This window comes from Panthera pardus, unplaced genomic scaffold, assembly GCF_024362965.1.
Source record: "Panthera pardus isolate Hobbes unplaced genomic scaffold, ASM2436296v1 HiC_scaffold_8, whole genome shotgun sequence".
Lineage (NCBI taxonomy): Eukaryota > Metazoa > Chordata > Mammalia > Carnivora > Felidae > Panthera > Panthera pardus.
The window spans coordinates 96,466,098-96,754,455 of record NW_026527013.1 but is presented as its reverse complement, the minus strand read 5'-3'; the positions used below and the strand labels follow the sequence as shown (position 1 = coordinate 96,754,455).

Here is a 288,358-nt window from a genome sequence, read left to right as displayed (position 1 = left end):
ATATTAACAGTCTGATGGACTAATGATCCATCTCCCAAATGGATTCTAACTTCATCCCACATACCACTTCTCTTCTGAGATCTGCCTTTCATTACTGTTCTTGGCGCATAGAGATATCAGTACAACCTCTGGTTAGTGGTATCAGAATTTCATGTATTTGGATTTTTTTTTCCTTCTGAATAATCTTATACTTTTTATCTTTGCTGTCCTTCTCCCATTCAAAACACTTTAATTGGCAGCTTGAAGCTGAACTTTTGTTCTGCCTGGAGCTATGAACAGAATTATTCTTGGCACAACAGGAAATGGCCACAGAAAGACTGTGTATTTGATGCAAATCTCATTAGCATCAAACTTTAACCAAACTGCCTCAGATTCAGGAAACTGGCCATGATGGGTCTGCTAAGTGCAGGGAAATTGTTCTACCCTGGGTGAAAATGCATTAGGGGGTTCCCAAGAAAAGAAGTAGCTGCTCACAGAAGGGCCCAATGCATACAACTTTGCAAATATGCAGTGACCTCACTCTCAGTCTTCATATTTTTAAATCACTTTTGCCCCTGCCTGTGTTTAAAGGGCTTTGCAAGTTCTCTCAGGTATACCTGGCTCTACCTGATTTTGTTGCCATAAACTTTGTGGTTTGGGATGTGGTTTTCAAAATTAACACTAACACAATTAAGTGTACACTTATCTTGATGAGCACTAAAAAATGTGTAGCGTTGTTCAATCATCATATTGTTGTACATCTGAAACTAATATAACACTGTAATTATAGTTGAACAAAAAAATCTAACACTAGCATAATTTATCCAGTGGTGATTATCTCTCTTCTTGAACTATGCCAATCTGATTTGTCACTAGGGTTTACGGGGGCAGGGAGGGGGGGTGTTGGAGGGTTGGTGAGTGCTTCAGGATTGGGTGAGTGGATACTAAGAAGGAGGTGCTATCAGCTATTTGTTAAAAGAGAAAGCTGCTATCTGGAACTTATTAAGCCATTGCTCATAGGTAAGAAATATGGCCTTGGATTTAATATTTTCTGTCTTTGCCTTGCAGTGGAACGAGCATTTCTTCCATTTTCTAATCCCTCACCAAATAGATTCTCTTCAGAAGGTCATCTCAACCTCTATGCCATTGATTGCAAAGACTTTTAAAATTCTGATCACTTTTCACTCTCTGCCTCGACACTGTAGGACTGCTTGCTTCCCCTGCCCAGCCTAGTTGGCTGCCCCTTTTATTGACATTTGTATTACACAAGATAGTTCTATTAACCAGTCCCCTTGTCTAATAGATTCAAAGGACCCTGAGTCACTGATGGTCATTATCACCCTGGCTACTACTCCAGAGTGACCAACTTTTGCAAAGTGATCGTTAATTGTTACCCTTTGATGTATAAACTTGAGTTGGTGCTGAGAAGGAACATCGCTGACAATGTGCCTCCTCCTCCAGCTGATGTGTTGTCTGGACTGCCCAGGACTAATGCCTCATCTTCTTGTGAGATGATAGAACGTTCTTACATGGGAAGATAAATTTGCAGCTACTACATGTTCAGTGTTTAAGCTGGATAATTGTTTGTTAATATCCATTTTTACATAGGAGAGCTGGATTGTGGTGGAAGGAGGATCCATGTCCTCTATCTGCCATATCCTTCTCCACCTTCAAAGTCCTAATTAAATATCAGCTCCCCATGAAACTGTACCAAATTTTCCTGGTTGGAAGCAGTATCAATTTCTAAAAAATTCCTTACCATTTTGGTTGTGCCACTCTCATCTGAAACCATAGGCAGCCTGTGTTTTAGCTATATGCAGGCATCTTTACCTCCCTATACTAAACCATCAATTCCTTGGAGTCAATGACCAATATTCATTTTCCTTTGTATTGCCCCACAGCTTCTTGCACAAAAACTTGCTTACAGAAGGAATTTGATAAATATGTGTGAATTGGATGATTGAAACTAATGAATGAAAAGAAGAAGGCTATACTTGACAAGGGAGGAAGGCACTGGGCAATGAGGACCATGAGGCTAACAGGAGGAGGTATTTTGAACTGAATCTTTGAAGGAAGAGCTTAAAACGATGAGGATATTAAGGACCAGGTGCTGGTAGAAAACAACCCAGAGTTACACCTAACTTCATCAATTTCAAAGATCTGGTGTATTTAAAGTGGTACATTTTGAGACTTCTTGTTTGTTTTTTGCTACCAATAAAGCTGAGAATGACAGTTGATTCCTTGGGTTGTCTAAGCCAGGAAAGGAAAAAGAAAACTATTAATAACTACCAAACTATGAATAATGGGCATTCCTTGGACAATTCCTGAGCCTTAGAATTGGGCTAAGCTCCACATCAAAAACACAAAGTAGGTATAATAGACATATATGATATATTTCCAAACATCATATGCTATTATTATTACCTTGTGAAAATAAAACTGGACATCAGTACTTTCAACACTTGGATCACTTTGGGGCTGCAATTGATAATGTCACTTCCGTACTACCATGCCTCAGTTTCTACCAATGTAAGTTATCAGAAAAAGCACTGATTAGATTGGAGTATTATCTAATTGTGTCTCACTAGCTATGTAACTTCTAGTAAGTCACCTCTCTGCATTTCATTTTTCTAATTTTAAAATGAAGACTTAGGCTGGAAAATCCTGCAAGTTCCTTTTAGATCTAACATTCATTGATTCTAGGATTTAGGAATATACACACAAATGTGGACAAGACTTCTTCCATCTGGACAAGTCCCTTTATTCTCCACCAGGCATGGGTTTCTTCTGGGCTACAAGGCTTCCTGGACCACAAGAACCCCCTACTGGCCATCTGGAGAACTCTCACTAGCCACCTTCCAGTTCCTAAACCTTGAGGGAGATTACAGACACCCAGAGAGCCTTCCTTTCTTTCCTGTTTTTACTTAGAATTCGGTTGATAGTATTTTGTGTAATCTTTCTCACATACCCATATACTTTTCCATTTCTCTTCCAACTCTTTTCCACTTACCTCAGGAAAGAACTTTCTTTCTCCTTCCCACCCCTTATTTCATTTCCCTCATTTTATTTAGGAGATAAAATAGGGTGACTTTCAATTTTTAAGTAATTGTTTTCTAAAACATTTAATAACTTTCTTCCGATTATGCAAAGACATGCATGTTTATTGTAGAAAGTTTGGGATATTAAAGAAAATAAATTATCTACAATATTATTATCTAGAGCTATCTTCAGACATATTTCAGTGTATTTCCTTTTATATTGCTTCTATGTGTGTGTATGTAAATAACTTTGTAATTTGGATTACACATTATTTTTTTATTTTTTGCAACCATATTTTTTTTCACATAACACTTTATACTTTTTTTCCTAGGTTTTCCAACATCAGCATTGATTCAACTCTACATCTTATATCCAAGTCTAATAACACTATCTAATGATTACTGATGTGGAGAACAAAGGCAAAAAGAAATGCAGATAAAATTAAATCTCCTTATAACCTGCAGCCCATTGACAAATACTTGAGAACAGCAGAGTAAAACTTTCCTCCAGGAACTCCCAACTGTTTTAATGTTAATGCTTTGCTGGAGGGAAAAACATCCTCCATTTGACAATGGCTGGGCCGGGAGGATCCTGAGAGTCTTCTTTAGCATATGAAACACCCTTTGGAAACTTCCCCTTGTCTTTACCTCCCCCAACTCCCAAGTATATAGTCAATTGATCATCACAATGCAAGGGCAGCTCCTTTTGCCCCTGGGTCCTGTTCCTGTGCTATAATAAAAACACCTTTTGCGAGGAAAACGTATCGTGAATTTTTTCTTGGCCCTTGGCTCCAAACCCCAACACTTCACAAACCACATTAATTACCCTGTGCCTGTACTATTCTAAGAACTTTACATAGGTTATCTCCTTAAATCCTCAAAATCGCCCTGTGATGTAGACACTGAGACAGAGAAAAGATAAATAACTTGTTCAGGGCAACATGGCTATGAATTCTAAAGCTGGAATTTGAGCCTGGGGTCCAACCCCAGAGCTTGTGCAGCTAATTATTATACATACCACTTTTTGTCAGCATTCTTGTCAGCTCCAACTTCATTATCTATCCAGAATTTTACAGCTTCTCTCCACCTTCTTACCACTTCCCTGGTCTAAGGTGCCATCATCTTTTACCTGGATTATTTCAAAAGCTTCACATCTGATCTTCCTGCTTCATATTTGCCTGTCCACAATTGTTTCCAATATCCAGAGATATTCTTTGTAAGTACTACTGAATCAATTGGTTTGTTGAAACCTCCCAGCTTCTCCCATTTGATCCAGAATAAGAGTCAAAGTCCTCTCTAATCTGGCTCGCTGTATTCACTTTTAACTACCCCATTCTTCTTGCTCACTGGCTCACCCACCCCTACTCCTGCACTGGCCTCTTTATTGTTCCTAAGTGAACTACAGTATTTGTTCTTGCTCTTCCGTCTGCCTGAAAATTCTTCTCCAGGAGAGCCCTGCAAATTGCTTTCTTACCTCCTTAAAGTTTTTCAACGAATGTTACCATCTCAGTGAAACATTACCTGGGCATCATTTTTTTTACCCCTATTGAGACATAATACAAATAAAATTGTAAGATTTAAGTGTAAATGTGATGATTTGATATGCATATACCTTATGAAAGAATCCCCATCACTGAGTTAATTAACATACCCATTACCTCACATATTTACCCTTTTTCGGGAGCCTCCTTTGTCACCATCTTGGTCCTTCATTCCCTAACCATTTTTTAAATTCCAACTATTCTCTCAATTCCTCCTTGCTGTCCCTAGCAATACCATCTCTTCTCACTTAATTTTTATTAATTTATCTAATAAGTTAATGTTATTAATATGAACATAGATGTTTAATATGACTATTATTCTTTGTTTTCTGTCTCTTCTAACAGGAAGAGGTAGAGTGTGCGTGTGTGTGTGCGCGCACGTGTGTGTGTGTGTGTGTTTTCCCGTTGCTTATATGTCAAAAATTTCTCACAAAACATAGCTGATTCAGATTTGAATGTTATTCTTAAAAATATTAATACTTTAATGCATCTGGAACTCACCTGCTGCATAATATGAAATAAAATTTTCTCTCAAACGATTTGATAATTTATCAAATTGAATTGTGATACTTATTTTGCCATATACTAACATGTGTCTTTTTATTAATCTCTCTGGCCAGAATTGTGTAAAGCCCATACTCCTAATGATTGTAGTTATAAAAAACTATTTTGATATATGGTAGGGCAAGTTAACTCATCATCAGTGGTGAGTTAATTTGCTCTTAAATATTTTCTCAGGCATTTTCATCACTTGTTTCTTACAAAGTTAATTTGGAATTATGTTGCCTATTTCCAAAATGGCACTTTGATTTCTATTAAAACTATAAATTATTTGGGGGCACCTAGGTGACTCAGCTGGTTGAGTGTCCAGCTCTTGATTTTGGCTCAGGTCATGATCTCACAGTTTGAGAGTTCCAGCCCTGCATAGGGCTCTGCATTGAGAGCAGGCAGAGTCTGCTTGGGATTCTCTCTCTCCCTTTCCCTCTGGCTCTCTTTCTCTCTCTCTCTCTCTCAAAATAAGTAAATAAACTTAAAAAAAAAAAACCCTATAAATTATTTGGGAAGAATCAATCCCTTCAAGTGAGAGGCTAAGAGAAAAATTACCAGGTGTACTCACAACTGCAAAGAAAAGATCTTTCTCCTCCCCCACCGGTCCCAAAACCAGCCAGGGCACGCCCGGTCTTAGTCTGACATAAAGGCGGGAACCAATCAAGTTCTGCTGAATGGTTTGAAATAAAGGCAGAAACCAACCAAGTTCTGCTGAGCGTTCAAATTTAAATGTCAACCTATAACAGCTCTGTAACCTCAAAAAAATCCCTAACTTGTTTGTGCCTGTCTATAAAAGAAGCTGTAAGATCCTTGCTCGGGGCCTCTTAGCGTCACCCGCAACGAGTGCACGGAGTTCGGGTTCGAACCTGAAATAAACGACCCTTGCCGCTTGGCTTTGACTCTGGACTCTGGTGGTTTGTTTTTGGGGGGTCTCTTGAATCGGGGCATATCACAAGCTCTTCAGTGGTTTATCAAAGAATATGCTATATTTAATTTATTTATATCCATTATTTGTTCCAAAAAGACTAGATTATATCAACTCATAAATTATAAAACTTTCAATAAGAGGATGAGGAAAATAGGACATGAGGAAGAAAACAAAACATAAGGTCTAATTAGAAGTAAGCTCATTGCACAACATGCATTCCAAATGCTTCTGCACACTCACTAAAGAAGATCCACAGATCTGTTTTTAAGCTATAGAGAAAATACTGCAATGATGGAACTCAGTGGTTTCCCTAGTATTAAAAATTTTGAGGGTGCCTGGGTGGCTCAGTTGGTTAAGCATCTGACTTTGGCTCAGGTCATGATCTCGTAGTTTGTGAGTTCGGGCCCAAGTCGGGCTCTGCTGACAGCTCAGAGCCTGGAGCCTGCTTCAGATTCTGTGTTTCCCTCTTTCTCTGCCCCTCCCCCAATTGTGCTCTGTCTCCTTCTCTCTCAAAAATAAATAAACATTTTAAAAAGTTTTAAAAAACTTTTGAAACCAGAGACAAATTTCTCCCATAGATGGACTGAAAGTGAGGCCTGAATTGTAAGAAACAGCATGTTCGAAGATATTTGTAACTCCACCAACAAACATAATAGAGTTGTAAATTAAATATCCAATATTCTAAGTAATCACATAGCACCAAAATTCACTTCACTTAAAGTAACACTATTCAGACAGAATCAAAATGATATAATCCACATCCAGAGCTCTCTCCTGGTGGACTTTCTTAATACAGGAGAAGTTTTAGAATACCTACAGATTATGGGGTGGCAATTAGTTTCAATTTATGTGCAATATCTGATTGGTTATTGGCTGTATTGAGTGTAAACAATTCTGAGGATTCACTGAAGCTTAATATAAAGGAGTTCTGGGATCAACTGATAGCTAGTGAGAGTTTAGGAGTGAGCAGGTATTAGTCTGTAAGTCATTAGTTCACCCTTATAGGAGAAATGAATGTATGTACAGTTTTTAGAAAATCCTCTATAGAAATGTTGGTAAAAGATATAAATTTGAGGGGCGCCTGGGTGGCTCAGTCGGTTGGGCGTCCGACTTCGGCTCAGGTCACGATCCCACGGTTCGTGGGTTCAAGCCCCGTATCAGGCTCTGTGCTGACAGCTCGGAGCCTGGAGCCTGCTTCAGATTCGGTGTCTCCCTCTCCTGCTCACGCTCTATCTCTGTCTCTCCTTCAAAAATAAATAAACATTTAAAAAAAGAGAAAAAAAGATGTAAATTTGAGGATCAAAAAACAAGGCAGACCCCAAACTATATAGTTCAAAGAAAATCGTACGTAAACATTTTATACTCAGAGTACTGAAAACTGATAAAGGACCATATAAGGCAAACTGAGAGCCAAGCACAAGCTAGCACAACCCCTGCCGCCACCCAAGTGAGATATGTATGATATTCCTCAAGCATTCCTGGCTGCCCAAGAACAAAAGAAAGGAAAGAAAACAAATGGTTAACTGATAGAGACCAAAGTTATGCAGGGACATGAGTCTCCATCAGTTTACAAATATCTTAGTGAATAATAAGAAAAAGGCAATCTTATTAATAGCCTATTCTCAAGAAACCTATAGACTCAGTTTCCTGGAGCCCCAACACCACCCTCTCCTCCCTAGTGATGTGGGGAACAAAGCCAAGAAGAAAATGGCAGGTAAAATTAAATTTCTTTATAACCTGCAACCCACTGACAAATACTTGAGGCAAATACAGAGTATAATAACATTTCTCCAGGAACCCCCCACCATCCTAATGTTAATGTCTTACAAGAGGGAAAACAACCTTACCTTGACAATAGAAAGCCCCTGGCATCTTATGTGTGTCTTCTTTAGCATATCAGTCCTTCTGGAGGCCTCCCTTTTGCCTTTACCTCCCCCAACTCCATCGCTTATAACCAATCACTTGTCACAATCCACGGGCAGCTCTTTCTGCCCACAGGTCCTGTTCCCATGCTTTAATAAAATCACCTTTTTGCACCAAAGACGTCTCAAGAATGTGTTCTTGGCCATTGGTTCCAGCCCCCACCACTCCAAAACCCCATCAAAAACTAAAGGCAAAGAAAAAAATTCTTGAAAGCAGCTGAAGGGGTGTATCACAGGATATACAGCAGAACAATGACCTGAAAAACTGAAGATTTTGCATCAGAAACCATGAAAGACAGAAGACAATGTATTTAAAGAGTGCTGAGTAAAAAGAATAGTCAACCTAGAATTTTATATATAGCAAAAAAAAAATCCATCAAGAATGATGGCAAATAAAGATAATTTTTGGATGGAGAAAATGAAGAGAATTTGTCTCCATTGCTCTTCCCTTAAAGAAATGCTAGACAAAGTTTTTTAGGCTGAAGGAAATGATACCACAGGGAAACTTAGAACTTCAGGAATAAAAGAGGAATGACAGAAATGGTAAACATTTTAGAAAATGTAATAGGTTATGTATTTTCTTAAGTTATTTAAAATATGTTTCATAGTTGTAATACAAACTATAATATCGTCTGAGGAGAGGGTTTCAATGTGTGTGGATATAATACAGTTGGCAACTGTAACATAAGGGAGAAGCCTTAAGGGGACTACAGGGTTGTAAGCCCTCTATTTTTTTGTTTATTTGTTTGTTGTATTGAGTGATAATTTTATTGTTATAAGCCACTCTTCTAGCATCAAGTATTATACAAGCTTATGAGTATTCAGGTAAGAGAAACCTTTAAAATTTCAGTTCTTATAAATTATTGGACTATATTTAAAGAAAAAATAAAGATAACATTTTATTAGAATTCTGCTTATTAATTATTAAAGGAGAGTGCCTATCATCACTTAGTGTTTATTTCTTAAAATTTCTAAAATATGGTAAAAACCACATAACATTAAATTCACCATCCTAACCATTTTTAAGTATACAGCTCAGTATGTGTTAAATATATTCACGTTATTGTGCAACAAATCTATAGAACTTTTTTACCTTTCAACACTAAAACTCTGTATGCACTGAACATTAATTTTTATTCCCACCTGCCTTTCGTAACTACCATTCTATTTTTTGTTTCTATGGTTTTGACTGCTTTCATATGATACTTCATATGAATAGAATCATACAATATTTGGTGTTTTGTGTCTGATTTCTCTTAGCAGAATATGCATAAGGTTTGTCCATGTAGTAGTAGCATGTGACAGGATTTCCTTTTTTAAGGCTGCATCATATTTGTGTGTGTGTGTGTGTGTGTGTGTGTGTGTGTGTGTGCATCACAGTTTTAATCCATTCACCTAGACATTTGGGTTGCTTCTACTTCTTGGCTACTGTGAATAACGCTGTGATGAACACAGGTGTGCAAATATCTCTTCAAGATCCTGCTTTTAATTCTATTAGATATTTTGTAATGCCCCCGATTTTGAATCCGAGAGACCACCAAGGAGCCGATACCGATGCAAATACATGAGGGTTTATTTGCAAGCTCAAGCTTGGGTCCAAGTATACCCGACACAGCCACAGTGGAGCAGGGACTTGGACCCCTAGGTTAAGAGGCGTAGCAGTTTTATAGGGGCCAGTGGCCAATGAGATTGTAACACACACAGAAAGTTGCATAGTCACGTCAGTCCGCATGCAGGTGGCCAAATTGAATTACAATTTACCCTATAGTAACTGTTTGAACTAGCCTATCACTCTGGTCAGAATTGGCGTGCAAGTTTGGCGGGCAAAAGGCAGGGTTTACATTCTTTGGCGGTTAGGGGTTCCGCATTCCTATTTGAGCCAGTTTCCAGTAAGGGTATGCTCAGTGGCTTAACTAGGGTGGGGGAGTGTCTTAAGCGAATAAGCAGGTCATCTGGGGGTTATACATGAGATGGTGGGTGTAGCACAAAATGGAGTTAGTCTTGCTCTGCTTGTCCAGGGGTAGGGGATTTTTGTTAAATTCCTTGGATCCCACAATTTGCCCAGAAGTAGGATTGCTAAGAAATTCTACTTTCAACTTCTTAAGGAACTTCATGCTGTTTTCCATAGCAGCTGCACCGTTTTAAATTCCCATCAACACTGTGCAGGGATTGCAACTTCTCTACATCTTCACTGATGCTTGTTATTTTCTGTTCTTTTGAAAGTGGCCATCCTGGTAGGTGTGAGATAATACGTCATTGTGGGTTTTTTAAAAACTACTTTATTTTTTTAGAGTAGTTTTAGGTTTACAACAAAGTTGGGAGGAAGGTATAGAGATTTCTCATATACCTCTGGTCCCATCATATATCTAGTCTCCTTCATTATCAACATCACTCACCAGAATGGTACTTTTTTTTTCTTTTTTTTACCAAAGATGAATCTACATGGACATATCATAATCACCCAAAGTGTACAGTTTACCTTAGAGTTCACTCTTGCTATTGTATATTCTATGGATTTGGACAAATACATGATAACGTACACTCATCTTTACACAGAGTATTTCCATTGCCCTAAAAATCCTGTGTTGTGCCTATTCATCACACTACACACACACACACACACATACACACACATACACACACAAACACACACACTCATGGCAACCACTGATCTTTTTATTGTCTCCATTGTTTTGCCTTTTCCAGAATGTTACATGGTTGGAATCACACAACATGTAGCCTTCTCAAATTGGTTTTGTTCACTTAGTAACATGAATTTAAAGTTCCTCCATGTCTTTTCATGGTTTGACAGCTTATCTCTTTTTAGCACTGAATTATATTCCATTGTCTGGATGTACTAAAGGACATCTTGGTTTCTTCCAAGTTTTGGCAATTATGACTAAAGTGATTATAAATGTCCTTGCATGGTTTTTTTGTGAACTTAAGTTTTTAATTCCTTTGGGTAAATAGCACAGTGCAATTGCTACATCATATGGTAAGAGTATGTTTCACATTGAAAGTAGCTGCCAAACTGTACAAAGGAGTTGTACCACTCTGCATTCCCACCAGCAATGAATGAAAGTATTCTGTAATTGTTAGATGAAGTACTTCTGTTTATATTTGTTAGGTTCAATCAGTCTATGTTGTTGTTTAAATCCTCTCTTTCCTTACTCATCTTCTGACTAGTTGTATAACCTCTATTTTTTATAATAAGTAAGTGGTAAGATATTAACTCTAAGAAAACAATGAAAAGGTAGATATGTATATTTAAAAAAAAAGAAACCACTAAAAATACAAGGTGATATTATTCAAATACCAATACATAAATTAAAATGTAAAAGTTTTTAAAAATTGAAATATCCAAAAGAAGCTATGAAAGGGGTGGAACAGAAGAACAAACACCAGAGGAAAAAAACAGAAAAGTAATAAGATGGTCAAATTAATCCAACCATATATATCATTACATTAATATAAATGGTCTAAACATACTTATTAAAAGACAGAGATTATCAGACTGGATTTTTAAAAAACTCAAAGATAACCTGCCTATTACAATAACTTCAATAGAATGATACAGATTAAAAGTAAAAGGATGAAAATATATATACCATATTTATGGAAAATCAAAGGAACTAGATGGCCAAAATTTTTAAAATAAAGTTGGAGGGTTCACAGTATTTGATTTAAAATTAATTACAAAACTACAGTAATTGAGATAGTGTGGTTTTAGCAAAAGAATGGACATATAAATCAATAAAATAGAATAGAGAGTCCAGATTTAGACAAAAGCACAACTAATTTTTGAGAAAAGAACAAACCCAATTCTATAGGGAAACGATAATCTTTTCCAGAAATGGTGCTGGGACATTTGGTCATCCATATTCAAAAGAATAAACCTTAATATATACTCACATCTTATACCAAAAATGACTTAAAATAGGTCATAGACATAAATGTAAAATATAAAACTCTAAGAGAAAATCTTTGAGATCTTGGGTTAGACAACGATTTCTTAGACATGACATTAAATGCATAATTAATAAAAGATAAATATGATTAATTGGCTTATCGAAACTAAAAATTTTCTGTCTGTGAAAGACATTCAGGGAATAAAATATGAAGCCACAAACTCAGAAAATACTTTCAAATTACATATCTGACAAAATATTCACCCAGAATATATGAAGAGCTCACAAAACTCAACAATAAGAAAACCCAATAACAACGGGCCAAAGATCTGAACACATACCTCATCAAAGAAAATACAAAGATAGCTAATAAGCATATGAAAAGATAATTAACATCATTACTCTTTACAGAAATGCAAATTAAACATAAAATAAGATGGAAACCAATTTGACAATAAATTTCAAAAAAAGTAATAATAAAAAATAAACATAAAATAAGAATCCACTCCCCAGGGGCGCCTGGGTGACTTGGTGGGTTAAGTGTCCAACTCTTGCTTTCGGCTCAGGTTATGATCTTATGGGATGAGCCCTGCATTGGGCTCTGTGCTGACGGTGTGAAGCCTGCTTGGAATCCTCTCTCTCCCTCTCTCTCTGCTTCTCCCCCAGTCACTCTCTCTCTCTTTCAAAAAATAAAGAAATAAACTTAAAAAAATCCACTCCCCAGGGGTGCCTGGGTGGCTCAGTCTGTTAAGCATCTGACTTGGGTTCAGGTCATGATCTCATGGTTCATGAGTTTGAGCCCCACATGGGACTCTGTGCTGACAGCTCAGAACCTGGAGCCTGCTTCTGATTCTGTGTCTCCCTCTCTCTTCTGTCCCTCCCCCACTTGTGCTCTTTCTCCACTCAAAAGCAAATACGTAAACATTAAAAAAAAATCCACTCCCCATCTGTTAGAATGACTAACCAACCAACAAACTAACCAACCAACCAACAAACAACAACACCTGCCAATACTAATGTCTGGCAAGGATGCAGGAGAACAACTAGATCTCTCATACATCACCAGTAGAAATGCAAAATAGTATAGCCACTAAGGAAAATATCTTGGCAGTTTCTTATAAAGTGAAACACAGTTACCTTGTACCCAAAAATGCCACTCATAGTATTTATGAGGATTTATGCAAATGAAATAAAACATGTTTGTACCAAAATCTGCTGACAAATGTGTATAGCAACTTCATTTGCCAAAAACTAGAAGCTACCCACATATCCTTCATATGGAGAATGGGTACTCAAATTGTGTTAAATCTATTTAAAGGGACACGGCTTAAGAATAAAAAGGTATGAGGGTGCGTGGGTGGCTCAGTTGGTTAAGCATCCAACTCTTGATTTTGGCTCAGTTCGTGATCTCACGATTCATGGGTTTGAGCCCCTGCTTGGGATTCTCTCTCTCCCTCTCACTGTGCCCTTTCCATGCTCAAGCGCTCTCTCTCTCGCTCTCTCTCTCTTTCTGTCTCAAAATAAATGAATAAACATTAGAAGTTAAAAAAAAAGTATAAAAAGGTATGAAATACTGGTACTTACAACATATTTCAAATATGCTGGCTGAAAGAAGTTAGATTCAAAAGTCTAAATGCTATATGGTTCCTTTTATTTGACATTCTGGAAAATGCAAAACTACACAGATAGAGAACAGACCAGTGGTACTGAGGGTTTAAGAAGTAGGTCTGACTATAAACCGGCAGCCCAAGGACATTTGGGGTTGGGGTGCAGTGTTGAGACTGTTCTATATCTTGATTATAATAGTGGCTACATAACTCCATGTGGTTGTCCAATCTCACACAACTACAAAACATAAAGATTGAATTTTACTATTTATCAATTTAAAATAAATTTTAATACCCCTCCTAAAATGTCTTCTTGAGTCATAAAATTGAATATATATTAATATATAGTGTTTCTTCCTGAAAGAGATTGAAAAATTCACTATCTTTAACCCGTTATTATTCTAACATTTCATATTACCAAAGAAAAGTAATAGGATTCTTGTCTTCCTATTATAAAGACATCCATGTGCCTAGCAGTGTTGCTAAAATAGTCTGTCAAAGGGATGGAGGGAGAAAAGAAGAGATGATGTGTTTTTTGATAAATCTTTGCTGCTATATTTGTGGTTGTTCTGTAAGCAAGAGAGACTATCTCGGTAGTTTTCTGAATAGAGTTGTCTAACAAGAAGAATCAATGAAGCTATTGGCTGATTAATGAGCATGAAAACACAGAATGCTGCTATCTTTATTAACAGTGAAAAAGTGTAGACTTTAATAAATAGAGCAAAACACATGTAGTGTGTACTCATTTTCTCTAGCCCTAACTCATTGTTCTCAGCCACCTACTTATATCTGCATGGTGATTAAAAATAAACTTTAATAAATAATACATAGGGGTTTTGGTGGGGTAGGAAATGAGGTTGTAATATTGTGGGATCAGATGGATTCAATCCTATAAGTAACATCTGATGTAATTAATGTTCATCTTTGAAACTGCCAGTGTCTCTGAGCCTAAGTCATTATCTACTTTACCCCCATCTGTTTCTATTTCTTTTATCCAAGAGAAGAAAATAAAATACCTTCATTTTAGGTGTGTTATGGATTTTATTAATTCCTCCCCAAAGTTACCAATGTTAATGGAACAGGCAACTCCATCAAGGTCTTAACCAGCTTGAAAGATACACATAAAATTATTTGCTCAAAAGAAAAATCATCAGAGTGAACACATACAAATCATATTCAACTATTTCTCTACAATTAACATTCTGTTCTCAATCTCTTGCAACTCTTCTTTCCCCAAGCTCAGGTTATATTGTTGTTGTGGCCATGGAAATATTAGGGATAAGAGGAATTGATAGAACAAAACTTAAAAGTTAGAACATAGACTTTATATATAAGTATATATTCAAGTCTACAATATCTTTACTTTGTATCAGACCACTCTTGTTAACACAGTTACTCTAGAAACAAATATTATGATGACAAATTTTCTAAGTTGAATAATTTTCTGAGTACCTATGTTTTAAACTCTAAATTTAGTTTGATGAAGTAACATGAGGATTTATTAAAAGTTAACAACATGCTATTTTCTGCTTCTGTCTAATTCACTAAGGAGTGCCTGGAATATATTAAGAGTCCTGTTTATGATGAGTCCTGTTTAGCATCCAGAGCTAAAGGAGAGAAGATGTGTGGACCAGAAAGGAGGGAAACATAAGCTGTAATGGCCATGGGATGGGAGAGCAGATGAAGCCTTTAGGCCTAGGGGAAAACAGGGAGATTGGATGGCCAACCTAAAATCCAGTGTGCCCTACAGTGTTACCCTACCTTGAGTAAAAAACTCAAGTCTACAATTCCTTTGTCCCTCTACTCCTGAAATTACTGTTCACAACCTTCTTTCCCCAGCCCCCTCCTATCACAGATTCACTATCACCTCCCCTCACCCCATAATTTTGTCCCCTCCCCTATCCAGCTCAATGTTTATGACAGTATACATTAAATGAAAAGATCAAATATTTGTCTATTAGAATAGCATGTTTCTTTGATAGACAACTTTCAATAGGTTTCCCATAGAAACATTGTATTATTGCTATATTAATATAAAACTATATCATAGATATATTTAGACTTGGCTTCACCAAGAGATATAAATATCCTGTATAGTATTTTCCTCCAAAGAAAAATGTCTTCCAATTTCTGAACAATTAACTTAACAATCAAATGTTTGGAACCCTACCCATTGTTACGGTAGCTATTTCAGGTAGATATTTTTGTATCTAAGTTGTTTTCTTCATTACTGTAAATTTCTGGGCATGAGGGATAAAGGCTAAACCTTGTATTAGATTAGTAAGGAAGATATCAACTTTGTGCCATAAGCCAGGCTCTAGATAAAAGGCAATTAATCACCATCAATTGTTTATTACATACAAATTTGGCTGTGGTCTATGCTAGTCCCTTTCCTTTGGGAACTTAAAATCAAATACAGGCTATCTTAATAAAGCCTATAGAGGTCCATGAAACACGTAAACTAAATAAGAAGTATTTATCAGTCAAAACATAAACTGATATAATGAGAGCTGATCTTCTCAGAATAATCCCTCAAGCACCCAAAAAGTTACAATGCATCCCCCTTGCAACAGTGAAGGGCTGAACCAGTGGCTCTCCCTGAAGCACTTAGCTTTGCCCACCTCCCAAATTGGGGAGGACTTTAATCTGTACCTACAGCACCAGGAACATCAAGGGTCCATTCCCAGTCATAACAATGCAACAGTGAGGTGAGTTTAACTCTGTTTTGACCCTCTCTCTCTTCTACATTGTCATTCCAGACTTGGAATTTCACTTTCCATTTTGAAAATAAGGAATTCCTGGGGTGCCTGGGTGGCTCAGTTGGTTAAGCGTCCAACTTCAGCTCAGGTCATGATCTCATGGTTCGTGAGTTCAAGCCCTGCATCAGGCTCTGTGCTGACAGCTCAGAGCCTGGAGCCTGCTTCGGATTCTGTGTCTCCCTCTTTCTCTGCCCCTGCCCTGCTCATACTCTGTCTCTGTCTCTCAAAAAGTGAATAAACATTAAAAAAAAAATTTAAAAAGAAAATAAAGAAAATAAGGAATTCCTTCCATTGTGATATGTTGATTTGGTTAAAGGACATAAAGAAATCAGGCCTCCCACAAATACGTAATTGAAAAAGGGAGGAGTACTTCCGTAGCCTTTTTAAGATAAGTTGATACCCACCAAAACTTGATAAGTGGTACTGTCTTGAAGATTAGTTGCAATATGGAATCTAAAACTGTACCAATAAACTTATGTACTCTATCACATTAAACCCATTTGTCTATCTTAAATTTTGCATAGATCTTTTACTCATGCAAGCTTTGGTAACAGCACACATGGGCGATTTGGAAAATATTGGATCATTGAGTTATGCCAACCTTCTAAATACTGAAATATTTCACGTACGATATAAATACATTTCTTAGTATCTCTAATAATCTTTTCAGTAAACTGTTTATGAATTGGGAAGCTGTCAAGTTCATGTTGGTAGATACAAATTTTCCAAAACTCTAATTCTCATTTAGAATGTCTAATTTTATCATTGGCAGTTTTCAGCAGTGTGCTATAGTGTGTGTTGTAGTTTGCAATAGTTTGTGAGACCCAATTATCTATGCTCAACTCTGTTCTGTGACATCAAGTTAGTAGTTTGAAATCAGCCATGCTGAGAGTTTTCACAGCACAGAAATTGGCTACCAATCTACAAAACTGGGATCTCTTTCTCTCACAGAGGGCTAGCTGTAGAACATTCATCAGGACATAACTGGTTGTTTTCCTTAAAGTGACAGGTTTACATTTTGTTGAAGACAAACTTTCTGCCAAATACCCTAAATTTGAATAATATTAGGTTGTCTGAAAGTTGTTATTAAAAAAAAGAAGTTTCATGAAAAAGTAGTTCCTTCATCTTACAATTCAAACTATTGGGCAAATGCTTTTCCTCTGGACAATCAGGGTACTTTTTAGTACATAATATGCTTTATGCATATTTTCCCTCCTTTGAAACAAAATAATAAAAATTACATGTACTCAGTGTCAAAATGTAATAAAATTAATAATTTTTACTGCTTCATCAAAACATTCTTAAGGACATGGAAGTTTTACCCACCTTGCTTTTCAATACCTAAGCAAATGTCAACATGGTGGAAAATGCAAGTAATATCTTAATATTTTTTTTGAAAATAGTTCTATGGCTTCTCTGAAAGCATCTCAGGATCTCCAGAATTCTACAGTATCTATGTTGAGCATCACTGAGCAAACTTTACTACCAATATACTATCACTTAAAAAGTCTAAAGAAGATAATGCCTAAACAAGGAAATATTGATATCAGATGATATCAGAGAAGAACTTAAGATGGAAGAAGGGGTTATGAAAAAATAAAATAAGTCTGTGTTAAATGAAAGTAAATATGGAATTATAAGCTTGAAATAGTAATCATGTATATGTTGAGGGATTAAATAAGCAAAAGGGAACTATATAGCAAATTTTAATATATTATATATATTCATGTGAATATGAATTTATATGAATCCAAATTCATATGAATATATATTCATAATATATTATGAAAATAATATATTTTAAATTGTTGATTTGTTTTTTTTCTTTGACTTATTTTATTTTACTTTTAAGTTTTTATTTAAATTCTAATTAGTTAACATACAGTGTTAACTAATTTCAGGTGTACAATACAGGTGTACAATACAGTGATTCAACATTTCCATACAACGGCAAATGCTCATCACAGCAAGTGCACACCTTCATCCCCATCACCTATTTTACCCACTCCCCACCCACCTCCCCTCTGGTAACAACCAGTTTGTTTTCTATAGTTAAGAGTGTGTTTCTTAATTTGCCTCCCTCTCTCTTTTTATTTTTCCTTTGCTCATTTGTTTTATTTCTTAAATTCCACATGTGAGTAAAATCACATGGTATTTGTCCTTCTCTGACTTACTTTGCTTAGCATAACACACTGTAGCTCCCTCCATGTTATTGCAAATGGCAAGATTTCATTCCTTTTTAAAGCTGAGCAATATTCCATTTACATATGTACCACATCTTCTTTATCCATTCATCAATCGATGGACACTTGCACTGCTTCCATAATTTGGCTATTGTAGATAATGCTGCTATAGACATCAGGGTCCATGTATCCTTTTGAATTAGCATTTTTATATTCTTTGGGTAAATACCTAGTAGTGCTATTGCTGGATCATAGGATAGTTCTATTTTTAACTTTTTGAGGAACCTCCATACTGTTTTCCACAGTGACTGCATCAGTTTGCATTCCTACCAGCAGTGCAAGAGTGTTCCCCTTTCTCCACCTCCTCATCAACACCTGTTGTTTCTTGTGTTGTTGATTGTAGCCATTCTAACAGGTATGGGGGGGGATATCTCATCATGGTCTTGATTTGCATTTCCCTGATGATCAATGATGTTGAGCATCTTTTCATGTGTCTATTGGCATCTGTATGTCTTCTTTGAAAAAAAAGTCTATTCATGTCTTCTGCCCATTTTTAGTTGGATTGTTTGTTTTGGGGGTGTTCAGTTTTATAAGTTTTTTATATATTTTGCCTACTAGCGTTTTATCAGATATTTCATTTGCAAGCATCTCCTCCCATTCGATACGCTGCCTTTTAGTTTTGTTGACTATTTCCTTTGCTGTGCAGAAGCTTTTTGTCTTGATGAAATCCCAATAGTTGACTTTTGCTTTTTCCCTTGCCTCAGTAGACATATCTAGAAAGAAGTTGCTACAGCCAATGTCAAAGAGGTTATGGCTGTGTTCTCCTCTAGGATTTTTATAGTTCCAAGTCTCACAATTAGGTCTTTAATCCACTTTGAACTTATTTTTGTGTTTGCTGTGAGAAAATGGTGGTCTAGTTTCATTATTTTGCATGTACCTGTCCAGTTTTCCCAGCATCATTTGTTGAAAAGACTAACTTTTTTCCCATTGGATATTCTTTCCTGCTTTGTCAAAGATTAGTTGACCATATAGTTGTGGGTTAATTTCTGGGTTTTCTATTCTGTTCTATTGATCTATGTGTCTATTTTTTGTGCTAGCACCATACTGTTTTGATCAATACAGCTTTGTAATGGGACTTGAAGTTTGGAATTGTGATGCCTCCAGCTTTTTCTTTTTCAAGGTTGCTTTGGGAAATTGTTGATTTGTTTCAGAAAAGGGACAAGATATTAATTTAAACCATAGTAAGTTAAATATGAATGCTAAAATTTTCTAGGGAACCACTAAAATATTAGAAATAGTGTATACATCCTGCATTATACTTTAAATAGGCAAAAAACAAAAATTAAAAGAGAGAGTAAACTGAGAAAAGGGGACTGAAAAAGATCATAGCAATGTACCTAAGAAGTTTGTAATAAAAACTACTAAAAAATTCATAAACTTACCTTGTTAAAAGGGAAATATTGAGGATTTCCTCTTGTGCCTATGATAGATTAGTTTATAAAAACCAACCCTTCCATGGAGAATAATTGCTGGCTATAATAAAAATGAATAAACACCTATTTTAACACACCAGCGAGCAGCAAAGACACCCAGGGCTTAAGCAGCCCAGATTAGAGAGAATGGAGACATGCTAAGATGACCAAGATATTTTTTGCCCCTTTTCTCCTTGAAATATTTTGCCAGAAAGTAATTGTCAACCTAGAGATCTAGCAGAAAGCAGCAGCTTGAACCTTCAGGATACTCACAAGACTGAGGAGACAAATAGAATTTAATGCTACAAAGACAGTAAGAACTTGAGGGACCAAGATCCTGGAATTTAAGAAACTATAAAAAAAAAAGCTGACATTCTGCATCGCTTTTCCTCTATTCTTCATAAGAGATCTAAAAGCTGAGAAACCAGTTCTCATGTGAAATTCTCCACCTTGACATCTATTTTCTTGAATATACTAATCACAATTATTTTAAAGTTCATGTATGATATTTCCAAAAACCTAGTTCACCTGTGCGTCTGTTTCTATTAACTGCTTTTCTTGTTTATTTTTGATCACTTTTGTCACTTGGCTGGTCTCATACATTTTTATTTGAATACTGAGCACTGTGTATGTAATATTGTAGATTATCTGCTTGTTGCTGTTTTCCATCCAAGAGGATTTAATTTTCTTTTGTCAGTTAGTTAGAATAGGGCCACATCTTACTTCTGACAGAAACATTTGCATATTGTGAAAAGTTTTAATCAACAGAAATATTTAACTCTAAACTTCATATATCTAATAGCATAATTTAAAAAATATCAAACAAAAAATAAACAGAACAAGGAAAACAAATAATTCCACCATTTAACAATCAGTAATTTATAGCTCAAGAAAACTAGTCCCAGTAAAAACAAAGACTGAACAAGAGGACTAAGTTTGAACTAATGAAAATTACAAACACTAAATCATGTATAAGGAACTAGTACATGCTCCTTAAAAATATATTTTTTTAACTGAACCTAGAACATTTACTAAAATGGCCAGGCTTGAGGCTGTTAGTCAAGTCTCAAAAAATGTCAATCCAACAGAGTATTTTCTTTTATCAGAATACAATTGAAACAGAAATCAATAACAAATATATCTTTAAAAACTACAAGTATTTGGACATTTTAAAACTTTCATAAATGATTCACAGGCAAGAAATGCATAAAAACTAGAAAAATATTCAGAGCTAAATAATGAGGAAAATAGAAAATCTCAATCTTCACATATCTAAAATGTGTGATGATTATTTTATATGTCATCTGGACTGGGCTAAAGGATGTTCAGATAGCTGGTAAAACATTACACCAGATGTGTCACTGAAGGTGTTTTCCAGAAGAGATTAAAGTTTGAATTGGTAAATTGGATAAAGCAGATAGCCCCCTCTACTATGAATGGACATCATCCAATCCATTCCTGGCCTGAATAGAACAAAAAGGCAAAGAAAAGGTGAATTTGCTCTGTCTGCTTGATCTCAGTCATCCATATTCTACTGCTCTTGAACATCTGGTGCTTCTGGTTTTAGGGCTTTCAGACTCAAGATCACAAGAACTTATACCATCAACCCCTCCCCCAACACACACACAAACTTCTCAGGTTTCAGATTTACTGAGTGACACCTCTGACTTTCCTGGTTCTCTGTCTTACAGAGGCACTTATCCTGGGACTTTTCAGCCTCCATAATCAGGTGAATCAACTCTTTCCTAACATCTGTTATTCTGTTTCTCGAATATATTGTGGATTTCATCCAAAAAAATATGAGAAAGAAATTATATAGACTTCAATGCTCATGTTAAGGGGGAAAAAAGTGTAAAAGTTAATGAAATAAGCTTCCAATTTAAGTTAGGAAACGCATAACAAAATAAACCAAAAGAAAGTAGAAAGAAGAAATAAATAAGACCTAATAACATTAATGAAATAGAAAAAAAAAAAACATTAAATGAATAAGATCAACAAAGCAAAAATCTCAAGCAATATTGATGAAGAAAAATAAAACACAAATAAAAATATTTAAAATGAAAAGAGAATAAATTGTTACAGCAAAGATTTACAAAAGACAGTAAGAATACATCTGAAGTCTTAGATCAAAATACATTTCTAGGAAAAAATAAATATACTGAAATGAACTAATAGGCACAGAAGAGGAGAGCTCTTTTTAAAAAAAAAAAAAGTTTATTTATTCTGAGAGAGAGAGAGAGAACATGCACAGGTGTGGAGTTGGAGGATAGATGCAGAGAGAGAAAGAGAGAGAATCCTAAGCAGGCTCGATCTCAGGCACCCAGGAACCATGAAATCATGACCCGAGCCGAGATCAAGAGTCTGATGCTTAATCCATTAACCACCCAGGCACCCCAGAAAAGAAGAGTTCTAAAGCATTTTTAAAAATTGAATAAGTAGTTAGCATATACCCACAAATAAAACACCAGGTTCAGATGATTTTAAGGTGAATTCTAACCAAAATTCAAAGGCAGTTTTTTTCATTGTTACACAAAGTCTTCTAGAGGTTGTAAATGAAGGTACTTTTCACAACTCATTTTATGAGGTTAGTTAGCATTATCTATCAAAACTAGATAAAACTAGATAACAACCTTAAAAGAATAAAAAGATTACAAAAAAGGAATAAAAAAATTACAGACTAACCGCAATTGCGAACACAGATTTGAAGTCTAAATAAAATATATTAATAAATATAATTCATAAATGTGTTTTTTAAGCTGTATTTATTCCAGAAATGCAGATTTGAGCCAACCATAGAGAATCTACGTTATTCCTCACATTACATTATATGATCATGGATTCAATTAAACATTTGTTTTTGTTAAAAATTGTTATCATACTAGGAATAGAATTTATTTCCTTAATCTGACAATGGATATCTTCAAAACACCCAAAAACAAACAGGATATTGAATCAGAGCAAGATAAGTCTTGACACCACATCTAGTATTAGATGGCTCAAACGTACAGGAGAAAGCAGGTACCTACAAGGAATAGGAGGTAAGTAAAGCTAAATTATTTGTATTGATATCAATTGCCTACATGGAAACCTCAAAAGAATATATAGACAAACTATTAGAATTAATAGTAGAGTTCAGCAGGAGATTAGATATAAGATCAATATGTAAAAATCAATTACATTTTTATGCCAATAGCAAGGTATTAGAAAATGTAATTAAAACAAAAAATACGATTTTCAATAGCAACAAAGGCTATAACGTATCTACGGTACCTAGGAATAAGCCTAACAAAAGATATTACAAGAACACTTCTGGAAGATATTAAGAACCTTGAAAAAAAAAAAAGGATAATCAGAGCATGGAGATGGAGCTGACAAAAGATGAGGCTGGGGATATAGTCAGAACCAGATCATTATGGGATTTGGGGTCTTATTTAGTGGTTGGGAGCAATGGGAGCAGTGGTTGGGAGTGGTTCTGAGAGCAATGAGTATTCACTGGAAGAGTTTAAGTAAGGATAAACATGAACTGTCAGTCTGTAATGGTATGACTATATTGAAGAGGGTGATGTTTGGGATCGGAAGACAAACTAGGAGGCTTTTTGAGCTGTCCTGATGAGATTAAGGGTGATCCGAACTAGGGTGCCCAAAAGGCCCTTCCTGGTCTGGTCCTTACTGCCTCTCCAGCTTTATCCTTTATCAATGTCATCTTGTACTCCACGCTCTGTTAGTTCTTGTACCTTAATGAGCTCCACATGGTTTCTTCTACCTCCAGACCTGTTATGAAACCCTGTCTGCTGGGACACTTTCCAGACTACCTTTTCCTGACACTGGTCTGGGTAACAGTCATCTTTCAAATCTAAGCTTTGCTGCTATATCCAATTGAAAAACTTTCACTGCCCCTCCAAAGCTGAAGCAGTTTGTTCATACAATATTCTTTTCATACTTTGATTGTAACATCTAAAACAACGTATTTGAAATGGTCTCTTTATTCTGCCACCTCCCCTATTGACTGAAAGCATCTCTAAGTCAGAAAGCTAAGTCTGATTCACCATTGTATATCTAGCAACTGACATACACGTGGGCTCAGAAAATATTTGCTGATGTGTGAGACTGAGAGACTGAGGTGGGGAGGGTGGGAGGGAGGGAGGGAGGGAAGGAAGGAAGGAAGGAAGGAAGGAAGGAAGGAAGGAAGGAAGGAAACCAGGCAAAAAGAAATTGTTTGATATTTCAAAAGGCCTTTTTCAGATCTCAAATAGAAGACTGGTGATAATTTTTTATTGCCACTGCAAAATTTAATCCTGTCTGGAAAATGTAGCTAAAGTGGTATTTTGACCTGCACAATCTTAATCTTGGGTGGAAGAAGTGGAGGATATTGGTCTGAGTAAAGGTGCAAAGCAGAAGTTGGCAAACTATAACTGGTAGACTATAAATGGCCTTCTGTCTGCTTTGCAAATACAGTTATATTTGAACACCGTCACATTTATTCATTTATATATTGCCTACGACCACTTCCAGTTTACAACATCAGATGTTGTAATGTAGACCATATGCTCCACAATGTCTGAAATATTTACCACCTGGCTTTTTACAGAAAAACTTTGACAACTCCTGGTATAAACAGCCAGAGCTCAAATGATCAACTCAGAGATTCACAATTACAACTATCTCCTGATGGCAGAATAACATAAAAAGAACCTCTGTTTTTTTTCAAGTTCAGTCCTTGGTGTAGTGAATTGGTTCAGGCAAAGTGACAAAGCACTTTGGTGGTGGAGGTAACAGATAACTTTGTAAAAAAAATTGACAGAAAGTGAGAGAGAAAACCACTGATGAGACTTAATAGTTGAATATCTTCTTGATATAGGAAAAGAAATCATTTCTACTGATGTAAAATCGGGTGTCAGATGGAGTCATCATATCCAGCCCATGGTTTTCTCTTGTCATTTTAGAATATTTCTCATGCTTATGAAAAATAGGACTGGTAGTTCTAGAGGCTGCTTGATTTTTATTTTTAGAAAATACCTGATCTTGGCTGAGGCTACAGAACTCTTTTTATCAAAGTACTTCCTTTTACAAAGACTCAAAGAATATTTACCTTTAGTGGCTATGTCACATTTTAATCAACTACAGTCATTTCTCAAGGCAGGTTTCATTACATAAATATTTCCTTAAGAGATCTTGACTTAATTCAAATAAAAAGGCACTTTGAGAATTTACATATTTTATTATGGCTATAAGTTACCATTTTTAAGAATTAATATAGAAGCCTAGGCTGATTTTAAGATCGGAAAAGTCACACTTAGTACTATTTATCAAAAATTGGAAAGTGATGACTCTAGAAATATTATACTGATTAGTTTTACTTGGATGCTTCAAAAAATAATTGAGCAAACCATCAATTAATCATTTTGCAGTTACATAAAAAATAACTCCCTGGAATAATAATTTTCATAGTTTTGTGATAAGCTATTCCTTTCAGCTGTCTTTCTAGAGCTACAAAATTATGTCTTTCAGTATTTCAACAAAAATGTTGGTATGTTTGGGTTTTTTTGTTTTTTTAAATGTTTATTTATTTATTTTGAGAGAGAGTGTGAGCAGAGGGAAGGGCAGAGAGAGAGGAGAGAGAGAATCCTACAGGGATTTGATCTCAGGAACCAACCGTGAGATCATGCCCTGAGCCAAAATCCAGAGTTGAAGCTTAACCCACTGAGCCATCCAGGTGCCCCAGTATGTTTGTTTTTTATTGGGCAGAATTTACTTCATTTGCACGTGTATCTTTTTATATGCCTTAAGGTCTTCCTAAAAAGTTGTATATAAACAGAACTTATAGTAACATGTGTCAAGAATATATGACTCTTTTTTTAATCTTAGACATCCAGATTAAAATCCTTGTTCTTGTATTGTGTTTTAGGTGATTCCATGAGTTCTTTAATCTCTCTGAATTTTAGTTTCTTGTCTATAAAATGCGAATATTGATAGAACTTATCTCATAGGGTATTGTGAGGATTAAATGAGCTAATAAATGTAAAGCTATATCACATTGTCTTGAATATGAAGAATACTAAAAATATCTTAATATTATTATGCTACCTTCATTGGGAGAACTATCATATTTTAGCACCAGTAAAAGCTCTTTGGTAAAATCAGTTGTTATACCCATAAGCTTTCTCTTAGTTGACTGAGTTTTGGTTTCTGTGTTTGGTATTTAAGTTTTTTGTGTGTTTTGCTTTCTTGTTTTTAGTAAATTTGTGTTTCCTAGATGGATTTTCTTAAAGTGAGTAAGCTTTACCCAGCATTATTGGCAGACTGAGACTTGGACCATAATTACTTGGCATTACCCTTTAATAGACATGGTGAACGTACATCACTCATGCCCCCAACCTCACTCTCCCACTTTGGGAAAGACATCATAAATCAATGACAACACTTCTTTTCTACCTGAGTTTTAAAACAAGTTCAAAATCCTCTCAATACATCACCCCTAGAAGATAAGAACAGTAGATCAAAGATAATATATGAGCTGAAATCTGGTTGGCATCCCTGATCTAGGAGATAGTGCCTACTAAACTCTCATTATCTGTATCCTTTATCCTCTAATACCTTCCATTACTTTCAGTTCTTCTCTTCCATGTCTACATTTTTATCTGCCTAAGTCTTGGGTCCACCAGTGATTGCCACTGACCCCATCATATCTAAAGTCCACTGCTAACACTGGTATTAAGATGTTGCTTATTGAATTTCTATATTACAACAAACTGCCTAGAAAATCATAACTGCCCTTATAGAGTTTACAGTCTACTAGATTACATAAACATTAATGAATTGTCACATTTAAAATCTTAAATTATACTTGAATTAAGTATTAGGAAGAACAAATCTGTAACAGAAGTCCTAACTAAATCTAGTGAGTCAGAAAGGGCTTCCCTAAGATAGTGATGTTTGTGCTGAGATGCAAAAGATGTATAGGACTTAAACAGCAGTAGGAGTTAGTGAGAAGTAAAAATATTCCTGCTGAGATACCAGTATGAATGCAGATTTAGGGAGGAACTCAGTGTATTTAGAAAACTGACAAGGCCAGTGGTAGAAATGTGGGCTGGGGATGGGGGAGATATGGTTAGACAGGCAGGCAAGGGCTAAATCATTTAAGACCATTGGGAGTACATTAAGTATTTGTGACTTAGTGCTGCCTGGGTGGCTCAGTCTCTTAAGCATCTGACTGTGGCTCAGGTCATGATCTCGCAGTTCATGGGTTCGAGCCCCGCATCACGCTCTGTGCTGACAGTGTGGAGCCTGCTTCAAGTTTTTTGTCTCCCCCCTGCCCTGCCCTTTCAAAAATAAATAAACATTAAAAAAAATTATTTGTGACTTCATCATAACAAGTTGAAAGCAATGAAAAGGTTAATCAGGGGAACAACATGAGTAAGTTTGTGTTTTTAAATATTATTATTTAAAGATTATAAAGATTTTAAAGATTATTACTATCAAAACACTATTTAGTAGACTGATTATGTTGGCTAAGAATGCATGCAGGAACTCCAAATGGGAGACTATTAGAGTAGTCCAAATAAGAAATTATATTAACAGATTATAGAAAGATATGGAGGAAGATGAAAGATATTTACGAGAGAAAATCAACAGGGCATTATATGTGACATATGATAGGTGAAGAAAAGGAAGATTATGGATGATACCTCAGTTTTCACTTATGGAATCAGGAGAATATGATGTCATTCACTAAGTTAAGAAACATTGCACAAGGATTAGGCTTGAGTGGAAGATGAGTTCAGTTCAGGCATATTTAGTTGACTATATATTCAAGTGGTAATAAGCATGCAGTTGGGATGCTTATATCTGAAACTCTAGGAACTCTGACAAAGAGATAACTTTATTAGTCATTGACATATAGGGGTAATTTAAATTCTATGTGTGCAAATGATTTTCTACAAACAGCAAGTAGAAATTGGAAACAGAAATGGTCCCAAAATTCAGACTTGAGATCCCTGATATTGACAGGTCAGGTAAATAGAAAGAGGCCTATAGAAGAGGTGAAGTGTTTAAGGAATAGAAAGAGAACTCAAAAGGAAACCAGAAATATATAGTGTCATGGTGGTCCAGAAAAGACAGTGTTTCAGAAAGGAAAGTAAATTAAGACCATCAAATGCTACACTTGGTCTTAGCCAAAAGGCTGAGAAGCAGTAAGAACATCAAATGCTACTGAGGTAAATTCAAGTGAAGGTTTAGATTTAAACATGGAACTCATTGGGAGATCTTAAATGGGAGCTAACTGGGGTTGGAAACTAGAATAGCTGAAGGTTGTGTGATCTGTGAGAAACTGGCCATGGGGAGCACCAAGAACAGAACTGTAGGAAGGAAGGAAGTTCAGGGAGTCTTGGTTTGTTTTTTCAGATGGGAAAGACTTGAACATATTCATACTCATGAGAAAGAGCCTATACAGTAGGAACATCTGAAAGTAAAGCTGAAATGTTTTTTCATTTTTGAGAGAGAGAGCACGAGCAGCGGAGGGGCAGAGAGAGAAGGAGACACAGAAACTGAAGCAGCCTCCAGGCTTTGAGCTATCAGCACAGAGCCTGATGCGGAGCTCGAACTCATGAACCATGAGATCATGACCTGAACTGAAGTCAGACACTTAGTGACTGAACCATCCAGGCACCCCTTGGAAGTACAGTTGAAAGGAGAGGTATTGGATAGCTTAAGGTTCCTGAAAAGGAAAAGGCCTGTGTGGAAGAGCACAAGCGAAATTATAGAGAAACTGAAGCCTCTTCAAATTGGCAGAGATGGGGAGAGTGTTGGTGTGACCCTGCCTTCCCCTGTCAACAGGTATAAAGAGTTCTCCTCCTTAAAGCAATATAGCTTAGGCGCAAAGGCTATATAAAGGTTTACTTTATACAGATAGCTTTTATAAACCAGTACTCTCCTTTGGAGTTAAAAAGATATGCACCTTTGAAACTTGATCAGAGATAGAGATATTATGGAGGCAACTTAAACTGATTTCCTTGGGATGGAGAGAAAGAAAGATTATAAAACAAATTAATATTCACCTGAGCATAGACGTGGAATAGTATCACCCCACTGATTTTAGGAAAGCTGGGAGTCACATCATTACCTCTTAGCTAACATGCCAACACAGGACTGGCCTTAATGAGCACCACTGCACTGATGTGGATTTCACCAGCCCCTCATATCCTTTTTCCTATCTCATCTCAAAATAACTGACCACAGTATGTTTCAATTAGAAAAACCTTCAGTGATCTCACTACCAACTCATTTTCTGTAATAAAAATAGCCAGAAATTTAAGGACAAGAATAATAGGTTTTCACATAGTAATTCCAACACAGCCTCTGAAAAGAAAGTTCTCAAATATTTTGAAAGCTAAGGACTTTTCTACTGTTTTCATGCAAAGGAATAAAGGTGAGAATTTCTACCTCCAAGAACCTGGCGACAGAAACTTCTCCCTTTTCCTTCTTCTGGAGTAGGTCTTCCTTCAATGTCTAACACAAGAAAATGACATATTTAAACTACTTTACTACATTGTGGGGTATTCTCAGTAAGTAAATTAGGTATCTAACAGATAAGCAGTATCTCATTATTACATTCAGTCTGATGAAGTTAATGCATTAAATTAGGCTCTTAACTTGTCTTTGCTTTGGGCTTCAGTCTCTGGTCAGTTAAAACTCCTACCGATCCACTTACCCATTTGTTCTTGATGGCTCAATCTTTGCTTCCTTCCCAGCTTGAGAGTGGTTGTTCAGTTACGTAGATCCTGACTTCTTGGTTCTATCCACTTGATTTCCAAGTAATTATAGATCTTTCTGCTTAGGTTGTTTACAAGTTACTTTTACCTTCATATTGAACTGTGGCTCTATGCATTCCCTAAGGAGTTATATACTCTCCATCCTCTCTATATATATTGCCTCTAATTTGAAAACTCAAATACCTACAGAGACCCAGCAGGTATCATGGACAAGAGAACTGATTGAGGGGTAAGGCAAACGAAGCCCAAGAGAGAGCAGAGAGAAAATGTCTCCTGTCTGTCTCTCTCATTTCTTGCAGGGCAAGCCTGAAAGCAAACTGCTTTGGCCATCTGGATTAGAATGACACCTATTTAAAGGAACTGTCTGAGAATGCTATCTGCCCAGAACTTTTAGAGTAACTTAGAGTCTCCAATGCAATGCAAAAACCCAGCTACTGGACCCAGCTACCTCATTTTCAGGAAACCTAGATTAAGCACTTGGGGCTATTTTCAGGAAATCCTGTTCCTTGTATTATACCAGGGAAGTTCCACCTTCTTTCACTATAATTGGCCCCTTGAAAAGCAAATGTTCATGTCATATACAAATGTACAGACCCTAGGCACTTTACACATCCAAAGCTCGTAATGAGAGCTATGAAGTGCCAAGATAATTAAAATACACGTGCAATCTCCAAATTTCACCTATGAATTATAGACTTTTCTTTTTGATAAACCTGCTAAAAATCCTATAGGCAAGTTATTAGATCTGAGTTTTAGGTTTTGACCTCCCTAAGTCTGCCTTGGGAATGGCAATGTGTGGTGGGCTGCTTCAAAGGCAGAAAGAGCCTTAATGGTACCCTACTGACAGGTGGACATACCAGGTAGAAGTAGTACCTAGTATGCTTCCCCAGGAAAATATTCAGGACCTTAAAAAGGCAGTGGGGGACATTCTTCTAACAGAAATGTATGGTTCTAACCTTTGTTTGTTTTTGAGAGGCAACATGGTTCTTAAACTCAAAAAATCCAAAGATCATTTCTGGATTGTTTTCTATTGAAGTGGGCTCTGGATAAGATCCTTATGTGACTAAAACATTCTCCCATCCTGAGGCTCCTTTGTGGAACTCTTGAGCTCTGGACCAATTTATCAAAAGATGTGTTCTTCAGCTTTGCGCAGTGGCAGTATCGTAGCCAATGAGGTTTATCCGAGGCGCGATTATTGCTAAAAGATGTGTTCTTCAGCTTCACAAACATCCTGCTCTGTCCTGAAAACCTCAGGGCAGGGGGGCGGGTTATGGTACCGGGCCATTTTCCAGGAGAAATAACTTCACACAGGATGGGAAGAGCCCAGTGTTGATGTTCTTCATATTATTGTGCATCAGAGTCATGTGAAAGGGTAAGTGATGGTAAATGTGCATTGGAGGTTGGCTGATTTTTCTTAGATTCATTTAATCGGTCAGAGATCCAAGAGAAAATGAATAGGATAACTTAGGATAACTTGATGAGAGTTTAATAAAAGACTTTTTTTTACAAAATATGGTCAGTATATAGGGAAACCAGAAGGAATAGTGCAGGACCCTGAGGCTAAGAAGGGCAGAATTTACCACCTTGAGCCTGAAGGCAGGCGAAGAAAGGGAACACTTGTTGGAATTAGAAGGACAGAGCTAAGAAATGAGAGCCAGCTGTCAGAAGCTGAGACTTTAGAAGGAGAGACCTCCCAAATCCCATAGAAAAGAGCTAGGGAAATAAATATCCTGACTTCACTTTCTTCCATGTCTCTCCTCCTTCCTTCTGGCCTCTTGCTTGTGCTACCAACGGGCAAAATCCAGTGTTCAATCTGAGTCCAGAAGACAAGGCAGAGTATATCAGAGAATGGTGAAGAATGAATATGGAGAGGCAAGGAAAGATACCCAACAAACTCACCTACCTAGCAGGGGGAAAAGAAGTGAAGGATCAGTGAGGACCTACTACATATGAAGGGTCAGTGAGGACCAATACAACAAGGCTGGAATTATAATGCCCAAAAATGCTCCAGAGCATTGGCAATAAAATCAAAACTGCCAGAGCACATGGAACTACACATGACCTGCTTAGCCTTCTTCATACGAAAGGTTCTGGAAAACTGAGGTCTCCATTCCTTTTGCCTTTGCCAAATGACCCTTCAGTTGAGCACTTTGGTATTATCCGAACCGTACAAATCAGCACATATTAGTGACAGGTGTTTGATGGTACTTGGCTGTAAGAGGAATATCCAGAGGGAGTTGATTTCTTCACATTGATGACAGAAAAGAAAATCAGGTACACAGTGTGTGACTTCGTGACTATGGACAGTGACATATATTCTAATTTCTCTGTTTTGACATCATTCTTTTTCACCTATTATGCCATTGCTTACAAGTAATAATCAGTTGCACAACTTTATTCTTACATGAATGTTCAGTTTTCTAATTTTGAGGATCCTGGTTATTTTCAAGACATTTTCTCTTTCTTTTATTCTTTCTCTCCTCTACCTCTGGTGTTAAAAAGAAAAGTTTCCTGAATTTCTGTCTTCAGAGAAAAATAGTGAGGGATGGGGCTGCCTAACCTTGGAAACTCTCAGAGCTTTCCTTTTCCATCTCATGACACCTCTCTTGTCTAACCTCTCAGAGTTCACAGAAAATAAAATGACATAACAGATGAAGAACAACTTTTTTTCCCCTAACATTTTGTTTTATTCTTATGCCTCTTTACAGGTTTCTGTATTTTCTCACTATTTCTTTCAGGGAATTGGCTGGCTCCTATTTTATTTTTATTTGTAGGTGAAGAACTTATTTTAAGATCTTATCTATTTGTATTGTGGTTAAAGAAAAGACCTACAAATGTGAGTGCATGTATGTGCTCACACATGTACATACATACACACATTCACAGACAAAAAATATGCAACCATTACTATTCTTTCTGACTGTTCATGTATGAACGTTACTGGAAATGAAGCCAATGAATTCATATCTCGAAGCAATGGTGAGAAATAATGGCCCCTGACACCTTTAGGAGGAAAAAAATAATATAATTTGACAATAAATTCTCCTTAGGAAAGTAATGTTTTCTTTGAATTATTTTATTAACTTTCTCTTCATGAAGGATCTAAGAGTGCTTTGCTAAATACTGCTTTCCTTTGCACTACATAAAGTATAACCCTTTTAGAGAATTTTAAAGTTAATTTTCCACAATGCCCAAATTTAAAATATAAGTTACTTTGAATTGTAGAATTTCACTGTACATGTTATCTGTATAGTAATGGAAGAGAGTAATATACATTGAGTTCAATTTAATGATTACCAACTACAGTATTGTTACATAGTTTACCTACACAAGTTAACTTTCATTAAAGACTGATATTTATAGGGGCGCCTGGGTGGCTCAGTCGGTTGCATGTCCAACTTCAGCTTGGGTCATGGTCTCACAGTTCGTGAGTTCAAGCCCTGCGTCAGACTCTGTGCTAACAAACAGCTCAGAGCCCGGAGCCTGCTTCAGATTCTGTATCTCTCTCTCTCTCCCCCTCCCCTGCTCATGCTCTGCCTCTCTCTGTCTCTCAAAAATAAATAAATGTTAAAAAAAATTTAAAGGCTGATATTTATATTTTTATGCCTAATATATATACCTGAATCTTGAATACAGTGGCAAAGTACATCTTCCAAGGTCAGAAATTTCTCTACATAATAATATTTAGAGAGCCTCTTTAACTGGAACTCTTGTAGTCCACATCATCATTGAATACATATGCTGAAAAGAGAACTATATTTGGTGTTCTCTACATTCAACACAGGCATAATTTTTATATAAAGTGATGTTTTGATGTCAAATTCCAATTCCTCCTCACCAGGGATTGGTGGAGCCCCTTGAGCAGTATACCTAAGAGCACAGTCACTTTTCTGAGCAAATAAGGATTCCTTTTCATGTAGGCACTATTGACCTCCTCCTCATCTCTGTTAAGTCTGTCCTAGGATATGATCTTTTTATATCAGGTATCATTGCCATTTAGAATAAATTTTTAATCTTTGTTTATACACTTTCTTAAAGCTCACTTTCAGTATAGAAACTTTGTAACTTTCTTCCATTACATCCAAAATGTGTGCTTATGACCCATTACACTGACATTTTTTTGTGTGTGATGAACAGATGCTGTTTTTCTCTTCTCTGCCCTGAATACTTTGTGTGCTAACCTATTTGAAAATTCCATGTTCTACTCGAAATTTCAAATATTCTATTGTAGCATCTAATTAAAAATTAGTCTCCACCTCACCTTCATCTTTACCAAATTGGTCAAAATTGTGAATGTCTTATATTTGACACACAAACTCTTCTATAGTATCTCAGGGAAGCATTAGCATGTAAATTTTATATATTTAACATTAATATACATCAAACTGACAAATATGTGGAATAACAGCCTTCGTTCCCTCTTTTGTATCCAAGGCCCAATGATCACAATATTTTTTCTGTTAGACCCAAATATCAACTGATCAGAGTTGTAAGATGAGACTTACAATCCAGGTGTAATGGAAACACAGTCTGCCTTGAGAATATGACATTTGTGACAAGTATAACAAAAAATATTCCATGTTACTATAAATAGCATCTTGAGGGAAACAATTTGAAATAAAAATATGGGAAAGAATAATAGGAAGAAAAAGATTCACTTCTATTACCTCAATGGATCTGCTACAGAAGAAGACCACTTACTTCAGGCTAAAAATGCTATGTTAATTCAGTGTAATGAACCACCAATTTGGTCTAAAATTGCTTTGATTTAATGTGACTAAAGAAATATTATAGCTCATCACTCATTATGTCCAGCACTTAACATAGTACCTCATAGTGTGTTTGTCAGTCATTTTTATCACTTCTGAGGTAACTGGTCTTCCTGCTTCCCTGATGACCACATGCTGTCAACTATAAACCTTTCCTCCAGTCCACTTCTTTTTTTTTTAAGTTTATTTATTTATTTTTAAGAGAGAGAGAGAGAGGCAGAGGGAGAGAATCTCAAACAGACCCTACGCCATCAGTAAAGAGCCCAACACAGTGCACGAACCCACAAACTGCGAGATAATGACCTGAACCAAAATCAAGAGTCTGATGCTTAACCAACTGAGCCACGCAGGCACCTCTCTTCCATTTAATTAAACTTCTAATTAAACTATGACTTCTCCCAGAATTTAGAAACTCAAAGATCTAGGAGTCAGGAACTGGCCCAGAGATCTGTTGTGTCACAAACAAAAGGAAAGCATATTTTTCATTTAAAAATTATTGATTTCTTCATTAAATTGAGAAACTATGAAGGTTTTGTCACCATGTCAGCCACTTAAATGAAGTAGCTTATAACAAAGTGATATTACCAAAAACATCTAGAAGAGAAAGATAAAACACAAAAATTATGTGAATAGAAAGGAATTTCAAAAATATTAACTAATATCCTGAGATCTACTTTACTACTTAATCCTAAAAGTAAAACTCCAAATGATCAAACAGTTAATTGCATCCCAGAAAAGTAATTTTAATAAAAGTGGTAGGAACAGAAAAGAATCTAGCATCCATCATGGTAAATTTCAAATTGGCATTTAAAGAAATGAAAATTATAAACCTACAAGTAGCTCAACTACACAAATACTTGAAAAGTAAAATAATAAAAAAATACGATCATTAATCAAAAGAAAACAAAGGTGGCTATATTAATGTCAGGCAAAGTAAAGTATAGATCAAGGAATATTACCAGGAATAGAAGAGGAGGTCATTTCATAATGATAAAGGAGTTGGTTCAACAAAATATAACAACTGTAAATATTTATGGACCTCATAAAAATGCATAAAAATAAAGCAAAAACTAACAGAACCATAAGGAAAAATAGATCCACAACTACAGTTATGGCTATCAACCTTTTCCTCATAATTAATAGAATGAGGTGACTAAAATCAGTACCATATAAAAGACTCAGCTTGAGTTAATTGACATAGAACATCTTACCCAATAAGAGCTTAAAACACATTGAAAGTGTGCATGAAATATATACCAAATAGGCCATGTTCTAGGCCATAAAACATGTTCCAAAAATTTTTAAGTATTCATCTATGTTCTATAACTACAATGAAATTAAACTAGAACTCAGTACCAGAAAGAACACTGAAAAATACCCAACTATTTGGGAATTAAATAATACACCTTCAAATGTCTCATGGGTCAATGGGAAATCAAAATTTGGAAGTATTTCTGAACTGAATGAAAATGCAAACAAAACATATCACAATTTATGGGATGTTACTAAAACAGCACTTAGGGACTATATAGAAAAGTTTCAAAACAATGACCACAACTTATACTACAGCAAATTAGAAAAAAAGACGACCAAATAAAGTACAAAGTTAGCAGAAGGAAGAAAAAAAAGAAAATAAAAATGGTAATCAATAAAATAGAAAATATAAAAATTATATAAATAATAAATGGAAGCAAAATCTGGCTCTTTAAGAATATAAATGAACTTTACAAACATCTATAAAGTTTAATTAGGAAAAATACTGAGAAGACATAATAAATAAGTGATATTAATACAGAGTCTGCAGTTATTCATTTTAAAAAAGGAAATACTGGGGTGCCTGGTTGGCTCAGTTGGTTAAGTGTCTGGCTCTTTACTTTGGTTCAAGTCATGATCTCATGGTTTGTGAGTTCAAGCCCTGCACTGGGTTTTGTGCTGACAGTGGGGAGCCTGCTTGGGATTCTCTCTCTCTCCCTCTCTCTCTCTCCCCCTCTCCCATTCATGTTCTCTTTCTTTCTCAAAATAAATTTTTTAAAATAATAATAAATAAAAAAGTAAATATTAAAAACAACTTTATGTCAATAAATTCACCAAATTAGATGAAATGGACAAATACCTTGAAAATACAAACTACCAAAGCTCACTCACAAAGAAATAACCTAAGGGGTGCCTGGGTGGCTCAGTCAGTTGAGCATCCCATTTTGGCTCAGGTCATGATCTCTCACGGTTCATGGGTTCAAACCCGCGTCGGGCTGTGCTGACAGCTCAGAGCATGGAGTCTGCTTCAGATTCTGTGTGCCACCTCTCTCACTGCCCCTCCCCTGCTCAGGCGCTCTCTCTCTCTCTCTCTAAAAAATAAATATACACATTAAAAAAATTAAAATAAACCAAAGAAATAACGTAAATAGCCCAATACCTATAAAAGAAATTGGATTTGTAGTTTAAAATCTTCCTATAAAGGAAACTCCCAGTCCAGATGACTTTGCTGGTGAGTTCTAACGAATATTTAAGAAATAAATAATATCTATTCTACACAAACTCTTTGATAAATTCAAGGAAGAGGGATATTTCCCTACTCATTCTAAGAGGCACAATTTACTCTGATAATCAAGAGCACACAAAGATTACACAAGTAAGAAAACTACAAACTAATAACCTGGATGAATACAGATGCAAAATCTAAACAAAAAGTTAGTAAATTGAGTTGTATAACATATGAAAATAGCAATACATCAGACTAAGTGTCATTTATCTGTGGAATGCAGAGTTGGTTTAACATTCAAAACTCAGTTAATGTAATTCATCATATTAACTAACTTAAAAAGAAAAACCATAGATAATTTCAATGGAAAATATCCACCTTATAGGCATAATGAAAACTTCCAGCAGCTAAGAAAAGAAGGGAACTTACTTATTCAGTCTGGTAAGAGGTATCTAAGAAAACCTTGCAGCTAACATCATACTTGATGTTTTTGCCCAGGATCAGGAATAAGACAAGAATGCTAGCTCTTGCCATTTTATTTAACACTGTGCTGGGGATTCCGGCCAGTGCGATGACCACAAAATAGAAATAAAGGCTATCCAGACTGGAAAAGAAAAGGAAGGTGGTATTTATTCACAGATGACATGATCATCAATGCTGAAAACTTGGCAAGGATGAGGAGAAAGTAAAAGCTTCATTTATTGCTAATAGGAATATAAAATAAAAGTTTCTTTGAAAAACAGTTTGAAAGTTTCTCTAAAAGTTAAAAACAAACTCACCTATTATTAAGCAATTCCATTCCTAGGTATTTACCCAGGAAAAATGTAAGCATATGTCCAAAGACTTGCATGCAAATATTCCTAGCAGCATTACATATAACAACCCCAAATAAGAAGCAATCTAGAGTTCATTAACTGGTGAATGGAAAAACAAAATGCATACCCTTACAGTGGAATATTATTCACCAATAAAAACAAACTATTGATATATACAACATGGATAAACCTCAAAACTATTATACGAAAAGAAAGAAGTTGTACATAAAATACTACATATTGTATGGCTCTACATTTACATGAAATGTTTAGAAAAGGCAAATCTACAGAAAGATGCCTGGGGCTAGGAGTGGGAGCCTTGATTAACTACAAACAGCCATGAGGAAACTTTTTGGAGGAATGGAAATATTCTAAAATTGTATCATGGTGATGGGTGCACAACTCTGTAAGTTTACTAAAAATTATTGAATTATATCGTTACAATGAGTGAATTTTATGGTATATAAGTTATACTTTAATACAACTGTGTTTTAAAAAAGCCAAAACCCAAAAGGGTTAGGAGTGCGAGGTTTAGATGAAATAGGCTTGCCAGTATATTTATAATTGTTGATGCTAGATGATGGACAATGTGGGTCCATTGTTCTATTCCTTTTACTTTTCTGTACATTTGAAATTTTTCAGATTAAAAAGTAAAACCAAAAAAAAGTAAACGATTAATATTTTGATCTATTGTGCAGCTTATTTCATACACTCTGTGTGTATTAGCATATGCTGTTCATACCCCTAAGTGCCCACATTCATTTTTAACCAATAGCTATGTTGACTTGAACTTCCTAACATTTCCTATTTAGGTCATTTATCATTCTTAATAAGTTGAAAGAGCCACTTTGAACTTCATTTCTCTCTTCAATTATAAATAAGCCAAATGCCTGATTTTCATTCATTTCAACATTTCAACAATCTTTTTCAATCAACTATGAGATTACTGAAGACTTGGGCACTGGACACTCCGTGCCAATGTCAAGAGAATGAAAACAAAGAAGCTGTTTTTCATATTGCTTCTAAGTTTCCTTCTTACTCTCGTTTTAGTCATTAACTAATAATTCTCTATGAAGTCATAATATGCCTTAAAGTAGTTTATATGTTTTTTCCATAAGGAAATTATAAACACTTGATGCTGCACTGGGAGGTCCTATGAACAAGTGTCTGGTTTCTCTCAGTTCTGCCAACATGGAGTGCCATCTTGAACAAGTAGTAATCTAACTTCTCTATCTGTGTCATCTCCGAGATTAGTATCACAATTCTTTGACTCTATTCCTCTTGCCTTGGAGATTGAATCCTAATCAATTTTTCTGGAGATATGACATTCATATCCAGGCTAAGTGTCACCGTTTCTGAAGTCCTCCATGGTTTTTTTCTGCAATTAGAACTACTCATTCCTTCTGAATTTTAATAGGACTTTTATTAATATTCATCTTTAAATTTATCACACTGTGATTTGTATTATAAGATGATTTCATGCCTATCTTTCCAGTGAGGATATAAACTCTTGGAAATATGTGACTTTGGACAAACTACATTCTGTTAATCTTTGAATCCCAGAAGTTAGTATAGTGATCTCTCAAAATGTTTGTTGAATTGAATTGGAGTTCTTCTTGTCCAATGTTTACATTGGACAGATAAAGAAACTCAAGCTGAGACGAGGCGGTTATTTCTTCACCTTTTCCACATCATGGCACAGGCAGAAAGTATTAACATTTTACATAGTACGCTCAGATAATTGAATGAGGCTGCTCCAAGGAAGAAACTACTTCCCTGGAAGCTAAAGCAGCCCCAGGGATCCCACCCCCACCACCCTGCCTATCTCTGGACACTTCAAAGCCAAGCAGATCATGATCTCAACCTGGTTATAACCCACTCACAGTATACTTATGTGCCAAGGCCTATCAGGAGGCATAGAGGTTCTGGTTGTCTATCTCAAGGTCATGCAGCTTTCTAGCTTCAAATATTTTCCATGTTCAACTGCAATTACATGTGCAATTAAATCTGGATAGCAATAAACTTATTACTGAATAGAACGCTTTCTTTGTCATTCCGGTGGTGACCAACTTCTCCTGGCTTATTTCTATACAACACTGTGTGAACAAAATCATCTTAAGCTATGCTCTCCAAAATGCAAGTGGTATATTTTTGAACAAATACTGGGTTTTATCTCGCGTATCCCCAGATGCAATGGTTCTGTCCATTCTAGTTTCAGATCATGAACGCTTTACTTCATTAAAAAAAATAATAATAAATAAAAATGATCCTTTATGGCTGTGTTATATAAAGATGAATACTGTCCAGGCTGGATTCCTTTTTATACATTCATTATTACAATATATTTTTCTTACTTTAAAAGAAACTATAAACAAAATATTTTCTTGGGCCCTTAGGCACTGTGCCTAATGGAAAACTTGGCTCTGCCCAATCCATTAATGATTTCAGGCTTTGAAGTTCACCCACACAGGGACCCTTTAGTTAACCATCCCATGGGCTAATTTTCTGGGTGTCTCCAAGAGCAGAACAATTGGTCTTAGCAATGATTGGACAGAAAGGTAGCACAGTTGAATGTGTAAGCAAAGACTGAAATAATACATTCTAATAATCCCTACTTCAGGGCATATTAATGTGTCCTTGGGTAAGTCCATTTAACTTAGCCTAATTACCTTTGTTTGTTCACTTAAAAATAACTCATGGAAGGCTAAATTGGAATACTTTGAATCATTATATAGGATTTCATATGGTGAATAAAGTTGCCTACCTGATTGCTACTGGGTTAACTGACATCTGTCACAGAAACTGAATACAAAATGTGAATTTACAGGCTGCATAGAATCTGATCTCTCATGCTTCCTAGTTCGTAATTATTTTCAACTGGAAAAGGCTCTCATGTTTTCCAGAGAGCGAGTGGCCCTGAATTAGTGTAAGGCATGATAAATCAAGAGGAACAGAGTAAGTGGATTAGTTCCTTGCTCTTAGTTGCAACCTGTAGACAGAAAACCCTTCTGTGCTTTTTCCTTTCCTGTGGCTTTTATTCAGAACTCTTTCTCATCAGCATGCCCAGGTGAAAACTTACGTTACGTGAGGATTTTCTTAGCTTTTTTTTTTTTAATAGTTTATTGTCAAGTTAGCTAACATACAGTGTATACAGTGTAGTCTTGGCTTCAGGAGTAGATTCCCTTGATTCATCACTTACATACAACACCCAGTGCTCATCCCAACAAGTGTCCTCCTCAATGCCCATCTCCCATTCTCCCTGTACCCCAAGCCCCCATCCCTATCAACCCTCAGTTTGTACCCCAATATACTCTGTATTTAAGAGTCTCTTATGGTTTGCCTCGCTCTCTGTTTGTAACTAGTTTTTCCTTCCCTTCCCCTGTGGTCTTCTGTTAAGTTTCTCAAATTCCACATATGAATGAAAACATATGCTGTCTGTCTTTTTCTGACTGACTTATTTCACTTAGCACAATACCCTCCAGTTCTATCCACATTATTGCAAATGGTGAGATTTCATTCTGTTTCATCGCTGAGTAGTATTCCATCACTGTTTCATCACTGAATAGTATTCCATTGTGTGTGTATATATATGTATGTATATATTGTATATATACATACACCACATCTTCTTTATCCATTTCTCAGTTGATGGCCATTTGGGCTCTTTCCATACTTTGGCTATTACTGAAAGTGCTGCTATAAACATTGGGGTACATATGCCCCTATGAATCAGCACTCCTGTATCCTTTGGATAAATCCCTAGTATTGCTATTGCTGGGTTGTAGAGTAGTTCTATTTTTAATTTTTTGAGGAATCTCCACACTGTTTTCCAGACTGGCTGCACCAGTTTGCATTCCCACCAGCAGTGCAAGAGGGTTCCCCTTTCTCCACATCCTTGTCAACATCTGTTGTTTTCTGAGTTGTTAATTTTAGCCACTCTGACCACTGTGAGGTGGTATCTCAGTGTGGTTATGATTTGTATTTCCCAGATGATGAGTGATGTTGAGCATGTTTTCGTGTGTCTGCTAGCCATCTGGATGTCTTCTTTGGAAAAGTATCTACTCATGTCTTCTGCCCATTTCTTCACTGGATTGTTTTTCGGGTGTTGACTTTGATAAGTTCTTTATAGATTTTTGGATACTAACCCTTTATCTGATATGTCATTTGCAAATATCTTCTCCCATTCCGTTGGTTGCCTTTTAGTTTTGTTGATTGTTTCCTTTCCTGTGCAGAAGGTTTTTACCTTGATGAGGTCCCAGTAGTTCATTTTTGCTTTTATTTTCCTTGCCTTTGGAGACATGTCAAGTAAGAAGTTGCTGCAGCTGAAGTCGAAGAGGTTGTTGCCTGTTTTCTCCTCTAGGATTTTGATGGTTTCCTCTCTCACATTTAGGTCTTTCATCCATTTTGAATTTTTGTGTATGGTGTAAGAAAGTACTGCGGTTTATTCTTCTGCATATTGCTGTCCAGTTCTCCCAGCACCATTTGCTGAAGAGATTATCTTTGTTCCATTGGATACTCTTCCCTCCTTTGTCAAAGATTAGTTGGCCATACATTTGTGGGTCCATTTCTGGATTCTCTATTCTATTCCATTGGTCTATGTGTTTGGTTTTGTGCCAATACCATACTGTCTTGATGATTACAGCTTTGTAGTACAGGCTAAAGTCTGGGATTGTGATGCCTCCACCTTTGGTTTAGTAGTTTTCTGGTGCAGTCTTTCAGGTTTTCCATGTAGAGTGTCATGTCATCTGCAAAAAGTGAAAGTTTGACTTCTTTGCCAATTTGGATGTCTTTTATTTCATTTTGTTGTCTAATTGCTGAGGCTAGGATTTCTTCCAACACTATGTTAAACAACAGTGGTAAGGGGCACCTGGGTGGCTCAGTCGGATAAGCTTCTGACTTCAGCTCAGGCCATGATCTCATAGTCCATGAGTTCGAGCCCCACATCGGGCTCTGTGCTGACAGTTCACATTCTGGAGCCTGTTACGGATTCTATGTCTCCCTCTCTCTCTGCCCCTCCCCTACTCACTTTCTGTCTCTCTTTCCCTCAAAAATAAATAAAAAATTAAAAAAATTAAAAAAAAACCAATAGTGGTGAGAGTGGACATCCCTCTCATGCTCCTGATCTCAGGAGGAAAGCTCTCAATTTTTCCCCACTGAGGATGGTATTAGCAGTAGTCCTTTCATATATGGCTTTTATGATGTTAAGGTATGTTCCTTCTATACTGACTTTCTTGAGAGTTTTTATCAAGAAAGGATACTGTATTTTGTCAAAAGCTTTTTCTGCATCTATTGACAGGATCATATAGTTCTTATCCTTACTTCTATTAATGTGATATGATGTATTACATTGATTGATTTCCAAATACTGAACCAGCCTTGCAGCCCAGGAATGAATCCCACTTGATAACGGTGAAAACTTCTTTTAATATACTGTTGAATTCGATTTGCTAATATCTTGTTGAGAACTTTTGCATCTATGTTCATCAGGGCTATTGGCCTGTAATTTTCCATTTTAGTGGGGTCTTTGTTTGGTTTGGGAATCAAGGTAATGCTGGCTTCATAGAATGAATCCAGAAGCTTTCCTTCCATTTCTATTTTTTTGAACAGCTTAAGAAGAATAGGTGTTAACTCTGCTTTACATGTCTGGTAGGATTCCACATGGCCCAGGACTCTTATTTGTTGGGAGATTTTTGATTACCAATTCAATTTCCCCACTGGTTATGGGTCTGTTCAAATTTTCTATTTCTTCCCGTTGGAGTTTTAGTAGTGTGTGGGTGTCTAGGAATCCCTCTGGGATGCAACAAAGGCAGTCCTAAGAGGAAATTACATTGCATTCCAGGCCTATCTCAAGAAGCAAGAAAAATCCCAAATATAGAACCTAACCTCACACATAAAGGAACTAAAAACTCATCAACAGAAAAAGCCCAAAGCCAGCAGAAGAGGGCTATAATAAAGATTAGAGCAGAAATAAACAATGTAGAATTGAAACAAAAAACAAAAAACAAACAAACAATAGAACACATCAATGAAAATAAGAGCTGGTTTTTTGGAAAAAATCAACAAAATTGATAAGCCCCTAGCCAGACTTCTCAAAAAGAAAAGAGAGAGGCTCCAAATAGATGAAATCACGAATGAAATATGAGAGATCACAACCAACACCACAGAAATACAAACAATTATTAGAGAAAACTATGAAAAATTATATGCCAACAAACCAGATTTTCTTACCTTCATTCAAATTCCATTCTGAAACATATTTCCAGGTGGGCTTAGATCTGATCAAATACTAAAAGTCTAGGCCCCAGATAGCTCTCTTTCTTGCATTCTTTGATATGCATAATAAGGTCAAATTACTGCTGCTAGTTTCATACATAAAGCACTAACCTCCACAAGGAATCTGATGATTACTAACTTTTACATCAGAAAGACTGAAGTATTTTATACAAGCATTTATCTCATTTATTTCAATAAATGAGCTGCTTTCCTTGGAGAATTCAGCACTCCTTCACTGTTGGGGTCTCAGAATGGGTGGTGTGGAATTAACGTTTCTTGTTTATGATAGAAAAATCTTAGTGACTTTTATAAGCCTTACATTTGTCAGAGATTGGGTGAATAAAATGTAGACAAAGGCATCCAATAAAGTTAAAAATGACAAGCACATTTATGATTCCTTTGGAAAAATCTGTTGCTTATACTATAATACTTAGCATTTTCAGTCTCTATTAGGATACTTACCATTTATTCAAAGTTTACTAAACATTGATAGTTTTAGAAATTTTTGAGGTTTAATCAAAATTACTGTGGTTATGAATATCTTAATTTCTGTCATTTTCTTTCTTGTATTCCAACTCCAGCCTCTAAGAGGCAATATTGGGAGCTACAGCAAAAAACAGGAGGCTGGATGCCATCCTCAGTTTACCTGACACCTTTGGCAAGTTATTCAGAAACACTGCAAAGCATTCTTGCTCCCCATATCATAATGTCCAGTGAGCTTTTATTCCTAGTAGGTTTTAAATACCTGGAAGTAAAAGCCCTACATAAACACAAAGTGTCTGCATTTATATTTAGACTACATCATCATATATTCTTCATTTATTATTTCTTCTACTTGACTTTCATATATATTTCAGTGAGAGATTTGTATGGCACCTCATGGTATTTTAAAAATAAATATGCAAGAAAATACTGTATGGTTTACACTTCACTTTGTATTTGACTCATCAAGTCCTCAACTGAATTGATATGAGGTTCTACCCTTTTTTTGGTGATCAATTTTAGATGAGAAATGACAATAAAATCACCTTGGTCTCAGATGGAAGCCACAATTAACATTTCCTTCCTTATTGCACTTTCATTATGGCTATCTATTCTCTAAAAATCTGTCAACATAACACCAAAATGTCATGAAAGAGAATACGACGGCTCTTTATTATCAGTTATTATTAGCTGTATCCCCATCCCCAACTCTTACAAATCTTATTAGTTGGTTGATTCCTCTACCCTTAATTTCATGTTTGGGTGGAGAAAAGATTATTGTATGTATTTTTCTTTTATTATTCTAACTACTTTCTTGGTTAATCCTAGTTTTAACATAGATTATATAATTGATTAACTTTATGATATTTACACATACAACTAAGATTTCCTTCTCTCTCTTATCTCTTAGATTCTTCCTTAAGCAAATATGTTTATGTTGTTAATATAAACACTAATGTGCTAAGAAGTAAGTGTGGTGAATTTAATAATGGAAAAAACTCATGATGAGAGAATAAAAGAGATAATGCAGCAAGTTCCTTACTTTCTGAGATCTGGTTTTTCAGATATGTGGGATTCGTATCTACCTTGTAGAATTGCTATGAAGATGAGAACGAATGTATTTAAATACCTAATTACAATAACTGGACAGGATCAAGCCCTCAAAAATAGTAGCTCTGATTATCACATTTAGTAGTAGCATTATCAAAATCATTATTATTTCAGAGACCTTCTTAAGTAAATGAGTGAAATGAATCTCAGGGGAGATTGAAATGTGCCACCACCTGGCAAGTCTTCAGAGCCAAATTATGATTTGAGTACAATAAAATTTATGAAAGTCAAGAATCTTTGTAACTACATGTACCAGCCTTCTTTACTCCTGAGAAGTTCAGACATTTTTCCCAAGATTTTGGATACAATGGACAGAACTCTAAATATGGTGGTTTTTAAACAGTTAAATAAAGTAATCACTCAATTACGATATCTTTTGGCCTTCTATTAAGGAAACTACAAGCAAGCATGTCACCTTGTCTTTTGTGCTTATTTTGTCTCCTTTATTTTTCATGAACTGCCTGGAGAAGGGCACTTTCAATTTTAGCCATTTTTTATTCTGCAGTAATTTCTAAAACATTCATAGGAATATGTTTAAGAAACTGAATACAAGTGTGACTGAAGAAAGCAAGTAGGGTCATATCAGGACTCTTGGCTACGAGTGACAGAAACTCGAACAAGTTCTTATTAAAAAAAAAAAGATAATTTATTGGCTCTCTTAACTGGAAAATTTAAGAGCTGAATTTTGGAGTTGAGATTGTTATGGAAGAGAGAAAATTCTTATGGTGATTAAAAATGAGTATGAGAACCTGCATTAATATTGGAAAATAATTAGAAGCCAAAGTTTCTGCTGAAGAAAATAGGGTGGTCAAATTTAGAGGTATTTTTTTCAGTAAAGGAACAATGCATTTATTCAACAAGTAAAGATAATGCCCATGGCTGGACCATATCTGGTAGCCTTTCCACACAGACTTTCTGCCTTCTCCACCTTGCTACGTGCATCAGGACTGATTCATATGAACTGGTCTTCCTTATCCTCTACTTTCTGATTTGTTCAACCAGTGTGAGGCACTGTCTGAAAGCCTGAGGGTAGAAGGAGAGTATTCAAGTCATTGACTCCTGCAGTTCCTCCCTCTCTGCCTTGGGTTGACTAAGGAAGGCTGTGTTCCTTGACCAAGACTTCAGCTTCTTTCAGATGGGTCTCTCCTACAGTGGGAAGTCTCAGAGGATTCCAATAAACATGTATTCCCTTTGTCCTCTCAAGCTTACAAGGGATGGCAGCTTTCTGCTTTTGCTAGCTTTTCAGTATTCTGCCATTCTTTATTGGTTTTCTTGAAACCTGGCTACATATTTGTTTAAAAAAAAACAAACTGGTTTATTAAACTATTTTCAATAACCCTTTATGACTTTGTTATATTTTCCCTGCTGATTTCCTGTCTGATAAAGTAATTTATACCAGGCCTGGCCCCCGAAAAAGACCTTTTGTAAGTGGGTTGCTCTCCTTGGATGGATACACTAACCTTATTGTAAAGATGAGAGGATGGGCCTTATTGATCCCAATTCTTTATCTCTCTGCAACAGAATTGGGACAGCTGTACCCCTTGTCATGGACTCAAGGTGTGTAGAATAAACTTCCTCACCTCTTCATGAAAGTATATGATGCTTCAAAAGCATGGGCCATCGCCACTAAGGCCACAGTGGTTTTGTGGGTTACATGTTCATAATCTTAGATTGAAGATACCAGTATTACAGATCCTGCATATTCCCTCAAAGTTCAGGAAGTCTTTAATCTCTAGGAGACTTTAGCTAACAAAATCATTACTCCTAGATATCAGTTCAATAAAGCAAGAATTTTAAAAATTAAATGACTGTCTTTGCTCTATATGAAGAGCATCTAAGTATTCAAAACAAGATGAAATTTTCTGGCGGTCAATTATGTAGAAAAAAGTGAGTCACATTTCTCTGATAATGAGAGGAGAGTGATGTGAAGTAGGGAAGAGCCTAAAATCAGGCATAATGTCAACTTTGTTACAATCCTCACATTTATATTTAGTATAAATTTTATCAGGCAAAAACTTAATCTCTGTCATATCAGGTTATTATTTTATTTTATTTTTTAAAGTTTTGCTTCTTTTTTATTTTTTAATTTTTTTAATATGAAATTTATTGTCAAATTGGTTTCCATACAACATCCAGTGCTCATCCCAACAGATGCCCTCCTCAACGCCCATCACCCACTTTCCCCTCCCTCCCACCCCCCATCAACCCTCAGTTTATTCTCAGTTTTTAAGAGTCTTTTATGGTTTGCCTCCCTCCCTCTCTAACTTTTGTTTCTTCCCCTTCCCCTCCCCCATGGTCTTCTGTTAAGTTTCTCAGGATCCACATAAGAGTGAAAACATGGTATCTGTCTTTCTCTGTATGACTTATTTCACTTAGCATAACACTCTCTAGTTCCATCCACATTGCTACAAAAAATGTTTCTTTATTTATTTATTTTGAGAGCGAGCTGGCAAGCAAATGGAAAGGGGCAGAGAGACAGGGAGAGACAGAATCCCAAGCAGCCTCTGTACTCATAGGGTAAGGGGCTCAACGTGGGGCTCAATCTCATAAACAGTGAGATCATGACCTAAGCCAAAATCAAGAGTCAGACACTCAACTGACTGAGTGTCTGAGTGACTGAGTTATTTTTTTTAACTGAGAATTTAAAGAACCTCTAAGTTTGCTTCTACCTTGTACACTTCAAATCTTTAAGACAGTTTTTAATTCTTTTTGAAATTTCTGCTCTCTCAGTAAAGAGGTCTTCCAAAGCCTCAGAAAGTTGGCGAAGTCAATCAGGACTTTAAACACAGTGTTCCAAGTAGGAAATGGAATATAAACACAGGCTGAGTATCTCAGTGACCTTTGAAATAGTGGCACCATGCTGGTTGCAAAGTAATATCATATCACAGCACTGTCAAGACCATGAAACAAGACATTTAAGGCTAAATGCCAACAAATGAAACAAATAATAAATTAAAAAAAGAAGAGCACTACTGAATAATCTGCACTGCATTCAATTCAGAATCCAAATGGAAAGTTTTGGTAGCTACAAACTTGTCACAAGCAATTCAACCTCATTCACAGTAGAAGTATGAGCAGTCTATTGGCAGGACTGGAGAAAAACAAAACATTTCCTCTAGCATGCAAGTAGCTCCCAATATTGTTGGGAAACTCTGGGCTAACAGAGAAAAGACTACAAAAAACATGAAAAGTTAATGGTCTTCATTTGCTAGAAAATGTGCCAACCTCCTTTATTAAAGGGAGATGGCTTGGTTAGGGCAAGTGTGCTGACCATCTGGGATCCATTAAGCCTGATCCTGAGGTGGATGCTTTCTTGCCCAAAGTTATAATGCATGGAGTTGGGCTACCAAAGGGTTATAATGGGAAAGGGGGTTTGAAATGCTTATCAGGTGCCAAGATATAGAAAAAATGGGGGCCAGAGAACTACGAATATAGAAATGAAGAATGTTAGATTAAAATGGAGAAAATAGGAGAGAATGTGAACAAACTCTGGAGCTAGAAGGTCACTGCATGTGATAGACCCTGCCATCATATGTGTGCAGAACTCTGAGGTTAGGGGAAGGGATAAAGCAGTAAATATCACATCTTCCCACTGTCCAGGTTTTGAACAAGTTGAGAAATAAACTAATTCTGAATGGCAAATTATCACTTGTGTTAACCAGTGGCTAGATGGAGGACCTTTAGGTGGGATAGTGAAGTAGGATTGCCAATATTGGGCCCTGAATTAGCAGACAGGCATCCAGTTGCAAGCAATTCTAGACCAGTAAAGGCCTCCCTGCATTGTGGAAATTTGCCTAAGTAGTACTCACAGTGTGAAGAGTACAGAAGAACTTGTCTTGTTATAAGTAGGCTTGATCTCAGAGAGAGACAAATGGAGCTGAGCCAAGCCTATGTAGTTATCATACCCAAGTTTGTCACTCAGATAACTTACTCTACTTCCTCAGGGCAGAGTGAATAAAGGAGAGGAGAGAGATCTAGGTTATATTGATTGAGTTCCATCTACAGGAAGGAAACATTAGGAATAGGGGGAGGCACCTTTCCCACTGATAGGAAGTAACTGAGTTTGAATGAACTGGCTGGGGCCAATGTGGAAAGAGCTCAGAAAAATAGGGAGGTATCAGCCAGGGGAGGCAGAAGTCATAGTACTGTCTTCCAACACCTGGAAGGAAATAGTACCCATCCCAACCCAACCTCTAAGTAACTGATACATTTTTAAGAACCTTGAAAATTGAGCCAAGGATGAAAGAAATTAACCCCAGAACTTTCATCTATGTATTCCCATAGCTATTGGGGCACCAACACTTCCCTGTAGTTGCTTGACACTTTAGACTTTTCAAAATACTTCCACAAATTGTCATTTTGTTTATAACCATAATCATCCGTTTTGGAGAGGTTAGACTATTCATATTTTATAGAAAGGTACAGAGAACTAAAATGTCATTTTCTTGGAAGATATTTAGAAGAACTAAAACAAGAACATAGGTTTCCTAAAATTCTTATAACTAGAGTATGAAACTTCTGATTACTTGATGGTATAGGTAGCAGCTAACAAAGAAAACTAAGATATGTTTCTTAACATATTGGTCTTGGTCTCAGGATATGAAAATTCAGATACCTAGAGTTTTAGACCAGGTCAAAGTTAGCAATAACCATCTTACATGGAAATCTTTGACCCATTCAGTCCATGAGGTAAAATTTTACACAGTTTAATATAGACGAAAAAAAGTTTTGGTTTTTTTAAACAGATCTATTAAAGATAGTTTTACAGATATTTTATTTCAGATTCCTTTTTTGCTAAACTCATGGTAATATAGAAAAATCTATATAACCATTCTTTTTAAAGGAAGAAGGATATTTGTGTGTAAGTCAGTCACTTACTTATGCTACATGAATAGTAAGTACTAGGCTCTATGCTAGGTGCTTATTTATACAAAGAAAAAAAAAGGCTTGTCTTTAGTTGAGCATATTTAAGTCAAAGAAAAGGAAACATAGATCAATGCAATAAATTACTGCAGCTGAAATGATAAGGGGGTATACAGCCGGCAATGGAAGCACAAAGAATAAAATAAACACAATTTATTTTAAAGTCTAAACTTTTAGAACTTTCCTTGGAGATTTTATATAATACATAAATTCTTTTCTACCAGAATTTTATTTTACAAATCTTATGGGAGCTGGGTTTACCCTACTTAGCTTGTAAATAAAAATGATTTATCTTTACCAACCATAAATATTTTGAGAAGAAAGTATAAATGATCGATATTAATTATAATTTCATGAATGATCACTTCAGCATTTCCCTGGTTATTACAGTATCAAGAAGTTGGGGATTAGGAGAGAAATACACTTGGATCCCAGAGCAGTTAGAATAATACAAGGACTAAATGATATGTTTCTGAGAGACACATGTTCCATTACCCTAGCTGAGAGTGACAAGTCCCTATAGAATCTCTGCACTGACCTGGCAATAAGCTAATAATTTAATGAATCCACAGAAAGAATCTACTTTTATGATTTTCTCTGTGCCTTCTAGGGTATTTTCACTGAAATGCAGGATGTCCCTAATCACATAGGATCCTATGGAAACGACTGGTACTATGACAGAAATATTGAACTAGCTTTCAAAAAACAAAATTTTTCTGGTAGTTTCCACTCTTGCAAGACTCTTTATCTATGAAAACTTCTTTATAAAGGCTTATTCTGGATAGGAAAATGAGTCTGTGTTAGCTTGTCTAATGAAGCATTCTAAATCTCCCGTCAATTGAATAATTCATTCCATTCAAGCAGAGAAGATCCCATGTGGTCTTGTTTATCTTGTGATGGGAACATAAGCCATATTTATGACACAACTGTCCAGTTCTAAAGAACTCTGTTCTAAAAATATTCATCTCTGTCAATAGAGGACCCACCTTAGGGCACAATTATCCACAGTTTTATAAGGGCACTTTCATCATGATTCACTTTCTTTGTCCAGTGGGTTTATACCCCACCTTTTTCTTTTTGAAATGAATAACCTGCCCAATTCTGTGTTCCTTAGAAACAATTGAGATATAAAAAGCAAGTAATTCATCTATTTGATTTCCTGAGTTTGGTAAAATTCTTGAGACAATCTTAGTCTTAGTGCTAACAAATATAAGGCAATGTAGGGGATGACACTGGACCAGCCCCAGTGAGGTCACAAGTGATCCCACAAAGGCTGGTGGAGAAATATCTGTGGTAGAATGAATTCCTAGAAATGACAGGTCACTTGTCATACAGTTAGGGCAGCATTAGGCTGTAGGTATAAAACTCTTGGGAGAAATGATTAGAAGCCTCAGAAAGGGCAGATAGAGAAGTAGAAGGAATTAAGTCACAGGTTTGATTTTGGGCATTCATGAACAGTTAGTCTCATAAGGTCAGATTTCACAGTACCCAAATAAAGGACCTTAATAAATAGGCAACAATCAGTGTTGATTGATGATGAGAATAGGCTTTGAGGATAGAGCAAGCAGATAGAACAAGCCAACGGTAAAATTACTATAGGTAGTACTGAGTATACAGGTAGTATTGAGGTTAGCAGCGAGGGTTCCAGGAATGGAATTTCTGAGACAGAAGAGAGGAACTAGGAGGTCAACAAGTGTTATAGACTAGATGTACGTTTCCCCCCAAATTCATATATTGAAGCCATAATCCCTAGTGTGGCTGAATTTGGGGTAAGGAAGTAATTAAGATTAAATGAACTCATAGGGTAGGATCCTAATCCGATAGGATCAGTATCATAAGAAGAGACACCAGAGCTCATTCACATTTGCACTTATTCTCTCTCTCACTCCTTGTGCATACACAAGAAGGTGGTTGTCTCCAACTTAAGGGGAAAGCACTCACCAGACACCACCCTTACTGGCACATTGATCCTGGACTTCTCCAGAACTGTGAGAAAATAAGTTTCTGTTGTTTAAGCCACCTAGGCTGTGGTATTTTGTTATGGCAGCCCAAGCAGACTAATGCGGCAGGCACTAGCAGGCCAAGAATTTTAGAAAGGGACTTAACATGATTTTAGGTTTTAGTGAAACCTGTAAACTGAAGAATTTGATATTACTTTAGATTTTATATCTCTCAATAGGGTATAAGCTGCAGGAGAGCAGGAACTTAGTCATTCACTATATCCTCCATTCACAGAACACAGCAGGTGCTTAAAAAATATTGGTTGAATGAATTTCACCTTACCAAAATTGGCCAGACATACAAAAAGGCCAATCGGAAACAAAAGCAGAGAATAAAATAGCTCTGAGTACAGCATTTTTCACATAAAAGACACTGGACTGATGTTGTACCCCAAACAGAGACAGTTGCAGAAGCCATTAGAATGCCTTTTCCAAAGTTTCAGAATAAAAGTAATTCTCCAGACTACAAAACAAACTCCTCTGGGCCAATTTGGTTGTGTTTTGAAAGGCAAGAGATAGAAAATGCTGTTGATGAAAGGCAGGATGAACATAATGGACTTCATTTTTCCATTTTTCCAAGAAAATAACCACTGAGTGATCATGACCCAACACTGAAAAAAAAAGTGTGTGTGTTCTGCCTTCTCTGTTTGTTTGTGTTTACATAACACGTGTTTATGAAACACTTCATAATTCGCAGATTGTTTACTGATAAAGCAAAATGAATCAAAATACATATTATTAATATTGTGAATGCCATAGGCTATATGTACATGTAAAAGAATTTTATACGGAACTACAAGAGTTAACCAAGTTCCACAATATAAACCCAATTTAAGCCACTATTTATGTCCTGTATACTTATATTCCGTTAGTCAAAGCAAATCCTAAAGAACAAGCCCAGAGTCAAGGAGCAAGGACATTTTGCACACCAAGGAGCCATAGGGAGAAGGCACATGTGCAATTGTATTATGGGGCAATAAAGTGTTGGAAACAATAATTCAGTGTAATACAATTGGTATTTTCTGACTTAATTTTTTTGAAAATCATTATGATTAGTACTTATACTATAACAGTGTTATTTTGCTTATCCTTGATTATTACAAATCAAACCCATTTTAATAGTTACTCAGGGGAAAGAGGATTTCATTTTTTTTTAAATATGTGGGAGTGTTATGTATATATTTCCAAATCAAGTCAATTGTTCATTACATGTTTTGTGCATATCTTCTCTTGCATCTCCTAAAGTGGCTTTTCTTCATCTTCTTCTAATACTTTAAAGACCAAAATATTTCATTTCTGTATCATTGAATTTACCACTTTTATGGTGAATGATTTTTCTATTTTTTTAAGGTAGTTCTTCACTACAAAAATTACAAAAAGTTTTCTATATTAATTTCTTTACAATAGCAGGTTTGCCTTTAACAAGCATATCTTTAAGTCATTCACCTGGGAATTTTGGGGGGCTATGATATGAGGTGGTAGTGGTCAAATTTTATATTTTTCCATATGAATTGCAATTGTACCAGTACTTTTTGTTGAAAAATCTGCATTTCTCCATGGATTTGTTATGCCATCTCCTCCATAGATCTAGTGCCCATTTACATGGGACATTTTTCTGGGCTATTTGTTTTGCCTATTGTTCTATTTTTTAAATTAACAATTTTGAGGGAAGATGGCGGCATAGGAGAACACTGGGCTCACCGCGCATCCTGCTGATCACTTAGATTCCACCTACACCTGCCTAAATAACCCAGAAAACCACCAGAAGACTAGCAGAACGGAGTCTCCTGAGCCAAGTGCAGACGAGAGGCCCACGGAAGAGGGTAGGAAGGGCGGAGAGGCAGTGTGCGCTACATGGACTGGAGGGAGGGAGCCGGGGTGGAGGGGCAGCCTGCCGGCCAAACGGAGCCCCCGAGCCTGGCTGGCAAAAGTGGAGGGGCCGGATGGAGTGTGTTCCAACAGCAAGCGGGACTTGACATCTGGAAGGTTATAAGCTAACAGCTCTGCTCGGAGAATGGGAGGGCTGGAGGACAACGGGAGGGAGAGTTGCTGAGTCCCAGACCACAGAGCTCAGCTTGGCAGGGAACAAAGGTGCTCGCCAGTGCCATCTCCCTCGCCCAACCCCAAGCCAAAATCCCAAAGGGAACTGGTTCCTGCCAGGGAACTTGCTTGCACCGCGCAACACCCAACGCTGTGCTTCTGCAGATCCTTCCTTCTGGTGGGTCTGACTCCCTCCCGGTGCCGCAGGGCCCCTCCCGAAGCAGAGCTGAGCCTGCCCCTCCCACCTCTGTGCACCTTGCCAATCCACCCCAGCTAATACACCAGATCCCCAGCACCACAAGCCTGGCAGTGTGCAAGTAGCCCAGACGGGCCACGCCACCCCATAGTGAATCCCGCCCCTAGGAGAGGGGAAGAGAAGGCACACACCAGTCTGACTGTGGCCCCAGTGGTGGGCTGGGGGCAGACATTAGGTCTACTGCAGCCCTGCCCACCAACGCAAGTTATTCAAGACAGCACAGGAGAAGTGCCCTGCAGTTCCGCACCACTCCAGGGACTATCCAAAATGACGAAATGGAAGAATTCCCCTCAGAAAAATGTCCAGGAAATAACAACGGCTAATGAACTGATCAAAAATTATTTAAACAATATAACAGAAAGTGAATTTAGAATAATAGTCAAATTAATCGCTGAGCTTGAAAACAGTATAAATGACAGCAGAGAATCTCTTGCTACAGAGGTCAAGGGACTAAGGAACAGCCAGGAGGAGCTAAAAAATGCTATCAATGAGCTGCAAAATAAAATGAAGACAACTACGGCTCGGATTGAAGAGGCAGAGGAGAGAATAGGTGAACTAGAAGATAAAATTATGGAAAAAGAAGAAGCTGAGAAAAAGAGAGATAAAAAATCCAGGAGCATGAGGGGAAAATTAGGGAACTAAGTGATGCACTAAAGAAAAATAATATACGCATAATTGGTATTCCAGGGGAGGAAGAGAGAGGGAAAGGTGCTGAAGGGGTACTTGAAGAAATAATAGCTGAGAACTTCCTGGATCTGGGGAAGGAAAAAGGCATTGAAATCCAAGAGGCACAGAAAACTCCCTTCAGATGTAACTTGAATCCATCTTCTGCACGACATATCATAGTGAAACTGGCAAAATACAAGGATAAAGAGAAAATTCTGAAAGCAGCTAGAGATAAACGTGCTCTAACATATAAAAGGAGACCTATAAGACTCGTGACCGATCTCTCTACTGAAACTTGGAAGGCCAGAAAGGAATGGCAGGAGATCTTCAATGTGATGAACAGAAAAAATATGCAGCCGAGAATCCTTTATCCAGCAAGTCTGTCATTTAGAATAGAAGGAGAGATAAAGGTCTTCCCAAACAAACAAAAACTGAAGGAATTCGACACCACTAAACCAGCCCTACAAGAGATCCTAAGGGGGATCCTGTGAGACAAAGTACCAGAGACATCACTACAAGCATGAAACCTATGGACATCACAATGACTCTAAACCCATACCTTTCTATAATAACACTGAATGTAAATGGACTAAATGCGCCAACCAAAAGACATAGGGTATCAGAATGGATAAAAAAACAAGACCCATCTATTTGCTGTCTACAAGAGACTCATTTTAGACCTGAGGACACCTTCAGATTGAGAGTGAGGGGATGGAGAACTATTTATCATGTCACTGGAAGTCAAAAGAAAGCTGGAGTAGCCATACTTATATCAGACAAACTAGACTTTAAATTAAAGGCTGTAACAAGAGATGAAGAAGGGCATTATATAATAATCACAGGGTCTATCCATCAGGAAGAGCTAACAATTATAAATGTCTATGCGCCAAATACCCGAGCCCCCAGATATATAAAACAATTACTCACAAACATAAGCAACCTTATTGATAAGGATGTGGTAATTGCAGGGGACTTTAACACTCCACTTAAAGAAATGGATAGATCATCTAGACACATGGTCAATAAAGAAACAAGGCCCTGAATGATACATTGGATCAGATGGACTTGACAGATACATTTAGAACTCTGCATCCCAAAGCAACAGAATATACTTTCTTCTCGAGTGCACATGGAACATTCTCCAAGATAGATCACATACTGGGTCACAAAACAGCCCTTCGTAAGTATACAAGAATTGAGATCATACCATGCATACTTTCAGACCACAATGCTATGAAGCTTGAAATCAACCACAGGAAAAAGTCTGGAAAACCTCCAAAAGCATCGAGGTTAAAGAACACCCTACTAAAGAATGAGTGGGTCAACCAGGCAATTAGGGAAGAAATTAAAAAATATATGGAAACAAATGAAAATGAAAATACAACAATCCAAATGCTTTGGGATGCAGCGAAGGCAGTCCTGAGAGGAAAATACATTGCAATCCAGGCCTATCTCAAGAAACAAGAAAAATCCCAAATACAAAATCTAACAGCACACCTAAAGGAAATAGAAGCAGAACAGCAAAGACAGCCTAAATCAAGCAGAAGAAGAGAAATAATAAAGATCAGAGCCGAAATAAACAATATAGAATCTAAAAAAAACTGTAGAGCAGATCAACGAAACCAAGAGTTGGTTTTTTGAAAACATAAACAAAATTGATAAACCTCTAGCTAGGCTTCTCCAAAAGAAAAGGGAGATGACCCAAATAGATAAAATCATGAATGAAAATGGAATTATTACAACCAATCCCTCAGAGATACAAGCAATTATCAGGGAATACTATGAAAAATTATATGCCAACAAACTGGACAACCTGGAAGAAATGGACAAATTCCTAAACACCCACATGCTTCCAAAACTCAATCAGGAGGAAATAGAAAGCTTGAACAGACCCATAACCAGCGAAGAAATTGAATCAGTCATCAAAAATCTCCCAACAAATAAGAGTCCAGGACCAGATGGCTTCCCAGGGGAGTTCTACCAGACGTTTAAAGCAGAGATAATACCTATCCTTCTCAAGCTATTCCAAAAAAAAAGAAAGGGAAGGAAAACTTCCAGACTCATTCTATGAAGCCAATATTACTTTGATTCCTAAACCAGACAGAGACCCAGTAAAAAAAGAGAACTACAGGCCAATATCCCTGATGAATATGGATGCAAAAATTCTCAATAAGATACTAGCAAATCGAATTCAACAGCATATAAAAAGAATTATTCACCATGATCAAGTGGGATTCATTCCTGGGATGCAGAGCTGGTTCAACATTCGCAAATCAATCAATGTGGTACATCACATTAATAAAAGAAAAGATAAGAACCATATGATCCTGTCAATCGATGCAGAAAAGGCCTTTAACAAAATTCAGCAAACTTTCTTAATAAAAACCCTCGAGAAAGTCGGGTAGAAGGAACATACTTAAACATCATAAAGCCATTTATGAAAAGCCCACAGCTAACATCATCCTCAATGGGGAAAAACTGAGAGCTTTTTCCCTGAGATCAGGAACACAACAGGGATGTCCACTCTCACCGCTGTTGTTTAACATAGTGTTGGAAGTTCTAGCATCAGCAATCAGACAACAAAAGGAAATCAAAGGCATCAAAATTGGCAGAGATGAAGTTAAGCTTTCACTTTTTGCAGATGACATGATATTATACATGGAAAATCCGATAGACTCCACCAGAAGTCTGCTAGAACTGATACATGAATTTAGCAAAGTTGCAGGATACAAAATCAATGTACAGAAGTCAGTTACATTCTTATACACTAACAATGAAGCAACAGAAAGACAAATAAAGAAACTGATCCCATTCACAATTGCACCAAGCAAGAAGCATAAAATACCGAGGAATAAATCTAACCAAAGATGTAAAAGATCTGTATGCTGAAAACTATAGAAAGCTTATGAAGGTAATTGAAGAAGAGATAAAGAAATGGAAAAACATTCCATGCTCATGGATTGGAAAAATAAATATTGTCAAAATGTCAAAACTACCCAAAGCTATCCACACATTCAATGCAATCCCAATCATAATTGCACCAGCATTCTTCTCGAAACTAGAACAAGCAATCCTAAAATTCATATGGAACCACAAAAGGCCCCGAATAGCCAGAGTAATTTTGAAGAAGAAGACCAAAGCAGGAGGCATCACAATCCCAGACTTTAGCCTCTACTACAAAGCTGTAATCATCAAGACAGCATGGTATTGGCACAAAAACAGACACATAGACCAATGGAATAGAATAGAAACCCCAGAACTAGACCCACAAACGTATGGCCAACTCATCTTTGACAAAGCAGGAAAGAACATCCAATGGAAAAAAGTCTCTTTAACAAATGGTGCTGGGAGAACTGGACAGCAACATGCAGAAGGTTGAAACTAGACCACTTTCTCACACCATTCACAAAAATAAACTCCAAATGGATAAAGGACCTGAATGTGAGACAGGAAACCATCAAAACCCTAGAGGAGAAAGCAGGAAAAGACCTCTCTGACCTCAGCCACAGCAATTTCTTACTTGACACATCCCCAAAGGCAAGGGAATTAAAAGCAAAAATGAACTACTGGGACCTTATGAAGATAAAAAGCTTCTGCACAGCAAAGGAAACAACCAACAAAACTAAAAGGCAACCAACAGAATGGGAAAAGATATTTGCAAATGACATATCGGACAAAGGGCTAGTATCCAAAATCTATAAAGAGCTCACCAAACTCCATACCCGAAAAACAAATAACCCAGTGAAGAAATGGGCAGAAAACATGAATAGACACTTCTCTAAAGAAGACATCTGGATGGCCAACAGGCACATGAAAAGATGCTCAACGTTGCTCCTCATCAGGGAAGTACAAATCAAAACCACACTCAGATATCACCTCACGCCAGTCAGAGTGGCCAAAATGAACAAACCAGGAGACTATAGATGCTGGAGAGGATGTGGAGAAACGGGAACCCTTGCACTCTTGGTGGGAATGCAAATTGGTGCAGCCACTCTGGAAAGCAGTGTGGAGGTTCCTCAGAAAATTAAAAATAGACCTACCCTATGACCCAGCAATAGCACTGCTAGGAATTTATCCAAGGGATACAGGAGTACTGATGCATAGGGGCCCTTGTACCCCAATGTTTATAGCAGCACTCTTAACAATAGCCAAATTATGGAAAGAGCCTAAATGTCCATCAACTGATGAATGGATAAAGAAATTGTGGTTTATATACACAATGGAGTAGTACATGGCAATGAGAAAGAACGAAATATGGCCCTTTGTAGCAACGTGGATGGAACTGGAGAGTGTGATGCTAAGTGAAATAAGCCATACAGGGAAAGACAGATACCATATGGTGTTTCACTCTTACGTGGATCCTGAGAAACTTAACAGAAACCCATGGGGGAGGGGAAGGAAAAAAAGAGGTCAGAGTGGAAGAGGGCCAAAGCATAAGAGACTCTTAAAAACTGAGAACAAACTGAGGGTTGATGGGGAATGGGAGGGAGGGGAGGGTGGGTGATGGGTATTGAGGAGGGCACCTTTTGGGATGAGCACTGGGTGTTGTATGGAAACCAACTTGACAATAAACTTCATATATTGAAAAAAATAATAATAATTTTGATATCTAGTACAAGAAGTTCACCTACATTGGGGATAGGAAAACGTCACAAAATTCACTGTTCTTACTGAGATTCAACTGTTTTTCTTGAATACATGTCCCCCAAATTGCTGCCCTTTAGTAAATTTCCAGAGTTCTGGTGAAGTGGATTATGAAAATTTTTGCTAGTATTCTACTGTTTTTGTAGACAAAAGGATTTCTGGAGGCCCTTACTCTGCCATTTCTGCTGGCATCACTCTGATAAATAAATTTTTAAATATTGAATTTATATCCAACAATTTTGAATAACTCACTTACTAATCCTAACAATTTATCTATCAATACATTTGGAATGTCTATATGTACAATCATATTATTGGTGAATAGTGTCAATTTTATTTCATCTTTTGCATTCCTTATGTTTATTTTTTTTCTCTTATGAGGACCTCTAATACAATGTGTAATAGAATAAAATAATCCCTTGTCTTGCTGACAATTTCAAAGCAAAACTTTCTATGTTTGTGCTATTATGTAAAATGTTGTTATAGATATTTTTATTTACATTAAAACCTCTACCAGAATAAGTAACTGCTCTTTTGCTCAGTTTTCTAAGATTTCTATGTTATATTAATACTGAGTTTATCTGCATGTATTGAAATGAAACTATAATCATTATTATCCTTTGAACTTTTAATGTGGTGAATTACACTGATTTTCTAATATTAAAACAAACTTTGATTTTTTAGACAAATCCAACATGGCTATAATTTCTTCTTTTTTTACGTTTTTGGAGTATTTTTGCTAATATTTTGTGCAGAATTTTGCATCCCTTATTCATGATTGAAGTTGACCTGCAATCTTCCATCATCATTCTGTCCTTTTCAAATAGGGGTGGCATCAGTATTACACCAGACTTAATAAAGACTTGAGAAGTTTTTCACATTATCTGGAAGATTCTGTGTAAACTGGAATGCCATCTTCCCTGAGAATTTTCATTCTGAGAAATTTCTCAGGAGAAATCCCTGAGAATTATTCACCTGAGAAATCATTGAATCCTGGATTCCCTTTGTGAAGCAACTTTTGATTGCTAGTCCAATTATTTAAATTCAAGTTCTTCATTTCTTCTTAGTTGGTTATAGTAGCTTATATTTCTCTACGAATTTATCCACTCTGTCTAAAATTTCAAATTTATTAGCATAATATTTTCCATAGAACAGTGTTATAATTATTGATGTCTGTATCATTTATAATGATGCCACCTTTTTTATTCCTCATACTTGTGCCTCATACTTAAGTTAGGTTTTTTTTTCCCGAGAATCAACTTCTGTCCTTGCTGATATGTTCAATTGCTGTTTTATTTTTTATTTTATTAATTTGTCTTAATTTCCTTACTTTTACTAATTTTTAGTTATTATTCTAACATCATGAGGAAGATTTTAATTCTTTTAATGCTATATGCATTAGAGGTTATTTTTCCTTTAAATACTACTCCTCAATGCATTTGAACATACATGTTTAAATTTATATGTTATCCAATATTTTGAGTAGTTTTCCAGCACAGATTTAATATGAATCACTTGGCCCACCATTTTGCCTAAAATAGAAACCAATACTCCTCTTTTATTGATGGAAACACTACATTGCTTCTGACTCATCCATTCTTAAAATTGTTTAAAAACATAGCATTCTCTTTCTCTGAATGGTTTTCATTTTTCCCAATGCCTATGATTTCAATAACTTACTATATTCTATCTCTACTAAGTAATTAGCCCATTATATTTCTCTCATCCTACACAGTAGACTTCCTTTCTGATCGATTTTATCCAGCAGCATGATCTTTGGCATCATTGCATAAAGGTCAGGAGATAATTTCCTTGTTCATATAAATATCTTTAATATGTACAAATATTTTTGAATACTCACATCCAGAGTTTCAGTAATTCACATCATCTGTATTGTGAGACTTGATGTATTTAATTTTAAATATAGAGCTTCCTAGGTTTTCCTTCTTACTCAGATTTTTCAAATCACAAGCCATCATGCATGCTCACCTGAAAACCCAAAACAAAGCAATCGGAACAAATTTTAAAATCATTCTGAGCTAACAACACAATGAAATACAAATGACTTAAACTACCGAAAGCAACAGGACATTCATATTCTTATGATTTTAGTGATAGAAGAAGAATATGCCATATGAGAAGTAAAGAGAAACAGCTGAAATTTTAACAATTGTATGTAGGCTAGTGTGACATACTAACATCCTAAGGAACCTTAGCTACAGATTGAATCTGTTAACACCTGCCATTTCCCTTAAATCTTCACGAAATATTCAGTAATACCAAATCCTGGGAATAGATAAGGGGAACTCAGGGAAATCCTCCTTAAGATGTGAGGAGTTTCCTGAATGTTCAAGGCAGCAACCTTCACAGGTGGGAGGTCAGGAAAAGGAAGATAAAAAAATACATATATATCAGTGGTACCTCACATTTTCAAATATCAAAGACTGGGGACACACCAGTAGAAGTGTGAGAGAAACACATCCACAGCATTCTAGGTCTTCACAGAGTTGAGAGCAGCTGCTCTCTGCATGCCATGGTGAAACCTCGGGGCTCAATAAGATCTACCAAGGCCCAGAGAGCATATGGGGTGATACTAGAAAGCAAGAACAAAACAAAAAATTCCACAGCTGCTCTAAACCCTAGCAGCTGGGATGTAAAGCAAAAAAAGATTTCCCACATTTACAAAAACTGGTAGCTCAATTGTAAAACAGGCCAATTTCCAGAATGTCACCATTGATCATATCCCAGATTGCACTAAAGGAATGTCCTGATCTTAGGGTCAGATGTTTAAAGTCAATGGTGAAATAAATCAAAGCCACAGCAAAGCTGAGATCCAAATCATCTATAGATATGAATGATTTAGCCCACCTCTCTAGAAACCTGAAAGAAATAATGGGCCCATTCTGGAGGTAAATATGATTTACTTCTGTCTCTACTTATATTTTATACAAAATATCAGTATATAATAAAAAAGTATAGGGCACATGAAAAAGGAAGAAAATGAAACCATTATTCAAGAGAAGAAATAGTTCATAAATACAGACCCAGAATTTTCCAAGATGATGGAATTAATTGTTAGGGATTTTAAAAATACTTTGGATTAAAGTGCTATGGGATATACTAAAAAAGGTAGATAGGATGTGTAAAGAGGTGGATAAATTAATCAGAGAGATGAAAGTTATAATTAAAGATAAATGGAAATATTCATGTTGAAAATTACTATGTGCAAAATGAAACATTTATTTAATGGATTTAACAGCAGAGAAGATCAGAAAACTTGAATGCAGATTATGTAAAGAGAATCCCAACTAAAACTCAACCATTTTTTTAAAGGGAACATAGCAAAATAATTACAAGTAATTGTGATCCCCAAAAAGTGAAAGGATAAGGCAGAATAAACAGTTGAGATAATGGCTGAAAACTTTCAAAAATTGGTGACAGACATCAACCCATTGATTAAAAATTCTCAGTGCAGCAAACAGGATAAATACAAAGAAAATCAGCATAATCAAATTCTTGAAAATCAAAGGTAAAGTACAATTCTTAAAATTAGCTGTTAAGAAAAGGCTCAATATAAAAGAAGAAAAGAATATGAATGATGGATATCATTTTACCAGAAATGATACAGGTGAGATGACAATGGAATGATGTCTTTAAAGTACTAATTGAAAAAAAAAAGATAAAATTGCCAAATGTAGAATTCTATCTCCTATGAAAACATTCTTTAACTATGAAAGCAGTATAAAGATGTTATCAAGGGGTACCTGGATGGCTCAGTTGGTTAAGCATCAGACTCTTGATTTCAGCTCAGGTCATGATTTCACAGTGCATGAGATGAATCCCCTCATTGAGCTTTGCACTGGCAGCATGGAATCTGCTTGGGATTTTCTCTCTCTCTCTCTCTCTCTCTCTCTCTCTCTCTTTCTTTCTCTCTCTTTCACTCTCTCTCTGTCCCTTCCTCACTCATGCTCTCTCCCTCTCTCTCTCTCAAAAATAAATAAATAGGGGCGCCTGGGTGGTTCAGTCAGTTAAGCATCCAACTTCGGCTCAATTCATGATCTCACAGTTCCTGGGTTCAAGCTCCATGTCCAGCCCTGTGCTGACAGCTCAGAGCCTGGAGTCTCCTTCAAATTCTGTGTCTCCCTCTCTCTCTTCCCCTCTCCCACTCACATGATCTCTTTCTCTGTCTCAAAAATAAACATTAAATAAATAAATAAACTTAAAAAAAGATGTTATCAAGTTATCCAAGAACTAAGAAAATTTGTCTCCAGTAAATCCACATTCTTAAAAAAAAAAAAAAAAAAGGGAAAGAAAGAAAAGAAAAGTAAAATAAGTGATTTAGGCTGCAAAGGATACCAGAGGAAATGCAAGGTCTTCAAGAAGGAATGAAAAGCAGCTAAAAGTATAGCTGAGTAAACATAAAACACTTTTAAAATGATCTTTCTTATATTTATTTTACATAATATTTATTCATTTTTTAAAGACTTGATGCTTATTCAAAAATAGTGACAAAGATTTTTGGAGGTTAGAGTTTATGTAGAAGTAAATTATAATAATCCAAAAAAGAAAAAGTGGGGAAAATAAATAGAATCATACTATTATAATTTTTATAAGGTTCTTATTCATATCCTGATGTGGTACATTATTATTTAAAGTAGACTGTTACACTAAATGATTACTTTTGAAATTCCTAGATAAACCACTAAAATACAAAATACACATAATTAAAAACATCCATACAAGAGATAAAATGAGAATGAAAATGTTATTTGCCAAAAGAAGGCAAAAAAGGAGAAATAGAGAAAATACAAACGAGATAAACAGAATACTTATCCCAACCATACTAATAATAAATGTAAATGGAATCACCATTCCAATTAAAAGACAGAGATTACTATGCTTAGGAGAAAAACAAGACCCTACTATATGCTGTTTACAAGAAATAAACTTTAAGTATAAGGGCACAGACTGGTTGAAAATAAAAGTATGAAAAATACTCTCATGCAAACATTAGGCACAAGAATGCTCATATGACTGTACTAATTTCAGGCAAAGCTATCTTCAATACAAGAAAATTACTAGAAACAAAAATGGGCATTTGATAACAAACAATTTTTCAAGAAAACATAAAATCTCAAACACCTAATTACAGCAGAGCTCCAAAATATATTAATCAAATATGACAAAACTTATGGAAGAAATAAATTCATAATCAAAGTGCAGAACTTTAGTAAACTTTTCTTAGTAAATATTAGAATAAGTAGACTAGAATAGTTAGTAAAAATATAGAAGATTTTTCCAAAAAACTGTTAATCTGACCCAGATTTGACAATTATAGACTACTACTCTCCATTGCAAACTCTACAACATGCATCTGGAACTTTCACTAAAACCATACAGTGGGTCTTAAATCAGTAAATATCAAGTAATTGTAATCTCACAGGGTACATTCTTAGACTACAACAGCTTTATATGCGAATTCAATAAATATATCTAGAAATATATTTACAATATATAGAAATTACACTTTTAATAAATAGAAATTATAATAAGTATGTATTTAAGTGACACATATTATTTAAAGTAACATTTAAGGAGCAAGTCCTAAAAACTAGTACTTCACTTGAAGAAACTAAAAAAAGAAGAGTAAATTATATGCGAAGTAAAAGGAAAAAAATTAAAAATGAGTGGAAACCACTGAAATAGAAAAATGAACCAAAAATAGTGAAAACTGAGAAACGGAAAGGTTGGTTTTCTGAAAAGATTAACCTAGGTAGAATGATTAAGAAAAAAATAGAAAAACTTCAAATTAATATCAGAAATAAAAACATTAAAATGATAAATACATATTGTGGACAATAAAATAAAATCCAGATAAGTATAACACAACATCCAGCAAATGGATGGATTTCAAAAACATGTTAAATTAAAAAGCCAGGCATGGAAGAATATTTTCCAATAATTCCATTTAAATGAATTCTCTGGGCGCCTGGGTGGTTCAACTGGATGAACATCCAACTTCGGCTCAGGTTATGATCTCATGGTTTGTGAGTTTGAATGGGGGTTAGGAGGGTTTGGGAGAAATGACTGAAAAGGTACATAAGAGAAATTTCTGGTGTGCTGGAAATGGCCTATATTTTGTTTTCTTTGGTGTTTACACAGGAGTATAAATTATTAAGCAATTAAGATATATGTATTTTATTCCTTGTTAACTTTACCTCAATTAAAAAAAAAAAAAAGTAGACCTTCCTTACTTGCATCCTAGTTTAGAAGAGAGACTGAACCCTGTCACTGCCTTACTTTTGATATCTTTATAATCCAATATTTCTCCTTTGCTTAGCTTTCTCTCAAGCCACTAGCCATATATATCCTCCCCAAATATGATTTTCCCTCTACAGAAGTTTTTCCCGAAGTTATTTGTACGTTCTGGAATACTATCCTCCTTGACCTATCTAAATTCTTCTGATTTCTCAAAGTTCAATTCTAACCCTCTTTGAGTCATGCCCATTTGTTCTTGCTGTTATTATTATTATTATGACTACTACTAATAATTATCACTTATTAGCATTTTACATGCTGTAACATGTATGTTTCACATGTTTAGTCACTTCTCCTAGCAATCATGAGAGATGTAATATTATCCACATCCCTATACAGTAAACTAATGGTCAAAAACAATTTGCAAAATATTGCACAACAAGAAAGAAGCAGAGCCAAGAATGTCTAACTATGAAGACTGAACTCATAAGCCCATTGGACTACCTTCAATCATGTGCTTTCTTTTGGTCAGTACAAGTAAACACTTGAATATAGTGGGGCTTTTTTGTTGTTGCTGCTGTTCTCAAGAATAGTAACCAGGGCTATTGTTTCTCTAACTTCTCCTAAAATACTTAACATATTTGTGGTCACACACACAACTAGGGAAATAGTTGCTGACTGATTGAAAATAGTTGACCTGAGTTTATTCATCTATAAAGCAGTTTACAGCAGCTGAATTCCAAGTCCCTTTTACTTCTAATATCCTTCATTCTAGAATCTCTCATCTCCCTTTGTTTGAAATATTTTTTCCTTATTAACTGGCTAGATATATGCAAAGGAAAATAAGAATGAGACTCTCAAAGAGTTGTGCTATGGAAAAAACAAAATTATGAGTATTTTAAGGAAGCCAGAACTAAAAGAGAGAGAGAGAGAGAGAGAGAGAGAGAGAGAGAGATTGAGAGAGGATATTGACTATAAGGAAATAAGGCTGAGTGAGGTGAGACTCAAAGTTGGTACTCAATTAGGGCACAAGCAAAAGGAAAAGCGCCAAACAGAACCCAGTAAAAAGAAAGTAATAATTTTCTTGTGTCCTTTCTTAAGTACAAGGGGCAGTAAAGCTACCCACTTCATGTCAGTCTTCTGAGATAATGACAAATAAATGCACATAAGATGATGACCTTTTATTTTTTTATATTTTCTTTACATTTTTTTAAGTTTTTATTTAAATTCCAGTTAACATACACTGTAATATTAGTTTCAGGTGTACAATATAGTGATTCAACACTTCCATACAACACCCAGGGCTCAGGTACAAGTGCACTCCTTAATTCTATCACCTATTTATTATGTTAACTAACTGGAATTTAAATAGAAACTTAATTTTTTTTAAAAAGACAATGACCTTTTAAACCAGAACTTACAGTGGCACAAACAACGTGGAATAGCTCCATTTCCTATTTAATAAGTATATACTCTTAGCCAGGGAGCATTTTCTTTTCTTTCCAGCCTAGTAGAAAGGAATTGCTTGAGCATCTCACAGTCAATCTCTAAAATATTTCCAGACTTTTCCCCCTCATTTTTTCATTTTATCTCATTTCCAGGTAACTGGAAGTTAACCAGGGGGAAAATCCAATTTCTTATGTAGTTTCATTTAAAAACAAAAAACAGTTTATCAAGTTGAGTAGGTTCCTTTGTACGTTTTTACTCTATGAACAATTTATTCCTGAAGAGTAATTGAGAAGTAACTTGTGGGAAAGAATGTCACACAATAAAGACCTCTATATTTGGAGAGAAATTCACTTTGCAGTAGTGAGGGAAAATTGAGTTGCTCAGTATTTTGGTCAATGCACACAATTATAAAAAGTGTTATGGAAAAAACAAATAGCTTCTCAACTTTCTGGTACCAGTTCACTGTTTAATCTATATTCTGTGTAACCTCAGAACTTTGGGGGTCTTATCTTCTCATCATACTATGGAGCAAGATACCCAGTTATTTTGTACATAAATGGAGGACTCAAGACTTTGAAAATAAAGTGGAGCTCCAAGATTCCAGTGGCAAAATGTGACTCTCACAGCATGTGACCATAAAGACCAAAGGAATATTATATAGAATAAGTTATAATTTCCTCCCAAACCTCCCCCATCTCTTGACCAATCTACCAACCATGAATCTAGAAGAGAAAGTACCTGATCATTTAGAATCTGTCCCAGAAAGCTGGAGTACTAACTAGTCCTGTAGGATCAGGGATTTTCGATGTTAGATACGATCATCAAAATAACAATTAAATATTTACATATTAAATATACTAAAATATAAAAATAACAAAAAAGCAACAATAATAGTTGTGTCATAATATCTAATACTTGAGAACTTACATACATTACCTAATTTAATTTTCACAACTTTCTTAAGTAGGTATTATTGTGGTACACATTTTATAAAAGAGGAAGGCAAGACTTGGAGAGATATATAGCACCTATAGGCATGGTTTACACCTTTTGGGGCTCACCCACTCTCGTATTGCTAGATATTTTATCAATTATATTATACTGAAAATTATTTCATATGTTTAATGTTTTCTCTCAGAAGAAAAGTTTCTGAGACTGTGGAAGCAAGTTCTTCATTATTTCTTCATTCATTATTTTCAGAATAGTTTACAAAAATTTTTATACATGTTTATAGTGTTAAAATAATGCAATATTTCCATTTCTGCTTTTTCAGCATATGTAATAAGTAGATACTGTCTGAAAAGAGGTTGTGAGTTGTGCTGATAGTATATGAATAGAGATAAGCTGAATATATTCATAACTTAGTTACCAATCAGTTTATAACTCAACTGAAAGATACCAGCCATCATAGTGATTGATATGTAAACCTCTTTGAGATATAACTCACATACCATACAACATGGTATGTTGTACTATTTAAAGTGTACAATTCAATATTTTTAGTATATTCACAGAATTATGCAATGATCTCAATCTATTTTAAAATATTTTGTCTTCCCCAAAAGAAATCCCATACCCATTAACAGTAAATAGCTGTTCCTCTCCAACCTCCCTCCTCTCCCTCCACCAGTCCTAAGCAACCACTATTTCACTTTATGTCTGTATAAATTTCCTATCCTGTACATTTCATATAAATGTAAATATGTAATCCATGATCTTTTATGACTGGATTTTCCTACTAAGAATATCGTAAAGATTCATCTATGTTGAATTATTGATTCACTATACTGTATACCTGAAACTAATATAACACTATAGGTTAACTTACTGGTGTTTTAAAAATAAATAAATAAATAAATAAATAAATAAATAAATATTCATCTATGTTGTAACATGTATCAATACTTTCTTTTTATTGAAGAATAATATTCCATTGAATGGATATACAACATTATATTTTCTCATTCATCAACTAATGGATATTTCAGTTGTTTCCACTTTTGACAATTATGAATTATGCTATTATAAACATTCTGTACAAAGTGACATAGGTTTTCATTTCTCTTGGATATATAACCAGGAGCAGAATTGCTAGGCTATATGGTAACTCTGTTTTTTAACTTTTTGAGGGACTGCCAAACTGTTTTTCATAGCAACTGCCATTTTACATTCCCATCAGCAACGTATGAGAACTTCAAATTCTTTATACTCTTGCCAAGAGTTATCATTATCTGTCTTTTTAATGTAGCTGAGAATTTTTTCATATGCTTAATGGTCATTTATGTGTCTTCTTTGGAGAAATGTCTATTTAAATTTTTTGCCCATTTTAACAACTGCTATCTATTTTTTATTGAGGTAAAACTCACACAATATAAAATTAATCATTTCAAAGTATATAGTTCAGTGTCATTTAGCACATTCATAATATAGTACAAGAATTATTTCTAATTCCCTCCCAAAAAGCAAATGTGTGACATAAGTCATATTATTTGTATAAACTATGTAGACAAATTGGTACGGTATGTCCCAAGGCTCTAAGTGTGCAAAATATTCTTACCAGTCAGAGCATTTCATGAACTCAGCTGAGAGTTGGCCAAAGGTCAATAATGAAAATAGGCCCTTCCTGGGAACATGCAAGAACTGAATAACAGCCCTGCTGGACTGATTCTTTCTCACACAATTATACACAAAATATATACATAATTCTTAAAACTCAATGATAAGGCAAAAAAAAAAAAAACCTAATAGAAAGGGCAAAAAGCCCTAAACAAGCATTCAGTAAAGAAGATATATAAATGGCCAATAAGCACTGGAAAAGATGCTCATTATTTTTACTCATCATGGAAATGCAAATTAAACCACGAGATACCACTAGACATGAAGAAAATAAAATAGAATTGAAAAGACTGACAATACCAAGTGTCAACTTGAATAAAGAACACTCTCAAGTCTCATATATTGCTGGTAGGATTAAAAAAAGGCACAGCCACTTTGGAAAATAGTTAATATACACTTAACATAACATTCAGCAATTCCTCTTTTAGTATTTACCCAAGAAAATTGAAATATATGCCAACACAAAGACTCAATTGTTCATAACAGGTTGTTCATAATAGCCCTAAACTGTCAACAATCCAAATATCCATCAACAGGTGAATAGGTTTACAAATTGTGGTATATTCTCACAAGGAAATCCTAGTCAGAAATGAAAAAGCTTGAACTTCAGATACACACAATACTGATACACACAACATCATAAATGAGTACTGAAAACACTCTGCTGAGCAAAAGAATCCAGCCATGACTGATAGTTTATGAAATTCTACAATAGGCAACCCGTCTGTAATGTCAGATAAGATCAGTCATTGGCATCCTAAAGTTAAAGATGGGAGAGAAAGGTTGACTGAAAATACCAGAGAATTTTGAGGAGTAAAGAAAATGTTCTACCTTGATTAGAGTTATAGTTGTATACATTTGTCAAAACTTATCAAACAGAACCTTTAAAATGATTGTATTTTATGGTATGCAAATATAAATACAAATACCTCACAAAACTAGATTTGTAAACAATGAAGCTGGGCCACTAGATTAATGCTTAATTGCATTTTACCACTTGTCTTCCAATTATATGAGTAAATGAATCTTCTTACTTTTAAACCAATTAGAATTGATCTTCTGCTACTTGATAGCATCTTTACTAATACATCTCATCAATTACTTAATATATAAACCTATTCATATAATCCCACTTTACCAATACATCTCATCAATCATTTAAGTAATATGTAAACGTATTCATATAATCCCATTATTTTATGTACAAAACGCATGTATATCAAACAATTAGGTTTTAAAAATAATTTTCATACACTTTTACAGTTTCAACCATATTTATACTTTAACCTACATTTTAACACATATTCAGTTCCTAACCAAAAATGAGCTTTTAAAATTTAAAATTATGCACTTTCTCTAAAAAATGGAATTTAGGGGTGCCTGGGTGGCTCAGTCGGTTAAGCGTCCGATTTCAGCTCAGGTCACGATCTCGCAGTCCGTGAGTTCGAGCCCCACGTCGGGATCTGGGCTGATGGCTCAGAGCCTGGAGCCTGCTTCCGATTCTGTGTCTCCCTCTCTCTCTGCCCCTCCCCCGTTCATGCTCTGTCTCTCTCTGTCTCAAAATAAATAAACGTTAAAAAAATTTTTTTAATAAAAATAAAAAAAATAAAAAATGGAATTTAAACTAAATTAAAATCATTAATTGTTAAGTGGTATATATGTAAAATTTGCCTTTAAATAAATATTAGATACTTAACTAAAATATATACATACTATGAATTTCATCACATTCTGATCTGAAATTCTGTAATATTTTGACTTCAATATCAATATCCAAAAATATTAATTAAAAAAATTTCCAATATGTCAAAAAAGATTTTATATAGATAATGATGGATAGATGGATAAACAGAATTTTTTATGTTGATTTGTGGTATAGACAATGTAAATATTATGGAAAACATTACATTCACAGGTTACTAAACATCACAGGTTACTACATTTAGCTGTTTTTTTCCCCCTTCCTTGAATGCTAGTAAGTGATAAATGACTAGAGCTCTCTCTTTTCACTCTTTCATCTAGTGCTCTTTGCTATCAATGACTAGCTTAAAGAAAGTAGTAAAATGACACATAAGATACAGATTGCATAATCAACCCAGGAATGATTCCCATATAAGGAGTGTCCATTTATTCCTAAATTGTGTTCTTCTTCTTTGTCTGCTTTTCCTCTGTATTTTTTCCCTAAAAACACTACACTGGAGAGTAGCAAAAAGACTGTCATTTTGTCACTTTATTTGGATCGGGTACCTACTTACATTTCAGCAATGTGTTAAACCACTTTGCAAACGAATCTTAGAAACTGCTTCTAAAGTGATCCAATTTTAAGGGTGCCTGGGTGGCTCAGTCAGTTAAGCGTCCGACTTCAGCTCAGGTCATGATCTCACGGTTTGTGAGTTTGAGCCCTGCATCAGGCTCTGTGCCTGGAGCCTGCTTCAGAGTCTGCATCTCCGTCTCTCTCTGCCCCTCCCCTGCTCACACTCTCTCTCTCTTTCAAAAATAAACATTAAAAAAAATAAATTTAAAGTGATCCAATTTTTATCTGAATAGCCATGGGATCATTTTATACTCTGGAATAAAAGTTGATTTTTTTTTCCTTTTTTATTAATTAATAGACTAAGCAGATACTCATGCCTGGCCAAACTAAGCTGCTTTATATTCTTGTGTGATGCAGTAATGGTAATACTGAGTTCTAATTCAGTTGATTGGTATTATGAATTGAATTGTTTGTGTCTTCTCAAAATTCTTATGTTGAAAGCATAATGTCCAAGGTGAAAGTATTAAAGTATTAGGAACTGGGGCCTTTGGAAGGAGATTAAATCTCTAAGAATGGAATAAGAGGCCTGACTGAGTTCCTCAGCCCTTCCGCCAGGTGAGGACACAGCTAGAAGCCAGCAGTATACAATCCAGAAGAGGGCCTTCACCAGGACCTGACCATCCCAACACTCTGATCTCAAATTGCCAACCTCCAGAATGGTGAGAAAGAAATTCCTGTTGTTTATAATAAGCCACTCAGTCTGTGGTATTTTGTTACAGTGGCCAAACAAACGAAGACAGTTGGCATATTCCTACATCAATTCTCTCTTGCAGTGCTTTTGCAATAGAGCTCTCTACAAAAAGTCCAACTACACTAAATAAATAAATGAATTTGTTATTGCCCTATAATGTCTTTTTTCCCTTCAACAGGTTAAGGAAAAAAATTTTCTATATTCAGTAAAAACATGTTCTGAAATACAAGAATCTTACTAAATAAATATCTAATAAGTAGTACAGAAAAATATGAGAAAATAGTGGTCAAAGCATGGGATTCCAAACCAGGCAGACTTGAGCTCAAAAGGGTTTGCCACTTAGCAGCAAAATTACCATGGAGACACTTAACCTCTCTAAGCTTTATTTTCCTAATCTATTAAATAGACAAATTAGAGTAATTATTAGGACAAAATTAAATTACAAATAAAATGAAAATCTACTTAAGCAAAGTGAACAAAGTGACACATGTTAGTGTTCTATAAAAGATAACTTTTATTCTTAAAAATCACTGTTATTACTTGTATTATTCTTTCCAGGCCCTAATAATAACATTTTATTTTCATTATTTGCTAAACTATTGGAGTGCAAAGATAAGGCATCAGAAATGGTTTTGTGGGTTCACAGGCTACTGCAGAAACAAGACATGCTAATGGATGGTGAGAATATAGTGAGATTATCTCTGTCATGGTATGAAAAATGTGCCATGGTATTCCAAGGAAAAAATATATTACAGATTAGTTCTACCTCAGAGTAGGAGAAGGTGATAACTGTTGCAAAGATGACAGAAAAATTCTCATTACTGTTAGGACATTCAAGTTTCCTCATAAACTACCTGCATGGGTCTGTTAACATTTGAGTCTCCCATTTTCCACAATGACTACTTTAAACTTTATCCACCTCTCCTCACATTTATATTGTCTCCTCTCTACTCCACATCCTCAGCAGACAACAGGGCTTCATGGTTTTGGAGGAAATAGAAGCCATCAGGTTAGAATCCCATTAATTTCATTTTTCCTAATATGTGAATCTGTGTATAATAGAACCTAACAATACCCTTTCATTCCTGTCACACTGAAGGAACTTAACCTCCATGTGTACTTTGGATCTCATTTCCTTAGGAAACTATTGCTGGATCCTTCTAGTTGGCTTTTAAATGTTAAGTGTCTCGAAAGAAAGAAAGAAAGAAAGAAAGAAAGAAAGAAAGAAAGAAAGAAAGAAAGAGAGGGAGGGAGGGAGGGAAAGAAAGAGAGAGAGAGAGAGAGAGAGAGAAAGAAAGAAAGAAAGAAAGAAAGAAAGAAAGAAAGAAAGAGGAAAAAAGGAAAAACAAACATCTCCAGTCACTTCCTGATTTTCTCCCCTTTACAACCGAACTTCTTTAAAGAGTTTTCTATGCTTAGTATTTTTTCCTCACTCTCACTCTTCATCTTACTCTAGTCTGGTTTATGTCCCCATCGCTTCATAGAAATAGCTCTTTTAAAGGCAACCAATAAATTTCATTTGACTAATCCCAAGAGAAATATTTCTTACTCAACATCTGGGGAGCATGTGTAATATGCATGATGCTCTTTTCCTTGACACATTTGTTTTCTTGGCTTACAGGTCACAATGTTGCTTTTGTTTCCACAACTGATTACCTCCCTGTCTCCTGTGTGGGCTTACTGACCTCCACTTGACCATTAAATATTAAGATTCTTTAAGTTCCATCCTCTTCTCATGCCATAGTCACCATAAATGATGTCATCCATGCCCATGACTTTAATTACCACCAATATACCAATGAGTCCTATCCAACTGCAAACTTGGCATCTCCCATTAGTTGTCTCAAAGGCACATCAAATTCTACACATCTAAAACCCAATTCATGTTCTCCACCTCCCACCACCACTTTATAATCTACTTAGCATGGTGGTGTTCCAATGTGTGACAAAGCATGAACAGTGATAAACCAAACACCTGCTTTAACTAACCCATTGTCCTTATCCCCCAATCTGTTACAAATCATATCTATTTTAGCTCCTGAATATCTCTTACTTTTGTTTTTCTCTATTTCCACTGCCACCCCCATAGTCCAAGATACACTTTCTTCTCATTCCAATAACTATAATATCTTCTGTAGCCATTTTCTATTACCAAGTAACAAGTTATCATAGACTTAGTGTGTTGAAACACCACCAATCTATTAGTTCACAATTTTGTACATGAAAAGTCCAGGATGGGGCAAGAATAGATAGGTTCTCTGCTCATGACATCAAAAAACTGAAATCAGGGTGTCAGGTAGGCTGAGTTCTTATCTGTGGGCTCCGAGGCGGGGGGGGGGGGGGAGGGGGGGGAATCTACTTTGAAGCTCATTCTTGTTATTGGCAGAATTAAGTTCCTTGCAGTTATAGGACTGAAGTTCCTATTTCCTTGCTAGTGTCAGCCAGGGATTGCTCTCAGCTCCTTCATTCTTTTCCTTTCATCTTTAAGCCATCAATGGCACATAAAATCCTTGTGCTTTGAATTTCTGACCTCCTCTTCTGCAACCTGCTGAAGAAAATTTCTGACTTTTAAGTGATTTTAAGTTCAGGTTGGATCCACACAGATAATCTACCTATTTAAGGTTAACATATTTGGGAACTTAATTCATCTAAAATATCATCTAAATATCTTCATCCAAATAATTCATCTAAAATATCTTCAAAGGAGTATCAAGATTAGTATTTGACTGAACAACTAAGAGAAGGTATTTGGACACCAAGAACAAAAATCTTGAAGGCCATCTAAAATCCTGCCTACCATAGTTTCTATGCTTTTTATTATTCCCCTCTTACAGTTTACTTCAACCAAAGTCATCACTCTATACCCCATCCTTGACACTGAACACGCTCCATGGTTTGTTTATTTGTTTGCTTCTTTGGTTGGTTGTTTGGACGGGGTCATCTATGTAACATAAAATGGAAAGTAGAAATGTCTTTGTATAATTTTGATTAAAAAAGCATAATACAATTTACACACACATGGATGATAATCATCTAGCATAAGAGTCACCAGCAAGGAAGAATTGCATCAGGCCCAAACAAAATAGTCTCAAATATTAGACTACTCATTTTAGAATGACATGATAGTATAGGGCACTGGGGTGGCTCTGTTGGTGAAGTGCCCAACTCTTGATTTTGGCTTGGATCATGATCTCATGGTTCATGAATCTGAGTCCCATGTCAGGCTCTGTGCTGACAGTGTGGAACCTGCTTATGATTCTCTCTCTCTCTCTCTCTCTCTCTCTCTCTCTCGGGGGAAAAAAAAAAACTTAAAAAGAATGACATGATAGTTCAATGATCTGAATTGTAAATCTAATTTGAGTACGTAAGTAGCCAGTCCTGGGAACCACCTTGGGAAACAGTTTATATAGACAATTCAGTGAAAGCTGAGTGGAAACCTGGTAGAATAAATATATATATATATAAAACAAAAAGAGGGCTGGGGTTTTGCAAAAATATAAAAATTCAAACATGCATATTAACAACTCTGTGATACTACAGATCTGTTACTTCTCTCACTGACACAGTTGCTTATGTCAGTGTAAGTAAATAATATATTCATTAGTTAAGCCATCAACCAATTGGTATGCTTACAAAGACCGCTTTTAAGATGAGAAAAAAAATGGTTTACTGTCTTAGCAGGACAATTAATTGAAATGGAATTTTTGTGTTGTAGACAGCCAGTAGCTATATGGAATGGTTTTAATTGTTATGGTGACCAAGGACAGGAGGGCTGCCTGGCAAATGAGCTAGAAAATTTACTGTCAACAGAAGTAATGAAGTATGTATGTGCATAATATGGGAGGATCAAAAACAGCTTGTGATAAAATAGAAAAACAACATGAAACTTGGGAGGCTAGAAAGGCATACTTGAAGTATATGGTGAAGAATCTCATTTTCCTTGACTACAGCAAAGGCTTTAGCATAGGCTGAAACTTGGGCAGCAGTGCAATGGTTTCAGAGATTCTCTATCTCTTAGCATGCAATAGCATCCTTTACAGAGGCTTCCTGGGTGCAGAAGGACATGCCATGTGGCCATGCTTTAGCAAAGAAACCACACCACTCTTTCTCTGTCCCACACTCACATTGCTTTACTTTATTTTTATGGGGGCAAGCTGAGCTAATCTTTGTAGAATTTGGGTCAAAATAAACTGCTTTGGCATCAAAACGTCCAATCTTAAGTGCTAGCTGCTCAGAAGAGTAGTATAAAAGCCAGGTGCCTACGCCTGGAGATACAGGCACTCTCTCCCCCTGGGAATAGGAGACCTTAATTCATTAGTTGAGCAAGCCAGAAAGATCATCTAAGATGCTATCAGAGAAATTCTGAATACATCTCCTCATACCATGATAAAAGAAGTACTTTATTCTCCAGGTTGGGAGAAGCACTGGAGATTTTCCAAACAGGTAACAGACATAATTGAGTCTGTGTTTAAAAAAATAACCAGCAACAACATGAGAGATAAATTTGGTAAGAGAATGTACACAAGAAGTAGAGATACTACAAAATAAGCCAGACTATGAAATGGGCAAATATTCTGGAAAAAAAAAAAGGATGGATTTTAGAGACATTCTAGATATCGAACAAAACTTTAACTTAGTCATCCTGATTTTCATTAAACCACTACTCAATCATCCAATCAGTATTCCCACATACACTCTTCTTGGATCTACACTTAGGCTTGTTGCTAGGACATTAATATCATTAACAACCCAAAGAATCTTCTGGAATTCTTCCACGCTTAATTCCTTAGACATCAACCTAGCCATGAAATATGTAAATAGAATATAGGTTTTATACAAAATAAACACTCAAGCAAAATATATATTAGTTAAAGCATTTCGAAAGCTGTATTTTTTTTTAATTTTTTATGTTTATTTTTGAGAGAGAGGGAGAGACAGAGTGTGAGCAGGGGAGAGACAGAGAGAGAGGAAGACACAGAATCCAAAGCAGGCTCCAGGCTCTGAGCTCTCAGCACAGAGCCCAACACGGGGCTCGAACTCACAAACCGCGAGATCATGACCTGAGCCGAAGTTGGATGCTCAGCCGACTGAGCCACCCAGGCGCCCCCAAAAGCTGTAAAGTATTAAACAAATGTAACAAATCCCTGATGCCTTATCTTCCCTAGGCAGATTCAACCCCACTTCTATCTGATCACCTAACTATGCAAATCTAGAGAATAAGATTAATCTACCCAGGGTCCTTTGACTTCCCTGAGTATCAGGATGGCCTTTCAGGTAGTCCAGAATATTGATCTTCATTGAATGATATTCCAACCTGGGATCTTGTCCTTTGGTCATTTCTGCTTTCTCAGTAACAAGAGACTGCTTACTCTTTCTGATCTATTGGTAGCCTCCTAATCTGCTGATAGAATCACAGATCATTCAATTCAATCTAAATAATTTTTATTAAGCATTTACTATCTATGCAGCATGACATAGTAGACACAGCAGAAGAAGTCACAGTAAGTGAGTGACTATTACTATCCCTAAGTAATCTCTAATCCAGTAAGGAAGACAGGCAATCAATTTAATGTACTGTCAAAAGTTAAAAAAATTAAAGTATATATAAAGTGCTATGGGGTATAAAGTAGATATCAAATTGTTAGCCTTTCTTTTCCCTATAGTAATTTTCCAGAAAGCCTTACCAAAAACTGACATCTGAATTTATTTCAGAGGCAATTCACACTGAAATAACATAAATTGAAGGAAATAATGTAAGATCAGCTATTCCTAACATTATCAAAACCAAAATTTCCAAATATCTCTATATGAGAGTAGTTTTACTTTAATTTTACATTGTTTGGAAAACAGAATGACAAAAAATTTTGCCTTTAGCTTTGTCAATATTTTACAAATTAAATTTTACGTGTATCTATTAGGAAAAAATGCACTGCAAAAAGTCTTTTTAATGATTAAGGTATTTTCCTTTCATTTAATGGACATTTAAAATTAATTATTTTAATTTTACTAATCACAGGAGCATCTATTTATATTTGAAAAATCAAAGTACATGCATAAGAGCCACTTTCAGTTTAGAGAAAATATTTCATGCATTTAAGGATTTACATTTTCTTTGTTAACTCCAGTGACTTTACAGGCTCCCAGAGATTTGAAGTATATAACTTGAGAGTCACTGACCTCAGTGGCCTATAGTTCAGAAAAGGAATCAGAACCCTTTGGATCTCTGGGGCACTGAGAAAGAATTAGAAAGTGTATGGGAAGCTAGAATTGAATTAAGAACAATCATAGATGTTGTATACTCAGGAAGTCTGTGTGACTGAGTTGTTGTATTTTTTTTTCCCTTCATCTAAAGTAAGTCCCTAACATAAAATGTTAAAATTAGTGGGGACATTAAAAATTTCCTTTCTTGGTTCTTCTTATTTTACAATGAGGAAACTGGAACTCACAGAAGTTAAAATACTGCTAAGAGTTACTAGCCATGTAATCAAAAGTATGACCTAGGTTTTTTTTTTTTTTTTGAATCTAAATATATTGTCTTATCCAATCCATTAAATTAAAGGAAAATACTATAATGATTAAAAAGATTGTAGTGCATTTTTTCCAGTAAATATATGTAAAGTTTAATTTGTGATTTATTGACCAAGCTAAAGGTAAATTTAAATGCTAATTATGTAGAAAAAACTGGTTATAAAGAATATAAAATCTATATTGATAATACTTTGCATACATGTAAGTTTGTTTGGAAACTTGAAAACACAAATTGGTACATTATCCTTTCCAAGAATGGGAGCCCCAAATAAACCACAAACAAATTAAAGTTTGTTTCCTCCAAGAAAGATTTGTGTCTGAAAGATTTGTGAATTCACTGAGCATTTTAGGTCAGAATAATTATTCAGGAGAAGAAATATTGGACAGTACAGGGACTGACACTTCATCCCTATTTCTACAATAATTACTTGGCTTCATTTCCTAAAGTCTTAGATGAGGAGCTAATTTCCTGTCTGTTGTTCTGACTATAAATGAGATTGTCATTTGCTTCTGTTTAACTCTAATCAAAAGTAATAACCACTTAACTATGACTATTTAATCAAGTTTTGATCAAAATCACCTGTCACTGCCAATACCAATAATAGAATTTAAAATATATATTATATATGTATATTATACATACATTAGAGAGAGAGAGAGAGAGAGAGAGAGAGAGAGAGAGAGAGAGAGAGAGGGAGATATTTATCCAGGATTCTATGTTGTGTTTCAAACAACAAGTCCTACATTGTATTTCTTTAAAGAGCACTCATATTCTTTTACAGAATTGACCAATGGCAATTCTTTTTGTCACCAAGAGGCTAGTAATTCAAAGTTTAGGAGGGACAAGGCTTTTGCATCATGCAAAAGAGAAAGTTGGAACTGAGAACACTGCATAAAGATATGTCACTTGTTACAACACTGGGATGAGACTCTCCCTCCCCAGTGCCATGAGACATTGGAACTATTGAATCAAGACTACAAAATAAGTATTTATTTTTTTAATGTTTACTTATTTTTGAGAGAGAGAGAGAGAGAGCAGGGAGGGGCAGAGAGAGAGGGGGACAGAGGATTTGAAGTGGGCTCTATGCTGACAGCAGAGAGCCCAATGCAGGGCTCAGACTCATGGACCATGAGATCATGACCTGAGCCAAAGTCAGATGCATAACCAACAGAGCCACCCAGGTGCCCCTACAAAATAAATATTTAAAATAAAATTAAGATATAACTATTTGAAATAGAACAGAAAAAATGTAACAAAAATTATAAACATAATGAAAAGTTAAATCACAATAGGTACAGCTGACATAATAGTTATTAAATTAGAAACTAGATATTCAATTAGTCAGGTCTAGAAAATATTTTAAAAATTAGGAAATATAGAATGTATAAAGACAAAACCTATTATAAGTTAGTAAGAGTCCCACAAGGACTTGGCGGTGGGAAGAAAATGGCAGTGGAAAATAAACCAAAATAAAACAAAACAAAGCATAGCTTCATCAGGTAAAATTTCCAATAATCTTGAGTTTGGACCTGGAAAAGAAGATTATATAAAAGGGAAGTCATGGCAGTGTAAAAACTGAAGGCCAGAAAAAGCAAAATTCAGAGTATAAACTGCCCAAATCACTGCTAACTGTAACACTATGAGAGATGGGATAGATCCCAAAGGAGACAGAGGAAAAGCTACAGAGACCACAAAAGATATCTACTCTTGATTTAGGGCTACATACAAGAATGTCAACCAACTCCAAGCAAGATTTAAAAATAAAAATAAAAGCTCTTCTAGACACATCATACTCAAACCACTGATAGCCAAAAATAAAGGAAAATCTTAAAAGCAGGCGGAGAAAAATGGTACATTATATGCAGAATAACAATGTTTAAATAACATATAATTTATCAGAGCTCTCAAAGACAAAAGACATTGAAATGACATATTTAAAGGCCTCAAGGAAAAAAGTTGTCAACTAATAATTTTATATCCAGGGAAGATAAACTCTAAGGATGAAAATGAAATGAATACATTTTCATATAAATAAAAAATAGATTTTATAGCTCACAGATGTGTACTATAAGATACACTGAAGTAAAATAGTCTAGAAAGCAACTTGTGTGTACAGAAAAAAAAAATAAACACAAATGGTAAAGATGTGAATATATATAAGTAAAGATATAAAAGATCAAATGACACCAAAAAACACATAAACCTAAATAGTAGCTATGTGAGGAAATGGATGTGTTCACCTTCTTGTGGTAATCATTTTGCAATATATATGTATATCAAATTATCATGTTGTATATCTTAAACTTACACAATGTTATATGTCAATTATATTTCGATAAAGCTGGGGAAAAATAACCACATTAACCTAATTGCAAATTATTTAGGACTATACTCAACAACTAAAAATGCATACTCTTTTCAAGTGCTCATAAAATGTACATGAAGAAAGACCATGCAATGGACCATAAAATAAATCTTAAAAATATTTTAAAAGATTAAAATTTTATACAATGTCTTCCCTGACCAAAATGGAATTAAATTACAAATCATGAAAATAATATATCTAGAAAAGTTCCAGGTATCTAGAAATTGAACAATTTACATTTAAACAACTCATAGGTCAGAAAGAAATTACAAAGAAAATTAGAAAATATTTTGAATCATTGATAAAAGCACAACACATCAACATCTTTGGGATGCAGCTAAAGCAGTACTTAGAAGAAAATTTTAGTTATTAAATGCGTATAGAAGAAAAGATCTCAAATCAATGACCTCTTCTCCACTAGAAACTAGTGAAAGAACAGCTAATTACACCAAAAGCAAACAGAAGGGAAAAAAAATAATAAACACAAAGGTAGAAACCAATGAAACTGAAAACAGAAAACTCATTAATAGAATCAATGAAACCAAAGTTTGTTCTTTAAAAAGAACAATTAGATTGAAGACCTCTATTAAGGCTTATCAGGAAAAAAGAAAACACAAATTATCTACCAGGCGTGAAAAAAAGGAAATCACTATAGATCTTGAGATGTTGTGAACAACTTTACACCAAGAAATAAATAAATGAACAAATCCCTTGAAAGCTTACTCAAGAAAAAATACATAACCTTATAACGTGAATAAGTCTATACATATTAAAGAATGAAATCCATACCTGAAAACCTCACAAAGAAAATTTCAGGCCAAAATAGGTTCACTGGTGAATTCTACAAAACATTTAAGGATGAAATACCAACTTTACATACCATCTTTCAGAAAACTGAATATGAAGAAATATATCCCAACTTATTTTATGAGGTGAGATTTACTGTGATATCAAAAACAAGACAAAGATATCATAAGAAAAAATAACAATAGAACAATATCCCTCAAAATATAAATGTAAAGAACAAATATAAAATACAAAAGTTCTTAGGAAAATTATAAAGGAACAGAGAGAATACAAATGAAAAGAAGCTGTTGGATTTCCAATTGCTACTGGAAGGAAGCAGGCTGATAAAATTATTCAGACACATGCACATGCTACCTTTCATAGAAAAGAAAATATGACTAAGAGGGTGAAACCAGGAATGGATTGAACAGACCCAAGACCCTCCAGGCACAAATGAGAACTCAGGGGGCAGAGCAGAAACCCGTGAAGGATTATCTCTAAGTCTTTAAACCTAATCAAGGAACTGAGGCTAAAAAGTTGTCCTGGCCAAATTTCAGAACTGCATTGGATCAATGATTCCTTTTTATCTTCCATTTTTGCCCTTTCTGAATTGGAATGTCTATAACTATTAATGATACTCATCCCACAGTTGTATGCTGGGAGTGTTGGGGTCATGTAAGTCTTCTCTGTAGTTTCACAGGTCCATAGACAAAGATTAATTATGCCCCAGGAGTTACACTTAATGGATTATACCCAAGAGCCTCATCTGCATATGATTTAGATGACTTAAATGTTGAGAGTTTGGCCTTTGTTGCTAATGAGATTTAGAGGAGATTCAGGATTTGAGCCAATGCTGTAATGGGGTGAGACTCTTAGAATTCTTGGGAGGCAATGAACGTATTATGCTTTTGGCAAGGGCTTGAATCTTTGGGGGCCAAATGGCAGAATTCTAGGATATCCCCCAAGAATTTCTACCCTCCCTGGTGTACATGCCCTGAATAATACTTGGGACCTTGAATATGATAGATTTTACTCCAGTGATTACATTATGTTATAGACAGACTTGACCTTAAGATAGGAAGATTATCCAGGTGGATAATCTGACCAAATCATATAAGCCATTAAAGGTAGAGTTTTTTTCAACTGGTCATAGAAGAGACGGTGAGGTTATCAAAGCATGAGAAGGATTTAAACTGTCATTGCTGGCTTGCAAATCAAGGTTATTAATATACCTTACCTGGATTGACAGAATATGGAAATGGGGGTGATAAAGAAGGAAGGGGAAGAAGGAAAATTATATGACCCAATTATATGTAAAAGTATGTGTCTGGGAGTATGAGTGAATGCACAAAAGATGAATTAAAAGATTAACTAAAATGTCAGCAGTAGTTGTTTAGGGATGGTGAGATTTCGGGGGATCTTAACTTTCTCATATTTGTATATACCATTTGAATACTTTAGTGTAGAGATACATTACCTATTTAATACTGAAAAAAATGGAACTGTTTTCACCATGAGGGGAATAAAATTTAAATATAATGTTCAAAAGATAACGTACAAAACAGTGTGATATCACAAATAACAAAATAGGATTGGAACTAGAGAGGGGTTAAGATGAGAGACAGAGATTCTGTAAATAAATAAGAATAAAGTCAAACAACTAAAAGGAAAAAAAAGGCAAAGGCTAGGAGAAAAATTTTTCAGAAAAGCAAAAACTAATAGCAAATAAACATAGGGCAACATGCTCGTGATCACATGAATGCAAAATAAAACTACCATAAAATACAATTTCATACCTCCAGACTGGCAAAAAAAATAAATAAAAATAAAGTCTAATAATACCACATAGTTGATGAGACTGTAGAATACAAACTCTCTTATGTATGTATAGAGAAAGTGTAAGTTAAAGAACAATTAGGGGGTATCTGATAAATTTGAAGAAGCATTTCCTAGGATCTAGCAATTCTCTGTTAGAGGCCCTCACACATGTACACAAGAAGACATGTACACAAATGCCCATAGCAGCACTATTTGTCATAAAGACTAACTGTAAACAACCTACATGTTCTTGGGTTGAAGGCTGAATAAATAAGTTGCACTCTGCTCATCTATGTAAGAGTTGCATCAACATGGGTGAATCTCACAAAATTTAATTTGAATTAAAAAACAAGTTGTCAAAGGAAATATTGACCATGATACTGTTTATTATAAAACAGGCAGAATAACAATATATGTAGTAAAAACTTACATAAGAAGATAAACACTAAACTCTGGAGAATGACTGGAAAGGATAAATAGGAATGAAATCAGGATGGTATACATAGGGATTTCCAGAAATAGTTTCTTTAAAAATATATATTTTTATATCTATGTATATTTTATAGAGAGAAATATGACAAAATATTATGACTGACAAACCTGAGTGAAGGATAAATGATGATGATGAAGACAGAGAGCTCAATTTTTCATAATGTAGAAAATCTTGTAATACTATGAAAATGTATTCCAAACTTCTAATAATTTTTAAAATGGAAATACATTTAAAGTTATATAATGGCATATATTACTTGATAAAGCCTCACTTTATTTTACTAATTGAGGATAATCTATTATTACTGAACTGTCAAAGTTCTATTAGGGGTCATTTGTTTGATCATACTTTCACAAGGTATACGCTTAACAGTGGATCTATACTTAACAATTGATCAAACCAAGGCACATTTGAGCCAGTCATTTCAACTCTTTTCAAGATCAATACCAATCGCTACAATATTGATTAGAGTACAAGGCTTGATATAGATTGTGAAGCTGGAGGAAAGGATTGGCTCAATTTGATTCCATAGCAAATACAGAAGTGGCCCAAGGGCTTAGGTGGATCCTGAGAAACTTAACAGAAACCAATGGGGGAGAAGAAGGAAAAAAAAAAGGGTTAGAGTGGGAGAGAGCCAAAGCATAAGAGACTCTTAAAAACTGAGAACAAACTGAGGGTTGATGGGGGGTGGGAGGGAGGGGAGGGTGGGTGATGGGTATTGAGGAAGGCACCTTTTGGGATGAGCACTGGGTGTTGTATGGAAACCAATTTGACAATAAACTTCATATATTGAAAAAAAACAAATAAAGGTATAGGTAGGAAAAAAATTAATCAATTAATTAATTAAAAACACTAAAAAAGAAAACATGCAGAAGAAAATACATGATTTTCTAAAGTGCCTATATATCATTCCACTCTACTAGTAGAGAAAATAGTTTTAATAAGACCCATAAAACATATGCCCTAGTAAAATTATATATTTAATGTTAACATGGAAATATCTTCAAGTAAATAATGCCAGGTACATATGTGTTATGTACATGTAATTGTACACATGTAAAACATTTATAGAAAGATACAAGAGGAAAGATAAAGATAAAAAAAGAAAAAGAAGTGGCCCAAGGGAAGTGAGACAGCAAAATCCTTCTAATGTAACAGATGAATTAAATTAATTTAGATTCCTATTCTTCAACTTTTTTTTAATCCTCTACTTCTAGGAAAAAGTTTTGGTTTTAATTCTGCCTTTATGGGGTCAAAAATGACTACATTATTCCTGAAGGTTTCCTGTACCCATTTTCCAAAGAGCAGGTCCAATCTATTTAGACAATACAATAACAGGGATGTAGGTTTCTATGCTGAATTAAGAACTGGAATGGAAATTCCAGAGAAGGAAATTTGGTAGACTCAGACAGTTGCATGCAAAGGTAGAAAACTGTAATATAGTGAAATTTTATAACATAAACCATAATATTACACTCTAACATATATCTTCTGGAAATCTGAAAGCTTTCATAATGAATAGATACCTTTAAATATCCCATGACATATGAAAATGTTTATTTCCATATGATTATGACTCATTACTAGAATTGGAATGCATCAACAATATAACTGTAATATGCAAAGGAAAAGACAGTGGGCTTTTATGGGCATTTTAAGTTCAATAAAGATATTACTTTCCGGACTTCTTTTATTATCTTCTTAAGCCAATCCCCATATTGCCACATGTAATTGTGGAATGCAGTATATTGGTAGTCAGCTAAGAAGAGTGAAATAACATAATCTGGGTATTCAAAGTAGCAGAATTCTGACTATCCAGCAAAGCAAATGCCTCTATTATTCTGCTTACAAGCAATGCCATCCAACTCAAATAACAGAGTTATACAAAATATCTGTTATTATATGAAGTATAGCAATCAGCCTTCAGAATAAAGAAGGGCAAAAGTCTTTTTGAAAACATCTTTTCACCCCCTAAGGTAGGGGAAAGAGATACAATATCCCAACGGAGCTCTCACCGGCTAAGCCTCCGCACAGCAGTGTGGGAGAGGTAATCTGATCATGCCTGCGAAGGAAAAGATGTAGATCACATTATTCATGGATACCACCTGCTGGTAGACATGCGGCGTTGCTACACAGAGAAGGGCACAGAGGGGAAATACACACAGAAATGGAAAGACTAGATTATACCGAATAGAGAAAGAATATTTAGGAAAAAAAGTGATGAAATTGAGTAGGCTTTATAGCAAGCTGGTGACAACATCTCATTCCTTCAAGAACTTTTCTAACAAATTTCTGAGTTTTAACTTTGAAACATCTGTGACGTGTAGCAATTGGCTCTACTTTATAATTTTGTAACAACTAATAATTACACATAAATCTAAGATTTATAGGCTATTAATTCTTACATCGAGAGAAATGACTCTCAAAGGGGACTATTTTGCTCCCCTTGCTTCCATTGGGAAATTTGTCACTGTCTGAAGAAAATTGTTGTTTTCACAATGAGGGGGCAGGGGGAGGAGGGTATGCTGTGTTAATGACATCTAGTGACTGGAGGCCAGGTCACTGCTGCTAAATGGGACAGCCCCCCACTACAACAAAGTACAATCCAGCGCAAAACAAAAACAGAGTCAAACTTGAGAAATCCTGACCTAAAGGAAACAGTTCAAAAAGTAAAATACAGAAAAAAAGCCTTCTGGCTTTTATTTTATTTAATAAACATTTACATAGTACTTACTATGCATCCAGTGCTCTTCTAAAAGCTTTACAAGCATTAACATATTTTGTTATCATAACAATTCTAAGAGGTAAAGATTAATAGCCCCATTTCTAAAATGGGGAAACTGAAACACAAAGAGGTTAAATAGCTTGTGCAAGTCATCATGACTAGCAAATGCTAGTTATAATTTGAATCGAGGGACCCTGGTTCCACAGTCCATTTCCTAAACTATGAAACTATGCTGATCACCTTTCAGTGGACATATTCTTTCAATACAAGGAGATATCCAAAAATAGGTTGCCATTTCAATGATTTTCCTGCCCACCATCTTCTGCTATAACCTGATGAAGTCAATGTACTGTCAGTCACTGCAATCTTCGTATCCCTGTTTCAAGGAAGTAGGGTGGTATAGTGGGGGGTGGGGGAGGAAGTCCTCTGGGTTTTAAAATTTTAAAGATCTGAGTTCAAACTCTACCCCTATCCCTTAACTCTATAGCCTTCATCAACTTTCTAAACCTTAGTTTCCTTCCTGTAAAATAGAATTATTAGTACTTGCAGACTGTTTGCAAGAAATAGAATTACGTGCTATGCATACACATAGAAGACTCTGATAGTCATAATCGCCAAAAAAAATGGTTAATATCATTATTTTTTCTATTTAATAGACCAGAATTCCTTACTAATATCCAACTGATTCCACATTCCCTTATACTTCTCTATCTCCCTGCCCATTCAAATCTGAATGTCTAATTCTAGAAAGATTTTGACTCTCCTAGTATGTCCCACTAAATGAAGCTAATAATTGCATTTCCTTGCCTATGTAATAATTGAAGTCATTAAGAAGATGCATATAGAAGTACTGGTTTTGTCTTTCCAGTCTCTTGAACAAATATTTCTTTATTCACCTTGTTGCTATGTTGATTTCTTCATTTTAGCCAGTTCAGATACAAATTCATGTCTCTTATTCCTTTATCTGAAGCAAGACAGCTCTCTGGTCTCAGATAGTAAATAACATTATAAATGGTTCAATTTGTGTTTACAATGTCAAATATAACTCATTAGATTGCCACTGGTAGAAGACACACTCAAGCTAGCTTGGGAAGAAGAAGAGTTTATGTATGAATTCCTACCACTGGAAAGTTCAGAAATGTAGCTAAGCCCTGAGGTTTCAAGCGTGGTTAAACAGAGGACACTGCCTCTTTGGCCATCTCTCCGAACCTTATGTAAAGCCAGTAGGCTTTCTCTTTGGTTTCTTCAGAATGGACAAGATAATCAATGGCTACCCTTATCAATGTTGCCCACTTACAGGCTAGTAGCTTTTGTTTTATTTTGCTTTGTTTTTTCTTGTTTTGTTTTGTTTTGTTTTGTTTTGTGACACTTCCTTACTATCTCTGGCTGGAACTTCCCTGACAGTCTTGGATTAGCCTGAATAGTTTATCACTGAACAATCAGTGGCCAGGCAGTCAGGTTACTTTGATTTGCCTGGCCTATGCCATGTTCCCTATCCTTCAATAGCCAGAAAGGGGAGAGCTTTCCTCACATGATGACAAAAAAGTTTCCAACAAGAAATAAAAGTTCCATCACTCAAGGAGATTGTAGACATATGCTGTCTACTATAGTGACCAAAGTATTCAACCTTGGTTTATAAGGAAACAAGGTTTGGTTCTGTATTTTCATTTACTAAATTCCTAAATCAGGGTTATTTTTCATGTTCTCATTCTCTTGTCTTGAGAATTTATCTTGATCCAAAGGATCAAATGTTATAGAAGTACTTAAAGAGCATTACTGAGAAAAATATATTTAACCACTAGGACTGGGCTAACACTGACAGCAGGAACGGGAATGGTTGGTTACCTTGTTGCCTAGAACAGCATAGGATTTTTAAAATATAATGACAGGTAAAAAGTTGTGTCCAGATGAGCAGTTGCCATCTGAGAAGTTTAGTAAGACAAGAGAAGAGCAAAATGAAATACGTGTGTTGGCAGGCATTAGTAATAAGACTAAACAAGTGCAAATACCCATCCCACCTTTACTTGACCATTTTCTAGAATCTGGCACCCACAATGGCTATAGTAATAGAGGAAAATCTATAGTACAGAGAGCCAGGTTATAGAAGTAGGTTATAGAGAGAACTTTCTGTGATGTAACCCACAGGGTGGGTTAGGAGACATTCTTTCAACTTTCAACTTTTCCCCTTAAGGGAAGATATAATCACCAGCTTTTATTAATTAGCATAATAAATAAATGAATGACAATCCCTATTTGCAACAGTAAAGGAAAACTAGTCTTTCAAATTCTCTACTTTGACAATATCATCATGGAGGCCTCCTTGCCCCCCCACTCTATTTTCAAGATCTGAAAACTATTCTCCCACTCCCTATCCAATAACAGAATTAGAAGTGACTGAGGATGACTAACAACCCAGGCTAGAGGACAGACTTTTCAGAAGGAAACCAAAAAGTTAAAAATCACAGAGTAGCTCTAGGGGCTGACAGAAAGAAGGGTGATGAGGAAAATATAAAACTAATAATGCAAGACAGAAGACAAGAGCATGGGGACAAGCTGAATATATGAGAGAAACCACTTTTAAATATCCATCATCCTGTGACTTCTGTGTATGTTGGAATATGACATTTGAACCTGAAGTAGACTATTCTACTTAGACATTTTTCAGGATCCCCTGCACGTGTTAGCTAAGAGTAGGATGGTTTTGTGATGGATTTAGCCCCTCTCAAGGAAGCATAGATCTAGGGTGACACATTCACTTAAGACAAGTTTATTGAAAACCTACTATACATATGCTAGGGTCTGTTTCAGCACCAGGAATATACAAATAATACAATACATTCCTTATAGAAGATAGTGACAGCTTCTTCAACAGTAGAATGAAAAAAAGAAAGAAGGGATGAGACAACAGAGAGAAGAGCATTTGGAAAGTAATACATGAACTCTATATTTTAGGAGCTGGGAAACTGGGAATATGTTAAATAAAGGACTCAGGTAATTAGAAATAGAATAAGAACTTGTTGTAAATAGGTGTTTAAAATCTAAGAATAAAGCAGAAGCCCAGGTACTAGAACTAAAGAGCCAGGGTCAAATCAGAACTAACAATAAAACTGACTTGATCTTTAGTGCCCTAGGCACAGATCTATATTTCCTAAAGGCTATTCCTGATAATACAGGGCATATCTCAGAACCTAAAGATGGAGATGGACCCACAGGTGATGATGATCATATACAAGAGGAATAAAGTTATAGAGACAGTTACTAAGAAGTTTCTTACAACTAGAGAATGAATAGATACCTATTCACTTGGGTTCTTCTTTGATACTTCTTATCTAGGATACCAAGAATTTTGAAATATTAGTCCTGGTGATCACAGGGGTGAAACTACTGAAATTCTTCATCAAATTCCTGTTTTTCTTAGAGCATTACTTCTAAAGCATTTCAATGGAATTAACACAAATGGCAGAGACTGTGTGTGTGTGTGTGTGTGTGTGTGTGTGTGTATATATATATATATATATATATATATATATATATATATATGCCCTTTGTTGCTTCTGATGGCCCAGCTCAAAGTGACCTTCCTTAAGCATGAGAATTTTGTATTGCAGTTATTATTTATCCATATTTGCATAATTTGTGTTGTTATTATAAAGTTTACACCCCCCCCCCCCCAAATACTTTAGCGGCAGCTATACACTACTTTATCATGCAGCTTTGAGTACTACTGAAACCCTGCTATATGCCACCAAGGAAACAGACTCAGTTTGAAAAGCTAAAGAAAATTATGTTTTGATCTCCAAGGGAATCCGTACAATGGCTACATTTGAATAATGTTACTACATGATGCTCCCCCTCTACCCTTTGCCCACCACATGATATGATCATTTTAAATATTCCTCAGAAGCTCAGGTCACATACAGTTGTATTGGATACTGATTCTACTGGTTTAAACAAACTCCTTTTTTTTTTTTTTTTAACGTTTATTTATTTTCGAGACAGAGAGAGACAGAGCATGAACGGGGGAGGGTCAGAGAGAGAGGGAGACACAGAATCCAAAACAGGCTCCAGGCTCCGAGCTGTCAGCACAGAGCCCGACGCTGCGCTCGCTCGAACTCAAGGACGGCGAGGTCAAGCGTCGAAGTAGGACGCTTACCCGACTGAGCCACCCAGGCGGGCCTAAACAAACTCCTTCTTAAGAGGATTTCGAATCTATTTCGATAATAAGTAAACTCTTTTCTGTTAGAGTTATGCTACAAATTTAAAGCATAACTTCCAGGAAAATAAACAAAACTATCTTGTAATCCTGAAGGACACATGGTTCTACTGGGATAAATTTTATGAGGAACGCTTTGAGGAAAACGTGTGTTTTTGTCAATTATTAATTTATAAGACTGACTTACATTTTGTATTCCATACTGTTGAAAGAAGACTATAACTGATAATGTGTAACCTCAAGGCACTTTGCCTTCAGCTTCTAAATATACCATAATGCCTGAATTTCCCTGTCTTATTTATAATAATGATTCCTTAAAAGCCAAGAGATAAGAAAACCATTTTGACAGATGCTGGGCTTTTTTGTAACAAATATTTAATGGAATGATCTCTCAAGGTGGTCTTACTTCTTGCAAAATTTGTCCTTCACTTTCTTGACTCTTTAAATTGGAGGCTAAGAGACAGCAATAGACCAAGAATTCCCACAATTTCAAGTTTTGAAAAATTATGAAAATACATTATGCATGGCTTACTTATTTCACTTATGAAACATATCTGTAACATTTCATGGAGTCAGTGTGATATACTTCTTTAATAATGCAATCATTATAAGTCTTGGTTATGGAGAAAGTTGGGACACGAAACCCATAATATGATAAACTTCTCACAGACTGTCCGACGACCCTTCTGGTACAGATTCACAAGAAGCAAAGATTAAGATTATAATTTTTCTCAAAATCCATTGAAGTTTCAGGTAGGAATTGCATTCAACGTGCAGATTTAGGAGTTTCCTGTTCAAGATGGCTACGGAAGAGGATACGGAATTCACCTTCTCCTATGAACACACTGAATCTGCAACTACGCGAGGAACTACTTTTCTGAGAAAACAAACAAACAAACTACTGACTGGCTGAGCCGCTCCTAGCATCAGGCAAAAGAGAGAAGGTTCGTATCAAAGCAGGTAGGAGAGGCTGAGGCACAATCTCACCATAAACCCCAAGATCATCCGTACCATCCCCCCTACTTACTAGAGGAGATCCAGAGTGGGGAGAGAACTCAAACCCCAGAACTTCTCACTGAGGTGCGAAAGGTTTTAACCCCACACCCGACACCCCCAACTTTTAAGACCTGCACCAGAGACTGGATCCCCAAATATCTAGTTTTGAAAACCAACGGAGCTCGAGTCCACAAGACCCACTGGCCTATAAGTGACCTGGGCTCTTAAAGGGCCCGCACTCAGACTCACCGGCTTCAGGACCCGGTGTGTGAGCTGCTGATCCAGGGGTGCGCAGACGTTGTGGGGGAGAGGCTCATCTGCTTCTCTGGGAGCGTTGGCCTGAGGGTCAGACGTCTGATTTGTACACTTTGGGGGGTCTGCCGGGTTGCTCTCCAGGGACAGAGGCTGGCGGGCGCCATTTTTGAGCTCTCCCTCCGCCTTACTCCAGCCTCGAGCATTCTTTTTTTTTTTTTTTTTAACCCCAGATTTTTTTTTTTCCTTTTCTCTCTCTGTCTCTCATTTTTTCTTTTTTCTTTTCTTGCAGTTGCCATCGCTAAGCTATGCCTCTGCCTCATTCCAGCCGGTGGGCGCCATTTTCATGTTCGCTGGCTCCCTGTCTCTGCCACATTCCAGAATGCCACTGTCCCTGGAGGGGAACTTTTACTCGCATCTCGTGTCGTGGTCTTTATGGTGCCCGCTGCGGCCCAGGGGATACCCGTTGCTCTCCTGGCTCTGATGGCCAGGGGGGTTGTGTTCCTAGGTCTCGCGGGACTGTAACCATCCGAGAGAAAGTTCTCGGCAGGCTACCACCCCCACGGCACTGAACAGCCTGAAACACATCCCGTCTTTCTGTGGCAAAGGCCTTTCTTCGTGTCCTGGAGCTTTGGCCTTAAGGAACAGGCTTCTGTTCTGAAACACACACCCCGCCCCCTTCAGAGCCTATGAGCGTAAATGTGGGGTGGGGGGCACTGCGTCTTGAGGCTCTCTCTGCCTCCACTCAGCTTGCCGCTGTCTCCCAGCCCAGAGCTTATACACTGGCCTGGAGACCGGATTTTTATTTTTTACAACTACCGCCCAGGAATCCCTCTAGATCGCCTGGCACATCTGCTTGCAGTCGAACGGACTGTATACACTTGCATAATTTAAAGTTGCTGCCTGAGTGTCTGGCTTTGAACCACATACCATAATGTAGCGTATTAAAAACACTCTAAGAAAAATATCTTCCCCACTCTCATTAGCAGTCCTTGACTTCTTCATTTAGGCTACCCACCAGTCCTTGTCCACATTCATTTTCAGAATATGTATTGACTTTAATCTTCTAATATTATAATTTTAAAGTACAATATTTGTCTTAGAAAAGATCTCTCAAAGAGCTATGCATAAGTTTTACCAAACATGGCATTACTTTCTAATACATATGTCATGAATAACTATAAATATCATAGGTTACCCTCCTTCTGTGTCTGGTGCTCTCCTGCAATATTAAGTGGACTGACTTTGCTAATCAGTGCCCATCAAAATAAATATTTTATTTTTATTTCTTGAATTCTGCTTATCAAACTTCACAGATATAGTCAGCGGTTTCCCGTGATATATTAAGAACAATTGTCTTTTATGTGAAAACAAACAAATTTCTAACTTCAGAACCTCTGCATGTATTTCCCATAACATTTGAGGATCTTTTAAAATCTTTTAAGGGGTGCCTGGGTGGCTCAGTCGGTTAAGCATCCGACTTCGGTTAAGCGTCAGACTTCAGCTCAGGTCATTATCTCCCCATTTGTGGGTTTGAGACCCACATGGGGCTCTGTGCTGACAGCTCAGAGCCTGGAGCTTGCTTGGGATTCTGTACCTCCCTCTCTCTCTACCCTTCCCGTGCTCATACCCTCTCTCTCTCTCTCTCTCTCTCTCTCTCTCAAAAATAAACATTAAAAAAATAAATAAAATCTATTTTTAATCCTGTGATTAAAACTTTGCCGAGTATAGTATTAATACCTCTCCACAATAATTAAATCTAAAGTAACTTTGCTTTTTAAAACATACCACTAGCTCTTCCATTACTGTAGGCTTAATGATTGTAGTCTTAAGGTAACTTAAGATAACATTAAAAATTTCTTTTAGTAAGCCATACCTGATATCTTTGTGAACATTTAATTTTTTTTTTTAACTTGGAGGCAGGGTAAGGGATTGGTAACTTCTGTGATCATTTGCATCAGATTAATTCTTCAAGTAAATGAATTAACCTTATCATTAAAAATTTTTTTAAATGCACTTTGTGGTCTTGACTGTGTAAATTACACATACCACATTATAGCACCTTAGAAAACTCTAAATAAGAAAAATAATCTTCCACACTCACGCCAGCAACCCTTGACTTTTTCATTTGCACCGTTCTCCACATCATTTTAGGAAGTCACAGAATGGTGAACCATGCAGGCTCTATGGCAGCAATATAAAGAAGTTATTTTTCATCATACCTCTTTGCATTATTCTGCCCAAACTTTATGAACACATCTTTTAATTTTTTTTCTGAAGCTGTTTTTATTTATTTATTTGTTTGCTTATTTATTTATTTTTATTCTCAAGTTGGTTACCATGCAGTGTAGTTTTGGCTTTAGAAGTAGAACCCGGTCAGTGATTCATCTCCTACATATGACACCCATTGCTCTTCCTGAAAAGTGCCCTCCTTAATGCTTTTCACCTACTTAACCGCCCCCCTATCAACCCTCAGCTTGTTCTCTGCATTTAAGAGTCTCTTATGATTTACCTCCCTCTTTGTTTTTATCTTATTGTTTTTATTTAAAGAAATCTGTTGCCATTAATGAAGCTTCCTTAGGACAGGTCGTCACCATTGGTTAATATCCATGCCCTCATCCAGTGTGTCTCATTTTTCCTGGTCCCGCATTTAACATCCTACTTAGATTTTTTTTTTTAATAAGATGGTTTGGGGACAGAGTGCAGGGACAAACAGGACCAATGCCTTTTCAGTGATTGTCATTTTCCCCCTTATATTGTGAAGAAAAGTTCTTTGTTTAAAGGAAGTTAATTTCATCTTTCCTGATCTAGACTATATTGGAAGGGAAGGGAGAGTTATGAAGGAAGACAATTATTGTTATATTTATTAGAGTAACCGTGATATCTGCTAATCCTTTCTAAGTTGAAAATCTATTTAGATTTTAAACAAGTTCAACAATAACTCTTTATGCCATCCTTAAAAAATTATACAGCAGAAGTAAATATTCTAATATTCACAACAATCTAATGAGGTAGATACTATTATTAATCCCATTTTGCAGATAAGGAGGCTGAGGCAGAGAAGGTTAGACAATTTTCCCAATGCAAGCAATCTGGCTCCACAGTCTATGGATTTAATCATTGCACATATTTTCTCTTTATATGATTAACATTGTCCACCTTATCCTCACATCTCACTTATACATCCACAGGACTTATTTTAGAATTTTCTAAAAATCTTGAGCTAAAAAAAAATCAAAGATCATTTTCAGTATTCTAGACTTTAAAAAGAATTTCAGGCAAATGTGAGTCAACTTCCAAGTTTTTGAGACAAGATCAAGGAGATTGATGATGTATAGCATAGTGTTTTTCATTTAATTATAGTCCTATACATGGTTCAACAGACAAGGAATTAAACTAGAAGTGAGAAGATCCAGCCCTAGCTTTGGCGCTGCCCCTGGATATCTGTGTTAGTTGAGATAAGTCACTTTCTTTTTAAATTAGTTTTTTAATCTGATAAAAAAAAAATTCTGAACAAAAATATATGTTTTGCAGCTTTAGCTGGATCCAGTTTACCACTGGATTCAAATATTTTGATGATGAACACAGGTCTTTCCCAAGCACAATAAGATGCTGACGTCTCTCTTTACAGGCCAACTGCCAGCATTGTGTAGTACTGGAGAGTTTTCTTTGCCTTCTAACTTCCTGCCCTTCTTCCCTGGCCCCAATTTTCCATGGTCTTGTGCTTGGTGAAGGTTATATCCACCTCAGGGTCATGTCTCTGAGTTCTCCTGCTGTGCCCCCAGCCACCAGCAGCCTACTTCCTTGTACTTCCTTGCACTTGATGAGGGCTGCATGCACCTTGAGGCTTATCTCTTAGCCTTCTTTCCTGGTACCTAGCATTCACACACTATTGCTGTGTTTCTCTGAAGGTTCCATGGGAAAGAATTTGTGGCTATGTGTGGACTTGTTTTGTGACTGAGATTCTCAAAAATCTAATTGCTCATTGCCATCTACATATAGCCATTAAAGTACATTTAAAATTTTGACTGTTTCTCCTTATTTTCATCTATATGAAGCTGCTCCCACCATGACCCTAGGGAGGACATTCTATATGAAGCTGCTCCCACCATGACCCTAGGGAGGACCCTAGGAGGACCCTAGGGAGGAGCAGGCATAGACATTTTCTCCCCTTAAAAGTGATAAATTACTTTCTGGAATTTAGCTCATTTGTATTTCTTTACATTTTCAGCTCTCTGAAGAGTTTCTGAAAGACTATAATTTTATAGTAGCTTACATGGCATGTTTTTGATATTAAGGATAGTAATGATGGTCTCTATCAATGGTCTACATCAGGAACTGATTTTGGATAGGAAAATTTTCCCTGCTATATATAGCATGACCTTACTCCACAGTGCTGGGATGCAATTCTTCTATTGAGGCTCACTAGAGACTCCACTCATTACATAGTTTGACAGTATATCCCTGGTGCAAGGCTATAAATTCTTGTTCATCTCAAGTGAATGTGAATGCTTCCAATCCACTTTTTTGATTGTGATTGTAAGAAACACTCCTATCAGATCAGCAGTCTCATACAATGTGCCAGAAACTGTACTGATCTAGTTTAATAAATATATCATATCTTGCATAGCAACTATAATGGGGGCTACCACTTTGTTAAGTTTTCAGAAGTGTACCATTATTCACCATGGCCCATTTTGGTTTCTGCAGAGGCAATATCTACATTCTTTAGTTTTTGCAAGGAGCACTAATCTCTGCCATTCTACCTAGGATGCTTCTGATTTACTATCTTGCATGAGGGGATGAGATTTCAGGGGCTTTCACATGGCCTTTCCTAATCTAATGGATATGATTCCAAAGGTCAAGGATTCAGTAGGGAAGTTCTATCAACTGCTAAATATATCCATCCTTTTAAGCACATAAATATTAGATAAATAACCACAGGTAGTTCAGTGGACCCAATGAATCCAATGTCAAATGGACTTAGGCCATGACTCTATTTTGCACATGGTCTCAGTACACTTTACTCAAACAAGAGAGTTGTCATAGCTTTGATGTGCTCCAGATGCAATCTCTGAGACAAGGTGAATTGATTATATATTGCTGTGCAATAAAATATTAGCAGTTTAAAACAATAAGCATTTATTATCTTACATAATTTCTGAGAGTCAGGAATGCCGAAGTGGCTTAGCTGTGTGATTCTAGGTTAGGACCTCTCAAAAGGTTGCAATCAATATGTTTGCTGGGACTGAAGTCATGTAAAAGCATGATTGGGCCAGAGGATCTACTTCTGTGATGACTGATTCACATGGCTGTTTGTAGGAGACCTCAGCTTCTTGTCATATGGACCTCTCTATAGAGCTATTTGAGCATTCACATAACATGGCAGCTAGCTGCCTCCAGAACAAGTGATTAAAAGGAAACAGTAAGGAGTACTTTTACCCCCACATACAACATATCATTTTAACTATATCTTATTAGTTAGAAACTAGTTACTAAGTCTAGGTGAATTAAGGGAGGGAATTTGGTTCCACCTCTTAGAAAGGGTGTTTAAGAGTTATGGAAATATTTTAAAACTGCTACAAAAGGATTTTAGCGGAAATAGTTTAATTGGAAGACAGTCCTAGGAAATGCCAAAAGAAGATAAAAAGTGAGACAGAAATAGAGAAGGAAAAGATCCAATAAAGGGTGTATTATCAAGTAAGTTACCATTGTAGGCAACTGAAGTGTAACAGCACTGAGAAACATATCTTAGAGTTTTCTTCCCCAAGGTGTGAGAGAACAGAGTATTTATACAACAACTCTCACCAATCATTGGTTGACATACATCATGTGCGTTCACAATTCACATCCAGAACTAGTTACTGACCCCAATCAACTTTAAGGGAACAAGGTTGCCACGAAGTGGATTTCTGCCATCTTCCAAGAAGAGAAGCATCTGCCTGAAACAGAGGCTAACTGAATATCGGTGAACCTAACTGGCGATGACCACAGCTATTAAAGATCAAAGCCTAATCCTAAAGAAAGCAGGGCCCAGAGTTTTTGCCACACTGAAAGACTAGAGAGATAATGGCATTGTAGGGTTGATCCTGAGGGAAGTGGATAATAAAGTTTAAACTTGGAGTTCACAGGACCTGAGGGAAAAACATCAGATCTGGGTGTTTCCCTATCCCTCTGTCACCTTTATCAGTGAATCAGAGAAAGCCTGATCCAACACCTACAGATTGATTATTATCATCCTAGCACTCACTACATGTTCCCCATATAATTAAACATACTATCTATTCATACCATTAAGTTATAGGGCCCTTAACCCACAGCTGCCTTCATTGCCAACAGAAGAAGCAATGCCTGCAACTGTACTGAGCCTCTACTGAACTCCCCAGGAATATAATACCTATTTTCTGTAACCAAATGTACATCCTTGATAATTATAGAGGAAATGATATTAAGGAATGGAAGAGTCCTCAGCCATTGCACTTGCAAAGAACCAGAAAGTGAAGAAAACTATCTCCATTTTTTGCCGCCTTTCTTCTAATCAGTATATCTGGTTAATGTGATTCCCCATTTCCCACACCACACTAGATATCTAAAAATGTAGCATATGGAGGAAGTACGTGTGTTAAGCTTCTAATAATTTCATTCATTTCCACTACTACTGGTAGAGTATCTTTCAAATGAAATGTGAAGATACAGGCCTTCTGTGATCATTAGAGATTTCATTACACTTTCCATGAGGTTGACATTGCTAACCCCAGTGCCTTGCTCAATTCAAATGAATGTAATTATATTTTGTTTCAGTTCACTTTTTTTGAATTTGTAATCTCAGAGGGAAAATTGTTTCTTCTTTTCCACACATTGGGCAATGATTTTGTGCATTTTTAGAGAGTTCCTATGTTTGTCAGTCACTTCAAATTTCACATAGAAGTCTTGACTTGTAACCAAGAGAAAAAGAAAATATGTAGAGCATTTCTTTAAAGAAGCCATAATTTAGCAGTGTTGCCAAATTGCATCAACGTATTCAGCATTGGGTTTTTGTATGAATAGACATATATTACTAGCCTCCATTACCATAGAAATACTCATCAAAATACAGTCAAAGATAGCACATTTCTCTAATATGGGAAACTGGGAATATTAACCAAAGATCTAGCAGGTCCAGGGCATATATTCCTCTAATCAAAACAGAATTAAATCTTTGGAACAGAGTAATGGGACTAGACAGAAAACAGATTACTATTTTTTTAAATGTATTTATTTTGAGAGAGACAGAGACAGCACAAGTTGGGGGGAAGGGGCAAGAGAGAGAACCCCAAATAGGCTCCATGCTGTGAGTGCAGACCCCGATATGGGGCTGAAGTGGGGCTCGGACTGTGAGATCATGACCTGAGCCAAAACCAAGAGTCAGATGCTTAACCAACTGAGCCACCCAGGTGCCCTGAGAACAGATTATTTTTAACTACTTCATGACTTAACCTCAGAGTTTTTAGGTTTTGTCCAACTAGAAGTTTCCTAGAGACTTCTGAGAAAACAGAATTCATATTAGTCCATACTCTCCCTCATTTATTCCTCACACCATTATTTCATTTTATTTATTTTATTTTTTTTTTTTTTTCAACGTTTTTTATTTATTTTTTTTGGGACAGAGAGAGACATAGCATGAACGGGCGAGGGGCAGAGAGAGAGGGAGACACAGAATCGGAAACAGGCTCCAGGCTCCGAGCCATCAGCCCAGAGCCTGACGCGGGGCTCGAACTCACAGACCATGAGATCGTGACCTGGCTGAAGTCGGACGCTTAACCGACTGCGCCACCCAGGCGCCCCCCATTATTTCATTTTAAATATTGTTCATCACAGTTAGGGATGATAATTCTGTGTCCTAGTTTATGACATATGGCATAGAAAGGGGAGATAAGGAAGATAAGGAGATAAGGAATTTGAAGATTAGATTAACCACAGAAATTTTGCTTTCATATGTCATTAAATTCATCTTTTGTTTACATTATATTGATAGGTATTCTCTTGTCTGCTTCCTGAAAACCCTCAAGACCAGAACTGCTTAGAAGTATAATTTGGTGATGTGTTTCTAAAATTGGCTCTAGAGCCCTTGTTGAAAATATTGTAAATATCCCTTGCATGGATCAACTTTTTTTTTTTTAAGTTTGTAGTGAGTACATAGAAAGGGGAGATATTGGAAATATATAAGCATCACAATCTGGGCTCTGACCAATCAGAATGGTTGTTATGACCAATGTTACACTGGTCACAGTCAGTGCACCTATATCTGTACCATCTTCATGATCATGCAGTCTGAAGAGAGGGTTCACCAGTACAAATTGTTAGGATGTAGGAATAATAAAGAAGGCATATGTAAATAGATAAAGATAGATATATAGATATAGATAAATATAGATAGATATATAGATATAGATATAGATAGATAAGATTTTAATATCTCAGCAAAGTTCATATAAATGTAGAATTAAAAAGAATAGTAACAGGGGCACCTGAGTAGCTCAGTCGGTTCAGCATCCAATTTCAGCTTAGGTCATGATTGCACGGTTTGTGAGTTTGAGCCCCACATCGGGCTCTCTGATGTCAGTACAGAACCTCCCTCTCTCTCTCTCTGCCTCTCCTCCACTCACTCTCTCTCTCTCAAAAATAAACATTAAGAAAAAATATTTTTTAAAAATATAGTAACGTATTAAAATTCACATTCTCTTGCCAAAAAGAAACAGTGAAAGAAAAAATGTTGTATAATTATTAACATGGAAATAACATGGTCATCATTTCTAGTTCTCTTAAAATTTATGTTAAAAGACTTTATTTTGTATGCAATACATATACCAGTGAATTAATGTCCCATATCAGTAATCATTTCTCTATCAGATAACTGGATTTACATAGAGATGAGTTTCAGGTGAAAACTGATTTTGGTTTATTGCTAGCAATAGATAATTTGGTGAAGTCTCCAACTATGCAAAAGGGCCACCCATGATGAAAAGGACTCATTAATGCCTCCTGAATGGTGCATGAGAAGCTTAGTACTTCTAAAAAACTATCCAAATTTCAAAATAGAAAAAATAAGGTGACCCTGGAGGAATAAGATATATTTTCAAGTTATTTCAAAAGAATAAATGCCCTAAGCTTTCTTTTGTGTACTCAAAATAAAAAGAATACATAGAATTTTTAAACCTTTACATTGGATAAAACAGGTCATAAGATTGCAAATAAAAAATGAACAAGAAATAAAAATGGTCGCTTAGTAAACTCTAGGCAGTTTAAATTCTTGTTTGAGAAAGTAACCACAATTTCTCATTTGACCTTCCATCACTTTCAGTCATTCTCCAGACATATACAAGAAGAGAATATGCTTTGTCTAAAAGGGAATTTCACTTTGTGAGATCCTGAACAACTTATGCTATATTCGATAGGCATGGAAGACAGAATGTGTATATTCTGAGATAATGGAATATTTCATTTTCTTTCTTCCTTGGTAACTTTGATAGAACTCTGGTGTATCAAACTCTTTACAAACAGGAAACTAATACTTACAACACTCTGCCACTTACGTGTGTGTCTATCCGGTTAAGTAGACAATTGTTTTGAAAACAAATCACTGAACCTTCATAAGGCATAACATTTATGGAATCATATTGCTATAAAATGCTATTTTTCAAGATTTTTTTTTTTACCACAACTCGGTAAAAAATACATTTTTCTCCATGGCCCAGTAAAAATACACAGTGAAAGCTAATATTGTCTATTCTGTTGTAGTTGGGTCATTCTTAAGCTGCTATATTTTATATTTCAATTTTAATTGCTTGTTGTCAGTTAAGCGTCTGACTCCTGATTTTGGCTCAGGTTGTGATCTCAGGGTCGGGAGATTGGGCCCCCTCATCAGGTTCTGTGCTGAGCCTGGGGCCTGCTCGGGATTCTCTCTCTCTCCCTCTGCCCCTCTCCCCTCCCCAACTCTAAAATTTAAAAAAACAATAATTTCTTGTCTAGACCTTACTAAATTGATATTGAAACCCATCTATGGCTTGTGTTCTTCAATTGGGAAAACACTGCTCTGAAGATTTCAAAATATTAGCTAGAAATTTGTTCTAAATGGGAAGAAATCAAGAAAAGGAGCTCTCTCATAGAGATGATGAATTCTCTTTAAAGAAAATCAAAAACAAAACACTCTTTCCTCTAAGATAATTTACGAGGCCAAGTGAGCTAGGTGTGTTTCAGACACAAGGACATGTCTAACTCCGTGCCATTTGACAATCTCTAAAGCTTGATGGCAAAAGTCCAGAACACCACAATGTTGTGAGAACTCTACAGTACTACACTTGAATTCACCATGCGATTCCTCTTTATTGCTTCCACAGATGAAGTTATGCATTAAATACAGAAGGGCCAAAAGAAGCAATTGACTCTTTGCCTGGAAAAAGGCCATGAGGAAGAATAAGGGGAATCTTAAGGTCTGTGAAATGCCAGTGTGAACCTGATATTGTGACATTATTATCAACATTGTGATATTAATGTCAGTGTCAAATAGGATGAGTGTTATTATAGATGGTTGATGAAGGCAAGATGAATCTCATAGTTCTATAAGCCTACCAGGACATACTTAGTACTATCTTTATGACAAAAAAGTATTTGGAGCATCTTTGTAGTGCCTAAAATTGGTTAGTATTTATTTAATTTGAATTTGCCTTTGCTTTTTTCTAATGTTCTACTCTATTCCAATACCACAAGTTCCTAGGCATGCTGCTGCTTCTGTTATGTGTGTGTGTGTGTGTGTGTATGTGTGTGTGTGTGTGTGTGTGTGTGTGTGTATAACATATACACACACACACATATATTCTTCTTAATTACAAATTTTATGGCCCCTGATGCCCTTCAAAAGAAAAAAACATGCACAGAAGACAGTGTTTTTCTTCTCTTCATAAAGAAAAGGCAACAAAACAGCATGATTAGATTTTCCCCTCCTTTGAAATTTTTTTTTCTGGGAAAAATATGATTTTTAGGGTCAGTGTAAGGATTTGGTGGCATTGTTTATTTGATATTGTCCACTGTCTGGCATTATGCATTACCTGACTATGGATTACATTCTAGTAAAAAGGGAGTAGAGAGATCAACTTTTTAGAACTACATTATCCTATTCAAGCTTTTTAAGTTTTCATGCATATTAAGGAGAGAGCTTTAGATCCCCAAAGATTTAATGCACCCATATTAAATAAAGAGAGTCTCTTCTTTCTGGTAGGCTTAATGTAGAGAGAGGAAAGACCAAGAGACAAGAAAATTCAGTAACATAAGCCATTCTGAATACAATGTGTCCAGTCATTCTAAACAAATACATTTGATACACATTCAAATTCTAATCAACTGAATACAGTTATGCGAATACCAGGATCATCTTGTTGCACAAAGTCTTATGCTCTCTTTGGCATAAACTAGGAAAGTATAAAAAAGAAGGCACATACACATAGATGAATAGGATATGAATGTACCCTCATCTCTCAGTAAGATACAGAAACCAGATCATTTTGCTGTTTCTTTAAGTCTTTTAGTACACTGTCTCTGTTAGAAATATGATTTACTTGCAATTAAAATTTTTATATCTAATAGGGTGTAATTTGGTCAAATCAACCCAAAGCACATTTTAAATAATTACTTATTCAACAAGTAACTTGATATTTATCTTATACCTTCTCTTATCTAAATTTTTATTAGACATTTGAATGAAATCTACTTATTTATTGTAATAATATTGGAATTAATCTGGATAAAAATATGTATTTAGATGTGAATTTATACCTTAAATATATGTATTCTATGGTGTATGTGTGTGTGACTTTCACTTTTTTAGTGTAAAATGAGCAATCTTTAAAGATATCATTAGCAATTCTAATATTGCTGAAGTTAAATCTTCTCAATAGTAATATTGAGAGTCTTAGAGTTAACTGGATATTGAAAACAAACTTAATTACTTTAGTCTTAAAAGAGTCCCTACATCATTTCTCACAAAGACATTGCAAGTCATGTGTGACTTAGTTCCAAATACTATAGGTCTATATTATTAATCTTTGAATGCCAGACCAAAAAGTAGAATTAAAAATCTCCCAACAGCAAACCTTTATCTTTCATCATTAGCAAATATTTATGATATAAGCTTGGTAGAATATCTAAGTTTGCTACCTGTTAAAATAGTTTGCTTAAATTATAGAAGTTTTGCTCATTTCCTTAGACTATATAAAGTATACTCCTTATTAGTATCATAGGGCATCCATTGTATAAGAAACATTAATATACATGTGCCATTTGCTATAAATGATCCATGTTCAAGGAGCTCTGTTCAGACATTTCCATGTGGCCTCTAAGAAGGCCTGCTTTCTAAAATTCTGTCTTTCCTGGTTTGTCTTTCTTTGGGACTGAGAATGGAATTTCAGTGCACTGGAGTGGCAGATTCTGGGAAGATGGAGGCATTGACCAAATCAACACTCATAGCCTGCTTTGGCTTGAAGCTGTTTGGGTCCGTGGAGTTAGGAAAAAGGACTCCACACAGCCCAGGCTAGAATTCTTAGATTTTTGAGACAAAACTCTAGTTACTATAAAATAACACATTGCCTACTTTGTATCCTTTGTGTTTGGATTCCTTTTGGGAGCTGAATGGGGACTAGGGGTGTTGGACTAAATACAATGTTTAGCACTGAGCCCAAACACTATACATTATTCCAGTAAAACAGCAAGAACATGCCTAGGAAGAGACATTGGAGAACAAGTTACAATGTAGACAGATTCCTGTACCAGAAGTGGCTTGTTTTTAGACCTCAAAATGAAAGTATACTTTTCTAATATTAATAGCCTTGGGGATCCAGAAAATTCTTGGATTTTAGGTGTTAAACCATTTAATAACTTTCTGTTTGAAAGTCACTTGGAGGGAGTAGGCATGTGGCCAGGGCCAGAACTAAGATTTGCTTATGGGGAATACAGGGGACTTACTTTTAAGCCTCACACCAAAGGGGAAGCTGTTGTTCTTGTGATCCAAATCCCACAAGGAGTCAGCCAAACTCTTGCTAAATTCTCAATGGGTATTGAAGGCTGGAATTTGTTTCTAAGGTCAAGGTGGCTTCAGTCCAGACAAAGGACATTGGTTAGTGTGGAGGATTTTGTTAACCTGACTTATTTTGTTTTGGTTTCCCCTATTCGTTGATTACAAAAAAAAATAGTCCTGTGAACTTTCATATTTCCATATGGGAAGTCAGGTTGTGTTCCAATTAGAAAAGAAGATATAGTAGGGAAAAATATTGTGGTAAAATAAAAATGTTTTTTTCATTCATTCAACAAACATTAATTGAGCACCTAGTATGTGTTAAAGTAGAAAATCCATTCTCAGTCCAAGAGAGTTGAGATGACTTCAGGAAATGAGAAGACAGGAGTTTGGGAGATGTGAAGGAGTAGTGTTACAGCGTGAGGCAGAGGATATAGAGCTTCTGATTTGGCCCTGAGGAGCCAGTCTCCTGGGGGAAGTATCTAGGAGCACCAATTTTGACCGCAGAGACTTGAGGCTTCTTCAGGCTTCCAAAAGATTGTAGGGAAGGGCAGACAATAGTACACTTTAATCTCTTATTGTGAGATTTCTCTCAAATATCTCTCAACATCTGGAAGATCGACAGCCTGGAAAAGCTATAACTAAGGGACTATCTATATATTTTCTATGTTTCTGCAGTCTACTTTATTTCTTAAAATAATGTTAATGCTTTTTGACCTATCAACTTCAGTCAGGACCTAGATTTTAATATGCACTGGTGTGGGGAGATTCCTTTGCTTGGAGATTATTACTGTGTAAAAGAATCAGCATTTAAAGTATAAGTTGCTACTCTTAGATTTTGGGGTCTCATTGGCTTCTGGGGATATTTACAGTTAAATCAGTGCTATAGTCTTGTGTTGTATTGACATTCTGGCACCTAAAAAAAAGTTAGACTGTATGAGAAACCGGTCATGTTAGTTAACTATCCCTACACAACAAACAACCCCCAAACAACTTTTATTTGATCGTGACTCTGGTTTGGGAATTTAGGCAGAGCTATCTGGGATAGCTTGTTTCTATTCCATGTAGTACCAGCTGGGCTCATTCATGTGCCTGTGGTCAGTTGGCAGCTGGGCCAGACTCTGGCTGGTCCTGGATGGCCTCACTCACACGTATAGAAAGCAGTTGGCTTGGACTCTCAGCAGAGGCACTTCAGTTCTTTCCTGCATGACCTCCTCATATGGCTAATTCAGACTTCCTCACTCAGTGGCTGAATTTCAAGGTGTGACGGCCCAATGCATAAATGCTCATCAAGCCTCGGCTTGTACCACACATGCTGATGTTTAATGGAACAAAGTAAGTCATGAGGACAACTCCAGAATAATATGGAAAGGAACACACATGGGCATGGTGGTTAGAGGCATGACTTATTGGGGGCCGTTAAAATAACAATATAATTATCACAGTTGTGGTGGGAATAATCCCTCTTCAGTGATGGCAAAGAACCCCTATTCATTCTGTGCAAAATGACATGGGCTAAACACACACACACGCACACACACACACATTCACACATTCACGTAAGCAAGAATCTTCTAGGTAGGGCTGAATAGAATAAGAAGAAATGTTGAAGAATAAAACTTTGAGTTATCATTCTGTTGTGAGAAAAAGAGTGATCCATTTGTGAGCAAATTTCTCCTTAGCAGACAAATGTAGGAAAGTTAATTTGTCCTTACTTGTGGAAGTAGGCATTTTCTTAATAACTAAAGGAGTTTGATTGCATTATTTGGCCTATAGTATCTGTATCACAATGTATACCACTGTCTGGTGAGTGTGACTGGATGGCAAGAAGAATTATTCAAAATAGGAAAGAGAAGAGATGGCCAATTCTTGATTTGATATCACCTTAGAGTTAACCTAATGTTTTATCTTGACTGATTGCAGAAACTTCTCGAATTGTAAAAGATTTGAAGGTGTGGTGGTTTAAAATACGTACACATATTCTTTGGTAGCCTTTCCTTCAAGTGACAGAGTTTTATTTCCCTCCTCTTTAGTCTGGGCTGGATTTAGTGACTCACTACTGATGAATGGCAGAAGTGACGTTTTGCGATGTGCAAGATTAGGACATAAAAGACATTTTGGCTTTCTCCTCTTGGATCACACACCCTGAAGGAAGCAGCTGCCATGTCATAAGAACTCTCAAAGAGTTCTATAGAAAGGTCTATGTGGTGAGGGACTGGGCCTACAGCCAATAGCTATGTGAGGAGGCCATCATGGAAATGGATATCCCAACTCCAGCCAGAGCCTTCAAATGACTATCACGCTGCCTGATAAGGTTGAGTGCAACCTTCTAAGAAACTCTGAACCAGAACTGCCTAGCTTAGACTTTCCCAGATTCCTATCTCCCAGAAACTGTGGGAGATAACAAATATTTGTTGTTTTAAAACTGGTAAATTTGGGAGTAATTTGTTATACAACAATAGAGTACAGAGGAGCTGAACTGCTTCTGTCAGTAATCCCAGATGCACAAAAATTAGTGAAAGTGCTCAAGAAAATAACCACATGATGTAGGTAGGACTCACTGATGTTTGTTGACATCTTCCCCTAGGAGAGACCTTAGCTAATTATAGACTTGATCTTTAATTCCAGATATGAACAGAAGAATGAACATACTGGCAGCATTTTTGGCTTATAGAGAAACTCCTCCTCAACCCCTCTCCTCCTTACTGTGCTTCAATGATGGATCAAACTTTGATGAAAAGTACTGTACCATCAGGAAAGTACATGTACTACACTGAATTTCTGGGGGAGGGAACATTGGTTAATAAATCTCGCACAGAGAGGGGTGGCCCCATTTAGATAATTCCCATGAGGCCTAGGCGGTGACAAGCCTGGGGCCACTGCCACAGAATAGGGCCACACAATCTTTTTCTTCCTACTCTTTTTCTCTTGTATCCATAAGTCTGAGAGAAGTCCAGAACTTGTTTTCCTTCAAAATACAAACAAACAAACTCTAGCTATCTCTTTCTCTCTCCTCCCTCTGTTCTTCCTGCAAACTAGACTTGGGCTCTTGTTCCACCAAGAGAACACCTAGAATGGACTCCTTGGACTCCATTCTAGGCAACAGAGACAAATATCAATCTCTAACCTCTCGTTCTCTCACTCTCTTTCTCACTCTCTTTAACTGCTTTTTTCTCAAACACAAGCACAGGTGTTGCCATCATTAGGAAGATCCTAGATTCCAACAGGGGTCTATCTTAAGGGGAAGTAGCCTACTATGCATGAGGAAAAAGAGCTTTTCTGTGAAGCCCAATCTACCTATTATAGCTTTACGTTGGGTTCTAAAGCAAAAACCCCAACCAAGAATGAAGCATCACTTTGCCTTCCTTCTGTGTGTGTGTGTGTGTGTGTGTGTGTGTGTATTTTATGCGGGGGGAGGGGAGCTTTCAAGGAAAGAGGCAGAAGCAGGGGTTAGATGTTTGCTGGTTCTAAGTGACCAGGCCTTTAAAATTCACATACAACTAAGTGAAGTGTGGGAACTGTTTGTTTGCATTAACTGGGGGATCAAGTTAAGAAACAGAAACAGTGTCATCAGCCTAGACAATGTGGTTGTCAAATAGTCAGGCTAATAATGCTCTGTAAAATGTGAGGAAATACAGAATTATTCAAGCAGGAATTGGGCACTGTGAGACCAGGCAGTGTCAAGTTCAAAGTAAGGCACATTGGAAATAGCAATTTAACAACCTTTATCCCGATTTTGTAGTTTCCATACCCAACTCCCATTTTTCGAGGAGGCTGTTTTGCCTGAGTATGAACTGTGGAATTGGATCACAACTGATAAGCTGTGAAATAATTTAACCACTTGGAGAAAGAAGAATAAAAAAGACCTAGAGTTATCACTGTCATGACAGCTTAACAAAATCTTCTGTTTGGTGTGAAAAGAACTTTAAAAAGCAAAACTCTAGTCAGTCTAAAGTGAATATTATATATTAAAAGTATTCTTTGCATGTCTGGTATATGCTAAATTCATTATATGATTATCTCATTTAATTTTCATTAAAAATGATTGTGAGGGTAGCGCTATTATCGTTCCTATTTTACAGATAAGGAAACCAAGGCTTAAAGAATTTAAATGTGTTGGTGATGATCACATGAAGAGTCAGGAGGCATATCTATGTACAGTGACCCCAGAATGTCCATTCCTAACCACCTCACTCGAATAGGAAAGAACCCTGAAAATACTGAAGTACTATTAAATACTGCCAGATTTCACTCATGGGAATACTTAAGACCTAATGATTTCAAAGGAGAAAAATGAAGAATACTTATTTACTAAGCCTTTTCCTGGCTACCAGCCTGGTAATATTAAGAGAGTCTGTCTGTCTCTCTCTCGATTTCTCTTATTGCTAACATCATGGATTATAGGAATTTCCACCTTTTCTCTCTGACTCAAAGCTGGGCATCCAGGAGACATTCTTTGTGTAGCTCAAAATTGCTACCTTCTTCCACATTCAAAAAGGTCTCAGGTCACTGTGGTCATTGTCCTGACTAACATTTCCCAGCATCCAAGAAAAAATCTATACACTGCACCCATCGTTGTTGTCCAGGGAAGCTGTTGTAAAATGCTCTTCTCTTACCTGCATCACTGAACAGATGGTTTTCCTATCCAGGTCAACTGTTCTGGTATTGAATCCACAAGATAACATTGCTCTGAGACCTCAGATTTGAGCAGGAATATCAGTGACATCTGCTGTTTGACTCAGTATTATTTCCTCCTTGCTTTAGAACTCTGATATTGAGCCTGAGGGAGCTAGCTAGACAATCTTGAGTATCACCTCACCGTGACAAAATGAAAGTGTACTTTCTTCATGTCATGAAGATATTTCTTCCCTAAGCCTTATGATAATCAAGGAAAGTTGAGCAGGGCTGACTGTCAGCCTCCAGAATTGGTACTGGTTTTCTCAGGAACCAGGCTGCTTGGTACCTCATGAAAATGGCCCCTGGCAAGTCCACTAACCAACCCTCAGAACATGCCCAGATAAAACTGAATCTGCAAGAAACAGAATTAGGGTGTTATTCTAGCATTCTGGATATGCTGTGAGAGACTCATCATACTCAGTCATGGGATGGCCAGTTTATTATATAACCTATTCAAGTGTCTACTTTTAAAATGCCTGCTTTACCTAGGTATCAAATAGTTTACGATAATATTAAGTTTTTTTTTATGATTAAACCAAAAGCTCAATAATTCTATATAAATTACAATATTTATATTTAGGAAATCTTCCAATTTCATTTCACTACTAAAATATTTTAGGAAATTATAATATTGTCAATGTATTTGTGTGTCGATTAAAGTGTAAATATCATGCCAGTAGAGGACATGTCTAGTCATAGAAGCAGCCTTGATAAGATCTTGGTTCAGGAAGAAGCCACTAGAATAAGCCTTCTTTGTTACGCAAATAAGAGGTAATAACTAAGCATATTGCAAGGCAAGTTTGTGTGGGAAGAATGTAAAATAACCTTTTTTAAATTAATTCTGGCTGTCTTTTCTGACATCCCCAGTATGCACAGCTCACCAATGAGAAGAATGGACAACAAGCATAAGAAATATAACAGCCTTTGGGAAAGAAGAATTTGAGAACCTAACCTCTGCTCTCCAAGACTCAAATTAAGGAAATTAGCAGAACAGACTGAATTGCCCTCTCTGAGGTCCACTGGCAGATATGGATTCTAAAGGTCCCCAAAAGGAGTTAACCCAGTGGGAAAGGGCAGTTTGGACTATTGACATGGAACCTTGGGGTTCCCAGGAAATAGGCCAGGGCTGGTTATAGCACAGTGAGTCTGCAGCAGGAAGCCCTTTGGGACCCAACTAGCTTGCTTTAGGAAAAAATGGTTGAGCGTGTCAGTTATTCTAACTCAAGACCTCTCAGTACTGTGGTCACCACAGGGCTGGCAAGGGCATCTCTACAGAGTGGAACTAACATTCTCAGTCTTGCGTGTGCCCTATCATGAACAGTGTCACGAGGTGCAACAAGAAGCAATAACAAGAGTAGACTCATGAACTTCCAGTTGTCTCTCAGTCTGGCATTTGAAAATAGGATTGAAATTTCACTCTATTAGAACTGAGTAAATCCTAAGGTTTTCGGGAAAATTTAATGTAAAACAATGCAAAAACACCTAATGTTCTTCCAGCAATTAAGAACTTTGGAAACATTAGCTATTAATTTAATTTATAATAGAATTATTTATACATATATCCCCCAGTTGATGAAAAATACTTATATTGGCTTTTCTGCTTACCTGTCTTCCTGTCCCAGCTGCCTCACTCTTGTTCCTCAGAATCATCTCCCAAATGAACCACCTATACCCAAGTGTTTGCCTCAAGTTCTGCTTTGGAGAGAATATAAACTAAGACAAGGACTTTGAGAAGCATCAGTGAAATAAACAAATTCCGAAGAGGGACAAAAACTTGAGCAGGAGCAAAAAGTGGAATAGAGGATGCTATTAAAAGCATCTAAGTAGACTGGCATGGCTCTAACACAGGCTTTGGAGTGATGCAATGGTGAAGAGTCCACTAGATAGAAAAATTTTGTGAGAACTCAGGCTAGAAAATTCCAAACTGTAGAGTGATTTCCATGTCAAGCTGAAGAGTTTGGACATGATTTTTTAAACATAATTATTCATAGCAGGTTTTTGAGTAGTGAAATGGCATGTTCAGATTATCTATTTCAGGAAGACAGTTACAATGGAAGTATGGAGGACAGAGAAAATTGGAGAAATAGAAAGACAAGTTAAGAGACTACCTCAGTGTCCCAGGTGAGGAAAAAAATGAGGCATTTAACTAAGTTGTGGTGATAGAAGGGAAAAGGAGGGTAAATATTTGAGAGATATTTAAGAGATAGAATCAGCTGGAAGGTGGTATAATGTGATGGCTAATGGTGAAAACCCTTGAGTCCCAGGGCCCAAAGTTCAATCCTGTCTCCATCACTGCCCAGGTGTTGTTTGGGGCAGGATCTCAAACTTTCTAAGCCCTGGTTTCTTCATATGTAGTATAGGGATATTAATAGTAAATACCTAATACAGGTATTGAGTATTAATTGAAATAATGTTGAGTTCTTGGCACAGTGTCTGGCAGACCATCATCATCAACATCAACACCATCATTATCATTATCATCACCACTGACTGACCATAGAAAGTTTAAAAAACACTCAAAAAGTTAATATTTCTCTTTGGTCAAAAGGACTAATTTTTTTTTCAGAATGCTTTTTTGGAGCACTACATCAGCATAGTAAAATATAAAATGATTTCTGTCTATATCTCCTACCAGAAAACCTTGAAGTCAAGTGTTATTATTCCAGCTGAGATTCATGTAAAAGTAATGACTTGCCTAAGGTTACACAGGCTACAAGTTGCAGGACCAAGATTTGAACCATGATCTCTTAATGCCAGTGGCATGTCTTTTTTTTTTTAGAGAGAGAGACAGAGAGACCGCATGCATGTGAGCAGGGAGAGGGGCAGGGGGAGGGAGGGAGGGAGGGAGAGAGAGAGAGAGAGAGAGAGAGTTTGAGAGAGAATCCCAAGCAGGCTCCATGCTCAGTGCAGAGCTCAATGCAGGACTCGATCTCACAACCCTAAGATCATGACCTGAGCTGAAGTCAAGAGTCAGATGCTCAACCAACTGATGCCCCTATTGTCATGTCTTGATCAACTAACCCAGATATGCCTCTGGGTACTAGCATGTACATGTTCTATAGGATATGTGAAGATAGGGGTTTCCCTTTCTATAGCAGTCATTTATGAAGAGCCTATTCTGTTACCAGAAAGTCTCCTAGAGGATCATTAGATAAGATATTGTACTTGTTCTGAAGACCACCACAGGGATCATTTGGATGGGAAGGATATTGAACAGCTACAGTTTCTTGTGGTATCTTGGTTAATTTTCTCAGTAATTCAGTGAGGTAAAGATGTTCATCATTATTTTCCAGATGAGGAAATCTAGGCTGAGAGAAATTGATCTACTTACCTATAATCACAAGAGCAAATGATAAAGCTGAGATGTGGACCTTGAGTTGCATGATTCTAAATCTCATACTTTTTCAGAGTTTGAGGTCTTAGAGATGTAGTGTTTCCAGGAAAATGCAAATTCTAAAGATGCATTTAGATGAATACAGACCAAAGCAGAGTAGAGACTGAGTACCTTGGAATTGAAGATACCAAAAATTGATGAAAGTAGATCAGAAAGTAGATGATGAAAGTCCAGAGGATAAAGGCAGAAGTTGTCATGGAAGTCAACTGACCTGGATCAAGCACTGGTTATTGAAAACATAGGGACAGGGTCTGTGTGACATAGGGTAGGGTATTCAATTAGAAGGTAGACAGGTTTGGCAAAGACTTTTATCAGTGGATATTGTGATTTGAAAGAGGAATTATTTTTCTTGACGACAGGGTAATAACTTCCTAAAAAGTTAAGGATTTCTTGCCATGATACTTTTAACCAATCCTTTTTTCTGAAGTAAGTAATCTTACAGATTATACTGTACTGAATTTCTGCCATTGGGAAACAAGAACCTATATTGTTTTGTAAAATGAATTATTTTCTGAAAGCACTAATTTGGAGAACCATATACTACAAATTCCTATAATTGGCTTGAAAATTAGTAATTTTCTTATATTTTATATTAAAATAACAGTGTGCTGGTACATTGACTGTGACAGCATTGCTAATTGTCTTCCTCCAAATCTATTCTTTCCATTCACCCTTAGTAACAGAACCCAATTCTTTTTGGGTTACAGCACTACTAGCTAAAAGATGACATGTTGCACATTTTCTTGTGAAAAAGTATCGCTCAAGTCAATGAGATGTGAGCAGAAGACTTGTGTCAGACTTCTGAGAAACTATAGGTTGCCTCTGAAGACTCTAAGGATGACAGAGTGGCAAGACAAAGGGAGATTTAGATCGTTGATAATCCTGGAGTCACCACATTCCAGGGGCTCCTACCTCTAGACACCTCTAGAAGTGACGTAGGACTTTCCTTGTGTGTCAAGCTCCTATTATTTTGGGTTTTCCCATTTTATATGACCAAATCCGATTCTAATCAATATAGGACTAATTAAATCGAACCATCATCAACTTAAGTTGTCATTAAATGTTAGGTAATTTTAAGTTAAAACTGAGGTAAATAATGAAAAGTAGATGATTCAAGCAATTAAAATTCATAAATGGAGTTTATAGCTGAGTTTGGTCCATGAGTATCAATATAATAATTATTTGAAAGCTGATCTAGGAGGAATGAGTCAAAGTTAGGTGATAATAGATAAAAATTGTCTTGAATTTCTTCCACATTTCTAGTATTACACACATGGAGCATAAGGAACAAAGACAACAAAGGCTTTGGACTATTTCCATACATAATTACTGTTCTTATGATGAAAGGAGAATATTCAAATGCAATATGTGCATTTGAATGCAGGGATTCATTTTCATCTCCAATTTGCACTGAAGTATCTATACTTTTCTATTAAATTATTTTGTTGAAGAAAATGTGCCATTTCTAAAGGTAATATGATTTCTTAAATATAAATCTTAGAATATTCCACTATACATGCAATTAATAATAAAAGAAGTTGATTGTGGAAAAGTTATGAATATGCTCACTAAAATCTCTTCTCAAAATTTTGCTATAATTTGGCTGTAATTTTTCTGTTTTATCACCTATGTGGTGTTCCTCACCTGACTGCATAATTCCAGACTGAAAAAATGTATCAAGAGGTGTTGATCACAGGATAGGGTACTTCCAGAAGAAAGGAGAGAAGGAAAGGAAGGCCATGGAACATTACTAAGTGGGACAGCAGGCATAGTTTTAAAATCTTGTTAATTGAGAGAATGAAAAAATAATGAGAGATAGAATGTAGATAATCAGGCTCCACTTTTGTCAGGGAATGGGGAAGGGAATTCAAAATGGCAAGTTTCTTGGCAAAAAAAGGAACAGATCCATTTAAAGTGTCACAATAATCTGAAAGTATCACTTGTATACTCATTTTATCTTGTTTTATACTTTATTGCAGACTAATTTATCTAACCCCACAACCTCAATCATCACTTGCTTACAGATGAGTCTCAAATGTCCATCTCCAGGCATCACTTCTGCCCTAAATTCTAGATCTGAATACTGTTTTTCTCAAATGAATGTCAGATAGGCATCAATAACCCAAAGACATTAAAAATGGAAAGTAACTATTTCCCCTGCCCTATTCCCGACTACATGCCCTTTACCTTCATTGATGTCATCACCTCTACTACCCCTTTTTACCTACTATCTCCCTCATCCCCAAATAGACTTATTCTAGCAAGGTTCTTTTTATTTATTTCCTCCATTTCATTGTCTTTGCTAATGATCTGAATTGGCCACCATCACCCCAATCTCTCAGACCACTGGACATCCTTATAACCGGACTCCATCCTTCCTGGCCCTTTTCCATCAAGTGAAGACAATTTATTTTCTAAGACCCAGATCTGATCATACATAACCTCCTTAAAAGCCTTCAATGACAATCCATCCCTTACCACCTTTATATTTTTACCTTCTGTCATTTATTTACCATGATCTTATGCTCCAATGACATGAAGCAATTCACATTTCCTCAAATAAGATATGCACTTGGGGCCTTTATGACTTGCCTGGTGCTCTTTCCACTGCATGATATACCTTTACTTCTCTGCTGTTCATACTACATCTGTGGCACCTTCTTTCTGCTTCCTTGTCAGAATGAATTGTTTTCTCCTTTGTGCTCTTAAAGCATTTCATACACACCTCTATTAACACGTTTATAGTTTGTATGGTACTTAATTTTTTACTTCCTTTTCCACCACTAGACTGTGAGTTCTGTGAGAGCAGAGATCTTATTTTATCCATTTTTATATCCTTACTAGATAGCACCCTATCTTGTACATAGTAGGTGTTTGATTTTTCCAAGTTGATGTAAAATATACTGTCATGTTACCCAAATAAAAGTTGGTTTTTGTTTTATACGTTTTCCTCTCTCCCTGAAAAAACAATTATCCATTACTTTAGTTTTATTCTCAAAAGGTAATGACTTGAAATGAGCAGGTAATCAAACCTGGGAGATACTCATACTACTATTGCATTTACACAGCACATTTTAAGTTCACCATAGTGCTTAATAATCACCCTAATTATTTATTAAAATTTAACTCTCTTTTCCAGTTAATTAAACTTGCATTTGGTAAAGCTATCCAATTTTGGCAGATAAGCAGCTTTTCTGTGCATATGTATATGTGTTAAAGGCTGACTGGATACAATTTTTATAGCAGTTGAAGTCTTCAAATTTCTCTTCCTACTTAAATACATGGCAACATCACTTCTTTAATATAGGAAGGCTCTCCCAAGGAAACAATGAGATCTATTACCTCTAAAGGGGTAAATCTTAAATAATTTAGAGAGTTGTTATTTTTTTCCTTTGTATATCCCACGCTTATAGACTAAAAACCCTTTTAAAAAAAACAAACACATAAATATCAAAAGTCGATACAATGGGTTTTGGTCCTCCTAAATAATTTACCCTACTATGAGTAAATGATCTGGATTTTATCCTAACAACAACAAAACTCAGAGCCCTTATTACTTCAGACATTCCTATCTCAGAAATATACTAATTCCAACACAGTGTGGTCCTTTTCTAGGAGAAATTTGCCTTCCTCTCTGTTTTTGGATGCAGGTGCTATTTTTGGAGTACACAAGCAGAGGCAGACACATTTTACAGATGTGCAGAGTCTCTGGAACTGCTGACATGATTCTGGAGCTTCAATCACAAAAATATCACACTCCAGTAGGAGTCAATCTCCTTGTGCACCATTCTGTAAGTGGCTTCCTCTGGACATCCAAATTGGAATGGTGTTGAAAGTCGATTACAAATTCTTTTTTTTTTTAAGAGGGCTATATTTTTTTTTTGTTTTTTAAACATTTTTTATTATACACTTATAGAATATTGTAAACATACCGAGGAAATACAGAAAATAACTTGGTCTTTCTGATAACCATCATCTACATTTGACAGGTGTTAATATTTTGTCACAATCTACTTCAGATTTTTTAAGGAAATCAAACTGTCTGATATCCTAACTCCCACTCCCTATCCTTTCTCTCTCTCCCTCATCTAAGTGATAATACACAAAATAGTGGTATATCTAATTTATCGATGTACCTTAATGTAATACAAATACAAAGGACTTTTTTTAACTAAGGACTTGACAACACACACACACACAAATGGATTCATTTAAATTTGTGAAACCATATTCTAGAGTCTAGAGCAGGAGTTGGCAAACTTTTTAGGTAAACAGGCAAGATAGTAAATATTTCAGGTCTCTGTTGCAACTGCTCAACTCTGCTTTTGTAGTGCAAAAGCAGCCATGGACAACATACAAATGAGTGAGCATGGCTGTGTTCCCATATAAATTTATTTACAAAAATAAGTGGCAGGCCAGATTTGAATCATAGGCTAAACCATAGTTTAGTTCAAACCATAGACCTAAAATACTAATACGGAGACTAATACACAGACCCTTGTACTAGACAGCCTAGATTGAACTATTTAATTTTATTAAAGTTACCTAAAACACAATTATATTTAGAATAAGCTGTAAATAATATTCACTGTGGTTCTTATAATAACTACTCCAGAAGAGAGAAAAATTATTTCCAATATCCATTCTCCCCTTCTTTTGTGGTGACATAATTTTTCGTACATGGTGGTCTGGAATAAAGATTGATTTCCCCATAAGATTTTCCCATGCTTCTTTGTCGTTTGTGGCCATATGACCAAGTTGAACCCAATGAACTACCAATACATGAGTCACATGGCAGCATCTGTGAACTTTCCTTAAAAGAGAGCTGGCACACACCCTTTGATACATTTTCCTATGCTTCTGCATCCTGCTATTTGAAATGTGGTTGCAACCACTGGAACTCTGTCTTAGCTCATGAGGATATGAGCCTCACTGTAGGAATGAGAGAGCAACAAACTGGAAGAAACCCAGATCCTTGGGAACTTGGTGAGGACAGGTCCTATTAGCCATATTATCCCTCAAATGCCCATCTCAATATACTTTTTGATGAGAGAAATAAATTTTAATATAATTAATCATAGTTATTTGGGGTTTGTGCAGCCATACCTACTTCCTACTGATCTAACTTTCAGGCCTATTTAGTAGGCAGTAGGCATCCTCAGGTCTACCCAACATCAATATCCTTGTCTAACAGAGTCTCCTCACTACACATCTAGATTCTGCATTGCTCACTTTTCTTCACCATGGAACCAGCCTAGGGATTGATCATATTTACCTACTTTAGGAAGTTATACAAAATACAAAAAGAAGTATCAATCGCCTCTCAATAGCTGTTCAAACCATAGACCTAAAATACTAATACAGAGACTTTAGCCTTTTTATTTCTCTAATTCTGATTGATAACAATATCTATAGCAGACTCAAAAGGTAAAAATTTCAGTGTGCTTTGTTCTAAATGCTTGAGCCTGTTACTCTGAATAACAAACTTCCTTTAGCTGTAATGTCAAGTGTTGTTTCTACACATACCCTGACATAATGGCAGTTGATGTTGTTACTTAGGCTGCCATGGTTCTGACTGGGGAGAAAAAAAAAAAACAAGATTCCAGACTGGGAAAAACCTGAAAAGAGTTACCCCAATGTATAAAAACTATGTAATCTATACTTTGAACTTCCTATCGTATGCCACCCTAGATATAGCATCCTAAGTTTAGAGTAATTCACTTCATATCTGTTTTTATGTAAAACACTTTTATTCGTCAGATCCTAGATGATGACTGGAGGAGGTAAGTTGCAAAGAGAATTACAATCCCAATTTAAATGTAATTTAAAATAGGAGAAAGATAAGCAGATACAATTAATATTTCTAACATGGAAAAACTACTAGGGAGAAAAGAACCAGAATGTTAATGTTGCTTATCTCTGACTGGTGAAGTTATAGGTGATTTATTTCTTCCTTTTTATTTTCTAAATATTCTACAAAAAACATTTACTACTTTTGAAAACAGAAAAAAAAATGTATGATTCAAGTTCCTGAAAAACTCGATTAAATAAAGAAAACACGTAGAATGAAAAATATGAGAAAAATCAACATGGCACAGCAATTAAGAGCAAATAATAGATCAACAGTTCTCGTTTATTTGCATTAAAAGAAGACAACAAAGATACAGCTCCCCTAAAGAGAAAATGGCCCAATGTTCAATATCCCTTTGGTTGGTTTTGGAACACCTGGGCAATTTGCCTTCCATATAGTCTCTTCTCTCAGCCTTTGAACCTCAGTTTCCTCCTCTGTAAAATTGTATACATCCCTCAGAGCTGCAGAGAGGACTGAGAATTGTGAAAGCACCTGGATTTCAATTTCTAGCAGATGAATAATCAATTCCTATCATTGTAATAGCAGATGTTCAATCAATTCATGAAATGCTATGTGAGTGCACACTGAGCATCAGTGCTGTGTGGGAAAGAAAGATAAATGGGGAAGTCTCCCTGCACCCAAGAACGTCGCAATTGAGTGAGAGGGATAAGACATATACACAAATAGTTACAATGCAGTGTTCCTCATAAGAGAGAAACAAAGCACAATGAAGCTGAGGGGCAAATTAAAAGTTTTACAGGGTAAGAGTATTCCAGTGTAAAGATACAAAGAAACATTCTGATAATGGAAATGAAAATCATGAATTCTAGAGTTGGCTGTCCCAGAAACTGTGTGGCCCAGGACAGGGTTACAAAACCTTTCTTAGTTTCAGATTCATCATTTTTCCTATTAGGAGGATTTTCCCAGAAGATCTTTAAAGTAACTTCTGCTTTCATAACAAACACTGATATAGTATTTCATGCAAGAACTGATCTAATTTCTTCATGGCTACAGATAGTGTGTGTGTGATATATAGTGAAAGGGTGTATATATATATAATTCTCATATAAACCTTAAAATATGAATGCAATTATTATCAGTCTCTTTTTTTCTGCTGAGGAACTGAAGCACAGAAAGATAAACTGCCTAAAGTCACATGACTAAGAATCAAAACCAGGCACTCCCCAGTCAATACCATCTGAGGGAAGCCTCGAAAGATTTTCAGGCTTCTATAAGAAGTAATGAAAACAGGAGTACTTTTCAGAATGGAAACTCACCATGTTGCAAAAGCAGAGAAGTTGATGAGCAAGAGAGCTTTAGGGAGGCAGCATGTGATTCCAGGAAGAGTATACCCTTGAATCTAAATACAAGAGTTAGAATATTTATTCATTTTGTGACAGTAATAAATTTACTTCAGTACTTTAAGCTTTAATTATCTGTAACTTAAGGATAACAGCACGTATCTTGGAGGGTTAAAATGAAGATCAAGTAAGATAATGCATGTAAAATGCTAAACACAGTACCTGGCACATAGCAAGTACCTAATAAACTGAAACTATTGCTACTAATGGGTGGATAGCCTACTTTGGCCAAAACATATTGGGATAAAGTGAGAACTGGATAATGATTGGCAACAAAGGTAGTTAAGATACAACTTCGGAAGACCTTCAATATCTGACCAGGAAGTTTGGATTTTTTACGGAGTCATTTAAAGTTTTTAAGGAGCGAATTTTGTATGTCTACAGTCAATAGTAAACTTGTTTGAGTTTCATGAGCACTCACTTGGTGGGCAGGAGGAAGATGGTATTGAGAGAGGATCCCAGGCTAAATAATAAAAATGTATGGAAAAGAATCCAAATCCATTTACAAGGACACTGGCTCGGACCTCCCTGTTTACAGGATTGTTGAATTTTCTGGATAGAAAGATACATTATTATGTTCTGAAAGTGTCAATTTCTAAAAGGCTGAAATTATAGAAAGGAATTTTTAAATAGGAAATGATTGAACTGCCTTTATTCATTTATCATCTAAAGGTCAATGTCAAATCTACAACTTCTCATTTTGAGCAAATAAAGATGTGTCCAGAGGGGAAAAAAGACAGAAAATAAAACATGAACTAAATAAAAAGAAAAAAAGTCTGAATTCAACCTGGTTGGACAATCAGAAGCTGAGAATGAATGTGGAGTCAGGCAATTCCACCAATGAAGAATCAACATGTTTGTTGAATATGGGCTGTACGCCTTACATTTTGCTAAAGGCTTCACATGCTTTGTTTTGATTAATCCCTACAGCATACTCATAGCTAAGTGTTTTATTTATCACCATTTTTCAATTGAGAAAACTGAGGCTCAGAAACAGTAATTTGTCAAGTATACAGAGGAGTTAAAGAGTTTCAATCAGGACTGAAAACCAATCTTTGCTGTTCTATTATTTAGTGCAAACTGTTAACACCACTCTCAGGACCACTTCTGTGTACATCTTCACCACCACCACCATCACCATCATAACCCCTAGCAACACTGCCATCACCATCGTGACTACAACCATTACTTACTTCCATTTCATTCAACATTACTGCTACTGTAATGACTACAAACAGTATGCCCGCAACCACCCTCACCACCAATACCACCACTGATACTAAGCACCTTCACCAGCAATACTCTCTTCTTCTCTAAGGAAGGCTAGTTTCTTTAGACCAAGTATCCCTCCAGAAGAAATCATTTATATTCATAAAATTCATATTCATAAAATCTCCCAAGAATAAGTTTCTTTCCCAGATTTCTCCTACATGAGGAGCATGTCCTCATCAACAACACTCCCTTCCCAGGACAACTGTCCTTAGTATTTTTACTATAAATAGTTGTTACGATTTTTGATATCAAGAAGACAAGGCCATACAGTAATGTATTTATTACAGGTAAAAATATTTCTAAATTTTAAAAGAATAAAGTTTATAAGATGAAGGGCATATTTAAGGGAGATGATTCTAAAGCCATACTACTTAAAGAAGGATCTGTAAACCAGCATCATGGGCATGAGAGCCTGTTAGAAATGCAGAGTCTCAGGTTCTTGATCTGATAAATCAGAATCTGCATTTTAACAGGAGCCCCAGGTGATCTATAACACATTAAAATTTGAGAAGCCCTGCCTTAAATCCCTTAATCAAATCTGTCATAAGAGTGGGTGATTTTTGTCCATTTTTTGAAGAGCTCACTCGGAGTCTAAGAAACACAGAAACATTTATTTTTAAATAATAGTATACAGCTTTTTAAAAAGCTAAGACTCTAGCTGGCTGATCACTGAGTGATGGAAATGAAAACAAATATTCTTCTCAGAAAGGGGAGGGCAGGCTGCAATAAGGAGAAATTTTGAGTATATGTGAAAGCAGTATCAGAAAAGGGTTAAAAAAGTAAAATATGAACAGTTATTTGAAAGAAATAATAACATAGAGAAAACATTCTTTAAATAGAACAGAAATAAAGAGGACATGAGAAAATGCTGCCCCCCTTTGAAGTAAAAAAGGGAAAGCTGGTAAAACTGACGCTAAAGTGGCAGAGGCTGTTAATGAGGTTATAAAGACGAGTTTTTCACTCCCTCCCCCTCTGTATATAATAATCTGCAATCAAATTAGTACTCTGTAGTCAATTTTTAAGAACAACAACCTCAGTGACTAGGGTAGTTTAAGAATCACCCCAGGGATGAAATACCTGATCTCGCTGCTCCTTCATCTCTGTTAACCCTTGCTCCTAGTTACGCTCTTTCTCTTTATGCTGAAACACATCTTTAACTTCTTAGTTTCCACCTTCGAAACTTGCGTGCACCCTAGTTATCATCTTCTTCTGTGAATAACATATGTAATTAAAATCAGTGTTTGAAGTATGTATAGATTCCTGCCATAGGTCTATCCTTTAGAATCAGGATTTTAGGAAATTAGAGAGACCTACCTAATGTAAAGCGGTCCACCGAATTCTTCATCCTTTAGAAACCGGTGTCTCTGTTGTCTACCTCTGTCTTTTCTCACTACCCAGGATGGGTGCTGGTGTGGCAGCGGATTCCAAATTCTATAAAAACATTGTCATATGTTTAAGGCCTCAACTTTAGCAACTGGGTCAATTGTTTCTTTCCCTGTTTTTATTTTGCCTTTAAAATGTCTTTTCTCACTGTTTTATACTGATTCCATTTGATTTTCTACCTTTCAAATGCCATGGCCAACCAAATTATCATCACAATAACATTTTTGCTTAAACTATGAACTGGAAAGAATTTGTTATAAATGGTTAAACACCATATCCAAAGAAAAGTTGTGTGGACAATATAGTCTACGTTACATGATTTCATTCATATATATTTACCATGTAATTTGAAAATATCACCTCTTATTTTATGCTAAAAAAGGAAAATTCTATTTCTGGGGCACGTAAAGCTCTGTGTGTCTAACACTTAGTCTGTTAGTGCCAGAGTATTAGATTTCAGAGAGACGATAACTAGTAAAAACAAATCTCTTCCCAGGCAGAATTAATCCCCTCTCTTCTGAGCTCCCAGGGCACTGGAACATACTTCTGCTGTAGATCTTTGAATTATTATTAATTGTTTAAATGGTTTGACTCCCCTTTTAGACTATACTGTGCCTGGAAGGCAAAAATCCACTGCAATTCAGATGGCTAAGTGTTCAGTTTGTGGTTGGCCGAAACAGGAATTATTTGTTGAAAGATTTTTTGGCTGTCATTTAAAAATATGTGAATCTGTATAGAATCGCCTATTAAAACAATCTTATGCCTCACTGTTTTTAATCAATAAATACATATATCTGTCCTGAGTACAGAATCAAGGCCAGTCAAATATAATATTAGTATTTATATAATGAGTATATATATACTGCCTATATTAGAATCATTTTGTAGCATCAAATCATTTAACCCATTAAGCATCAGTCTCTGTGTCTGTACAATAGGGATCATAACTGTACCTACCTCACAGAATTACAAAGAGATAATGCATTAAAATGCTTAATACAATGCCTGCCATATAATAAGTGGTAGGTGTTCAATAAAGCAAAATCAATAAAGCTATTGATTTTTAATCAGAAAATGGAAATCTAAAAATAGTAGATATTAAAGACAAGTTTTTCTTTAGTTCTGAGGCAAGTTGTATATTTTCTTGTATTTTAGCACTCTGCCAACATATCCTGAGACAACGCAAGCCAAAAGGCTACTGCCATCTGAGGGTCCTCTCCTAATTTAACTTCGTATGGACCAGCCCCAAAAGTACTGAAAATTACCACTACCTGTTCCACTTAGTACAAGAAAAATACCTCCTATCTCCCAGATTCCTGATGACAGGCTAAATATGACTAAATTACAGAGCACACTTGATAAAGACACACACACACACACACACACATACACACACACACACAATCACAAAATGAGTAGATTCCAGATCCTAGGGGTGTTTACTTTCATTAAGGGGGGGGGGGCGGCAAAACAGCACTGTGTGAGAATTTTACAAGGGAACTCAGAATGACTGGCTCCTTCTCATTCACATCACAGCTCAAGGAAGGCCTTCCCTCAGCTTCCTAGGGCATCACTAACCCATGCCTGTCTTTCAGTCCCCTGTCCATAATCTTTATAGCATTGTCAGTATCTGAAATCAACAACTTATTTCTTATTTTGTATATTATCTATTCCCATCCTTCCACTAGAATGTGAACTTTTTAATTATTCATTATTTTATTTTATTAAGTGATTTAATGAATGGATACATGCATTGATATGCTTCTGCAGTTTTTCTCCCGTTCCTGAGTTTCCCTCTAGAACTCTCTTTAGAAGCTAGAAAATACCTGGATATTTCCTAACTTCATCGAAGATGGAAGTTCATTTCCACTGCTACTACTGAATGGTGTATGCCCCTGCCATCCCCTCCTATTCCAAGTTATCTATTCATAAAGTTAACAGTTAACCCAGGTGAAATTTATGTAAGTACACAATCTAGAAAGACATTTCCTAATTTAAGCAGAGTTTTGGGTTTTTTTTCTTGCCAGGAGACATATCCTGTAGGGAAACAAAACTCTTAACGCCCTTTGAAAGATGAAAAGGGAAGAGAGACATGCAAGTGCATCATCTTCTCTTTCTGGAAAAGACGTGGAAGATTGAAGCAGGAGACTACCCTCAAGAGAGCTTGATCATCCAGTGGAAGTTCATATGGTTTCAAAAGAAAAATATTTGTTTTTCACCAAGGTAAATTATTATTCTCTCTGTCAGGATGAAATCTGTAAATCTGTGAAGGGTAATACATAAAAGATAATCACCAACTGTTGTCTATTTGGAAAGAAGCTACAAGAGGAAAAGACAAATGTCCTCAAATAGATTATGGGCTCCTTGAGAATACGGGCTGCAATTTATATTTTTGGGTCCGCCATGAATGACTACCCCAAGGTGTTGTGACATATGATAATATTAAACATGCACTAAATTCCCTCCACATATGTATGAGGGATTGGGCTGTATTTCAATGCAAGGAAAAATTCCTGAGTAGGGAGTTACCCAAAGCTGGAAATTGGGTTCCTGAGAGAGGCCAGAAATTTTTCTCTAAATTTATTTTCAAAAGAGGAGAAACCCGAATTCAGTTATCCTGACAAATGATCTTTTCCCCAAAATATAACAAATCACATGCATTTTTTCTATGCATGACTTTTCTCAGTCCCTCCAAAATGTGACCTTCCCATACATTACCATATTTAACAAGAACAGGCTGTAGTTGAGTTAGCTTTTAATCTTCCTTCTACTCACTGCAATTAAAAAGTTTCATGATTTTATAGAAAAGTTACACCATTCGAGAACCATAAGTGTTATGAAAGTGATACGGTCTGAACCCTGGTTTTGCAGATGAGTAAATCTTGTTTTGGAAAGTCAGAATTGAGAGAGGTCACGCAACCTTTCTACAGTTAGTGGAGGACTTCACTTCCTCAGCAACGAGAATGGAGGGTTTGAGGACTGAAGTGCAGTTTGCATCTAAAGGCTGTTCTTTAGTATCCAAACATGGAATATAATATCTACAACAGGATCCTCCATAAATTAATATCTGCCTAAAGCGGGGTTGGGGGGATTTTTTAAAAAAGGAGCAGAAGGGGCAAAGTCTCATTAAGACAGAATTTTAAAGTCGTAAGTGACCAGCGAAAATACCTGAAGTGTGTTACCACATTTTAAGATGCTTATTCCCTGAATGTCCCTTTGATGAACTAATTTCATTTAAAGACTTATTTGCAAATATAAGGTATTCTATTGGAAGAGTGGCTTATTATAATCAAGTACCTTAAGATACTTTTGATTGTGAGTCACAGAAATATACTCTACTTTGCATATCTGTACACATACACGTACTTAGTAGAAAACTAAGTTTCAAGAAACTGTGCTCACACTTGTCACAGGAGATAAATATAATTTTCTATTCTTTTCCACTTCATTTTTAAAATATAGCCTGTGCCAACTACACTGATTTCAGAACTAATAGTTCTCATAGCATTTCCAAAAATGCTGCCAATTACTCTTATCAGACTATCCCCGGGTTAATACTTAACCCTCCGAGGGTTTCTACAGTGTTTCTACATAGGAAATATTTTGATAGTGGTCAGACAGCAGCAGAGTTAAATTTCTGTAAATCACCAGTGCTTCTAACAGGTGCAAACCCCTTTGGTGTTCAATAAACGTCTGTTGCTGACAAAGTTAATTTCATCTTCTTGGAAGACCAGAGGGTCACATCTTTGATCCCACTTCTACCATTCACCTTCCCTGAAATCCTCTGCCCACAAAAAACTCCTTTTTCTCTATCTAATATTATCTCTAATAAAATTAGTATTTTGCTCATTCTAGGTCTTGGATGCTTATCCAACACTCAGCTTAAGGTTTTATAACATATGTATGCCATTTTTCTCACTGATTTTCAGACTTCCATCTCTAAGTTATGGTTGAGGGCTGTGTCCCACACATCTTCAGTAGCTTTACCAAACCAAGCCAGACTTATTCTCAGAATACTGGTTGTCAATCAGTGATTTAGGATGCCCTAGGATTAGCCTCCAACAGAAAAGTCTCTGTGCTTGCTTTGTCACACAATGCAGAGGACAGCAACACCCTCCACTCCAGAAAAATCTCCCTGATTTAATGTTATTTCCATGGTTTGGGTACAATGAGGAAATTCTCGGTGGTTGGTCCCCACCAATTGACGATAGGAGATACACAAACAACTTTAATAATTTTCTGCTTGTTTGCACTAAAAAAAAGGTAATTAATGTTCTGAAAGAGAATTCTTAAGGGAGGACATGGTCAGGTGTCGGCTGGTTAGTAGCAGCTGGGATACAGAAATCTATTATTGAACCCAGGACAGATGTCAAAGCACAGAATGAATATTCTTATCTAAATCCTGAATTCATAGGGTTTCTTGTATAGGTTTTAATTTTTGTCATTGCATGTGTGTGTGTGTGTGTGTGTGTGTGTGTGTGTGCGTGCGTTTCTCTGCAAGATACTTCTCCCATTGCCTGGGTTCCTTTCCTAGTCACATTTTTTACTGCTAACATCATTCCCGCTTAGATAACTGGAATGAAGGGATTGTAGAATATTCCCCTGCAGTGGGGCTGTGCTGTAGGGTTTGAATACATGGTGAGTCACACAGCCCTCTGGGTCACCAGACTGGAGGTGGCAAGGAAGAAGTGGGGGGGGGGGGGCGGCTATGAAGGGAAAAGAGAGCCCGGAAAAACAAAACCCCTGGAAAGTTTAGTGGGATAGCTGATCTGCCCCGGACTCCGTCTTCTATTGGGTCCCCTGAAAGCCCCCAAACCCAAGATATAGGGGTCCCTGAAGTCTCCCTGAGATGGAAAGTGCAAGCTCAAAATAGGATAGAGACACACACATCTTTTGCCTATAGTGACTAACCTCTCCAGCATAGGGATCGGAGAACGGATGGGTGTAGGTTGCAGTCCCATTCACAGAGCACCTCTGCCTCCTGAATGTTTAGGAGAAACTCGAACTACCCGGGAAAGTGTGCTGTATTGCCGTCTGGCTTTCTTCCCGTCCTCTTATGTTGTTGTTAACCATCATTTCTTTGCCGAGCACCTGGTAACCTGGACGGTGTACTGCCACCTTGCAGTCCCGGGACTCGCGAGATGCCGCTTTCTTAGCCCAACACCCCTTCAACAGAGTTAGGAAAAAAGTGTCCGCTGCTGCCTTGCTCTACCCAGAGGTGGGCTAAAGGATGTTAAGGGCTGTGTGTCCTTGGAACCAACTTGCCCGCCTCCCAGGGCGCACCAGCCAGCCAGGTTTGCGCTGTGCCTGGAATCGGATTGTCCCGGGCTCCTCCTCGCATCCAGGGCTTTAGGAGGGAAGAGAGAGGAGTCGCAGTCCCCAACACCAAGTCTGGCACTCCGAACCCCGTCTTCCAACGCCGTCCTCACTGCGTTCACTCACCCTAGGTTACTGTGCCCACCATCAGTCCCCTACGAGGAGGGCGCTGTTCCCCCAAATCCAGCCTGCGCCCCCAGCTCCGGACAGCTACCCAACTCCGAACGCTCTCCCAGGGTTTGCCGGACCCCGGTGGCTCCTCTTGTCACGTCCTGTCTCCCGGCTCCTTTTCTTGCCTCCTCTCAGCACCCCAGCTCCTCGCCAACCGTTTTCCCACCGATCCTCATCCCACTTTCACTACCTCGCCCACTACCGACCCTCTCTCCACGGGCTCCCAGGTGGTGCTGTCCCCCGAGTACTGCTTTAAGGAGCCAGGGCGGCATGGTCTCTAGGTGTAGGTCCTTTTAGAAACTCCTCACCTCCCTCCGGAATTTGCATCTCCGGGGAAGGGACAGGGCTCCCAGAAAGCTGCCTCCGGGGACAAGCTACGAATCTCCCACCCAGACTGTCGCCCCCCTCCCCATTCCTCCCTACCCAAGGTCTAACTCGAGTTCCCCTCCTGCTCCCCGTGTTCACGCCGCGTTTTAGTCTCCGGGACTCGTGGGGTGAGCCCCAGCCCGGACTGGAGCAAGGCAGCTGCCGCGGGCGTAGCCCCACTTGCGGGCCGGGGCGAGAGGGGCTGGCACCGAGGCGCTCGGAGCTCTCCTGCTCGCCCCTCCCTCTCCAGGGACTGGAGGGGGCTGGCGGGGGCGGGAGGGCTTGCGGGCGGGGTTGGGGGGGGGCTGGCGCTCATCAATTCCGCTGCCACCTCCTTTGCAGCCTGGGGGGAGGCGGGCGGGGGTGGGGCGGGAGCGCGGGCGAGGATAAGACTCTTAAGTCGGGAGAAGTTTGCGCACAGCTCACAGCTGGGCGAGGGAAGGAAGGCGCCCGGAAGGTGAGCCTCCTGGACTTTGGGGAGATGGAAACAACGCATGGGGAAAAAGCAGTTACCTTTTAGCCCATAATACAAGCTGGGTCTAGGTTTAAACCATCAGTTAAGGCAGAAGTAAAGTGTCAGGGAATCGGGAGGGAGGGCAGGAGGAGGGCTGAGGACTAACGCAGTTTGCTCTCTCGTCAAACTAGGAAAGCCAGCCCCCCAGACAACTGGGTGGGCTGCGCCGCGCGGCTCGCGGACCTTCCGGGGTTGGAGAGGTGCGCACCCCGTGCACCTCACCCTGAGGCTGACATCTCCTGCTCAGGAGATGGGCGCTGTAGCTTGAGTTCCTGAGTCTCTGGAGCCACCACCTGCGAATGCCCTTCGCTTCTACTGAGCTGTGCCCAGCAGCCCTGTGAGACTATTCCAGGTAAGGAGGGTCTGGGAATGAATGGGACTTAAAGCTTTGGGATGTTCCCGGGGATGGTTAGCAGTGGAAGGGCACAAGGTATCTTGTTTTTTGATTGCAAAACTGCAGTTTGATTGTGGTGCTTTGAGGTTCAAATGTAGGGTCAGCTTTAGTCTCGGTCGTCTCACTTTACCCTTGATTAGAGAAAAGAGGGTTGTCCTGGGAAGGTGCTACAACTTAGGATTTCATATTGCAGGCTCCTCTGAATTTTTTGTGACTTTCACTATGTTACTAGTATCAATTTTCTCTCAAAAGTTTTATTTTCCAACTTACTGGGTATGAAAATTACGGGGCTGAGAGTTGTGGATTTTTTCCAAAAGGTGTTTATTAACTAACAAACAGATAATATCGGCATCTATGTGATGTGTCATCGTTCTGGATATTGGAAATGAGCACAGTGGTGAATGGCGTTGCTTGTTAAGTCATGTTTTACAGAGAATTATTTTCCAACAATCATTTATGCATAGCAGCCATTCTTCACACCTATTAGGAAAAATATGTTGTGTGCGTAGTTTCCAAAAGGGTACTCTTTTTTCATGATGCTCTTTCCAAGCCTGGGTGAAAGACATCAAGAAAAACTCTAACAGATGAATTCTTCTTCCCCAAGCAGTCATTTTCCTTGAGGTACAAGGAAATCCAATCAAAGTCAAACTCCAACAATCCAGTTCGATTTTTAACCCATTATTCAGGCTTTACCTTGCAAATATGCCTAAGAAAAGTTCTACCTGAAAGCTTTACCTAATATTATATGGTGTATGCGAGACTAGGAGGCAGGGTTCCATTTGCCGATCTTCGGGAGACCCCGACAATTTCGTGGCTCTAGTTAGCCTAAACCAAGACATCTGTTCAAGGCTATTTGTTGAAATTATTGGGTGATGAAAAGTGAAATGCTCAAAAGAAATCAAAGTGTGACCATGTAGTTACTGAAAATAATCTTTAAATAGCAGAGTGTCTAAGTTTGTGTTTTAAATGGTAAGAGAAAGCAAATATTTTATACATTTGGGCCACTTTGGCTTACCAGTAAAAATAGAGTTGGAATGCTTTTAGTGTTGTGGGATTTGTAAAGCATAATTTGTAATAGCATGTTGCTAGCCTACTATGTGTTCAGTTAAAGAACTCAGCTTATAAAAGTAGAAAGTGCTGGTTCTCTACACTGACATTATGAAAGGAACTAAGGTGATTAGATTTGCAAACATCTTTAGTTTAAGTCAGTATTCTCAGTGGGCACTCATTTCTACTCAATATTTTAACATAGCTGAAAACATCCATCAGCCAGGATTTGTTTTGGTTCAATGCCTCTAATCTACAGTTAATTTTGGGAACTATAGCCATAAGAATAATATTCAGTCATATTGTAAAATGCTCTAAGATTATTTATTGACCACACCAATACACTGAGTAAACATGAAATCCTTATTATAACTTATTCACAAGAACACATAAATAATCTTAGAGTTGTATTGTTTCATGATGCTTGGAGTTGAAGAAAATTACCTGATATAAATACGGCTTTGGTTTCCCATTTTTTTATGTATTTGAATTCCAGATAATGAATGATGATGGATGTATAAAGGTAACATTTGTTTCAATCAGTTAAAAAAAATGGAGCTAAATCTTAGTATTAGTGGTATTGTGGCAACTGTGTTCTTGGTGAACTTCTCAGACTCTTTAAATGTTGACGTGAATGAAGATATTATCTACTGTTGTGTTTTACTGCAGTAAAAATGAAATGGAAATAGGAGATGTGATATTTTCAATGATAACCTAAACCAGTGTTCTCAACTCAGGCTGCAAATTAGAATCAATGGGAGAGCTTTCAAAAAAATAAGGTTATCTAGACCCTTCCCCAAACCAATTAAATCAGAATATCTGAGGAAGGGTCCACTTTTTTTTTATGTGATTTAATGTGAAGCCCTGACTGGGAACCACTGTTTGAGATGGTTCCTGTCAAATTTGGTAGAGCCCGTTAATTTTGGAGGTTCTTGGTGAAAATAAATGCCGTATGTTCTACTGTCGGTTGAATCTTTTTTTCTTTAAAAACTATATCTAATTTGATTTCCCAATTAGAAGAAAAAGAGGTTGTTTTCCCTGATGGTAGATGTTTAAACCATAATAGCTTCCGGGAAAAACATGTTTTTTTCTCCAGAAAACAAGCTATTGAGTTTGAAGCTTACCTGACCATCCAGAAAATGCTTTCGTAAATTAGCTGTAGCTTGGAAAGATATTGGAAATAATGCTTTAAGAAACATAGAATTTGTTTTCATTTTTTTAAAGACCTGAATGATGTGTCATGTGCAAATATGTACCCTTTGAAAGGAGAGAAGGAGGAAAATAGTACCATTGTCTTTGGCACACCAACTAACATATCCCAGGTGCCAACTATGTTCTAGCATTTTCACATAAATTACTTTATTTAAGGCTCACAAGAGCTTTGTGAGGTACCAGCTATTATTTGGATTTTGCATATGAGGAAATTAAGGACCCATTAGGTTAATGAACTTGCTCAAAGCCACAAACCATGTAAATTTAACACAAACCAAGGTCTTCTTATTCTCAGTTCAAAATGTAATAAAAGATATATTTACAAACATTTCTTAAAAATTAAAGGCAGCAGTTTTTTTAAAAAGCAATATTGGTTAAGAGCACAGATTCTAGAATGGCTATGCTTGTGTTTTATGCCTGGCTCCATCATTTTCTAAGAAGCTGTAGGATTCCAGGCAAGTAATCTAACCTCCCCATGCCTTAATTTCCTTTGTAAAAGATTTCTCTAATGACAATTAAACAAATTAATATTTGTAAGTCACGGTGGGTAGGTGCCTGGTGCACAGTAGGTTCTATGTAAGTGTTATACTTTTTTAAATGTCATTCATTAAAAAATATTTTTGATTGTTTGTTATATGCCAAGCATTGCATTAAACCTGAAGATACATAAACAAATACGTCATATCCCTATCCTCAAGGATTTTGTGTCCAATAAAGAATGACCAATACATAAGTAATCATTTCATTCTGGTATGAGAGTTTCTTCCCGTTTAATTATAATCAAAAGCATTATTTTATGTGACAACTTTGTGCTTTTCAATGTTAATATGATCTTCCAGAGCTCCATATAATAAGGTTAAAATCAATTGATAATAGGTTATGTTGTCACAATTGTTTTCAATTCTATCAAAACACAGGAGCCAGTATTAACGTATGTTCTTTACTTTATGAGTTTAGAAAACTGGTCATATGGAAATGTTTGGGGTCTCTAGAATTTTATGTTAGACGTGAATAAGTTAGAGACAAAGAATTGGTAGAAAATGTCATCAGAATATATTCCTCAATACTTCTAAATGCTATTTTTTTGGATTGGTATTCTGAAAAGAGTGTTATCTGATTGGAATGTAGTTTGTTTTGTTTTAAGAATAATAATTTTAGGGGAGGAAGAGTTGATCAAAGAGTAGAGTTAAAGGTCTCTAACACCAGGCTGGCTTGGCAAGAATATGTATATGTCATCAGAACTGGCTACGCTTCTTCCACTATGCCTGTGGCTCTATGCCACTGCCCTGTGTCACTTTACACGATACCTCCAGGGTACCTGTGAATACCTCACCGGTCTAAGATTCTGCCCTCATTCAAATGAAAAGTCCCCCTTTATTAAAAATAGTATATAAATTGGTATTCTTTGTAAAAGAAGAACACAGTACTCTAAACCTAAGGAGATATTTCTCAAAGAAATAAAGTACCTAGCTCGGTGAAATATTTTGTTTCTGTAATCAATATTTAACCATTCTATCTCATTGAAATGTCTGTTGCAAATGTATGTCTTCTTCTCTCTTATCAAGTCTCAAGGCTAACCCCAGTTTTTCCTATGGATGTTGCATTTTTCTTCCTTCTACTTTCACTGTTGCCCCTTTATTTTGAGCATTTATTATTTTTAACAAAATAATTAAATATTCTCCTAATATTCAGTTATATTCAGCCTCCTTGATGCATTCAGTGTTATATAATAGGGTCAGACTTATTTTCTAAGCTCCCATTTTGTCACCTTCTGTTCAGAATTATTCGGCAATTGCTGAGGGACCATAAGACTTAGAACCCTCTCTTCAGCCAGGCATTTAAGATGTTTCATGATATAATCCCATTTTATCTTTCCTATTCAAGTCAAGTTGGAAACCACAACAATTCCCTAATTCCAGTTCTGAAGCCATAATGACGCTGCAAAAATTGACTCCAGGTTTGGAGTCCATCCTTCACTTTCAACCCTTGTGCCCTCGCCTCTCAATCTCAGTGTATATTCTGTTGCCTCAAAATCGAGGTTTGTAGTGGGGGGGGGGGGGGGGGGGGGAGGCTTTACATCAGTGGTTCAGTGGTGAAGCTGCATTGCTTTGCATTTTGTTTCTTTCCACAGCCCTGGTCTTCATCCCTGCCTTTTACTTGTCTTACATAGTTCAGAATCCGGCATTTCAAATCTTACCTTCCTCCATCCTGCAAAATGTCTTAGTCATTCTCCTGTAACGCATTCAACAAATTTCCATCCTTAAAGCTTTGCTCATATTTTTAAACTCAGTACATATTTACTAAATGCCTATTATGTCCTAGTTGGAGGATTTTGTGACAGGTTACAGCTCCGGGCTTCCTGGGAACTGCAGGACACAGATAGATCAACAGATAGTTACACTATCGTGTGGTAAGTACTCCAATAAAGAAATGCTATGAATGTTGTGGAAGCAGGGAGGAACAGAACCGAGCGGAGCATCAGAAAAGCTTTCTGAGGGAGGTGACCCTAAAGGGGGACATCATCCGGCATTGATATGACAAGACAGAAGAAGCCGAATAAGGAGGGGAAGAGACCGAGTGTGCTACAGGCAGGACACGAGACTCTAAAAAGCCCTGGAGGTTTAAAACAACATGGTGATTTCAGGAAGCCATGGGTATTTGGGTTGGTGCTGGGGAGGTCAGCAGAGCAGGGATCATTAAGTGGCTTGTGTGCCTGTCTCATTAAAGGATTTGCATTTTATCATGAAGACAATGGGGTTTCTCGAAGGAGTTAAAGTAGGGGACTGAAATAATCAGATCTGTGGTTCTGGTAGATCACATCAGCCAGAAGATAGGAGAGATATTAGGTCGAAGGAGCAATGGATATAAATTAACTGGAAACCTGGAGCCTTATTGCAGTAACAGAGGGGAGAAATAGTTAGGGTCACCTTGTGGGAGATAGAAAAGAAGAGAAAACAGTCAGGAGATTATTGTAGGGATAGCTTTGGTGGAAATGGGCAAATGGTAGAAATTGGAAGTGAGATGAATGAGGGAGAGAGCTGATAGTATGATCAATTCTAGGTGTCTTTCACAGATAATAGGAGAGATGGATGTCTTTCATGTGGTCTGGACAAGGAATATTTTAGGGACAGAAGATAAAGAATTTAATTTGGAACGTGATGCATTTGACTTACCCATGTGATGATGTCCAGTAGAAGTAGATACAGAAATTTGTGACTTGAGAAAGACTTCTGTATTAGAGATATGGATTAGGAAGATGTAAGTGTATCTATTTCAGCTGATAGTATAAGAAGGGACGATTTCTCCTTTGGAGAAGTAAAAACTGAAAAGAGAGAAGAAGGAAAAAAAAAGAGAAAATTTTGAAGAAAAGAAAAACATCTAAGACAGAATCCTGAGAATGAGGTTTTGTTTTTTTTTTTTTTGTTTGTTTGTTTTTAGGGGACAAGAGTTTGCAAAAAAAAAGATAGAGATAAAAGGCTAGATGAAAGGAAGAAACACAAGAGAAAGTGATTTTGTGGAAGCTGGGGAGAAAAAAAGTGGACACCACAAGTAAATCAAGTGGGTAAGAAGTGAGAGATCACAGTTGGATTTAATTAAGAGCAATTTCAATAGTGGGTTGAGGAATAAAGGAGAAGCAAGGAAATTGAGACACTGAGGGTCCACAATAATTTCAATTAGTTTGACGTGAACACCTTGCTTTATTTCCCTTCTTTGAAATTTTACAGTCCCCTAGAGTTTAACTTAAATGCTGCTTCCTTCTTTTAGCCTTACCTGGATGGCCAACCCTCTCCCCCCACCCCCCACCACCAAGGCAAGATGTAATATTACACCTTGATATCTCTTTCCTTAGAGCTTCTAGGAAGTACCATGCATGCCCCTATGTATGTGTGTGTGTATAAAGTATTCTTCCCTTTTGTCTCTCATTCATTGAAATAAACTCTTTATTATAACAGTGTATTGGGTGGGGGTAAAGATGGGTTTCATTAACCCCTACCCTCTGGGACTACAATCTAGAAAACCCAATTATTTCGGTATCCAATATTTCTCAGAATGGAGACTCAGAAGTTTCATGGGTGACTCTTTCAGGGAAAAATACCACTTTTGAGGCACAGGTTATACCACTTTATACTTGTCTTCTGGCACTTTATCTCCCTTTTCTGTTGTAGAGATCTGTTAATTTTTCTTATTTTCTTACTCGATTAAAAAGGACAGAGTCATCCGTTTATCCTGTATTCCACAGCACACAGAGGAGACTTTCTCTTCTCTTAGTGAAATGAGTTAAACTAACCTAAATGTTGCCATAGATATGGTGCTTTTTTTCCCTGAAATTATTTTTGTCACATTAAGCCTTAAATTTTTCCTCTTTTAAGGTATCAACCTGCTGATACCCCAGAGATTTCAGTCCCTTCTCTCTGGTATGCTGCAAATCAGTAATCCATCCCACATTTCTTACACCAGTACTGTTATTTCCAGCTTGAATCTGTGTTGACTTGAAGAGCCAACTCTATTTTCTTTAGTGAGCATTTAATACATAGCTTACATATTCAGGGGGGCCTGGGTGGCTCAGTTGGTTAAGGGCCCGACTCTCGGTTTTGGTTCAGGTCATGATCTCATGCCCTGCATCATGCTGTCTACTGTCAGTGCAGAACCTGCTTCAGATCCTCCGTCTCCCTCTCTCTCTGCCCCTTCCCTGCTCTCTCTCTCTCTCTCTCTCTCTCTCTCTCTCTCTCAGAAATAAATAAAAAACATTTTTAAAAAAATAGCTTACTTATTCAGAACATAGCATTCATTCTAAGCATGCAGAATTGTTTTCCACTGGCCCCCTTACACTTTCTTAATCACAAAGCATATACCTCTACATCTCCCGTGCCTCTTGCACCAGGCTGAAGCTACTTAGGTGATATTTATACCTCTGTAGGCAGGGGCGAAAAATGGGACTTCCCTTCTCATATTCCCAGTGTGGATCAAAGCCCTGGAAACAATTAATCTTAAATTATTTGAATAACTGATTGTCCCCAAGTTAGTATCTCTAGGAATTTAGGAATATAACTAAAGTAACAACAAAAACAGCCTACTACAACTCGTTGAACCCTGACTGTGTGCTGCATACAGCAATGCTCAGTCATTATCATGACAATCATATGGGATATTATTAAGCCCATTTCACGAAGACAGACTCAGAAAGCTTACGTGACTCACCAAGGTTCATGCATCTCCAAAGCATCAGGGCTAGAACTCAAACCTAAGATCACCTAATGCCAAAAAACTATGCTGCCCTACTGCAGTCAAATGACATTTTGAGGGTGATTTGGACATCTTTTTTTTTTAAATTATAATTTGTCTATATTAATTGTCTTGAATGATCAGAACCTTCAATAACAGAAATAGGAGCCCTTGTCAACATGGACTTTTAAGTCAGTATCTCTGGAGGCTTTATGCTCAGCTTTCCAGCCCAGTGGGGCTGCCGGGTCTGTGGCTATCATCCTGACAACCAAGACCCAGCCTTTTGGAATACCCCGCAATAGTCCAGGCTCGTGCTCTGTGAAAAAGGAAACATTCTAGATAGCTACACACATAAGCAGGAACCCCCTGCACTGCGATGAAAATGTGAAATGTGATATAGTTCTAGGATTTTAGGCTTTCTTGTCTGACCCAAACCTATTTCTATGAAGTAGCTGTTAATTTATTACAAACAGAGATGAATTTGGTGTCAGCCAAATATGATAGCTATATTTATCCTCTTCTGGAGCCCAAAAGGAATGGCACTTATCCCAGAACTATCCTAAGGAAAAAAAAATCTCCTTGATAATAAAAATTTTTAAAAGGAAGTTCTGCTATTTGAGGAAGTTGCCTCTTGAGCGGGGGGCTCATAAAGTCAACCAGGGCAATAAGGGCAAAGGGAAAGGCAAATGGCACCATTGCCAAGTTTGAATTTCAGATGGACATGACTCATACATGAATTAACCCAAACTTCAGCATAATTATTTGTTTCCAACCTTAAGTCCGACAGAATTCTTGCAGGCACGAAGGGTGTATTGTGGAAAACGTCCATGTTTACAGACATTGAGATGGGATCTCTTTAGCCCAAGATTCAAAGAAATTCATGACACAAAGAACACAATAATGCAAATTGCTTTAGCACCTCCTTCCCTGGGCCTACTACAGGGCTAAAAGGTCAGGACAATATTAGAACACTTTTTCATTCCTAACGTCATATAGACTGCAAAGATGGCATTAAGGCAAAAAATCCCAGCAAAGTGGTGAGCGATCATTGTTGCTCGAGGGCCAATTCAAGGAAAAGCAAGAATTTACTGGGGTGCTTTTCTTCCCATTCAGAATGAAAATAATTTTATTGCATCCAGTGAGGAAAACGTATATTCTTGCAAATTAGATACGTTATTTTAGTAAATAGAAGTTCAGTGAGAAACTTGGCATTTCTTAGCTACTAAAATATTAAGACTCTGGGCAAATTTGAGGAGTAGCAACTTGGAATCAGCAAATATCAAAACTGCAAGTTAGAGCCTCATCGAACTGCATTTTAATTTGTTAAAGAGGCATTCCTAGTATTTGAGGTAATGTCATACATTTTCTTGGTAACTAATATTGTATCCTTATTATTAATAAGAGGTCCAATGCTTTCATTAAAGAGGAGACCTCTTTCATTAAAGAGGAATATGCAATGGCATATTTCCCCATCAGTAGGTGACAGTGCTGCCTTGAGAACTCCAGTCTTCAGACTCTAAGTCCAGTGCTCTTTTTGAAGAGTCTGCAGAATTGCAGGGAGTTGTGAACATTTGCAAAAAAAAAAAAAAAAATTGCATGAATGTCCTTATATTAGATAACCACGAGGCCAGTTGAACACATAAGTAACAGTGGCCCTGAACTACACTGCATAAGACGCTGTCTCTCATGTCCCTTTTCTTCTCTTAGCTCCCCAAGCACCTCCACTCATAGTATTCCCATTTATTGCAGAAGCCCGCTTTCCTAACAAAAATCCCCATTGCTTAAATCTTTCCACAATCTCCCTCTCAGCTCCTTTTTTGCTTGCCAAAATAGATTGCTTTCCTCTTACCCTCTTCCTATAAACACTGCTCCCTGCAGGTAATATTGTAGTGGAATAAACCTTTATTCCCTTCAGGAAAAAAAAAAAAAAAGTCTATTATCAACGATTTAGGAGCTAATTCTTAAACCTGGCATTTCCTGTTTGTTCTCCATCAGATCAGTTTGGATCTTTATTCCCAAACTTGAAACTTTACGCCACACATCAGCTTTTTGAAAACTGTGAGAAGTGGGCTTCGTTGCGTATCCACCGCCTGTAAGGTAGCCCCCACACCGTCAGCTCTTGTCGGGGCCACCCCAACAGCCTCCTATGTGGCCTGCTCACTAGCCCCTGGGCCTCTCCTGACACATTCTCTGCTCAGCACCCAAAATGAGCTCCTCAAATGTAACCCAGATTCGGTTTCTCCTCTGTCCATAACAGCTTCCGGGGACACCTGAACCCATGCTCACACTCATCACCTTGGCCTCCAGTTCCTGTGTGTGACTTGGCAGCCACAGCCTATGAGCCCAGCCTCATCTACTGGGACCACTCACTCCACCATGCTGATCTTGATCCATTCACTGGAAGGCACTACACCCTTTCCCCCTCATGCCCTCGCACGTGCCCTTCCCTCTGTCCGGGATGTTCTTTTCACCCATTGGCACATGGCTGGCTGCTTCTCTTACTTCAGGCCTTAGCATAACAATGCTCACTCCCTGAAGAGTCCCGCCATAGTCCCTGCACTTTCTAAAGTATGGGTTGTCCTACTAATCTCTTATCTCAGCTCTTTGCTTATTTCCTTCATAATAGTCAATACAGTTTGTAAGCATTTTATTTTTGTGTCTGTTTCTTTTAGTTTTCTATCACCTGCATTAGAATATAAATTCCACAAGGTCTGTCTTGTTGACACTTTTAATTCCCAGCGCGCTAAATAAATATCTATGTAACAAATTGAAGGAATACATCCGTTTAATCTTGTCCCATCCACAGCATTTCTCAATTTATGTGACTATAAGGCCCTTTTATGGTACACCGCCTCTTGATATCTGGCCGAAAATCTTTGGAAAATCTGCCTTTTTGAAAGAAAGTGGAGATAATGGCAGGAATTTTAAGTACTAACACAAGTGTGACTTGGGGGCAGGTGTGCCTTTTTGATAAGATTCAAATCTCCTCTTAGATGTAACTTTTCATAGTAGGATTGACCACCTGGTGTCATATTCATGAGTTTAAAGGGGGCTAACACCTGCTAAGGTAAAACCATACCCACTCTTGTAAAAGCTAATTTTAATCTATATCACCCTTGGAGGATACAGGGCTTTTAAGAATCGAATCACTTTTATAAGTTATCATAACTATATCTATAGTTCTTAGCCTCTTTTGAATCTGCAGTTTTAACCAACTACATTTTTCACCTGTCTGCCTTATTGCCCGTATATCAAAATAAGTATTTCTAAGTAAGAACTTTTCACAAATTATGTGGCTCAAATGAGGTTTTTTTGAATAAGTATTTCAAGTTACAGTATGCAAAACTAGCTAGAGTAAGAACACTCCATCAATATAAACAACTTGTACATGGGAAACTCTTAGAAATTAAGTTTTGGTGTTGGAATTGACCAGACCATACTCTAAACAGAGCCCAATGTGAAATTTTGATCAGTCTCAGAATCCCAGCAGTGTAATTTCCTGTTTTTAAGAAAAGTATGTTTTAACAACTTTCAAGGATACTTAGATAAAAAATAGATTTATTGAAATATTTTAATAATGGTGATAATGGTAGTAATAATAATAGTAACACTTACATAGAACTTACTTTGAGCCAGTGATAATAATAGATATTAATATATTTAATCTTCACAGCAACCCTCTCAGGTAGGTACTATAATTATTCTCTTTACACAATGAAGAAACTAAAGCACAGAGAGGTAAGTAACCTATGGGAGAAGATGCAGCTTAATCCACGACAGATTTGGAAAGGAAACCAAGGAGGTCTGGCTCCTGAGAGTAAGTAAATGCTAAAAGGGAAATGTATTTATTGTAAATTTACGTTAAAAGCTTCACAGCCAAAATTTGTTATTATGACGTAAAATGTCTTTAAATTTTGCATTTTTGCATGTCTTTCAGCAGCAGATCCACAGATTTCTTTTTCTTGGAAAATTAAAAGAATTAAATAGTGGTTTTCCTAATTTGTTCTAAATATTAATCTCTATAGCTGTCATGAGATGTACCCATGCTAATAGTATTCCACTCTGCCCTGTGGTTTACAAGAAGAGGAAATTGTACTTTGCCAAGTTGACACCTCATTCATGAAAAGCAGAGTCAAATTCAAAAAGTTAATCTGTTTTTATTCTTTTAAAGGTGCAATTTCTGCTGCAAAAATGCAAAACACAACTCTTAACAAAACATGGTTTTAAGTAGAATTTCAAAACTATATTTTGATTACTTCCATGGAAATTAGTCAGAAACCCATGATATATATGGTCTTAATGATGTGGGGGGAAAAAGTGGTCTAAAAATGGCAAGTACAAATACATTGAATTTTAATTAGTCTAAAAATGGTCAAGTTTCCTATTCACTCACTTGGAGATGATAAACTTTCCAAGATCTATTTTGGAGCATGCCAAGTCTTTTCCATGTGCTCTAAGCGGTCTCATTTCCCTACGCGGTGACTATGTCAGCACTCTGAGTACTTGTGCAGCGGGGGAGATCTGATCAGATACCCGAGGGAAAATCTGTGTGTGCTTCCGTGTTCAGGATGCTCAGCTGCTCACAAGGGATTTCTATTTACCACCTCTGATCCCTTTTAATTTATTTACCATATCTGAGGTTATTTTATTTTCTAAATTATAGTTCTCTTATTTACTGCTGTGAAATTTTTCATGCAGTGTATTGTGTAATGCGTTTTACTCTAAAGCTTCCCCCCCTCTACTGTTACAGCTCATTTTAAGAATAATGAAAGAAAGCATTGGAAAACATGTGTGTCAGGGATATTTCACAGAATATTGATCTAGAACCTAACTGCTTTGCATTAGATTATCCAATTTCCCTGTGAATCAAGTCGTTTTTCCAGCAGTAAGTTATCATTTCAGAGGCCAGGAAATGAATGCATCACAAAGTGAGAAGCTTTTATCCTCCAAAGTTGTAGAAAAGTGTAATCAAATTCATGGAGAAAAAGAATAAAAGAAAAAAATGTGTATATAGCACAAGGAGATACTTTTATTCGTTTTACTTCAATCTAATGGGAAAAGAAAATCTACTCTTAGCATTTCTTGTGTCAATTTGATGTGATGCTATATTCTTTTTTTAAAATTTTTATTTATGCATTTCCTTTAAAGAAAGCTCTACGCCCAACATGGGGCTTAAAATTCATGACCCCGAGATCAAGAGTTGCATGCTCTACTGACTGAGCCAGCCAGGCACCCCTGTGACTCTATATTCTAAGCACTCAAGAAAAAAAAACCAAACACTTCAGGATCTTCTTTGCCCTCTATAATCTCAAAATATTACAGAATAATACTTATATTGTCCTCAGTAATGCAAAATACCCTCTTAGGACGGGGCGGGGGGGGGGGGGGCGGGGAAGCCCTTGGACTTTAACACAGAAACACATCTTGAATGCTTTTAAAAATTGATCAGTTTCTCCAACAGAAAAGGATAGGCCACCATTCTGTTCAGTTTAGGTAACCTTCAAACAAGTAAATTAGTAAAATCAATTTAGCAGAAGCCCAAAGGTTCATAAACATTGCATTATAGAATTCATTTAGACCCTGCCTAAAATTTTCCCTTCCAGAAAGCCAAAGTTGACACACTGAGAAAGGTTATGATTCAGAGCAGACTGACTGATGATAACATGTTGAACCTCGAAAGATGAAACAGAGCCTACTTTCTTTGCTACTTCTCTCTTGATTTAAGGCATGAATTTTTCTAAGCTCCTACCCCTTAACCCCCAGCCCCACGCTATCTCTTAGCATAATGAGAATAATACACCTGAGCTCTTCTTCGTATTTGTTAAAAGGTCCCACCTGAAAGATTCAGGAGAAAACATCTAGTTTTAATACACCAAGGTTTGCAATAAAAGTTCTCTCTCGCCATCAGCTTTACATTCCCAGCCTTCATTCGGATATTTAAGTTCTACTCATGTTAATTTATGTTAATCCATAATTTACTTGTGCATTTGAGGAAGTTTCAAAAGAATATAGCACCTCCCTGTCACGTTTCCTCTTCTCAGTCACTTGTATGTAATCTTCTCAAACAACCTTGTACCATTCGCTACTCCTTTAGTACACACGTTTTTATAGATGATTAGAGCAGATCTTAGAGGTTATAATCCAACTCCTGCATCATATAAATGAAGAAATAAAGGAGACAAAACTTCTCCAGTGTCACACAGGTATATCGGTTCCATCCCATGCTGCATTAAACAATTTTATATTGAATATATACCTCTATTGAATAGAGAGATATGTGCTAGGAAATAAGATACTCTTCATTGAGGAACCAAGATTATAGCAATATAGGCTGAGTTAATTTCTCCTTTTGAATCTGTCACTGTCCAGAATCTCAGACCCTGTATTTAAAAAAGAAAGGTCAGGATACAGACATAACCACCATGGTGACTAGTGGGCATTAGGTAGGGAGATGTAGGCAATAGGGCAATGTATGAGAGATATACAGCACCTTGGGTGACTCCCTGAGTTGTCCAGGCTGATGGACACCTAAAAAAAGACTTAGGTAGGAAAGAAAGAAAGCTTCTCTGGTCTTACCATTACTCATTGTATCCAAACCAGAGATTTTTGTTGTAAAACCTTCATTTTGTTTTCTTTCCTCTTCATAATAGTTACTTAAAAATATTTTTTATGTTTATTTATTTTGAGAGAGTGAGAGAGAGAGAGAGCACGAGCAGTGGGGAGGTGTGGCAGGGAGAGGGGGGTCTGAAACAGGCTCTGTAATGACAGCAGAGAGCCCGATGCGGAGATCGAACTCACGAACCGTTTAGATCATGACCTGAACCAAAATCAAGAATCAGACGCTTAACCAACTGAGCGACTGAGCCACCCCGGAGCCCCTCCTCTTCATAATACTTTACGCAGAGCTCCAAAATAGACATCACTGAATTTTTAAGTGATAATCATGCATGTGATTTGCTTTTAGGATTTCTCAATGTATTTGTTTAAAAACTTTCCCAAGGTGATATGTTGCTGAAATTACCTTCAGATGCACTCAGGACTTTGAGGGACAAATGAATGGGACAGGTAGCATGAGAGAGGGTTTGGGTGGAGCCTGGGACAGAGTTCCAAATAGGGCACCAAAGAGGGGCTGGGAGGAGCCAAAGGCAGTTTGACAACTGTGAATGCACTAAGAGAGCAAAGAGGGGAAATGTTACAAGAAATAGCAGGGACCACCACTTATTGGGCTTCTGGTATATGCCAATCTGTGTACAAACATGCATCATCTCATTTAGGCTCCACAATCACCCTGCAAGCTATTTATTTTTATCTCCATTTTGCAGATGGGAAACTGAAAATCAAAGAAGCCAAATAAATTAATAATAAGAAATAAGAATAAAATAATTATAATAGTTAATAATATGTGAACAGTAAGTTACTTTTAAAACTTACATTTTTGAGGGCTAATTAGGTTGAGTCATGGACAAATAATCCCATTTATTTTTCATAATAATCACAGGCATTCTTATTATACCCATTTTACCTACGGAGACCGGTGAGGCTTAGGGACTTAAAGGTGATATATCTCAAAGCAGAGGCAGGATTTAGGCCTAAACTGCCTAACTTTGGAGCACGTGGTTTGGATTGCCATTCGCAACTACTAAAAACAGAGCATGCATTCTCACCCAGGTTTGTTTGCTACCCGTCCATGATTTTTCCACGTCCCACGTAGCCTTTAAAATGATGGTCTTCAAATACGGCCTGATGGCCCATGCTGATCCATGGTGGAGTTTCACTGTCTGGCAGCAAAATAAAAAGATCAAAGACAATGTCAAGAGTTTCTCCCAACACAATGTGTGTTTGATTTAAAGGACTGCACTTTGTTCTGAGATTACATTCTTCCTTTACTGGAGCAAAAATATCCCTTCTTTTTATCTAATGATGACGGTAATTGATGATAGATTTTTTTTAAAACATACTTTATTTTAAAATTATACATTTGTCGACCCTAAGTCGCCAACCTCACATCAGGGACAATGGGCAAGGAATTGCATGTATTCATAAAATTTTAAATTTGGGGGTCTTTTAAAAAAGCATGCTGCTAGGGAATGGAGGATGGTACACAAAGCAAACTACAAATTAGCCCAAGACTAACCCTTATGCTGGTGAGTATCACTTTATAGTTGTTTAGGAATTTACAAGGAAGCATGTCACACTTAAAATTGCCAGTGTATATCGGGCGTCTCGATTAAGCATCTGACTTCGGACCAGATCATGATTTCGCAGTTTGTGAGTTCAAGGCCCACATCAGGCTCTGTACTGACAGCTCAGAGCCTGGAGCCTGCTTTGGATTCTGTGTCTCCCTCTCTCTCTGCCCCTCCCCCACTAGCACTGTCTCCCTCTGTCTCTCAAAAATAAAGAAACTTTAAAAAATATTTTAAAAAATTGCCAGTGTATAAATATATTTTTATAGAATAGCACGTTCCATAGAGAAAACACCTGAGCTTTGGTGGACTAGTGTGTACACAGTCTAAGAAATGCTTTCATATTCAGCATCTCATGTGATCTGTACTCAAACTTCCAGAAACCAGTATTACTGTAACAGGAAGGCTGTTGTCCTTAGAGTACACAATAGGATATACTACTTACTAGTATTGCTTGGCCTCTCTTAGCCTCAAGTTCCTTTAAGAAAGGAATTATTTCAATCCCAAAGGACTATCTCGTGGATTTTAGATAAAGTAGGAAAAGTGCCACACAGGGTATAAAGCATATAGCAGTTCATAACTGCTATCTATTCTTATAATTATTATGATATTAATTTTATAGATGAGAAAACTATAATCAGATTAAAATGAGCCAAAGTAGCTCATCTAGTTAAGTAGTTAAGTGATGGATTTGGGCTTGCACCCACTTCTATCCATATCCCAAAGCTTCTTTTGGTTACTTCCCACCTACAATTCTGTGTGAATCTCAAACCTTCTATTCACTATCTCACACCACAACTCCAGTAATGGTAAAAACCTGAGAAATCCCTTTGATTTGAATGCGCCTCCATCATTCTGTAGATGATGCTGTCCATATGGACACAGCACATAAACTTCTCAGAAAGAGATTCAGATGAAATTTAAAGTGATTAATTGTAGGGGTGCCTGGGTGGCTCAGTTGGTTAAGCATCCGACTTCCACTCGGGTCATGATCTCGCGATTTGTGGGTTTGAGCCCCATGTCAGGCTTTGTGCTGACAGCTCAGAGCCTGGAGCCTGCTTTGGATTCTGTGTCTCCCTCGGTCTCTGCCCCTCCCCTGCTCGTGCTCTGTCTCTCCCTCTCTCCAAAATAAAAATAAACATTAAAAAAATGATTTATTGTCTATATCAGTCCAATAAAACTAATATTAAAACAAATACAAGTCAGAATGGAAATTGTAAAGATCACCAGATGCTATGAAAAGTAACATCCTGGAGCACATAAAGGAGGCAGTAGCTAAAGGTCATCAGTTTAATGGGAAGATAAAATTTGAAAGTGGACCCATAATTTTTATATCTATAAAAAAGGGCTCATTGTGTGACTAGAGCTCACCAGCAGATATATTTTCCTAGATTACAAGACACTGGTAGTCAGTGTGTTGTTTGTTTGTTTTTTATTTAAATTACCTGAAGAGTGACTTCATCTCCCTAGGATACAGTATGGTCACTGGAAGATTAAAAGAAGTGGGCATCTCACTGATTCCTTAGTCGAAAAAGCATTGTTTTCATTATAATCCTAAAGAATAAGAAGTTTCTGTCTTTTTAAAGAGAAAGGAGAAGTATGATATATTTTTGTCCTCAGAGGCCAGCAAATGAGGAAGGAAAGCCAATTCCTTTTCTTTTCTTTCAGAGGGATTTTCTCTTAATATAGCACACTCTGGAGTTCCATCTCTTGTTTTGAGTTCATCAGAAATCTGGATCTTAAATGGCTGCTTCTAATATATTCCGAGACAAGTGTAGACTGCCTATACACTGTGTTGTGAGAAGGCATACCTTGAGCTTAAAGAATGTGACAGTTATTAAGTTTCATGTCTTTCTGGGATTTAGGGTGCAAATTTGCAGCAGAGAGCTTGTCATGTGGTGTGTCAGCCACCAGACAGGGAGGGACAATGACAAGGCTGAATCTCCAAAGGGGAAGTTTAGAGCTATACAAGAGACAGGGACACCAGCGAGAGTACCTGACTGCAGGAGATAATGTTTGAGAATCTTCCTGCAGCAATTTATGAAAATGGCTTGAAAATATTTATATTCAAAGGCCAACATATTTCTCTTAAAAATTAACTTTGTGGAGCGCCTGGGTGGCTCAGTTGGTTGAGCGTCCGACTTCTGCTCAGGTCATGATCTCGCGGTCCATGAGTTCGAGCCCCGAGTCGGGCTCTGGCCTGATGGCTCAGAGCCTGGAGCCTGCTTCAGATTCTGTGTCTCCCTCTCTCTCTGCCCCTCCCCTGGTCATGCTCTGTCTCTCTCTGTCTCAAAAATAAATAAATGTTAAAAAAAATTTAACTTTGTTCCATTGAAAGGAATGACTAGAAATATTCAAAATCTTTTTTTTTAACTACCTGAGTATCTTGCCAGCAACTCACCACCACTCCCAAAGTGAAAAGGGGAGAGAGAACGTCTAGTTTGGGTCTTTCAGTTTATTTCAGGTAATGGAAATATTTTAGATGAAATAATCAACTTGACTTATAATGCCAGTAAATCATTTTGCTAAGCCACGAAAGGGCAAAGGCCCCACTTTGTACATAACCCACGTGGATGTGAAAGGCACTTCTTTTTTTGTTTGTTTCTACTCTCAATCACCTTTTCTTTGCCTTTTTTTTTTCAGTGAGAATGCTGAAGATCCACTTTCTTTGTAAATTTCTTTTCAAATTTCTTTACTATACAATACAGTATTATTAACCATAGTCATAATACTTTATGTTAGAAGACACTTCTCAGTAGGCAAGCTATGGAAAACCACTTCAGCCTAGTTTTACTGAACAGCAATCATGGGAACTGATTTGCTGTCTCAGGGGCTGGAGGTGGGGAGCAGAAAAGTTTTGACTTATTAGTATCCAGTTAAACAGTTCTGCCCTATGAACTGTGTGCATGAATCTTGCTAAGAAGGAGGCAATGTACAAAGTGCCTAACTTGCCTACCAATTTTTTTAAAATTTTTTAAAGTTTATTTATTTTTGAGAGAGAGAGAGAAAGAGAGAGAGAGCACGAGCAGGGGAGGGGCAGAGAGAGGGAGAGACACAGAATCCAAAGCAGGATCCAGGCTCTGAGCTGTTAGCACAGAGCCTGACATGGGGCTCGAACTCACAGACCACAAGATCATGACCCGAGCTGAAGTTGGACACTTAACTGACTGAGCCACCCACGTGCCCCGCCTACCAATTTTTAAAATTACAGTTTACTGCCAGTCTTACCATATTTTCTCAAATAATTTGTCTCAACTTCTCATGTATCCTCATGACATGGAAGGTGTTGACAGGGACAAGGATTTTATTCGTTGCCAGATTTTTTAACTCTCCATATTCCCTTCTTAATTGCACTGAAACAGTAGTTCTCAAACTTCAACCAGCAACAGAATCACTTGGGAGGGCTTGCTAAAACACAGATTGCTGGCCCCACCCCAGAGTTTCTGATTCAGTCTACAATGGGGCCCCCAAATTTGCATTTCTAGAAAGTTGCCGGATGATACTGATACTGTTGGTCTAGCTATCAAGCTCACAAACACCTCTCAGGTATCCATTGCAATAGACTCTCCTCCCCATCCCTTGTACAGTTCTAGAGTTTTCAGTTTGAGTACTTCATGCCCGTGTCTATCTGGCCCTACATCAGCCTGAGCATTTCCCTGGCCACTCACTGTCAGCAAAGCACCAACAATATGCAGTTGTATTTTGAGGGAAGCATTTCAGATGCTTTGCCTCTTTGCTGCCCATGTTTTTAATATTTTCTTCCTTCTAATATTTCCAGTACTTTCTGTCCAGTATTTCCAAATTCATATCAGAAACACCTGGGTGAATAGGAAAAATGAGTTGTTTTCTCACTTATTTTTCTTTATTCCAGCTAAATGTTGATTAATGTAATAAAGATAACCATCTTTATTTAAAAGATTATCAAGAACAGAAGGATATATGAAATCTGCCCTCCCCTCTGAACATCTCTCCAGAGTCTTTGAGAGATACAGAAAGAACCTGAAGCTCTATTTATTTCAAATGGCAGTCTTCTAGCTCACTAAAGGTGAAAGTTCCAGGAAGTAGCTGTTTGTTTTTCCTAAAACAAATAGCAGAGTAAATCATGTCCTTTTAACTAGTACAAATAAATAAACAATTGCCAAACCTTGGTATACAAAGAAATAAAGATCCTACCAATATAACTGCTTTTAAAACTACTATAGCTGGTACAATAATTACATGGAAAGTCAGAATTGCTTTATTTATTTCTAAAAATTAGATATAGGACAGTAGTTACAAAGGTGTTTATATTTTTGTTTTATGTTTTTTGTATTTAACAATACAAAAGTTTTTTAAAAAGGCATAAAAAATGAATAGGTGTAAAAAAGACTACTAGATTTAAGTTTGTTTGTTCAAATCACACATATTGAGTGCCTACCCTGGGCTAGGTGTTGTTTCAGTCAAAGAAGATACAGAAGTGAAAAACAAGGCCATGCCTCTCTGAAAGCATTCTAATGCAGAAGATAAATGATAAATAAATATAACCAAAAGATTAAAAAGAGTTAGGGTCTTGGCCTTACCAAGGGTCAAAACGTACCATGAAACAAGCAGCTAAAATATGATGGTGTTGATATGGAAAAGGATAGATAGGTAAATGGAATAGAATAAAGAGTGCAGAAATACCCTGGAATTTGGTGGATGATGACATCTGCATTTCAATTCAGTGGTGAAATGATGAGAAATTCAAAATACATAACACTTTGCACCATGCTCTGAAGCAAATACTGATGTATTTCAGGTCTAAGTGTAAACATTAAAACTGTAAATGTACTTAGAGGAATTAAAGAGGATATATTTGCTCATAATCTAGGTATTGCTAATCATTATACAAAACCCAAAAGCCCCAAAACAGGAGAGGGTGAAAGATTTTACTATATCTAAATACAAAATTTCCATAAAGTGGTAATTTCTGAGAATAAAATTATAAGTCAGCTAATAACATGGAAAAAGTATTTGCAACATAGGAAACAAATGATATTTATTGTATGCACACTGTACCAAGCACCATCTTAAAAGTTAATAAACATTGTATTATTTTTAAGACTCAAGAAAGACTTATCATGTATGTAGTCTTATTACCCTCATTTTACATATAAACAGACTGAAAATTGAAGACTTTAGACAAAACGTCAACATCATCTAGTAAGAAGGAAACAAAACTGAAACTTAAATTCAGATCTCCTTTACTCCAGAGTTTGTTACTAAACATTGAGATACAAAGAGCTCCTATAAACCTAAAAGAAAAAAAAAAGATAACTCAATTTTTTAAAAATGACAATAGGTTATAAATCCATGGAAGATGAACCAATGGAAGTCATTATAATAAGGCATTCAAGGAAAAGCAGGCGATTTAGTATTACTTGTCAAAATTACAAATGCTCATATGCTTTGGCCCAGCATTTCTATTTATTATCTACCATAGAGAAATGAGGATCTTTCTGAACATTTCCTTCAGTATTTCTGTAATGTTCTTTGCAGTATTTGTAATACTTCAAAGGTTGGTACTCCCTAAATACCAATCCATAGGGAATAATTAAATGTATTATGGCATACCTACATTATGCAGTGCTATATAATATAGCCGTTAAAAAATAATGAAGTAGATTTATATGCACTGACATGGAAAGTGTTCATCATATACTAAAAAAAAAAAAAAGAAGTTTCAAGAGAATATATCTAGATACATAAATAGATCCTGTTTTGTAAGATTATACATTTTACTCACATCTTTGTGCACAGAAAAGTATCCAGAATTATAAACTTCAAATTGTTAATGGTTTCTACATCTGAGCCAGCATGTTGGAAAATTAGGATGGTTATGAGGGAGAACTTTAACTTACATATTTTAAAAACAAATTTTAATTAAAAAGTGAAGAACAGGGTTATCTGGGTGGCCCAGTCAACTGAGCGTCCATCTCTTGATTTCTGCTCAGGTCGTGATCCCAGGGTTGTGGGATCAAGTCCCATGTCAGGCTTTGTGTTAAGTATGGAGACTGCTTAGGATTGTCTCTCTCCCTCTGCCTCTCTCCTTCTCTCATGCTCTCTAAAATAATTTTTGTAAGTAAAGAACATATCAAAGACATTCCAAGTAAAACAACATAGACCATTTCTTCTTGTACAGGATGTCTGAATGCAAAGAAAATATTTCCCATTTGTATCTGACTCAAGGATTTCAATACCCTTGAGTGCCACGCTTTACTTTCATACTTTTTCAAGCCACTGATAATAAAAGCCATCCAAATTCCATTTGCATGTGCATCCTTTATCCCTACTCTGCCGTTTTAAAGCAAAAACTTACCCTGAAAAAAAAAACAACTAATTTAAGTACCCCCAAATATCTTGGTGACTTAAGGATAGTCTTAATGGATTCAGAAAGAATTATGTGCCCATGTTCATTTTTTAATTGTTTGCAAGATGTAATATTTGCTTAAGGTAAGCTATGCAGTATGAAATATAGGCTCCTAGTATTTGGTCACTTCTGTTTCACAGATCAATGTTGTTCTTCTCACGATTGGTGAAAAGGACCTCAGTGAGTACAGGATGTTTTAATTAGATTAAAATTGAGCAGAAATATTTGTTCACTCATAAATGAGATAAAACTCCTCTGTCTACCAGTAGGCCTTCAGTTTGTCTCTTTGCTGTCCAGTTCGTATTTATTAAGGCCCATTTTTAAAGCTAAGATTTCAGATTTGTTGTTAGCTTGAGTTAGCTTGAGTTTCTACCTATTTTAATAAACCTATGATAAGCTCAATGCTATGCTTAATCTGTGCCACTTTGGTATAATCATTGACCTGTATCAAACTATTTAACAAGTTTGGAATACAGTATTTCCCGTTTGATAAATGTCTATCCCTTCAAAACCCCCCAAAGGGAGACATTATTCTAAACACTTGCGTTTCATGTGCTCCATAAGTGATTTTTGCTGTTTAAACCACTATCAAATTTATTTGGGGCTACAGCCCTAGTCCCATCTTGGCTATTCCAAATGACCCCAGGAGTATGCAGGCCTGTCATTTCTTCTTCACAACCAGTTTGAGGATAATAAATCGGTCTTTCCGTAGCCCACCCACAGTCCCCAAGGGCCCTGAGTTAACGATGTCTGCTTTGCTTTGGAGCACGGAGGGTATGGGGCATTGCTGGAGCCTAATCAAATCAAAATCCTCTCTGTCAAGTTCCTGACCTTCTATTCATTCAGAAGTTTCTCTAGCCCCATGCAGAGTATTGACACCTGGGTAACAGTTCTATTTGGCATTCTCTGCCCATCTGGCTAGGACCTGCCTGCACAGAAGTTCCCACTAGCCCTTGAGACCTAACAAGGCGGGACCTGGAAGTTATCCATAACCACAAGGCCCCTCAGCACAGTTAAGTACAGAGACTCTGGAGTCAATCATTCTAAGATCAAGTCCTATCTTTGCCTGTTCCTGGCAACATGGCCTGAGGCAGACAATTTAACCTTCCTATACCTCGTTTTTTTCATTCATTTAATAGGGACATTAATTCCTACCTCTCAGAGTTATTGTGTCAATAAAGACTGAGTGAGCAAGGCTCTTAGCACAGTGCCTGGTACAGAATAAATGCTCAAATATTAATGATATCATGTATTTTATAAAATGACATGTACCTCTAATATATTTGGCCCGGCAATTGGACTATTCACTAGCTCTGCCTTCAGAATTCTGCCACTTGCCCTATCCCTGCAGCTGAGACTTCCCTTTGGAACAGACTGCTTAGCTATGCTAGAAATAGCTTGCTGCTACTTGGTCTTAAACTTTCTGCTCTTCCATAAAGTGTTTCTTAGCTGCAATAACTGGCGGGGACTGGGACCTATATGGGATTATTCCTCTCGGGGCAGAGAGGACAGAATGGCTAAACTTTCTGCTCTTCCCAACAAACTATCGTTCTCTCACAACCCTCACTCCCCTAGGTTTGGCTATCTTGTTCTTAGAACAGGTCAATGATAAAGCTCAATCTCCTTTTGGAAACAAATCATGACAGGGTCATCTTCAATAATTTAGACCACTCACGGCATCTAACTTGGATCTCTTTTGATCTCTTTGTATTTTGATTTTGTTTGCTTGAGGAAAGTTTGCCTCCGTAAGATGGTTTTTTCATTTCTAAAGAATAGGAACAGGTCTCTTCTAGCAAGTGTTGAAAACCTTTCTTTCCAATCCCTAAAAAATAGAATATCACGAGAAATAAATATACTGCCAAACTGTAGTAGAATTGATGCCTCTCACAAAGCACAAAAACACATTTTATATACTAATATTAATAATGGTTTATTTAAAATGCACATCTTTGCATATGAAAAATAAAGAAATGAAACCAAAATCTTGTGGCAATTTGCCAAAGCCACCATGAAAAATATCACACTAAAGCAGCAAGTGGAGTGGATGTGTCAAACTGGTTTGTCTTTGGATCCTGACAAGTTTTACAGGTAAAGTTTAGATTCAAACATCATGAAAACATGAACAAAATAGGTTTATTCTCACTTGTCTGCTCTAGAGCTCTGTGTTGAAAAGGATGCTGAGGTACCATCTAGGCACAGTGGCACTGAGTGTCATGCTAGAAGATTAATGTCTGTCATGGCTGTAGGAGTGGAAAGTGATAGGATTTGTACCACATAGTTACCACATTTGTATCTCCTAGTTACCTGCTTGATTTTGGATCATACATATATTTCCTTTGTGTAGTCAAGGTATGGTGTCATTTTCTAGAAAGGGAGGCTGCACTGACATTGGGGGGGCGGGGCAACAATGATTCTGGACCAGGCAATATTCAAAACACTTCACATTGTATTCACTCATTGACCTAATACAATAGCCCAAAAAGTACATTCTGCTATTAACTCCATTTTACAAACGGGGACACTGAGGCACAGAAAAACATCAGTAATTTGCCCACAATGCAGCTAATAATGAGCAAAACTCATTGGCAACGCTGTCAGGAAGTCTGCTTCCACACTCTGTCCTTATTACTATATTAATATGCCTCCAAAGCTTTTTTGTGCAAAAAATACTAGTAAATTTTCATAAACATCTTTCTACATCATGAATTTTGTAACCTTAGCATCATAGAATCTCAGTGTGGGAAGAGATCTTACTGGTTATCTGGACTAACTCCCACCTGTTAAAAGATCCAGTCCCTAGGACCCAGTCCTCTCTCAGTATCTCCGTGTTCTTCCCTTACTGAACAGTTCCCCAAACTCTTTGATATATTGAGCCAAAACCTTCCCTGGGAGTCACACCTTTGACCCTACTTGTGTTCTCTATGGAGCAAACAAACCAATCTACACATTCTTCCACAGAATGGCAGTCAACATCTTGTCAGTGAAGTCTCTCCACCATGAGTGAGTGCAATTTGATAAGCAAAGAGGCAAACTTTAAAAACAACCCATAATTTAGTGAAAGTCCATTTTATTTAAAAGCTTTCTCCCTCTAAACCAATACTGTACATTTCAAAACAAGAAGAAGGTGGTTAAAGTTTATATTTCTACTCAGTAGCTAAAAATGGTGGACACTTTTTGCTATTACCAGAGAAATGGAACTTTTTTGGTTTTTCCCAAAGTTGTGATATTCCACTGAATATGATCCACCATGTCCAACTGGACAAAAGTAATCCCTTTTTTATTGGGGGTGGGGTGCTATCTAGGGAGGGGAGCTCTACTCAAGCATTCCTTCTTATGATGTCCCTCAATTGCTTGTTGTATGAGAGTCGCAGATTCTTTTTGATATAAAAAACTATTCATGTGCTTTACTACATGTATGAAAATAATGCTAATTATCAAAGATTAACTTTGAAATTAATGTAGTTATGTCCTTCTAAGAGGATGGAAACAGAGATAATTACAAAGATGCGGCTTAGTATAAAGAATTAATATCAAATCTGATCGACCCATACTTCAGGCCATGAAAGTGACTTTCTAAAGATAGGGCTGAATGAAATATAGCTAATCAATTGATTCACAAAGGTCAAACCTTGACGTTGGTTTTGTTGAAGTCATACTCACATGCCTGTTCACATACATACCAATGGAGCTGAATCTTAGTTTTAAAATTACTTATATGTAAACCCTGAAACAGTGCAGTCTTGCACAGGGAATCAAATCAACAATCAGGACACCTGGGTTCTAGTTCGTTCTGCCAATAGGTTTTGTGACTTTGGGTAACATGCTTATTGAGCACCTGTTTGGCTTTGAGAAATTGAGCTGGGTATTTTATCTCAGGTAATCTTCATAGCCATTTTGTAAGTTAGGTAATACATTTACTCTGTACAAATGAGGGAATTAAAACCCCAAGAGGCTAATTAACAATGGCCAAGATCATCCAGCTGGAAAAATGACAAAGCTAGGGTTTGACACAGCCATTTTCTACATTGAACTGTTTCCATCACTTAACCTCCTGCGTCTTAGTTTACTTCTTTAAAGACGTGAGGTCTGTGTGCTCTCTATATCCTTTGTAACTTTGACATTCTTTGATTTTAGTATAAATATTTAAATATGATGTCCTATTCTATTGTTATTTTTATCCACTTCACTGCTAGCTGGCCTTTTTCTTAATTTGTATTATCTGTATTAAACATTTATTTCAAGCATATTATGTAATTTTATGTAATTTCTATTTGAGTTGGCTAAATATACCATATCATCATGATTTAATTTTACCTTTGTTATATCTGTAAAATAAAGTTAAATATTGTAGAATTTGACACCTGCAGCTTCAAGCTACCGGTACACTTTGCTGAAAGCAGAGGTGCTGGCACCTTCTGTGCCCTCCATCCAGGAGATGCCATTCCACAAGGATGGTCCAGTATTTGTTTTCCCAAAGGGGAGTTAGGGCAGGGGGTGGGGGGGCATGGATAGAAGTGCCTACAACCTTTTGCCAAGCTCCACTTTCACTGTCACTTTTGGCCTGATGCCTGAAAATAAAGTTGTTATTGTTTATGTGGGAATGGATCCTAAACTAGCTGGCACCAAAAAGTCACTGCAGAAGTTACTGTGTTGTTGTTGTTGTTGTTGTTGTTGTTGTTGTTTGAACATTAAAGGACTGATTCTGAGTGTAGGAATCACATTAGCAAAACAGCCTTCAGCAACAAATGGGAAGGTATCTTGTTGTCAAATGAGTTGGAAAAGTTTGCCTGCATATATCCCAGAGCTTTATTCCTGCCAAAGAATTTCAGAAGCCTTACTGCTGAAATACACATTTCAAGCTCGTGAGCACATTTCTTGGGAGTCAACAAGTTGTCCAGTAGGTGGCAGAGTGTTAACACTCTGTTAATGGCATTTCGTGTTGAAAGAAATTATCTTAAATTTGGTTGAGAAACAATCTCAGAGAGGACTTGCTTTATATTTATGATGTTAAAACATACATGCACAATATTTATTTCATTTTTGGGACACATTTCAAGATTAAAATAATTTTTGAGCTTATGTATCATGTTTGGGGTGTGTTTGTTAACTTTATACTCATTCATTATACCTTCCTCCTCCAAATATTTATAATATACACTTCTAATTATTTTTTATTAGAAATAATTAGAATCAGATACAGGTTGAAAATGGATTTTGTAGATATTTCAAGTAGGTTTTTTGCCATCTTTAATCCATCCAGATATTATACTTACTTAAATACCCTTTCCCAGTTGTCCCAGGTCCCATATCTCATTTTCTCATGTGTATTTAACCCAAATGGAAATTCTTGATTACAAAAAATATAAATTCTAAAGATACGAAAATCCACCAACCCTGATCAAATTGACAAATTTCTACACTAATTTGTCTTTAAAGAGAAAATAAAACCACATGGTACACTATTTAGGAAACCCTGTCTAACCAAGTCATTATTTTGAGGAACAAAGCTGATTAAATGTTCTGTACTGGGAAAAATAAAAAAGTTTTCACCACACATTTTGACATATTGCTGTATTTAGCTAAAGTGCAACAAATGATGAACTCTATAATTGTGTTCTGAAGCAAATCATTGAATTTAATTATGTTGCCAGTCCGATCTTTCCAGTAGATAAGATTTTTAGTGATTAAAACTGAATTGCCTATTTGCCCTATTTAAAGCACTGTTCCATCAGCAGCATGTGGAAGTTTGGGACAGATTAGTTCCCAGATAGACCCTCTTGAACGTACTTGTCATTGTAATAATATTTAAACACTGCTCATGGTCTTTACATCTCAATTGAGTTACAAATACAACTGCATTAGCTTTGCATTTCCCATTAACTTGACTTAATAAGGTCTTCAGCAAGCCTTCAATCTGCAGAGGGTTTATCTAGTCAGATGGTCTGAATGAATTCTAAGATCAACCTCTTAATTTTTTTACTTTGATCTTTTCATCTTAATACCCTAACCACAAATCTTGACCTAAAATTATTCTCCTGGGAAACTTTCTATGACAAATAGTGGATACCTTCAGCCTTCAGAGTAATTATCTTCATATTATCTAATGTCAGTTTCCTGAGCTGGGTATTTTAAATGGTCCACAAGCTGAGAACGCTTAAGAAACAAACTGAAAAATTCAGTCATTGAGAAGATATCATTCTTTTCTACCAGATTTCCCCTTTTCTCTCTCCACCTTTCCTAGTTGAAAGGGGCATAGAACAAGAGAGTTATGAGAATTACCTAAAAAAAGTTATTGCCCTTAAACTAAAGAACAGGAGGTCTGAGAGTGTTTTATCATCATTCAGTCTCTAACACTGACGTAAATCTCCAGGTGAATCATAGTGCTCATGTCTTTCCTCATTGTACACTGGAGACAGAGCAGCAGGTAGTTTAATTAAAGTTAGAATATTAAAAGTAACTTTTTGGCTGGATGATATTATTGTAAATGTTTTAGACATTAAATTGGTTACATCAAACTGCACATTTCTTATAATGAATCATTGGCAAATGTGGTAAGGTTTACCAAAAGCAAGCCTTGTGTTCCCTAGGTAGAAGAAGACTCCAAAGTGGTCTAAACATTTAGAATATCTGCTACCCCCTGGAGCAAACTTCCCACCCCAGAGTCTACTAAATCCTTCTTGTTCTTGCATATCAAATAAAAGGGCTGATCATACCACCAATTATTACATAAACAAGTTCTAAGACTGTACCACCACATGAGGTTGAAGGCTAGATTATTTGTTTCTTTTTAGTTACAGGTTTTGAGTCAGGAAGGACCTCTTTGAACTCCTGGTCTCCCAAGTGGAGTCCTTTACCATATGAATTCTTCAAGTGCTCTTCAAAGTTTACTATGGCAGCGAGGGAATGGCCCAGGCCTTAGCTCTAGCCAACTTCTACCAAAGCAACTCAGCCTTTTATCCTCCACATGAAATTCCATCTGAATAAAGAGCTAAACAGCTAAAATAATAAATGAATTTCATCTAACCCCTTCATTGTGAACATGAAAAAATGAAGGCACAAAAAGACCAAGTGATCAGCCTGTCATTCTTCCTTGTATATAGGTAGAAATTTAACAAGTGGAACTTCTGCATCATTTATGTTTGTCATATGCTTTAACTCATATTTCCATTTCACTTTCTAAAATTAAGGAAATAATTCAAACCCAAAAAAAGTAACACTTTTTTTTACTTGAAAATAATTTTTACTTGAAAATTTTGATAATCACATCATTATGATTCTCTGAAGAAGGAAAAAAAACATGTGCAAATTTAAATCTTAATTAGAGTCCTGGGGAATAAAAATTTAATATACACACATGAAAATAATTTCTTCTGGATTGAATTATCATTATAATTATTATCAGTTTACAGTTGTACAAGACAACATGAATATATCATGAATTTTAATAATTACTAAATATCTAAAGTAAAGTATTGAAAATGCCTCTCTTTATGAGATGGATGAAGTACTTTGTGGGATTTCATTTTTCTGTTTTTTTGTTTTTCTGATTATTTCATATATCCATGGGTAAAGATTATATATTGATAGAAGTATACAGATTTCAGCATCAGTTCTATTTGTATTTTTGGTTTTTCTAACTGAAGTGCTGAGAAAATTTATTTACATTAGAAAGCAGATGGGCTAGAGGAGTTTTACTATAGTTAGGTCCCTTATTTCTTTGAATTCTTCCCAGTTATAAGTCAAAAATCACATGATAATTGATCGTTAAATTAAGAATTATGTCTAATCATTTTTCAGCTTTACTTATTTAGATCCTCTTACAACTTTGTGGAAAGCTAAGGATTCCACCTGACTTGCAAAAAGATTTGTTAGTCAATCACTGTACCTAATGGTTAGTTATAGCCATTCGCTCTACCAACACCACACCAATATTTGGAGCCAGGAAGGTTCTTTATATCCCAAAAGATGCACAAGAGATGGGTGTCAGGTGGCCTTTGTGTTTTGTTTGTTCTTTTACTCTTTTGTAAAGTGGGAGAAGGCTGTTTATGAAAAGAGGTTAGAGAAAAAACTTGGCACACATAAGACAAATTCAAAGGCCTACTGGTCTTAGGAAAGAGTTCATGTAGAGATTGAGAATGTAGAAATTTGCACTCAGTTGCTTGTAGGCGCTCTACCTTGGGAAGTGTTCCCATCACCAAGTTATGTGTGTAGTCATTTGAAGACCACTTAGAGAAGCCTCAGGATGAGCAATGTTCTAGAGCCAGAGGAAAATGCCCATGAAATAGCCATTTGTTCTCAAACTTAGCCATTAGGGCAATTCCACAAACTCCTTTTGTAGAAGCAAATTTTCCCTCACATAGTGTTGTAAGGCCTTGATAAGATGGTACACCTGAGAACCCACAGGACAGAGGTCAAATGGATCCAGAAATGGCTGATTCCAACTCATTAAGTTATTGGGACCAGTTACTTGCTTTGAATACTAAGGGGTGACTTTTCAAATATAATGAAACATGATTTAAGGCACTGGTAGTTTTAAGGATGAAAAAAGTAAGCTAGTTAACATGGTAATAACTGACATTTTAAAAAATGTTTTAATGTTTATTTATTTTTGACAGAGAGAGAGAGAGGGAGACACAGAGGTAGAGAGACAAAGTGCGAGCAGGAGACGGGCACAGAGAGAGGGAGACACAGAATCTGAAGCAGGCTCCAGGCTCTGAGCTGTCAGCACAGAGCCTAACCTGGGGCCCAAACCCACGAACTGCAAGATCATGACCTGAGCCGAAGTCACTTAACCCACGGAGCCACCCAGGCACCCCAGAGCTGACATTTTAAAAATGCAATTTACTTAGTACACTCCATCTATTTCTTTCTATACCCAAAGAGTTTTCTGCATTCAGGGGTTAGAGATCAACAAAGAAGTAGTGCTATCTATCCTACTGGATAAAACAGGAACTTCAAAAGGAAGTATGTTCCATAAGTTAACACACACCGTCCTCATGTTGCACTAGCTGTGTGCCATACCTGCCAGCCAGAGTATGCAAACTCATCCTTTTAAGCCACTTTGGCCCGCTAATGCCTCAAGAGTAGAGTTCCCCTAAGCCACATAACCATTCCTGAGGGGTCTGTACCATGAGATCGGGGCCTTTTTCCTTGCATCCTGGAAGTTGCTAAAGTCAAATGGGAGAATTTCCATCCCCGTTCGGCACTTTCTTCTCTGGGGGCTAGCAGCCTTGTGCTTCCAAGAGCTCATTTTACCGCTCTGTGAGCCAAGAGCATGAAAGCATGCATACAATCTTATCCTGATGGAGAGAACCCAAATCTGAATCCAATTCTGCTCCACTCTAGGAGTATACTGTACATTAGAAGTCACTCAGCTTCAGGACAAATCCTGGGGACCCACCCTGACAAGATCTGCGGCCAGACTGCCTGGGTTTGATTTCCAGCCTCTGCCATTTAAAAAGTGTGTGGCTTCAGATAAATTACTTAGCTTTTCTATAAATCAGTAACTCATCTGCAAAATGGAGATCATAATAATAGCATCTGCCTCATGGTTCTTACAAGAGAAAAGATAATAAGTCACATAAATAATATGACTATATAAACTATCACTCAAACTGGTACACTTTTGTGAGTGAACAGGGATGTTATTAATAATTACATCAGGACAATAGGAATAAACCAGGACTTTGCTGGGAAATCCAGAATGTAGGGGGTTGCTCTATCATAAAACCCCTAGCATGATGCCTGATGTCTTCTTAGAATACACTATTAATATGTACTACTAAATTGCCTGAGGGATTAGGGTCAAAAAATATCTGAGAATATGGCATTTTCTTCCATATTAGTATTTTCAGAGTTTGTTCTTTTGCAGCAGTGTTTTGTTTTGTTTTGTTTTGTTTCAACAAAGGGAAAGAAAGTGTGCTCAAATGTATATGTTTAGGAGGGTTCCTTACCATTGTTTCACTTATTTAGCCCCTACTCTCACTTTTTGCAAGAGAAATACAAGCATAGAGTGTAGCAAGGAGGCTCCTTGTGTTTGTTCCAATCCACACCCTTGTCTGATGATGAAAGAGGGGTGATACGAGGTCGGTCCCACACCAGCAGCAGGACTAAGGCTTAGTTTCAGGAAGTTGACAGTTATTTTTATTTAGATTTTAAAAATTAAAAACACTGTGTCAAAAATCTAGCAAAAATAATTGGTAATAGAGGCAAAAAAATTCCAGACTCAGAAGTCCCATGAAGTCATCTCTATACCTCTTGCCAGCATAGGGTCTTTTAAAAACATGTTCTCAAGGTCCTGGCCAGCCTAGCATCAGCTGCCTCAAAGATGGGGCTTCCATCATTTCTTTGGCAAAACATCATCAAAATTGAGCAGGCAAGGTCTTCAGACCTGGATTTCTCAGTTCAGGATAATCCCCATACTAGGAGATACCACATTAAGTGTCTGTCAAATGCAATTTCTTAACCAAACATTGCCCCGTTTGAGCCTGCACATCTAGAAGCAGACTTTACATTTCATAGTTCAAATTCTTTTAATACTAACCATCAAAATTACCTCACCCTTCTAAATCTAAATTTAACAAGCTGGCACTCTCCACTTGGCAAGAGGACAGGATATCTAGTTATGTGACATAAAAAGCAACAGCATACATGAAAGTCACATTTTACTGAGGGGCCTAATAGGTTCCTTTCTTCTTGGTAATAATATCAGGGCCTCCCAGTTTACAAAGTAAGCCAAAATACATTATCTCATGGGCATTTTATTCTTTCAGTTCCACCAATTTAACACGCAGCAGGTCCAGCCTTGTGCACGGACCAGCCTAAAGAGAAAGCACAGACAGCAGTATCACACAGCATGTTTTCAGCCCTTCTCTGGCAGCCCAGGGACAGTGTGGGACAGCTCGCGAGAAGATGAGTTCATGTTCAGCCCTGGGAAAGCTGCACAGCAGCCTTTCCTGCTGCTCCGCATGAAATGAGCCATGAGCGGCATGAAATCACTGACCACAGGTGTAGAGATTCACAGTGACATAAATATCTTTGCTGTTTCGCAGTTGGAGGAAGGCTGTGGGAAGATTTACCACAAGCTCCTCCTGGCCAAGCCTGCCTTTATGAAGAAATGGTCATTCGGGGCACACTGTTACCAGGGAGCTTGAGGAGTCATCCCAACTTCCAGCTAAAAGACTCGTGAAAAAGAATTAGAGAAAGGTGAACACTTATCTCAAGCCATCCTAAGGAAAAGAACACAAGAAAAATAATCACAAACTATAAAACTGATAGGTATGTTGGACAACAAAGTCTTGAGATCTTCTATGTGTTAAAAAAAAAAACTCCATAAACAAAAATTTATATAGAAAAATAAAGGCAAAATTGTAATCTGTATGACAAATTATTAGCAATATAACTATATAAAGTGTTTCAAAATTCTTTCAAAAAGGAGTTAAACTGATGAAAATATGCAAAACAAGGGAAAGCAAATCATCAAACGGGGGGAAATGTCTTAAAGTATGTGAAATTCACTAATGAGAGGTATGTAAATTAATATAAGAAATATGTGTGCCATACTTGCCCATAAAACTGGAACAGTTTTTTAAAAATTATAACATCCAGCCTTAACTGGGATGTGAACAGGGGAGATTCTATACCATCAGATTTCAGTTTTCAACCCTTCTTGCATTTTATGTGGTATCAGACCATACTTTATTGATCTACTTTACTTACTCATTTCTGCATCGTTTTATTTAGTTTATTATCAATGTAAGCAGGATATAATTGGATTTGATAACCAAGTAAAAAGTTAGTCTTTTTTAATGGAGAAATATAACTATGTTTTATTGTCATAATTGGCATGATTGATCATAAATTTTGCTATAAATTTTCCAGTTTCCCTCTATTCTGCTGTTTCTTTTTGTTGTTGTTGTTATGCAGCCTATGTTTTGTTTAGTTTTAATTCCTATCAAAATTTAAAATTTGGAAGTCATATAGCAATTATTATCACATGTAAATATTACGAATTGCTAATTGTGATAATGATAAACCACTAACAGAAAAAAATAACCAATAATAAAAAATACTAAATATAGTAGGTTTAACAATTTGATAGAATATTTTGTAATTATTAACATTTTTTTTAATTTTGGCATAAAAAAATCTCACAATATAATCAAAACTTGACAAAAAAACTAATAGAGTATGATCCCAAATTTTTATGTGTGCATAGATATTATACTGTTTATATAAAAGAGAGTGAGAGATGAATACATCAAAATGATAACAATGATTGTCACCTATTTATCAGTTATGGATATTTTTTCTCTACTACATTTAGAAAACTTTTCCAAATACATGTAATGAGTTCATACTATATTTATAATCCCAAAATAACCACTAAAGTGAATTTTAAATTGCTTATCACTGAACTTCTTATAAAGTTAAAACAACAGAAATTCTTCTAATACAGATTATCAGGATTAATTAGAAGTCCAGAGACCCAGTTTACAATGCATGGTCCAAGCCAAGCCCTTTATTTTTTAAAATTATTTTTTAATTATTTTTTAAAATATATTTTTTAAAATTTTTATTTGAGAGAGAGAGACAGGGGCACAAGCAGAGGAGGGGCAGAGAGAGACAGAGACAGAATCTGAAACAGGCTCCAGGCTCTGAACTGTCAGCACAGAGCCCGACACTGGGCTTGAACCCAGGATCCTTGAGACCATGACCTGAGCCAAAGTTGGATGCTTAACCAACTGAGCCACTCAGGTGCCCCTAAGCCAAGCCCTTTAAGAAGGATGGCTAGTTCCAGCCACACATTAAGCTTGATATTTGTGGATGGACAAATGGATGGAATGGAACTTGTCCTGCAATCTGCCAAGCTGTTCTCGTATGTTAGCATACAAAGCACAACCCTGAGATGTCCTGTAGCCCGTAGATTATCTAACATATACCAAAAGAACATAAAACAAAACACTCCAGCAGCTGATTTTTTAATTACAAAACTGTGATATATTGTTCTGAAGTCAATATTTAATGCAAATGAAGCAGTGAATGTATCTTCCCCAGTTTCTATCACTTGATTTCAATTCTATTGCTCTTTTATCTTGAAAAGAATTCAGTGCTCAGTTTCGTGTTTCATTTACAAAGCCATAATTTGGTTTTCTTACTTTGGAGTTTATAATCCAATTTGTATCTATTGTTCAGCCCACTGGAGTGAATTTGCATGGCAATCATAGGTACAAATTATAAACTCAAAACACATCTGAAATTTTACAGTCTTTATAAGGCTACAGTGAGTTTTAATGCCAAATCACTTGTCATTTTTCTTAATGAAATAGAATTTTTTGCTACCAGTATTGAACTATTTTTTATTGAATCCTTCCTGATTGATTATAAATGGAGAAAGAGAAGTTGAACTAAATTGATTTATAGAGAAATGCTAATATTTATATATTCCTATTCTCTGTTATACCACTTAAATATAATGAATACATACATCTTTAGAGTTGTCTTAAAGTTTGAGCATAGTTTGAAAACAGGACAGTTGGGGATAAAACAATACAAATTGTTTAAAAGGAACAAGAAAAAGTAGAATTTACTGGGCATTTAAAATAAATTGATTACCATTGGGTACTAAATTTGCATCCAATTTTCCTGTAAGTAAATACAAATAAAGAAACACACTGAGTTACATAAAGACTAAACTACTTAGGAAATACATTGACCAAGATAAACTATTTACTGGATCTCAATTCAAACAAAATTTGATCATGTTACCCATGTATGAAAAATGTTAGGCATCAGCACAAAATACTTTCAACCGACTTTATCAAAGATAGAGTGACTGTATTTAAGTAGAACCTTCGTACAAGAGAACCATAACCATATCCTAACAGTTGACTCCTGTGTTCCTACTTAATGTACTCATGTAGCTTTTTCACAGGTACTGAAGACTCACCAAGTCCAAAATTGAGCTACCTGCCCCTCAAATCCTGTTGAATTAATCAGTGTTTTTATTTCACACAACAGACTCATTTGCAGTCACCTTAACAAGGAGTATTTTGTTGGAAGGATCATAGGGCAGCTTAGAGAAACTGAAAGCAGCTACTAGAGAATAATCCCGCCTTTCCCCCTCACTCTAGGGATGAAACTAGGCATTGAAAGCTTTGAAGAAGCCTGGCAGTACTTTCTATCTAGCTCTCATCTCTGCTGCTCTCTGCTCATCTGCTTCATTTCACTGTAAATCTGTGATGTCCATGGCAGAAGACAGTTGTCCCACAGATCCCTTTTTTTTTTTAATTTACATCCAAATTAGCATGTAGTGCAACAATAATTTCAGGAGTAGATTCCTTAGTGCCCCTTACCCATTTAGCCCGTCCCCCCTCCCACAACACCTCCCGTAACCCTCAGTTTGTTCTCCATATTTAAGAGTCTCTTATGTTTTGTCCCCTTCCTGTTTTTTATGATTTTTGCTTCCCTTTCCTTGTGTTCATCTGTTCTGTTTCTTAAGGTCCTCGTATGAGTGAAGTTATATGATGTTTATCTTTCTCTGACTGACTAATTTCACTTAGCATAATACCCTCTAGTTCCATCCACGTAGTTGCAAATGGCAAGATTTCATTCTTTTTGATTGCCGAGTAATACTCCATGGGGTGTGTGTGTGTGTGTGTGTGTGTGTGTGTGTGTGTGTGTATACATTTTCTTTATCCATTTCATCCATCAATGGACATGTGGGCTTCTTCCAAACTTTGGCTATTGTTGATAGTGCTGCTATAAACATGGGGGTGCATGTGTCCCTTCAAAACAGCACATCTGTATCCTGTGGATAAATGCCTAGTAGTGCTTCCACAGATCCTTCTTTGACATGGGGCTTCCATTTCAGGCCATGAAAAGATATAGACTGCCTCTTTCTTCTTACTCTCTAGAATCTTGTCATAGGAAGGCAGCTTTCAGTTCCCAGAGCACACCATGCTCTCTCCCTATTATAGTCTTTGCCATGGAACTGATCCCCCTTTTCCTCACTCAGGATGCTTTGCCTTGCTAACTCTCAGGTATCCTTGGGTTTTCAACTTAAAAATCATTTCCTCTACCTCCTCCCTTACTTCTTAGACCATTCATTCATTCATTCATTCAACAAATATTTACTGAGTACCTACTATGTGTCACACAGCACTGGGTACTGGATAAACCCTGGTCTCTTCCTTCATGGAGCTTATAGTCTATGAGGAATATATAAGTATGCCTTATGATAAATACAATAGAGGAAAGCAATAAGATAAGAATAATAGGAGGAGCTCAGGTGGTCAAAGAACGTCTACCTGAGGAAGTGTTATTTCAACTGAGTTCTCAGAAGAAAAAGAAGTCAGGGTTCTGATCCAAAGGACTTAGAATACGTACCAGCTCTATAGTACATTTAAAGAATTGAAAGAAGGCCAGTGTCCCTGAAAACACTGAGAACGTGAACTAGAAGAGTGGCCATGATAGAAAATGAGATCAACACCCCCCCCTCCCATTCAAAAGGTGGTAGAACAGAAGGGAACAATTAGTAATCTGCACACTAGATTTGGCTGCAGGCACATTTTGTTTGGTAGAGGTTTTGATTATCTTTTTGTAAAAGGTAATATATTAGGCAGGGCAGCACTCCACACTCCACACTTACATCAGGCCAGATTCAGACATTTATGCTACTTTGCCAGTCCCCAGGATTCAATTTGGAAGGTGCTGGAAACAATTGAATTGGCTGTTGCACATTCTGTTTCTGTGGATATGCAGAAACACCTAGTGAAATGTTTAAAATCTTTGAGGTTCTAATAGAGTGGAATGAGCTGAATGGAATCCTGGAGCTATAGAATTCAGCTCAAGATGGTAATGAGAACTGCAGTGGCCTTATTGAAGGCTGGCCGTTTTATTTCTCTGGATAGTAAATGCTCTCAAATTATTTATATAAGGAGATAGCGGGGCGCCTGGGTGGCTCAGGCGGTTAAGTGTCCGACTTCGGCTCAGGTCATGATCTCATGGTTTGTGGGTTCGAGCCCTGCATGGGGTTCTGTGCTGACAGCTCAGAGCCTGCTTCAGATTCTGTGTCTCCCTCTTTCTCTGCCCCTCCCCCCACTCGTGCGCTGTCTCTTGTCTCAAAAATAAATAAACATTAAAAAAATTATAAAGAGATAACTTAAAGGAAATGCTCTTAAATTTTTCTTTCAATCTCATACATATGTTCTTGAGATTGATTACTGATTTTTTTCCTTCTTTTCATACAAGGTTTCCATATCATTATGATTAGCCACATCTGCTGCCTTTACTTGTTTTAGTAAAATTCTAATTCAGGATGTAGTCTCTGCATCTAATCTGGACAAATAATATATTTTTAATAATACCTGAGCCAATGTCTGTCAAATTTTTAAAGCTAAGTCTAACATACCTCAGCTAAGTGATAACTTTTCCTATAAAACACTTGAATACAAATAATAATATTACTTTCAGGATTATAGCTAATTATACTTTTTAAAAACATAGATATTATTCATAGCTCTATGTGTATCCTGTGTAATATTTTTCTTTATCAATGAAATTCCTATCATTTCCCCTTATTGTTCCTCCATGAGATTTTAGTGACATCTGGGATTGTTTGTGACCATTCACTATCAATGATCAGTTGCATTTTTTGGAAAAAAATATTGCCCGATGATAAAAAAAATAAAAGACCACAATGTTTTGTTATATCTAATAATTAAATCTTGGCAAAAATATTTGAGAAATACCCTAAAATGACGGTTGTCAGTTACAAGTGAAAACAAAGAAAATGATACCAATTCAGACACTTAAAATGGTCAGAATTAAAACTGAGCTGAATTGGAGGCTCAAATTGAGTCATACAAAACTATTCTAGCTTAATTATATAAAGGACATAGATACCCTGTTTTTTGTTTTTCTTCATAATTAGAATTAAAAGACATAGTGAAATTCTTAGGGGTTCTGTGGTCTTTCTTTCTTTTTTTATTTAAGATTTTATTTTTAAGTAATCTCTGTACCCAGCATGGGGCTTGAACTCACTACCTTGGGACCAAGAGTCGCATGTTCCACTGACTGATGCAGCTGGGTGCCCCATTCTGTGGTCTTTCTTTGATGACATTCTTTGCATTCTTTTGGTGTGCATGCGATATCTGATAAGGCAGGAGCAAATAGAATGAAGGTGTAACTCTATACCTCAGTTGTAGCCTAACTATACATTAAGCTCCCTGGGGAGGTACTTGTCAGTGCACTGTGATGTTGCACTTCAGTAAAGTCAAACATAGTAAATGCTTTCCTCTGCTACACTGAAAGGGATTTTTAAGTTAGTAATGGCCAAAATATTTAGCCAGAGCTCTAAATTACACCTATATACTCTATCTTTTCAAAAGACTCAGTTAAAATTGCAGCTATTCTACTTTGGGGGTGACACCTTAATTTACATGGGCAAAGAACCCAGAGACATTTCACTAAACATCAGGCATTCTGCTATACATTCTAACATTTCCTTGCTTCTTGTCTCCCTTCTAAAAGATGATGGCTTCTCAGAAAGCTTCATAAAGGTCGGTGCAAGCTTAATCAACACTTCCCAACCTTAATTTATTTCAGTTTAATGTGGAAGACAAACTCTTGGCTGTCCTGTTTGGCTGATTATTTTTCTCCCTTTAAATGCAAATCACTGAGATGGCAAAGCAAGAATTTAACCCTGAGTTTGGTTTTCATGGTTAATAATATGTAATGACGTATACTTAGAAAATTTATTAACTGTAATACATTGAAAAAGAATGGAAACTTTTAAGTACAGACTGTGTCCACACGGCTAAGAAATGTCATGATTCCATTATAGAAGTGTTTTCAGAAATATGTTTGATTCTGAAAGTCATGAAAACATATTAAACATACAAAAATGTTTCAAAATTTATTTATGTGCCACAGAAAAAGGTGACCATAAATTGTTTCCTAATGGAACACTATGATATTGTTGTATACAATAAATGAGTAACATGTACTCAGTTGTGGCAATAGGAAGACCAGCTTATAATGCCAAATCATAATAGAAATCTTAAAGTGGCATACAAAAACAGAAAGTGGCCCATTTACCTATTTCTTTCTATTATATGTAAGTTTTTTTTCAGATTTGAAAACTTCCAGGCATAATTTGTGGTTTATCCAACTTTAATCAGCATTCATAAGTTTGTTATGCAATGTTACCACCTTTCTACTGCTAGCTTTCTACTCTGCTCATGGTCCTCCAAGGTTGAAATCATGGTATCCGTCCCACTCTGATCTCATTGGAGTTGGGGGTCCTCTCCCAAGGTTGTTTCAAGGTTGTTGGAAGAATTTAATTTCCTGGTATTGTAGGATAAGGATTCCTGTTTTCTCAGTGGTTATAGGATTGAATTCCTGACTTTCTTGCTAGTTATAGGCCAGGGACGCCTCTTTACTCCTAGAGGCTGCCAGAAGTTCCCTGCCATGTGGCCCCTGTCTTCAGCCCTTGTACTCTTACACTTTCTGATTTCAGGAAGGGCCCAGTTCCTTTAAAGACTCTTCTGAATAACTCAGGCCCACCCAGGAAATCTTCCATTTGATTAAATCAAAGTCAGCAGATTTGAAACCTTCCTTATATTTGCAAAAACTCTTCACTCCTGTCACATAACACAGTCTGATCATGGGAGTGGATTAGAATATATTCACAGTCCCGCTCACACTTAAAGGGCATGTATTCTAGTGAGACAGTAGGACAGTACACCAGGGGGGCAAGATTCTTGGGGGTCATCTTAGAGTTTTGCCTACAACATGCCACAAGGGGCCAACACTACCAGGAAATCAAATAATTAACTCTGAGTACTTGCTATATTCCAGCATTATTCTATGCATTTTTTTCTGTTAATTCATTTTGAAGCAACAATTCTATGGAGGAAATTCTCTTATTACTCTTGTTTTACATATAAGAAAGCTGAGCCTTTTAGAGGCATTCACTAACTTGCCCAAGAACACACAACAAGCGAGTATCAGAGTTGAGATGTAATCCTACGTAAGACGTGTTTGATCCCAGAGACCTGTGCCATGAAGAAATGACTCACTGGATGTGAGAGAGTGAAAGAGTACATTGTCATAGACTTTTAAGGAGAATTACTGATTTCAGAGGAACATTTCTTTCTTTAGTCATGAAATTATCAACCAGTAAAGATTTATTAAGTTCCTTACTTCCTGGGACACTGGGCTGAGCAATCAGTAGTTATATAGATCTGTACTAGCTCCTTGTCCTCAAAAGCTCATGATCAAAATATGAAATATAATATACAACAATATTATTAACTATGTTTACCATATTGCTGAGGGTAAATCTTAAAAGTTCCCTTTACGTTCTGAACTTAAAAGTTCAGAAAAAAACAGAAGAGTTTTTTTCAGAAGAAAAAGAAATGGTAACTATGAATGGCTATACATGTTAACTAGACATTGTGGTGATTATTTCACAATGTATACAAATATTAAATCACTATGCTGTTGAAGTTAATATAATGTTATATATCAATTATATCTCAGTTAAAAATGGGAGAAATAAGATAACCATATGCCTCCCCTAAATAGCAATTAAGATCTTGAATAACTAAAACATAATACACTTGCCAAACAGGTGGTACAATCAATAAATGTAGATCATTATGAAGTAAAAATTTCACAGAACACTTTAGAAAAACAATGGGACTTTGATGCAAGTGATTGGGTTTTCATAAATCCTTATGCTGGGGATTTAAATGAACATTTTATATATAAAAGATAATTATCTAGGGAGTCTTTATAACACAACAACATGTTGTAACTTGTAAACTAAATAAAGTATGTAAGGTCTCTAAGTTCAAATTCTTCTAGGAACTAAGAAACATAAAACCTGGAGAAGGCACAGAGTGGAGAGTCTTCATCTGAGGATCCCAGACTCTCAAGGAGTCTTTTTCAGAGTGTGGTACACTCTTCATACATCTGTGTCACTTAGAGTTTGTTAAAATGCAAATACTAAATCTCTTCTCAGTTGTACTCAGTTAATATCGGAGAGAGTTGGGTGGCACTTGGATGCTCAGTTGGTTATGTGTCCAACTCTTGATTGTACCTCAGGGCTTGATCTCAGGGTCATGAGTTCAAGCTCCATATTGGACTCCACACTGAGCATGAAGCCTACTTTAAAAAAAAAAAAGAATATCTTAGAGAGTTGGTCCGAAGAACCCACTATTTGAACAACCTGAGTACATTCTTATCTCAATAACTGCTCTCCTGAAGGGTGTGCATACAGGCTATGAGGCAGAGCATATCCTGAAACAGCACACAAAGTCGTGAACACTTGTGCCTATCTGCCTGGCGTGAAGCTCCTTGGCTGCCTTCAGATTCTCAAAAGGGTCTCTGATCAAAAAAAATATTAAGAATCACTAGAATACAGGAAAGAGGGATAAGTCATTTTAAAGAAAGAGAAACAGGATGTTTTCCATGTGAAGGGGATCAGAACTGTCTAGCCCAGGATAGAACACTAACCTCAGGGTGGATCTTAGCATGCAACGATCTTAAATGGATGATAATGCTGACCACATGCTCACCACCTCTATTGAAGAAGAATAAGTATCATAATACAAGAGGAATTGAGACAGGAAATAAACACTTTTCACGCTTAAAATGCTGGGAATACCCCAGAGGGTAGGGGTATAAACTAGATAGTCGCCCATCCAGAAAGTCAGACACACTAAAAGATTGATGATTTGGGTCTGTCTGCTTTTTCAACAGAAAATAGAATTATGCATTTTTGGCTCCTTTTGTTATCACAGTAACCACAATGGTCCTAATAAAGGGAGAGACTTTATGACTTTTAAGGTATTTTGAATGTTTAGGTTTATTAAAAATTAAATTTTAAGTCAGTCTCTTATTATATTTTCTGTGTCCTTCATTAATTATCCATTATCATAGCAAAATGATCACTGCTACAATTTAGTGGATCAGTTAGTGATATTTTAAAAGGCATGTGTTGGGCATATATCGCCTGGCTAATTTTCTACTAGAAAAAGATGGGAAAAGTTTTATATTCAATAGCACCCATTCTAAATAGAGTAAGTGTACATTTATCAGTGGCATACTATAAAGTGTCTTGGGCTTTGGCTAAAACAGTCCCATAATAACTAGTCAACTCCATTAATTTGGTAAGAATAAAATTTATCAAACATGTTGTTTGCCCTTATGCAAGAGAATAAAAATATTGATTTTTCATTCAGATGATTTAAATATATATATTTTAAAAAGTGATTCATAGAATGATAAAGTTTCATGATTGATATTAGAATTATTTTTGTTAATTTTTAAAATAAAATTACTAAAACAATGATCAAATAATAAGCTAATTACCTTCTTAGTAGACTAACCTTAAGCTCGTAGTAGGAAAAAAAAATGGAGAAGATATTGTCACTGTTAAAATGAAAAGCTATGGAATTCTACAGAGTTTAAGAAAAGGATAAGGGATGTATAGTTATATCTATAAGTTTTCATTTATGCTTTAGAATGTTTGAAATGTAATTTCATTTAACTGTATTAATATCAAAGAGAGAAGTTGAAAACTGGAATGAAAAGTGGAAAATGTCTGATATAGAACTAGACTAATAAAACCCTATACTCGATGATACACAAACACCCAGGACCCTATCCACTGCAGCATAGCAAAGGGGCAATAATAACTCATGGTGCAACTTGAGTTCTACTCTGACTTCCACCACCAGTAGAAGTCTTCATCTGTTTGTCTTCATCTGTTCTGATACACTGTGGTTCTATTGAGTAACCCAATGAGCACTTTCCCCTTCAAAGTGCCCAGTTACAGTTTTCTTCTCCAAAGCACTAAACATATTAGAAGGTGTTGTCAACGAGGGAAATTCATTTTAGCCTAAAACATGGAACAGAACTTAAGAGGAAAGATCTTTTTTTACCTCACTGAGCTTTGCATTACTTACGGCTTAAAAAATGTTTTATAAATGTTCATTTGAAATGAAGAAAATTATTTCACAGCATTTTCTTAATATCAGTGTATTTCTCTCACTTATTTCAATAGACCTTCAAACTTACAAAAAAGTCACAAAGTCACCTTGGGTGGCTCATTCGGTTAAGCATCCAATTCTTGGTTTCAGCTCAGATCATGATCTCACGGCTTTGTGGGTTCGAGCCCCACATGAGAGTCTGTGCTGACAGTGCAGAGCCTGCTTGGGATTCTCTCTCTCTCTCTCTCTGCCCCTTCTCCACTTGCACTGTCTCTGTCTCTCTCAAAATAAATTTTAAAACTTTAAAAAATGGCATTTATTTAACAATACTATTATTTAATCCACAGTCCATATTTAAATTCCATTACTAATTTTTAATATCAAGAATGACCCAAAAGAAACTTTATGAAAATATACTAAAACATAAAGAAGTCAATAAACTTATTTTTTAAGGCTTTCCTCTTAGGAAAAAAAAAAGAGAGAGAAAAGATGATGCTCTTTTCCATTCTCTAAAATTTTTAGAGATGTCACTTTTTCCATAATGGAATAAGAGCTCAAACTTTTCTATAAGGTCTCTGGTTTTTCTTTCCAAAACCAGTTAACCAGCAAACATTAACCTTTTTTAAATAGAAATGCATGGCATAATAAGATAGATTTCTTTAAGCTGATCAATAGAGCAGGAACAAAATTAATGCCCAGGACTGGTGACAAAGTATGCCACTCACTTCCATGAAATAGCATGTGTCTGTCTGGGGGCAGAAAGCATTTAGTGCAGAAAACAGCTATCAGGATTTATTTTGCACTTTAAAAATGCTCTTATACTTCTTCCGTGCACTCACAGCTTAAAATCGATGACTAGAAGTGAGAAAAAACTTCTGGATAGCCTCACCAATTAACTCATTCCTTCTTAGATAGAATAGAAAAATGCTAACATGAGTGCTAGCTGAACAGAGTTCAGGCTGTTTTGGTAGTTCCAAAAGGGCCATACTGTAGCTCAGTCTGCACTGAACTTCATAATTAGGTCGGAGAAATGATCACACTGCCTCTTAGGCCAAGAGCAAGTGCTTAAATAGTATTTACAGCCCTGAGTAGATAAGCCAAGTTTATTTACTTCTGGTTTTCAATATGAAATTCTTTCCATTTTGAAATTCTTTGGCAATTTTCTGTATATCTCAAGTGAAAACTACTGAGCCAAAGAGGGATACTTTTTGGTCTTTGTGAGAACATTAATTCAGTCATTCACTCATTCAAAAGCTGTAGACTTTAGCTTACTGATGGAAGCAGCAGCAAGATAATAGTTATCTGTATATTAGTTTTCAGTTTATAAGACTTTTAGCATACATAATGTCAAATGATCCTCATACTTACTGCTATAAGACAAAGGTTCTCAATGTCTCCATTTCACAAGAAACTGCTTAAGTGCTTACAAAATAAAATGTTAAACAAGACAGCCCTGTGCACTTAGGGAATTCAAGGTTACAGGTAAAATACTCAGCTAGATGGAATTTTCATTAAATATAAAGAATAAAATTTGCACTTCAAAGTTGTTTGGTATGAATTATCTAGTAGATTTCAGTTATACAACTGTTACCCGGGTCTCATATAAGTCATATATTATGATTAGAAGAAATGCTGATCATACTTAGAAAAATAGAGCATAAGTACAGAGTTAAAAATTATAGGTCAGAAAGATTCAATGATAGTGAAGTTTACACTCATTTTCCTGAATATTCACATGAATAATTATGGGAGAATTATTGTGAATAGCCATAAAATAATCTGTAAGTAATGTTGAGCAGCAATATAGTTTACCGAGTTAGGATTAGCGTAACAGCTCTATCATTGACTGAGTTAGTAATATTGGGCAAGTTTTTAATTCTCTGATTCTGTCTTCTCATCTGTAAGATAGGGGTAGTAAACAGTCTCTCCCTTGGTTTTTATATAGATTGAGACACTATGTATAAAATACCTAGTATAACTCAGTAAATGTTATCTCTTTTGTATGAGTATCCAAACAGTTCTATATGGGGTTATTTATATATTTCTAAACACTGTATTCTCTCTGGACTTGGATAAAGGTAAATATTTCTTGTAATGTCTGTATCTGTCTTCAGTAAAGCCTTCTGATATAATTTTACTGAAAAATGAGGGAGGAAGAGACAATATAATGAAACTTGTTTCACAAAAATATTATCCTCCGTTCTGCAACCACTGTTACATTTGAGTTTAATACTTCCTCATTATCACTCTAAGAAATTCAAACTTTTCATAAGAAATGTTTTTTTATACCATAATTTGTAAAACTTTGGAGTTTTGTTGGGAGGGATGCTAACATGGATGGAAACAGAAATAATGTCTACCTACATTTGCATCTTTATTCAAAAGAATGATAGTTATTTTTTAATGTTTATTTATTTTTGAGAGAGAAAGAGCACATGCATGAGTGTGCTGGCAACAAGCAGGGGAGGGGCAGAGAGAAAGGGAGAGAAAATCTCAAGCAGGATCCACACAGTCAGTGCAGAGCCCAATGCTGGGCTCAACGTCATGAACTGTGAGACCATGACCTGAGCCAAAACCAAGAGCCAGATGCTTAATCCACTGAGCCACCCAGGTGCTCCTAAAGAATGATAGTTATTTTTGAATGAGTTAGGTTTGCAATCTCTGAGCAAATCTGTGCACTTGGGACCAAACAGATCATATCATATGAGGCAGCATGGGTTAGTGGGAAGCAAATGGGCTTTGGAGGTAGATTCCCCTAGTTTACAAATCCCAGTTCATCCATTTACTCCCTGTGCAACTTGGAGCATGCTTTTTAACTATGCTCAGCTTTGCTTTCTACTCTTTCAACAGAAACTACTAATTTATACCTTTTAGGGCTGTGGAAAATATTAGAGGTATTTTGCAACATGTGCCAAACATTTGATAGGTGTCTAGTAAATCATGTTTCTTGGTTTTATTTTTAGCTATTTTGATACATAATTTTATGACCTTGACAAAATGTTCATAGTTAGCTTTTTCTTTTATATCATTCTTTTAAAAGTAGCATCTTCAAAGTCATCCCTCTGTTAGATAAAGGGATCTTTTGTTCACCCGTGGTACTTGATTTGTTTTCTACTTGAAAGCAGGTCTCTAGGAAGATAAGAGTATACCAGCAGTTAAATAAACATCAGGTAGGTCAAAGCAGACTGCTCCTGAACTCGTGAGCCATGACCTCCAGATTTATTTCTCAAAGAAATAACATAGCAAAACAAAAGAGAAAGAATTTTCTGACTTTACTGGGCAAGGAGGAAAAAGACTCTAAAATGCTAATAGCTTATCTTTGTACACAATTCCAGATGTACTTGGCCACTTAACCTGTGAGCAAAGGACTCTATCTTTCCACTCTCCTTCAATCAGAGTAAACCCACAGTGAAAGGATGAAATGAACAGTTCTTCATTTCAGTGTGTCTACCCACTCTGACTTCCCAATACATGTTTAAGCATCCAACAATGCCAAGTCTTTTTTATCTTTTTTTCAGTATCCTCCCCCATTGAAACCTTACCTCTGATGTTTCATTAACACAAAAAACCTAAAAACCAAGAGCAGCTTAATGCTTTTTAGCACGCTGGGCTTTGCATTTCAAGAGAAGTCAAAGGCCAATATTTCAATTGAAAACATGAAGCATAATTTGTTTAAAAAAAATGTCAGGCTTTTGGAGGAAAGGGTGGCAGATTAGGAAGATGATTAGAACTTCCTGCAAAAATGAAGTCATATTGGATAATTGGTGCCAAGCGATCTCTTGGGCATTTTGGTTAATTTGGGAAAAATGAAAATGTCTATCAGACATACTTTTGGCTTATTCAAAATGAAAATCACATAACTGAGTCCCATGGGAAAAAAGTATTCTTCAATTTAGATTACCTATTTTAATAAAATAAGAATAAAAATGAGAAAATCAGCACTACTTTTATCCTCTAAAATGTTAGTTCCTGGGCGACATTTAGAGAAGTATCATCTATAATCCCTCAGATTTCTTAAGACGTGTTTCCGGGTATTATCCCACTTCATACTTGTCCTGGGAGCACCATTATCATCCTTGTTTTGTGAAACCTCAGAAAAGAAAAGTAGTTAAGGTTGAATAGGTAGTTATCAGCAGAACTGAGGCTAGAATTAATTTATCTTATTCAGTGGACTGTTTACTGAATGCCTATTGTGAGCCAGGTCACCTACCATTCAGTGCTGCTTGGCCTCCCTCATTGTTATTGCAGGCTTTCATCTCTGTCTGGCCTTGGTATGGCAGAGCAAAAGGGATTATACAACCTTCATTACACTAATGCCATGAGTTGACCAAAGAGGGAATGGGCTTTGGTTTCTCCAATTTGCATTGTACCCACAAAGCTCAGGAGCCCTAGTCTATACTGGGTGATACCCCTGTGGGTTAGATTGCATGTCCCTAAGAAAGAGAAACAACAGCAACAACAACAAAAACACCAAAGTTCTTCTCCCTTTGGAGGCTTTTATTCTGTAATCTTTCTTTGAGCAGAAAGGTACTATTTGAAATTGGCAAAACTAACTAAAGGAGTTGATAGTTATCCAACTGGAACGTATGATCATGTTCTTCCTAAATTTAAGGCCAGTCCTAATTTTAACCATGATCCAAACAAGTCTTGGTTCTCTGTGGCTCTTGTATATACCAGAGTCATATGAAGGAAAGCCAGAGTGCCATTTTTCCCACTGGTTTGGCAGTATGTTGATCTTTTGTAAAGCATACCAGCCAAATAAATTGATCTCACATCTAGTTTGCCAAGTATTTCTGCATTTACCAGGAAATGGGAAATTATCTTTCACACCAATGACATTGAATACTCCTATCTTTCCTGAGATTTTTCTGCTTTGGAGATGAGCAATCAAGGCTCTGTGATATGGATAAAATTCCTGCGAAATCCTTTGGGTCTTTTGGCAAAGAAGCACCTCTGCCGTTTGTTTTTATTCTAAAGAATTGCGTCCATAGGCCACAATCTGTCTACCATTCCAAAACGTAGCCAGATGGACTGTTAGCGGGTCTGTTCTAATTTGGGAACCATTCCAGCTCTCAAATAAAGTGCCTTAATAATTTTGTTCCATGTGTATCAGCCATTGACTGAGGTTTTGGCCCACCACAAAGAGCAATTACACAGCTTTTTCATTACTATCATTATCCATCTGTAAAGCGTCCTGTCAATAAACTACATTCTCTGCTGCTTGGGGTCTTTTTTAACCTAGCCTCCTGAATATTATTCTATTCTGCCTAAAGTAAAAGGAGACGCAGCAAATAGCAACATATGCAACAGAAGGACTTATAAAGATAGATTAGTGACCAGTGGATAATGGAAGCGTCTGTGAAAAACTAACAAGAGTTCCCTTCCTGTCTTCAGCAACAACCCAACCTTGGAGCTAAACCCATCCAACACACACATAATCTCTTCAGGGCTTGTGGGGAAGGCTATTTATTACAGAGCCTGCACGTGGCTTTAGATAGACTTAATCATGCGGTATCTGTCCTGAAAGTGAGGAGGGACGTTTCGAAGTAATGAGAACATTGGTTATTTTACCGCTACTTTATTTTATTCATATCACACAGTTGTGATAATTATTTCTACATGGCTATCTACAGAGATGATATTGAGAATATTTAATAGTGACCATACCAACAAAACTCATATTCTTCTTACAATTCATATAAGTTATTTTTTAACATCTCAGAAATAATGATATTTTTAATTTGGTGTGAGTGTTAACAGCATTATGAATTTTGTTGATTTATTTATTCAGTGTATTAAATAGCCCTCAGCTATTAATTTAAAAACTTCTGTGGTAATTTGTTGATGATGATTTCATCAGATTAAAATTTTAGCTACACATTGAATTTTGATTAACACTTTGGCCACCATATTTTGGAGTTGTTTCAATTATCCTAAAACTAGAGGAGTCCTTTTTTCTGTTTGTTTTTAAGCTTCCAATAGCAGCGGCTTTCACAGTTGGCACTGTTGACCTGGAAACCAGTATAAAGAATGAACAGAATAAAAGAAATAAGGATTAAGAGAATATAAATATAATTGTACGGACACACATATTTCATACTGCCAGTTCTGGAATTGCTTTGAAGAGTATATGAAAATAAACTCAAGGAAAAGAAATATTTTCCACATTGCCTCCCTAGATTGGTAATTTGCTAATGTCTCCATCTTTCAAGATGTTGGGTTTTTTTCTTCACTTCTATTTTGTGATGTGTAAAGGTAATGTGTGATTGGAGGAAATACCCTGAAGTCATAGGACATGCGAGAAGGACACATGGAACACCAAAGGTGATAATTTGGCATCTCAGATCCCTTCCAATTTGCAAAGCACATTGCAAAAGCAACTCCATCTAGGTTCCCACACTAACTTCCATCCCACCATTGCCTACAGCAAATTCCTCATACAGTAAAGTCATATTACCATCCATATAGTGCTACGTCTATAAATTATTAATTCAAATACATTAATTCTAATGAATTCAAAATGAAGAAATTAAAAATAAGAATTAAACATCCTGTCCATGACCAAATAGTGTTTTATAATTTAAATATAATACAAATTGTAATAATACTTTAATTTTTACATTCCACTGTGTTCTCTCTGGAGAGCCCTTTATCCAGGCACCTCCAATGAGCTTACAGCAGGGGTTCTCAAATTTTCACTTGTATGGGAATCATCTGGAAGGTTTATAAAAGCACTAATTGCTAGGCCTCATCACCAGTTTCTGGCTCAGTAGGTCTGGGGTGGGGCCAAAGAATTTGCATTTCTAACAAGCTCCCAAGTGATGCAGATAATGCTGGTCCAGGGACTACACTTGAAGAACCACTGGCTAAAAGAACCATCCATCCTGCCAGGATTGGATTTTCCATCAATCAGCCATTTTGAAAGCTCTCATATGAGTAAAGACTTTATTTTTTCCCAGCTTTATTGAGATATAATTGACATATAACATCGTATAAGTTTAACATGGATAATATGTTAATTAACGAGCAAAGAATTTATATAAGAATAGAGTAAAGTTAGAGTACTGATAGGAGATCCTCTGAATAGCATCTAATACTATGTTTCTGGAGATTCAGAGGTTCTTTTCATAGATGGTGCTGCTCTCCTCAATCAAAGAAGTTAACCACCAAACACCTGTGTGACTAATTGCCATCTGTGCTCTCTGGAACCTTGCTAATAGAAGAACATGTCAGAGATCTTTAATGAATTTCAAAATGCACTGCTTGTGGATGATCTTAAGCACTTTTTATGTCAAGGAAATTATGGACCTCCTGTCTAATGTATTATATGAATCCAAAGAAATGAAACTGAGCCAACTCTTTTATGTGATGTGGCATTAAAGTTAATTAAAAGGTGGGAATAAAGTCTATAGTTACATAATCTACACAAGTTTCTAGAATGAAAAACCTGGTCCACCTGCTGAGTCTCCCATTTGGTATAGCAGTTAGGGACTGGGGAGTATTCCCTGCTGGCAGGAAAGCACATATCTAATGTTTCTATGAAAATGGAATTGGTCATAGCTTAAACTAAGCAAAAATCTGAATATTTTGATTTATAAATTTACAACTTCTGTCTGCCACTGACTGCCATTGAGGATCACTGTATTTCCCCAGTTACATAATGAGGGAAAATTATGTTGACCTGCTCCATAGTTTTGTGAGAACACTTTTAATAGAAAAAAGCTCCTTTCTAGAACTTTCTAGAATATAAATAATGGTCAAAGTACTTATTACTGTATCTTTGTTCAATTTGATTAACCAATTTACGTGAAAGTTCATGCTGTAAAACAAGAGTACTGATAGAGAGTAGTGAAAGAAAAAAAAAGAACTATGTTTTACATGTAGAGGGTTTTGCTATTATAATGGAAGTATATATTGAACTGTTGATCTAAACTTAGAGGAAAATTTTATCTTCATATATATTAATGTTAATTTTATTGTACTGTCTTTACAATGACTAAGTATTTTAGTGTGGTAATCACTGACTTTGCCCACACCTTCATCTTTTTTCCGCAGATTCATTCATTCATTAAACAAATACCTAGCGTTCTCTCTGAACTGTGGTTGGATCTGTGCCTTGACCCTATGTTTTAATCAAAGTTATATATGTCCCATATACAAAATATTCAAACATGAAGTTAAAAGAAATTAGACACATGAAGATACCTGGCATTTATGGGCTGATTTAAAAATACATGAAAAATCAGATCAAATGTGAAGTTTTGTTGTTCTTCAAATTGTTGCTTTACTTTGAAACTCTGTGAAATCATACTCATATCTTTATCATATATCTACTTATCAAATTTTATTCACTTAATAGAGTCATCCATGCATGCAATAGGCATTAAAATAAACTAATTTTCCTATAATCATATTCCAGGCCAGTGCCTACAACTATGAAACACAACATTACTCCACGAGGAATTGAAGATCATGGTTTTCTACAGAAATAAAGTCAAACATTCCCATTTCACAAACTCTTCAGTAAAGTTGGTTAAATACCGCATATCAGTTTCAGGCTAAGTTAGCGACTTAAGTGAGGGTAAATCAGAAGCCTTATTCAGGGCAAGTATTTTAGGGTAAAATAAAACATTAGTATTATAGAACTCCGGATAGAATGTTTCAGTGTAGCTTTTCCTTAGGGTTTAATTTGTTAAGGGCTAAATATGAGTAAAATACATTTCTAATTCTTTTCCCATTAGATCTTTTCAAAGAAAACAATCAGTTTTGATATATTTATACTGAGAATACTATTTTAGAACGTATTTCTATTACATCATAAATTTTAAAATTTGCCAAGCCAGCTATTTGACAGAATAAGGAAGATATGTTATTGTGTGAATGTGAAGTTCTGCTAACAGCTTTAGAGCTACTTTTGTATATGGCCACTCCTTATAATAAAAATATATTTCATAATACAAACCCAAATTTGGGAAAAAGAGAGCAGTCATGAATAATAGATATTTTTCTCAAAACTCTTTTATTCTGATTCATAGTTTTATGATTTTGTAGCAATTTAGTTCATCTTGTATCAAAAGATATCTAACAAATACAAAAGATGTATTCTGGGAATGAATGACCCAAGCTAGAATTTTGGTATCTTATGCTTGTTCATAAATTTATACTGTCAAACAGAGACTCTCTGTCTACTCTTTAGAAAAAGTTTTGTTTAAGTCATAAGGAACTATGTTGTTGAATAAACTTTTAAAACTCACATAGTTATAAGAACTAACATCTTGTATTATCTCTCTATTGACAAATACATGGAATAATTTTATTTCTTTTTGGAATAATTTGCTGTTTAAACTATATGATCTGCCTAATTGAAATAGATTTTAATAAGTTATCATCTTACATTATTTTGTATCCTCTAGATATCCTGAAATTCTTATTAACATTCTTTATGACCATTCTTAAATAACCCATACACAAATCTAACTGATTCAAAATATTCATTATAAATCACAACCTAATTTTTCTTTATCTTGTCTTTGAGTCAATATCAGTAACACTTTATTTTTTCCCCTTCTTTACACTGTTCTGTAAAGTACTGATCATTTATTTCTAAAGGACAATGATAGTGTGATGAATTGATACAAACAAAAGAATAAATGCTATAGGAGGTGGTGTCTCTACCATGCTCTGCTATTGTTTACCAGTGTCATCTTGGGGAAAATTGCTTCATCACTCAGGGTCCATGTTTTCTCATCTAACCAAACAAAAAACAATCCAATTCACACAGACATATGCTAAAGGCTCTTTCTGTGTTTTACTGCCAGTGAATCTTTTTGGAATGGTGGTTTATAATCTTTATATTGACTCCTCATCAAAATAGTTCATTGAGAAATATACATTGATTCTAATCACATTTCATCTGCCCTAGTTTATTTCCTATGTCTAGAATTGACAATGAAAGCAAAAAAGTGAATTCCAAGTTTGCTTACATGTTCCACTAAGATTAAGCACTGATTTTTTTTGTATACACAATAATTCTTTTCCAAAGAGCATTCAGTCACTTTTATTTTATTTTAATTTTTTAAATGTTTATTTATTTTTGAAAGAGAGAGAGAGACAGAATGTGAGTGGGAGAGGGGCAGAGAAAGAGGGAGACAGAATTCGAAGTAGGCTCCAGGCTCTGAGTTGTCAGCACAGAGCCCAACACAGGCTCAGATCATGACCTGAGCTGAAGTTGGATTCTTAACCAACTGAGCCACCCAGGCACCCCAGCACTCATTCACTTTTAAATTAACTTAATATGAAACAAGTCTCTAAAACATAAACAAAAAATTATCCAAAAGAAATATTGAAACCACTAAGGAAATATTCTATAGTCAAAGAAATAATCTGAAAGGAAGTTGATACTCATTCTGCAGTGCATGTAAAGAAGTGTTTAAAAACACTTGTAATAAAGATGTTTCTGAGGAAGGAAGGAAGGAAGGAAGGAAGGAAGGAAGGAAGGAAGGAAGGAAGGAAGGGAGGAAAGGAGAAAGGAAGGAAAACAACCTAAGGATTAACACTGATTGACTATTGTCAGTCTAATTCCTTACTGGCCTAAATTCCTAAACTTTCAAATTAACAAGCTTGTTGACTTAAATCAAAGCCTTGGTATCAATGAGTATAATGTGGTACTCATAACAGAAGAGATAACTTGCCATCTGGCAAAGCAGACCCAAAACTTGAGTTCCTGGTTCCTGGTTCCTGGTTCCTCTTGCTTCGTGTCTGGCAAACACACTATGATCTGTTTCTACATCATCTTTTGGTCTGAACCTTAATTTGAAAAGCTCTCTACCTTTGATAGGATACTAATTTCATGTTATTAGTTTGAATATAGTTCTGAGAAATCCAACCAGGTAGCTTCTGAGATAGCTTACAAATCCCTAGTAGCCTAGCAATTTCTATTATACTAAATCCAGACTCTGTAAGAAAGTCAAATAACCAGAGGGGCACCTGGGTGGCTTAGTTGGTTAAGCATCTGACTTCGGCTCAGGTTGTGATCTCATGGTTTGTGGATTCGGGCCCACACTGGGCTCTGTGCTGACAGCTCAGAGCCTGGAGTCTGCTTCAAATTTTGTGTCTCCCTCTCTCTGTGACCCTTCCCCGCTCAAGCTCTGTCCCTCAAAATTGAATAAATGTTACAAACATTTTTTTAATTAAAAAAATTAAAACAGAAAGTCAAATAACTGGAGAAAAGTAGAGCAGAGAGTCAGTGTTAAAAGGTCATGTTTTTCAATATTTTTTCAATTGGTCAAATTTAGAAGATAGGAATGTATAGAATGAAAAAGATAGAAATATTTAAGTGATTTCTAAAAGATTATTATGACAAAAAAATTAGAATTTTCTACTTAATTGAAGCCAAGAAAAGAAAAAACTTCAGCCTCAAAATCTGAGATTACTATTTGGCCACAAAATTTTCCCAGTAATGATAATTATAATTAACATACACGAAGCACTTTCTATGTGTTTGGACACTTCTCTACAAGCATTAATTCTTTTAATTTTCCAAACAACCCTATACGGTGAATGTTTATATTAGACTTTTATTTTTAAAGATGACGAGACTGATGGAGAGGTTAATATGACTTGCCCTAAAAATTTCAGTTTTATAGTGGAAACCAATAGGGACACAAAATTCACTTTATTTAAAATATACTTTACTGTGAGTGCCTTTGGAATTAATTTTCTAAAAAAAGCACGTAGTCTCATTATCTACTTAGGGATAGTGTGTTAAAGATACAGCTATCTATAAAAATTATACATGCTCTCACACACATACCTTATTTTCATTTATTTAAATTTTGTTTGTCTAATAGTTTGATAATTCTGTGAGACCAATTGCATATATGAGCTCCTTGGGAGAGGAGAACACAATCAGTAAGTTTGGGGAATGACTTGGAAGTAAATTTGCTTACTTAGTACTAGAAAGCATTTTTTTCCTTAAGCAGAAATAAACTTAATAAATAAAATATATAAGATGTAATTTGATAACTTGGAAGAGGAAATTATAAATATGTGTTCAAAAACTAAATTAGAAAAAATAGACCAAAATATGGTAGGTGGTTGTACTGGGGTGGTGGGACTCTAGCCAATTTTCTTCATTCTACATATATTTTCCATTTTGTTTAATGGATGATTGTTTCCTCTACGATGAAAGACATTCAAGTATGAAAATATGAAACGTAATTACAGGTTGCTATAATCAGACAGTCTTAGAGGTATAAATATATTATCTAAAATAAATTTCTATAAAATAAGGGCATCCATTACAGAAATTTCTAGGTATTAATATGCATATTTGTTAGATTTGAGATCTTAGAAACAAACTACTTCAAAAGGAAACCTACCTCATTATCAAAATATTAGGTACTGGAGCTAGATATTGGATTTTTAATACCTACTTATTGAAAACTTCTTTATATTGATCTAAATTTTATTTCACTGTTGTGGTTTCGGCTTAAAAATACAGGCACAATCTCTAGGTTTAAAAAAGCAATCAAAGGGAATGTTTCGCCCATTGATTTTTGAAGTGTTGCTTCATGCAAGGCACTCTGCTAATCCCTAATTGGGGCTTGCCACAACCAGTAAAATATGTGTCCTACACTCAAAGAGCTCCCAGTATAGTTGAAGTCATGAGACATATACCCACATAAAAGTTGAAAAAAAAAAAATTGAAGATATAGAGTGATAGACTTGGATTCATCGGTTCATTCGGCAAACAATATTGAGTACCTAGGAGGTAATGGGATACAGTGGTCAACAGGATGCAGTCTCTGCCATAAATAACATCATAGTCACTTAGAGGAGCTAGATGAGAAATCCAGTGATTATGAGACAAATATACTCATTTATCCATCCTTTTATTTCTAGTTCATTTTTAAAGCTTTCACTAAGCACTCTTCGTGCAGCACCAAAACAACAACAAAAACAAAAGTGAGGGCTATAGAACCATGTCAAAATTAAGTCCATATGGAGGGAAATTTACTGTGTAGAATGAAGTAGGCAACTGTTTGTATTTGAAACTATTGGAGAGAAAATTCAAAGCAGTTTTTCTAGATTTTAAGTGATAAAAAAGGATATAGATTAAGAACCTGATTAAGCCGGGGGCACATTCATGGATGAAGTATTCTCTAGCATTCATTTTAACAAATAACTTTTAAATTGCCATGTTCTATTACATTTCAAAGAGATCACTACTGGGAAGCAACATTTTTAGTAATGCTAATTTAAAACATTAACATTAATAATGTAATGACTGAGTCATCTCCATTTTCTTAACCTATTTTACACAAACAAAACAAGAATAAGCTAATTAAAAATAAGTTGATGATGCTCTATCCTTTGTTTTTTGCCTCCAAAAGTTTTGCAAGTAGCATAAGAAAGCACACTTTTTTAAAAGTTTGCTGATATTTACTTAAATACTGGTCCCTTTTCTTAATCACTCGCATCTTCACAACCACAGGAGAGCACAAAACAAGGTAAGATGTTGGAGTTAAAAGAAGCGTGGGCCTCAGGCAGCTTCAGGGCTCTTTCTGGCTAGGCCTTAGGTCAACATGTGATCTTGCTCAGACCTCTCAATCTCCTTGTGACTCAGTTCACTCAGCTTCAAAATGGGAAAATCTGAAGGAAATTGTAAAAAGAATTGCCCTTCTGCTTTATAATACTTCAGTTTCATAAGGTATATCTTCGACTACCAAAAATTTACTTGAAAAGGGCAACAGTCTTTCCCTCCTTAACTCTCTCCTTCCCTCTTTATCTTTCTATCTCTGTTGCTCTTTCTCTTTCTGCCTTTCAGTCTCTACATGTACACACACATCTTTCACATATAAATACATACACACATGCATATATATCAGTAAAAACAAAGCCATAAACATATTTGAGGCTTATTTCTGATGCATGTTCTATTTTCTCATTTCTTGTAATGCTTGGAATATCTCCTCAAAGAAAATTTAAGCCTTCTGATGTCAGTTTTTAAATGCTTTCAGTGAATGCCACCGTGTTTAGTTAAATCTCCAAAGTTTTGATAATTCATCAAAGTGCAAATACCTAGTTGTACTATTTCCTCAAGGTCCCTTGGTATATACATGTCAACTTAATGATCAATAATCTGTCTTGACTCTTTTTAACGACTTGGACTTGAGATCTGTTTTTTTAACACTTAAAAATTTTTTTTAATGTTTATTCATTTTTGAGAGACAGAGAGAGACAGATCATGAGTGGGGGAGGAGTACAGAGAGAGGGAGACACAGAATCCGAAGCAGGCTTCAGGCTCTGAGCTGTCAGCACAGAGCCTGACGTGGGACTTGAACCCAGAACCGTGAGATTATGACCTGAGCTGAAGTTGGATGCTTAACCTATTGAGCCACCCAGGTGCCCCGATGAGATCTGTTTTTGTATTGTTCAAAGCAGAGTTTGAAAAGTTTCTGATGAATTTTGAAAATGACTTAGTATGTCATTCCAGAAAACTGCACTTTTGTTCGCATGGACAGACTGCAAGATTTTCTGTTTGAAAAATCATTAATATTTTATCAATACTGTAGGTTCTGAAATGAAAAGAAGAGCAGGTATTTACAGATATCTTCACTAACTCGGGGAATACTGTGTGTGTGTGTGTGTGTGTGTGTGTGTGTACTCACACGAACACTCCCAATCTCCAGTTGTGAGAGTCCTTGAAGGACCCAGAGGGTGGGGAAAAAAAAAAACTGAAGGAGATAAATACTTCATATTCACACATTATCTAAAGTAAACAGTCATGTTTTATCCAGTTCAGTGAAAGACAATAAATCTTGTGTAGTTTTAAACGCTTTACAAATCAATAAATGAATAGCAGCATCAAGAGGTTTAAAGTTATTTTCTTTTTATTTGCTAGATCTACCACCTAGAGAATTATATACTTCAGTTTTTAAGTTGATGAGGTATCTGGCTTCCTCCATAATATGAGTGTTATGCTTTGTGCCACTTAAAAAAAAATCCCTGCTCAGATATGCACTACAAACATACAATGTCCCATTGATATACTTGGGACATTATCTTGGAACTATTATCTAAAAATTAAAAAAAAAAACTATGGAGGTAAGAGAGGCAGAATTCGCTGAAATTTATAAACTCCAGGAATGTACTTACGGCTTTCTGATTTCTCCAAGTTGGTACTATAAGGTCAGAGCCTAGTCACATGACACAAATTTAGCAATCAGACTATTGCACCCTTCAGAAGTTTGATAGAGTTGTGATAATGCAGATTTGAGGTGACTGTATAATAGAGCATATAATAGATATGTATGTAATAGGTTTGGAGATATCTATACATCTTAATATCTGTGGTTCTGCACAGTTCTAGGTGGGAAAGAGTTCCCAACAATGAATTTATGTGGATACAAAAAGAATAGGCTGGAAAACAATCTAGAATCTAGGGTGAAAAGAAATATGCAGCCCCCTAATTTTGACTTGTCAGCAACAGATTCTCTTCCTCACTTTCTGATTAGGGGATTTACTTTTTTGGTGCCTTAGCTTTTTGTGGTTATGTTTTTAAAAATTGAGAAATACAGATACACATATGTTGATACATGGCCTATTGCTTTTTACATATGAAATTGACATTTCTCCTACTTACCAGTAGGATCTGAACAGTCTACTCTTTGCTCATGTCCAGAGGATATGGTGGTTGATTGCTACTCTACCAGACATAAATCTTCTCACTAAGTACTCCGTGTTGTATGGAGGCTGGGTAACTGGATAGACTAATCCAGAAAGTCTAATTCTAGAATCATTGCCCTAGACGGTCATTTTATGGGGCATCTGGGTGGCTCAGTCAGTTAAGCATTAGACTCTTGGTTTCAGCTCAAGTCATGATCTCATGGTTCGTGAGTTCAAGTCCAGCATCGGGCTTTGCGCTGACAGCCTGGAGCCTGCTTGGGATTCTGTCTCCCTCTCTCTCTGCCCCTCCCCAACTTGTTCTGTATCTCTCTCATAAAATAAATTAAAAAACAATAAGCTTAAAAATAATAAAACTATAAAAAATAAAAACAATAAAATTATATTGGTGATAGATACCAATTTTTTAAATTAAGCTAATTTATATTAAAGCAATCAGATGATTATGACAATATAAAGAATTCTAGATAATATGACAACCACATTTATAGAGCTTAAATTCATAGAACAGAGGAAAAGATTGGTATGTATGAGTGAAGACTGAAAGTCTTTAAAGTCTATAGAGAAGGTCTTCATGTAAGACTCTAAAACACCTACAAGATTATGAGTAGCAGTTAATGAGCATAAATCACTATTTATTTAGCATGATTTAAGCTTTTTATTATAAAATCAGCATGATCATTATCTAAAAGTTAAATAATACAAGGGCACCTGGGTGGCTCAGTCAGTTGAGCATCTGACTTTGGTTCACGTCATGATCTCGCAGTTAGTGAGTTTGAGCCCCACATTGGGCATTCTGCTGTCAGCCTGTCAGCACAGAGCCCACATCAGATCCTCTGTTCTCCTTTCTCTGCCTCTCCCGACTTGCACTCTCTCAAAAATAAACAAACATTAAAAATAAAAAAATAAGGGGCACCTGGGTGGCTCAGTCATCTAACCGGCCAACTTCAACTCAGGTCATGGTCTCACGGTTCATGGGTTTGAGCCCTGTGTCTGGCTCTGTGCTAACAGCTTAAGCCTGAAGACTGTTTCAGATTCTGTGTCTCCCTTTCTCATTGCTCTGCCCCTACTTGCGCTCTGCCTCTCTCTCTCTCTCTTTCAAAAATAAACATTTAAAAATTAATTAATTAATTAATTAATTAATTAAAAATTAAAATATAAAAGTTAAATAATACTAAGGATTTACATAAAAAATAAAAGTATTATTTCTCTCAATTCTATAACTCAGCTCCCCAGAACAATCCACTGCAAGCGATTCCTGCCTTGTATCCTTCCGGATACTTTTTTTGGTAAATGCAAATATATGTTTATGCTAAATGAGATCAAATAAAAACACTGTTATATAGATTTTTTTTTTTAGTTTAGTGCATCTTGAGGATCTTTCCATATTATCCCATAGAGAGTGATCTCCTTCTTTTTGATAGTTAATGCTCCATTTCATGGATGAAAAACAACTATTCTAGACTGTTTCCAAACTCATCTGTTTCAAAAACTGCTGTAACCAAACATCCTTGTATGCTCTACACATGCTAGTGTATTTCTTGAAGTGGTTAACCCTACAGAAGAATTCCTGAAACTAGATGGATTGAATTTTTATAGTTATTGCCCTTCAAAAATATTGCACCCCTACACTCCCACCAACTAAGAAAAGTGCCGGATAATACCAATGCTGGATAATAAGGCATTTTAGTCTTTGCTGAACTAAAGGTGAGAAAATTCTTCACATTCATTTGCACTTATTTAATTATGAATGAAGTTAATGAATTACTAATGAGTTAAGTGTTTCTTTAATTATGAGTGGAGTTTTACCATATTTGAGTTGGTCATTTATATTCTATTTTGTCCATTTTTATTGAGTTTTTTGTCTTATTCATTTTGTTCTTTGTTTTTGTTAAAGGTTTAGATTATTTTCTATCACATATGTTGTGAATATTTTCCCCAGTTCCTGATTTATGAGTTGCTTATTTATGCTTTGCTGTGTATATGTGGTGTTATAAAGAAATTTTAAATTTCTATCTTGTCCGAATTACCAGTCTTATTTTTTATGCCTCCTGAGTTTGATATGTTTGGAGGGTTTTTCCTATTCCATGATTATAAAAATATTTGTATTTTTAACTACTATTTTCAATGTTTCATGTTTTTAGCTTTACTTGTTTTATTTATCTAAAATTTATTTAGATATAGGGAATAAAGAAGAAACCCAGTGTTTTTCCCCCCCAATGGCTTTGCAGTGGTTCCAGCGCCATTTATGAAGTAATCCATCTTTTCCCTACCAAATAACATGCCACCTTTACCCTATAATAAATTCCCATGAGAAGCTGGGCTTATTTCTGGGTATCCTATATAGTTAGACTGAACAAATCCCTTTTAAAGTTCTCCTTGGGTCAGTATTTTACTCAACAAGGTTTCCTTATCTTGGATAGAAAATATATCCTCATTATAGCTATAAGATAGAAGGTAATCCTAAGAGGTCGATGAGTCAGGCTGCCTTCACAATAACTATGTACAGAGAAGTATGGTGTGTGTGTGTTTTATATCTCAAATCCTTAAAGTGTTAGTAGCTTGAATAGAAGAATAATTTAAAGTTGGCTTTTCGCCATATAGTTTCATCTGTTCTTAGTTCTTCATCATGTAATCTTTCAGAATTCTAAAAAGATGGCAGCATTGTTATGAATTATTAGACTATATTTAAAAAGTCTTTTTGAAAAATAGAAATAGTAATAATGTATGTACAGTAATCATTCATAGTTTATAATATATCATTATTTAATCTCCCCAGTTATGTGAAGAGGCATGATAATTATTAATATCATCTGAATTTTATAGGATTGAGACCTGTCTTAGAGATACAAGTCATTAACCCATTAACTATATGTGGCTAGCAAATAACAAAAAGAGATCTCAAATCAAACCCAGATCTTTTCAGAGTAATAATACAAAGCTCTTTCCAGTACTTCAAATTTTCCAAGGTTAGAAGCATTTTCAGAGTTTGACCTTTGTGCCTGGCACTATGATAAGGCATTGGGTGGTAGAGAAAAACCTTCAGTTCTGTCTTCCCATGTGAAGGTAGAATGACGTGTGCAGCCCCTTATAAGCTAGGCAGAGGCAAAGCTGTGAATAATGGCTTATCTTGATACCCTCTTGGCAAGTTTTTAGTATCCTCTTCTCAAACACCAGTCATTTAATGTTCTCCTGATTCTAATGGGCAGAAGACATCCCCATGTCCTGCCCAAGCCTGTCCTCCTTGGACTTACTCACCTGCTCTGATTCCAAATTCCTTTTTATTATCAATGCTATCATTTTACAGCTCTGCATGTTAAAGTGGTCTCCAGAAACCCATGATAATTTAAGAGTGATGCAACATTTGGGGCCATTTATACTTTATGAAAGACTTCTAGTAATTGATTATTACTTTTTTGCTATAAAATAAATATATAGTTCCTTTTGGAAAATAGGTACATTATGGGAAATTTCACCCATCCTTCTTTAATAAGAGATAAACAATCTTAATCTTTGTGTATCCACACACATATATATGTGTATGAAGAACAAAAAGAAAATAGGCCTTCGAGTGGAAAGATCTAGGTTTTAGTACTGTCTTTGGCATTTATAAGTTGGGCAATAATGGCTATATTTAGCCTTTATATATATGGTAAAACAGGAGCAATTTCCATTTATCTAAGCCTCATTTTCTTATCTATACAATAATTATATTCCCATTTGCTGTCCCCATTAAGTGTTGTGAAGTACAATTAAGATCATGTATGTAGAAATCAGTTGCAAAATAAAATGTGTAAGATTCAAAGATTCAGAGCAATGCATTCTTAGGGATGCTAATCTTCATATGAATCCTGTTTGTACCTTTCTGGTCTCTGTTGATGTGAAGGATTTACTCTTGGTACATAAAATTATTGAGATTGGCACAAGCAAATGTGTTAATTATTCCACAGAAACATTGGGCCTTTAAAATAAAAATTCCCTAATAACATATAATAACAAAGAAGTTTTCCATCCCTTCCCTTGCACTATAAGTTAACCAATAGTTTATTCTCATCATGTCAAAGGTAGGCATAACTCCCCTAAGATAGGTCCTTTTTGTCTTGGCCACAACTGGAACTTACTAATTTTTTTATTAGGCCAGTATCACAGCAGAAACAATGCAGTCAGCAAACAGAGTGGAACAGATTAGATCTATAAGATGTCAGTATCATTTTCTCTGTTTTCAAGGCAAATGAAATCTCTCATGCCTTAGTTTCAATGACTAAGAGAAGAAGCTGACCTTGTAGGTAGAGGTCAAGTGCAATTTGATAAGGACCTTGGTCTCAAAATATATTAAAGATCAGAACATCATATAAACGACTAGGATGAAGTTTCCTAAGCTGTTATAAGAACTAGAGAATGTCAAATTTCAAGGAACCTTAGATATCAGCTAATCAAGCCCTTTCATTTTATAGATGAGAAACAAGAACAGTGTATTTATTGGCCTGAGATGGTATAGGTAGAGTAAGTGGTAAAACCAGGACAAGAGTATGGATCAGTAATATCACTTGCATATCAATATTTGTAATTCCAGTAATTATTTATACTTTTTAAGGTGCCTTCTAATTTTACTTATAAATACTACTTCATGAGTACTTAGGGCCCTCCCTAAAATGCTTTCTCCATCTGCCCAGGATATAGAACTGGTTCCACATATGGATTATACACTCAAAGGAAGCTTTCCATAGAGAGGAAGAAGAGGGATAGGAATGCTGTGATTCCATGGTTTTCATTAATTCTTTATTTCTCCTTATCTTTAACTTGAAAGGTCTTTGCTCATTTGCTTTGAGGATGTCTAGAGCAACATGCCTTAATATTGATGTTCTCAGGACATACCATGTCAATTACTCCTTCTTCTCTTCTTAATCTCTCTGTGCCTCATTTTTTAAAAATCTGCAAAATAGGAGTGCGGTAGTACCTACCCCATCGATTACTGTGAGAAGTAAATGAGACAACATATGCAAATTTTGAACATTGTTAACACATAGCAAATGCTAGTAACATTAGCTATTATTTTCACCATTGTTATTGTTATTTGCTAAATCCTTTCTTCAGTGTAAGATACCACTTTTTTAAAAATCTTGTTTATTTATTTTGAGGGGGGCTAGGGGCAGAGATAGAGGGAGAGAGAATCCCAAGCAAGCTCCACACTGTTAGCACAGAGCCCAATGCAGGGCTTGATCTCATGAACTTAGAGATTATGACCTGAGCTGAAATCAAGAGTCAGAGACTCAACCCACTTTTTAAGGTAGGAGAGCGATTCATAAGGCACATGGAAAAATCTGGCTATATAGCCTCAATAGAATATCTGAGATTAGTTTAAAAGGCTGATCTAACTGTAGAATAATTTTAAGATCCCATTGAAATTTGCTCCTTATCATTACAATGACATAAGATGGTATAAAGGATAGTATGTTTATGAACAGAACTTTTCTTTTTAATGTGTAAAGTTTTACATTCAGCTATGAAAGGAAAAAATTTACTAGGAATATGTAAAAACAATTCTGTAAATGTGTTAATCTCTCCTAATAATCTTACTGCACAGGGGCGCCTGGGTGGCTCAGTCGGTTAAGCGGTCGACTTCGGCTCAGGTCATGATCTCGCGGTTTGTGAGTTCGAGCCCTGCGTCAGGCTCTGTGCTGACAGCTCAGAGACTGGAGCCTGTTTCGGATTCTGTGTCTCCCTCTCTCTCTGACCCTCCCCCATTCATGCTCTGTCTCTCTCTGTCTCAAAAATAAATAAACATTTAAAAAATAATAATCTTACTGCACAAAGAGATAAAGATTATTATCTCAATTTTATATGCTTTCTAAGGACTTTCTACTTCTCTGACTGTATCTGGGCCTTTTCTCCCTGACTTATTAGGCTTTCTAGAGGCTACATTCTTAAATTATAGTTTATTCTCAAAGAGAAATGAAACAGGCTCAGGTCACAATAAAAATGTGTCTATATACTGAATGCTTATTGCATGTCAAATGTTTTATGGACCCAACCTCCTTGAAGTTCACATTAACACTGCAAGACAGGCATTATGAGCCCCATTTTTCAAATAAGAAAATGGAGCCTCAGAGAGATTGACTGACTTTCCCAAGGTCACACAGCTCATAAATGCCATAGCAAAGATTCAACCCTAGCTTGATCATTTCATGATGCCATGCAGAAATTTTGAAAAGTTTTATTGAAAAAACAACATTCCAGAAAATACTACCTTTTAATACTACCTTCTACATATATAGAAATATTAAGAATAAAATGTAAGTGAGCAATTCAAATGAATAGAAATATAAAAAGAAATAGCTTTTAAACCAGCTGTTCTGTAAGAAACCTGTGATTCTATATTGCAGTATTCAACAGAGTATCCCAGCAAATAAATACATATATACTTTTACACTGAGCAGATGTGGTTACAAAGATTTTTTTTTCCATTTAACATGTATTAACATGAATGATCAGTTTGTTCTTTCTTGAAAGTAAATAATTTTTTCACATCTTCTGTGGAATATCTGAGACTTCTAATGGTCTTTTGGGATTACTCATACCCCAATTTCCCTGAAAGCAGTACTACTTTAACACCATCTCAGAAGCACCACTCAGAAGGTGGGGAGTCAGGATACATATGCACGTGAAGGAAAGTCTTGGGGTTTTCTGGAGCACAGAGCATTGTGGGGGAGCAGCTTCTGTGTCTGGATTTGGGAATGGACATGTATTTGGAGAGCAGTAATGGTCACTCCTGGCCTCCATGGATCCTCTGATTTGCCTTAAATATTTTGTTTGTTACATGGCAGTTTTTACTGCCTGATTACAGTTAGATGCCAGTTCCTAAGTGCAGCAATCATATGTTGGAATGAAAGCAGTTATCATAAATTATGTCAGTGTTATCATTTATCAAGGAAAAAAATTTTTATGAGCGCTATTTAGAACCGGATAATTTTCTCTGGAATCCTATGATACTCCTATGATTCTCTGGAATCCTATGATTCTCTGGAATCCTGTGATTCTCTGGAATCCTATGATACTCTTGTGTATGTAAGGGGCAGGTGCTGCCAAACTGCATGGAGCCCTTTAAGAATTGCTGAAGAGCCTTTTCCACTCTGAGAGCTGCTTTTTAATTAGACTTTTCATGTTGTCTGTATAAGTCATAGTAATTCATACCATCAAAAATATAATTATCTTAAATATTTTTGGATCTCCAGCTGGATTTAATTAAGCAAGAGGGTACCTCCATGTTTATACTACCAAATGGTTGTCAATCCCATGTAAATTTCACAAAAAGTCTCATGTCATGTATACTTTTAAGGCTCTGGATTACTTTTATTACAAATTGTGGTGTCATAAAACAAAAGAAATGCTTTTTTAAAATGAAACCATTGTGAGGTATGGTAAAAATGAAAACATGGGCCTGTAGAGTCAGAAAAACTTAAGTTTGAACTTAGACTATGCCTCTTACTAAATGGAAGACTTTGAACAAACCTCTTAATCTCTCTGGGATGCAGTTTCTTCCTCAATAAAATGAAGATGCCATGGCCAAACAGGGTTGTTGGGGAGGTAATTAGCATAATGCCTGTCCATATTAGGTCTCAAGCGATTTTGAGTTTAAGGTGATCATTTGCAGTACCCTATAACTCCTCCCCAATCTCACTCCATTCCCTTCCCACTCAGAAGCAACTATTATTTTTTTTCTAAAATGTCTACTTATTATTTCCATGATTTTCTTAATCACATGTGTTTGTGTCCTTAAGCAATAAAAATTTTCTTTTGCTTCACATATTTTTACACTTACTCTTCTCAGCTTAAGGTCACCTCCTCCATGAAGTTTCCCCCAACCCCCCAGGCTCCACCCTGACTGTCCCTGCCGCTAAAATTGCCTTTCCCCAACTCATTGTCTGAAAATAGAACCTTGTCACTTTCCCAGTTGACACTCTAGTGGCTCCCCAGTTCTCTTGGTCCAGGCTTAGAGATGAAGGGTTCATGCAACATAAGCAACCTGCAGTGTGATTCCTAACTTTTCTGAAAAGACTGATCACAGCTCCCTTGGGAAAGCCCTGCTACTCTTGATGGATGCCTCCTATTGGAAGGTCTTAACTCATGGAAAATGTGGAGCAGAGAAATGCAGACCTACTCTGAAGTCAAAATATATTTTCAGGGGAAGACACATTTTTATATCATCCATGTAAATAACTATGAATACTCATGACTCTACTTTGAGTTCCACTATGATGACTGAAGTAATATTTAAAAAATGCCCTTGCTTACAGACAGGGAAATTTATAGGGAGAAAAAAAAAACTCAAAAGACTTTAGAAAAGATTTTTGATTTGGTTTTGTTTGTTTTAAGATCTAGATCATTCTAATGCATCTCTGAAAACCCCTTCTATATTAAAAAATTAGTAAAAGTATTATAAATACAATGCCGCATTAATATGATTATAGGGAGGCTTTAAGTCAAACAAGTGATGTAGGGAAACTATATTTTTATGTATTCAGCCTATATGTATTCACATTTTCTAATTAGAATTTAATATTACTACTTTTATCTTAGAGATTTTTTAGTTTTGTATTTAAACTTTCATTATATACTGATGTCATATACATAACTTACTTGATGCTGAGTCCTTAGGAACATAGTCTACAAATGTAACACTGTTCCTAGACTAAATAAGATTCACTTGATGGGATGATTTCCATTGAGGAAATAGACTGGGAACTTCTGTATTTGGCAGAAAGTTAATCTCCAAATGTGAGTATTCCAAATGTTGCTTTGACCAAAGTCTTTAGAAAAGCCAGTTTCTGCTTTGAAAGCAGTTGACCTCCAAAGTTTTAGATTGATTCTAAATTGGAATTTTCTGCTGAGTTGTCTTGAAAGTTTTTTCATTTTGTTTTGTTTTTGTCATATGTACAGAAAGGTCCAAAAGGACCTAGGGCGTTAGTTTATTTATATGATATGAGGTTAGGAATCCTGTTAGCTCTTAAATACACTATTAGGATCTTCTCTTACCCTGATAACATTATCATATTTCTAATAACTTGAGTCTCAGAGTTGCCAGCAACTCTTGAGAGAATGGCTCCCCATATTAGATCTTCAGAAATGTGCAAGATAAGACTTCATGATTTCCTACCTGAAAATGAATATTATTGGGACAATTTAAGAGATTTGGGGAAAAGAATTTTGCCTAGGCATCTTATAGGATTCCTCTCTGCCATGCTTTAATCTGAACCAACAGGGTACCATTGTGCCTTGCTCTGCCCTGACCTCAGTCTCACATCTCCCAAGGGCCAGTCCAACTCCTAGAACCAAAACTTTATTCTCTCTCACTAAAACCAGGTTTTCTTTTAAGCAAAAACATTCAGTCTAATTTGATGAAGGTCATATTTCCTGGGCTGGTGGTTCTGAGAATGACAAATTGATGCCCACTTACCTGGCATAGATCTTCATTATGGTTTAGCTGAGTCACAGCCTCACAGCGTGGTATTTTCTTTAGTGTCATAGTTCATTTCTGCCACACAGGATTTTTAACATAGAAGTGGGGTTTTCTGTGATCAAGAAAGAGGAATCATATGATTTTCACATAATTTTCTTCCCTTAAATTAACTAGTTCCTTCATTTAAGGATCATTTTGTTTCTAAAAATAAAAAAGATACCAAATGCCTCCTGACAGAGAAGTTCCCTTTTCCTTCTTCTGTTTCTCGTCAGGTAGAGATCTCAGGAAGAGTGAAAAGAGAAGAGTAGAATGAGGAGCTACAAGTTAAATTTAGATCTAGCCAGACTTCTCCCCAGGAACTTAAGGGTATGTTTCCTTGCCACACCTGGGCCACCCCCCAGTGTATCAGAGCCTTGAAGGAGAGGCCAGGAAACTAGTGTGCTTTTAAAGTTCCCCCGTGTGATTCCAATCTGTATCCAGGCTTGAGAAGCCCTGGAGTTTCTGATCACAAAACAATATTGAATACTTCTTTTGTCCCCCACACCTTGCATTTGCTACTACATATTACTTGTGTGACTTTTAATATTGTCTATACTGTTCTTTTTTTATCTGAAGGTGGTGAGTAATGATGACTGGTCTATTTTTTGTTTTTCACAATGAATACCACAAGCAAAAACATTTACCTTCCATATAGCATTTTGTTCTGTTTGAGGATGTTGTAAATGTGCACCATTGTGTTTAGGGTGAATAATATATTGATTCCCGTCCACTCACTCTGTCACAGTTACTAAGTACTAAAGTATTTAGATAATGGCTATTATATAATTTTATTTTTAAAATAAAATCCATTCATTCAACAAATATCCATTGGGTATATATCTCTTGATACTCCCTTATTTAGAATGCCTCCATCACAGAATCTTGGATGCTAAGGCTAAAAGGGATCTATTCTGATTTTCCCAACTAGAATATGGAAAAACTGAGACCCAGAGGGTACTGTAACTTATTCAAGACTAGTTACACTAGACTAAAACATTTAGTTAGTGGCATAGCTAAAAATAAACACAAATACTCTTACTTAATCTTATACCTGAAGTCCTTGAGTCATATTTTAATATGGCTATCTACTGTTGCACAAAAAATTACTCTAACATTTAGTAGCTTAAAACAATAAAAGTAATTTGTTTTATCTCACCATTTCTCTGGGCTAGTAATTTAGACCAGGCATAGTGGGAACAACTTGACTTTGCTCCTTGATGTTTGGGGCTTTAGTGGAAGATTTATAGGTAGGGGGCTAGACTCATCTGAAGGTTATTTCCTTACATGTATGGCAGCTGATGCTCATACTGTTGATCAGAACACCCATACTTGGCCCTTCTATGTGTTATGGCCTGGGTTCCTTACAACATGGTGTCTGGGTCCAAGAGAAAGTGGCTCAATAAAAAGAGAGAGCCAAGGGAAAATAGCTGAGTTGGATAGTCATAAAGAGTTATTCTGCCACACTCTGAAGGTCAGGTCAGTTACTGTGGTACCCAGATTCAAGAGGAGGGACTATAGCCCCCCCACCTCTTGGAAGAGTGTCCACATCACATTGTAAGAAGATAATGTGGGATTATATACCTATCAGAGCCACCATCTTTGGGAGAAAACAATCTGCCTCAAGTCAGAGATTATTTATGGGAGCCTGGTACAAGCTGAAAACCATGGCTATCACTTTTTATATAAATAAGGCAAGAGAACACAACTCCATCAAGAATGTATCTCTGAAAAGCCTAAAGCAAATCATGCTTAAACAATATATCCCCTTAAAAAACCCACATACACACTATATATACCTCCTACAATTAGTGTTCTGATTTTATGCTCTAGCTTCATGCTCTGGCTTATTAATGCTGTGTACGTGATGGTAGTAAGACAATGAACAAATTTTCTCTTTATTATTTTCCACAGCACTTGGAAAATTAGAGGGACTTCAGTCCCATATACGGACTCTCAAGAAGTCAGGAAAAAATTACAATATATCTGGGCAATTGAGTGGAGTAAGGCAACTAAATGTCTCCTGGAGCCTAGAACTTTCCCCTCCCAAGCATATATTTTACAACTTCCTCTTTCCTTCTCTGTATCTTTATATGGAATGTAGCTCTGAGAGGGAATTGCTTGTGCCTTTCTCACTCACAGTTGCATTTCTAGTGCCAGCATAGCCCTTAGCACAATATGTATGTATGTTGATATATGTCAACATATATATGTCAATATATATATTGAATCATTTAATCTTTCATCAGAAACATTACAGAGTGTGTACATGCTGAAAAATATCAAGACTTCTTTTTATTATCATTGTAATTTTTCCTACTGTTTATTCATGGGAGAGAAGTAGAATTTTACTGGGTTTATTTCCAATATGAATAAGTAAGTTCATAGTCCAAACCCACAAGAAACTTATTATATAAAGGTATATTAGAAAAATCTCTCATTACTTTAGAATATTAAAAATATATATCTGAATGTTGAAAGATAAGAATCATTGACAAACTCGAACCCCAATAGGATATTATTTTCCACTGTGATTAATGCAAAATAACCGGAAAAGTTAAAACATTTTAAATCATCTAAAATTTGATTTCATGATAGAAAACCTTAGTCTTACTTTTTATTTTTTAAACTTACCACAATGACACCTTGTTTTTGAAAATAGTCTGTTTTTTTTCAGCCTGACTGTTGCTGATATAGTTGGGCAAATATCAACATAGTTTAGTAGATTCAAATACTTTTTACATGCTATTACCAATCTTAGTTACTGACTCAGGGAGCCACTGCTAACTGTCTCTCATACTACATATAATAACTTAAATACATGCATAAAGACAGTATTAAAAAATAAGATGAAAAACCTCTCTAATCCTTTCAATTTAATGTCAAAGTTATTTTGTTGTATAGGTCTCAAAGGAAGAACATCCTTATTAATTCATCCTTTCTAACCACTAAACAAGTAGGTGGTCTAAGTCCTTTTTGAAAGTTCTATTAATTTACTTTGGAAATCATTTTCTAGCATTTTTAGAATTTAAAACATAGTCCTTGAATTAAAAATGAAGCTGGGACAGAGTCCTTGATTCAAGTATAATTAACTGAATAACACTTAAGTCAAACCCCAACTGAAGAGCCCTTTAAAACTAACTTAATTCTGAAATACATCCCCAAAGAAGTACATGTATAAGTTTTTCTTGATGTTATAATATTATAAAGACAATGTTGAAAGATTTATATGTTACTCAATCATGATAACTTAAATATTATATCCTATAAAAATGAAAATCTTGGATCATATCAAATGTTTCTTCTCACCTATTTATCAGAGTTCCCTATAATTATGGTGTATTTAAATTTTAGTGGCCTGTTTGGGAAAATATCTAGTGTTGTTCGTCTATAAATGAAGATCACAAGGCTTTTTAGATGGTTCATGAACTTCTTTCTTGTAGCATTGATGCTTATGAACTTTTGGTCTATAATCACCGCCTGCACTTTCATTCTTAGCATGAACTAATGACATACTTTTCCTGTCAGTATATAATGAGTACACATACACATACATGCAGTGCAAGGCATAAATGGTGGGACATTATTCTTAAACTTGTTCACCACTCAAGTTATCCATAAACTGAAAATGTGAGAACCACCTATCCATGTAATATCTAACTCCTAGTTTGTCTGAAATTTTCCCTTCACTAATTGATTTAATCTCTCCTGGCACCTATTTTGGCATAATATAGTTGCAGTCTATTTGAAATTAATTCTCCAAATATGCCTAACTGCTGAGTGCACAGGTTATGTCAGTCATTTTGTGGGTAATGAAAGTAGAAAAGCCATAGCCAGTTTTTTTCTGTATTGAGTACCTAGTTTGTTTAATTTTGAGCAAGGGAGCAGGAAAGAGGAACCCAAATTCTCAACCTTTAACCCAGCTCTGTGGAAATTAAAATCAGGGAGACATAGTCACTGGGTACAGGGACTGTAAGATCTGAAAGATCTGATATTGAATCCCAGATCTGCCACTTCCTCACCTGCAAACCTCCCCTTTTAGGGCTGTTGAGTGGATTAATTTAGGTGATGAGAATAACTACTTTGAGCACTGCTCTAGGCACACAGTTATTATCTTACAAATAGCTCATCACAAGGGCAGCACTCTACCTGTAATGCACTGGATGGACTTTTCATTTCATATTGGGTTAATTAAAAATATTTCAATGACCCTACCCACTAGACCATTCAACTACTATTTATAGTCATGACTTTTATTTTGTTTTATTGCTACATGAAAACTCACTGTCCATAGAATCAGAATTAAGATTTAAATTCAGTTAAATTGTGTCAAAAACACTTGCACTTAATGCTTTAATTTTGTCCATTTTAATTGGAGTTAAAAAAGGCCACCCTCCTTTGTCCATCCACCTACCTTCTAACAGTCACACTTCCAGTATATCCAACCAGAAAGTATATTACATTTTGCTTTGATTTTTTTCCTCTCTTTTATTAACTAATTACATTGGAGATTTGCTCTTGGTAAAATACCCAATATATATGTCATAATTCTCTTATGTCTATATTTGTGCAGTACATGTACACCTATCTTTGTGTATATACCACATGACAATCCAGGTTTTAACTATATGTAGTATCAATGCTTCCATAAGATTCTATGAGGGTATCTTATGACATATTGTAGACTGGCTCCTGGCAAGCACGAGTTAACCAGAAATTCAAGATTTGGTAGCTTGGGAACATCAATTTTTGTACATGAAAAGTGAGAAGAGGTAGTCAGCCTCATCTTGTCTATGTGAACAATTGCACAAGGGAATGCAGACTCTATCAACCTGATTCCAGTCCTGTACAATGGTGTAGGGGATGGTTTCTTTGGTTTCTTCCACTTTTGTTTCTCAGTAGTTGTTCCTTTTCTTGTGACCTGATTCCCAACTTTCAGGCTGTCTAAAAAACCCCAATATTAAGGCCCCAAAAGAGGCCACCTTACCTGACTGTGTCCCCTGACCCTTTTAATCCTGGCTTACTACCTCCCACCCACTGCCCTGCCAGCTGGTTGTCCTTTTGGAATGCTGCTGTTACATTACTAATTTCTCAGTCAGCTTATAACAGCTTAATGTGCCCCCTTTCTACCACTTCCTCACACCATTAGTATATTCACTATGTGTGTTCGACAAAGAAGTGTTCTGCTTTCCCTCTAATTACACTAAGGCTGCTTACTCTTCATTCTCACTAAATTAACCCTAATTTGGCTCATTGGGACTTTATACTTTTCTAATTATTAGCCACATCCTGGAGGAGAAGTTCTTGCCTAGGAGATAAAGCTAGGATGCTGAGACTCTCCAGACCTTACACCTCAAACTTGAACTAAAGTGGGAAAAACCAATCACCATAGACAACTCTTTGGCCAAGTGATTTAACAAACAGCTGAGCTCGCTGGATATTTGGTAGCATGTAGTCATAACAACAGAGTCCTGTTTCTTTTCTACCGGGCTATTTAGCAATTTTCTTCTGTAGTGCAGAGATTTATTCAATTTTTTTTAACATTTGTTTATTATATTATTGAGAGACAGGGACAGAGCATGAGTGCGGGAGGGGCAGAGAAAGAGGGAGACACAGAATCTGAAGCAGGCTCCAGGCTCTGAGCTTCCAGCACAGAGCCTGATGCGGGGCTCGAACTCACAAACTGCAAGATCATCACCTGAGCCAAAGTCAGATGCTCAACCGACTGAGCCACCCAGGTGCCCCCCTCTGTAACTGCTCTTAAAGCCACTATGAGTTGGTATATAGCCCTAAGTGTGCCCCCAAGAAACACGTCTCTAGGAGAATATGGATAAGAAACTGGGAAATTGGGGGCGCCTGGGTGGCTCAGTCGGTTGAGCGACTTCAGCTCAGGTCATGATCTCGCGGTTTGTGAGTTTGAGCCCCATGTCAGGCTCTGTGCTGACAGCAAGGAGCCTAATGGCCTCATGAAATTTTAATTACCTTATTAAAAGGCCTAGCTCCAAATATAGTCACATTCTGGAGCACTAGGGGTTAGAACTTCAACATAAGCATCTTAGGGGGACACAGTTTGGCCCCATGATGTGTGTGTTTTGTGTAATCTAATCCCAACTCAGTTTTCCAGCCCCATGTCTCCCTGTAGCTCACAGGAGTCAAATTCATCACATTCCCCCACATGATAGGACTCCACATATTGCTTTAGTCGGAGAGCTCTTCCTTCCTCTGCTTGGTAAACTCCCACTCTTCTGTCACAACTAATTCAACCTACATTATTTCAGGAATCTTCTGTTACCCATGCTAGGTGCATTTATTCTCCCAATCCTCTTATTGTCTGTTACCTCAACTTCACTTCAAGTTTCATGTTGGTAAGGATCTCATATATTTTTGTTTACTGTATTTCCAAGGTCTAGCACATGATTTGGCACAAAATATAAAAGCTCAACAAATACAATTTTTTGTTTGGTTGAAATGACTCCCAGAATTTACTGTGTTCACAAACACAAATGACCAAGCAAACAAAATCAGCATAAGGAAATGATGTACCTTTCAGACTTTCTAAAATCCTAAGAAATCAAAGACTTAACAAAGAAATCTCTAGTTGTGACCAAAATCTGGTATCTGCCCCATAATGATACACTTTATTTAGTTCCCACACTGGCAATACATCTGTAATAATTGTTGGTAAGGTTATTTGTGACCTCTGGCCATTTGACTTGTTTCTGTTGAAAATCTTATTATTTGTTTGTCTTAGCTTATGATTCAGTTTTGTTTTATGCTTTTTCTTTTTGCCTTTTTATGATAATTTCAGCACTCACCAGTGATATGCTTATTAAGTGGGCAAAAGCACCCCAGTGAAGCATTTCAATGGCGCAGCACTGTTTGTGATGGTAGTTCAAGGCAGCTGTCACTGCACTTTCATGAGGAACCTCACAACGTAGACAAGGAAAAGAGAAGAGCTATTAAAATAGCAAATAGCCCTGATTCAACATCCTCTATTTCTTGGCCACATTCTGGAGCTATCCAGGAATGGATGTCCTCATGATTCATTCCAAACAATTCTGTAATGAAATAAGGGCATCTGCTTCTCTCTAAGCAGTGTCATTAGACTGAGTTTTCATTGTTTGGCTTGCTGCCCTCCAGAGGGAAGAAGTAATCTTGCCCCAAAGGGAGAGAGACAAGGATGAAATGTGTATCCTCTAGGCCCTATGATCCTGACGACTGTTTGGACCACAGGAGTTTTCTAAAGAAATTGTGGTTTATATACACAATGGAATACTACTTGGCAATGAGAAAGAATGAAATATGGCCTTTTGTAGCAACATGGATGGAACTGGAGAGTGTTATGCTAAGTGAAGTAAACCATACAGAGAAAGACAGATACCATATGTTTTCACTCTTATGTGGATCCTGAGAAACTTAACAGAAGACCATGGGGAAGGGGAAGGAAAAAAAAAAAAGAAAGAAAGTTAGAGAGGGAGGGAGCCAAACCATAAGAGACTCTTAAAAACTGAGAATAAATTGAGGGTTGATGGGGGTGGGAGGGAGGGGAGGGTAGGTGATGGGCATTGAGGAGGGCACTTGTTGGGATGAACACTGGGTATTGTATGGAAACCAATTTGACAATAAATTTCATATTTAAAAAAATTCAAGCAGAAGTAAATATATAAAAAAGAAAAGAAAACATTTGAAAAAAATCTCTGTTTAAGCATAAGCAATCTGTTCCCTCCTTCTTTCATCTCTGATTGCTGAGTACTGCCATGCTTAATACTTGATTCTCTATTCATCATTCTCCTCCTTCATAGAGTTGTAGGGTTATTGGACTTAGAGAGCTTATAGTGCACTTTCTCATTTTACACAGCCCTGGTCCTTATTTCACCATATTCCCATAAGTAGCCAACAGCAGGGCTGGGACTTGAATCCATATCTCCAAACTGGCACTTGTTATTTCCCGGCAGCCCCACCCCAGCCAGTTACTTTATCCTTCTCCACCATGTCAGTGATGAACTCTAAATGATACCAGTCATTCAGAGCTTCTTTTTTTTTCTTTCTGGTGTCTTTTTACTATTTTTTATTTTTCATTGTGGTAAAATACACAAAACATAAAATTCACCATCTTGACCATTTTTAAGTACACAGTTCAGTGGCAATTAGTACATTCATCTTGTATAACCATCACCACTATCCATCCCCAGAAGTTTTATTATCCTGCACAACTGAAGCTGTGTGCCCATTGAACAGTAACCTCCCCACCTGCCCCCATTCCCACTGAGATGGTTTTGATTTGCATTTCCCTCTTGGTTAATGATGTTGAGCATCTTTTCATATGCTTAGTGGCCATTTGCATTTTTTCTTTGGAGACATTTGTATTCAGGTCTTTTGCTTATTTTTTAATGTAGTTTTTTTTGTGGTGTCCTTGAGGTTTTTTGATGGGGGGGGGGTAGTTTTTTTTATAAATTATACAACACCTCTCTCTTCCTGAGAAATGTCACACTAAAAAAATGCCATTTGAAGATATAGCAGGGGTGGAATTTACAGAGTTGCCGAGGGGGCATATTTTTTTGGTCAAATATATATCACAAGCCTAGTCATTGAACATTTTTCTCTCTTCTTTGGTCTTAAACCCATAAAGATTGTGGTAGATATAGAGGCCTATCTTATTTACAAGTATTATTTGAGTGTCTGCCCAAAATGGCAGATCACAGATTTCACACACAGTGGGAGAAAGGAAAAGATATTGCTGAACAGAGAAAATAATATGTGGTTAAAGAATTCCTGCTGGCATTCTTTGAGTACCAGATATTGCTGAGGTTAGATATTGTAACTATCTTATGGTCTATTACTCTACAGCTGGGTGGTACCTTTATTTCAAGCGCAGATGTTGCAAATTTTAACTATTTTTAGCTACATTTAAGTAATGTTATCATAGTGTTTATTAGGAAAGGCAATTACGAAATGTGAGATAGGATATGTTGTTTTTTTCCCCTGCTGGTGGGAATTCCAAAGAAGCAAAACAGCAATAAGAAGTAAAATGGAAAACTTGGACAGTTTTCTATAATATCACTGAACATGTTCCATCTTTGTGTGTATTTTGTTGGGAGTTGTTTTTATGGGTATATTATGACTGTTCTTCATTGGCCACTGAGATTCATTTCCCTTTATAGTTTAGTAATTACATTTGTGAAATATATTTTTAACAGCTAATCACCACCAGGGTACTCTTAAGAGATGTAATTAGAAAGACCATCAGACATTCTGTCTTAAACGTATTGCTAATTTAGTACTAACTCATTTTTTTTATTGCAACTTGCTGTTGATATCATGAATGAAGCTTTAATTATAGAAAATGGACCTCTCTGAAATGGCACTCTCTTGTTTTAAGTGCCCTCTTTTAATCTGTGGGGTATTCCTTATTGGGGATTATTGTCAAACATTTTTTTAAGTATTCTTCCAGTTACCGGAAGACAGATTAAAAGCAGGGCCACACAATTAAGGTGAGAGGAATATAACTTTCCCTCCCCTTCTGTAAGGCTTTCTTATTCTATGCTCCAAAGCTACACCACAGGGAACGTTCCTATTAGCAATACCAAATAAAACCCGGAACAAAGGCAAGTTGGTTTATTCTGTCTCTTCTTTTTTTCCCTTTTCTATATTTCAAAAACAATTCCTATATATTGTAAACATTAGAAGATGCATATAAGCAAAAGAAAATCACCTGCAATCCCACCTCCTGGAGAGGTTTTAGTATCATCTTTGCCACTTACTCAGCTGTGGAAATTTGTGCAGTTTTCGTGGGTACGTGTGTGTATGTATGTTTCTAACTATTCACTTTCTCTTTACTCAGGAAAGAATTGTTTGTTCCTGATACATTGAATTCAGGCTTCATGTTGTGACTTGCTTAGGTCAATGGGATGTGAGTGAGTGTTGTGTCTTCCCCCACCTAAGCAAAGCTTGAAATGCCATTTTGTAGTTTGACTCCTCTGGCAAGACAACCCCCTGCCAGGAGAACAGCATGCTCCAGATTAGTGCTGCTCCTTCAGTCTTGGTCACAGGAAAACAAGTCATGTGACACAGATCCACAGAGGGAGGTTCAGCTGCCCGGTAGCTCCATGTCACTTGAGCAAAAAATAAAGATCTGACCTCTCCAGCCACTAAGATTTGAGGGTTGGTTGTTACACAGCAAATCTGACTAATATTTTACCAAGCCCCCTAAGACTCAGTTTCCATAGCTACAGGATTACAGTAACAATGATAATATCTAAGGCAACTGAAAGGACTCAGGAAGATAATACATTGATAGTGCTTTCTGCATAAAGGAATTCAGAAAATTAATTTTATTGTATTCTTCAATTCTTCAAGCCTTTTTTTCTGTGCACATATATATATTTACAAAAATAAGATGATACTGGGCATTTAATCTGTAGTCCTTTCTTAAAGTGTTAATGTAATAAATACCTATCTGTGTAATAAGATAATTAAATATTCTAATAAGATAATTAAATATTCTAATACACAATTTTTAATGTCTGTGTGGTGTTCCATAGGGTAGATGGACCAAAGTTTATTTCACGAATCCATTATTTCGAGCATTTAGATTACTTCCAAATTCTACTACAGTAGACAACATTATAATGAATATTTCTATAATTAAATTTGAGTCAATTTATTTTTTAATTTTCTTTTAATGCTTATTTTTGAGAGAGAGAGAGCACAGACAAGTGGGGGAGGGGCAGAAAGAGAGGGAGGCACAGAATCTGAAGTAGGCTCCAGGCTCTGAGCTGTCAGCACAGAGCCTGACACAGGGATTGAACCCACAGACTATGAGATCATTACCTGAACTGAAGTTTGATGCTTAACCTACTGAACCACCTAGGGGCTCAAATTTGAGCCAATTTATGATTATATCTTGAGAAGAAAAAAAAAAAAAACCCTGTCAAAGGGTCTATATGTTTTAAGGATTTTGACACATACTGCAAAACTGTTTAAGTTTACAAACTTATGCAGTTAATAAAGCAGAATTTTGCTGGAAGATAGTTATATATCCCTATTACTATAATGCTTATAGTATTTAAGATTTACTGTGGTAAAATCCCATCAAGAAATTATGTTAAAATGCATGAACCCTTATGTTGCCGTATTTTTTCCTACTTCTACTGAATTATTTTAGCCAAAAAAATACATATTCTGACTTGTTCTCTAAGTATCTAATATTTATGTTGATACAAGGAAAAAATGTGCTGTCTGAGCATGATATTATCATTGCTCTTAAACCAGGTGCTGTTGAATTTTATGTCTTTGATAGTATTGTATAAAAATAGCAAGGCACATTTTGCCATAGGACTCATATATATGACAATCAAATTCTTCTATACTGTTTTCTTTTAATAAAATAGGACTTTTGTTATTTTATTTTTCAAGAAACACTGATTTTTTTTAGTTTATTTATTTATTTTGAGAGAGAGAGAGCACAAGAGGGGGAGAGTCAGAAAAAGAAAGAGAGGATTCCAAGCAGGTTCCGTGCTGTCAGTGCTGAACCCAACGTGGGGCCTGATCCCACCAACTGTGAGACCCTGACCTGACCTGAACCCAAGAGTCAGATGCTTAACGACTGAGCCACCCAGAAGCCCCAAGAAACACTGAGTTTTAATTAAAAAATAACTTTAAAGACATTTCTGAATGACTGTGATAAATATCCTGGTCTTAAGTATAAATCAAAGAAACAATTCCTAGGCTATGTTTCCATTTGTGCTATTGATTTTGTTTCCTGTTCTGGTAAATATTGTCAGCCCATGGGCTCATGTGGTTTACCTTTGTGTCAACTAGGTATATGTATGTATTGATGAGTGTGGTGGGTGGGCTTGTGCACTTTACAGTGATGTTTGCTACCCATTTCAAGTGGTGAATTTGTTATATACACAAAACTCCATGAGAAGCATCTCTGTTCTAGGGAGACAAATTAGAATTGAACTGCAGTTAAACCAGCGCCATGAACTATGAACATCCATGGCATTTAACAAAGTATTAACTGATGACAATATAAGCAAACTACTCATAAAAGTATTACTTTTTATGTTTGAAAATTCCTTTGTTATGTGTTTGTTTTAATGGGCTTCTGTTTACACCTTTCTAAATTATTTCAGTATTTTACTTGCCAATGCTTAATTAAGCTGACTCTAAAACAGCAGTTGATATGGACCAGATGGAAACATTTGGCTGGCTCTATTTCCCACAGTTCTTTGGTTTAGGAGAGCCCAGGGATCAACATTAGCCTCACCACTGATACTGGGTTAAGAAGATCCTTGATGAATTGAGTATTTTGGTTTTGATCTTAATTATCTTTGGTTGTATAGACTCTGCATTTAATTCTAACAGAAGGAGAAAAATATAGCACTGCATTTTTAAATTACCTATTGTAGGCATATTGAAGCAGTTAATCAAGGAGTATTAGTTGTAATCTAGCCCAGTATTCACCTTGGTGGCCAACTCCAGAATTAGCACAATTCCACAGAGAGCAACTTTGAAACTGACATTGAAGCACTTGTGAATAATTGCTTCAATACAGTTAAGTTAGAAAAAAGAATATAAATAATTTACATCTGTCTTTAAGCAACAATCATTTCAAAGTATGATTATTATTTTACATGCATGATTTAGATAAAATTCAATATAGTCAATACAGTCGACCTAAGAAAATAACATTTGTCTAATGTTTTTAAAATGAATAGTCATAAATCTCTTAATGCCTTTTAGATTTGGTCCTTGTTGGAAGCTTTTGGTGGTTATAATGGATTGCTAACGAAAGCTCAGAATCCTCATTGGCCCATAACCCTTCAACAAGGAATGTTCATGAAGAGACCCTACATGGAAATGTATTGTCATTATTTGGAATTAATTATAAAAAATGTATGATAAATTAGAATTCTATAAAAATACAAAGTAAAATACGTATTAACCAAGAGAAAGAATGAAATATATTTAACATGTTTAACACTCTTCAAATTGTTCATTTAAGAGACAATAAATCTTTACCAAACTTCTATATTTTTTTCCAAAGTAAAACTTTACATACTTTTTAAAGCACAGAGAATTCTCCTTTAAAAAGAAAAATTGTTGAGGGGCACCTGAGTGGCTCAGTCGGTTAAGCATCCCAACTTCGGCTCAGGTCATGATCTCGTGGTTCATGAGGTTGAGCCCTGCATCAGGTTATCTGCTGTCAGCACAGGGCCCTCTTAGAATCTTCTGTCCCCCTCTCTCTCTGCCCCTCCCCTGCTCATGCTCTCTCTCTCTGTCTCAAAAATAAATACACATTCTGAGGGTTACTGGAGGGTTTGTGGGAGGGGGGTTGGGCTAAATGGGTAAGGGGCACTAAGGAATCTACTCTGAAATCGTTGCACTATATGCTAACTAATTTGGATGTAAATTTAAAAATTTTTTTTTCAATACATATTAGCCATTATAAAAATCAAAATACACATTTAAAAATATAAAAAGAAAAATTACTGACAACTTATTTTCAAAGTGCCATTGCCTAATATTGATTTTAAATGTACGTATTTCTAGAACCAGTGTGAAATATGGAAAGAACATAGTTCGAAGAAGCGTTTTCAAATTTTTGTCTTTGCCCCTCATTGACTATGAGATCATAATATAGTCACCTAACACCAGCAAACCTTTGTTTCCTTATGCATAAAGCGGAGATAACGCTTATTTGCATTTAATGTGAGGATAATGTAATAAATAGAATTACCTGGCTCTTCGTATGCACTCAATTCATTTTAGTTTCCTTCCTTCCTTTCCCAACCTCCAGTTCTTTCTTAAAAAAAAAAAAAAAAAAAGTCCATTTTAAGACATGTTTTAATTTAGCTAAAGACTACTATATATGTATCAACAAGCCCCTGAGGATAAAAGTTTTTCTTGACTGGGGCGCCTGGGTGACTCGGTCGGTTAAGTAAGTGTCCGACTCTCAGTTTCGGCTTAGGTCATGATCTCACAGTTTCATGAGTTAGGTCCCCACATCGGGCTCTGTGCTGGCAATGCGGAGCCGGCTCGGAATTCTCTTTCTCTCCCTCTCTCTCTGCCCCTCCCCTACTCATGCTGTCTCTATCTTACTCAAAATAAATAAACTTTAAAAAAATTTTAAAAACTTTTTCTTGATAAACTTTAGGTTCCCTCTATATCTTTGCAGTGCTTCCTTTAGCTACTCTCACTGAATGCAAACCACCAAAGGGCAGCAGGAAGTACAAAGAGCTGTCATAGAAATTCAGTCAGAGATTGGGAAAATACAAATAGGGATTACTTATGGATAGAGATTATCTAGATATCTCCCAGACACATTCTGAATTCACTGAACTTGTCTCCATGATTCTCAGTTATCATCCCATCTATATCCCCAAATCAAATCACATGCATTAAGACACTTCTTTGGCGTTCCTAATTAAATGTATGATCGGCTAAGTCTTATTTCATGGACCATAATTTCTTTACATGTATAATTTTTAAAAAATGAATTGGCAAAGTGAATCGTATGCAAGTAAAGAAAGGACCATTCTTTCTTCAATAAAGCAGGTTGCAAAATGTTGGCTTCTTCTGAAATATTAAACTGCCACATTGAAATTGACTTTGACACCATAATTTTAGACAAAAATCCCTTAGATCAGGGCCTTGAATGTTAGCTGTTAGGGTCATGGTGGGAAACAACTGCTATAATGAAGACTATCTGCATCATCATGGCTGACATTGAGGGTTCCAGCTTGGCTGACCATCCCTGATGTCATTAATCCCACTTAATCGCTGTTTTTCAAGGGAATCCAGCTAATTTTACAGAAACTTTTGAACTGCTTACACAGCCATGCAATGCAAAAAAGATAATTTCCTAGGCACTCAAATTTCAGGGAAATGGACCCTTAAATAATTTAATAGGAAGAAAAAGAAAGCTTTGTAATGATTAAATTATATTTGATAGTACTTTTCTCTGTTAGTAAATATATGCTACTGGAATTGGAAAAACAGGAGCAGGCTTGCCCCTTGTAAGATTCTCAGTGAAATATCTTTGTGTGGAATCTCAGAAATGGTGAGAGGATTGGGAAACATGTATAAATAAAAGGGGTACATAAGAGTAGCTTCCACTCAGGCATTCTCTGTAGTACATAATGGCTCATAAGAGCAAAATGCATCTGACTCATATATTTAATGAGTGAATTTATAACTAAGTGCTCTCTGCCTCATTCCACTTCACCTCCATTTCTGTAAACACAAACATACAGAGACACATGTATAATGAACACCAAGGTTATGCAGAGGGGAAGAAAGTGGACAACTCCAGGGCTGGTGAGCACTGGCACAACAGAGTCTGCGGTTAACAGCGAGCAAATGTTCTGATCAGTGGATGTTTAAGTGGCAGCCATTGTTATGCATTTTGAATAACACCACAGGATAGATATTCCTTTATATAACCCACTTTATTCAGGCCTAAACATCTTCTACCCTAAGATACCCTTGAAATCAGAACCAAACAGAATTCCTGAAGGTGATTAAGAGAAACCAAACTGATCAAGAGGATGATTGTGGTTGTTGTTTACTTCTATCCCAGTGAGACTAGGCCTTACAGGCTTCATGGGCAGAAGGTTGAAACCAACAAGGGAAAACCTTTGGTGTGAGGCAAGGTAGTAGTTTTGAGCACACACTAGTCTGGGAATATGATAAGGGTTTAACTAGACCTTTTCCACTAACCTTCTTTCAGTAGGTTTTCATGAGCTCACCTGTACAATGAGAGGTTTGGAAAATTTAAATTCCAGAATCTCTTTCAGTTCTAGCATCCAATGAAATCAGGTTTATCTTTTTCTGAAAGAAGATTTGGTCAAAAGTGTGTGTATAAGGGCCCAATAAGGTATATGTACAGACTAAATCATAAACCCACAAGTTTGAATTCCTATTGGTATTTATAGAATAGTTTGATGTGTGTACGACATTGAATTCTACATAAATATTTTTTAATGTTTTATTTATTTTTAAGACAGAGAGAGCACAAGCAGGGGAGGGGCAGAGAGAGAGGGAGTCACAGAATCTGAAGCAGGCTCCAGGCTCTGAGCTGTGAGCACAGAGCCCAACGCGGGGCTTGAACTCACAAACTGTGAGATCATGGCCTGAGCCAAAGTCGGACGCTTAACCAGCTGAGCCACCCAGGCGCCCCAGATTCTATATAAATATTTTAAAGTTTGACTTAAAAGAGTTTGTAATTTGAATCGACCAGTGCAGTGCCTCTCAGGATGTCTCCTGGATAAGAGAGGATACTTTTCATATATCAGTAGTTGTGAAAATGCACTTTCAAAAAAAGCACCAACATATTTTTTTAGTTGACTATATTCCCCATGCTATAATAGCACCAATATACTTAACTCAGTCATCTATTCAGGTGAGTTGCAGTAATCCAGACAAGTTGTGGCAAAGTCCTGTCATTTCTATTCCAATATAATAAAGAAATGCTAATAAGTCTTCTGGTAATAAAAAAGAGAAACACACCTTTCATTCACTGAAATTAGTGGAAGTCAACTAATAGCTAAGCTTGCCTGTTCAGTCCTAGAGTGTTAATTGCACATTATTATTGATAAATGTAATTAGTAACAAGAGCTAACTTAAATGAATTTAGTTAAATGATGCAGGACTTCTCAGAACCTTTAGTATCCTAACATCAACATAATGCTTTTTCCAGAAAAGAGCACATAATATTCCACATTTCTCCAACTTTGTCCTAGTGAATTACTCTTTCCCTTTTTCATTATTAAATGAGTGGTCACAGGTATCATATTTTGGAGAACACAAAGTGGAAAATGCTGTTTTTGTTTATTTTCTATTGGACAGTCAAATAGACCCAATATGTATCTAATTACTATGCTTTCTCTTTCTTCAAAATATATTTTTTATATTTTGTTGTAGCTCAACTTAGAGCCACTGTTGGAGTGAGAAGAACCCTTAATTATAGCTCTATTGTCTAATTTATAGATAATGAAATTTATGTCCAGACAGGTGCAGTAACATGCTTAAGAGTCACATGATGAGTTTGAGGTTATTCTAGGATTAGACTATGGATTCCTTATTCCTTAGCCCAAGATCTTTTTTCCATTACACTGTACTGACTCCTCTTCCCATATTCACCATAGGTGGTCTCACAGAACCCATAAGACTATAAAGTTATGAGCTTATACAGAAGCAGTGAATATATTAATTACAACCAGGTGCATTTTAGGTTCTCCATATAGAAGACCCTGCTGACAACTCCAATTTCATTTGTCCAAAGCTGAGTTTATTCCTTTCATCTCAGATGGCAGTACATAGGTAACGACCAAGAACATGAACTTCACAATCAGCCCAATTAGAGTTTCCTCAATACATTCAATGATTCCCACATCCTTGTCTTTGCTCATGCTGACGCTTTAGACTGGACTGTTTTTCTTCCAACCTCTCACATATTGAAGTTAAACTTTATCTTGAGATGGTATTAAGACACACATAATAAGTGCATGATGTGTTTTTAACTAAGTTGATTTGAACCAGTCAGTTCTTATCTCTCCTTTCTCTATCATGACTGCCATTGGAGATCCAGTACCATGAGGTCACAATGCCATTTCCTCAAATTAGTCTTAATTAACCAAATCCTGCCTGATTATTCATTAATAACATCCATTTGAGTAATGGCACACTTTTGAACTGCACGTGATTTTGAACCATTTCTCCAAGATTTCCCACTGATTAGTGTTGCCTAGCCAACTGCTTAGAGGCAATCTATCTTTTTCATTCAATATATGCTTATTGAACACTTATTATGTCAGATCATTGACAAGAGTGAAAGATAAAGTCATTTTTTTTCAATGTGACATCATTTTTATTCTGCTTCCCTTCTCATCTAGATGCTTTTGCATGATGTGCCAACCAGTTTACCAAAAAGAGCTCCACTGCAGAGAATGCCAGTTTTTACTACTTAAACTTGGAGCTTAGAGTTAGATGAGCACTTTAAACTCATGATGAAGAGCAAGAAGTCAGTCTGTTTTGCTGAATATGTCAACATAAATAATGACATGAAGGAATGACATAGTGACAACACTATGTCTTGGCAAGCTGCCTAGAGTAATGAAGAATGATTTTCCAGTAGATCACGTAATAAAGGAGTTATCCAAACAGAAGGCATTGCTGAGGCAACAAACCAGTATACCCTGTGGTTTCACAAAACTTTTTTACCTGTTCACTTGGACTATATCTACATAAACATATTAGATAGATCTTTTTTCAAAAGAAATGTCAAATTTCAAATTTGAAGCAGATTCTAGGCCTTGGGTGACAAAAGGCTACAGCTATTTTGAGATAAGCAGTGTCTGTCTCTTCTCTTTCCTGCTGTATGCCCATACCCTCATACTACTTGTTCTCATAGCCAGGGTATTAGAGGAGAGGTTCTTAACAAATAATGCTCCAAAGGAGCAATTGCCTCTGAGATGCCTTTTATAGCTTTGGGCTTTGTACCAAGGCTGGGGAATATTTAAGACCTCAGAAATTCCACTTTTGCTCCATGGAGAAGAAAAAAAGAAAATTTTAAGTAAAAGGGCAGCTCTTTCTCATGACTTGCAAACTTAATAGACTATGGTGGGTTAGAAATTGCCATTGAGCCAAAAGAGCATTTTCCAAAGTATATGCTGTAGATGGGTTAATAATTGTTATTGCCAAAAACATTTTTTTCATAGTCAAATGAGTTTGGAGAATGAAGACGGAAAGTCAGACTAGTGTTTTTGGTACAAGAAAATTAGGTACTTTAAAGTGCTAATGTCTATGGTAGATCTCTAAGAATAATATAGGAAATGCTTAATTTCCCTAAACATTTTTGGCCATGGAAACTTTATTTTATGCTGCTTCTCATGGGATTACTGCTATTCTATGGAATACACTTTTGGAAATGCTGATCTATGAGAATAGACACATTATTTTCAGACAGTGACATTTCATATTCTTTCCACAAAAAAATAAATAAATAAAAATAAATAAAAATATAAAAAATAAATAAAAATAAAAAAACTTTACATGTCAAGGAAATTCGTTCTCCTTAAATGAAGATTATTCTATTCAATCACCATCATTGAATTAGTGATTTAGACTCTGTGTATTAATAGAAGTGGTTTCCACTGACCAACTCATCCCTGCAACAAAGGAATACAGTCTTCTAGAGAAGAGATTAGTGTTGAGTGTTCATTTGTGGATTCAAAGTAGTGCAGATTGTATTGTCTCACCCATTAATTGAACCAGTGTCCAGGGTTATTTCATATACATGTTCTAAGTCCAGCTCCACAATCAAGCTTTTAGACTCCACATTCATCTGGTTTATATATGGGGCTCCCACAAGAGCTTTTGTTAAAAAAAAAAAAGTGGTTAAAAGACATGTTGGAAACCATTATCCTAAGAAGACTGCTGGACAGATCCAGTGGAATCCATAAGCTTCACATATGAGAGTGTGTTCTTCTCCTAGTCAAGGAGGATTGGCTAAGGAGTCTTTCTATAGACAGGAAACTGACATAGAGATGAAGCTCCTTGCCCAAAACAAAAGAAATAATAAAAGTAAAATTAGGGCCCCTGGGTGGCTCAGTTGGTTAAACATCTCTTAGTTTCGGCTCAGATCATGATCTCACAGTTTGTGAGATCAAGCCCTGCTTGGGATTCTGTCTCTCCCTCTCTCTCTGCCTCTACCCTGCATTCTCCCTCTCTCTCTAAATCACTAAAGAAATATTAGGGGCGCCTGGGTGACTCAGTCAGTTAAGCTTCCTATTTCAGCTCAGGTCATGATCTCACGGTTCGTGAGTTCGAGCCCTGTGTCAGGCTCTGTGCTGATAGCTCAGCGCCTGGAGCCTGCTTCAGATTCTGTGTCTCCCTCTCTCTCTGCCCCTCCCCCACTCACACTCTGTCTCTCTGTCTCTGAAAAATAAATAAAACATTTAAAAAAATTTTTAAAAAGAAACATAAAAAAAATTAAAAGCAGAAATTAGAATCTCTTGGTTCTCCAACTAGGGCTCTTTGGGGAGATAATAATGCTTCCTACCTTACCAAAATCTGGTAAAATTTCATCCCTTAAACTAAGCAACCAACATTTACTGAGCACTTACAATGTTCCTGATTCCTTTCTAGGTTCTTGGGTTACAAAAATGAGTAAAGTCCTTGCTGTACAGAAGGAATAGGGAAAACATTAAGAAGTAAACAAATCAATAATCTAATGTCAAAGTTAAGCTTTGTTCTGGTTTTCTCTGAGTCATCTTCCAGGTATACCAGATCACAGGTTACCTGTCTGATCACAGGTTACCTGTCTCATCTGTACCCATTCCAAATTAAACGTTCCCAAGTTGCATTTTTATCTCCATTAGCTGCTGTTTGCCTGATTTTGTCCTTTCCTGTTTGGGTGCAGGTTTAACTCTCTAAGCCTTAGGTCAAAACTGTTTTCCTCACGGCCACTGAATTCTGAATCCTGCCTTTTGGAAATTCCACATTAGTCCTTCCCTAGATTCCACCCTGCAATCTATCCATCCTTTAATCATCTATTCAACTAAGCTATAGACTTAGGTTTTCCACATCCATCATTCTTTTTAACTCCTCTTCATTCTCTCTCTCTCTCTCTGTCTCTCTCTGTCTCTCTCTTCCCTTGGAAGAATCTCAGCAAAGCTGAATTACTTCATTTTTTATTCTGATTCTGCTCTTCTTTGCCATGTTTTTCTCCCTTAAATTCATAAATCCCTGTCTTTCTTCACAACTCTACTTATATGTTATTTCTCTCCTCTTCACACATCATCATGAAATACTTCTCTCAAAGAGAGGCATATCTACAAAGTACTGTTTAACCTTGAACAATTACAAGTGATCTTTCCTGACTAGAGGCAGATTCGGTACAGTCCAGATCTGCTATAAAGTTGCACATGAGAAATTTGTTATAGTCCACAATAATGCAAGAGTATTTAAAATTATAGACATGTCCAATTAATAGGAGAAAGGAAAGGACTTTGTTTCTTGGTTAAACCCCTCTGTCATTTCCGAACATTCACTCTCAGATCCATGTCCTTACTATTTTCGTTTGCTTTAGTTGGTCGTGGGACAATCGTAAAAGCAGTGTGTGGGGCTTTGAAACCATGGGGCTCCCCTTTCCTACAGCAAAATGTGCAGCCTCATTCACCTTCCGGGGGACAGTTCTCCCACAGCCTCTAATGCTCCTCATGGTAATGATACTGTTGAGCGAAAACCTAGCAACTTATACTTTATAACATATCAAATGACATCAAATATATGACATGGATAGAACAAGCCAATTAACTGCCTAATCACCCCATATTCACCTTCATAGAGAAGCTGGCTTCTCACTGTGCGTAGCTCTCACATTTAGAATTAATGAGTAGGACTTTCATCTGAAGAAGAGATCTGACTTTTAATTCTGGCACTCACACATCTTTTCTCTCAGAGGCCAAATCATAGGGCTACCATTAATAGCAGACTTTAAAAAATCAATGTATGTCTATGATTTCCTTCTTAAAAAAAAAAGCAGGATCTAGTTAAGCAAAGCTGCGTTAATTTCATGAGTACACACAGTACATTTCAAAAGTCCTGCCTTTCAGCCCAGGAAATAAGACTCATCCAAGATTCTGGTAGTAATATATTTAATTAAAGGAGAATACAAATCAAAAGTTCTTTTTCTTTCACCTATTTCCCCTTCCTGAATTTCTTCATTATCTAACTTTGTATCCAAGCTAGCAATCTGAGAGACAACTTTAGTTTCTTCTTCTTTATTTCTCAGCACAATCATATTGGTGCTTCTTGCTATAATAGGGCCCTATATTTTAGTCCTAGTTGAGGGTTTTATTCATTTACTTAAAGTTTGTAGGGAATCACTGAAAGAAGATACAATTACACTCATTTTAATATAGACAATGGGTTGGAGAGATCAAGACTTAAAGTAGGGAAACATCCTGAGGCTGTTTTGGGGTCCTGATGAGAAAGACAGAGTCCTGTATTAAGGCAGTGGAGAAGGGTGGACATGTCTGAAAAGATACCCAACACAGATAGAATTGGAGTCCTGGAGACTAGATGTTGGGTACGAGGAAGTGCGCAGAATCAAGGATGATTTGGGTTTCTCCTTTGGACAATTCCTGGATAATTATGCAAGTCACTGACACGGGAAGGCAAGGAATTGGAGAGGGAAAAGGATATACAGTATTCAGATTTGTTAATGTGGTCATGTAGAGAAGATGCAGTTTTTAAAAATCACAGAGTTCTAGGCTTCCTTTGATTCATTGGACCACTAACACCCATCATTATCAATAATAATAATAATCATGTGTAAGTGATTATGTGAAGTGTGAGAGATAAAGATAGCTAAAACGTAATTCTTATCTGAAAGGGGTTTAGCATCAGGCAAGGTTGTCAGGTTATGTATGTATCTAGATGAAAACGTATAGCTGACATATAAAGTGCCGAAAGAATGGTTTGGGTAATAAATTTCCTAGGTATTCAGACCCTAATTTTCTAGGTGTATTTTCACTTCCTGAGGAGCTCTAAGCTCCAGCTAAATTAAACTATTGTATTCCTTATTCTTCAGCTACCCCTAAATTTGCCTATCTTCATATCTTGTTTTCATCTGCTTTCACTGCCTATAGGTCTTGCTTTTCAAAATCCTATTCAGTCAAAATACAAATCCTGCCCTGGTTCCCCTATTCAGAAGCTCTCCCTTTTATGAAGGTCTGTATTTGTACCATTTTTTTTTTATCATTTTACCCATTTTATGTTATAGTTGTGTTAGCACATGTCTTGTATCATTCATACCTAGTGTATTGCACAGACACCCCAATGCTCAGTTTCTTGTAATGGGACCATGTCTAATCCAGCTCACCCACGTGTGTTTTTAATTTACTAGTGGACTTGAGGTAAATCACAAGCCATAAATAATAATCCGCATATAGGATGACACTTGAAAATTATACTTTACATTCTCAGTTTCCTGTAGTACTGATATGTAAATGGAATACAACTTTTGCTCTTTGGGGAGCAAGTGTATTAGGTAGACAGTGCAGATACTAACATACCTAGCAGAATATGTAAGTGTAAGATATATGATGTGATCATAGCCACTCACCCCTAGGTGAAATACAGTTTTCACGCAAATCCCACTGATGAAAAATATACATATATACTTTTTTGCTCTTTTATTATCTTTCCTTGTGTAAAATTATCGGCAGTCATGAAAAACTGATATTTGTGACAGCAGCATGTTTCTGACGATTACATGCTTTTGGGTAGGAATGGTGAGCTGTTAGGTGACATACTCAATCCTTGCTGTGGAAGAAATTTATTTTTAATAGCAGCTTGAAGCTTGTAGAAAATTTTGTAGGAAAGAAAAATATTTTGACATATTCTATCCTTGCTATTGAGGAAATTTATTCTTAATAGCAACTTGAAGCTTGTAGAAAATTCTGTAGGAAAGGAAAATACTCAAGGCTCTAAATAAGACTGCTTAAATAAAAGTTGCCTTAAATTACCTAGGTGATCCTTTACAAATCATTGATTGTATTTGTTCATGTCTAATGAAGTGATTTCTTTCTGGACGTTTCCATTGAAATTTTCAACAGTTCTACTGACACCACATGTTAACTGAAGCCCACATTGATTGCTCTTGATTTCTCTGAATCCTTTATTTTGATCCTGATATGTATAGGTGGCTCTGGAATTTCTTAATAGGAGGACTTTAGACAACAACCAGACACCAGTCCTTCCTGGCTGAAAGGAAGGGCAATGGAACATGCAACTGCATTTGCATCACAAGCATATTGTTTACTTACATGAATTTATTTAGAATGTCTTGGGACATGATCCTCTCCAAGTCAAACTGAAAGACAAGAAAAGGAAATTGACTGTAGTCAGTATTAAACCTATATTAATGTAAATGTCTTTGTTACTTTTATATTTTTCTAGGACTTAGAAGATCGTCTTCAAAAACCAAAAATGAAGTTCACACTGACCCGCCGGTGCTTGGTACTCTTCATCTTCCTAAATGTAAGTAAAACATTATGTAAGCCACGTTAATCAAGAATGCTGACACAGAGCATGTGATTGAGTAGACACTCACACAGGGAGAGGTCTTGCCAAAACTACATTCCACAAGCCAAAACTATCATTTCCTTGATACTGTGCTAACAGATCCCCCCCCCCCAACTTTCACAATTTAGATTTGTGTTATAGTTCACTGAAAAATGTGAGCTTTGTTTATAAAAATTTAGCGTTAACTTGAGACATCTCCACATTATCTTGGAAATTAACATCAAAGGCTAATAATGTCCTTCGATAAAATGTTTTTCATCTTAAACATGTGGATCTGAACCAGTTTCTAGGCTTCTGTCTTTTTCAAACATCTGAACTCTTTCAGTCTGGCTATTGATTTTAAATGCATTTCTGATAAAAAAAATTTTTTAAAAAACTAAGAATCTTAGGTCTTAACATACCAATGTCATTCCATAACTCTTTCTCTAGCCTTGTAAATCATGCCCAATTTCTGTAATTTTATATTGTTTTTTTCCTAAATGGTTAGCAAGTAGTCAGAACTGCAATTATCTTAGAAAATACTACCAGTGCCTGCCTATTTATTTGTGTTAACTTTGTTAACTCCCCATCACATCAACTTCCATAGCACATGAAAGAGAGATGAGTAAATTTTACATAAACAAATTGGGAGTTGTATTGATCCTTATCCTGGCCAATGAATGATACCTGGCAATAAAATTCAGTCAATAACTGATCCTATTATACTCAGGCAAACAAAACTAGTCCAGGGTTCCAGGATTTACATTGTTAATTAATGTGTAGTCATGGGCTTACAAGTTTGTATAAACTGTTTCTCTTAACATTATTCAGGGGAAAATATCACTAATATTCCATAAACATAAATCTTATTTTTAAGGAAATTTTTATTTTGTAATGTTATACATCAAATAAGTGGTTTATGGGTATGATTGTCAATGTAGTCCTTTTGCATCTACTTGGATATTAAGTATAGTCTATTTTATTATGTAAAAGTATCATGTTATAATCTTTAGATAAAATACAACATAGTTTGCTAAAAGTAATCTGTTATTTGGAAATGCAGGTAACTTCATGCCATTGTAAATATAATAAAAACACTGGAACAAGAATATTGTAGAAAATATTAGCACATTTTATTTGGTCTGTAAATGATCAAGCTTTATATGAGATTCTATAGCTACAGAAATATTGGTATATTCTATTCATGATTGATATTGTTATTTTTATAGCTTAAATTAAATCCTATGTGATCAGTTGTATGTAAATATCTCTAAATAATTTTATTTTATAAAGTATATAATTATATTAAACATTGACAGAAGAAAAACTAAAGTAACTTTAACTAGATATAAGACAGTTTGAGTGTTTCCACCTTTTTTATTATAAAGACTACAGATAATTTGTGGTGTGCTAAAAAACTAAAGTAGATCAATTCTATTCAAAACTTTTACAAAATTCAAAGATTAAAATAATTTCATATATTTGAGCCATGGGCAGAAATATTTTATGGTTTGTGGGCATCTCTTTACTAGTAAACATACTGTACAGGGCACTTAAATGGCTTTGTGCTCTCTTTCCTGTGATAAACAGAAATTTGCTTCTCTGTCTTGTATTTGGATCATATATTTGATTTGGAGGATTCTTCCATAAAAAAAGTTTTGATATGTGAGTTTCCTTCTAAAACACACATTGTGTTCCACACTGATACTCCTTCAAGAAAAGTAAATTATTTTAAAAAGTGGTACTGATTTTAATTACTATAAAATATTACTTTTTTATACATTATTGTGAAAAATCACTGTCAGTATATTTGTTGAATTCTACCAACCTGATTTCCAAACGGTCTTTAAAGTATCAGTTTGGGTCACCACATTCCATGAGCCTCAATTTACATCAAGCAAAACCACCTACTCATTTCCTCTCCCTTATCTGTAATAGTGCAATTGGCTTAGAACAGTGCTTGGCACATAGTGAGTTCTAAAAAAAAAAGGTAGTGATGATGATAATTATAGCAACAATGATGAAGACACAGAAAAACTATATTCTTCTGAGAAGCATTCGTTGTTGGTAACTTATCTGTATTCCCCTATTTGCTTGGAATTTATCATTATGGAGCAGTTTTGTTGTTTAAATAATGCTTAAGTAGAAAAAACATAGGATACCAACCATCTGATCCTACCTGGAAGAACCAGGTTAACACTTTACAAAGCTCTGTTTTATCCTTTATTATTTTGAAAAGTATAAGTAACTGAAAACTACAAACAATTCCAACATGTACATTGTCAGTATTAAGGATGGTGACGTCAAAACCCTGCTGGTTATATCAAGTTGTGGATTCTGGAATCATGTTCCTTTTAGACAAATTCTGTCTGTGGAAATCAATAGGAATCTCTCCCTTCAGCACTGTAGCATGAGTTCCCATATTCGTTACGTTTGAACCACTGCAGTGATGCACCATTTCTTAAAGCTCTACACAGAATGGTCCTGTAATTGTTTTGTCTCTGTGCTTCTAGAAACCAAGAAGTAGGAAGATTGTCTTACATCAAAGTAGGAATTGCTTGAGTACATGTCCACTCAAACCAGATTGCTTTCCACCGGACTCCATGATTAGTGTGCACAAAACCTCCTAGAATGTGAGCCCCATGGGGGCAGGGACCTTGCCAGTCTTGTTCACTGCTGAATCTCCAGTACCTAGAACAGTAACTGGCATGGGGGAAGCAAAGTATTTATTAACTGAAAGAACAACGGTGTTTCAGCTACGGACTGCAGGTATTGGTGGCAGCTTGGTGGTCGTATGTGTGGCGCCATTTACTTGAACCTTTAGGAGTGACATCACATATACGGCGGCTAAACTGCTGCATAGGACAACAATTAAGAGGTTGTTTTTTGTTTTGCTTTGGGAGAATCATATAAGATGGCTTGTATGAAAAACTTTGAACATGAATCCTTATCCAGAACATCAATGTGCCCTTAATATCTCATCTCTATCTTCATTTGAGCATAAAATATTTATGTGCCAAAATGTATAATATAAACATAATACTTATGATAACTAAAATATTTTTAAGTGTTTCACATTGCTTGGTAGTCTTATCTAATCACTACTGCTTCTTGTTTGTCTCTATATTGCTGAAAATTATGCCACCTCACTAGCCATTTTTATTGGTACAAAATCACCAGCAAAACCTTTCTATGTTCATGAGCTTTATGAAATTTGTATATGTATTATTTTTAAGCAGTAGTAATTCCATTATTAGAATCATATATATAATCGTTATCTGTCTATATCTTCATATGTGTTATATATACATATATGACAGAATGCCTCAAATATATGTTATTTTCAGAAGAAAGTCACTGAAACATTCAGTTACCACTGCAAACATTCTAGTCATTGCTCACACACCAACCAGACAAGGAGTGGACTCAGATTACTATGTCTTATCTATGACAGAAGTTCTAATTTCTCATTCCTTCAGTGTTGAAACAATCTCTATAGAACCAGGCTCCAAACCAAGTTCACTGGAGTTTGTTTCAATATTGCAAGAATGGTAAGATTGATGCTCCTATCATCTACATGAAATACACATGCTCTTTCAGATGGTCATATCTACACTGTTATTGATGTTAAAACTTCATTAAAACAAATTATGCTGTAATTGAAAACACAAGTACCAGGCTTTCCTCTTGGTATCCTTGCACATAATGACTCCCCACGGCTTACAAGAATTTCCAACTAGTGCAGGAACATTTATTAATTGGTTACCCAGTCCATTAAAGATAGAATTCAGAATGTTACTTTTGGAAAGAATGCCAAACTTAAACAGGATGCTCCCTAACATCTAAAACACCTAGTATAAATGACAGAAAATATTTATATTGGACATCACATTCCAGCTTCTAATTTCATTTGAATATGGTGAGAAAATTACCCATAAATAAATAATATATCAAATGATAATTCTCACATCAATTAAAGATTCTAAGAATAGAGCTACAAAGAATCTAAAATAGATGCATAAAGTTAACCTATAATTGATATCTCTTATTGTGGAGATACAATGATCTATTAAAGACCATGGTTATGATCTTTAGTCAGATTGTTAAAACACACACAGCCACATGCATTCATACAAATGTAGGCTAGTATAATCCACAACGAAGCCTTTAACATGAAATCTATTAAAAATATGTATTTTTTACTCCCAAACCACATTCCAATTCCTGAAGGAATACTGAGCATTCAATTATTAATGATTCTTTACATTTCACAGTTCCTGGTGTCAGGAAATATTTTATGTTGATCTTTCTTGCTAGACTGTAAGCTCCATGAGGGCAGGATCTATGTTTATTTTACTCAGCACTAGCATAATGCTTGGCTGATAAAGTTCAATGACTATTTGCTGATTGGTTGATCTTAAAACCAGTAGGGAAGGATCATATGACAACAGAATGGTGTTCAACTATGTTGGTAAAGGATTTGTACATTTGAAATAATTTCTGTGAGTTCATTAATGTCTCTTTTTTTTCTGTCATACATTCAAGAAGCATTAAAATTAGAAACAATCCTAATATTTAAAGAGTAGTATCAACTATACCCACAGTAAGTGTCCATCTAGAGTTATCACAGTATGTAATAAGTATTCACCCTCTTCTGTTTGCAAGCAATTTCTACTCAGATGCCTTGCTGGCACCTTCAAAACAAGAACAAAAGAGAACTTACGTTCTTCCCCCTAGTAACTTCTCCCTTCTCAGGTATTCCCATTCTTGTCCATTATGTAGGTTAAAATACCTGAGCTATTTGACTATTACTGTTCTCCGGTCCTTATATTCAAATATATGTTTTTATTATCTGAGAAAGTGCTGAGGGTTGTGCTTCCCTGTTCCCTCACGCAGTGCTCTAGTCCATGCCTTCAGCTTCCTGGCTCCCTCCCCAGCTCTGATCTGTGAACATCTGATGCCCACCACATGAATTTTACTAACATTTTCCTTTCACAAACTTCACTGGTCAAAAGCCTACAGTACATCTTTAATTTATTGTCATGTTTTAATGATATTAGCTAAAATGTATTGAGCCTTTCATTGCACCAGGCACTTTGGATTTGTTTTCTCAGGGCTCTATATTATCTTATTTTCCTTGACTCCATTTCTTACTAACCCCCAAATATGCTTCTCTCCAGGAACAATGGTTTCCTTACTGTGTCTCATACGTGCCATTTCCTACCTTTGGGACCTATACGCATTCCTTTCCCTTCATTCAGAAAGCCTTCCCTCTCCTCTCTGCCTATGTAGACACTGCATATACTCAAAGTCCAGTTGAAATTCTACCTTGTATCTGTAATGGTAACTGACTATTCTTGCACCATGCCCTCTGTACACTCTGAATTTTTATTGTATTATGCATTGTACAATTTAGCATCTAGTGATATGCTATCTGATAGGAAAGCATGCCACATCCACACAATGACATACACTGGGAAACAGTGTGGTTACACTCTGAGTAGCCTGAGGTATACAGGTCAACTTAATAAAAATGAGTTTGCCTTAGAGACTGTGAGGAATAGAGAAAAGTATGCAACACTGTTTCTGGCATGAATACAGCTGGGGAAACTTCAATCCTAGAATAATTTAGACAGAATAAGGCCAAATAAAAAAATGTGTTTAACAGGTGTGATAGAAAGAGAGCAACTTTCTAACTTCAGAAGAAGAAAAAGCCAGTGCAAGCTGAAGCTTACAGTCTTCTCTGAACAAGTCTCTATGCAGAACATGGGTATAGAATCACAGATTCAAGCACCACCAAAAACATCATGGCCACAAAAGAAATTGAAATCTATATAAACATGACTTAGGATAATTTGTCAGTCTGTGATCATGACCAGTGACAGCCTGTACCAAAAGTGCAGAAGCACTAAGAGAAATATTTAAGATTTGCACTGATTTCCAGCAGTGAAAATAAATTATCCTGTGTAGGTCACCTGCTGAAGAAGCCTATTTAAAGATATTAAAGCCAATTATCCAATGCAGAGTATCTCAGAGGAACAGATTTCGTTTGTTCTGTGACTACCTGGAGTGAATTTTTGGCAGTGCACGTAATCTAAGCAGAAATAAAAATCAGCTGAAAGAATCTAATATAAAAGTTTACTTATTGCACTAATATATCTATTTTTAATAACATGATTCATGATTATTAGAAGTTCCAAAGAAGGCAAAGTTGATTTAATATTGGTATTTTTTGGAAATCAGGTTATTTGTTTTGTTTACCTCTAAACTTAACAGTGATAACAAAATTAAAACAATCTTATATGATAAAGAGGTGCATGAGTTTGAGTGGGGGCTATACATTTTCAGTAGTGAATGGAAAGAATGCATATATGAAATCTGTAGGTAGAATTTGTAGATGAAATATAAATACACTTTTCAGTTATGAAGAAAAATATTCCACTTGGAGACCATATATAATTGTTGCTCGTGGAAGGAAAATGTTTTCAAACTTTTTGACTGTCTCATTTATTTCTGTATACACCGGCTCCTGCTCTCTATAAGTGACTGATTTTTCTTTTTAATACAGCACCCAACCCCAATTCTTCCTGCCACTTCAAATGACACCTATCCTCCAAATATGAAGTCCGAGCCATTTCTCTACGTCCTAGGACGTAAGAAAATGACGGATGCGCAGTACAAATGCTATGACCGCATGCAGCAGTTACCCCCATACCAAGGAGAAGGTAAGAAGAAAGATGTATGCAAATATGTTTCAAACAACATTAAAGGTTTTTTGCTTCAGTGGGTAAATATGTGTTGACTAGTTTTAATATGCCAGCAGTTTTAACGGTGGTTTTCAAACTATGGTATGCTTGTATATTTCATGCTGGACACATGCCTACTTTCTTTGCTCAAGTCCACCCAACTGGTTTTGGGCTAACATCTACACTTATGACAAAATTACTACAATAACTCAGTATTCACACCTGGCAAAGAGGGACAATGCAGGACGAAGTGAGGGAGAAGAATTGGAAAATGATAGGAAGGGAATGGGAAAATGGTGGGCAGAGAATTTGCCTCAGGTGAATCCTGTCAAAATCCTGTCTTGTTTTGGGTTAATTAGGCAGTATCTTCCCTTAACTGTCAATTCGTTGGCAACTATTGCTATTCCTTCTCCTTTTCTAGCCCCAGTTCCCAGAGAAATTAGAAAAAAGCTATCTCCTAGGCAGGCATTGTTTATCTGTCACCTTCTCTAGAATGCTCTATGTGACTGTTCAAATATTTTCAGGGCCAAGCCTATTCTTTTAGCCATAGAGGGCTATGTGATGGCCAAGCATTACTACATCCATTTCAGTTCTCTTCCCTGTCCCCTAAAACATTTGAAAAGACCCAACAAGATCTTGTACACCCTTGTATATTCTAAGATAACACTGCTTGGTGTGTGTGTTGGGGGTGAGGGGGAATATCAGTTAACTATATTCTATTACTACACATGGTTTGCCTTTAAATAGTTAAATTTCTACTTAATTTCTACTTCCTATTTTTAGAATATTTCTTTTAAACAAAACTCAAGACAGTAGAAAGATAGATACATGTTATTCTTCGGTCTCCAGTAGTTTCAGTGTTTTTTAAGAAACTGAAAAGTCATTAGATGCATCTCTGCCCAAAGAAGAAATCATTTCTTCTGAAGCAAGTGAAACAATAGAAACACATTTATTTTCAGAGACCAAGCGAGAGCAGACTCCTTCATTCACTTCAGTCTTAATCATTTTGGGAGGCTGAACTTTTGTGCTATGATCATTTCTTTTCTTTTTTCTGTTTTTTTTCTTTTTCTTTTTTCTTTTCCTTCCTTCTTTTCTTTCTTTCCTTAGTTCCTTTTTTCCTCCTTCCTTCCTTTTTTTTTGTTCTTGGACTGCCTTCAAAGCCTGAGGCTTATTCTTTTGAATAGCTTTATAGAGGTCAATCTTCACATTTTAGGGTACATTAAATTTTGAAAGCAGTGAGACACCACTAAGACCCAATGCTGATAAATACATAAACTACTCAAACTGAGCATTATTTTAGCTACTAACAAAGTGTGATTCTAAAATAATAAGACTAGATTTCTGTGTGACCTGTTTACTGTGGACAAATGCATCTCCCACAGGAATTTTGAACAATTGAATTTTAAACCCTTGGATTAAGAATAGAACTATTCAAGGCAACCCCTTTGAAGGTTAATGGCTAGTAGGATCCATATGTTACAAAAACATATAGTTTTTTCAAGGTAAGCCTCTGATCCAGGGGTGATACTGCATATACCTTTCACAAGATTTCTTTGCAGCATTTCTGGAGACATTTTCAAGGAAAGATTTTAGAGGAAAGATTCCATACAGATGACATGTATGTCTTTTGAGGAGCAAATGGAGAAAACCCTCTAAAAATGTAAACTCTATTAAGAGTTGGTAAAGTGAATATCTTTATTTTGTTGTTGTTGCTGTTCTTTTTAATATTTCCATATGCATGTCCAGAGCTCCAAAATAACCATCTATTAAATAGATAGATCCTGTTTAACACTGTCAAATCCCTGCTGATGATTCTGCAACTTTTTCCAAATACAGTGTTAATTTCTTTCTGAATAATCAGGTCCGTATTGCAACCGTACCTGGGATGGATGGCTGTGCTGGGATGATACACCGGCTGGAGTACTGTCCCATCAATACTGCCCAGATTATTTTCCAGACTTTGATCCATCAGGTAAAATATTTCTTTTTATTTCACATCTTGCTTCGCTTTTAGAATTTTCATGGTTCTGAAAAGAAAATAAGATATAAAAGATATCTATCTAATCATACTCTGTGTTTCAGCATTTTCTGAAGAATTTTCTTACTTGAAGTATTACCCAGTTGCACAAATATTACAAGCTCTCCTTATTTTTTAAGTGGCATTACTGGTCAGTTGTGTACATTAGGTCTTAAATTCTAAATAAAAGTTAAATTTTTATATATTTTAAATATTTGTTATTAAATTTTAGTAAAATTTTAAATTAATTTTTTTTAATTTTTTTTTTTAACATTTATTCATTTTTGAGACAGAGACAGAGCATGAACAGGGGAGGAGCAGAGAGAGGGGGAGACACAGAATCTGAAATAGGCTCCAGGCTCTGAGCTGTCAGCACAGAGCCCGACGCGGGGCTCGAACTCACGGACCGTGAGATCATGACCTGAGCCGAAGTCAGACGCTTAACCGACCAAGCCACCCAGGCACCCCTAAATTAATTTTTTTAAACTGTGAAGTTTTACTTAAATGTGGTTGTTCTTAAGTTTTCAATTGTGTCACATTTAGCAACTTATGCAAATGCTTGGTCTAGAGTTCGGGTCTACTGGGCTGATATAGCATGCATAATGGAAATTTTATATAACACTGAAAGTTATATAGGGGCATCTGATGGCTCAGTCGGTTAAGTGCCCGAGTTCTGCTCAGGTCATGATCTCACGGTTCGTGAGTTCAAGCCCCATGTCAGGCTCTGTGCTGACAGCTCAGAGCCTGGAGCCTGCTTCAGATTCTGTGTCTCCTTCTCTCTTTGCCCCTCCCCTGCTCTCTCTCTCTCTGTCTCAAAAATAAATAAACATTAAAAAAATTTAAAAAAAGAGAGTTATATAAAACTGTCATGTCTAAAGGAAAATAAACCAGAAGGTGGTAACTCTAGACATCTACTAGATTTCTGTTCCAACAGTAGATTATTAAAATATGTTCAGTAAATAAGACTAATGCTGTTATAATGGATCATACTAATACCCAGCTCCATGCCCTGCACAACATAAGCAGTCAATAAATGTGTGTTAAGTAAATGAGTGACACCAAATTCATTTTAGTTATAAAAGTAACACAGGAATACTTTTCATTGAGTGTCATTTTTAACTTTTCAAAACATTTTCATATATATTATCTCATTTTATACTCACACAATATTTGACACAAAATTGCAAGTGTACCAAGTCCCTAGAGCTCTTACCTAACCCTCTCTTTGTAAGTAAATGCAGGGGCACCTGGGTGGCTCAGTAGGTTAAGCATCTGACTTCAGCTCAGGTGATGATCTCACAGTTTGTGGGTTTGAGCCCCATGTCAGGCTCTGTGCTAAAACCTCTGAGCCTGGAGTCTGCTTCAGATTCTGTGTCTCCCTCTCTCTTATATATATATAATACATATAAGTAAGTGCAACAGTCTTGGAAAAGCATTTGGGAAGCAATATTTCTAAGTCTCCATACAAACTTGTGCAGATTGAAGTACCTTTAGAACCTTCTAAGGAAGACATGTTTTTCCTTCAGGCCTTAATCTAGCCACACTGGTGTAACTGGAAGTTGGGTCAGGATGCTTAGGCAGGATAAAGGTCGAGGAGTACCAGCTACCAAGTGGAGTGAGAAGCCAGAGCGCTGACAAGATGTATCTCTGAACTGTCAGCTATCCAAATAAATTGGAGATCTGGAATCCAAGATGCTCTGGTAGTTAGTGGTCAGGAGCAGTGCAAGGAATGTGTAAAGAGATGTTTGAGTTTGTATAACAGCCTCAATCCAGAGACTAGCTACGTGGGGATCAGGGGAATGGATTTGGGTAGGTGTTAGCAATGAGTGATTCTCAACTTAGCTAAGAACCTAGGAAACTTAAAAAAATCCTGATGCCTGGTACCACCCCAGATATTCTTAAATAATTAGTTTGGAGCATAACCTGGGCATGATCTTTTAAAGTTCTGCTTGTGATTAAATGTATAGCCAAGATGAAAATGTGTTAAATAATAAAGAGAGTCCAGTTAAGAAAGTGGCTGGTACCAGGAAAGCTCAACCAATACACTAAGTAGCTGTGCCCATGGGAGGGAGAGCCCAGTATCCAACGAGACTGTACCAGAGGAGTAAAAAGCAGTAGCCACCCAGCTTCAGGGACTGCAGGTGTTGGGGCCAGAAAAATTCTGTTCCAAAACACTAGATAGAAAATCTGCCCTAATGAAATACTATATGGGATTAACATACTGAAAAGGGAGTATAAATCTTAGTTATAAAAGAGACCCATATGCTGAAACTAAGCTACAGACACACGATTTAAATCCCAGTTAACAGGTGAGGTTTGTGCCTGAGAGCAGAGTGTGCCTGGGTGTGCCTGAGTCCCAGTCTGCTGACTGTGTTTAAGTGGCTCTAGGTGTTGAACTGGCTGGCTGGGAGTCAGGGCCCCAGGTAGTCAGTTCATTCCATCTCAAGCTCCTGATCCCTTTTAACAAGATGTGATATAACAGAACACAGTAATCCCTCCGCACCTCACAGTGCCGATTTTCCTCTGTGTCCTTTTGGGAGTGGTTCAGTGGAAGAGAGTTGGAATATTCAGTGAGTGGAAGGGAATGCCAAGGTCCTGACAGGAAGGATCTTCATTGAACTAGCATTTTGAAGAGGAATCAGTGTTTGTTTCATGCTTAAGAGATTATGTATGAAAAAACCAACCTTAACTTTCAAATTTTTCCAAGAGTTGTTTGGTCAGAGTTTCTACCATCTTTTGGGATCAACCAGCCCATCTGTTTCCCTTTACTCACTGATAATGAATGGCAAGAGTTTACTGCTGCACAGACCGAAAGTGAGATCATCAGTTAAGATAGAAACAATAGTCAAATGGTAAAATCTAGTCAAGAAAGTCTCTGGAATCCAGATTAGAGCAGAGAAATTAGTCTGTCCCTGTATCAATGTTTGAGAGATGCTTTTCGTGCATCTAGCAAGGATGAGATCCAAAGTTCCACCCCAGTAAGACAGAGATAGTGAAAATGAGATTACGGGGGACTGCTTTAAAAACCAGTTCAGGCCAGCCACTGCTGAAAATTCTCATTGTGAAAAGAGGAAGGGCTTAGTGCTCTGCCCCTGCTCAGCACTACATTCCTGTAAACTCTAACTAAATGCTATTTGATGATAATCTTTCCATCTTTTATTGACTCTTCCCAGTAAATGATGCTTCATTAATCTTGACTTGACAACTACATTAGAAGTAACTTGATTGGCACAAAGAGCTTTTCTGCAACTGAGACTACAAGGCCAGTTCCAAAGCAGCAATGGGCTCTTGCCAAAATGGCTATACTTACTGACTAAAAGGCAAGTTTTTGGTCAGCAAAACAGGGATTTCCAGGCATAGATCCATCTTATCAGCCTGGTTTGTAGAAAGAACCCTCTCAATGGGGGGACAAATCCACTTCAAAAGAAAAACACATGTTAAAAATACCTATTTCACCAAACGTAAATTCTTTAGGATTTTACCATTGACCCAAAGCTACACCTTGATGATAAACAAAACAGTTTCATGAAATGACAGAGATTTCATTTTAGACAAAGTGCTTGGTAAAAGACGGGTCATGAGAGAGTGAATAACAGCACTGAAATTCAAAAGAGGCTGGTGGCCTGAAGGAATATGCTAGAATGTAAAAAGCAGATTTATAAGGAGGTGCTTAAGGCCCTGATCTTAATGTCACTCAGTCAACATTAATGGCACAGCGCCAAGATGGTCAACATGGTTTAGGACAATGATTCTCAACCCTGATACCCTTTGGAATTGGTGAGCTTTTTAAAAAATGCTAATGCCTGGTTACCTCTCCAGTTAATCAAATTTGAATCTCTGGAGATTGGAGCTGAGCATCTGTAAAACCTCCATATGAATCTAAAGTGAAATAAGCATGCTGCCCTCTTCATGGGGCAGTCCAAATTTAAAATATTTTAGGGAAATACCAGTATCAGAGCACATGCAGAGTGGCTCCAGACTATGAAGGGACAGCAAACTGTGTAGTGTGAGTAAATAGGGATGTTTGGTTTGGAAAGGGAAGTTAGAGTAGACATATCCTTTCTTTGAATATTGAAAGACTTGCCAGGTGGGGAGGACAAGTTCTTATAGCTGTAACAGGTAGAAGCAAGAAATGCTTAGATCCAGACTTTAGTGACATCAAAACAAAATAATATTTCCTACAGTCTTGTCCATGATTGGAATGGACTTCTTGAGGAGGAACACCCCTCCCTCCTCCATAGAATATATTTTGCCTTACATAGCTAAATAATGTTGTTAAAACAGATTGTATTCATTTTGATAAAGTAATAAGCTAGTTTCTGACAATATAATAAAGATAAGATGCTGCACTGCAAGCCACTTTTCTAAAAATTGCAAGAAGCTTCAACAAATAGCATTAGCAAAATCATTGACCAATTGTCAATATCAATTTTTCTATGCTGATTAGTGCTAACCCTTTTTTGAAATATTGTTGGTGTCCAGTGGTGATTCTTTTTTTTTTTTTTTTTTTTTTGAATGCTTATTTATTTTTTAGAGAGAGAGAAAATGAGGAGGGCAGGGGCAGAGAGAGAGGTAGACACAGAATCCAAAGCCAACTCTGAGCTGTCAGCACAGAGCCCAACACGGGGCTCAAACTCACAAACCATGAGATCATGACCTGAGCAGAACTTGGACACTTAACCAACTGAGCCACCCAGGCACCCCTCAGTGGTGATTCTTTATATAGTTTTTGTCCAATGGCTATCTCAGCAAATCTACAATTAAAAATTTTTCCATTTAACTTTCTAACAAATTTACATTAAGCAATGATGAGTCTCATAGGTTGCTTGAAAACATCTTTTGCTTGCAGAATGTGTTTTTTCATCCACTTGAAATAATTGTTAGAGTAGACATACAAACAAATCTACAGTTTTAAGCTTGAATCTTGTGTTTAATTTGATAGCACCTGTTTCAGTTCTATAATTAAAAATTTTTAATTTCCCTTAAAATCTGCCAAAGATAAAAGAATTCTCATACTAGCTCTTAGCATATTGATTGACTAACCATAAATACTGATAGAAAATTATTTTAAATATTATGAGATCTCAGTGATGTTTTAGACAAATAAGGTTTTTTTTTTACATGAATTGTTTTCTTAGTATTTAAAACAATAACAGTTTCCTCCAAATATTAGTATGTGATTCAGACTCCCACATCCTGAGCTAAAAAAAAAAACCCCAAAAGTGATACAATAAAAGGTCTATCCACAGGTGGGACAGCTCTTTGCCTTTGCCAATGAAGAAAAATGCTTCAAAAATATTTTTCCCAGGAAATTATCAAAAATCAAAATTTTGTAAGGGTTCTAAATACACTGGTAAAACCTATTTGCATATTATACCAATTTGAGGTTGCTTTATGATATCTAAGGCAATAAGTGCATTGTAGAGGTACTCTGGAGAACTAGAGGAAGTCAGAATAACTCAGATTAAATTTGGCAAGTGCATTCATTTCAATGTGCATTTGTTCATTATTTTCTATTTTATTTAACTCAATATAATTTTTTCTTCCATTTGTATAGCCAATCAGATTAGATTTTAAATACTATCTTACAGTCAACAAATTATTTATGATTCTTTGGGTCACTGAATGGAGTGTAGATAACTTGTCCACAGAACTATGAGCCTTAATACAGAGTTAACTAGCTGCACAATAGCTTTGGAATCAAGCAGACCAGACCTGGATTTGACCCCTGGCCTTCCTACTTGCTAGCCATAGATGGGGAATTTACTCAATCTATCTGAGCCTCAGTTTCCTCATGTGTACAATGGGAAGACCAATACCCATCTTAAAGGGTCATTATTAACATTTAAGAAAATAATTCTGCAAAGTGCTTAGCACAGTGCCTGGCCCATAGCAAGGTGGAGATCTTTAAAATGCCAATCCAGCCAAATCAGCAAATTTCACTATCACCTGAGAGATGGTTAAAGAAATAAATAGCGAAGGCTAAATCTATACACCCCTAGTATGCCCTCTGTGGGATAAAGAGATGATTTAAATGAAATATTTTTGAGAAGCACAAAAATTATTTCTTGATACACCTCTTAGTTTTGGACTTCTTTGTTCTCTTGGATTTAACTGTATGAAATTGCCAATATTTGACCATCTGACTCACAAAAACTGTGGTTTCATACAGTCAACCTAATAAATAAATATTGCATATAAATGAAGATGTGGTCTTGCTCTTCTCATATAGTTTCTATCTAAAATCAGAAATGTAATGTGGTTTTAAAAAAATATGAGGTACAGTATAGGTAGCACTTTTTAGTGCAACCGACCGGACATTAAATCCTAGCTGACCCACTATCCAGTGACTTTTCAAACTCTATAACCTCTCTCACTCTCTGCTTCCTGTTTACAAAATGGAGATATAGCAACATCCGTTTTACATGGCTTCGCTGATGATAAAATGAGACAACGCATGCTAAAACATTGTGCACAATACATCTTCATGATGGTCTCCATTGACCTATATTCACATTCAAGTTATATAAAGTGATTAACACTGTGGCATGGCTTTTAAGCTTTATTTTTCCTTCTTGGTAGTTTGAGATAATAATGTAATAATTGTGTTTCCTTAACAGAAAAGGTTACAAAATACTGTGATGAGAAAGGGGTTTGGTATAAACATCCTGAGAACAATCGAACCTGGTCCAACTATACTATGTGTAATGCTTTCACTCCTGAGAAACTGAAGGTAGGTTCTATTTCAAATTTCTGTATTGGGTGAGAATGCCATTATTTTTACACAGAAATATATGCATCACTATGAAACACCTGCTACCAAGAAGCCAACCTATTTTATAGAAGGAAATCAGATAATGGCCTGTAAGTTTCTAGGGACTCTATGAAGTAGTATTAGAAAAAAATGACATTCTACTTCTTGTTTTGGCACCTGGTGTCAAAGAGTTCCATGAGCATATAGAATCAGGCCATTTATAATGAGGCAAATAGTGTCCATGGGAAAGATGATGGGATTCCCCATTCAGACATTAGGCAGCATTTCCAGGGACTCTCTAAGATGTCTCTTCTGTGAGAAAAATTCCAAAATTAGAGATTTTTCCTCAAGCCACAAAGTGACAGTTTCCCCTCTTCCCTGCCCCCAAGATGCCAGTTAGAGTTTTACTATCAGGGCTTGAAGGAACCCTTAGAATGGGGCTGCCCATCAGCCTGTAGATACAGGTGTGGCAGTTTAGGTTATTTTCAGTGGAAGTACTTTTGTCTTACTGCCTGTTAAATATTTTTAGTATCATCTCTGCTTGGATACATTTAAGCCAATGGGAAAAACCCAGATACTTACTCTCCAAATGCATGAGAAATCTGAAAAAAAAAAAAATCACTAAACCCACAATCAGCCTCCTCTTTCCCACTGAGCTGGGAGAAACAGTCAGTGTTTAACCACACAGCAGTAGAAACCTTTTGTTTCCTTCAAAGATAGGCCTGCATGCTAAATAATTACTGAGTTGGAAGCTAAAAGCTCATCAGTGCTTCTGTTTGCTACAGTGAAGATTTAGGAGTATAGAAAATTTTCCTTTTATTAAAAACAAAACAACAGCAAAAAACAAACAAGATGAACAGGTAGCCTTGAGACCAGTTGACTAGAGACCAGAAGGACATCTTGTCACAGGCGTAGGCTGGGGGTACCAACGCTGGTTACCGCTTTACAAATTGCATAGTCACCTCTGAGAATTAGATGCATGTCTACATCCTAATGGAGAGCTATTTACGTAATAAGGTCTGACTGAGATGACATGTCACCAAGTAAGGAATACCTGAATGAGTGTTAATTATGATTTTACATGAAAAAACTGTAATCCTGTTAACTCAATTGTTATAAGGAGTACATATCCAAGTAAGTAGTTCTTCAGGCTGCCATATTTGACCTTCTCATTCTAACCACATCTGAGATAGAAAGAAAGGATTTTAAGAGTAAATGTTCCCCTCTGGGCACCTAACATAATGATTGAAATTCTTTGAACAAATCTTCCATCTATATACAGGCAAAAAAATTTTTTTTTGTTTTGAAGAAAGAATCTTAGCATTTATTAAAAAAAAAAAAAAGCACTTCTCAGTCTTAAGAATGACACCAAGAATGGCAACTAAATTATGAGCTGTTGGTTTAAGCTTACACATTTAGACAACTTTATTTCAAAAGAATAAATATTTTTTAAAGTAGTCTGGAGGCAACTGAAAGAAAATCAATTATATAAAATTTTCTTAGAAATAAAAATATACAGAGATAAAAATAAAATAGTGACAGAGGATGGGTCATGAGCATATATCTAAATTAAAAACAGTACTTTCAATGACAAGGGGATTCTACATGGTGAACTATTTAAAAGGAAGAACTCTTAGAAAATGCCACTCCTGGTTTTGTCTAGTGGTAAAGTGAACAAAATAGCCAGAAAATGAATTGGTGGGAGAAAAGACAGCAGCTGAGTATCTGTTTTTTTGCAAAGATTCCTAAATACTTCCTAAGAAGGGGCTTATAGGCTATTTTGAAGTCTTTATCATAAGTTCTAGATATAAACCAACGACTCCAACCTTAATTATCATTTCTGCAAAGATAAAAAGCATTCTGTTAGGAGAGTAGTATCAATGAAAATGGCAAATAATATGCAAATACCCGGTCAAGTGGTGAACAGCCACAATTCAGGAGATGTTGATTAGTTCATTTTGAAATTCAAACTCCTAGAAAAGCAATATTTGCTTCTGTTCAGCAATAATGCATTTAACCAAACAAAGGACTCTGCATGCTTTGAGAGCCTGTTAGTGGAATCAGTACTTCAATATCAGGCTCTTCACGAGTAAAGTGACAAGAATCAAATGCAGAAGGGTCATGATTTGTACATAAATGCCACATTCTACCAGGAATTAAAAAACTTCACAGAAATTATCCAACTTATTTATACTGCATTTGTATTGTGTGTTCTATTGATTACTAAGTGGTGTCAGCGTTTGCTTTATGTTTATGTGGTTTGAACTGATATTATTAGGTGAATAGAAATTACAAATTGTTTTATCTCTCTGACTTGAGCTCTGGACCTATATGATATTACACCCATTTTCTTGTGGTTAGTGTTTACCTAGATCATCATCTCCCCATCCTTTTATGTCCAGTATTTCTGTATCCCAGTATTTAATTATGTTTCTTATAAGTAGTATGTAATTATTTTAAAAATCATTTAGTTTGACCAAATTATTTTACAGATAAAAACTACTGAGATCTAGAGGGGTGAAGTGGCTGACTTATGAGAGTCACACAAAGACTTAATCTCTGAGTAAAGAACAGCTCTGATGAATCCAGTCTTACATTCTTCCCACCACATCATGCAAATTCTAGTATAACTGATAATCTTATATCATTTAACTTGTTAACCCCAAATATTATAATTCAATATAATTTCTCTGAAATATGTTATAATTTTAGATTTTTTTAAAGGAGAACAATTGTTGAATTACACTTATATTAAAAATAGAAACTATTTTCCCTCCTCTATTATCATTTATCTGCCTGTTTATTTTTATAACTGTTTCATCGTTGTTGCTCTTGTTGCAGAGCGCATATGTCCTGTACTACTTGGCTATTGTGGGTCATTCTTTGTCGATTTTCACCTTGGTGATTTCGCTGGGGATTTTCGTGTTTTTCAAGTAAGTACCCTCATAGCATCTGCTTTTTATTTTCTTATTTAAGGTACTGAAATAAATGGTTAACTCTGCAAGAGTTGGGGGAAGGGTGATCTTCTGCAAATCACAAGAGAAATGCACCACCAAGAGTCATGAAGTAGCAAGGAAAATAAAATTAATTAAAACAATTTTTAATCCTATCTCTGAGAAAAATAAGGTGGAATCGTATAATTCTCAAAGGCAATATGCCTTTCCCAAAATGAAACAGTCCTGTGAGCCCATAGGTATCCTGTTAACATGTTAAAGGCTCCACTTACCATCGCTAAGGTTGCAGGAAGTATTGAGGAGAGGCTCTTCTTCCTTCTTTTACCCCCATCCTAAAATATGGAGGTCATGGCCAGAAGTTCAAATGCACCTTGCCTAATTATGAGCTGTATCACAAGTGGATTTGGCCGGTGGAGAAGTGTGGCTACTGAGGCCATGATAGTGTTTAGTCAGAGAAGGAAGGTAAGGCTCCCTTCTGGCCTTGACTCACTCATCCAAGACCAAGGAGAATCTCTGGAAGAAGAGTCAAGTGTCAGTATTTTGCCCTTGCAAACCTGGCATCATCCACCACAGTTATCTCCTAAGACACTGTGAGGAGTAAAATCCCAATGAGGTTTCTATTCCAAGGCTGTGTCTATGTACTTGATTGCATTATATATGACAAAACATTGGTATAACTACTGATTTTGTATTAATGGAGAATTTGAAACTTTAAATCTGTTTTTTTCAGGAATGACTTCATAATGCACGTGAGATAGTAACGTAAGTTAAAGTCAGTTCTAGAAACATCCTAAATTTAGTGTAGTTCCTTTAAATCAAAGGCAGGAGGCGCTACGTTACCCTTTCATGAGAATTCTAATTTCTACATTACAGGGCTGTCTCCTTCAACTAATACTTTTTTTAGTTGCAGTGGTATTATATAAATGGTAAAGAAAAGCTCCTTCATAGGCTCAGACTACAAATAATCCTCCACACTTTACAGATGTGATTATGTAACTAAATATACAGTGATTCATATATAGTATAACAGAATCTTAATTTGATTTTTTGTTAAAATATTATCATGATAATACTAAAGAAGCCTAACCCAAGGGGGGGAATCACCTGTAAACACACCCTTAACACAACTACTATTATTTTTTTCCTTGATCCTTTTTAATCTTTGCCTTTATCTTATACCATTATCATATTATGTCTATATCTTATATAGTCAAGATTCTTATTCTGACAAAGGAACGTAATTGAATAGCAATTTTTTGTTAACTGCATAATAATAATTAAATAACAATAAATAAATAATAAATTAAATAAACAGAATGAGCTCTTTCCATATATGGTTTAACAGGAGAAAGATATAAACAAAGCAATAAGACATAAGGGATCAATTACTAGAATTAGAATAGACGAGTATTTTCAATTATAATGATCAGAATACAACAGAGTAAACACACAGCATGATTAATCTTGGAATGTCTATTCATTTTTCAACTGCACTTGACCACGGTGAATAAATACATCATCATGGCTCCCATACAACTTTGATTAAAAAGTCTGTAACTAAAAGTCTCACCTTTAAAATTTTTAATGTAACCATAAAAAAATTGAAAGAAAAAGCCCCCAAGTTTGTAATGGTGAAACTAATAAGTGTATTCAGGAGTTTAAAGATAAAAAATGTCCAGGGAACATTTCTCCAGTCACTTAAATAAGTGATAGGATGTGAGAGCCAAATCAGCAAAGAAAATAGCAGTATTCTTTCAACACTCATTGCTGTATTAAGCCACTGAAGATGGGTGTTTAAAAGTACAGCACATAAGTAAAGTAAAATATTTCTCAACTCCAGTTAGACCCAGAACACAATTAATCTGGCTGAACCCATGAGAGAATTTGGGGGCAGATTGACTAGAAAGCACCTAATATTGTCCTACTATCTCTCAGTTCCAAAAGCCTACCAAACAGCAACTTTAATCTTGGGAGGAAAACCAGCTCTTATGGATTTATAATCTGAGTGTGATAATGGGGAGACATAAACCGAAATAGCTTGTTCTCCAAAGCACATACAACAAGAGACAAATAGGATATGAAAAACACACATGCTGAGATATCAAATATTCAGATCTAAAAGCAGTCACACATGATTTTTATACTTGTTCTTAATTTTGTCTTAAACCTGCTCAAACTAAAAATATCCAGGGCATTTGTGTTTTTTCTTAAAATTAAAGTATGTTTCTGAATCTTCAGATTTTTTTCTTTACATTTGCATTTCATAAATATTAAAAGAAGGTAATTCTGATCTATCATTGGATTTTATCTTTTAATTAGCAACATTTTCCCCAAATTGTTCTCAATGTTCAACATCACCCTTAAGGTCTCTACTTCATATTACAGTGGAAGCTTCTATGATTTATGAGTTTAAGATGCATCATCTGTGTAAACCTGAGCAAAAAAAAAAAAAAATCATAATTCCCTTGCTTAATTCCACATTCCCAGGGTTGAGTTATTTTGCAAAATCCAAACAATCAATTTCATAAAAATTTCATGAAACCAAAATGAGAAGTTACACCCAGCCCCACTTTTCAGACCTAATGCCCCATTCATAATCATCCCATTGAAACTCACTCTCAACTCATCAAATGTGCCTTATAGGATCTATAAAAAGGAATAACCCTGCAGGTGTCCTCCTCAAACCAGCAGGCTAAGAAAGCCTGCAGAGGAATTTAATGTCACTAAATACACGGGAGGCTGTGGAACTGCCAATACGTAGCTGCTAAAAATCTGGGAAACTACTCATATATACTCATTTTCTTTGCAGGAAAAATAGTTAGGAGCAACAGTATGGAGAGGGATTAAATAGAAACATCAAATTTATTCAGCAAGACTCCTCACTACTACATGCCAATAGTAAATGTCAACAAGAGAGTTAAGATGAAGATACCCCGAGGGGAGACAGGCTTGAGAAAGCCACATAAGTGGACATTTATTTGTGTGCATTTCCTGACCATTTTAAGCAAGTTTGCAATAAAATTCACTTATCCCATCAGTTCCAGTTAGAATTATCAATTGACATTTCTGTGGAAGAATCCTAAATTACTAAATATCTAACTCTTTTTTCTCAGGAAAGCACAGTAATAGAACATTCATTATCATCCATTTTAACTGCTTGATACTCATGCCTTACTTACTGTTAAATTTTGAATATTAATTACTCTTGCCTGAAAGTTAATAGAGATATATGTTGGAAGATGGGGGGGGGGTCTTTATTGCATTACATTGTCTACATTACATTACATTGGCCATATCAGCACAAAAGGAGGTTTTCCACTGGGACCTTCCAGAAGCAATACTGATTCCTCTCTACTCATCAGCATTCACTATTATTCTGTCACATCTAGATAGTGGATGGATAGATAACACTTTATCTTCTATAGCATCCACTATAATACATCTCCAGCTGCCTTCCTATTGCTCCAAAGAAACCACTAAATCAATGGCACCAAAGATAACCTCCTTTCTCCCAACCCACCCTTGACACAACAGGACACAAAAGATAACTGCCAGTCATATCTTGGTAAACTGTTCACTCATAGAATAGTGGTAGTAGGAAAAGAAGCAAGAATTATGATCAAAAGGGAGTTCCTTAAGGATAAAGATTTTGTGCTAAATCCAAAGGTATAAAGTCTCTTGTCAGAGGGGAAAGATATAAAGAGTATTGGGTTTCAAATTCTTCTAGGAGTTTTAATGCAGTCCATTCCATGATTCCCTCCCCTTCTCCTCACTTGTCTGGTCTATTGTGAACAAAATATGATAGCCAGGTAAAGAAAAATTTAGCATTACACTGAAAGATATGACTCCTTGTACTAATCACAACAGTTATTCCAATGCACATTTTCTCATGCATCAGTAAATTCAAAACAACTTTTACTTTTTTCATTGCTTGCGTCTTTCCTCATTTACTTTGAATGTGACTATAATTACACTGTCTTATAAAGGACTGAACACTGCTCTTCCTTATCCTCTGATATCAGACTGTTTTATGCAATATGCAAAACTCAAGGCAAATATAAATGCTTTCTCATATGACTACAAGCTCCCCAAGAGCACACACATACATACATAGGGTCCCAATTATTTGAAACAAATAGTGTGGCAGATTTACCCCAAGTAAGCTAAAACCATGAAAATAACATCTAGCTTTAGTCTTAAAGTATGACATCTTGAGATTCATACCTAGGTAAATCATTATCTCTTCCTCACATTTGAGTGACACTTTGGGCCAAGACAGATGTCAATTATGTTCTCTTATCCTCCTGCTATTAGAGAATCTATAGTACTTAGGGTTCCTTGTCTTGCAAAGAGTAAGCAATGTTCTGTCTATCTAAATAACTGTTTCTTTTAATCAAGAGGAACGAAGTATAGCTAACATCAGGGTTGTGCTATTTTCTACTTAAGACCTTTCAGATCTGACAGATCATGTTCATTCAAGCAACAAGATATTTGCATTGAGAACAATTGAGCGCATAATTACTCATGTTAAGTTCAGTTACCCTCTTTAGCATCCTATACCTCTCCTTCAGAGCAGTAATCATAATAAGAGTAAATAAACAGTTATTTAGCATATAAGGTCTCTGAAGGCAGAGGCTGTTTTGTTCATCCATATATCCCTAGTATCTACCAAAGGTCTGAACCATATGGTAATGTGTGTTGGATTTTTAAATGGGTACACAGTGATATGTGTTAGATTACTGAAGGAATTTTAATAAATTTAAAGTAACTCTAACTTGCTTCAAAAAGCTGAGTTTAAATGTTGTCAAGTAAGTGTAATAAAATTTTTTTAAACTCAATAAGCAGAAATTATATTGAAACTTTAAGACACAAACTCTTATTATATACTAGTCATATTCTTCCTTTGGAGTCTAATAGTTTATCCAGCTTTAAACCTTCATTTTCTCATTATATAATTAACACCGTACCACATACAGGTTTTAGCTACTGTTGAACAACAGCATAATGTCCAATATTAGGTAGTTAATACCTATAGTAAGAACTTGGCAAATGTTCAGTATGATTCAAAGTATAAGATATTACACAATCTAGCACTTAATGTAATTCTCTGATATAATGGAAAACTACTGGCCACTGCTTGAAGAAGGAAATTGCTCTTATGTAAAGATTTTTAATTAAAAAACATGAGTATCAAGCCTACAAGGTGTCAAACACTGTTCTAGGTGCACAAAACAAATCCTTTAGCACTCTCACTCTAGTGAAAGAAACGGAGAAAATAACAGGCAATCAACAAATATATGATATGTCAGAAGGTGGTCTTAAGAGAAAAAAATAATAAAGTAAGGATAAAAGGGCCAGGGAGTAATAAGCTAGAAGTAGAAGAAGTCGATTTTTGGTTTACACAGAAGATTGAGCATTAACCAGTCCTTTAAACTAATGTTGTATATCAGCAGATTATTGAACTCTACCCGATCAGAAGAAAACCAGGCATGAGAACAGCGGCACTGTGTGATGCATTTATCCATACTCTTTAGTTCTGGATAATGCCAAGTGTCGTTGGTTTAAGGCAGGCAGAATCCAGTAATGAGGCCACAGATATTTGCCCCCCAGTGAGAAGAATTATGAAATGCTATTATGACTATATGGAAAATGGCAGGTCACAGGTTTAATGTACCAGTTGCAATATTGAAGAGTTTATGCAGTATAAATGGGTATGATGTTTCCCATAAGTAATTTTTTCTTTTTAAAGCCTTAAATTTGCAACCTACTTTTATAGTACTATTATAGAGCAAGTTATGTTTGGTTTATTTAACAGAGTTTTCTGCTGTCAAATAAAGTAGTACAGGGGTGTGTTTGTGTGTGTGTGTGTGTGTGTGTGTGTGTGTGCACATGCGTGTGTTTAAGTTCTTCTCTAAACCCTTCCTGGATATAAAGTTCTGCATTCTATCCCTGCTCAGCAAGTTGAAAAATTTAAGATATCCTGTGTTAACTACTTACTAATGGTTGTGCTTCCTGAATGTTGAAAGATGTAGTTACAATAATCAAAATATGTTTTAACAGATGCCCTTATTACTTAAATCGACTTTTTACAACAGGTAATTGCATTTTCTTTTGATTCGAAATTTAGGAAAGCATTGTTAAAGTAAAGCCAGACCATTCTCATATTCCATCTTTCCCCAGAATTTCCTTTTCAAAATTCCTGGAATCCTAACTTTATTCCATGAATTAGGAATAATTACTATGATCAGTCATTGGCATCATTAATTGAATGTTTTAGATTTTCACATTATGCTAAATGTTTTTTGACTGGATCAGTTATGGTAAATGCAAGATTTTTATTCCTCTTGGATAATCATTCCAATTTTGTTACAGCCATCCTGCAGGACTCTCTCCATTTGCATCAAAAAGCGGAATAGGATATCCAAACTAATGTTTATTTATGTGATCTTCACACAAATACGTATGTACAAGCTTATGAAATGGAGGAGAAAGGAATGAAAATTCCAACAAATTCTTTAGTGTCCAAAAGGTGGGAAATGGCTATGCCAACAAGCAGTGGCACGTGGATGGGTTTCATCAGATCCAAACCACAATATGCCTTATAATGAGATCAAATTTGAGCCTATGTAGAATTCTGTGCCTGTGTCTGAGCTCCACCATCAGGAGGATGTGGAAAGGGAGAACCACAGAGTTGATTCCAGTTGGAATATGAGAAATACGAAGACGTTGGAAAAAATAGCAAAAGAGAAGAATGACGGAGACTTAATAAAGTCTGTGTCTGTGATGGGTCAAGGACACAGATTCAGTACTTTGTCAAGGGCAGCCTTGGTTCTGACTTCATGCTCTGTTATCCCATTTGCCACACAATTTCTGCCTGGTTACATCAATGAATATTCGACTTTTCATCTGAAGCACACTCCAAACCCTAATGGTTTCTCTTGTAAGAGTCCTTCTCTTAATTAATTTCATGACATTTGGTATAATTAAAAGTGATTTTATCACTCACTCTTTCAGTTATTGTATGAAGTCACCCTGAGGACTGAAAACTATGAGCTACCGTGACTAGAAAACTGTTCTTAAAAATCAGGCAGAAAAGTAGTAATGAGTCTTAAAGATGGGACCAGCCTCACTTATTTCTATATGTCTCTCGTCTATTGCTAAAGGAAATAATACAAATATTACCAAAAAAAATTTTTTCCAGGTATGTCAATATTTTTGGCACCGGTTAATGCTTTCTGTTACTTTTTCCTCCAGGAACCTTGGCTGCCAAAGGGTAACTCTGCACAAGAACATGTTTCTGACTTATATTCTGAATTCTATGATTATCATCATCCACCTGGTTGAAGTAGTACCCAACGGAGAGCTTGTGAGAAGGGACCCGGTAAACACTGCATGATTTGCTTTTGATTTGTTCTTAAGGATGTAGTACACATGAAGAGTGAACATGGTGCTATTGTGTTTAACTGAAGCAACTGTTTACATGTGTGATCATATTTACTTTTACAGTTGAGTTTCGCATCAACCATGACATATCACTTCTATATAGTTATTGGAAGTAATTGCTATATGCAGTAGTAAAGGGCTGGGAATAATTCAGTCATAACCAAACAAGAATTATACAACAAATCTTGAGTTTTTACTATGAATTAAAAATTCATTCACATCTGTGGGAAGTTTACTGAGCACATCTTGTGAACATGGGCAATTTGAGGTGTACTAAGGCAATGCCCCAGTGTGTCACTAATGGGTTACAGGTGTCCTTAAAAGTAATTCCCCTTAGCATCCTGACACCAGGCTGGGCTTGCGCCAGTCAATTTAGCTATGGGTTGCTATGCATTTACTCTAGTAACCCACATAAATACTGTCATATTCTATGTCTGCATAACGTGAAAAGGGTTTAAATACCCCTAACTCACTCACTCTCAGCTCCCAATCTCTGCCGCCGATCCCTATTAACAGAGCTCAGCCGTAAACCAGAAGGCAAGGAGGCCAGGATGGAGTTGTACAGATGTGTTTCTCTGGGCCCAGGGCAGTGGGAGCAGGGTGGAGAGTGCATTTGAGAGCATGAACAGAAGCTATTCAGCCCACAGTAAATGACGAAGGGATATTTTTATTTTTGTTTCTCTGCTTAACTGTGTTATGCAAGCATCTGTAGATAGCCTCATCTTTCAAAAGTGGCATTTGACAGTTCTGCCAACCCAAAGACAAAAATGCGTGAAATCTGCCCAGAGCATGCATCCTGTGTGACAGTGGCATGGCATGGGAAAGCAGCTTAATTTGGCTTCTAATGAATCCACAGTGTTAATAATTTTTGCAGTGCGAATATATCCAGAAAGGTATGATGGTCCATCTCTTAAGATCATGGCATCTGTTATCTGAGAGTCTTATCTTACCTACAGAATGTGACCCAATGGGTTCATCTTGATGAGTTTACTTTTTGAATGTCAACTGATTTTAATAAACATAATTTCATTTCCTTTAGTCTTCCCAAGACCCCAGGAAAGTGTGGATATTATTCTCATTATTAACTGAATAAATTGAGGCTCAGTGAAGGGACGTGTCCTCTGTACTGTGGTTAGTTAGAGATGGGATTCAAACCCAGACCTGTGTCACACAAATCCCATCCTCTCTCCTATATACCACATGGAGCTCTTGATTAATTTCCTTAAGAAGATGTGTTCTTAAAGAAATAGTCTCAGCCATTCCCAAGTGGTAATTGCCCATAATTGGGCATGTATACTATGTTTCATTAGGGAAGCTGACACCTACTAAAATGTAAAAGCAATTAACTAAGCATCTCTCATCAGAAAAGGCTCAAATTTTTGGTTTCCCATACAACATTAAGTGTGGAAATCCTGACAAATTACAGTCTGTATGGAGTAGGCCTGGAAATGGCACTTTAGTCACTAAATAATCATGGGAGCAACACTCAGTCACGTTATGAAGTATTGTAAATTCTTGAGTAACCTCTGTCCCATCTCTCTTGTGAGGGTTTCATACCCCTGTATCATTCCACCATCCCTCTCTCTGGCTCCTAGGGTGTAGGGGGCTTCTCATCCATTGTGAAATCATACTAAACCTATTATCTTCCTGAAATAGTCTAAATTCAGGATTTTTCTGGATTCACTATTGAATTACAGAAGCCATTTAACCTTATCCATCAACAAGAAAAATAAAAACTGCCCTGCTTACTTCCAAGAACTTGTCCTGGAGTCCCAAAAGTAGCACAAAGCTTTAATTTTTTAAGCTTTATTTTCTTCATTTCAAGAGTGGGGGGTGGGGGGTGGAGAGAGAGCACACATGCGCACATGAGCATGGAAGGGACAGAAAGAGAGGGAGAGAATCCCAAGCAGTCTCCATGCTGTCAGCACAGAGCCAAACACAGGGCTTGATCCCATGAACTGTGAGATGATGACCTGAACCTAAATCAAGAGTCAGATGCTCAATTGACTGATCCACCAAGATGCCCCGAAGCAGAAAACTTTTAAAAATTCCCAAAGGCACAGTATTGCAAATGATCGCTCACACAGTTGCTGCTAACTCTTGCCCTATAACTGACTTCCTAGGTCTCTGCACTTGGCTTCCCTGGTCCATTTATTAGTCTATTCATGGCTCTTAACAGTGGATGTTTTCACTTTCATAGGCTACTTTAGGGGCACACATGTCTATCTGCTCTGCCAGTTACCATGCATAGGCTGCCTCCTAGCCAACAAGTCAGCCCAGCTCTGCCTTGCAGCTTCTCTCTTGCCTAGAAACCTATAATAAAGCCTATAAGCAGATGTTTAGGGACCCAGTTCAACAGCTCATCTCCTGGGAGAATGTGTGAGCATAGGAGAGCCAGAGAAATTAACAGGAAGCTTTCTTCTGGTATGGAGGAGTGAGGGTGGCTCTGTTGCACACATTAGGCAATCTCAAAATGACATAAGTTTGAAAAATGGAAAGAAGTTTATCTTTATGACATGACTAGCACCTGGTTCTGCCAATCAATATATTGTTAACCTAACAGACTTGTTATTTTTAGCTATGCAAGAATAAACTTCCTAGGGAAAAATTGTAAAATCTTGAAAGGCAGAATTTAATCCAATCAATCAAGTGTTGTCGATCACCCAAAACTCGAATTTTAGTCTTCAAGCTGAACTACATTCATAGAATTGGGGGAAGATGGCTATTTATGACGTCTTCTTCACAATGCCTACGAATAGACTAAGCCTCATATGGAAACAGCCATTGCTGTTGTATTGCAACCAAACATGTGGGGTTCAGTCCTTTGTTTACCTATTTCCAAGTGTTTGTGGGGTTTCTTAACGGAGAACACAGGAGCAAAAAGTCTGGGTGAAAAAGAAGCCTCCTCTCCTCTGAGGTTAGACAAAATGAGAATAAGCCACCAATAACAAGCCACTGACAGTGGGAAACAGGGAACGTCATAATGTGTGAACACAATGTGCCCTCTTTCACATTTCCAAAAGTCTGTTTCTTCCATAAAACAAAATTTGGAAATTCATGACTTTTACCAAATATATATAAATAGTGTAGACTAAACACAAATGACTACAACAACAAAAATTAATTCATGTTTGTAAATTGTGAAGCATACACTTGCCCCCCCACCAAAAACTAGGTCATTTGGTTTTAGTACGTTTTCTGTTTGAAAATAGTCATTGTTTTTCAGTGAGATCTTGTTAAATCTTTTCTCCAACTCTCTGTATGCAAAACTTGGGGCTGCTCTGTCTAAGCAAAGTTCAAGAAAGGGCAAGAAACAACCTTCAAGTAGACATGTCTTCTATGTTATTTATTCATCCTTGAAACTGCTTATTTAGTATTTCCAAGAGAGACAACAGTCTTGAAATCTGTGCTGTACCTCACCTTGAAAACACATATTCCGTCATTAATGCACTCAGAGAAGCCCAATTTCTTAAGTATCGTTTCCCATCCAAAGACAATGAAATTGAATTGCAGTTGAAGCTATAAATTCTGGAATTGAGAAGGGAGAAATTTTCCCTATTGTGATATATTTACATTTACAGGGGATAAACAAGAACTAGGAGAAGTTTGACTAGGAAAGTCCCATCTTTCCTAAGAGTAAAGTTCTTCACTGCTTAAAAAGGCAGAAAAAATAGCATCCAAACACCGAGAATCAGGTCATCAATATATTAGTAAGTCACATGCAAAATTGTATATTTAAATGTTACTTTAAATGAATCATTTGAAATATTGCATTTTTCTTGAAAGAGTGACATTCCAGAAAACACTAGATTATGGTTCTCCATAGCCAAGAAGACTGGAGATAATAAAAGCCCAAGAATAGACCCCCCCAAAAAAAATTTTTAAAAGCACAAGAAATTTTTGAAAAAAAGAAGTCATTGGACATTGTCAATTACATATATCTATTGAAATTACAACTAACATAAAAAAATAACCACAGTCATAAATTAAAGTATATTTGCCAGCATTCCATTTATCTGTGATTCAGGTGTATGTCTCCTTTAAAAAAACAACAACAACAAAATATGTAATTTTTAAACCCACTTTTTCTCTTAAGCAAACTAAAAGCAGAGTTGTAGATTATTTTTTCATTCTGACCCAATTCTCAGGTCACCGAATCAGCAGTTAAGAGGCAAAAAGATTTTCCTTCCCAGTGCCCAAGGGAATATATTAAAAAGAAAGTTATTTCTTGTAAAAGGAGGCTGCATCATCCCAAATGCTGTTGCACTACTTCTAGAAGAGTTTATTTCGTTGGGGGGCAAAAGCAAACAATGTTCTCACTCCTCAGTAGGGAATCCCTACGGACTTGCAGCCCCTTTCCCATCAAAGTAGCTAGTTTCTTTCCTTGGAATTTTTTTGGTTAGGCAGATTCTCTCCTGTAAAACCAAGGGTGAGAATTTCATTCCTTGACATTCTTTTTTTAAAAGTTAAACTCAAAATAACTCATGGCACAAATAAGGGCTGAATAGAGCCTCAGTTTATTGAGTGATGTGAAAATTGCCCATTGTCATTTGTGTCATTTGAGTATTTCATTTCCATAATACCTAAAATTTCATTTTCTTGTTCCATCTGCTTATTTGATGATCTTCATGTAGAGTCAGGAGGCAGAATTAAAAGCATTGTTCTTACTGCATCTAAAGGAAGCTGGCAGCATACTTGTCATTTTCTAGGAAGAAATGTCTCTCTGAACTTTTTATCTGGGTCTGAAAGGGACAATACAGGGAGATTAGTTTTTACTGGGAATCTGGGCATTTTGCACTTCAAAAGCCAAAATAATCGAGACACATTTTCTATAGCCTCTTATATAAGCAAAGTCTGAAAAACAAAGTGGATTTCTTCTAATTCTAATTTGTTCAGGACAGTTGAGCCACCAGACTATGTCAGAACTTCATCATAGTCACAGAAAGATAGGTTTGGAATGATTGCTGAGATCTAAGGCACCAGAGACAGCTGAAAGCCAGGGTGGAAACTAGAACCCTCCTACCCAGCCCAGAGGAGACTGGTGCAAGGGAGGGCATCTCCATGTGAGAGAGGTGACAGGGACAGCAGAGTTTTTGAGATGAGAGGTCAATGCAGGTAAAACTAGATTGGAATTATCCAGTTTAGTAGCCTGTGGAAGAAATTAGATTGGGAATGAAAAAGTATGATGGATTTGAGGGATGATGCAGAGAGCATGTTGCCAAGATGTGGTAATGAAATGAAATATCCTACTCTGGTCATTTATGCCATTTTGTTTTACTTACACATCAAATCAATAAATGATATTTTAACCAAGATTATATGGTTTCCCATATGGGTTTGAAGCATTTACTACTAAAATGGCTATAAACATCAACCCAACCTCCAGTTTCTCTCATCTGGCCAATCTGGGTGGTTCCTCTGCACAGGAAATCAGTGACTTACAAATGGTACCTTGTGATGTGGTTTGTGTAGCAAGGCTTCATGTCAACATTTACAGCTAGTTTCCCCTGCTTTGAGAAGGTTATCATGCATTTTATGCAGAACTGCTTATAGATTTTATTCTCAAAAGCTTTTAGTTGAGATAGAACCACTCTGTTGGTTGTATGAAGGAGTTTGTACATTGAACCAACCCTGTTGGTTCATCGCTAGAATCGCTGTGCTTAGCTGGATTGCTCCAAATTGGTCTTGCTGATCTTAGAGGATCTCAAATCCTGTAGTTCTTCTACTTACTTAGAGATTATTCTGTAATGTTGAGCAATTTACTGAAACCCACTTTCCTAATGTGTAAAGTGGAGATAATGATAGCACCTTCCTCATAGAGTTGTGAGGGTTAAATGAACTGATACACTTAAAATGCTCAAAACCAGGCTGGCACATAACAACTGTCAAATGTTATCTATTATTACTTATATTATAGTTGTTACCACAGCCATGAGGCCTTAAGTACTTGTCATTTTCTAACTGTGCACCTAGTTTCATTTCTGTGTTATATAGCATAGGAGATTGGAAACACAGAGCATTTGTAAATTTTGCTTAAATCCAAAAGGACTAAGTGTAAAAGCCAAATGCAAAAAATACTTAGAGGTTAGTAAGTCAGAAATAACCAAAAGAGCGGTGGTCTGAGAAAATAAAACTAACTCAGTCATGGCTTGAGAACTTCTAGTGAAGAGTGACATAATATCCTCATTATATCATATAGAGAAAGACCCTTGAGCGTAGCAAGCTGTTAATTTGTTTTCCTTCGTCACATTCCTAACAGGCTTTTTTTTTTTTTCCATCATGTGTGTATCCTGCTTTTCTGTTTACTATGGCTTTGTTTTCTGAATACTTCCAGAGCACTTCCTTTGCCAATGTGTGGGTCATCTTCCAATGTACTTATCTTAGATGGGACTTTTATCTCCAGTGCTTTTTCCCCCCTAAACACACTGAATCATGACTATAGTTCCACAGATTCAAGCTCATTTTCTCTGAAGCTTTATCAGAAATCAGCTCAGAATTGCATGACAGACTCGCATTTAATTGAAAATGTTACATCCTGAAATTCCTCTGCAGAAAGATTGTGGTACTTCCTTACAAAGTTATTTAATGCTGACTTTCTGACTGGGGGATTCTTCTCCTTCATTCAGCTAGCTTTAAAGACTGTACAAGTTGACAGTTTTCAAGTTGATATGAGTGCCTTTTTGCTCCTCCATTTATCAACTGCACTGGCATCTTGACAAAAAGTACTGTAATTTCTCCTCATGAGGTTTTAGTATACATGTGACTCAAAGTCGGGACTTCTCCCACCGCATTGTGAGTCTCCTGGAACATAGATAATTAGGATTATCGGCACTGGAAGGCCAGCAAGTAACTAAAACAGGAGTCAGATACTGAGGAAATTACATCTATACCCTAAATCCACTCAAAGAGGGGCCCATGGAAAAACAGCATCAGGATCCCCAGATACTTGATAGAAATGCAGAATCTCAGGTCCTATGTTAGACCCTCGGAATCATAATCTCTATTAGTAGGGCCCAACAACATGCGTTTTAACAACCCCTCCCAGTGCTTTTTGATGCATGCTAAAATTTGAGAAAATCACCCCCATAGGAAGATCACCACTGTATACTCTTTTGTTATTACATTTGAACTGAACCTATTTTGGAGGGGTACACTATAAGAGGCTTTCAGGAACTCATACCCATACCTTTTCGACTTCAATATCAAGGAGTAGATTAGAGGGAATTTTCAAGCTTGTAAGATATATGAAGGGATAAAGAGGAAAAATTAAGCAATATTCCTTTTCTAGTTCTCCATGTATCAAAATCACCCTCTCACTTCAAGAGAAGAGAGCTGGGAAAATTACCAGCTTAAACGAATGTCAGTCTTATTTGATCCATCCTCCCTGGTAGACAAACAAAACTTTGCCCACAAATTCACAGCACTGTTCACTCCAGTTCCAAATAATTCAGGGAAGATCAGGGAGATGAGCCTCCATTTCCCAAAAGTTTGTGCCCACACAAGACAGAATGATCTACAAGAGGCAGAACAAGCCAGAGATGCAGTGCCGGCTGGTGCCCTGTTGACGTACATATATATGTTGGCCAGCTCTTCCTGGAACATTCAGAGAAGAACAGAAATGTGATTTCTAGAAACCTATCAGACTCCAACAAAATTAACTAGAAGATCAGAGTCCTTTTTGTTTTGACTTTTAGATGTGGTTAGCCTATTTCTCTCCTACAAAGATTTTCTTCTCTGCATTTTTACTCATCACTCCTTCCCATCTCCTACTTCTTCTGGATGGTTTCACCCCAGTTTTCATCTGTGAACAGTTCTGGTTGTCTGTGTGGAAGTGGCTAGAACACAGACAAAGTTCTAATCCAGGGAGCCATTCACAGGAGACTGCATTGCCCCTACAGGTCTGACTCCTGTCTCCCAAGGAAGCCCCACATTGACTCTGAAAGTATAAAATCCCTCTTTCAATGGCCCTGGGCCCAATATGACATGTTTCCCTGGAGAAACCAGAAGCAGACCTTTCCAGTATTTCCTGATCCACACATCCAAACACACCCTCAAATGACACAAAACATTTCTTTGGAGTAGGTCTATTGCAGCTACACAAAAAGTTCTACGGAGAAGTTGCCCTGAAAAAAGTAATCAAAAATCACCCTCATGGGAAGATACTGAGACCTTGACTATTTAGAAATATCATTTAGAAATAAAAATACCTGGGTCTCCTGAGTGACTCAGTCGGTTAAGCGTCCAACTTCAGCTCAGGTCCTGATGTCGCAATATGTGAGTTTGAGTCCCACGTTGGGCTCTGTGCTGTTAGCATGGAGCCTGCTTTGGATCCTCTGTCCTTCTCTCTCTGCCCTTCCCCTACTCTCATTCTCTCCTTCCCTCTCTCCCTCCCTCCCTCTCTCTCTCTCTCTTTCTCTCTCTTTCTCTCTCTCTCTCAAAAATAAAAATAAATAAATAAACATTTTTTAAAAAAAAGAAATGAAAACACCTCAGAAAAGAAAATTTGCACTCCTGTGATAGAGCAAAGTAAATGCTAGTTTGAAAAGCAGACATATTATAGGCAGGAAAAACCTCAGGTAAAAACAAGAAGGTGAAAATCTTCACTGAAACCTGAAATTTGAAGACATGAGGGGTCAGGCCAGATGTAAGCTACCTTTAAAATAAATAATTTATATCACATTCTAGAGACACATTCTCATTTCTCCCTCTAAATTTTGCACATTTGGAATGCAATTCCATGGTTGATAGGTTGGGGAAACAGAAGACATGTCTAATAGCACAAAATAATCAGTCACCTAATAAAGAAATTGATTTAAAGAATACGAAGTTTTACTTAGAGATTTACAAATTATTCTCCTTAAAATGAAAGCCTAAAGAGAGAAGCAGTATAGTGGAGTTGTATCATAGTAGGGGTGTTGGGTATTAACATTAGCCTATTAAAATAAAATTCGCAAATCATCAAATTATGCTCCAAAAACCCTTAATTCATCTGTCAAGTACAACATACGTTCCTGTACAGAAATGCTTATGCACATGAAAGTTTGAGGACACTTTGGGTTGTTTTTCTGGTCGTCTTTCTCTGCTGGGAACTCATTCCTTGCTTAAAAATAGCTTCCAGAATGATAAGGGACCACTTACAAAAGGGAGACAATGGCAGTGATAAATAACATCACTAATTTTCCGCTAAGCCTTTTTGGAAACTTTATAGCACTGATATTGCTTTAGAAGGAAAGAAGAGCAATAGGAAAGATGAAAAAGTAAGTCCTTGACTCTAAAAATGTAAAATAATTTACCTTTCTTTGATTATATACCAAAACATTCACATATCTCATTCTCCCATAATATGTCTCAACACACAATCCACAACTTCAAATGATTAAGTAAGGGAAATAAAATGCTTCTCGACATCCCTCATCTCATCAGATCCAATATCTCCCATTTTGTTTTGGTCCTATAACTGGGTAAAATAATGTTTACAATGAATGAGAAATAAACACATACCTCCAATCATATCACAGAGAATGGGAACATTTGTAAATTTTTTCACATAAAACTAAAAGCTAATTATGAAAACCCTTCTTCAATAATAATACTTTAAAACTATCCTGAAATCAGGGGTCCCTGGGTGGTTCAGTTGGTTGAGCATCCAACTTTGGCTCAGGTCATGATCTCACTGTTGGTGAGTTTGAGCCTCGTGTCGGGCTCTGTGCTAACAGCTCAGAGCCTGGAGTCTGCTTCAGATGCTGTGTCTCCCTCTCTCTCTCTGCTCCTCCCCTACTTGCGCTCTGTCTCTCAAAACATAAATAAACGTCAAAAAAATTTTTTTAAAAATTTTGTAATGCTTTATTTTTTGAGAGAGAGAGTGAGACAGAGTGTGAGTGGGGGAGGGCCAGAGAGAGGGAGACACAGAATCCAAAGCAGGCTCCAGGCTCTGAGCCATCAGCACAGAGCCCGATGCGGGGCTTGAACCCACGAACCATTAGATCATGACCTGAGCTGAAGTCGGACGCTTAACAGACTGAGCCACTCAGGCGCCCTCCCAAATTTTTTTTAATAATAAAAAAATAAAAATAATAAAACTATCCTGAAATCAAAATTCTTTCTCAAAGTTGGGGGTAGACTGATGAAGTGCCCATAAAGTAGGACCTTTTTCAATCATTTGAGAGCATGTTTTCTCTTGATTTTGTGTTTTCTAAAGAAATGCTGTTTGGAATGGTGGGGTGGGGAGAAAAGACTGAGTATATTTGACTCAGACAAAAGCCTGTTTTCTTTTAATTGAAATGATAAGGGAAGCAGCAAAAGACATACTTTTAAATAGGTCTCATAGAAAGATGGCCATTGTAGAAAAATGTTTCAATTGCATCCATAAATAGTACTTCAATGGAGAGCATCCCTCTTAATGTCACATGCAACTCAATTTAGCTGATAAATAAGTCTTGCATTTCTCCCTTATGAGAAAAACAAGTGACTATGGATTTTAATAAGCTCAAAGGCCTTGAAAAGTTCTGGATGATTTACATGTAGTGTAGATAATTGAAAATTGTGAACCATTGTTAAAGAGTAACAAGCAGGTATATTACCAAAACTAAACTACCGCGTTTATAGGTGACTATATTTTTAAATACATTATCGAAACATTATCTCAAGACTGGGAACATATTAAGATAAACTGCAAATCGTGATGAAAGGTAGCGTTTTCAGAAAGAATTTTTGTGCCCAGTTTGAAGATCTCTGTTGTACCAGGGCTAATGGGTATAAATGACAGGGAATAGTTGACCTTGGGGATGCTACCTTCTAAAAATCCCAAAACTTTGAAGAACATCACAGGTTCAGGAGGGCACCCCACACCCCGCCAGGGATCCCACCCAGCATTGTAAGTTTTCTATTGGTATCAATAGCCTGACCCCTGCAGACATTTGCAAGAACCATAGGTCTGTTAGGAAAAAAGGACCCTGGAATTTATTTGTTAAATCTTGATTAAGCAGCTCTTGTTTGGGCACTTGAGAAATAAATTAGGAATTAAAATACTTTCAGATGAACAACATTATAAACACTACCCAAAGCCATATTCATTTACATTTAATTAGCACCTACTGCTCACCTACTGTATAAGTATCACTGGGTTTAAATCCTGTGGGTAGAGATAGAAAAAACAGCAGAGACAAAAAGATGATCAGGCAGACACATATTTAACAGTAATTACATGTTTACTCAATATGTAATCTAAATGACCACTGAGTAAAATTTAATAAAAGATTAACCTGGTAAATTTAACCAATATAGGCCACAAATCCTTCTTATTCAGGGTTTGTTTTTTTTTAATGTCTTTTCCTTCAAGCAAATTATCTAGAGATTGCTTATCGATTCCTCTTCCCTGGCTCAAGTAAATATAACTTTGCACCCTTCCTTCTGTGCTAAAATGAACTGATGAGAAAACATTTTTAGAAGCTTCAGGGAAATATAAATAATCATGCTTAATCACTCAAAATCACTCTGAACCTACTGCAAAACTTTATTTCTACTTTAAAACACGACTTAGGAATAAACTTGCCAACTTCGACTTGATAGAGTTAATATAGAAGCTGAACCTATTCACCTGATATTCCATTTTATCAATGAAAGAGAGAAATTGCAAGTATTTTTTTTTGTAAAAGAGGAGAGTTTTTGGTCACATATAAAATGTATTATGAGAATGAAGTATGCGTTGGCTTGGCCCTTGCCAAAGGTTTCCAGTGGACAAATCTTACCTTTGGCAGCCCTTCCCTGGCCCTTCAAGACACTAAGTTTCTTGGAAGTAGGATCTATGTTTGACAGCTGTAATCTTCCAGCCTAATGCCTTCCTCCAGCACAAGAGTAATAAGCATTTGTTATGCCACATTCCAAATCTGCACCTCCTAGTATCCTCCACCCTCCTTCCCTTTCATTTCTTCAATTCTTCTACTCTAAATTTTCTATGAATGATAGGATTAAAATGTGCAATCCTTTCCAGAGGTGTGACATTTTAATAAGGAAAACAATCGTAAGCTAAAGAAATGAAATTATGTGGCATTTCAGACATCATGAAGATGGTGGAATAAGTTCTCAGAGGCAAGATGATATTCCCTAGCTCCCTTTTAGACCTGGTAACATACCCATAGGGCAAATGGTATCAGGAATGGTTCGTGGTAGATTTTTCTTTCTTTTTTTTTTTTATATTGTTTATTTTTTTTATTTATTTTTTTTGTTTATTTTTTTTTTAATATATGAAATTTACTGTCAAATTGGTTTCCATACAACACCCAGTGCTCATCCCAAAAGGTTCCCTCCTCAATACCCATCACCCACCCTACCCTCCCTCCCACCCTGCCCTCCCTCCCACCCCCCATCAACCCTCAGTTTGTTCTCAGTTTTTAACAGTCTCTTATGCTTTGGCTCTCTCCCACTCTAACCTCTTTTTTTTTTTTTTTTTTTCCCTTCCCCTCCCCCATGGGTTTCTGTTATGTTTCTCAGGATCCACACAAGAGTGAAACCATATGGTATCTGTCTTTCTCTGTATGGCTTATTTCACTTAGCATCACACTCTCCAGTTCCATCCATGTTGCTACAAAAGGCCATATTTCATTTTTTCTCATTGCCACGTAGTATTCCATTGTGTATATAAACCACAATTTCTTTATCCATTCATCAGTTGATGGACATTTAGGCTCTTTCCATAATTTGGCTATTGTTGAGAGTGCCGCTATAAACATTGGGGTACAGGTGCCCCTATGCATCAGTACTCCTGTATCCCCTGGATAAATTCCTAGCAGTGCTATTGCTGGGTCATAGGGTAGGTCTATTTTTAATTTTCTGAGGAACCTCCACACTGCTTTCCAGAGCGGCTGCACCAATTTGCATTCCCACCAACAGTGCAAGAGGGTTCCTGTTTCTCCACATCCTCTCCAGCATCTATAGTCTCCTGATTTCTTCATTCGTGGTAGATTTTTCAATGGCTTAAAGGTAGGATATAGGTTGTGACCCACTGTTGCTTACATTGCTTCCATGGAGCAATAGCTGATTTCCTTTCTACTTCTCAACCCAAAGCCCTTCCCCTGTCCCAGCACAATAGAACATCTCAAAAACACTGACTACCTGTTGTAAGGTTGGTCTTTTCTAAAACAACAACAAAAAATTCCAAAGCAGTTTTCATATGGAGGCATTCTTTCCCCCGTTGAATGGTTCTTAAACACACTGACACACAATATTTCCCAGGCTGTACATATGGGAAGAATTTTCTTAAGTGTGTTGAAAGATAAAATTGGAGGAGCGCGTGAGTGGCTCAGTGGGTTAAGCCTCTGATTCTTGGTTTCGGCTCAGGTCATGATCTCTCTGCTCATGGGACAGAGCCCTGCGGTCAGCCTCTGCACTGACAGCATGGAGCCTACTTGGGATTCTCTTTCTTTCTTTCTCTCTCTCTCTCTCTCTCTCTCTCTCTCAGAATAAATAAACATAAAAAAAGAAAGATACAATTGGAATAAAATCCACAATTGAGTATCTTCTATAGGATTTTGAGGCTGACTTAATTTATTAGACTAAAGAAAATTTCTGCTCTGCAATTCCAATTCCATTTTTAATCACAGTACTATAAAATATCTTCATGCTATTTGATGGGAAACATAGATTTGTCTGATGAGTATACCCAATTAAGAAAACTGTAGGATCTGTTCCCTTGATAGTGACATTATTGCTCAACAAATTTTATGTTCTATTGAATTATGAGCAGATAATGACACTAAATGGTGATAACGGTTTATCTGAAGCCAAAGCAGATACTATTGCTTTTATTTCTTAGAATGCATATCATTCACAGTGGAATTATCTCTTTGTAGTCCATATTAATGAAGAAAATAAAATAGAAAATAATTCACAAATTCCACACATTTCTGGCTTGGAACATTTGTTGTATTACTTGGGAGTGATCTAGTTATATTTGAATATAGATTATGTCTTGCAGTTTTGGAAATCATTACTCTAACCAAAATTATAGTATTGTGACCACAGCCTGGAAAAATAGCCAAAAAGCTATTTAGCTTATTTGAGCTCAGAGTGAATCTTTTAATACCTCATTCTGCTAAGCAGAAAACTATCCCAGAATGATGTGAAGCACTAACCCTCAGCAGAAGCCCTGTCTGTCTGTTGAATACCTGGTTCACCCCATCCTTGAGGGAAAGGTTATGATCAAGTCAGAGATAATACGACTACACTTTATTCATCTTGATATTCACAGAGTTAGTATAGTTCCTGGCTCATATTAGGTGCTCTGTAAATGTTTGTGGAATGCAACAGAATGACCTTGAATATCTCAGGCACATGATTCTTCAGTAGGAACTTACATTAGAAACTCCTAAAATATTTTGAAAATACAGAAGGGAGATGAGGTCTGGTTATGCATATTTTGTAAGTGTCCCCCAGGTGATACAGATAAACAACCCTAGTTATGAACCACTGACCTAAGTGGTAACCAATTTTATAAAATTTTAATAATCAACTTCATCATCTAGATATATCCAATCATGTCCATGATAAGTTGGGGGGGGGGAAATAATAGACTGGTCATTTTCAGAATTTTTGTGAACTTTTGAGCCATTTGCCCTCCAAAGAATATCTTACCCTGAACCCAAATATAATTGATCCTCATTATTGACAGATCCATATTTGCAAATTTGTCTACTTGCTAAAATTTATTTATAAGTCCAAAATCCATATTCTCAGTGCTTCCATGGCCATTTACAGATATGCACGAAGTAGCAAAAAAACACTGAGTCACTTGACGTACACATTCCCAGCTGAGGTTGAACAAGGCAACACTCTGTCTTCTTATTTCATCTCTCATAGCATAAATGTCCTTTTCATGGTCTATTTAAATGCCATGTTTTTCACACTTTGTTGCTTTTGTTGGGTGATTTCACTGCTTAAAATAGCCCCCAAGCATAGTGCCAAAGTGTTGTCATGTTCCTAAGTACAAGTTGGCTGTGATACACCTTACAGAAAAAATAGGTATGCTAGATGAGTTTCCCTCAGGCAGAAGTTATAGTGCTGTTGGTCATAAGTTCAATGTTAACAAATCAAGAATATATATTAAATAAGGTGTCTTTAAACAGAAACATATAAAACAAAGTTAGATATTGATTGGCTGATTAAAATATTTTGACCAGAGGCTTATAGGAACCTAACCCTGTGTTTCCCCTAGGAGCAATGGCTCAGCATTTGCTAAATCAGTTTTTGCAGCAATTTTATAGAACATAACTAACTGTGAGTAATGAGAATTGACTGTATGTAAAACCTGAAGCCAAAGCTGCTGTGGATGACACAGAACCACATCTTTGCACAGGGCTGTCATATTCATTCTCTTCCTCTCCCTTCCTCCACAAGTGGTGGCTGGCAAAACATCTCCACTGGAATTCTTGACCCAGAAGGTATAGGGCTTTTAAATAAGAGTAGTGAGAGTCAACTGAATTTCTTATTTCAAATATATGTTTGAGTCTCGTGTGCATATAGCAAGTATTTGCGTAGCAAATACAAACTGATATAAAATTAAATCAAATAATTCCAATCAGGAAGCCATTCAGATGGAAAAAAAAAAGTCAGTGCCTTCCTAAGCCAAATATTAATTACTTTTGGGTTACCTGATGTTTTGAATTCTCTGCATTACTGTTCCACTTTGGACAGAATCAGAAGTTGCTTCTATCTCTGAAAATGCAATATCTGCCTTTTTGTGGACCCAGCTGGCTTTTCCCTATGTTCTATGAGTCCCAAAAGGACTGAGCACATTGGATTGTCAGTAAATAAATTATTACTGCTATGCATTAAATAGAAATGTGTAGTCCTAAGAAGGTTACTATAGTACTGACAGTCATGCTATGACTACCTTCCTTAGTGAAAAAAGGCCCAAAATTGGTCAGATTCAAAATGCGATATGTAAAGCAGGGCATTTGGTAAGATAATAATGCAGATAATCATCTCTAATGCCCCAAGTCTTAAATGCTAAATGTTGTTGTTGCCATTGTTATTAGAGAGAGTTAAACACCACTAAATACTCTAGGTATTTAGGTATCTAGGGTAGTGTTCCTCAACCAGGGGCATTTTCCTCTATTTGGTAATGTCTGGAGACATTTTTGATTTCATGAATGGGTGGAGGATGCTACTGGCATCTAGCGGACAGAGGTCAGGAATACTGCTAAATACCCAAATAACGCATAGGACAGCGCCAGCACAACCAAAAATCATCCAGTCCAGAATATCTGTGGTGCCAAGATGAAAAGCCCTATTCTAAAGGTGACTATGAAATAATTTAGGGTATTCTGTTATTTAGTTGAAGCAATGATTATTTCTCTACAGACAACACTATGTAGCTGCTCTGATTCCCCCAGAGGTATGGCTCCTACATCTGCACTGAGTACTAAATAAGATTGCTATCCTAATCTCTGTGCACCAAACATTTGGATCTCAATATAGAAGCTAAGCCTCCCATATGAAAACAAAATCACTCACATCAATTGGGTTCAGCATAGCTCCTGGCTTATTTTTGAGAAATGTATCACTTGGTTCTCTCCTCTGTATTGCTAACGAGACCTCACCAACAGATCAGTGAACTTTAGGAACATCACTAACAAGTTCTGGGTTATTTGCCTCATTGGCCACAGAAAAAGGGCCATAAATGCCACGTGAAAAATCCTTGGATGCTCTCAAAAATTATAGGCCTCAGAAACATTGCAGGGAAATCAACCTCTCTAGTCTATATAAGTCACCAGAATGTAATAGGAAAAGAGCATTTTGAGGAGTAGGCTTCCATCGCCCTGGATGGCTGTTTACCTGTAATACTACTGCTCTGCACACTATCATTCTGACTTGTGGATATAGAGGTGGCGCGTGTCCACAGATCCTTGGGGAGACGCCCTGCAGACTGAATGTTAATACTTTGGCTCATTTTCGCATTTACCCTCTGTTCACTGTCAGACCGTTGCCAGTGTCTTCCACTGACTTTCTCCATTTCTTTCTGACAGCTGAGCTGCAAGATTTTGCACTTTTTTCACCAGTACATGATGGCATGCAACTACTTCTGGATGCTCTGTGAGGGAATCTACCTGCACACACTCATCGTGGTGGCTGTGTTCACTGAGGAGCAACACCTGCGTTGGTATTATCTCTTGGGCTGGGGTATGTATTTTTTCCAGCCACCTTCCCTTCTGTCTGCATATTTACAATCTTCTTCTACTCTTGGTCTCAGAGAAGAGTCAGGGGCCTAGGTCTTGTGAGGAATGGTGGGACACGGGTGGGGGCAGGAGTTCAGTCTCCAAGAGAGCTCGGTAGAAGCCCATCAACAAGTTCATATGGACTGTGGCCAGCACAGGGGTCAGTGCAGAGAAGGAAGAGTATGATTATGTGTTTCTGTGGGAACAGACCAGCTAACAGACAGACAAACATGCTCTGATTGAGAGATATGATTAGATCCTCCCTTCAGTTTTATTTATCACCTGTTTGTAGAGAGTCTCACATTTTGAATTCTGTATCTCCTCCATCCAGGCACCACTCCCCTTCCTCAAAAACATTCCTTCTTAGCAATCCATCAACAACTCCTCCAGTGAAAAGTCAGGTAGAAGAGCCCCACTGAACAATAGACACAAATAATTTCATGGGACTCCAAGGGGAGCCACCTGACACCACAGTGCATGGCAATGACTTTGAAAAGCCTCTGGTTGATTGCTTAAACCATGGTCACTTCTGTACATATTGACTAAGGGTGCTGAGGTCCATGAGGCTACTCTAAAATTTCTCCCCTTCACCAAGTATGCTAAGGTATGACTCACTCTGGTGGAAGGAAACTGGGTAGGTAGTGAGGCAGGAAGAGGGAAAAAGCTTTGGGACAAAAACTCATGCAGTGCTATCAAAAAAAGACACATCCTGTGAACCTCCCAGACCAGAGGAGGATCCTGACTGTAGAGCTAAAGGCTTACTCTTATTCTCCACTAATAGGGTGACGATGGCTCTTGGAGCAGGGGCTGTGGATTGTCCTCAATTAAACCTGCCCTTTAATGCAGCATTTTGGGGGACCCCTAAAAATATTGATAAGAGAGGAAAAATTTAATGAGGAGAGAAGATAATCCAAAGGCTTTCTAAAAACATGACCCTTTGTATTTAAACCCCTACTCAACAGGCATTGTCACCAATGTATGGAAATGTGTCTGGGAAGTCATATAAGTGACCTAAAATCTTCTATAATCTACACCAGGACTGGCCCTATGCAATATTTGTTTCTATAACACCCTCCCCAATAGGAGTATATGGACTTTAACAAAACACATGACCCAAAACCAATGGAATAAGTCTATAATGGTGAATTAGTAGGGCAGATATTTGGGCAGTCTCATTGTTGAGCTAATAATGCTATGACACTTTGGTTGCAAGTAACAGAGAATACAATTTTCTAATTTAAACAAAAAGAGAAAAATTATCAGAATCTAGAGTACCTCATAGAAGTCAAGATCTGAAACACAGCTCAGCTACTGAACGAACTATACACTAAGACCAGAAGACCGGGAACACTCTCCCTCTATCTTTTGTCTCTTTTTTTCTAAGTATATGTTTTAACACTTCTCTTTGTCTACAGAACATAGATCACAAGATCTCTGCTCCCCCAGTCCTCATGGTAAACACAAGCCACCCCAAATTTTCCCAAGCTCGCATTTTTCTGTTCCAGGTACACAGAAACACTAGATACATGTTCGTCTCTAAGTCCCAATTGTGAATAGCAGGACAAGAAAATCTGATTGGTTCAGCTGAAGTTAGGGGGCCAGCCATGGTTCAATAAACCATGGTCAAAGACTTTGAAAGGGATATTAATCACATAGTGCAGACATGTCTGGGGATGGTGACCCATCCAGAAAAAATGGGAGAGGGGTTTTTTTGCACTAGAAAGCCCATATAGAATACACCCCAAACCACCTCATCTTGTGGGCTACTCCTTCATGCTCCCCTCATTCTGTGATTTACAAAATCCAGAAAGATTAGAAAGAAAGTTTGTGACTATCCTGCCAGTCCCACATCAAGTGCTAGGTTCTCTTACTCTTCCTTGTCCTCAAAACAGGTCAGAATACAAAGGTCAAAATAGCCTTTTATTATGTTTTTCTTTTAGCTGTGTCCTTCCACAGAAGGCTGACCTTACCTTTCCCTGACCTTCTCAGCCTCACACATACCTTGTCAGAGATTTCTAGTCCTCCAAAGATGATCATACCAGGAATCAACTGGATACAGTTTAATGCCCCCAATAGTAATTCTGATCATCACAATAGTAATGATTGGTGCTGGTCAGATAGATGCCTTCCAACTGAAGACCTGAAAATAACATTATACTCCCAGCCTGCCACACACACACACACGCACGCACGCAGACCATTTCTGTCTGATGTATTTTACTTATTTCCAATGAAATAAAATGTATGGCATATTTCTTGTACTGGTTTTGACTATTCAAAAACATCTATCTGCCATACTCAGAAAATTTTCCATGGAAGCAAAAGGCTATAAATTTATTCTTGCCCATGACATTCAGCAGAGATGAGGGCACCCTGGAAGGAACAATTTATAACTACTCTTTCCATACTGATGCATTGTGAATTAGTTATAAAACTTTTGACATCATCAGAGACAGCTTGATGAAGACATCTGCTTAACACGCATAAACAATTCAAGGGGAAAAAGGAACAAGCTGTTCAGCTGTATCAAAAAGAAAGGAATAAATATAAGTAAAATGTTTATGGAATACCTTAACCTTTCTTAATCAGAAAATACTTAAAACTTTATCAGAATGATTGAAGTGGAATCCTAAGGAACATTGCACTCAGTAAGGTAAGCATAGAATCATCAATTTAAAAGCATGAGGATTTGCACTTCCCCATAGATAGATGTTTGGAAAGACAGATAGTCAACCAATAAAGTTCTAAAATGTAATTATTTTTTAGCATGCCAGACATAAATCTATCTTTCTCTCCCCCTACACACACACACATACACACACACACTCCATAATTCCACCAAACTCTTCACCATCTCTAAGAACAAAACTGAGAGACAACCATGATGATGCATTTTAAAGCAATAGTTCTGTCTTAGAACTTTAGGCAAGTATTATCTTTGGTCGGGGTAAAACAAGTAAAAGTGCAACTGAAATGACTTCTCAAGAAAAATAGTGTCACAGAATCTTTAAAGAATTTAATGGAGCAGAGAAGGCATTTCCACTGGATATTACTTTTATTGTCCTTTTGAAATTATTTCACACCTAAACAGTATGATAGATCCCAAATTTTACAATGCCATGAAATAAGGCATAACCTGTGCTTCAAAAAGAGTATGAAAGTGGAACAGCGAAGATTTAGCCCAAGAAAGCTATGTCCTCAGACCTAACTTTGTTTCCAGGTGACGCACACCCCATCCATTCATTTCAGCTGTGAATAATATTACCACTCCAGGATCTGGAACAGATCCTAAAAATCATAAGAGACATAATGAACATCACCCTCTGGGACAAAAGTACCTGGTCGTTCAGTTCTCTACAAGAGAAAGTGAAAGAATGCTTCTTTTGGTGGTTACTCCCTTACAAATCTGCACAGGACCACTTACTAGTTGACTTCTCTCAAATTGAAGCAGTTTCAAATAGTGAAGTTTAGCTCTCAGAAAAGTTACTTATTTTACAACCCTCTTCAAATTGATTCTTCGCCTTGCTGGTTCTCCTCTTGTTATAAATCAAAGAAGGAATTCCCCCCATGGACTTTTACAATGAACACACAGAATTTATCTAGTTCCCTAGAAAAAGAATCCTAGGGAGAAAGGATTATTTTTACTCTCACCAACTTTAGTGGAAGGAAGGGTTGTTACAGCTCTTGGGGCCTGGGGGATGAGAGGAAGAGGAAGGAGAAAACAAACTGCATAAAAGAGACATCAGTGGCTAGAGCAAGGCAAAGAGCACCAGGAATCAGCAGATATGGGGTCTATGCTCCTCTGTACACTAAGGAACACATTTTCCTCTCTCCAAAATGATGTGGTGAGAGTGAGATCTCCATATGCTTCTTCTGCTGTTTAATTCTAAAACGTAAGTTTCAGAATAAATCCAGAGAATGAATTTCTGTTTTTAAAACCCAAGTGGGGAAATGCTATGTTAGAACTGCTGTGAATAAAATACAACTATATTTTGTGCAAATAGTCTAACTCAAAGTTCTCCCAGGCTAAGCATTTAATCAGTAGCCCTATTGAATTATATGCTTCATGGGTTAAGAAGCTGAGGCTGTTTTTGCATATAACTCACAGAAAATAAGTGTGGAGGTCTAGGGGCACCTGGGTGGCTTGGTCGGTTGAGCATCCGACTTCAGTTCAGGTCATGATCTCGCAGTTCCTGAGTTTGAGCCCCATATTGGGCTCTGTGCTGACAGCTCAGAGCCTGGAGCCTGCTTTGGATTCTGTCTGTCTGTCTGTCTGTCTGTCTCTCTCTCTCTGCCTCTCCCCTGGCCACACTCTTGTCTCTCTCCCTCAAAAACAAGCATTCTTTAAAAATTAAAAAAAGTGTGGAGGTCTAACCCACTTCTCAGATACATTTCTTAATCTGATGATAATTTTAAAAAGTCTTCCCACAAATGTCTCAACCAAATCAAACAATATTCTGTTGGGCAGGGGTACCTCTGAGGAAAAAAAAATTTTGTTTTACAAGAATTACAACTTTATTCTAGATTACACTGATAGAATGAAAAATAATTTTGAAAACATGTACCCTGACAGAATGCATTGCCAGTCACGACCTCCATTGTTCCATTTATAAATTCAAAGTTGTTTTTTATTAGCCCTTCAAGTTTATTCAGGGAAGTGGATGGTAAGCTGCCTTAATAAGGGTTCTGCAGCTAGAACTTACAGAGGGTAGGGAATGCAGTACTGCTCTGAAGTATTCTTACAGAAAGAAAACATGATCAATGCATGTGATATAAACAGACAAAAACACAAGAAACCTACAAAAAACACTATGAACATCATCGAGGCATTCAGAGCACTCAGGTGATTGCCTCCATAAGCTGTCCCAGGTCACTTCCCTCCATGGTGACCCAACTCCTCTCTATAGCAGAATCCAGTTCACACTCAGTGAAGAGCTTTCTGGTCTCAGCTAATAGTTGTCATCATCATCATCACCACCACCACAGACAACAATGATACAATAGTCATAGTGAGAGTAATAATGTACCTACCATCTTGGATAATTCATACAAGGTTTTTAATTACCTAGAAATGCTCTTAACCAAATTCTGAAAACACATGATGTTCTAACCAAGAGCATTTTTATCTGGTTTGACCAACAATACTTTGTGCAAAAACATCAGGGAAATCTTTTGACAGAGACATTAAAATTTGCCACTGTTTTTGAAGATAAACTACCATTTTCCATGCAACCCTACTTGTAGCTTATGACAAGACACTAGGTGTGATTTCTGCTTTCTCACATTTTTAGGGTTCCCACTGGTTCCGACCACTATCCATGCTATTACTCGGGCGCTGTACTTCAATGACAAGTAAGTATTTTGATGGTTTTTAAGTGAACATATTTGTAAATAAAATGCATTTATATTCATGTATTCCCTCCCTCCTTATTTTTTTATTTTTTATTCTTTTTAGCTGCTGGCTGAGTGTGGAAACCCATTTGCTTTACATCATCCACGGCCCCGTCATGGCAGCACTGGTGGTGAGAATTGCTTTTTTATTTATTTTGTTATTGTTGTTGAGAATTGCTTTTTAAATCCATTATTAAGTGTTACCTCTTTGAGAGGATTTCTGTAAAGACGGATCTATGTAGCATGTGTATTTGAACTTCAAAATTAGGCTAATTTAATGATAATCTATAGTGAGATAATCTGTAACAACTTTATTTGAGGGTCTTCAAATGAAAAAAATAACATTTAACACAACTGGGGAAAGGGCATAAGTTCATTTTTACACCCACAATAACAAAAATATAGTTTTTAATGCTACAACTTTGCTTTAAACAATTCTATAACTAAATGCTTCTAGTTAAAAGTAAAGATCAAGGGGCTGAGGAATGATAAAAAATGTTTCTGATAAAGAAAGTGAAAAACCGCAGAGTCCATCTGCACCTTTTCCCCTGGTCTCTGCCAAACAAAACCATCTTTCATTTCATCTTTGGTACATGAGCCATCGTTGGAACTCCCTCTCAGCAGACACTTAACGTATTTCAGGCACTTCTCATACGCTGCCATGCTGTTTCTAACAGCAACCCTTCAAAAAGCAACCCTTACTCAGTAGGAAAACTAGACCCAAAGATTCAAGTAAACTCACCCCAAATCACCTAGGCTAGTAAGAAGTTGGGGTAGTGGAGAATATGACCATCCGCATCTATTTCCAAGCTCTTTGTTTCTACCCAACGTTTACTATATGGTGACCAGTGTCAGAACCACCAAATTTAATATTTAGACATTAGTTTTCCCACCAACCTCAAAGACAGTATTTTCCTGGGGTACGAATGAGAAAAATAAAAACAGTCTGAGTCATACACCATGTTCTGCTCCCATACTGAAGAAGTATTCATTAGTAACCAGTGTCTCCAGTCCAAAGCCAATTTCTTCTGCCCTCCTCCAGAGCAGTGATGTACTTACCAGCCTGACAGTCCTCACAAAGACCCACCGATGTAGGTCTTGAATATTTCCAACACCTCGTAAGAGTTTATTTGTTAATAAAGGTCTCTCTCCTTTACTGAATTTTTTTGGGGTAATCATGTTACTTCTCTTCCAGGTTGAAGAATCATTCTAATCATTTAAAAATAAATCATCAATTAAATTTTAAAAACAACTTTGGTTTCAAAACTAATCATCATAGCCAAAAGTAGTTTGGCAGCCACTAGAATGTCTAATATTAAAAAGAGTGACCATACCAAGTGTTGGCAAGGGTGGAGAACTGGAATTCTCATCTAGTGCTGGAGGGAACATATAATGAAGCCACCTCTTTGAAAAATAGTTTGGCAGTTTCTTATAAAGTTAAATACATGCTTACCATGTCAACAGGCAGTTCTCCTCCTGGGTACTTGTTCAAGAGAACCGAAAACATATGTCCACACAAAGACTTGTATGAAAATATTCATTGCATGCTTATTCATAATAGTCAAATTGTGGAAACCATGCCAATTTCCATCAACAGTAGAATTAATAAATTATCTGTATTACCCATATAATAGAGTACTAGTCAGCAATAAAAATGAATGAAATGTTAATATATCCAACATGCATGAATCTCACCGATAATATGTCAAAGCAAAGAAGCCAGACACACACAAAAAAAGTACATACTATATAATACTCCACTTCTATGGTAATAGAAATTAGTGGTTGCTTGAGGTGGAGGGGAGGGGTTGTTGACCACAAAGGAGCAGGAGAGAACTTTCTGGGGTGATGAAAATGCTCTTTTCTTGTTTGGAGTGGTTGTTACACAGGTGCATACCTTTCTCTAAACTTCTGGAATGTAAACTTAAAAATCTCCATTTTACTGAATGTGCATTATACTTCAATGAAGTGATTGTCTTTAAAAAGATGTTATGAAAGAGAAAAGAAGGCTGGGTTCGCTGTCTCCACTACAAATACTTTACAAATAAATGTCTCGGTCCTCATTTCAGCCTTGGTTAAGTAGTCTTGCCTACAGGGAAAATCTTCATAATGCAATGACCAAAAAGGAAGATCGAAAAGTGTCATCTATGATGCTCCTTTGTAAAAACGTAAAAATCAAAGTAAAGAATAAACCACCCTCCTTAGAATTGAACCTAATATATTTACATATGCAGGAATAATATTTTCTCATTTGGAAAAAAAAAAAAGAAATGTTAATTCAGGTCTGAAAGGGTCTGGTCATACTGATGTTCCCAGCAATGCTTAGCAAATTACACCATGTCACAAGCCATCCCTCATGTCCTGCAGAGGTCACATCTGCTCCCAGGAATAAACAAGAACTGAGGAAAGTGGGCACCCTTCAGTAGTACTGACACAGATGATTTCCTCAAAACATCATATCTTTGCAGGTCAATTTCTTCTTCCTGCTCAACATTGTCCGCGTGCTTGTGAGCAAACTAAGGGAAACCCAAGAGGCAGAATCGCATATGTACCTGAAGGCTGTGAGGGCCACCCTGATCCTGGTGCCCCTGCTGGGAATCCAGTTTGTCGTCTTTCCCTGGAGGCCATCCAACAAGATGCTTGGGAAGATCTATGATTACCTGATGCACTCTCTGATCCATTTCCAGGTAAAGAAGCCAATAGTGTATTTATTCAACTACTTGCTCAGCTAGTTGACATAAGGTGAACCCTTTTCTAGGCCTCATATATGATTAGAAGGACCTTTTCAAATATATGCAACCTGGAAGGGATACAGCTTCTGTCTTTCTCACTGCCTGTTTCCCCTTTTTTTGAATCCCAAAACTGAAGAAGGAAATAGGGGGAGTATGAGCTTTGAGAACAAATCTTCCTAAGGACAAACATTTGTCCAGGGATGGGCCCACTGCACAGTACTGAGGACAGAACTTCTATTCCCACCATCCTTTCAACCTTTCCTTCCCCTCTCCAGTATTTTGAGGGCCACATTTGTTTTTCCTTCATGAAGGGGAGTTTTGAAGATCAACATCACCAATGTCAGTCAGTTTCCCAACCTGGATTTCTATCATCATAGTCCCCAATGCCAAGAAAACACAGGGTAGAGAAGCACATGTTTATATCAGTATGAAATGCCTCCACTGGACCCCAAGCTGGAAGCTATATCCCTTTAAAATGGAATATTCTTGTAATAAAACACTGAATATGAGTGCTGTAATTATCTTTTCTTGAGCCTTCACTTGCTGTTGCAACAGTGAAATGTTCCTCTCCAGGCTATTTATATTGATTCCTAAATAACATAATGCACAGAAAAATAACTTCAATTCTATTTTTCCTCCTTTTTTAAGGGATTCTTCGTTGCCGTGATTTACTGCTTCTGCAACAACGAGGTAAGCATGCATTTCACATAATACCATCACTCATTTATATAAAGCCAGCACTTTACAGTTCCCAAAGGATTTCTGTACACATTTCATTTGCTCTCACTTCTACAGTTGACCTCGCAGGGTTTCATGACTTGAGGAATCATGTTTTTTCCATTACTTGAAGCTGCATCTTATCTGTGTTTCTATGGTACAATTGCAGATACTATCCAGACAGGCAGCTAAGTTCTGATTTCCTTGGATGGCACCTTAAGTTAGTCAGTTCCTTGAGCAGGAATCGTGAAAGCTATTCTGGATTCCCATAGTAGGAGAAGTCATGCTCCCATTCCTCTGGAAAACCCAACTGCTCACTAAAGCAAAACCAATATCCAGCCAATTTGTCCTGCTTCATCACTTTTTTTTTTCCCATTGTTTGGTGCCGGTGTCATATCACTTATTCAACATTTTGAAAACAACCCTGAAGTTAAGACTCAAAAAGCATTCTCAAATAAGTAATTTATTATCTGAATATTTAGATCAGTAAAATCTAGAGATCCATATGGCCAGTGTTTTCAGGGGTGGGGGGAGTTAGTCAGAGTTCCCTTTCTTCCAATGAAATCTCTCCTGGGACCCCAACTGTAAAGCATAAAAATGCCCCTGCTTACTGTCCCTGGGAAAGCAAACTGGTGGAACCACTGTGGAAAAACAGTATGGTGGCTCCTTGGAAAATTAAAAATATAAATATCATATAATCCAGTAATTCTACTACTGGCTATTTACCCAAAGAAAATGAAAACACTAATTCAAAGAGATAAGTCCAACCTTAAGTTTATAGCAGCATTATTTACAATAGCCAAGATATGGAAGCAGCCTGAGTATCCATTGATGGATGAATGGATAAAGAAGATCTGGCATATACATACAATGGAATATTACTCAGCCATAAAAAAGAATGAAATCCTGCCAACACATATGTTAATTATACTTGAATTTAAAAAAAAGTGGAGCTGCTTAAACTTGTACCACAGAATATCCAGGGCTTCAAGAAACATGGTTTGTAAGCTCCCTCATTTTTTAGGTGAGAAGTCTACACTCCAGGAAGAACATGTGACTCGCACAATGTCACAGTCATAGTTGTATATTGTAGAACGGTGACTAGAACCCAAATTTCCTGATTCTTAATTAAATGAACTGCATCTTCCACTGCTCTATAATATGTCCATGATTCCTCCCTGGAGATTTGTTGGCGTATGTTCTCTAGTTATATACCACATGAATTTTAATGCACAATTATTTTTTATAATTTTACATTAATTCCTATTAAGAATAATTCTATACCAAGGCAAATCAGATTTTGTTAAGAGATAAACAAAAATATTATTTTTCTATTACAAACGAGAATGGTTTTCTAACCATAATCAATTAACATTTAATTGATTCTCCATTCTTTATTTCTTCAGTTAAATAGTGAGCACCTATAATATTTTGCTGTTTTGTGACCTATTATTTATCTCCAACCTCGACATTGCATCATGGGATTTTTGTCATTCTCATTCTCCTTTTTAATTGGTACATTTTATTCCTCCCTTCGTCCATTCATCCATAAACTCATTCCTTCATTCAACAAAAATATATTATGTATTCACTATTGCTGTGGGCTAGACTGAAGGCCTGGGATAGAAATGAAAAGACATCTTTCTGCTGCCAGCTGTTAAAGTGTCTCTCTTCCTTTGTTTTTTGTTTTGTTTTGTTTTGTTTTGTTGTTCATTTGTTTGAAGAATAGCAAAAACTAATAAAAAAATAAATAGGGCTTAGGTCACCTTATCTTTAATCAGTTTCTGTGAATGTATGTCTCTGTCTTCTGAGTTGTTACAGGTGCCATACAAAATAAATTTTCCCATCTAAAGCAATACCCATATAGGGCTAATATAAAAACCATATTCAGAAGGGGCATGCCTTGAAAACATTAGAGGATTGCAAAATCCTCTAGTTTGTAAAAATACCTCAGTACTTACTATGTTTTAACCATGATGCTGTCTTGGGAGTGTCAGGCATAGAAAGCAAGCTGAGGAGTGCTCCTGAACAATTGAATGTTTCTAGTTCATTTGAGTATGTTATCTCTGCTTTTTGAAGTAAAGAAACTGTCTCCATTTTAATTAAGATTCTCTTACCAGGAGAAGCTACAAGTGTGACATTTCTAATAAGATAGAAATTGTTTACTGTGTCAAATGTAATGTCACAGCCCCATGAATTTTAGGCCTGTGGATCTCAGCAAGGCCCTCTGTGAACAACCTGAAACACAGGCAGGGCACTTGAACCTGCAGGAAATTCTTGCAGCTGCATCTGAGACAGAGTTGGGATTGGGCTTTGCCTACCAGAATGTTAAGAGATTTCCGGGGTTAATATGTCAGTTAGATTGTGAAGATTGAAGTTTTCGTTTTTATTTTTTATCTGTATGTTATCAGCGATTCCTGTTATGCAAATGGATCAGATAGGATGAAAAGACTAGAAGCAGGAAAGGAATTTGGAGAATTACAGTAGTAGGAATCAGGAGGTAACCATGAGAGCGTGCTTATGGATCAAATAGTTCCTACAAGTCTTCCAAGAGTGTGGACATTGACCATCCAATTTCAATAAATTATTAACTATCTAAGGGACCTCAAAAAGATGATCACAGCTATAAAGATACTCAAATGTTTCCAAGCCACAGCTTAAAAATTGAGAGAGCACTAACAACACAGTGAATGTTCTCCCTTTTTCATGTTTCTTGCTATTGTCCATGCATTATGGCTAAAATAGTTTGTAGATCAAACTAGCATGATGAGGAAGATTTCAGTTTAAGATTGGAGTGTGCGAAAACTGACATTATGCTAGCACCCCCTGTTGAAACTCATGGTGGCTCCCCTCACTACTGAGGACCCTAGAGATCATTTTACTCTGTAGTCTCCTTGACCAGGCCCTGCCCCTGTTCTGATTACACCAGTTTTCTGAGGAGCCACCTGAGGAGCCTGGGAAGTCCGCCTCCTTTCTTCACACTGAGAAGGGCCTGTGAATCTGTCTTCAGCTAATGTCATAGCCACTGCTCAGGCACCAAGTTGGACATGGTACCAAGCCAAATGTGGGACTTCTTTATGGGGTTATCAATTTCTAGAACTGTGCTTTCAAAATCATAAGAGCAAGATTTATTATATTGGGGTGTTTCTGTTATTCCTGCTTTCTTTCTTCTCCCCATGTCCCCAGGTATTTCCCCCATGAAGGGGAAATGCAAGGTCCTTTGTGTCTCTGTATCTCTCTCTTCTCTTCCTCTGGGGCTTAGAAGGGTTTTGGGCTCCCCACTCCCCTTCCTGTCTGCAAGGAACTCTCCCTATGTCACATCCTGTGTGTTCTCTGTACTATGGCTTTTAGTAAAATTCTGTTTTCAGAGCAGTAAGGCTTGCACTTCAATGCAAAGGTAAGCTTTTCTATTTAGAAATTCTCACTCCATAAAACCTGGTTTTCAAAGCTTGTCCTTCTAGAGACTCAAGAAAGTCAGCTTGGAGACTCAAAGCTAAGCAATGATTTTTCTTGTTGTTGTTCCAGACCAGTGTTCTCAAACTTAAGTGTGCATCAGAATCACCTGGAAAATTTGTTAAAACACAGAGTGGTTGGCCCCAACCAGAAGAGTTTCCTATTTAGTAGGACAAGAATAGGGCCTGAGAATTTGCATTTATAACCATTTTCCAGGTGATGCTGATGCTGCTGATCAGAGAATACACTTGGTGAACCTACTCTAAACAAAATCTAATTTGTTCTTCAAGCAATGAATGACCTTCACTTAATGAATGAGAGGGTTGTAGGGTAATGTTATTTAAGAAACACAATAGTTAAATATTTTCAAAAATATTAACCTTATTATAGATGATATTTATTTATTTTTGCCTTCTAGAACAGGAAAGCTTCCCCAAACATAGGAAAGTAGGTAGTGAAAGGGAATTAGAAAACCTTGATCTTATAATCTTGCAGTACCCAATTACCTCAAACTGTAAAACATGTAAATTCTGTAAGATAAAGACTAGTAAAGATAATGCTCCCAAAGGATGAAAAAAATATCAGTGGCAACTTTATGAATAATATTCAGAAGTCCCCCTCAGCATCTAATTAACAGGATTTAATAGAGATCCAGCTTCAAAAAGTCATATAAAAGCATTTAAAGCATATAGTTACTTTTTAACTTCCCAGTGGATTTAAAGTGTTTTTAAAACTCATGATTTTTAATCTTAAATTTAGATGGCAGCAGGTCTATTCAGTTGTGGCATCAACAAGGGAAGGCATGAGGGAGGAATTTTGAAAATCTTTTCATCCATGGAATCAAAACTCCCTGGGAGAAATCCCACCTTCCATTCAACAGTATATAACTGCTGGTGCTTATACTGAATTTAAGCAAAACCAAGGCCAAGGATAAAAGCATTTAAGTCCAACCATGAAGATTGCAACCTGATTTTCTTTTTCACAAATGTAGAAACTGAGGCCCAAATGTACCAGCCTTATATAGATGGTTAATAGTAGAGCCAGGTGCAATAATTATGTCTTCAAACCCTCAGTCCAGGGCTCTATTTTTAAAGGTGGCAATAAATAAATTGATATAATTAGGGAAAATGTAAAGTGATCTGTGTTAATTGCTTTTAGAATGAGTGATGAATTTATACAATTCAAACTTTGTATATTTATCCCATTGGCCTCTTCTAACATTTCTGATGCTTTTCAGGAGCAATGAAAAGTCTCCCTGTTTTTTTCAATCAGATTCAATGCCCTTATTCATGTGATCAAAGCAGCATCAAGCCTAACCTGTGGTATTGTAGGAGATAATTGCCCTATTAAACTATAATTATTCAAGTGTCTTTTACATCCTGTTAAGGGCCTATTCTTATATGTGTGGTTTACAAATTGAAGCAGATTGTCATCTTCACACAAAAGAACAGGTTTATAATTCAGGAATGCAATTATAGAAGGCTATGAACATTTCTGTAATAATAATATTAAAAACATGAAATAGGTCTCAAACCCTTTGGCCTCATTTACGCAGGGTACTTCATTAAAATGCATGGGCACTCCAAAGGGGATTATTTTAAAAGAACAGGTGAGAAAAAACAAAGACTTTTTTTTTTTTGTCTGCTGGCACTTTTACAAACTCACTCTAAACTTACACTGTCTGCCTTGGATACTTCTAAATATTGGTGTAAGTTTTAGCTATAAAGACAATGTTGGTATTTGAGAGATGCTGAATCCACAGAAACTATCAGTTCCCTTTGTCTGGGGACATCGCTTCTCCAAAAATATGCTGAAACAATGTATTTCCTATTTCCTCAACAGGGCATTTGATGGTTCCTAGATTATGAACCTGGCATTTAAAACATTTAAGGACCTAGACTTAATAGACACTACACACACACATGCACACACACACACACACACAGGAGGAGAGGGAGACATACCAAGCATTATAATATAATGTAGCAAGAGCAATAATGAATGGAGAATGAGTGCAACAAGAGCACAGAAGAGACTCCTAACTCTGTATTAGGGGGTTAAGAAAAGTTTCCAGGGAAACAGAATTGAGTCCTGAAAACACAAGTTTTGGTGTTAGTGAAGGGTGGGGGGAGGGGCATTCCAGTCAGAGGGAACACAGTGAATAGAGGCCTGATGGGAAGAAACCATATAGCTGGTGGAGAGAGACCAGCAGTTTGTTAATATTGGAGAATCAGGGTCAAAGCAATAAGTGGCTTAAAACCACTTTGGCAGAGAGATGAGCCAACTCAGGCAAACGCAGTAGAATGATGGATGGGAATCTTCCACTTCTGCCTGATGGCAGCTCTGTTCCTGGCGTCTGAGTGCTCTTACGGGACCAGAATCCCTTCTATCTGTGCCTGGCCGAGTGACTGAAATGGAGGCATTTTTGGTAAATAGCTAAAGGACAAACCCATGAGGCCAAGATTTCAGGTCACCTAGGGTGTGGACTGAATTCCTTCTGAAAAGAATAACCGTGATCAAGTTCAGCCTATCTGGAGCATGTCTCCCTACTGCTATTTTGAATGGCACTAGCTGAGTGCAGGAAACCATAGTGTGTGAAGGAGTATATGGTTTCAATTAGAAATAAACGGACCTAATCTTTCAGGCTTCGTCTTCTCTTTGTGTCTTGACCTCTAGACAGAAATGTCTCAGAGGGTTAACAAACTAGTCAATACTCAGTTATTCAGCACTGTCCTAACTGCTTTTCTTCTTTACTGTTCTGTTCTTCCTCACCTGTACCTCTTCCATGGCTACAATCCATCCTTTTCTCTCTCTATATATATTACAGCTGACATTTGTACCTCTTCTACTGATTTGCTTACAACCATAGGAGGCAAAACACTTACATGAATCAGTTTTCAACCAGCAAATAGCCTTAATAAAGAGCTAGGTCTTTATTAAGTGCTAGATAATATTAAGAGAGACACTTGACTCTCTCAAATCCAGCCACATTGACTGGGAAATCCTTGGAGATGGTGGGTATAGGAGAGGAGTCAACGTGGGGACAGAACAGGAGAAAAAGTAGGGAATTACTGCTGCTATGCACCAGCACCATACTAGGTGATTTAAATAACCCCAATAAATCTTACTCATAACTCTGAATTAGTGTCATGATCTCCTTTTTAAAAAGGAGAAAAGCCTAAGAAAGAAAAAAACAACAACAATAACCATGGAGTCAACAAACTGGAACTCAAACCCAAAGAGCACAGTCTTTGGAGCATATGTGTAAACACTGTATGCTAGAAGACAACAGAAAAGATTAACTTAACTACTAAATTGAATTCAGTTCTGTAGAATGCAGAGCTAGGGAAGCAACATTATCGTCTGTGTTGTTTTCAGCTATGCTTACTGTAATTTTCAAATTTAGAACTTTCTGACTTTAGCATCTTCTCCCTTGTGCTCAAGATAGAGTTTATCATATTTATAAAGTATGTTTGATGAGTTTATTTACGTACTAGAAGTTTCTCAATAGAAAGAGATTGAAATTTTATTCTTAAAAGCTTGTCACTCCATTAACCAGAGTTTTACCTCGCACATCCGCTCTCAAGCCATGTTGGAGAAAGGAAAATCAACAGTATGAAGTCATTATCATAAAACCCAGAACTGTGCAATGGTTTCCATCATGACCAATAATGTGTAGGTTTAGATGAAAGTTTCTGCCTTACCAGAGGTGGTAGCAGATAAAAACTTCTCAAAATCTTTTCCTCTGATATGACATGTATACCATATTGGGTATGAAACCAAGTCAAATTTCATTGATTGGGTAGAAGAGCTAAAGAACAGACTTTTACTCAAAAGAGCAAATGACCTTGCCAGTGGTAGCTTAGGCAAGCAACTCACTTCTCCAGTTTGTAAATTCTTCTGCCAAGATGGTATGTTCCCCAACCAGAGCATATCCTGCACAGTCCTTTGGATCAGAATTACGATTCGATGTCCTTTAACCTCTGATGAGCTCCTAGAATTGTGCTCACTCATAAACAGCTCAGGTCCTTTCTGACAATTATACGAAAACAAGGTCACCTCTTCTCTTCCAGGTCCAAACCACCGTGAAGCGCCACTGGGCCCAATTCAAAACCCAGTGGGATCAGCGCTGGGGGAGCAGGAACCCCCGCCGCTCTGCTGCCAACGCTGCAGCCGCTGCTGCAGCCGCTGCCGCAGCCGCAGCTGAAGCCGGCGACATCCCGGTTTACATCTGCCATCAGGAGCCCAGGAACGAAGCCGCCAACAACCTGGGCGAGGAGGGTGCAGAGGTCATCGCTTTGGAGATCATTGAGCAAGAGTCATCCGCTTGAATGTGAAGCTTACATCGTGATCACTGAGCCTTCATTTCCTGGGAGACAGACAGACCATGTGTTTAAAGTGATCCCCATCCTCCCAGGAGCTGAGCATATCATTCGTGAAGAATTATTAAGTGAATTTGTCCATAGTAAATCTGGAGAAAGTTATCCTTGGTACTATTGCTGTGGGAGACAGTCTAGGAATGGGGTCTCCCACTGCATCACTTGTGATCTCCATCTTTCATCTAGGACCGAGATGCAGATGTCATAGTAATGCAAGCAAAGTATCCAAGAGAAACACAACTAAATTGACCTAGTTCAGAAACAGGGTGCTCCTTGTTAATCTTGAGCCATTTATAACTTTGAAAAATCAAAATCACGGTCACTACTTTTCTTTTTAACTCTAGACTTTGAATTAGAATATTTCCGTATTTGGCTATGGATCTGATTTTTAATTTTTTTATTTCAACCAATTCCAATATTACTCAGATGTTTTACCATCCACACAATGTAAACCGCACAAATTACATGACCTCTGCAAGACCGAGTGGCTTTCTAATATAGAGATGACTAAGAATGTCGGGGGACAGACTTGCATTTGGCAGGAAGGTGTAATGCTCTGAATGAAAAAGAAGTTTAGAGTCAATTTGCTCAAAACATTAGATGGGCCACCTTGTTAATTGGTTTATTAATATCATACACTCAGTTTGGTTTTGGATAATCTTGTCCACCGAACAGGTCTAACTGCTGAAGGAGCTGGCCTTCATGTTGAATATGCTTTGGTCCTTGACATTTATCCACTGGGAGGTCACAAAGAATCCATCACTAAATTTTTCACAAAACTGCCAAAAATATAATTTCTAGTGGAAGAGAATATTCTCTTTAAAGAGAGTTTTCCACTTTCCTAAGCTCCAGGATTTATAAAGCAAATCACTCTAAGGTTTATAAAGCAGATTACCTCTTGCCCTTGGGTGCTATCTAGCAGTAAAAGATAAATTTGTTTAAGACTGGTAATTAAAAGACTCCATATAAATCCATTAACTGCCTTCCACCCAGCTTCAAAGCTTAACAAGATCTCCGACTTTTCCGGGAAGATTCAGTAGGGCTAATTAGAAATCAGTTTGTAGTTGACCTCTTGTTTGCTGCTATTAGCAAGACAGGAGGAGGAAAAGTAACTGCTACAAGTTTGACCATCTACCAGTTCATTTAAAATGAAAGTAGAGGTTCTTCTGAAAACCCAATATTATATTCCCACGTCTCTCTTCACTTCCTCAGTATAAAATCCTTAAAAATCCCTGAATAAACCAGTTATCATTGCTGGCACCTGAAATTCATTTGTGAATTTGCAACAGTAATCCGAGTCACCATCATTTAGTTTTGTGCTAAATGAAGAGATCCACCAAAACCCTCCAAATCTCAAGTCTCATCTATGTCCTTGATGCCACTGCCTTTCAGAGGTGATCTAGTTGTGGGAAAACAAAAAGTTGATTTGTTCTGGTTACATATTTAGTGCACCCGAAGAAAAATTATATTCCTTCAGTGAAAATGTATTTTGGATACTAAAGTGGCTTAAGCCTCCTTTACTGAATGTAAAGGAGGAACTGAAAAGAAGGTATTTTTTCAATCACAGTGTTTATGTAGTGGTGTTCCTATTTTCGTTTACAAACATGGAAAACAGAGTATTTGAGGCAGCTCTAGTACAAATGTGATAATATATTGCTAAATATTCTAGACATTATTGTGCTATTATAGTACGGGCTGAAAAACAACACAGCTTTCCGTAGAATTGTACACAGTGCCAAAATGATGTGAAATGCTTACGCTATGTATATCTATAAATTAATACAGAGTATGTTAAAAGCAAAAAGATGTATATGTGCCTATTTTTCTAAAGAAATATATTCTTCATCTTTCATTACATTCATCTTGTCTCCTCATTCCATGTTCAGTTTTGTGGGTTTTTTTGTTTTTTTGTTTGTTTGTTTTTCATTTCAGCCATGGGCTGCTAACATCCCATTTAGTTTGTGTTACAAGAGGGGGAAAGATAATCCAAAAGCATAGGTTAGAAAACTTATGTGCAAAAACATCGAGATTATTGCCTTTGTCAGTGTGATCATCTAACATCTTCAATTTGACTATAAACTCCAAAGTACAGCTCTCATTCCCTTGATAATACAAAAACCACACACAACCTTTGATCTATATTGCATAAGTTTGGGAAGCACAGCAAAGAAATCTAGGGCAAAAAGTATCAAATCCTTTTATTGTTCTTGACTTTTTTTTTTCATTATTCTGGGATGAGACTTGAAACTGTCCAATATCACATCAGATCATTAGAATTGTTACGATCATTGATTTTTAATATAGTTTTGGAGAGAGACTAAGGCAGGATAAAAGGCAACTAACTACATGTCATTAGAATGCATAAAGGCCACCACTGGAAAGGTTTTCATATCTGGAAAGCATGAAATGGAAAGATGAGGATGAAATTAGAACTGTGACAGACTAATAATGGGGGACAGGAGCCATCTGTAGGTTCTGTGCAGTTCAACTATTGTCCTCATAAGAGCTTGAGAACTTTTTCAGAAAAGATACATAAGGGCTATATCTTACTCTTTGTGTCCCAATAGGCAATACAGATGAATATTATTACCCTTGAGATCCTGAAAAACAAAAGGAATTTTCCATCATACCATAAAACCTGATTCTTCAGCAGGCAACCTGAACTCAGGTGGTCAGCTGCCCACCTGCTTTGATCCCTACTACAAAAAGATCCCAAATAGGCCTTTGGGTACACATAGATATCATGGTTCTTAAAAGAGGAAAGATGTTGAGAAAGAAATAACAGAAATGCTATTGTCATGAGGCTCCAGCCTTTCTCATTCATTCCTTCATTCATTATCATTGATTCAACAGGCATTTCACACACTTTCCATTTAACTCTATGACAAATATTTATTTATCATAGTTATCAGGGCAAAGTTTCTTTGCAGTGGTGACTGCTTCTTTCCTGGGTCAATGGTATGTATCAAAACCTGCCAAGTCAACCATGACCCTAAAACCATAACCATGGATATCTTTGGGGTGGGAGAACAACGGGACAAATGTGGTTGGAACTGGTAGCTGAATGTGACCTTTCCTCCTTATTAGTACTGGGCAGGACAGCTCAAGTTACAAGAAACATTCTCAGAACAAGATCTCTGCATAAATACCTAGCAAGGACTCATTTTCTCAAGAACCAGGTCTAAAACAGTGATTCTTCCATTGGCTAGACTTATTATCGGGGAGTTAACACTTCAGACTTTCAAATAAGCATATTCATGAAGAGAGAAAATCAGAAGCCATATTTAGAAAAGCAAGCAGATAAACTCAGAAGGAAGGTCCATTTGTTATTTTGAAAGAGTAGACAAGATGCCTCCCTCCTAGTTTAAGTTTACATAAAATTGATTTTACTGAACTAATCCATAGATACCTTGTGTGTATGTGCAGCAGTGGGGCAAACATGGGGTAACAATAACTAGAAGCATAAAAGAAAGAATGATAATGTGTGCTTGTGAGAGTCAAGCAAGGTAGAAAACCGACATTTGAAAATGAAGAACTATCTTTCTGATTATTTCTGTTCTTCTGGATATAGAATTTACATGTGTTTAATACCTATGAATAATATGAAGCCTCAAAGGAGAGAAAACACAGTTCAACTTGGGAAGATTTTCTAACATCATATATTATTGCCCCATTGAGATTAGTGAGCATCTCTGAAAGATTTCAGAGATTTTTTATTATCTTAAGCATTGACCAGTCTCATTGGCCAGTCTCTTAGGTCACTGAATAGTGTCCATTTCCTCCCCTCACAGAAATTCAATGCCTTCTCTCTAACTTTCCAGAAATGCTTTCACTGAGACTCAAACTGTGCCCCAGCTCTTGGCTGACTGACCAGCAATGCCACTGCATGTCCC

The 288,358-nt window shown here is 36.6% G+C and overlaps 1 protein-coding gene and 1 pseudogene across 1 annotated transcript; both read left to right on the top strand.

The window, feature by feature from the left end:
* The first annotated feature begins 30,794 nt into the window (after positions 1–30,794).
* LOC128775834 (U4 spliceosomal RNA) lies at positions 30,795–30,859 on the top strand (annotated as a pseudogene).
* A 100,245-nt stretch (positions 30,860–131,104) lies between these two features.
* CALCR (calcitonin receptor) lies at positions 131,105–286,218 on the top strand. Its single transcript, XM_019443328.2, has 13 exons — positions 131,105–131,315; positions 224,565–224,645; positions 231,238–231,394; positions 233,277–233,387; positions 240,053–240,165; positions 243,028–243,119; positions 250,395–250,521; positions 267,605–267,758; positions 273,085–273,145; positions 273,249–273,315; positions 275,653–275,871; positions 276,565–276,606; positions 284,160–286,218. Exons 2-13 carry the CDS (start codon positions 224,595–224,597, stop codon positions 284,415–284,417), a joined length of 1,452 nt encoding a protein of 483 aa, XP_019298873.1. The 5' UTR covers positions 131,105–131,315; positions 224,565–224,594; the 3' UTR covers positions 284,418–286,218.
* Positions 286,219–288,358: the final 2,140 nt, after the last annotated feature.

Bases quoted from the DNA above. Each gene is read 5' to 3' on its own strand.
- CALCR (XM_019443328.2), top strand. From the start codon at position 224,595: ATGAAGTTCACACTGACCCGCCGGTGCTTGGTACTCTTCATCTTCCTA. The intron at 231,395-233,276 runs GTAAGAAGAAAG...CTGAATAATCAG, and splicing joins ACCCCCATACCAAGGAGAAG to GTCCGTATTGCAACCGTACC. The intron at 233,388-240,052 runs GTAAAATATTTC...TTTCCTTAACAG, and splicing joins TCCAGACTTTGATCCATCAG to AAAAGGTTACAAAATACTGT.